The sequence below is a fragment of the Pezoporus wallicus genome, unplaced genomic scaffold (genome assembly GCF_028554395.1).
Source record: "Pezoporus wallicus isolate ANWC-B61680 ecotype Strahan unplaced genomic scaffold, APGP_CSIRO_Pwel_v1 contig_2545, whole genome shotgun sequence".
Classification (NCBI taxonomy): domain Eukaryota; kingdom Metazoa; phylum Chordata; class Aves; order Psittaciformes; family Psittacidae; genus Pezoporus; species Pezoporus wallicus.
In genome coordinates, this window is record NW_026640157.1 from 18,858 (window position 1) to 307,215 (window position 288,358).

The 288,358-nt window shown below is 44.5% G+C and overlaps 2 protein-coding genes and 1 non-coding gene across 3 annotated transcripts; 2 read left to right on the forward strand and 1 right to left on the reverse strand.

Moving 5' to 3' along the window:
* The first annotated feature begins 34,620 nt into the window (after positions 1-34,620).
* On the forward strand, positions 34,621-185,219 carry LOC130603762 (ubiquitin-associated protein 2-like). Its single transcript, XM_057417774.1, has 27 exons — positions 34,621-34,740; positions 64,722-64,861; positions 68,178-68,255; positions 69,734-69,844; positions 76,709-76,871; positions 83,053-83,107; positions 83,579-83,682; positions 93,161-93,213; positions 97,264-97,331; positions 118,033-118,222; positions 119,464-119,674; positions 121,459-121,730; positions 122,898-123,055; positions 124,118-124,325; positions 125,493-125,532; positions 128,250-128,421; positions 132,208-132,274; positions 133,628-133,823; positions 135,065-135,156; positions 136,025-136,072; positions 151,919-151,997; positions 152,606-152,820; positions 161,534-161,633; positions 161,715-161,822; positions 177,472-177,539; positions 178,300-178,491; positions 184,982-185,219. Exons 1-27 carry the CDS (start codon positions 34,704-34,706, stop codon positions 185,075-185,077), a joined length of 3,321 nt encoding a protein of 1,106 aa, XP_057273757.1. The 5' UTR covers positions 34,621-34,703; the 3' UTR covers positions 185,078-185,219.
* On the forward strand, positions 122,407-122,499 carry LOC130603764 (small nucleolar RNA SNORD121A). Its single transcript, XR_008973278.1, has one exon. It is a non-coding gene; the product is annotated as a small nucleolar RNA SNORD121A (small nucleolar RNA).
* Positions 185,220-190,313: 5,094 nt separating the features above from the next.
* Positions 190,314-282,603, reverse strand: LOC130603761 (ubiquitin-conjugating enzyme E2 R2-like). Its single transcript, XM_057417773.1, has 5 exons — positions 282,380-282,603; positions 206,902-206,988; positions 198,494-198,591; positions 192,400-192,534; positions 190,314-191,257 (listed from the first exon to the last, which is right to left on the reverse strand). Exons 1-5 carry the CDS (start codon positions 282,554-282,556, stop codon positions 191,044-191,046), a joined length of 711 nt encoding a protein of 236 aa, XP_057273756.1. The 5' UTR covers positions 282,557-282,603; the 3' UTR covers positions 190,314-191,043.
* Positions 282,604-288,358: the final 5,755 nt, after the last annotated feature.

Consider the following 288,358-nt stretch of genomic DNA (forward strand, 5'->3'; position numbering starts at 1 on the left):
CCATGGTCTTACAATGCTGGAAGCAGCCACTGGTTGACTGGAAACATACGCTGTGCCCCATGCCGCTGCCCGGAACACTGTCCTGGGCCTTGCGAAACAAGTCTTGTGGCAACACGGCAGCCCAGACAGATTTGAATCAGAAAATGGGACTAATTTCCAGAATAACCTTATAGACACCTGGACAAAAGAGCACGGCATCGAGTGGGTATGCCACATCCCCTATCATGCATAAGCCTCTGGGAAAATCAAACAGTACAGTGGGCTGTTAAAAACTACACTGAGAGTAATGGGTGGTGCGACTTTCAACCACTGGGATACACATTCAGGCAAACGCCACCTAGTTGGTCAACACTAGGGAATCCGTCAAAAGGGCTGGCACAGCCCAACCAGAATTTTTACATACGGTAGAAGGGGATAAAGTTCCTGTGGTGTACATAAATAATTTGCTGGGGAAAACAGTCTGGGTTATTCCTGCTTCACGTAAGGGCAAACCCAATGGTGAGATTACTTTTGCTCAGGGACCTGGGTGTACCTGGTGGGTAATGCGGGAAACTGGGGAAGTCTAGTGCGTACCTCAAGGTGATTTAATTTTGGGTGAAAACACCCAATGAAGTCAAATATATACTGTCTCCTGCTATAGAAAATTTCTACAGCTCATCAGCTAAACGCCCATCTCAGCCATTCTGGACTTGAAAAAGAAGATGTGGGCTGTCATGAATATCAGCAGAAAATTAAGTCATGGGAAAAGCCAGCAGCAGCAGCGGGAATCTCCGAGAGCTGTCGTCAACTCGCCATCGACGGAACCTGACTTTGCTCCAGTAAACACCCAAACAAAGAAGGAACCTTGATAAAATGAGACCAATTCAGTGTTGTCATAAGCAGGCAACAATCGAGCACTACACACAGCCCTGAAAGACTGCTACAACAGATGGAGCCTGACATCATGGACTGAATGAACTCAGCAAACTTTATAGGGATGGTCCATCCATGGACTAAGGAATGACACCTGTCTGTGTGTGCATACATGGGTGTATATATAAAAATATAAAGAGACAAAAAGCTATAGCGTATTGAGAAATATGGGACCTGAGCATGACATGAATGGTATGGAGTAAGGGGTGGATGCTGTCCTGGGTTCAGATGTAACAGTTATTTTTCTTCCTCTTAGAAACTGGTGCAGTGCTGTGCTTTTGGCTTTAGTCTGAGAACAACGCTGATAACACACCGCTGTTTTAGCTGTTGCTTAGTAGCACTTACCCTGATCAAGGGCTTTTCAGTCTCATGCTCTGCCAGTGAGGAGGGGCACAAGAAGCCCGGGGGGGAATCAGAGACAGGACACCTGACTCAAAATAGCCAAAGGGGTATTCCATACCACAGCATGTCATGCACGATTTCCAGACTCCAGAACAGTTATGCGGAAGGGCATCTGTGGGAATGGTGTTAAAACCAATAATGATTTGTCAGGAAGAACTGGTCTCTTGTTGATACATCCCTCTGCATAAGTTAAGCTGAAACTAAAGTATCTGTGTCCTGGTTTCAGCTGTAACAGTTATTTTTTTCCTTCTTAGTAGCTGGTGCAGTGCTGTGTTTTGGCTTTAGTCTGAGAACAGTTTTTTAGATTCTCCTTCCCACTCCACCAGGAGAGTGTAGGGAATAAGGGGGGGAGTAAGCGAGCGGCTGCACGGTTTTGAGTTACCGGCTGGGCTTAAAGCACAATAACCTGAAACGTCAAAGGGAAAATCAAGGAAATGCCAGGTTATAAGATAGGTGAATGAATAAATGTTAGTTTCTCTCTAATGAGTTGAACTTAAATTTTCAGAATATTTTAAGAGTATACCGCTCAGCTGTCATGGTTTAACCCCAGTCTGTAAACCAGGATGTCAGTATCGAGAATATACTGATCAACTGGGAGACTTATTTTATGGTTGATGTTGGTAGACAGAAAAATCTTAATGATTAAAAATCATCAAAACCACATGGAAGAGCTGCATCTATATTGTTCCCATGGTGTTCTGTAGTGTCTAGTGCTTATCCTAGAGACAAAAATATCTAACGGAATAGGAGTCAGGTTTCTGGACCAATCTAGCAGACCACCTCATCTAATTTTGTCACACTGTCAGCTAGAGCTGTTTTGGCTGATCCTGATGGCAAAAGTGCTGTAATGCCATAGAAGGCATCACCTTTCTTGTCCTCCTCCTTTTTAATTGTATAAGCTTATGGTTTTGTGCTGCTTCCACAAACTTTAGGTATTGATAAGTTGGGACATTCAATATTGTTGTCATTGTCCAGTCTCTATTTCATAAGTCTTTGCCATCAGTCTGTTCCTGTATTTTACAGTTGGTGCTGGGTTGAATATTTTGATAAATTGATCTGCAAGAAATTTAGTTTTGCTTATTAGACAGAACTTCTATCCAGCATTCTCTGGCATTTTATTTCTAACATACACTCCCAGTCTTTTCAATGATAAATTCCAGAGCTTCAGCTGTCATTTTACAGGGATCTCTACCTAAAGGTATTACTATCTATTTAAATTGATCAGTGTAGTTCAGATCCATGTCAGCGTGAAGGAAGTCTAGTGGAGTTTGTAATTGAAAAGCTCCGGGAGATGTTTTTGAAAACTACTGTTTGAAGAAAAGACAAAAAAAGGTTCTTGACAAATTATAAAAACCTTGTTTGTTTGAAAAAGTAGGTCTTCTAGGGTGTATTGAAGGTTAGTTTCTCTTACCTGTATTGCGTCTGCTTGCTCTGATAACTAGGAAGGCAGCGCTGTTGATCTCACAGCATGTACCACTACAGTTGATCACTAGGCTTGCAGTTGATCAATACAAGCCTGAACTCACAGGTTATACTTTACCTACCTACTTAGGTAGGTAATCCTCTCTGGTCTGCAAGTGCATTGCTTAATGCTTTGCCCCTCTGACTTGGTTTGAATAAGCTCATATTCTGTGTCCCTAGTGAACTTCTGCAGTCAGTGTAGTCTTGCGTTGAGGTCTCCTAAGAGGAACTGAGCACTGGGGGTTTTCTGTCTTTTAAATTATTAGATTAGACCCCACTTGGAGTACTGTGTACAGTTCTGGTGTCCTCAACATAAGAAGGACATGGAGCTGTTGGAGCAAGTCCAGAAGAGGGCCATGAGGATGATCAGGGGGCTGGAGCACCTCCTGTATGAAGAGAGGCTAAGAAAGTTGGGGCTGTTCAGCCTGGAGAAGAGAAGGCTGTGTGGAGTCCTTATAGCAGCCTTCCAGTATCTGAAGGAGGCCTACAAGGATGCTGAAGAGGGACTCTTCATCAGGGGTTATAGCGACAGGACAAGGGGGAATGGGTTCAGCCTTAAACAGGGGAAGTTTAGGTTAGATATAAGGAGGAAGTTCTTTACTGTGAGGGTGGTGAGGCACTGGAATGGGTTGCCCAAGGAAGTTGTGAATGCTCCATCCCTGGCAGTGTTCAAGGCCAGGTTGGACAGAGCCTTGGGCAACATGGTCCAGTGTGAGGTGTCTCTGCCCATGGCAGGGTTTGGAACTAGATGATCTTGAGGTCCTTTCCAACCCAAACCATTCTATGATCTTCGACTAGATCAGGTTGCTGTTATGTTCTGTAATCTCTTCTATGTGAAGGTCTTCAACTGGAAAAGCCTTAAGAAACACAGGTTAAGGAATGCACAAGCATGTAAGATGCAAGATAAATGAGAGTAGACCAAGGTGAAGTTGGATGTGGCATGAATGGCTAGGTGGTCTAAGCTGCTTTTGGAGCTGGGGATGGACATATTTAGTTGACAGAATGGCTGTGCTGCATCTGTTTGTGTGACATGATAACGTCATCCTTTTCATACCTGAGCTTCCATATTGCGTACGCAAGTAGTATACAGTTCTGAAGGTCTGCCTGTCTCTTGGGATGTTCTGTATGTGTTATGATACTGGACTAATGAAGAAGTTCTATCTTTTCCCTCACTGCCTTCTCTCCCCTCTCCCAAGGAGATGAACATTTGAAATACACCAGTATTTAGTGCAGGGATCTAGCTATACTCTGGATAAATTGATTCTACTGAGTAATGTAAAGGTGGTCTTTCCCAGCTTGAAGGGAAAGAGAGAAGTTGTGTATCTATTTTACTACAATCCTTCTTCAAGGCATAGTTCTCCTGTAACTTTATGTTACTGCAGGAATGTAAATGTGATGCTCCTCTTCTGTTGTTAAGCAGCACTGGATTTATTTACTAAAGTAAGCTGAATTGAATTGGACAAATGGGTTATAAAAGAGGCAGGCTGGGACCGATTCTCAGGTTACAGGAGGAAATCTGATACCTCAGTTGAGGAATGGTCAACTCGTAGTCTTTCCACGTCTTTAAAAAAAAAAAAAAAATAAAATTGCTGCTTCGTCATATTAATGATGGTCCACTAAGATAGATATCTGTACTGTTAGCAGTCCCATGTTGTTGCCAGTCTGATAGATGTTTGAAGAGGGAAAAGCTGTAGGTATGATTGTTGGATGGTTGTGGGGCCATCTCATCCAGTAATCTACTCTGGTTTCCCTCTCAGAAGGTGAGGATTCTTTGCGTGTTTGTGTATCTTCACTGTTAGTCACCTCAGCTGTGGCAGCTGCACACATAGAAATAACGTTGTTTAACAGATGTACTGACTCTCTGGTTGTTCCCTTTTGCTTGTGGCTTCCGTTCCTGAACATTTCAGTCCATTGTTGGATTATAGGCTGAACCGTATTTCCATTTAAGCAGCCGTAAGTAGATGGGCCTTTGCTGTTTGAGAACTCAAAAAAAATCAAGAGATTGCAAGGAAGATGTTTCTGCTCAGGATTTGAATGTGCTGTCTTCAGGTGGTGTAGGTCACTGAAGTTTTCTACCATACAACGCAGCAAGCAGCTCATTTGCTTATGTTTTGGTTTTGTAATATATCCACTGTAGCTGAGGGCAACCTCAGTTTGACTTCTCTGCACAAAGATAAATTTCTATTTTTCTATGCTAGATGACCTTGCAGATGACCTTGCTCAAGGCAACTTAACTTCCTGTGTTCCTGATGCATTCAGTTCCGGAAGTGTACTTGATGTGGGTACCACCACTTTGCTGAGCCTGTTCAGGTGTCTGCTGCTGTTTTCATGTTAGAGATTTTTGGGTTTTGGGTTGTTTTTTTTTTTGATAGCTGGTAATGATACTTCTGTTCCTATGTGTTTTTAAAGAGCAGAATTTAATCTTTGTTACAAGCTCTGGTTTTCTCTAAAGTTAACAAGGCTTTTCAGGAGATAATTAAGGTGTAAGTATTCACTTTAAAATTGTCTCCTGCTCCTTATGCTCTGTTATGCACCAGTTCCACATTTAATTAAAATGAGTAGAACTTGCTCTTTTAAAATATGACTTCAGGTAGTGAAATTTAATTCAGTGTTTACCGATAGTATTTCCCACGTAGGTAATCTTTTTAATGCAGTCATTCAGTCCTGTATGGACTGAGTGGAAAACCATGAAAGCAGGCTTAACTGGTAGTATATCTGGAGATGAAACAAGATTGATTCTTATTTACGTATTACTGCCATGGGACCATATTTTTATTAGCTTGATTAACTTTTTTTATATTACATTTGTTTCTTCTGTTGAGTTAGTCTCATAGTCTGTTTTATTTGGTGTGCCTTTTTTTTTTTTATGTCCCCCTTGTCTGCAAGTTTTATCCTTCAGTGCAGCAAAACCTAGGATCTTTTCAGACTTGTATTTCTGTATATGCTTATTTTCTTGTCTCAGTCCTGATAAGAAGAGTTGGATGAAGATGGGTACTTATTGGCTTAGTAAGAGTGACACGTGAATTAAGGACAAAATGAGCTAGCATCCAAAGCTGAAACTGTATCAGACGCACGTTGATGGGTGGAAGAAGATACATAAAAAAAATAGTCAAGTGTGTGAAGAATTTCATATCTGCAGCAACTAAGATGGAATTCATATTTCTTGCATTAGTGCTGTCAAAACAAAGGCAAACCAAGCTTATGACTTCTTCCTTACAATGAGGGTTGTGAGGCTGGCACAGGTTGCCCAGAGAAGTTGTGGCTGCCTCATTCCCGGAAGTGTTCAAAGCCTGGTTGGACAGGGCTTTGAGCAACCTGATCTGGTGGAAGATGTCTTTGTGGTACAGGGGCTGGACTAGATGATCTTTTAAAGTCCCTTCCAACCCAAACCATTGCATGATTAGTGGCTTCAAAAATAAGTGAATATGCGGGGAACTTGCGTTCTCGGATTGTGGCTCTTAGTTGAGACAAATGAGGTATGTTAGTGGAAAACAGGAATGTCAGATGGCTGGCAAAGTTCAGCATTTTTAACCACATTATGGGAGATATCCTGTAGGGAGTGTGAGAAGTCTGTTGGTGGCCTTATGTGTATTGAAACTGCTTGGACTGAGGGTGCAATTGGGATTTGAAGCAGGAGCTTCTATGCCAAGTTCAAGGTTTTAGCCTGTTTCCTGCAGGGCAAACAGAGTTGTTTGTAGGTGGAATAGTTAATAGGCTGTATTTTCTGTCAGTACCGTACCGAGTTTTGCTGGGAAAATATTAAATGGGTGGTAAGAGTAGGTAGTGCATGTGACCCTAGTATAAGAGGAAAAATTGATGAATCGGTAGTAGTCTAACACTGGTCCCATTATTCTTGTACAGTGCAGTACACATGTATTTTAGCTGACTTACTTCAAATATATAAAACGGCAAGTCAGCTTGTTATTGAAGTATAACTGCAACAAATACAGCAGCATTTTAATCAGCTTATGCTGCTTAGGGTTCCAGACATACATTTTAAGTGAGCAGCATATTCCACTGGTTTTCATACATCTTTACTAAAAGAACAGAATTAAGTGGCATATCATGTTGCAGAAGCTAGCAGCTTCCTCTAGCTAGCAGTTTTTCCCATTCAAAAAGGGTTGTTCAGGCTGGAGAAGAGAAAGCTCCGGGGGAGACCTTAGATCAGCTTCCAGTGCCTTAAGGGGCCGAAAAGAAAGCTGGAGAGGGGCTTTGGACAAGGCCCTGAAGGGACAGGACAAGGGAGGATGACTTCAAGCTGAAAGAGGGGAGATTTAGATTAGACAGAAGGAAGTTTTTCCCTGTGAGGGTGGTGAGGCACTTGCAGAGGTTGCCCAGAGAAGCTGTGGCTGCCCCATCCCTGGAAGTGTTCAAGGCCAGGTTAGACAGGGCTTGGAGCAACCTGCTCTAGTGGGAGGTGTCCCTGCCCATGGCAGGGGATTGGAACTGGATGAGCTTTAAGGTCCCTTCCAACCCAAACCATTCTGTGATTTTTATGGTTGTGAGACTATTATTTCCCTCACTGGTGGTACGAGTGCTGGGTCATCGTTCCTCACTTTTTTCCTAGAATGTAGGAGCTGCCCAGCATATTTATATTTTCTGCTATGATTTATCATACAAATTTCTGTCTTGTTTCTGTTGTAAATTAAGGATGGGCAGATGGTGTTTTTATTCCTAGTTGACCACCCTTTTCTTGCTGAAGTAGCTTCTAGATTAGTGAAGCTGATCTCAAGAAGTAACACAGATGATTTGGTGTGTTGGGTTTTTTTTTGGTTTTGTGTGGTTTTGGTTATTTGGGGTGTGTGTCCTTCCCCCGCCCCCCCCCCCCCCCCTTTCCTGTCTAGATGCTGTTTTGAATAACTTGGGTAACAGTCATGCATAGGAACTACACTCTAAACCCCCATATCTGCTCTTGGAGTGAACAGAACCTGGGCTATCGCCTTATTTGCTGAGTTTAGAAGGCAGGCTGTCCTTAGATGTTAGTTGCAAATGCTTTTTGCTTGTGATAGGACTGTTACAGAAATAGAGTCTGTTTTAAAAAGGTCACCTAATTCCTACAACAGTTAAATGTGAATTTATAAAAGGTTCATCTTCTATCTCTCGTTTAATTTTTCACATCTTTCCAGGTCCGGACTGGTTCAAGGGCTACTGCATGATCTCTCTCTTGTTTAATATGTTCAAAGGCTCGTTGTTGCTCAGTTCAGCGGTGTCGTAAGCAGGCAACAGTCCAACACTACACGGTCTCTCCTGCCCTGAAAGACTGCTACAACAGATGGAGCTTGACATTATGGACTGAATGAACTCGGCAAACTTTATAGGGATGGTCCGTCCATGAACTAAGGAATGATACCTGTCCGTGTGTGTATACATATATGTATGTGTGTGTATATATACAAATATAGAGACAGAAAGCTATGGCGTGTTGAGAAATATGGGACCTGAGCATGACATGAATGGTATGGAGTAAGGGGTGGATGCTGTCCTGGGTTCAGCTGTAGCAGTTATTTCTCTCCTTCTTAGTAACTGGTGCAGTGCTGTGGTTTTGGCTTTAGTCTGGGAACAACGCTGATAACACACCGCTGTTTTAGTTGGTGCTTAGTAGCATTTACCCTGATCAAGGGCTCTTCAGTCTCATGCTCTGCCAGTGAGGAGGGGCACAAGAAGCCGGGGAGGAAGCAGAGACAGGACACCTGACCCAAACTAGCCAAAGGGGTATTCCATACCACAGCACGTCATGCCCTGTATATGAACTGGGGTTAGGCACTTGGAAGGCCTAGATCGCTGCTCCAGTTGGGCTGGGTATTGGTTGCTGGGTGGTGAGCAATTGCATTGTGCATCCACTTGTGGGAGTAGTAGTGGCTTTGTCTTATACCTTAGTCACTGGACTGTTCTTATCTCAACCTGTGGGATTTACATTCTTTCAGTTCTCCTCCCCATGTATCTGGGAGCATGGGGGGTGGCGGGAGGGGGGGGGGAGGGGAGAGGTGGGAAGTGAGCAAGTGGCTGCATGATACTTAGATACTGGATGGGTTTAAAACACAGCATGATCTTAAAGGTCTTTTCCAACTTAGTTCATACTATGATTCGATGCTCTTTGTTCCAAGTGTCTGTAAGGTTATTCTGGAAATAAGTCCCATTCTCTGACTCAATTCTTTCTGGGATGCCATGTCACCACAAGACTTATTTTAAGGCCCAGGACAGTGTTCCAGGTCAGTGGTGTGGGGCACAGCTTATGTTTGTAGTCATAGAATCATAGAATAGTTAGGGCTGGAAAGGACCTTATGATCATCTAGTTCCAATCATCTGTTGGTTGCTTCCACCATTTCAAGCACATGGCACTTGCCTCGGAGGTATGGTGGGAGAGAGATACAGTCAGTCAACCAGCCAGGCCTCCCCATATTTGTACTTCAACCATCGTCCTACATAGCAGAGTGGCTTTTTCACAAATAACCTGAGCAATAGTGTCCATTGTTAAGTCAACCCCTCGATCACGAGCCCATCTATATGTTGCATCTCTGCTTTGATGGCCTCAAGTGTCATGGGCCCAACGGGCCGAAAATAACTCGCCCTTATGTTGCCAGTCGAAGTTGATCTGAGCCACTTGAATCTTAGCAGCTTTATCCACTTGTTGGTTGTTCTGGTGTTCCTCAGCGGCCCGGCTCCTGGGTACACGAGCATCTACGTGGTGTGCCTTCACCACCAGGTTCTGCACCCGGGCAGCGTTATCTTGCCGCAGTGTGCTGTGCCCAGATGGGTTTACCTCTGCGTTGCCAGTTGCTCTGCTTCCAGTGCTGCAACTACCCCCCCAGGGCATTTGCCACCATCCGTGAGTCAGTATAAAGTACTGGCCACGTTTCACGTTCAGCAATGTCCAAGGACAGCTGGATGGCTATCACCTTGGCAAACTGACTTGATTCACACTCTCCTTGAGTAGTTTCTGCAACTTGGCACAGGGGAGTCCACACAGCTGCCTTCCATCTCCAATGCTGTGCTTCAGTGCTAATCTTTCCTGAAGCAGCTGGAACCCCTTCATAGGCTGCCAGTATCTCTTTTTTAGTTGGACTGTAGCTGGCCTCAGATCCTCTGTATCCCCGACTCCAAAAGCCGAGGGGTCAACCTCAAAGTTTCATGTGGAGCTTTCTGCCAGAGGCTCCAGCTAGGACCGTTCTCCCCAGCTGCAGTGTAAAGCACATTTTTCACATCTGTCCCAGTCCGGACTGGTCCAAGGGCTACTGCGTGAACTCTCTCATTTAATATGTTCAAAGGCTTGTTGTTGCTCAGGGCCCCATTTAAAATCATTCTTCTTCTGGGTTACATAATAGACAGGGCTCACAATCAGACTGTAATTTGGGATGTGCATTCTCCAGAACCCCACAACACCTAAGAAAACTTGTGTTTCTTTCTTATTACTTGGTGGAGACATAGCTATTATCTTGTTGATCACATCTGTGGAGATGTGTCGACGTCCATTTTGCCATTTTATTCCCAAAAATGGAATCTCTTGTGCAGGTCCCTTGACCTTACTCCATTTTATGTCAGAACCGGCTTTTAGCAGGATTTGGATTATTTTCCTCCTTTTCTCAAAAACTTTTTCCGCTGCATTGCCTCGCACGATAATGCCATCAATGTATTGCAGGTGTTCTGGAGCTTGCCCCTCTTCTAGTGCAGTGTATGTCCGTCCATGGCAGATGGTAGGGCTGTGTTTCCACCCCTGGGGCAGTCGATTCCAAGTGTACTGGACGCCCCTCCGAGGAAAACCGAACTGTGGCCTGCCCTTTGCTGCCACAAGGCTTGAGAAAAATGTATTGGCAATATCAATTGTGGCATACCACTTGGCTGCCTTGGACTCCAGTTCATACTGAAGTTCCAGCATGTCCGTTACGGCGGAACTCAATGGTAGTCTGACTTCATTAGGGCCACAACAGTCTACTGTTGGTCTTCAATCCACATTAGACTTTCACACTGGCTGAGATGCTGGCCCGTACAAGGTGGGAATAGGATGTATCCACATCGAATGCCTGCAGCAGTTTCTCATAATGTTTGGACAGCTTTTCCGCAGCCAAGATATAAGTCTGTAGGGAGGAAGAGAGGTTTTGTTTGTATTGCCGGAGTTGGCAGGCTATTTCATTCACCTTTGGTGTGCCTGGGCCTTTCCAGGTTAATATTGCCAGTGAATTGGCATATGACAATGGTGCACTTGGTACCACTTTCTGCCACATGACTTGTGCACACTAGACTCTGTCTAGATATGTGGGTAACTGCATTGTTTGGGTCAAAATAAATCAGCTCCGATACAGCTAATTCCCCCAGGTACTGGATACCTCTCTCCATTTTTGTCCACTTCCCCGGGTTGCATACAACATCTTCCTTGAGGGGATACCTTTTCCTCATGGCTGATAGGAGTCACCTCCAGAGGCTGAGGGTTTGTATCCCTTTTCCTATCTCCTTGTCAATGCCTGCTTCCCTAGAAAGTGATTCCAGCTGCTTGGCTTCCCTACCCTCCAAGACCAGGCTGCTAGCTCCGTTATGCCAGCATCGGAGCAGCCAGGTGATAATGTGCTCACCCGGATGATGGCCAAAATCTTTTTGTATATCCTGCAGCTCACTCAGGGACAGGGATCGAAAGATTCTCTCTGGTTCTGCTTCTTCATTGGTTCTGTGTGCTGGCCCTGCTTTGTCCCCTTTCACTACATGAGCTGTCGTTTGTGTCCACTTCCTCTTCTGTACAGGGGCGACTGATAGTGGCACAGATTGTTTCAGCTGCAGGGTCTCCTACTGGGGTTGGAGTGGCTGCAGTGTCTGTTACTTTGCATCAGAACCAGAGACATTCTGTTCCCTTGAGGGCACTGGAGAGTGCTGAGCAGGGCTCTGTAGGCATAGGCCAGGCCCCAGCCCATAGTGGTTATTTGTACCTCTCTGTTATTGCCAGGATGACAGCATACCTTTTCCCAAGCATTTTACTAGTTTTTCCAGATTTCACGCTTGCTCAGGGGTGAATTCCCAAAGCACTGGAAGGGCCCACCGGCCTAGTGTCCTGGGTTCCACAGTAGCAGTCAGTTTGCTCAGTCTTAGTAGCTGGTGCAGTGCTGTGATTTTGACTTTCAGCCTGGGAACAACGCTGATAACACCCTGATGTTTTTAGTGGTTGCTAAGTAATGTTTACTCTGACCAAGAGCTTTTCTGAGTCTCATGCTCTGCCAGGGAGAAGGGGAAGCCAGGAGGAAGCAGAGACAGGACACCTGACCCAGACTAACCAAAGGGGTATTCCAAACCACAGCACGTCACGTCCAGTATAGAAACTGGGGGCAGTTACCCGGAAGGGCTAGATCGCTGCTTGGGTTGGGCTGGGTATCGGTCAGCCGGTGGTGAACGGTTGTATTCTCTTCCCTTGTTATTTCCCTTATCACTATTATTATTGGTGGCAGCAATAGTGGTTTTGTGTTATATCCTAAGTTACTTGACTGCTCTTATCTCAACCCATGGGAGTTACATTCTTTCAAATCTCCTCCCCATCCTTCTGGGAGAGGGGGAAGGAAGGGTGGTGGAGTGAGCGAGGGGCTGCGTGGTTCTGAGTTGCCGGCTGGGCTTAAACCACGACAGCTCTTTGTGGCACCCAACGTGGTAACGACAGATCTGACCAGAGTGCGTCTAATCGTATTTGTGATAAGAATTCATCGTTTTGGATTAATAGTCACTCGTCACAATGCTGATTTATTGGATCTCAAAGTTGTTGCTATTGATCTCAGAGTTTCAGCATGTCGTAAGATCGTAAACCCCAGGGGTTGAGATAACAGTTTAATGACTCAAGTACCTATGCTACTACTACTTCTAAGGGAAGTAACAAGGGGAGAGAGTATAAAACTAAAAGGGGAAAGGAAAAGGCAGTAAAGACAAGTGATGCACAGTGCAATTGCTTACCACCTGCCGAACAATACCCAGCCCGACCTGAGCAGCGATCAGTCCCTTCCGGGTGACTCCCCCCCCAGTTTATATACTGGGCATGATGTGCTGTGGTATGGAATACCCCTTTGGCTAGTTTGGGTCAGGTGACCTGTCTTTGCTTCCTTCCTGCTTCCCATGCCCCACCTCACTGGCAGAACATGAGACTGACAAGTCCTTGATCAGGGTAAGCGTTACTAAGCAACAACTAAAACATCAATGTGTTATCAATCAGCATTGTCCTCAGATTAAAGCCAAAATTCAGCAGAAACAGTTGCTCTGCTTCCAGTGCTGCAACCACCCCCCCAGGGCATTTGCCACCATCCGTGAGTCAGTATAAAGTACTGGCCACGTTTCATGTTCAGCAGTGTCCAAGGACAGCTGGATGGCTTTCACCTCGGCAAACTGACTCACCCTCTCCTTTGCCAGTTTCTGCAACTTGTTGTAGGGGATTCCATTCAGCTGCCTTCCATGAGATTGGCTTTGAACTCTCGGAGTTGACGAATCAGTTCATCCACAGTTGGTGGTGCTACATCATGACAGGTTACTGCTTCCAATGAGTGGGCATATGATGGTGGTGCACTCCAGGTAAATTTCTGCCACATGGGTCGCGTACATTCGACTTCATCTGGATCTGCGGGTGCATTCCCGGCATCCAGCCTGCGACACATCATCTCTACAATAGCCGATTCCCTCAGAGGCTGGATGCCTGTCTCTAGCTCTCCTGGGTTCAGCAGTAGCAGTCATGTTTTTCCTTTGTGGTAGCTGGTGCAGTGCTGTGTTTTGACTTCCAGCCTGGGAACAGTGTTGGTGAAGCCGATGTTTTCGGTTGTTGCTAAGTGATATTTACCTTGACCAAGGACTTTGTGAGGCTCATGCTCTGCCAGGGAGGAGGGGAAGCCGTGAGGAAGCAGACATGGGGCTAGCCAGGGAGGTATTCCATACCACAGCACGTCATGCCCGGGGTGGGGGGTAACTGTGAGTTACCCGGAAGGACACGGGCTTCCGGGTGGGACTCGTTTCTTGGCCGGTGGTATCATATTCTCTTCCCTTGTTATTTTCCCTTATCATTGTTGTAGTTGATAGTAGCAGTGGTGATTTGTGTTGTACATTGGTTGCTGGACTGTTCTTGTCTCAAAACTGACTTGATTCCCACTCTCCTGAATGGCGGGTTCTGGAGAATGCACATCCCAACTGACAGTCTGATTGTAAGCCCTGTCTATTATGTAACCTGGAAGAAGAATGATTTCAAATGGGGCCCTTAGCAACAACAGGCCTTTGAACATATTCAAAGAATCATAGAATCGTTAGGGTTGGAAAGGTCCTTAAGATACTCTAGTTCCAACCCCCCTGCGGTGGGCAGGGGCACCTTACGCTAAATCATATCACCCAAGGCCTCGTCCAGCCTGGTCTTGAACACTGCTAGGGATGGAGCATTCACAGCCTCCCTGGGCAACCTATGCCAGAGCCTCACCACCCTAACAGGAAAGAATTTCCTTCTTATATCCAAGCTAAACTTCCCCTGTTTAAGTTTTAACCCATTACCCCTTGTCCTATCACTACGGTCCCTAATGAAGAGTCCCTCCCAGCATCCCTATCGGCCCCCTTCGGATACTGGAAGGCTGCTATGAGGTCTCCACACAGCCTTCTCTTCTCCAGGCTGAACAGCCCCAACTTCCTCAGCCCGTCTTCATACGGGAGGTGCTCCAGTCCCCTGATCGTCCTCATGGCCCTCCTCTGGACTTGTTCCAACAGTTCCATGTCCTTTTTATGTTGGGGACACCAGAACTACACACAACACTCCAGGTGAGGTCTCACAAGAGCAGAGCAGAGGGGCAGGACCACCTCCTTCGACCTGCTGGTCACGCTCCTTTTGATGCAGCCCAGGATATGGTTGGCATTCTGGGCTGCAAGCGCACACTGCCGGCCCATGTTCTTTTTCTCATCAACCAACACCCCCAAGTTCTTCTGTGCAGGGCTGCTCTGAATCTCTTCTCTGCCCAACCTGTAGCTGTGCCTGGGATTGTTCCGACCCAGGTGTAGGACCTTGCACTTGGCATGGTTAAACTTCATGAGGTTGGCATGAGCCCACCTCACAAGCATGTCAAGGTCCCTCTGGATGGCAATCCTTCCCTCCAGGGAATCAACTGAACCACACAGCTTGGTGTCATCGGCAAACTTGCTGAGGGCGCACTCAATCCCACTGTCCATGTCAGCAACAAAGATGTTAAACAAGACCGGTCCCAACACCGATCCCTGAGGGACGCCACTCGTTACTGGTCTCCAGCAGGACATTGAGCCTTTGACCCCAACTCTTTGTGTGTGGCCATCTAGCCAGTTCTTTATCCACCGAGTGGTCCATCCATCAAATTAATCTCGCTCCAATTTAGAGACAAGGATGTCATGTGGGACAGTGTCGAACGCTTTACACAAGTCCAGGTAGATGACGTCAACTGCTCTACCCCTGTCCATCAGTTCTGTAGTCCCATCATAGAAGGCCACCAAATTGGTCAGGCAGGATTCCCCCTTAGTGAAGCCATGCTGGCTGTCACCAAGCGCCTTGTTGATTTTCATGTGCCTTAGCATGCCATCCAGGAGAATCTGCTCCAAGATTTTGCCAGGCACAGAGGTAAGTCTGACTGGTCTCTAATTCCCCGAGTCATATATAACCCCTTTTTCAAGAAGGGGAAAATGTTTCCCTTTTTCCAGTCATTGGGAACTTCACCTGACTGCCATGATTTCTCAAATACGATGGCCAGCAACTTTGCAACTTCATTTGCCAGCTCCTTCAGGACCCGCGGATGGATCTCATCAGGACCCATGGACTTGTGCACATTCAGATTTTTAAGATGGTCTCGAACCAGTTCCTCTCCTACAGTGGGCACAAGGTCTTCATTCTCACAGTCCCTGCATCTGCCTTCCAAGACTTGGGTGGTTTGGTCAGAGCCTTTGGCAGTGAAGACCGAGGCAAAGAAGTCATTCAGAACCTCAGCTTTCTCCAAATCCTGTGTAGCCAGTTCTCCTGAGAGCTTCCGGAGGGGGCCTACGTTCTCCCTAGTCTGCTTTTTATTTGCTATGTACTTGTAGAATCCCTTCCTGTTATCTTTAATACCCCTAGCCAAGTTTAATTCTAACTGGGCCTTAGCTTTCCTAACCTGGTCCCTAGCTTCCCAGACAACATCCCTGTATTCTTCCCAGGCCACCTGTCCTTGCTTCCACTTATTATAAGCCTCTTTTTTCATTTGAATTTTCCTCTGGAGCTCCTTATCCATCCATGGAAGTCTCCTGGCCCTCCTGCTGCACTTCCTTCTAGTTGGGATGCAACACTCCTGAGGTTGTAGCAGGTGATCCTTGAATATCAACCAGCAGTCTTGGGCCCCTCTGCCTTCTAGGGCTATATCCCATGGAACCTTCCTAAGCAGGTTCCTGTAGAGGCCAAAGTCTGCTCTCTTGAAGTCCAGGGCAGTGAGCTTGCTGCACGCTCTTCTCACTGTCCTGAGGATCTCAAATTCGACCATCTCATGATCGCTGATACAATAGTAAATGAGCAATATCCTAAGAATAACTAAATGGTTGTCTTCACGGGGCATTACAGGTTGAGTCAAACACTGTTGTTTGAAGTATTGCACTTATGTATCATTGATTAGGTTAATCATCGTAGCTATTAGACTTGTTTATAGTTGTGTGATAAAACAGGTGAACAGAATAACCCATAATGCCTTGCTTGCACAAAGGAAAAGGGGGGAATTGTTGCAGAATGACTCTAAGAGCAGGACCATAAAGTTCTGGAGGACTGCAAGCAAGGCAGGGGGTGGCCCCCACAGGTAGCTAGAGACCGGACATGGGAGGAGAGTGTGGAGGAAGCTGTGGGGGGCTAACCAATACTGTTGTGCCAAGAAGGAGTGGCTGAATACCACTCCTGTGTATGTGTGAACTGCGTCACAAATAAACTAGGAGTTGCTTATCACCCATATTGTGTTGGCCTGTCTGCTTCTCCTCGCCGCTTACACCGGTACAGATCACTGCTTGTGATATGCTCACATATTCAGAAAACCAGAGAAAATCAGGAGTCTTGCAGGAAAAAAAAACCTCTCTTAAATAAAACAAGATAACCTAGACTATCTTTCTATAATTTTCACCCAGATAATGATATTTCTCAAGGCTAATCTTAGGCAAGAAGAGAATGCACCAAAATAAAACCCTATTTTTTTTTTTTACAGTGACATATAAAACTCTTGGATATAAAGTTCCAGAAGGAGGAAAAGAAACAATTGTTTCAAAGGCAGTATTAAATGTTTCCTCCCTTCAAAATATTATGCTTTTACTGTGTATAAAATCTTGAAGAAAACTCATGGCCATTTGGTTCAGTTCAGCTTTCCAAAATGCAACCTTGCAAAAAGAAGCCCTTATACAAAATTTTGTCAGGTGCTCGAAGACAAGCAGCCACAGAAACAGTACCAAGAACTGAAAGCTGTAAGACATCATTTTTATTTCTCTGCCAACTCTGGATTGCTCCTTCTACTATCACAACCAGTGTTAGCATTTTGTCTAGCTTTAAACAAGGCAACTCCTATTAATTTCCTTTGATACTAAGCCTAATCTTGACCTGCTTCAGTCAGAAAACTTGATTTTACACCAGGTTTCCCTACTTAATTTTGAGCGTTATTTTTTTCATGATCACAACATCTCAACTTGGTATCAGGTGCAAATTCACTTATTCTTGTTCCATTGATCTAGAATATCCCACAAGGACAGGTCTATCCAATCTACACCAAAACAATACTGAACTATCCAAGAGATGAATGATTAGCTATCTTTACAACTTCAAACATACGACACGCTAGAAAGGAGGAGGTAAATAAAGTGCTCTCCACACAATTCATCACAAAGTCATCCAGGCTCTTCTTGTGTGTTTAACATTAAAAAGGCAAAAAGCAAGCTCACTGCCATGGAAATCAAGAGAGAAGACTATGGCCTCTTCAGTAAGCTGCTCAGTAAGGTTCTGAAGAATGGTGTTGATTGAAGAATAGGGCAGATTGAAGAATGGAGTTGAATGAAGAATAGGGTTGCAAATAAGTAACCTCAAGAACATTAGGCTTTGTTAGCAACTATAGAGAAAAGGAAATTACTAAGATAAGCTTTGCCAGAACTGCCTGGTGGTTACCGATATGACTGATATGACAAGGATCCTAAAACAAAGTGATGAAGAAATAACCACCAGGGGTCCCAAAGCCCACTACCACATTTTTGTGTGCATACAGGAGGCATTCTCTAAAAGTATGATGTAATGTATGTAATCTAATGAATATGTATATTTAGGGACAATATAATCACAGCCTGGTTGATGCTTGGGAGAGACATGCTTGGAGGAGCAATCCTCTGTGTCTCCCGGCGCCGCAATAAAGAATACCTGCTAGTCAACTTAAAACTTTGTTGGCGAGTTCCTGGAGATTTCTCCAAATCAGTTCCATGTGATAAAGCCCTAGAGGGCAGGAGGACCTAAGAATGATGGTTGATATTCAAGGATCACCTGCTCCAAGCTCAGGAGTGCTGTGTCCCGACAAGAAGGAAATGGAGCAAGAAGGCCACGAGGTCTCCATGGACAAATAAGGAACTGCTGAGAAAACTTAGAAGGAAAAAAGAAGCTTACAGAACAGGGAACCAAGGACAGGCAGCCTGGGAAGAATACAGTGACAGTGTCCGGGAAGCTAGGGATCAAGTCAGAAAAGCCAAGGCCCAGATAGGATTGAGTCTGGTCAGGGATGTCAAGGCTAACAGGAAGGGCTTCTATAGGTATAGTGCCACCAAAATAAAGTCTAGGGCCCTCTCGGGAATGAAATGGGAGAACTGGGCTACCCTGTTGTCGTGGTTTAAACCCTGTTGGCAAGTCAGCCATGCAGTCTACTCCCCCCCGACTTTCTTCCCTTCCCCCTGCTCCCAGAGGGATGGGGAGGAGAATCAAAAGAATGTAACTCCCATGGGTTGAGATAACAACAGTCCAGTAACTAAGGTATAACTTAGAGATGTAAATCACTACTGCTACCACCAATAATAATAATGATAAGAGAAATAACAAGGGAAGAGAATACCACCAGCCGAAACGAGTCCGACCGAGCAGTGAGTGCCCTTCCGGGTAACTCCCAGATACATCCCGGGCATGACATGCTGTGGTATGGAATACCTCTTTGGCTAGTTTGGGTCAGGTGTCCTGTCTCTGCTTCCTCCTGGCTTTCCCTCCTCCCTGGCAGAGCATGAGACTCACAAAGTCCTTAGTCAGACTAAACATTTGAGCAGTAACTAAAAACACCGGTGTTATCAGCGCTGTTCCCAGGCCGAAAGTCAAAAACACAGCACTGCACCAGCTACTAAGAAGGAGAAAAAATGACAACTACTGCTGAACCCAGGACACCTGGATTTGGAGAAGGCTGAAGTTCTCAATGACTTCTTTAACTCAGTCTTCACCCGCAAGTGTTCTGACCACACCACCCAAGTCTTGGAAGGCAGATGCAGGGACTGGGAGAATGAAGACCTTAGGCCCACTGTAGGAGAGGATCAGGTTCGAGATAATCTTAAAACCTGAATGTGCACAAGTCCATGGGACCTGATGAAATCCATCCATGGATTCTGAAGGAGCTGATGAATGAAGTTGCTAAGTCACTGTCCATCATATTTGAACAATCATGGCAGTCAGGTGAAGTTCCCGAAGACTGGAAAATGTGGAATGTCAAAGATGGACTCCAGTTCTGGTGAAATCTGAAGACCTTTATTTTGTGTCTCCCATCCCTTTTAGAGTCTACTAAGTGCTAAGCAGTAACTTTCCACACTTGCTTCCTTATCATCCTGATTTAGCAAAACTACTAAGGGTTACAAATATTCACACTGTTTGGCCTGTCTTTGAGATGCAAATCCTGCTTTATCTTGCAAACCCCCTGCATTGTTTTGCTAACCAATCTTTACCCTTCATTGTTCTCTTTACAGTTCCCAAGGCTTAGGCCTGACCAGGACAACACCAGGTGTTTTCTTCACAGTTCTCAAGGCTTAAGCCCAACCAGGGGAACAGGACCTGGTATTTTCTTTACCATTCCCAAGGCTTAAAGCCAGACCAGGGCAATAATGACTGGATCCGTTTCATTAACTATTTCTATCTCATCACCCACAGGAAAAAGGGAAATATAGCCCCGTTTTAAAGAAGGGGAAAAGGGAAGACCTGGCAAACTACAGACCAGTCAGTCTCACCTCTGTGCCTGGCAAAATCTTGGAGCAGATTCTCCTGGAAAGCATGCTAAGGCACATGAAAAACAAAAAGGTGGTTGGTGACAGCCAACATGGCATCACTAAGGGCAGCTCCTGCCTGACCAATTTGGTGGCCTTCTATGAGTCGGAACTGGCTTCAGCAAGCAACAATCCAATACCACACACAATCTCTCCTTCCCTGAAGGACTGTTACTACAGATGATGCCCAATGCCATGAACTGAATGAAGTCAACTGACTATTAAAAGGATTGTCCATGAACTAAGGGAATTATATCTCTGTGTGTGTGTGTGGAGACATATCTAGCTCAAGAAACAGAAAAGTTGATGGCATATTTGAAAATGTGGGATCTGAGCATGACATGAATGGTATGGAATAAGGGGTGGATACTGCCTGGTTTCAGCTGGGATAAATTTCTTCCTAGTAGCTGGTGCAGTGCTGTGTTTTGGCTTTAGTCTGGGAATAATGCTGATAACACACCAATGTTTTAGTTGTTGCTAAGTAATAATTACCCTGATCAAGGATCAGTCTCTCATGCTCTGCCAGTGAGGAGGGTCACAAGAAACCAGGAGGGAGCAGAGACAGGACACCTGAGCGAAACTAGCCAAAGGGGCATTCCATCCCACAATACGTCATGCCCAGTATATAAAATGGGGGGAGTTACCCAGAAAGGATGGATCGCTGCTCGGGTCAGGCTGGGTATCAGTCAGCAGGTGGTGAGTAATTGTATTGGGCATCACTTGTATTTTCTGAATTTTTATTTCTCCTTTTTTAGTTGTTCCCTGTTATTGTTGGTATTCTTTCTATTACCACTATATTGTACTTTATTTTAGTTATTAAACTGTTCTTATGTCAGCCCGCAGGTTTTACATTCTTTCAATTCTTCTCCACATCCAACTGGAGGGGATGGGTGAGCAAGCACCTGTGTGGTACTTAGCTGATACATGGAGTTAAAATAAGACGCAGGGGGTGTCTTGTGGAAATGGTTTTGGATCTTGTTGGTATTTCATTTATTTTGTGGCTTGTTACATTAAGGATATAGGTCTTGTGATTTTGGTATCGGTGACAGGATGTTATAACTGTGTTATTAATTGTGGTTTGTTCCATAGAATTTTAGTCTCTGTCTCTGTTTCAAGTGTTGTAACTGTGTGGAGCGTGTCTGTGGGATCCCTAGTGTGTGTGACTGAAAGATTGACAATGGAAAATCAGCAGAGTGAAGACATCTTGAAAAAGAGTCTTTTGGGTGCATTTTGGCACACTGGAAAGAACTTGGAGGGTCTCCTGGGGGCTCGGTAAATAAGAAAACATTGGTAAAATATTGTAACTGGTGGTGGCCTTTGTAAGATCAGGAAAAATGGCCTAAAATGGAACTCTGAACGATAATACATTGTTACAATTAATGTTGTTTTGAGGGGGCAAGGAAAATGGGATGAAGTAATGTATGCAGATATGGTTTTCACTTTAAGAAACCACGTGGAGTGACTGACTGAATGAAAAATTAATATAGCTCTGCTAGATTCCTTAATTTTGGCTTTGGAAAAGGACAGGGAAAAAACTGAAAGTTAAGATGGAGAGATGTTGTTCAGCCTGTGATATTGGGGAAAGATGTTTAAAGTTAAAAAACAGTAATCAGGAAGATAGGTAGGAAAATTATGCATCACATACAGAGAGGAGCACCCTCTGCATCTGTCCTATCTGATATTGATAAGGAGGAAGAGATTGCTGTCACCGGCAACAAGCAGCACATTCACATTCAGAGTTAAGAAAGGGTTAAAACAGAAGCGCTGTTGCAGAGGCAGGCATCTGCAGCTCCTGCAGAGCAGGGTGAGCAGCTGTGAGAAAAAAAAAAAAAGGAAAACCAAGGGGGAAAGGAGGGGAGCTCACGCGCCTCCTGTGTTTGAGCATGGGATGGGTGCTGGGGCAGGCAAACAAGTGGTATCAGATATGTTGACAGACAGGACTAAGGGGTTGTTGAATAAATGTGGACAAGAGTGAAGGAGGAAGCATGATAGGAATAGGGGAGAGGTAGAAAAGAAAAAGCTGGGTCGTGCTATAGCCACGGCTGCGGTGGTTGCTTTGAAACTGGTGGAGGAGGAATGTCGGGTGGAGGTGGGGGAGTGGGCTCTTCTTCTGTGGGACCGGATCGGTGTGCGTGCTATGCTATGGGGAGTTGGGACGCTGGAAGTAAGACTGCCCGGGGGGGGAGGGGGGGGGGAGGGGGAGAGCCATGGGGTGGCTCCGGTGACTGAATTGGAACTAGAATGACAGGGACCTGGAGAATCTACCTTAGCAGATCCACTGGTTAAATTAAAACCAGAATTTTAGTGGATACAGGAGCAACTTATTCAGTCTTAAATCAGAGAGAAAAGAATTTGTTACAGATGTGGGAGCTACTGGCCACCAAGAAAAAGAAAAAAAAAAAAAGAAAAAAAAAGGAGGCATTCTTTCTGAAAACATTAAAGTACAAATTAGGAAAACAAATAGGAATGCATAAATTTTTATGCATGCCAAATTCTCAAAAATCTTTTTAGGGCAAGAAGCAACATTTAAAGAAGGCAAAATGGAATTTAGAGTTAAAAACAATCAATTAATTGCCATTTTGAGTTTATCTTTAATTCAACAGAAAAGCAAAAAGGAGGACCTCCCTGAAATAGAAGAAATCCTTAATCAGGTATATCTGGGAGTATGGGTATCTGAAGTTCCAGGAAAGGCGAAAAATGCTTTGCCTGTTAAAGTGGAAATAAAAAAGGGGGGCCTGCCCAATTAGAATAAAACAGTATCCCTTAAAATCAGAAGATCAAAGGGAATCAAAAAATCATTGATAAATTTTAAAATATAGATTATTAATTGAATGAGAATTGGAATATAATACTCGTATCTGAACAGTAAAGAAATATGATGGGAAAAGTTGCAGATTGGTTCACGATCTCAGGGCAATCAGCAAAATTGCAGAGGATATTTGTCCAGTAGTAGCTAATTCGTATGACTTATTGACTAAACTGAATAATAATCAGAAATGGTTTGCCATCCTGGATTTAAAGGACACTTTCTTTTGCTTACCATAGGCCAAAGAAAGCCAAAATTATTTGCTTTCGAATGGGAAAATCCTGACACAGGAAGAAAAAATCAATTAACTTGGACAATATTACCTAAAGGGTTTAAAACAGGCCAGCAATTTTTGGAAATCAGTTAGCACTGCAACTAGAATCATGAAAACCACCTACTCAGATGGGGACTCTGTTACAATATGTGGATGACCTACTACTTGCCACAGAAACAAAGTAAGAATGTATCCAGTGGACAGTGGAATTATTAAATTTTCTGGGACTGAATGGCTATCAGGTATCAAAACAAAAGGCCCAAATAATACAAACCAGAGTTTCCTACCTAGGATATGAAATAACAGGAGGACAGAGAGAACTTGGAGCTGCTAGAAAAGAAGACACCTGTCAGACTCCATGACCATCGACCATCAAGGAACTCAGGACATTCCAGGGAATGACAGGATGGTGCAGACTTAGGATCCATGATTATGGTGTTCTGGTAAGACCACTATATGAACTGTTGAAAAGAAACACTCCCTCTTTAGAATGGACTGATTCAGCAGAGGGGGCTTTTAGGACCCCTTCAGATACTGGAAGGCTGCTATGAGGTCTCCACACAGCCTTCTCTTCTCCAGGCTGAACAGCCCCAACTTCCTCAGCCTGTCTTCATACGGGAGGTGCTCCAGTCCCCTGATCATCCTCGTGGCCCTCCTCTGGACTTGTTCCAACAGTTCCATGTCCTTTTTATGTTGAGGACACCAGAACTGCACACAATACTCCAGGTGAGGTCTCACAAGAGCAGAGTAAAGGGGCAGGATCACCTCCTTCGACCTGCTGGTCATGCTCCTTTTGATGCAGCCCAGGATACGGTTGGCTTTCTGGGCTGCAAGCGCACACTGCCGGCCCATGTTCATATTCTCATCGACCAACACCCCCAAGTCCTTCTCCACAGGGCTGCTCTGAATCTCTTCTCTGCCCAACCTGTAGCTGTGCCTGGGATTGCTCTGACCCAGGTGTAGGACCTTGCACTTGGCATGGTTAAACTTCATGAGGTTGGCATCAGCCCACCTCACAAGCGTGTTGAGGTCCCTCTGGATGGCATTCCTTCCCTCCAGCCTATCAAAGGAACCACACAGCTTGGTGTCATCGGCAAACATGATGAGGGCGCACTCAATCTCACTGTCCATGTCAGCAACAAAGATGTTAAACAAGACCGGTCCCAACACCAATCCCTGAGGGACACCATTTGTTAATGGTCTCCAGCAGGACATTGAGCCATTGACCACAACTCTTTGTGTGCAGCCATCAGGCCAGTTCTTTATCCACCGAGTGGTCCATCCATCAAACTGATGTCTCTCCAATTTAGAGACAAGGATGTCATGTGGGACAGTGTCGAACGCTTTACACAAGTCCAGGTAGATGACGTCAACTGCTATACGCCTGTCCATCAGTTCTGTAGCCCCATCATAGAAGGCCACCAAATTAGTCAGGCAGGATTTCCCCTTAGTGAAGCCATGCTGGCTGTCACCAAGCACCTTGTTGTTTTTCATGTGCCTTAGCATGCCTTCCAGGAGAATCTGCTCCAAGATTTTGCCAGGCACAGAGGTAAGACTGACTGGTCTGTAATTCCCTGGGTCAACCACTTTCCCATTCTTGAAAATGGGGGGTATATTCCCCTTTTTCCAGTCATTGGGAACTTCACCTGACTGCCATGATTTCTCAAATATGATGGCCAGCAGCTTCGCAACTTCATTCGCCAGCTCCTTCAGGACCCGCAGATGGATTTAATCAGGACCCATGGACTTGTGCGCATTCAGATTTTTAATATGGTCTCGAACCAGTTCCTCTCCTACAGTGGGCGCAAGGTCTTCATTCTCACAGTCCCTGCATCTGACTTCCAAGCCTTGGATGGTTTGGTCAGAGCCTTTGGCAGTGAAGACCGAGGCAAAGAAGTCATTCAGAACCTCAGCCTTCTCCAAATCCTGTGTAGCCAGTTCTCCTGAAAGCTTCCTGAGGGGGCCTACGTTCTCCCTAGTCTGTTTTTTATTTGCTATGTACTTGTAGAATCCCTTCCTGTTATCTTTAATACCCCTAGCCAAGTTTAATTCTAACTGGGCCTTAGCTTTCCTAACCTGGTCCCTAGCTTCCCAGACAACATCCCTGTATTCTTCCCAGGCCACCTGTCCTTGCTTCCACTTATTATAAGCCTCTTTTTTCATTTGAATTTTCCTCTGGAGCTCCTTATCCATCCATGGAAGTCTCCTGGCCCTCCTGCTGCACTTCCTTCTAGTTGGGATGCAACACTCCTGAGGTTGTAGCAGGTGATCCTTGAATATCAACCAGCAGTCTTGGGCCCCTCTGCCTTCTAGGGCTATATCCCATGGAACCTTCCTAAGCAGTTTCCTGAAGAGGCCAAAGTCTGCTCTCTTGAAGTCCATGGCAGTGAGCTTGCTGCACGCTCTTCTCACTGTCCTGAGGATCTCAAACTCGACCATGTCATGATTGCTGCATCCAAGGCTGCCCTGGAGAGTCACATTTCCAACGAGCCTTTCCCTGTTGGTGAGCATGAGGTCAAGCATGGCACCTTTCCTTGTCAGCTCCTCTATTACCTGCAGAAGGAAGTTGTCTTCTACACAATCGAGGAACCTCCTGGATTGCTTGTGCCGGGCCGTACCGTCCTTCCAACAGATGTCAGGGTGGTTGAAGTCACCCATGAGAACAAGGCCCTGTGAGCGTGAGACTTTTCCTATCTGTCTATAGAGTGCTCCATCTGCAGGTTCTCCTTGATCAGGTGGTCTGTAACAGATCCCCACAGTAATGTCTCCCATAGCTATATTCCCTTTAACACTGACCCACAAACTGTCTGTGGACTGCTCACCTGTCCCCAGACAGAGTTCCATACTCTTCAGCCTATCCCTAACATAAAGGGCAACTCCCCCTCCCCGCCTGCCAGGCCTGTCCTTCCTAAAGAGCATGTAACCTTCCATTCCAACACTCCAGTCATAGGAGCCATCCCACCATGTTTCTGCGATGCCCATTATATCATACCCCCGTAGACATGCACACATCTCTAATTCCTCTTGTTTGTTCCCCATGCTATGGGCATTTGTATAGAGGCATGTGAGCCGAGCTCCAACTGAAGCCAGCTCATTGAGTAGAGCAGCTGGGATATCTCTACATTGCTCCAAGCATTTATTATAGGTTCTGGCAACTGACTGGGTGTGTTGGAATGGAATGATGCTCCCCTCCCCCAACACATCTAGTTTAAAGCCTTCTTGACCAGTCTGGCAAGCCTCCTACCAAAACTGCTCTTTCCCTTCTTTATCATCAGACCAGCTCCACCAGCCCCCACTAGACCTGGCCTACAAGCTTGGGTCCTGTGCTCAAGACACCCAACCCCCTGACTATGACACCACCCTTTTAACCATTTATTAACCTGGCCAATCCTCCTAGCTTTTTTTATGTCCTCCCCTGTATCCTGGAGAATTGATGAAAAGACCATCTGAGCTCCAGAGCCCCTAACCACCTCCCCCAGGGCTCTGTAGTCCTTCTTTATGTTCCCCAGGCTACTACTATCTATATCCCTAGCACCCACATGTATCACCAGGAGTGGGTAATAGTCCGTGAGACTTACTAGAGCAGGCAGCCTCTCTGCCACATCCCTGATCCATGCCCCTGGTAGGCAACACACCTCCCTTGAGATGGGCTCTGGCCGGCAGACGAGTGCTTCTGTCCCTTTCAGTGTAGGGTCCCCTACTACTACGACCCGCTACCTTTGCCTAGCAGCACCAGTAGAGATCTTTACCAGGGCATCAGCCGGCTGTTTCTGGCTCAAGTGCGTTTCTTCATTAGCCCCCTGCAGGACAGCAAAGCTGTTCTGCGTGGGGACAGGGGATTTAGGGGGAAGCCCCTTGCTTTTGGTTGTCCTTTTCCTCCATTTTTTTTGTTTTTTTTTTTTGTCACTAATTCCCAGCTTCCCAGGTTAACAGACTCCTTCTTTCCTTCATGAGCTAGAGGTGAAGCTTGAGGCCCCTGCACAGTTTGGGCCAGGAGCAAGCATTCCTGCTTACTCTCAGCTTCCCCAACATCTTTGTCAGCTGACTTCTGAACACACAAGGGAAACAGATTAAACATGCTACAGAAATTCTACAATTACTGGAAGCTGTTCAGCTACCTGAAGATGTAGCTGTTATGTACTCTAAAGGACATCAACAAGGTGACTCTGATCAGGAAAATGGAAATAATTTGGCTGATTTTGAAGCCAAACGAGCTGCTGAACAATCTCAAATCATGCCCTTAATCCCTGATGGCAAAGTAACAATTGAAAAATCTAAACCTAGGTATTCAAAAGAGGATAGGAAATTTATTGAAGATCTAAAAGAACAGGAAAATAAAGAGGGTGGGGTTCAGATACATGATGGGCGAACTGTAATCCCCTATAACCAGGTCTGGAAGTTAGTTCAGGAGGAACATAATAAAACTCATCGGGGTAGCAACTCTTTGTATAAATACTTAAAAAAACAAATTGTAGGAAGGAATCTATACACCACAGTTCAATTAGTGACAAAACAATGTCAGCTATGTCTTAAGAATAATCCTAAAACTGAAAATAGAAATCAAATCGGGAGAATTGGGAGTGGAAGTTATCCGGGACAGCAGTGGCAAACAGATTTTTCTGAATTACCAAGAAAAGGGGGTTATCGATATTTGTTGGTGTTAATGGATACTTTTTCAGGCTGGCCAGAAGCATTCCCTTGTAGGATAAATAATGCAAAACAAGTGATTAAAACAGTATTTAATGACATAATACCTCATTTTGGAGTACCAGGGGCAATTTCTTCCGACCGAGGTTCAGAGTTTAGTGGAAAATTGTTACAAGTGTCGTGGTTTAAACCCAGTCAGGTAACTTGTTCACTCACTCCCAATGAGTGGTGCCGAGCTGACAACAATCAAGGGCTACCCCCCCCCACCGGGGCTCTCCCCTTCCCCGCTCCCAGAGGAAGGGGGAGGAGGATCAAAAGAGTGCAACTCCTACGGGTTGAGACAAGAACAGTCCAGCAACCAATGTACAACACAAATCACCACCGCTACTATCAACGACAACAATGATAAGGGAAAATAACAAGGGAAGAGAATACGATACCACCGGCCAAGAAACGAGTCCCACCCGGAAGCCCGTGTCCTTCCGGGTAACTCCCAGTTACCCCCCACCCCGGGCATGACGCGCTGTGGTATGGAATACCTCCCTGGCTAGCCCGGGTCAGGTGCCCCATCTCTGCTTCCTCACGTCTTCCCCTCCTCCCTGGCAGAGCATGAGCCTCACAAAGTCCTTGGTCAGGGTAAACATCACTTAGCAACAACCAAAAACATCGGCTTCACCAACACTGTTCCCAGGCTGGAAGTCAAAACACAGCACTGCACCAGCTAACACAAAGGAAAAACATGACTGCTACTGCTGAACCCAGGACAAAGAAATTAGCAAAAAATTGGAAATTGATTGGCAACTATATGTTCCATATGGGCCTCAGGCCAGTGGGCAAGTAGAAAAGATGAACCATCTGATCAAACAACAGATTAGTAAAATATGTCAGGAAATGAATTTCTATTGGTACCAAGGTTTACCACTGGCTCTATTAAGAATTTGACCTAAACCTCGGTCAAAAGAAGAGATTAGCCCTTTTGAAATTTTACATGGAAGACCATATCAGTCCCAGTTTAAAGGAGAAAGTCTTCAGGAAGTGGGAGAAGGCTATCTCTGACAGTTTCTGATCAATCTGGGAAAACAATTGGAGGAGATAAATGAGAGAATAATAGGGACAAGAGCAAGAGGTTTGGATTATCCAATTCACCCTTTCAGATCTGGAGACTGGGTTTATGTTAAGAATTTTTCAGGAGATCCTCTACAGAAGTGGAACGGACCGTACCAGATATTACTGACCACCTTTACAGCAGTGAAGATAAAGGAACAACCTGCTTGGATACATTATTCAAGAATAAAGAAAGCACCAGAGCCAGAGAAGACATGGCGGATCGAACCTTCAGGACCCTTACACATGAAATTGCATCGGTCATAATTTGGACTCATATGATAACTGGTGCACAAACTTGGGACCAGAATTTATACCTGAAATTAGTGCAGAATGTTGCTAAGGTTTTAATCGTAGTGACTGTTGGGTGTGTGCACAGTTGCCTAAATCAGGAGAAATCCTGGATCTCCCATTAATTGGAGTTCCAGTTCCTAACATTGTCTCATGGACAAATTTGTGGGTGAACACTAGCAATCTACGTCTGAGGGAAAGATTAAAATTTGGAATAGTTAATCCTAATCCAGGTAATAAATATTATACCCGAGCACAAAGATGTATTACACCAGGAACCAGGGTTGGAGATCATGCTTCTTTAAATGCCACAGATGTAGGTCACCATTCAAATTGCAATCATACTATTAATATAGATGGTATCGTAGTTCAGTGGTGGCCCGTTCCTAAAAGGAAAGGATGGTATTGGCTATGTGGAGAAAATGCTTATAAGACTCTACCCCCCAACTGGAAGGGGGCATGCACTTTAGGTGCTGTAATACCCAATTTTACTATTATCAACAGGTATCCTTCCGGGACCTGGATTAGAAGTTTTGCTAAACAAATTAAGCAAGGGTTTAACCCTATTATTGAATGGCACACCACATTTCATAGTTTTGTAAGAGGGCTAATTCCATCTTTGGGAGTAAGTGAATTAGAGAAGGCAATCGTAAATATCTCAGCAACCATAGAGGAAATGGAAAGTAAAAACATTGATATAATCCAGGCAGAACAACAAGAGATAACTAGCCTATTTAAGGTGATATTACAAAACCAAATGGCTCTAGACATGTTACTGGCATCACAAAGAGGGGTTTGTTCCATAATCAATGAAAGTTGTTGTTCCTATATAGACCAAAGTGACAGAATTGAAACAGATCCTGAGGAAATTTGGAAACAAACTAAGATATTTCATGAAATGGCCATGGATGACACCTCCTGGGGTTTTGAAGAAATACGGAAAAAGTTGACTTCATAGTTACTTAATCTCTCCTGGTTGAGGCAACTGGTTGCAGGAATATTGATGTTAATTGTTTTAATATTGATTACTTGTAGTATGATACAATGTTCCCTCTGGTGTTGTAAATGGTCTATGATAAATTATGAAGACTGGAAGAGAAATGAAATCAAGCATCAAGTAGAAATGGGAAATGATTTCAAAAATACTTTAGACAGCAATGGTAGCATATAAAGTGTTGCAAAAGAATTTGCAAAAGGACGGAGAAGGGGGGATTTGAGACAAGGGGGAGAACAAAACTACAATATGGAATATATAAACCTTTAGAATCAGTTTTAAGTAATTTTAAGTTTGATGGCTTTGTAACAGTAGCAATGGAAAACTATTGAGGTGCATGATACACAGAAAAAAAAGTAGAGTACATCTCGAGAACATACTGAGAATTCTTGTACAAGATAAATCGTTATAGTTGACATAGTTTTAAGAAAAACAGTCTAGAAGAACAGGACACAGGGATAAGGAGTATCTGGGAATGGCAGGTGTCCAGGATGGGCTACAGTTAAACCAACTGATAAGTAGGAGGACAGGAGGATTATTATGTCTCTGGTGCTAACGAACCAATATAAGCATCTACTGTGCGTGCTTCAAAGGCTGCCAGAAGTGATGAAGATTGTTGGAAGAAATAAACGACCCTCAGAGACCACCACCGCAATTCTGTATGCATGCGGAGAACTTTCTGGAAAATGATGTAATCCATATGTAGCCTCATGAATATGTATGTATGCCCAGGGACTATATAAAGACTGCTTGTGTAGCAATACGGGGACACACATTAGGAGGAGCTATCCCCCATGTCTCCCGGCACTGCAATAAAGAATACCTGCTTGCCAGCTTGAAAACTTTGTTGGCAAGTTTGTTCCTGGAGATTTCTCCAAATCACGTCTCAGTTTTGTGTCATCTGTGAACTTGCTGAGGCAACACTGCCCCACTTTCCAAGTCATTAATGAAGGTATTCAACAGCACTGGTGGCAGGACCAAACCCTAGAGTACACCACTAGTTACTGGTCTCCAGCTTGACTTTGTGCCACTGATCACAACCTCTTGAACCCAGCAGTTCAGCCAGTTTTCAATCCACCTCACTGTCCATATACTTAGTCTGTTGTATTGTGTTTGTGTGGCAAAGTTTTGGTTAGTGGGGGTGCTACAGGGGTGGCTTCTGTGAGAAGCTGATAGAAGCTTCCCACATGTCTGATAGACCCAATGCTAGCCAGCTCCAAGATGCTGCTGGCCAAGGCTGAGCCACTCAGCAACAGTGGTAGTGCCACTCCCAAATATTACTGGCAACCACCAGAATGGTGGTTTCTAGCTTGTGGTACATGGACCGCAAACTATTTAAGAAATCTGCAGTAGGTGACTGAGAAAAGCAGTCCTGAAGCAATCCTTTAACATACAGTCTGGTGGGTTTTGCACCTGCGCTGGATTATTCTTTAGTAGTTGGATAATTGAAATGGTTGCAAATCCTTGTAACGGCAGAGGAAGTCCTGACACAGGCAATAGGTAGAATTTGCCTGTCAGGCCTGGTCAGACCTTCGCTGCGTTTAATGTGGGATTTCCTCTCCAAACTTGACATACTGAACATCTGGAGTGAGGGTCTGTGTCCCCAAGCCTCCATCAGTATATTCCTTTAGTTCTCCTCTGGAAGCTCTGGCAGTGAAATATGCCATTTCCTCATTTATTATTTACACCATGTACAGCAGTGAGTCTATGGTGCTTTTGTCCTGGTATCCTTGTTTAAATTTCCCCTATTCCAAATGCTCCTGGGCTGCATTCTGTGTGATATTTGGAGACACTGTAGCTGGCACCACACCATCTGACTCTAGCATCCCAAGAGCCCTTAGCCTTTGTTGTTGCATGCATCAAATATCCATCTTGATTAGCAAAGGATGGCCAAATATGATGAAAGAATGTTAATACTGATTAAATCTGCACAGATTATGGATCCGCAGGCATGTGAAGTTTGTGAAACTTTGTTTAGACCTATAACTAATTCCCTCCTCCCAATAGTAATAAACCAAAATATCAACAGCTGCCTCAAGAAAATCAACACTACCTATGCACTGTTTGGTCTGATTTTCAATTTAGCTCTAAAGGACCCTCTATTTTATTGGAAAAGGATGGGAATAGGGAGGTGTTACTGCTTCCAAGCAGTAGGAACTGTCATAGCTCCTGCTCATCCATGTAATAAATATCAAGGTCAGTCCAGGACACAGGTTAGTTATATAGGTCTACTCTGTCTAAGCAGAGAAGGCAGAAACACAAACACATTAGTTCTCAGATATTGCTTAGAGTAAAATGAGATTTCATGCCCTCTCTACTTATGTGGAGAGTATGAAGTCAAGGGACAAAGGATGAGCAAATAGAAGTAAAGGAAATAAGACCACAAAAAAGATCAAAAAATATGGGATGTATCATTGGAGGCACAAGAATCTGCTATCTATCTGGTGGCCCCATCACCATTCACCAACCCTAGATGTTCAGTAGCATGCCAAGCAGGGACCAATTCCATATAGGCTAAGAAAGCCATGCCTTAAAATGCCAGGCCTTACAAAGAAGGGATGCTAGGAAAGTACAATGCTACATTTGGGTGTCCTGGGTTCAGCAGTAGCAGTCATTTTTCTCAGTCTTAGTAGTTGGTGCAGTTCTGTATTTTTGACTGTCACCCTGGGAACAACGCTGATAACACTGATGTTTTTGGTTGTTGCTAACTAATGTTTACTCTGATCAAGGACTTTCTGAGTCTCATGATCTGCCAGTTAGGAGGGGAAGCCAGGAGGAAGCAGAAACAGGACACCTGACCCAAAATAGCCAAAGAGGTATTCCATACTACAGCACGTCATGCCCAGTATATAAACTGGGGGCAGTTACCCGGAAGGGCTAGATTGCTGCTCCGGTCGAGCTGGGTATCAGTTGTTGGGTGGTGAGTGGTTGTATTCTCTTCCCTTGTTATTTCCCTTATCATTATTATCATTGGTGGTAGCAGTAGTGGTTTTGTGTTATACCTTAGTTACTGGACTGTTGTTATGTCAACCCATGGGAGTTACATTCTTTCTCTTCTCCCCATCCCTCAGGGAGCAGGGGGAGGAAGGAGGGGGGGGGAGTGAGTGAGCAGCTGCATGGTTCTAGGTTGCCGGCTGGGCTTAAACCACGACATTGGGGCAACCAGAGGTGCTGTACAGAATGGGAAAAATGCACAGCAAGAAAAAGCCTAAAAAGTTCTGTTGTTTGTTTTATTTTTTTTTCTGGCTCACAGCCTGGAACTACTCTTCTTCGGGAGTCAAGCAACATTCCTTTCTCAACATCTGTCTTGTCACTGTTCAGTTTAGATTGCCAGAAACTGCACCAAATGCTCTGACATACTTTTTCTGTGGCATCCCCTTACTGTTCTCCCTTAGTCCCTAGCAAACGCTCCTTGCCTTTTTCCTCCTGTGGTGCAGCTCTCCTTTGTCCAGGTATTCCTCCCCTTCAAGGGGGTGCCTCCCTGTGTCCAGCCTGGCAAAAGATGCAACCACAGAATTGGTTCCAATTTCCTGACCACTCAGGCCACTGGTCTCAGCAACTGCAGAGAGAATATGTAGAGCCTCTAGTCGCACAGATTGCTTGGAATATCAAAGAGGTCTGGGATGAAGTCTCCAAGAGAACCCTAGAAAACCCAGAACCCATGTCAGCTCAACTTGAATATTATCTGGGACTGAGACACCAAATATAATGAACATAATTTGGCAACCAGAACAGGCTTTAACCTGTGGCATAAACCACTCCTGCCAAAACCCTGTAGGGCAGAAAATAAAAGCCACCTTAAAATAAGAAAATGTAAAAAACCTCCCAAAACCCCAGAGCTCTTGGTTCAAACCGCTTCTTCAGTCAGCAATAAAGGAACTGAGCCATGATTCTGAACATTCACCCTGTTGCTAAACACATTCAGCCAGGTCCCAAGTCATGCCAGGGGCTGCTGGGCCTCTGTCTCCCCACGACTTGACAGAACCCTAAGGCCCTGCCTGCTCGGGCTCCACCAGCGCGTCAACCCTCCAGAGTGACCCCAAGACCGGCTGCGTCGCTCCCCCAAGACCTCCTGCGGAACAGCTGGCGGCAACGAAGCAGCACTGCCACTTCCTGAGAGCGAGGGGGCCCTTCGGTCCTTAATAGAAACACTCCCCGCACTATCTCCCCTCACCGGGGTCATGGACAGAACCAACCATCCGCTTCCAGGACGCGCGCATTAGAAAAAGAGGGGGTGCGCGAAGCCCTGTCACGTGAGAATGAAAGGACCACTTTCCTCCACCCTGCTCACGTAGTGCTGAAATAAGGGGAAGGGTAGATGGATATGCACGCGTTAATCATGCATGAGAAACTAAGCACGCGGAAGAGGCGGGGAAGGAAGCTGGTAAGCGATCACGTTATGTAACGTCACGTGACGGGAAGCGGCTTCATGCGTGTGTGGAGGGGGGGATCGAGATTGGTGGGTGCGCAGGTGTGTGGTGGTTACGTGATGGTGGTGGTTTCTTCTTCTGTTTTTCCTTTTCCTTCTGCTGTTTTGTGAGCACATTGGGTAGGTACTGCGCAGGGGGGGTTGAGGATTGTTGCTGCCGTAGGTAGTGGGCATGGGCGACAATAACAACTTGGTCTCGCGCGTTCAGGGTAAGCCTGGCGCCTATTTCGCCTATTCCCGCCTACTGATTTGGGGATGGTCGTTGTTTTCTCAGTGGTCTGAGTCCCTGTCCTGGTGGGAGGTTTTTTTCGGTGGTGGGTGTCTGCCAGCGCTGCCCCTTCCCGGATGTGAGGGGGGTGGTAGCGGCGGCGTGAGGGGAGGTGGCTCTGTCCTGTTTTTCTTGGCGGCCATCTAGGGGAAGCTTCGTCCTGTTCTAAATTGCTGTCCAATCTCTTTCTCCTCCCCCTTCTAGGGGCGCAGGTAGGGGCTGCTGAGTAGACCGCGGTTGCTGGCAGCTCATGCCCTGCCCCAGCCTTGGCTCGTGTGGCTAGAGGTAGCTGAGCTGACACCCAGTGGGTGCTGGGAGAAGTGGGTTGGCTTTCTGCCCTATTATTTTCTGGGGTCCTGCACTCCAGCCTCTTTGTTTCTCATTTTGTTAGAAATGGAGGTTTATCCCCTGATGGGTTTGGGGACTTGGGGGTGTGAAGAAGTCAGGGTGCAGCTGTACCCCTCAGAGGATAAGTGGGTCTGGTTGGAGGGGTGTGTGCCTTTGGGCCCCTTCCTAATCTTGAGTGAGGCCAATGAAGGGCTAGCACAACAGGAAGGGAGCAAGTGGCTGAATAACTATTGTTTTGTGCCTTGTGTAGGGCTTTACTTCTGTGTTGTTGTCCTGGGTTCAGCAGTAGCAGTCATTTTTCTCCTTAGTAGCTAGTTCAGGGATGTGTTTTTGACTTTAGTCTGGGAGCAGTGCTGATAGCATGCCAATGTGTTTGGCTGTTGCTAAGTAATGTTTACTCTGATCAAGGACTTTTCAGTCTCATTCTCTGCCAGTGAGGAGGGGCACGGGAAGCTGGAAGGAAACAGGAGCAGGACTCCTGACCCAAACTAACCAAAGGAGTATTCCATACCACAGCATGTCATGCCCAGTATATAAACTGGGGGCAGTTACCCATAAGGCACGGATCACTGCTCAGGTCAGACTGGGTATCAGTTGGTAGGTGGTGAGCAATTGTATTCTCTCCTCTTGTTGTTTCCCTTATTTTTATTATTGGTGGTGGTAGTAGTAGTAGTTTTGTATTATACCTTGATTACTGGACTGTTCTTGTCTCAACCCGTGGGAGTTGTATTCTTTCGATTCTCCTCCCCATCCCTGGGGGGGGGGGGGGAGGAGGAGGCGGGGTGAGTGAGTGAGCAGCTGTGCGGTTCTGAGTTGCTGGCTGAGCTTAAACTATGACAGTTGCCTTTCCGATCTTTTCCCTGGTGCTTCCTCCCCAGTGGGGTAAGGCAGCTGTGTTACAGTCACTGCTACAAAAGTCAGTGATAGTAACATCAGGAAGAAATGGTTAGTGACCTCTTGCTCCACTTAGAAGTATACAAGTTTATGGGGCTGGATGGGTTCCACCCAAGACTGCTGAAGGAGCTGGCACAGGGCTTGCTAAGCCACTCTCTATCATTTATTAGCAGTCCTGGTCTAGTGGGCAGGTCCCAGAGGATTGGAGGTTGGCTAATGGTGACACCTCCCTACAAAAAGGGCAGGAAGGAAGACACCAGATACTACAGGCCTGTCAGCCTGATTTCAGTGTCAGTGAAGGTCATGGAGCAGATCATCCTGAGTGAGATCACAGAGCAAATGAGAGAAAATGGAGGGATCGGGCCCCGTCAGCGTGGGTTCGTGAAGGGCAGGTCCTGCTTGACCAACCTGATCTCATACGATAAGGTGACCTGCCTAGTTGGTATGGGAAAGGCTGTGGACATTGTGCATTTGGACATTAGTAAAGCATTTGATGCTGTCTCCCACATAGTTCTGGAGAAACTGTCTGCTTATGGCCTGGATAGGAGGATTCTTTGCTGGGTTGGAAACTACCTGGATGGCTGAACCCAGAGAGTGGTGGTAAATGGCATCGCATCTAGTGGGGGACTGGTCACTAGTGGTGTCCTTTAAGGCTTGGTATTAGGGCCAGTGTTGTTTAACATCTTCATTGATGATCTAGATGAGGGGATTAAGTACGCCCTCTGTAAATTTGCAGATGACACCAAGTTGGGTGGGGCTGTTGATCTGCTGAAGGATAGGAAGGCTCTGCAGAGGGATCTGGGCAGGCTGGATCGATGGGCATGAGGTTCAGTAAGGCAAAGTGCTGGCTCCTATATTTGGGCCACAACCACCTCATGCAACACTACAAGCTTGGGGAAAAGTGGCTGGAAAGCTGCTTGGAGGGAAAGGACCTGGGGGTGCTGATTGATAGCTGGCTGAACATGAGCCAGCAGTGTGCCCAGGCAGCCAAGAATGCCAACAGCATCCTGGCTTGTATCAGAAATAGTGTGGCCAGCAGGGCCAGGGAAGTGATCATCCCCCTGTACTTGGCATTTCTGAGGCTGCATCTTGAATATTGTGCTCAGTTCTGGGCCCCTCGCTACAAGAGAGACATTAAAGAGCAGGTCTCAGAGAAGGGCAACAAAGCTGGTGAAGGGTCTGGAGAATAAGCCTTATGAGGATTGGCTGAGGGAAATGGGGTTGATTAGTCTGGAGAAGTGAGGGCTCTGGGGGGGGGACGGGGTCGACACACACGACATGACACATTATTGCTCTCTACAACTACCTGAAAGGAGGTTGTAGTGAGGTGGGGGTTGGTCTTGTCTTCCAAGTAACAAGTGTGATAGGACAAGAGGTAATGGCCTCAAGCTGTGCCAGGGGAGGTTTAGACTGGATATTAGGAAGAACTTCACTGAGAGGGTGATCAAGTATTGGAACAGGCTGCCCAGGGAAGTAGTGGAATCACTGTCCCTCAAAGTGTTCAAAAACTGTACATGAGGCCCTTAGTGACATGGTTTAGTGGTGTCCTTGGCAGTGCTGGGGAAATGGTTGGACTTAATGATCTTAAAGGTCTTTTACAACTTAGTTGATTCTATGATCTCAGTAGCAGCAGTAGGTTACTTGAAGTGATGGTGACAAATCGTAGAATCATAGATGAACTGTTATCTTTGTTAACCTTCTCTACCTAGTCTTTCCTCACCCATGATTATGTGTTCTTGCTGTGAATTGGAAGGCAGGGCAGGGTTTTGCTTTTGGGCTGGCTTATGTTGCATTTAAAATAATAGCTCTTCTGCATTTGCTGTTGCTGCTGAAGAAAGCTACAGCAGGAAAGTGAACTGGTAGAAACCCTTCTGTAAGAAAATGGATGTAGGAAGGGACCTGGTGCACCTTTGAGCCTGATGGCAAGGATCTGAATTCTGCTATGTGAAATAGTTAAAATCTGTGCTGAAATGTCTGCAGTGATGTTGAATGCTACCTGGGAGTTGCTCGGGGTGAACCTAGTTTGAAGCTTCTCTCTTGTAGGTGTGTTAACATCAGGAGCATAGACATGCAGAACCCTTTTGGTTATGTTCAAAAGACCAGAGTTTTGTGGAACAGAAACTTTGGGTTTGGTGTGAAGCTATGTGTAAGGGGAAGCTCACAAGGACAACTCTCTTCATCTCTAGCTATCTCTAGCTACCAAGCAGTAATCAGTTCATAGTCATTTCAATTAGAGTAAATGCTGAATGCTTATAACACACAGCAGCAGATTAAGGCCTCTGCAGTGGTGGTGGCTGCTGAAATGGAGGTACCCTGAGAGCAGCTGTTTTTTTTTTTTTTTTCAAGGAGAGAAATTGAAGCTGGATGTGTATGAAAAGAAGGGAGGGGGAGGATATGCAGGCCTGGAGGAGCAGTGCTTGCTGTATGAAATGGAGCCCTTCACAGAAAATGGCAGCGAGTCAGCTTTCTTTGCCTTCCCCCCCAATATTTACTAGGCCATTTTAGCATATTCCTATGTCACTGACTCAGTAACATTTCTAGAAGGTTTCTAAAAACTAGAACCCTTTCAGAAGCAGATTTTTGGTATTTTACATTTCTTCCATGGACTTCTATGCTTATGTGATGCTTTCCTTGTAGAATGCCATGTTTCGGTATGTTTTACATTTGTTGCTAGTGTCCTCCTAGTGATACTGATCATAGCAAAATTGATAGCTTGGGTTCACGAGTGAAGATTTGGGAAGGGCTTTTACCCACACTTACTACAAGCACGAGAACCAAGGGCATGTGTGATAGGCAAATCTGGTTGGAAAATGGCTGCTTAGGCAATTGGGAAGTTTCCAGCCAGGACTGTCATCTTTTGGGGCAATCTTGAGTGACCAGTGCCCTGATCCACCCGCATGCAAGGTTGGATCTGCAGCTTCCAATGCACCTTGGCACCTGCTGTTTTGACCCTCACCTGTCCATACTGACAAGTGAGAGTAAACCCTTCCAGGCTGTGCAGTGGATTTTTTAGGTGAGGCACAGCATACGCAGAATAGCAAAATAGTATGCTGATTAATAGTGTTTGAGAAATGTATGTATTGTAGACTATTAATACTCTGTTAATAATTAGTATTGATAGTATTACTATTAATAATAATATTTGCTTGTAATTTCAGTAATGTTTTAGTACCAGGACTTGGAATAGGTTTTTCATGAAGAAGGTAGAATCTGATACAATCTGCTCATTTATAGCCTATTGAATCCTCTTTGCTTTTCAGAGACCTATTTTGGACTTGTACTGCTTTTCATATAACTTCCCTAAACAGGTTATGCTCATTAAAGTGAGAGCCAGGATGAAAGGTTGTGCAAGTAGCTCCTTTGCAATTACTTAAGGTTCATACTTTGCAATAATCTTATAAATGGTTTCTCCATTTTGCTCTAACATGGAAGTCCACGCTCCTTAATTTTTGCCATCTAAACTGACAGCTTGTTGGAACTCCTTAGGCACCTACAGTCAGTTTCACAGGTGTGGTATCTTCAGCCCTATCCTTTCCCCTGCTACTTCTCAATACTGCAGGGAGTAAACAGTGACTAAAGACAGATTAGAGGTGATACTGTCTGATGCCTAAGATCTTGCCTAAGGCTTGTTCAGCTTGCTTATACCACATTGTAACTGTTTTGCATATTATTTTATTTATGCTTTTTCTACATTCCAAAACTTGCAAGATAGGTTATGTGAACAACATTGTCTAGTTCCTTTGGATGGGGTTGTTTCTACTCTCGGTTCTCTTGAAATTTTTTTTTTGTGTCTTAAATCAATCTTCTAGCATATGAGCTTGGAGGAGTCCTTAACCTGGCTGAGAGTATAATTTTTCATTAAAAACAATGGAATGTTTCCCATACTGAGAGAGCTTTGATCTTTCTTGCAACTTAAGGTTTTGCTGAAGTAGTACTCCTGTGATGAACTTGATGGGTTTGGGGTTTTTTGCTTTATCATACAGGAAACTATTTACTCCAGATCTGCAGAAGACGCAGGTTCAGTGGAATTTGTGTTACAGAATCATTCGGTATTTGAATCCAAAATTAACGGAAGAAACATTTTGGTTGTACTTCTTATGACTAAAATACTGTTCCTGGAAGTAGGATGATGCCTTAGGGACCATGTTGAGATTGCTTTTGAGCAAAGAAATGTCTTTGTTGTTGTTTTGTTGTTTTTGTTTTTTTCCCCCTACTGTATTTGTTTTGGTGTTTTGAGGATAGTGGATATAATATAAAATGAAGCATATGGCTGGCTTCTGAAAGCTTTTTTTTTTTCCCTTTAACATTTAAAACCAAATAGACACTGAATCATGGCTACTTTATAGTAAACACTTGACCAATATATTTTATTATCATGTGTCCTGTGTTCAGCATTATCAGTCGTTTTTCTCCTTAGTAGCTGGTGCAGTGATGTGTTTTCGACTTTAGTCTGGGAGCAGTGCTGATAGCATGCTGATGTTTTTGGTTGTTGCTAAGTAATGTTTACTTTGATCAAGGACTTTTTCAATTACCTGGAAGGGCTGTTCGGGTTGGGCTGAGTATTGGTTGGCAGGTGGTGAGTGGTTGTATTCTCTTCCCTTGTCATTTCACTTATTATTATTATTATTATTGGTGGTATCAGTAGTGGTTTTGTGTAATACCTTAGTTACTGGACTATTCTTAACTCAACCTGTGGGAGTTACATTCTTTTGATTCTCCTTCCCATCCCTCCAGAAGCTGGGGGAGGAAGGTGGGGGGAGTGAGAGAGCAGCTGTGTGATTCTGAGTTGCTGGCTGGGTTTAAACTGCGACATCACATTGTCCATGTTTCCCTGTATTTGAGGGCTGTTGCTGATTTTTACTCTTTCTGCATTTACATTCTTCCTTGGTTTTCAAATTTGCATATTGTCTTACATGCAGTTTCAGCAATTTGAATCTGAAATGAATCCTGGTGCCAAACACTCCTCTGCTGTTGGGCTGTACCTAATATATTGTATTTGAGAAATTCTGTCCGTGCTTTTGATGGGTTGTACCCCAAGGGACAGATGTCTTCTGTTACTGGGCTTTTATTTCAGCTTTCAGTTACATGTTCTTTAGATCATTGAATTGCGATCCATTCCGAGACTGACATAAGAGGGACCTAAGTTAGTGATTTTAACCATGGGTGACTAACTGTGATGAGGGGGAGTAGTACTGCACTTCCTGGTCTGAAGGTAGGCATTCATTCTGTTTTCACATTAAGCGACTGTCTGAGCAGAAATGCTAGAGCTTAAGAGTTATCCCTAATGAAGCTTGTGGGGCATTTTTTATAACAGCTTTTCTGTTATAGGTCTTCCTTCTCTTTTTACTTCATTTAATCATAGGCTAGCTGAGGTTGGCAGGGATCTCTGGAGATAATTTTGTCTCCCCTGCTCAAGCAGGGCCACCTACAGCAGGTAGTCCTTATTGTACTTCTGCATATTGAGCAGTTAATTTCATGATGCTATGTGCATCAAAATTATTTTTAAGGGTACTTTTAATGAGATTAAAGCCAAAACTTTGCGTTCTGTTAAATTAGAAGTGAACTGTATTGGCCTATTTTTCCTCTCTTTGAAAATTCATCATCCTTCCCCTAAAACCCCAGGACACCCTCCCCCCCCCCCCAATTGTAGACAAAGGTTAAAATAAAGTTAAATGGTTAAAATTATTTCACAGTTAGGGGTACTGAATCTGGGAAGTGCTGGGATGACTCTTCTAGTATATTCCTCTAAAATTAAACATCAGTAAGATTTAGTTTCTACTTGGAAAACCTACCTCAAATATTTATGGCTTATCTCCCTTGCTGATGCTGTTGATTGCTAGGGAGTGCTTTTGAGTACTTCAGTCATGGGAGAGAGGGAACTGAAAATGTGTAACTTTTATATTCTCGATAAACAAATCCATTAAAATAACTGGTCAACAGAAGGCATCCTAAGCATTTCTCTAGTTATGAAATGACCCAACTGTTATAAAATAGGATAAAACACAGGGCAAGAAACTGCAGAACCATCCCTTTTCAGGGGATGCATATAGATTGACGCATCTTACCTTGCAAGCCAGAACAAGCAGGTTTTGAATGTTGACTGTAATTAAAAAAACAAACAAAAAACAACCTGTGGTAACTAAAATCTTTTGAAAGGAGCAAAAACCAAGTAGCCGTTTGGGATTGGAGCTGAATGTAGAAGAGAACAAATTAAAGAGTTTAGGAAATGGAGTCGGCATTGTTTTCCTCATCAGATCTTTGTTAAGGAGTGGTGAGTGGCCAGGAACTGGTTTTATGGTTGTGGGCCCCCTTTATTGACACACCCTGACTGAAAATCTGACATGCAACTCTTCTTCCCCTTTCAGTTGCTCCACGGTATTGGAGAAAAGTTAGGATCAGTTGTTAGCATGTTCTTTTGATGGTATGTTGTCTCCTTGACTCAATAGACAGGTCTTAGTGCAGTATGTAGAGGGACAGAATAAGTTGCCTGTGGAAGAGCAGGTGGAGGATGTGGCTTGAGTATGGTATTCTTAATCACTGATATGAGGGGTTGCTACTTTGAATTGTTTATTCAAATTATCTGGAGTCTGGTTCATAGCAGCAGAAATCAAGTCATTAATGCTGGGGAATCTCATTACTTCTCTGAAAGTGAGTAATGAAAGAACACTGGGAATGATGAGGCCTGGTGGAATATTTGGGGAGGAGGAAGGGGTCTCTGTTCTCTGCATCCCTTTTGGCTATTAAATCTACATGGTGAATTATTTGACACTGCAACTGTGTTTGTCTTTTGAACCAGTGTTTGAATTTTAGATGGACATCGGTGTACTTCTAATTCTTCAACAACTTGCATTTCAGTCATGTTAAAATCTATGCTGACATGTGAGTTCCAGGTAGACATTTATTTATTCTTGGTTGCTTCTGAAGTAAAATTATAGCCTTTTGTGGATTCACATTAGTGTATAAAGTTGACTTTTTTCTTTTTTATTGACCAGATTTAATCCTAATTTTTCTTCTCACTTAAAGTTATTGTGTTCCTTGGGCTCTTTGTTTTATTCTTTTTGGTTTTGTTTTTGGTTGTGGTTTTGTTTTTTGTTTCTTTTTTTAATTTGATAGGAACTGTGATAGTTCAGTTGGACAAAGGCTTTTGTTCTCAAATGTACTTGCATATTAAAATATACATTAAAGTCTAACTGATGATCTGTGATAGGGAAGGCCTTACTCTTGGTGCTTTGTGTTCTGGGAATTTTCTAGGTTTCATTATGTATATAACATTGGAGAACTTAGAATGCTTTTTAAGGGAAGTTATGTCTCTGGCTTTGGGAATGAGGTAATCTATTTAAACATGCTTTTTCCTTCCTTTTCTTATTCCTCTGACAAAGAATTCTGAAAAGAGCACAAAATGTTTTTCTTGGATGTATACATAACTCTTCAAATTGACTTTCATGAATAAGTGGAAATAAAAATTCTACTCCTTAAAGTTGCTGTTCTCAGCAGTTTCATGTCTACTTTGTGATGTTTAAATGCAGTGTACAGAGAGCTGTTTTATCCCATTCTATCAGTCTCTTGCCTTTGATCCTGTAAAGAAATTTCTGTGATGTAGTTGTGATCTCACAGTAACTTCCATGACAAGTCTTAAACTCGGGCTTCATGACTTCTTTTGGGATATCAAAACTAAGGTCATGCTAGCACCTTCTGCCTTAAAGTTTAGGAGCACAGCAACAGGGTTGGTAAGTAGCATTTTTCCAAATTTCAGACATGGGAAAATGGAGGGACCAAAAGGGCAATAACAACTTATCTGAGGCTTGTATGCTTTCAGAAAAACACACCTAAACCCCCTGCAAGTTTCAGTGTCCTGAAGGTGAGACAGTGAGCAGCCTTTCAGCAGTTTACTTACTGCTGATTAAAGCTTTGGGTGAATGCTGTTGGTTTAACCAGGTATGTGTCTTGGACTTTTGGCTCTTATCAGAGGAGGCATGTAGAATAAGTTCAGTTTTTCCTTTTACGACTTTTATTTTCACCTCATTATGGTGAATCAGGTCTTCTTGCTAGTTTTCAAAAAGCCATGTTTTGGGCAGTATACTCATTGAACTTGAAAAACTGTCTTTGTTTAAACTGAGAACACATTTAAATCATCATACTGTTATGCATTTTAAACTTGCATACCATTGCTTTCTCAGTTAGCTTACAGTGTCATCTCTGTTTTTACAGCATGTGTTTAACAGTCCCCTGTTGTGCTAGAATTTTTACATAACATTCTGTAAATTACTGAAAATTATTATTGTGACTGCAAAGCTGTTACTTAAGTTTGTAATACAGTTGTAAAAACTTGTAATATTTTATCTTGGCCATGCCTTGCTTGATTTCTGTGTAGACACACCTTTTTGGTTTGCTAGGAGAAAATTGATGTTTACAAAATACCTGCTGAAATGATTTTAAAAATTGCCATTGCCAAAGCATTTGTTCAGTGAAGTTTTTATAGTTGCAGTATGATCGCTAAAGCTGAATACCTGTAATACTTTAATACTGTTACTAGAATTGAACACTGTAGTTAGCAAAAAATGTATTCCAGACAATCTCAGAATTCACGTGTACCGAGAGTGAGGTGCTGCAGTTAATAAAAATGAGTTGTTTCAGAAACTAACAAACATGTGAAGAGTGCAAGTCCCTTTTCTTTCAAAATGAGTTATCATCAGAGTGATTGGTCTTTTAGATTGATGGTGAAATAGGTGACTAATATATTCTTGAGATATTTTAGTAAACGGATGTTCTACTTGGGTGTTTTAATGTGTTGTGCAGTGTATAAATCTGGCATATGTCTGGAATCAGGGGCTGTTAGTTTGGTATGGTGTAGTAATGAATGAACTGGAAGATTACAAAAATATATTTAAAGGCATATGTTAGCTTTATGAAATGAGTGAATAAATTCCTGTGGGAAGGAATTTCTTAATGGTCTATCAATAGGAAGGAAGTTTTGAAGAAAACTTTGATTTGCTAATTCAGGTTTATCAAATTTGAAGAATGTACAAAATTATTTTAATTATACAATAATTTGGCTTGGAAAGAAATGGTAGAGGAGAGCAAGAACCTCCTACTGGAGACAAAAAAAACATGGCAGCCAAACAACATTTAAGTCAGTCCATACTTGCAGAGAAAGGTAAAGATGGGGAGCTGGAACAGTGACTGAGGGTCTAGAAGCCTAAGGGTGGTTCACCCCCCCACTTAGATTGGAGAGAAAATAAATCCTGAATTAAGTGCAATAAAATCTTAGACAGTTTGACAAAATAAGTAACATCACTCTTTGGTATCATCTTTAAAAAAAATTAAAGCACTAACTAGGAAGTTGGAGATAAATTTCATAGATTCATACTATCCTGGGTTCAGCAGTAGCAGTCATTTTTTCTCCTTCTTAGTCTCCTCATTGGTCTACTGTTAGTCTCCACTCTCCCTCCATAATGGCTTGTGTTGGAAAGGACCTCAGCATCATCTACTTCAACCCCCCTGCCATGGGCAGGGACACATCATGCTAAAACATGTCACCCAAGGCTCTGTCCAACCTGGCCTTGCACACTGCCAGGGATGGAGCATTCACAACTTCCTTGGGCAACCCATTCCAGTGCCTCACCACCCTCACAGTAAAGAACTTCTTCCCTGTATCTAACCCTGCTTAGCTTTGTACCCATTCCCCCTTATCCTATTACTGCAATCCCTAATGAAGGGTCCCTCCCCAGCATCCTTGTAGGCCCCCTTCAGATACTGGAAGGCTGCTATGAGGTCTCCACGCAGCCTTCTCTTCTCCAGGCTGAACAGCCCCAGCTTTCTCAGCCTGTCTTCGTATGGGAAGTGCTCCAGTCCCCTGATCATCCTCGTGGCCCTCCTCTGGACTTGCTTCAACAGCTCTGTCCCCTTCTTATGTTGAAGTCACTAGACCTGAACACAGTACTCCAAGTGAGGTCTCGCAAGATCAGAATAGTGGAGCAGGATCGCTTCCTTTGTCCTGCCTGTCAAGCCCCTTCTCATGCAGCCCGGGGTACAGTTGGCTCTCTGGGCTGTGAGTGCACACTGCTAGCTAATGTTTCTTTTCTGTCATGGTTTGAGGCCTGCTGGTAAGTCAGAGCCACACAGCTGCTTATGCATTTCCCCTTTTCTTTCCCCTCTGTTTCCGGAGGGATGGGGAAGAGCATCAAATGAATGTAAATCCTGTGGGTTGAGATAAGAACAGTCCAGTAACGAAGGTGTAATACAAAGCTACTATAACTGCCACCAATAATAATAATGATAAGGGAAATAAGAAGGGGAGACAATATAAAACTAAGAGGGGACAAGAATAAACACATGTGATGCACAAAACAATTACTCACTACCCACTGACCAATATCCAGCCCAACCTGAGCAGCCATCTGGGCCTTCAGGGTGGCTTCCCCCCCGTTGATATGCTGGGCATGAGGTGATGTGGTATTAAATACCCCTTTGACTAGTTTGGGTCACGTGTCCTGTCTTTGCTTTCTCCTGACTTCTAGTGCCCTTCTCACTGGCAGATCATGAGACTGAAATAGTCCTTGATTGGAGTAAGCATTACTTAGCAACAACTAAACACATTGGTGTGCTATCAGCTTTTTTCTCAGGCTGAAGTTGAAAACACAGCACTGCACCAGCTACTAAGAATAAGAAATATGACTGCGGCAGCTGAACCCGTGACATCTCAGACCATGTATTTTTCAATATGCCATAGCATTTTGTCTCGTGTATGTATATATGTACACACACAATGAGAGAGATATCATTTCTATTATATAGATCATCCCTGTAACGTTTGCTGAATTCGACACTGTCCCACACAACATCCTTGTCTCTAAATTGGAGAGACATCAGTTTGATGGATGGACCACTCGGTGGATAAAGAATTGACTAGATGGCCACACACAGAGTTGTGGTCAATGGCTCAATGTCTGGCTGGAGACCAGTAACAAGTGGTGTCCCTCAGGGATCGGTGTTGGGAACGGTCTTGTTTAACATCTTCGTCGCTGACATGGACAGTGGGATTGAATGCACCCTCAGCAAGTTTGCTGATGACACCAAGCTGTGTGGTTCGGTTGATAGGCTGGAAGGAAGGAATGCCATCCAGAGGGACCTTGACACTCTTGTGAGGTGGGCTGATGCCAACCTCATGAAGTTTAACCATGCTAAGTGCAAGGTCCTACACCTGGGTCAGAGCAATCCCAGGCAGAGCTACAGGTTGGGCAGAGAAGAGATTCAGAGCAGCCCTATGGAGAAGGACTTGGGGATGTTGGTTGATGAGAAAATGAACATGAGCAGGCAGTGTGCGCTTGCAGCCCAGAAAGCCAACCATATCCTGGGCTGCATCAAAAGGAGTGTGACCAGCAGGTCAAAGGAGGTGATCCTGCCCCTTTACTCTGCTCTTGTGAGGCCTCACGTGGAGTATTGTGTGCAGTTCTGGTGTCCTCAACATAAAAAGGACATGGAACTGTTGGAACAAGTCCAGAGAAGGGCCACGAGGACGATCAGGGGACTGGAGCACCTCCCGTATGAAGACAGGCTGAGGAAGTTGGGGCTGTTCAGCCTGGAGAAGAGAAGGCTGTGTGGATACCTCATAGCAGCCTTCCAGTGTCTGAAGGGGGCCTATAGGGATGCTGGAGAGGGACTCTTCATTAGAGACTATAGTGATAGGACAAGGGGTAATGGGTTAAAATTTAAACAGGGGAAGTTTAGACTGGATATAAGGAGGAAGTTCTTTCCTGTTAGGGTGGTGAGGCCCTGGAATAGGTTGCCCAGGGAGGTTGTGAGTGCTCCATCCCTGGCAGCGTTCAAGACCAGGTTGGATGAGGCCTTGGGTGATATGATGTAGCGTAAGGTGTCCCTGCCCACCGCAGGGGGGTTGGAACTAGATGATCCTAAGGTCCTTTCCAACCCTAATTATTCTATGATTCTATGATATTTTCCAGCAGCCCATATCTTAATTCCAAATTCTTTAATTTTCTTCTCCTTCCATTTTTCAGGGTTCGTGATAGTTAGATTGAGTAGGGTACATTCATGCGGCCCACAATTTGAGTTTACTGGGACATTCTGAATAGAATCTTTTGGGTCAGGACAGTGGTATTCATAACCCCAATTTGTGGTGGCCCAACATGCACAGTCCCATCCGTATCCACAAAGGTGGCCTCCCAATATTGGGGTACAACCAGGATTTCCATTTGCCATACATATATATTTTGTTAGACTTCCATATCTTCTCCACCCTATATCTACACATATTGGAGACTTAAGTTTAGGGACTCTATTACTACTGCCAAGGGGTGCACTCAATTCAATTCTACCCAGTATAGGTAAGGGAGTTCTTTTGGATCAAAACATACCGTTTTAGTCTCTTCTTTACGAAGTCCATATTGGGTTTGGTTATGTATGCAGTAGCCGGTTATTGTTCCTTTACATTCATACATGGTGTGATAGGTCAGTGTTTGAGAGGTTACTCTCCCTCGTCTAGTTGTGGTAGTGCATTCACTGCAGTTGTTGTGAATGTCCTTAGAAGCCACGGCATTTCCCCGTATGGTTCCTATCAGAACCAACACCAAAAGAGGTCCGGTCAGGATCATAGCGCTCAGCGGTCACAGCCCTAGGGGTTGCCGCCCTTGGCAGACCTCTGCAGCACCGATTCCCTCTGGTCTTGCTCTCTCTGGTAGATCAGAGGTATATTCCCCGTCAGCTATTATAGCAATAATATTTGACCCACAACAACTGTTCTAATGAGGTTATAGTTTCACACTGAATACAAAAGAACTGTAATTGGTTCCTGTTCTGGGTTCAGCAGTAGCAGTCATGTTTCTCCTTTGTGGTAGCTGGTGCAGTGCTGTGTTTTGACTCTCAGCCTGGGAGCAATGTTGGTTTGATGTTTTCGGTTGTTGCTAAGTGATGTTTACCCTGACCAAGGACTTTGTGAGGCTCATGCTCTGCCAGGGAGGAGGGGAAGCTGTGAGGAAGCAGAGACAGGGCGCCTGACCCAGGCTAGCCAAAGAGGTATTCCATACCACAGCACGTCATGCCCGGGGTGGGGGGTAACTGGGAGTTACCCGGAAGGACATGGGCTTCCGGGTGGGACTTGTTTCTTGGCCGGTGGTATCGTATACTCTTCCCTTGTTATTTTCTCTTATTGTTGTAGTTGGTAGTAGCGGTGGTGATTTGTGTTGTACATTGGTTGCTGGACTGTTCTTGTCTCAACCCGTAGGAGTTGCACCCTTTCGATCCTCCTTCCCGTTCCTCTGGGAGCAGGGAAGGGGAGAGCCCTGGTGGGGGGGGCCTCGATTGTTGTCAGCTCGGCACCACTCACTGGGAGTGAGTGAACAAGTTGCCTGACTGGGTTTAAACCACGACAGTTCTTTTTGGCGCCCAACGTGGGGCGAGAGGGGTTGAGATAACGACTGATCTGACTGGATTAATAGTCACTCATCACAATGCTGATTTATTGGCTCTCAAGGTTGTTCCTCTTGATCTCACAGTTTCAGTATATCGTATCTTACTTCCATCCGGTATTTGCTGTATTAGTGTTTTTCAAGTGTGGGGCTTGGGCTAAGGTTTTTGTCTCATTGTACTTTATGATAATGACTTGTAATACAATAGAATCATTGATCATGAAACTGATCTGGCTTATGTTCCCAGTGTGGTCACCACCTTTATACTTTGGGAGGTATATAATAGAAGTGCTTAGCAATTACACATCTTTTTTTCTCCTTCTCAGGTGCTCAACCTGTGAAGGAGACATCCTTTTACAAAAAAACGAGGACACCTTCCTTGCCCCGTGTGAGGATCGAACTCATGACCTTCAGATTATGAGACTGACCCGCTACTTACTGCGCTAACGAAGCTCAGAAATTGTTCCTGGTCTCCTCTCCAAGTAATAATATTTTGAACAATTGGGACACCTTGTCCTAATATATATATAGGTTGCAACATTTACAGATAGGAAATGGACTGTTATTGGCCCTTATTCTATTATTTATGGAAATGTTTTCAGTTACACCTGTTTTTCCCATATAATATCTATAGGAGTCAATATGGATTCCCCCAGTTACCTGTTTAAGTCCTCTTGAGGGTTAGCTTGGTGTCCCCAGGTTCAGTCACAACTCTCCATTCCTTTATGGGTCCTTTTACTCGTGACACATGTGTCCACCCTTTTTCAGCAGTTCTTATCGCTGTTTCTGTCGTTAGAAGAACAAGAAGTGGTCCCTCCCAACGAGGGGTTAGACTATCCTCCTTCCAACTTTTTATCAATACCCTGTCCCCTGGTCGGATTTTATGTATTGAAAATTCCAAAGGAGTGCTTTGAGATAGCATTCCTTTGGCTCTGAGTTCTTGCATGTTTTCATTCAAAATAGTGATATAGCGTTGGATAGTCATATTTTCCAATTTGGGGTGGCTTACTGGTAGCCCTTGAATGTAGGGCATCCTATATAGCATCTCAAAAGGTGAGATTCCAGTTGTCGAATTTGGCATAGTTCTAATATTTAACAGCGCCAAAGGGAGGCATTTTATCCATGTCATTTTAGTTTCAATCATTTATTTTGATAATTGATGTTTTAAGGTTTGGTTCATCCTTTCTACTCTCCCAGAACTTTGGGGATGCCAAGGAGTGTGATAATCCCATTGGATTCCCAAGACTGATACAACATTTTTAAGGATTTTAGAGGTAAAATGTGATCCTTGATTTGAATCTATTACTTTGATCATCCCATATCTAGGAATAATATTCTCAAGTAGTTGTTTTGTCACTACCTGAGCCATAGCCCTTGCAGTGGGAATGGCCTCGACCCAATGTGTTAATTGATCTATTATCACTGAAAGGTATTTATATCGTCCCGCTTTTGGTAGTTCGGTGAAATCAACCTGTATCCTCTCAAAAGGTCAGTGGGCCAAAGGTCTTCCCCCTTTGGGAGCCTGTCTCATCTGTTTCTTATTAACTTTTTGACATGTTAAACATCCTTGTACTTCTTGTTTTGCCATATCAAAAATTTCCATACAACCATAGAATTTTAAAAATTGATCAGCAAGTGCTCTTGTTCCCCAGTGTGTTTGCTGATGTAACCTACGCAATATTCTTCTAGCATAACCCTTAGGTAGCATTTCTCTCCCATCTGGTAATATCCATTTATTGTTTTTGAATTTGGCTCCTAATTTTTCGTATTCCTTTATCTCACTTTGAGAGTATGTTTTTGGTTCGTTCATCTGTTCTCCCCCTGTTTCTAGGTGTTCACCAGCGGTTAAAACTAAAAGAGTTGCCCGTCTGGCTTCTTCATCTGCCAGGTTGTTTCCTCTGGTTCTGAACTGGAGCCCCTTCTGGTGTCCTCTAACATGAGTTATAGCTATTGCTTCAGGTTCTCTTATTGCTTGCAATATTTGTCTTATTAATTCCTCATATATTAACCCTTTACCTTATGTATTTATCAAACCCCTTTCTTCCCATATCTTCCCAAAGGTGTGGACTATACCAAAGGCATATTTTGAGTCTGTAAATATAGTCCCTTTTTTATTTCTTAGTCTTTTTAACGCTCTCAACAAGGCATAGAACTCGCATGCCTGGGCTGACCAACTTCACTCAATGGTCCGGACTCTATTACTTCCCATTTTCTCCCATCTGCAATTGCATATCTGGATTTTCGTTTTCCATCAATTACCCGTGAAGATCCATCCACAAATAATTTTTCTCCCTATCCAAATTCTTCTTCCTCGTAAGTCTGGTCTAATTTTTGTCTGTAATTCTACCATATCTATACAATTGTGAGCAAGAGTTAAAGTTTCCTTCCATTCTCCAAATAGGAATTGTGCTGGATTTTGAGCTGTTGTTGATCTTAATTCCAGATTGGGGGAATAGATTAAAATAGCTTCATATTTTAATAGTCTGTTATCAGTGAGCCATTTATCCGCTTTTTGTTGGAGGACTCCCCGGATATTGTGTGGAGTATAAACTACTAGGGATCCTCCAAAAGTTACTTTCCTAGCTTCTTCAACTAATAAGGCTACTGCTACTACTGCTTGTAGACACGTTGGCCAGCCTCTACTTACAGGATCTAACAATTTCGAGAAATATCCAACAGGCTTTTTACTTCCTGCCCAGTCCTGGGTTAATACCCCATATGCAGTTTGATTACTCGTATCTACAAATAATTGAAATGGTTTATCCAAATCCGGAAGGCTTAACACAGGAGCTCTCATTAAAGTGTTTTTAATATATTGGAATTTCTCTTCATCCTCTGAAGACCACTTTATGACATTTAGTGTAAGTTTTTCATATAAAAATTTTACCTTCTCACTAAATCCCTCTATCCATTGTTGACAAGAACCTAATAATCCTAACAGCTGTCAAACCTCCCTTTTTGTTCTTGGGGCAGGTAAGGTTATGATTCCTGCCACTCGATCTGGATATAATTTCTTTCTCCCTTTACTAATCCAGTGTCCCAAGTATTTCACTTCTGGCTCTGTAAATTGCAATTTAGATTTTGAAACTTTCAATCCCTTTTCTCCGAAAAAGTTCAATAGACCCATAGTGTTTTCCTGGACTTCCTCTTCTGATTTTCCAGCTATCAACAAATCATCCACATATTGTAGGAGTTTTACATTGCCCTCAGTTTCAAAGGACTTTAACAATATTTCCAGAGCCTGTCCAAACAAGTTTGGTGATTCAGTAAAACCCTGGGGTAATACTGTCCATCTCAGTTACTGCTTTCTACCTGTCTCCGGATCCTCCCACTCAAAAGCAAAATAATCCCTGCTCTTTTTCTGCTAAAGGACAGGCCCAGAAGGTGTCTTTTAGATCGATTACACTGTACCAGGTATGTCCTGGCAATACCTGATTCAATAAGGTGTACGGATTTGCCACCACTGGAAACCTGGTAACAGTTCTCTGATTAACTGACCTTAAATCTTGCACTGACTGATAGCTCCCATCTGATTTCCTGACCGGTAAAATTGGAGTGTTATGCGGTGACATACAGGGTTCTAAGGTTCCTTTCTGTACTAATTCTTCAATTATTGGTTTCAATCCTTTCCTTCATTCCAAGGAGATTGGGTATTGTCTGACCCTAATGGGCTCCTTTGGGTTTGTTATTTCCACCTCCAACGGTTCAGTGTCTAATTTTCCTATTTCTCCCTTATTATGCCAGACTTTTAAATTAATCCGTTCTTCATCCTTTTCTGTTAATTGATACAAGTTTACAGTAATTGCTCCCTTTTCCACCTCTAAATTTATTCCTAACTTTATAATTAAATCTCATCTTAATAGGTTACTCTCTGCCTCCTCCACTAGCAGAAAATCTCCTATACAAATTTTCTTTTCAGATTCTATTTCTACATTTTTGATAACAGGGACCCTAAAGGGTTCCCCTTTTGCGCCTACTGCTAAGGTGGTATCTTTACTTATCTGACATCCCATAGGAATATGCCGAACTGTAGATCTTTCGGCTCCAGTATCAACTAGAAATATTATTTCTTCTCCCTGGGGACCTATCTTTAAATTTATCAAGGGCTCTGATGATGTTCTTGTCCCCAGAATATATAGCCCCTGACACCCCTATTCCTCATCTTTAAATATCTTCTCATCCCGCATCTGCTTTCTACAATTTCTCCTAAGGTGTCCCTTCTTTCCACAATAATAACATTCTGGTACCTCTTCAGAGAGGGTCCTAGCCTTTTCCTTCTGTTCTGTTTCCTTTCTCGATACCCAGGTCCTGAAACCTTGGGTATTGATCTTGGCTGTTCTCGTTTCTGAGTTTCCTGCACTGCCGCTACAAATATTTTTGCCTTTGCTTTCTGTTTCTCCTCATCCCTCCGTACATAGACTTTCTGGGCTTCTCTCAGCAATTCCTGCAATCCCCGATCTTGCCAGTCATCTAATTTCTCTAACTTTCTTCTGATATCCCCCCAAGATCGTGCTACAAATTGGGTTTTTAAAATTGCTTCTCCTACCAGGGAAGCCGGATCAACTCCGGAATACATTTGCAACGTTTTCCTTAATCTGTCTAACCAATCAGTAGGAGACTCATCTTTCTCCTGATGTTCACTAAAAGCTTTATTAATATTCTGTCCTCTCGGAACTGCCTCCATAATTCCTTGTATAATAATTTCTCTCAAGTCCGTCATGTTTTGTCTGTCCTGAACATTTTGATTATTCCAATGGGGATTCTGATTAGGCCATTTTTGCTCTCTGGGAGGACCCTGCTGATGTCGTCTCTCCCAGTTTCACATTCCGGCTTGTCTAATCATAGATCTTTCTTCCGCAGTAAATAATATCCCCAATATTGACTGCATCTCTTCCCAGGTATAAATATTAGGACCTAAGAATTGATCTAATCATTCAGAAACCCCCAAAGGGTCATCTAATAACCAACCCATTTCCTTTTTACAGGATCTTACATCGCCGGTGTTCAGAGTTACTGCTACAAATCCAATCCCTCCTACATTTCCTCCCATTGGAACCTCTCGGAGGGGAAACAAAGTTTCTCCTTCTCCTATTTTCTCTTGTGGATTTTTATCCTCCCATATTTTTGTCTTACTTCTAGTATGACTGGGGGGAGGGGGAGAAGGGGGAGCCCTTGGAATAGAATCGGGAGATAACGAAGGATAAATATTGTCTCCACTATTTCTCGAGTTCTGCCTTTGATAGGGGGGTGGTAAATTATCCAGTGGCTCCCATGATGGTTTGTTTGTTTTCTCTGCTTTCCCTTTCTTCTCCCTCAGGGGAAATAGCGAAACCGCTACAGAGGATCCTTTCCACAATGCGGCATAATCACTTTCCTCCAATTAAAGGGTTCCTTGTCATTTACATATGAATTTAAAGCCTGACAAATCCAATCATCAAAAGTCCCAAATATTGGCCAATATAAATGGTCAGGCTGAATTTCCTCTTTAGTCCATACTTCCATACAGCAATGGACCATTCTCTCCTTACTCTTCCCTTCTTGGGACGGCCAAAAGCCCCAGTTTTTAATCATTACCCCCAAGTGACTGTCTGGGAGTATTTCTGGTAATTCACTCCCTGCTTTATTCTTGGGACCTCTCCGTGGGCCCCTTCCTGGGCTAGAGCTACGACTTTCACTCTCACCCATTTCCTAGCGGGTGTGTCTCAGTCCAGTTGATCACTGTCACTTCCCTCCTTCAGCGGCCAACTCCCTCGTGGGAGATTGGAAACGCGCTTAGAAGAGGTCCACACTCGCTTCACAGATCTCGATGCCCTGGCCCGTATTTCACAGATCCAGGATACTTAGTCCGTGTCTCAGTCGTGCACAAACACAAATCTCCAAGCACTCCGTCTCTTCACCGGCCAATTCTCTCAGGGGAGATTGGGATCACGGTTAGAAGAAAACGTCTCAGTCACACGCACACACCGGCCTCCCACCCAACCGAGCGATACTTACAGTCCGTTGTTCTTGTCTGGGTCTTCATGCACAAGAATTACGGGTAATTTATACTGCAGTTTTCCTGGGAGCTCGAATTCCTTGGTTATTGCCTCTCTGTTCATTGATCTCTCGAGACTGCCCGGGGCTACCGCTCCCGAGCCACAAGTTGTGGGGCGCCCCTCGTAAGAGCTATAGTCCCAGGCAGCCACACAGAGATCACGTCGGGGTCACCAATTTTGTTATAAGAACCTAATATCGCCAATCTGTTTTAATTGATTTTTATTATAATTAATATCAAGAGGCAATAAGAAAGCAGCGCTGGGGAGTCTCCGCTCCGCCCGAGACGCACGAGGGGAACTTCTGGGGATAGTCTCTTATACTTTTTGGTCTTGGGTTTCAGCCAATCCTGTTGTCTTCTTTTCCCGGGCTTCTCCACCTGTTGCTGGGGTCTTGTCTCCGGGTGAAGAAATATCTTAGAAAGGTTACTAAGCGTCTTGATAATGCATTAACAGGAAGATGTCTATCACAAGTCTGACCGCCATCTTAGCCCCCATAAATTCCACTCCTTATGTGTCTATTTGTTCAGCGCACAGATTTCACAACGTTCTGTAACAGGACATACCTCTAAGTTACCTACCCCCCCCCCTACTTTTCTAAGAACATTCATGCAATTTAAACAATGAACAAAACATTTCTTTGCACAATATTGCGGTTGACCCAGGGGAATTATTCCCTTGTTTCTTCTTCCTCCTCACTGTGTGTCATGGTTTAAAACCAGGCAGAGGGCTCATTCACTCACTTCCCCCCTTCTTTCCCTCCCCCTACTCCCAAAGGGACAGAGAGGAGAATCGAAAAGAATGCAACTCACACAGGTTGAGATAAGAACAGTTTAGTAACTAAGGTATAACAGAGATCACTACTGCTACCACCAATAATAACAATGATAAAGGAAATAACAAGGGAAGAGAATACAACACCTCGCCACCAGCCGACCGATAACTCGCCCCCCCAGCCCGACCAAGCTCTGACCGATACCTCCTCCAACCCCGCAGTCTCCCAGCCCTTCCGGCTAACTCCCAGTTACCTCCTGGGCATGACGTGCTGTGGTATGGAATACGTCTTTGGTCAGTTTGGGTCAGGTGTCCTGTCTCTGCTTCCTCCCGGCTTCCCTTCCTCCCTGGCAGAGCATGAGGCTCACAAAGTCCTTGGCCAAACCAAAACATCGCTATCAGCTCTGTTCCCAGGCCGAAAGTCAAAACACTGCACTGCACCAGCTACCAAGAAGGGGAAACATGACTGCTACTGCTGAACCCAGGACACTGTGGTATTGACAGGGACACTTATCATACCCTTTGCACGTAGCACTATGATCACAAGGGATTCCATCTACACACAAAGTGCAATGATCACTAGGACCCCCGAGTTGCTGACATGAATCACTCTGATGTAACTCACAAGATCAAAGAAAGTATTATGGTAGCTTTAAAAACCTGCTTTTTGTGTTGATATGCATTCAGTTATTCTTTGATTCTTTGCCTTCTTTTTTTCCTTCTAAAATCCAAAGCAAAAAAACAACTGTGTTGAATAAGATGGTATGAAGACTTTATGAGGTAGTGGGATTTGGTTTCTAGGCAAGTTGGGTGTTGAGATACTAATACATAGGTACAGCTTTTAGAAACTAGAAATATTGTTGCCATTCCATCACCAGTCTAGTGATGGCTGATTATACTTTACTATATCTGCTATTGCAGCGTAGGTCCTTGGGCTAGACTTTCTGTACAGACAAACTAAAACAAAACCTTGAGATTTGGGGTGATTTTCCTCTTAAATACCTACTTTCCATTTTTAAGTCTAGTTATTTGCTTTATAAGGAAGTGCTGCAATTAATAATTTTCTTAGCTACTTATTGATCAAGGGGGTTCTTTTTTGTTTTTGGTGTTTAAATGCAGTGTACTGAGAGACGATCTTTCTGTGGGGGTGCTAGACTACATTAGTGGAAAAAAATGCTTACAGCTATCTTGTGCACTTTTTTTTTTTTAATTGTCATGAAAGAAAGTATGACCACCATTCTTTACACAACAGTTTTGGGGAGTCTAGTCTCTTTCTTTAATGCTTTCTCCTCCTTTTCTGCTAGTGCTCTAAGGGTCTGTTTTATTTAATGTGTATCTATTGCTAAAACATACAGCTGTTTTGTCTGATTGTTAGAATTGCAATGTGTCTACAAAGTCAGGTATTAATCACAGTGGGCTATTTCCAGACAATCATATTTGAAATTATTAGCTTGTCTTTCAGAGAGGTTAGTGCTCTCTATCATGTTCTCTGTTCTGTATTTTTTTCATTTCTTTTTGTGTTAGGCTCAAATCATGATGACCTGACTGATAATTTAGAATCATAGAATAATTAGGGTTGGAAAGGACCTTAAGATCATCTAGTTCCAACCCCCTGCCATGGGCAGGGACACGTTATGTTAAATCATATCACCCAAGGCCTCGTCCAACCTGGTCTTGAACACTCCAACAAACAAACAAAACCTGAAAAAATGCTGCCAAAGACAAAAAATCCAAAGGTCACTATTAGTGTATATAAACTTAAATTTGCTTTTTGATATTGGCAGTCCAGTCAGCAAGGCTGATAAAGCAGATTTTAATGCAAAGAGCAATAGACAGTAATTTCTACTGCAAACTCAGCTGAAGATTTGTCCTGGGTTCAGCAGTAGCAGTCATTTTTCTCCTTCTTAGTAACTGGTGCAGTGCTGTGTTTTTGACTTTCAGCCTGGGAACAACGCTAACACTGATGTTTTTAGTTGCTGCTAAGTAATGTTTACTCTGACCAAGGACTTTCTGAGTCTCATGCTCTGCCAGTTAGGAGGGGAAGCTGGGAGGAAGCAGAAACAGGACACCTGACCCAAAATAGCCTAAGAGGTATTCCATACCATAGCCCGTCATGCCCAGTATATAGAGTAGGGGCAGTTACCCAGAAGGGCTAGATCGCTGTTCGGTTTGGGCTGGGTATTGGTTGGCAGGTGGTGAGTGGTTGTATTCTCTTCCCTTGTTATTTCCCTTATCATTATTATTATTGGTGGTAGCAGTAGTGGTTTTGTGTTATACCTTAGTTACTGGACTGTTGTTATGTCAACCCATGGGAGTTACATTCTTTCTCTTCTCCTCCCCATCCCTCCAGGAGCTGGGGGAGGAAGGGGGGGAGTGAGCAAACGGCTGCATGGTTCTGGGTTGCTGGCTGGGTTTAAACCATGACAGTTCTTTGTGGCACCCAACATGGGGTGCGAAGGGTTGACATAACGACACATCTGACTGGAGTGTGTCTAATTGTATTTGTGAAAAGCATTCATTGTTTTGGATTAGTAGTCACTCGTCACAATGCTGATTTATTGGCTCTCGAAGTTGATGCTCTTGATCTCGGAGTTTCAGCGTGTCATACCTTACGGCTAGTATTTGCTGTTTTATTGTTTTTCAGATGGGGGCCCTGGGCTAAGGTTCTTGTTTTGCTGTACTTCATGGCAATGATTTGTAATACAATAGACTCATTGATCATGAATCTGGGCTGGTATGTGTTCCCAGTGTTGTCATCACCTCTTTACTTTTGGAGGCGTGTAATAGAAGTGATTAACAATTGCAAATCTTCTTTTTCCCTCCTTGGGTAGTCAGCCTATGAAGGAGACATTCCCTTACAGCCTCTGCTTCCCCACCAGACTAATTACAATGGCAGTATATTCTGGAAGATTTGAAGATCCTGAATATCCTTTCAGTGCCCTTGAAAGCACCCTGCTCCTTTTGCTGGGAGCCAGCTTGTTGCTGCATATGCTCTCTATGTTTTGCCTGTGGCGTGACCAACCTGAGAATGCCCGATCTTGTGTGATAATGGAAGCTAAGCAGGGTCTGTCTCGTGTCTTACCTTGGATTAGCCGACGATATAGGAGGACCACCAAGAGATTTTCCCTGAGGATGGACAGTCATGAGTGGCAGGGTGTGTGAGACAGTATGGGCAAGTATCTAGTCCAGTGGGCCCCTCCAGTGCTTTGGAAGCATCGGAGATGGAAGGCAGCTGTATGGAGTCCCCAGCAACAAGCTGCAGAAATTGCTGAAGGAGAGGGTGAATCGAGTCAGTTTGCCGAGGTGAAAGCCATCCAGCTGGCCTTGGACATTGCTGAATGAGAAAAGTGGGCAGTACTTTACCTCTATACTGACTCATGGATGGTGGCAAATGCTCTGTGGGGGCGGTTGAAGCAATGGAAACAAAGCAACTGGCAATGCAGAGATAATCCCATCTGGGCTGATGCACTGTGGAAAGATATTGCTGCCCGGGTGCAGAACCTGGTGGTGAAGGTACGCCATGTCGATGCTCATGTACCTGAGTCGGGCCACTGAGGAACACCAGAACAACCAACAAGTGGATAAAGCTGCTAAGATTGAAGTGACTCAGATGGACTTAGATTGGCAATATAAGGGTGAATTGTTTTTGGCCCGGTGTGCCCATGACACTTCAGGCCATCAGGGCAGAGATGCAACATATAGATGGGCCCGTGATCGAGGGGTGGACTTAACAATGGACACTATTGCCCAGGTTATTCATGAGTGTGAAACATGTGCTGCAATTAAACAAGCCAAGCGGTTAAAGCCTCTTTGGTATGGAGGACGATGGTTGAAGTATAAATATGGGGAGGCCTGGCAGATTGACTATATCACACTGCCGACATCCTGCCAAGGCAAGCACCATGTGCTTACCATGGTGGAAGCAACCACTAGATGGCTGGAAACATATGCTGTACTCCACGCCACTGCCTGGAACACTATCCTGGGCCTTGAGAAACAGATTTTGTGGCGACACAGCACCCCAGAGAGAATTGAGTCAGACAGTGGGACTCATTTCTGGAATAACCTTATAGACACTTGGGCCAAAGCGCGTGGCATTGAGTGGGTATATCACATCCCCTACCATGCCCCAGCCTCTGGGAAAATCGAATGGTACAGTGGGCTGTGAGCAATGGGTGGTGGGACTTTCAAACATTGGGCTACACATTTACCAAAAGCCATCTGGTCCGTCAACACCAGAGGATCTACCAACAGGGTTGGCCCAGCCCAGTCAGAACTTTTACGTACTGTAGAGGGGGATAAATCCTGTGGTGCACATAAAGAATTTGCTGGTGAAAAGGGTCTGGGTTATTCCTCCTTTAGATAAAGGCCAACCCATTCATGGGATTGCTTTTGCTCAGGGACCCAGATATACTTGGTGGGGAATGTATGAAGATGGGGAAGTCCGCTGTATACCTCAAGGGAATTTGATTTTAGGGGAAAACAGCCAGTGAACTTAACTGTATGCTGTTGCCTGCTATGTAACACTTTTATAGCCCATCAACTAGATGTCTTCAGGTCACCAGTGACTGGCCCTGACTTTCTTCCGACCATCATTTCAGCAGAGAATGAACTTTGATGAAACCAGACGAGCTCAGCAGTGACCATATGAGTTCCACGATGTCATCAGCAGGCAACAGTCCAATACTGCACACCTTCTCTCCTGCTCTAAAAGACGGTTACAAGAGATGGAGCCCGACATCATGGACCAGATGAACTCAGCAGCTTTATAGGGATTGGTCCATGCACTAAGGAATGATATCTGTATGTGTGTGTGTGTATATATATATGAGAGACAAGAATGATGGTATATTGAAAAATGTGGGATCTGAGCATGATGTGAATGATATGGAATAAGGGTTGGATACTGTCCTGGGTTCAGCTCTAACAGTCATTTTTCTCCTTCTTAGTAGCTGGTGCAGTGCTTTGTTTTTGACTGTCACCCTGGGAACAGTGCTGATAACACCAATGTTTTTAGTTGTTGCTAAGTATTGTTTACTCTGACCAAGGACTTTCTGAGTCTCATGCTCTGCCAGGGAATAGGGGAAGTTGGGAGGAAGAAGGGACAGGACACCTGACCCAAACTAGCCAAAGAGTATTCCATACCGCAGCACATCACGTGGTGTGGACTGGGGGCAGTTACCTGTAAGGGCTCGATCGCTGTTCGGGTCAGGCTGGGCATCTGTTGGCAGGTGGCGAGTGGTTGTATTCTCTTCCCTTGTTATTTCCCTTATCATTATTATTATTGGTGGTAGCAGTAGTGGTTTTGTGTTATACCTTAGTTACTGGACTGTTCTTATCTCAACCCGTGGGAGTTATATTCTTTTGATTCTCCTCCCTATCCCTCCAGGAGCTGGGGGAGGATGGGGCGGGGGGGGGGGGAGTGAGCGAGCGGCTGTGTGGTTCTGGGTTGCTGGCTGGGTTTAAACCAGGACAAGATTGTCCATAGTGTGTTTAAAATATTAGTGGACAGCCATGACCAGATAGCCAGCAATAAGTGTTGAACTTGCTCTTCAGACCATCTCCACATCAAGCTCCATTCTCTGAAGGCCTGTGTGTTCTGGGGCTTAGAAGGCAACAAAGTTAGACTTCTTTGAGAGACTAGGAGACAGATTGGCTTTGGTGAACATATTCATAAAGGTGGAGTAATAGTGTTCCAATTCAGCTCATACTACAATTACTTCCTGGTAAAGGCAGGCCTTTTCTTGTTAAATATTTAAGAGTTTGTGGAAATATGTGTTCTCAGATTTCATTGAATGCTTAACTAGCACATAAAGAAATTAAGTGTTGGGCTTCAATTTTGGCCAACAAAAATGTATTTCTAAAGTGAAGAAGAGATTTAGATGATAATGGGTCTGTCTTAATCTAGATGAGGTTCCCAAGTGAGACAGGGGTGCACAAAATCACAAAATGGAATATAGAAATCTTTAGAATTAGTTTTAAGTAATGTTAAGTTTGATGGCTTTGTAACAGTAGCAATGGAAAACTACTGAGGTGCATGTTACATAGAAAAAAATAGAGTGCAGCTAGAGAACATACTGAGAATTCTTGTACAAGATAAATCGTTATAGTTGTGACATAGTTTAAGAAAAACAGTCTAGAAGAACAGGACACAGGGATAAGGAGTATCTGGGAACCACAGGTGTCCAGGATGGGCTACAGTTAAACTAACTGATAAGTAGGAGGACAGGAGGATTATTATGTCTCTGGTGCTAACGAACCAATTAAACTGGTATGAGCATCTACTGCGTGTGCTTCAAAGGCTGCCAAAAGCAATGAAGATTGTTGGAAGAAGTAAACGACCCTCAGAGACCACCACCACAATTCTGTGCGCATGCGGGGAACTTTCTGGAAAATTATGTAATCCATATGTAGCCTCATGAATATATATGTATGCCCAGGGACTATATAAGGACGGCTTGTGTAGCACTATGGGGACACACGTTACAAGGAGCTATCCCCCGTATCTCCTGGCGCTGCAATAAAGAATACCTGCTTGTCAGCTTGAAAACTTTGTTGGCAAATTTGTTCCTGGAGTTTTCTCCAAATCACAGGTATTGACAATCAGTGTTTAAATTGAAGCATCTCATTGCAATTACTGAGTACCCATTACGTGTGAGTGGTAGTGAGCAGGTGGGTATTGAACATATCCACGTCTATGTGGTCACAGCAGTTTGCTCAATTTTTATTGTTCAGCGTTACTGTGCACTGAGCTCAGTGATAGCCAGCCTTCACCAAGGCTGCTGCCCTGACAAGGTGCATGCTGAGACACATTCATACATTGGGGCTGCAGTAGAAGCGTTTTGCTGCTTCTTTGTACATCTCCTTCTACCCAGGTGCACCACTTGCAGGTTGTCCTTAATTCCCTAAATGTGCAGTTTTGCTTCCAAGTGTAATGGTGACAGAAGTCAGGTAGTTGAGTGACTGTTCTGATCAGCTGAGAGATCTGTTTTCTCTTATCATACCTATTCTAAACTGTGCTTATCAATTAGCCTTATGTTAGATGCTGTACAAGCACGGGGGAAATAATAAATTCCTTGTTTCAAAGTAATTTTCATGCTAGAGGATAGAAGAGAATAAAAGCTGACTGCCTCAAACTGGGTAGCAGTGATGTGTGTGATATTTGTGTTTTCTTTAGGGTTTCTTTGTTGCCATGCAACAAAGGTATGTTTAGAGCAAGGTAATAGGTAGTTTTGTAAGTCATTTCTGTAAATATGAGGGAGAACAAAAGAGAAATAGTAGCTGGATTTAAAGGTAAGGATCATCTCATAAATGAGAGGCGAGAAGTAGATTTGATGTTAGTCATGACCTCCATATGTGTGCAGGTGTTGTAGTTTAAGCCCAGCTGGTAACTCAGAACCATGCAGCTGCTCACTCACTCCTCCCCTTCTCCCCTGCTCCTGGAGGGATGGAGAGGACAATCGAAAGAATGTAAATCCCACAGGTCGAGATAAGAATAGTCCAGTAACTAAGATATAATACAAAACTACTGCTACCACCACTAATAATAATGATAAGGGAAATAATAAGTGGAGAGAATATGAAACTAAGAGGGGAAAATGAAAAGAATAAACACATGTGATGCACAATACAATTGCTCACTACCCTCTGATTGACACCCAGCCCGACCCAAGCAGTGATCTGGGCCTTCTGGGTAACTCCCCCAGGTTTATATACTGGGCATGATGTGCTGTGGTATGGAACCCTAGTTCCGGTCAGGTGTCCTTTCTCTGCTTCCTTCTGGCTTCCTGTGCCCCTCCTCACTTGCAGAGCATGAGACAGAAGAAGTCCTTGGTCGGAGTAAGCATTACTTAGCAACAGCTAAAAACATTGGTGTGTTATCAGCATTGTTCTCAGACTAAAGTCAAAAACACAGCACTGCAGCAGCTACTAAGAAGGACAAAAATAACTTACAGCTGAACCCAGGACAGCAGGAAAGCAGTTTGATGATGGGGAAGAGAGGAACTGACACGTTTGTGAATGTGATTTTTTTTGCGTTAGTGTTCTGAGAGGGTATGAGAGTGATTAAATTCCAGGCATCAAATCAAGACAGCAGGCATTACAGAAATTGACAGATTGATACAGCTGGAGCTGAAATTTCAGTAGATGGAAAAGTCTATATGTTAAATCACTGTGAAAAGCTATGATATTTAGATGTCCTCTGGAAGTACAGATCTAGGCAGATCCAAATCAGCTGACAAAAATGTGTTTTATCCATTGCATTTCCCCCTTTATAGTAAAGACTGAGATAAATCCAATAATAGTGTATTAAAACTGCTTTCTCGAGAGTCTCTGCATGGGGTTCGGGTTAAATGCAGGAAGAGTTCAAGTTACTGCGTTTGTATGGTAACTGGGTATCGAATCAGTACCCTGTCCTAACTCATGCTCTTTTTTTTTTTTAATTTTCCTGTCAGATTTTCTGTTTTGTACATACATTGTTTTGTATATACTATATATGATGACTTCAGTGGTCGGTGAACGTACCCGGGGCGCTCGGGACAAAACACAAATTTCAGCCACACAGCCAGCACAACCACAGAAGCAAGTAGTACAGGTATGTAATACTATATAATTTGAGTTGAAAGTGTGCATGTAATGATATGTATTTCTTCATAAGTCAATAAAAACTGAGAAAAGATGGGGGAGGAATTACAGACTCTTTTGGAAGAATGTGTGTGGATTTAGAAAGCAACTTTCAGCAGATAAAATTGAATTTCGTTTTGTTTTATAACAAGGCTACAGGAATACAGTTAGCAGGTTGACAGAAGTGGTGGTTTTCCCTTTTTTGACATTTGTAAAACAGCAGTGGAGTGTTCTGCCCAGTTTGGGGTTCCATGGAACAAGGCAGACATTGGCAGATAGATCAACAGAAATGTATGGGGGTTTACTATTCGATTACTTGGATTCATTTTTTTTTTTTTACTATTTACTATTACTATTCGCTTACTATGGATTCATTTTTCCAAATGTAGAATAATGTTGCTTTCCCAAATGGAGATTTCATATCATAATGTCTCATTGATCATCATTTCAGTTATTTAAGAAATTGCATCACAGTTCTTTTGCATTGCTTCTGGATAATAAATATACCATTTTATTATAAGATCTGGACCTATTACTGTCACTTAATTTTGTGTTTTGCACACTTCTGTTCTCTGGTAGTTTGAAGTTGTTAATTTCCTGCATTCTGTTATGCTGCAAAAATAATATATCCTGTAAGGTTGAACAAAATTTTAGCTGTATTAAGATGCTGCTATTTTCTTATAGTTGCAATTAAAACTTAATTATACTCTTTTGTAGGATACTACAATGTTACTTGTAACGCTGGTGCCTTAAAAATAACCACCAGTTGCTGGGGAAAGAAACCAAAACTTGGTGACACTGATTTGGTGTTTGTATAGTAAACACCTCTTGTGGCTTTGTTGGCTTTTTTTCTTCTGAATCTTCAGTTTTCATCTGGGTGTAATCCACTGGCATAAACATTAGTGATATCGCACCTACTTGTTTCTAAGCTCTCGCCTTACACAGGAAAACTGAAGATACTGTCAAACATTTGATATTGTCATAAAATTGGTATATTTTTGTCTTTTAACATTGACTTGAAAAAAGTTGGTTTATAGAAAAAAATGAAAACGGTTTCCTGTTTCTGGTCAAATATGCTGTCATGTCTACAGAAATTGCGTTGTCTAAACGTTTTTATTCTGGATACCTTTAAAGGAAATCTCTTCACTAGGTTAAAAGTTGCAGTGGGCCTGAGGAGGCTTAAATCAGAGTGAGAAGATAGATCAACAGGGCTTAATGTCCTGAAACCAGCAGACCTTTTGCTTTTGCTCTTTGCTGAGCTCTCAGCAGACACCAAGAGCGAGCTCCTTCGCACAGAGTACTGTGCTTGCCAGGAGGCTTTCATAGAGGGTGGGAGGGGTGGTACCAGGGCTGTCATGGGGTATTCCAGAGCAGGTTCTTCCCTGTGTTACCAACTGATGTATGAAGCTATCAGCATGACACTTTGAAAATGTGAAGTAGTGCAGAGTCCTTAACTCCATTACGAATGCTAATTGTCTTGGAACATAGCCTCTGAGCACAGCAAATGTTGCTTCTCTCAAGGAACTGGGACAGCTTCAGTAACTTCTCAGCAGATAAGCAGCTGGTGGTATATGGTGGAGTAATTTTTAGACTCTTCTCAGGATTTACACTTAGTTACCTCCTCTAGAGCTTGTATTTATTTAACTCCAAAAGTGAAGCAGTTTGAGGCTGATTAAGTCTGAACTCATGAGGCACAAAATTTCATGTGGGTATCCTGTGAAGTGAGACTGAAAGGTGTAAATCAACCAGTTGCCCAGGATGAATCCTTTCCATCAAGAATTTCAGTGGATAAAGTAGTTCCCCTTCTCAATGAAGAAGTCATCTGCAGCACATCAACTCGCATTTTGGGTCTTGGCTCTCTTCAGTATCAGCCTTCTCTAGTATGAGATGGTAGCCTCTTCTGTTTGAGCACAAATCAAATTAGGTCCAGCAGTTATCTTTGGTATTTTCATGGGAGTGCAATTGAATTAGACTGCAAATGCCACAATATGAAGAGTGGCCTGTATGATGAGATGTTAATGTTCTTGAGTTGCTTTCTCTCTGGGGCCTATTTGGATTTATGGCACTGTCCTGGGTTCAGCAGTAGCAGTCATTTTTTCTCCTTCTTGGTAATTGGTGTAGTGCTGTGTTTTTGACTTTCGGCCTGGGAACAGAGCTGATAACGCTCAAATGTTTGGTCTGGCCAAGGACTTTGTGAGTCTCATGCTCTGCCAGGGAGGAGGGGAAGCTGGGAGGAAGCAGAGACAGGACACCTGACCCAAGCTAGCCAGAAGTATTCCATACCACAGCACGTCATGCCCAGGATGTAACTGAGAGTTACCCGGAAGGGCTGGGAGACTGCAGGGTTGGAGGAGGTATTGGTCAGAGCTTGGTTGGGCTGGGGGGGGGCAAGTTATCGGTTGGCTGGTGCTGAGGTGTTGTATTCTCTTCCCTTGTTATTTCCTTTATCATTATTATTATTGTTGGTAGCAGTAGTGATTTGTGTTCTACCTTAGTTACTAAACTGTTCTTATCTCAGCCCATGGGAGTTGCATTCTTTTGATTCTCCTCTCCGGGAGATTTCCCTCTGGGAGTAGGGGGAGGGAAAGAAGGGGTGGGGAGTGAGTGAACAAGTTGCCTGACTGGGTTTAAACCATGACAGGCACTTTACTGCATCCATCTATTTTAGTCTTTCAGGTTTTTGAGAAGTTGCCAGCATGGATTTGTGGTCCAGAAACATTACGTCAGTAGCAAGATCCTTTAGCATTTTTCAGAGACCAGTATTTGCTTATAAAGAAAATAAGTGCAACTGTTCACTGGCAAAATGTTGAGGCAAGACTTGATTTCTTCTTAAGTGCTTGTAAAACTAGAGTCAGGTTATTGGGAGAGTTGTGGAAAGTAATGGGAGCAGGAATTGTCAGATGTGGTTAATTTAGAAATACGGTGCCAGTTTGCTATGATAAAACTCTAATTCTGGAGTGGTAGATACTAAATAAAAGTAATAATATCAAAGTGTAGGCTTCTGTGATAAATTCTACTTTATTATATGGTTGTCTTGTCTATGTGGTGACCTTTAACTGTGGTTCAAACAAGTTAGAACATTTTGAAGTTGCTTCTATCCTAGCTACCTTTTTGACTATAAAATGGGCATAGAGGAGATGTTAATCCCCTCCCCATAGCACCTCTGTGCTTGTTGCATATGTTCTTTTTGAGACTCTGGGAAAAAAAAAAAAAAAGACACTAGGAGATACTTAAAAAAAATATATTGTTACCTTCTGTGTACTTTATTGGATGTTTGGGTTTTACAGGCAACAGCAGAACAGATTCGCCTTGCTCAGATGATCTACGATAAGAACGATGCAGATTTTGAAGATAAAGTGAAACAAGTATGTTTGTTATGGTACAGAGTTCTTATGCCCTGCAATAATAAGGTGTTCCAAAGTTGGTTTACATTTTGGAGCTAGAGTGTCTGTTTCTGATTTAGACGAAACCTTTTTCAGAAGGACATAAGTTTAAGTAGGAAAAAGTGCTCTTATTGCACTGTAAAGTCTGTTTACAAGAAATTGTGTGGAAACATACACACACATATATATAGTTATATATCTCTGGCTGTATAGTTACACTGGTGTATTTTCCTTTGTAGACAAGCCTTTAAGCCAAGGCTCATACCTTCTGGAAGAGACATCAGCAAAGATAACTCTAGTATGGTCCTGATGCTTAATGTTTGTCAGAATACAGAGTGCATTTTGCTTGTCCACATGTACACTCACATGGAAAAAATGTCACCTGTGTAAACTGAGTTTGCCAATATCTTGGCTGTTTTTCAGGAAAAGTAAAAATCTAATATCTTGAAAGTGAATTGAAGTGTTGTTAAAAAAAATAAATAATCTGACCTTCCAGATCTGTATATGTGTTAAAATTACAGCATTATACTATGAAAATGAAATCATTTCCTCTACCATGCTGAGTTTTGGGTGTAGATGCTTGAGCTTCCATTACTGAATTATAGCTGAGACCATTAATTCCAGCAGTATTGAGAATTCAGGTCCCTGTTCTGCTGTGGATATCAGTGATTTTGTCCTACCGAACGCATCACAACTCATGAAGGAGTACACCCAGGAGAGAAGAAGTATTGTGAATGCATTAATGCAGCAGAGGATCAGATTTTTTGATTTCCTTTGTAAAATCTTCTCTGAAGTATTAAGTGCTTTTTGTTCTTGTAATAAACTTGTTCTGTTGCTCATGTTTTTTTGTGGGGGGTTTTTTGTTTTGTTTTGTTTTTTTTTCTTTGGGTGGAGTTGCTGGATGTCCCATGACAAGACTGTTTCTATCCCACACACCTCAGGATGTGTACCACAGGCCCATGGAGCATAATTCCATACTAGGTCTCCTTAAGCAGCTGTCACTTATGCCTTTTGTGTGGCCTTATGCTGTGAAATGGATCGAGAGCACTGATCTGGCTGAAAAATAAATTCTTTTCTTAATCTGGATGTTTTTCCAGATGGATCTGTTCTCTGCCATGGCATACCTTATATCTGTTCTCACACAGTGGGATAAAGAGGGTGATGTTTGGGGAGAGAGAGGATGATACTGGAGTTATCCTGGTCTCTTGCATCTTTACCCTCATATGCTGCTGTCCCAGGAGTGACAGCATTTGCTGTGAGCATAAAGTGAAAGGGGAAAAAAAAAGTGTGAGAGAGTGCTTTCTTGATTACCATTTAATTTGTGTTTATTTAGGATTTTAGTTTGCTTTGATGCAGTAACTATGTACTTTTTTAGAATCTGTGGCGGTGCTAACTCTATTTGTTTTTTTTTTTTGTAATGACAATTTGGATATTTTAACATGTCTGACTCTTACTGCCAGCTTATCGAAGTGACAGGGAAAAACCAGGATGAGTGCATAGTGGCACTACATGACTGTAATGGGGATGTGAACAGAGCAATCAACATACTGCTGGAAGGAAGTTCAGACACGGTAAGTTTTTACCTTCGTATTAAACCACTCTGTTTGCTGTGCTTTTCTACTTCTTAAAAGTGATTGGCAAAGTCATATTTTGGAGGCTTTTGATTTCCATCTTTCCATTAAAATTCTTCTGAGGGAAATGGAGACTAGAGCAGCTTCTCTACTGCATGCATGCTTTAGAATAGGCTGAACCTTGAAAATATGGGTGTTCAGCTGGTCTCTTGCAGAGTCATTCTGGCTTTCATTTACATGCAGCAGTTTTAAATCTGCAGCAGAACTCGATGCTCTGTCAGACACAGGCCTGGTTTTTCTGCAGTGTTTGTACTTACTTTGTAGCACCTCTGCAACCCTGAGACCTGAGTTTGGCACAGAAGGCAGTCTTTATAAACCTTAAAGGGCAGGCAGATATTTTCAGTTATGTAACTTCTGTAGGTTTTGCGTTGTCAGTATTGAAATTGGAGGAGGTTTCTGCATCTATATATAAATGCTCAGAGCAATGTAGTGATATTCCAGCTGCTCCAGCCAATGAGCTGGCTTCATTTGGAGCTCAGCTCACATGCCTCTATACAAATGCCTGTAGCATGGGGAACAAACAAGAGGAATTAGAGTTGTGTGCACGTCTACGGGGGTGTGATATAATAGGCATCACAGAAACATGGTGGGATGGCTCCTATGACTGGCGTGTTGGAATGGAAGATTACAGGCTTTTTAGAAAAGACAGGCCTGGCAGGTGGGGAGGGGGAGTTGCTCTTTATGTTAGGGATAGGCTGGAGAGTATGGAACTCTGTCTGGGGACAGGTGATCAGTCAACAGAGAGTTTGTGGGTCAGGGTTAAAGGGAGAACAGTGATAGGAGACATTACTGTGGGGATCTGTTAAAGACCACCTGGCCAAGAGGAGCCTGAGGATGATGCACTCTACAGTCAGATAGGAAAAGCCTCACGCTCACAGGGCCTTGTTCTCATGGGGGACTTCAACCATCCTGATATCTGTTGGAGTGAAGGTACAGCCCAGCACAAGCAATCCAGGAGGTTCCTCGATTGTGTAGAAGACAACTTCCTTCTGCAAGTAATAGAGGAGCCGACAAGGAGAGGTGCCATGCTTGACCTCGTGCTCACCAACAGGGAAGGGCTCATTGGAAATGTGACTCTCCAGGGCAGCCTTGGATGCAGGATGGTTGAATTTGAGATCCTCAGGACAGTGAAAAGAGCATGCAGCAAGCTCACTGCCCTGGACTTCAAAAGAGCAGACTTTGGCCTCTTCAGGAACCTGCTTAGGAAGGTTCCATGGGATATAGCTCTAGAGGGCAGGGGGGCCCAAGACTGTTGGTTGATATTCAAGGATCACCTGCTACAACCTCAGGAGTGTTGCATCCCAACTAGAAGGAAGTGCAGCAGGAGGGCCAGGAGACCTCCTTGGATGGATAAGGAGCTGCTGAGAAAAATTCAAAGGAAAAAAGAGGCTTATAAAAGCTGGAAGCAAGGACAGGCGGCCTGGGAAGAATACAGGGATGTTGTCTGGGAAGCTAGGGACCAGGTTAGGAAAGCTAAGGCTCAGTTAGATTTAAACTTGGCTAGGGGTATTAAGGATAACAGGAAGGGATTCTATAGGTATGTAGCGAATAAAAAACAGACTAGGGAGAATGTAGGCCCCCTCCGGAAGCTCTCAGGAGAACTGGCTACACAGGATTTGGAGAAAGCTGAAGTTCTGAATGACTTCTTTGCCTCGGTCTTCACTGCCAAAGGCTCTGACCACACCATCCAAGTCTTGGAAGGCAGATGCAGGGACTGTGAGAATGAAGACCTTGGGCCCACTGTAGGAGAGGATCTGGTTTGAGACCATCTTAAAAACCAGAACGTGCACAAGTCCATGGGTCCTGATGAAATCCATCCACAGGTCCTGAAGGAGCTGGGAAATGAAGTTGCTAAGCCACTGGCCATCATATTTGAAAAATCATGGTATTCAGGTGAAGTTCTCGACGACTGGAAAGAGGGAAATATAACCCCCATTTTCAAGAAGGGGAAAATGGATAATCCAGGGAATTACAGACCAGTCAGTCTCACCTCTGTGCCTGGCAAAATCTTGGAGCAGATTCTCCTGGATGGCATGCTAAGGCACATGAAAAACAACAAGGTGCTTGGTGACAGCCAGCATGGCTTCACTAAGGGGAAATCCTGCCTGACCAATTTGGTGGCCTTCTATGATGGGGCTACAGAACTGATGGACAGGGGCAGAGCAGTTGATGTCATCTACCTGGACTTGTGTAATGTGTTCGACACTGTCCCACATGACATCCTTGTCTCTAAATTGGAGAGACATCAGTTTGTTAGATGGACCACTCAGTGGATAAAGAACTGGCTGGATAGCCACACACAGTGAGTTGTGGTCAATGGCTCAATGTCCTGCTGGAGACCAGTAACGAGTGGTGTCCCTCAGGGATCGGTGTTGGGACCTGTCTTGTTTAACATCTTTGTCCGTGTCATAAACATTGGGATTGAGTGTGCCCTCATCAAGTTTGCTGATGACACCAAGCTGTGTGGTTCGGTTGATAGGCTGGAGGGAAGGAATGCCATCCAGAGGGACCTCGACACTCTTGTGAGGTGGGCTAATGCCAACCTCATGAAGTTTAACCATGCCAAGTGCAAGGTCCTGCACCTGGGTTGGAGCAATCCCAGGCAAAGCTACAGGTTGGGCAAAGAATAGATTCAGAGCAGCCCTGTGGAGAAGGACTTGGGGGTGTTGGTTGATGAGAATATGAACATGAGCTGGCAGTGTGCGCTTGCAGCCCAGAAAGCCAACCATATCCTGGGCTGCATCAGAAGGAGTGTGACCAGCAGGTCGAAGTAGGTGATCCTGCCCCTTTACTCTGCTCTTGTGAGGCCTCACCTGGAGTATTGTGTGCAGTTCTGGTGTCCTCAACATAAAAAGGACATGGAACTGTTGGAACAAGTCCAGAGGAGGGCCACGAGGATGATCAGGGGACTGGAGCACCTCCCGTATGTAGATAGGCTGTGAAAGTTGGGGCTGTTCAGCCTGGAGAAGAGAAGGTTGCGTGGAGACCTCATAGCAGCCTTCCAGTATCTGAAGGGGGCCTATAGGGATGCTGGAGAGGGACTCTTCATTAGGGACTGTAGTGACAGGACAGGGGGTAACAGGTTCAAACTTAAATAGGGGAGGTTTAGATTGGTTATAAGGAAGAAATTTTTTCCTGTTAGGGTGGTGAGGCACTGGAATGGGTTGTCCAGGGAGGTTGTGAGTGCTCCATCCCTGGCAGTGTTCAAGGCTGGGTTGGATGAAGCCTTGCGTGGCATGCTTTAGCATGAGGTGTCCCTGCCCATGGCAGGGGGTTTGGAACTAGATGATCTTGAGGTCCTTTCCGACCGTAACGATTCTATGATTCTGTCTGATAGTTGAACTGAGAACGCTACTAATGGCTGAAGAGGATAGAGCAAGTAGATGCTCCTTTCACTGTGTTGCTCATTTGTAGGAATAGTGAAAAACAGAAAGAGAAGACTAAACAGTGTGCACAGAGAAGTTTTTTACTCCAAGAGATATCATTAAAATGTCTTGCTGCAGTTTAAGTTTTTGCTTGAGGGACTTCTTACAGTTTATTCAGGGTATTAAACTAGATTCCATCTCACCTAAATTGGGAAAGAAACCTGGGCTTCCTTTCTTAATGCTGCAAATTCAGTATTTTTCTGTCATTTGTCAGGATGTGTGCTCTGGTTTATTGTTAATGAAGAAATTTACCCTGTCCTGGTTTTAGCAGTAGCAGTCAGTTTTTGTCCTTCTTGGTAGCTGGTGCAGCATTGTGTTTTGACTTTCAGCCTGGGAACAGTGCTGATAACACCGATGTTTTTAGTTGTTGCTAAGTAATGTTTACCCTGACGAAGGACTTTGTGAGTCTCATGCTCTGCCAGGGAGGAGGGGAAGCCAGAAGGAAGCAGAGACAGGACACCTGACCCAGACTAGCCAAAGAGGTATTCCATACCATAGCATGTAATGCCCGGGGTGGGGTGTAACTGGGAGTTACCCAGAAGGACACGGGGTCTTCTGGGTCGGACTCGTTTTTTGGCGGGTGGTATTGTATTCTCTTCCCTTGTTATTTTGTCTTATCATTGTTGTCGTTGGTGGTAGAGGTGGTGATTTGTGTTGTACATTGGTTGCTGGACTGTTCTTGTCTCAACACATGGGAGTTGCATTCTTTTGATTTTCCTCCCCATCCCTCTGGGAGCAGGGAAGGGGGGGGGGGAAGGAAAGAAAGAGGGAGGAAAAAAGGGGGGGGGGGGAGTGAGTGAACGAGCTTTCTGGCTGGGTTTAAACCATGACACGCCCTAAATCTAGGATACATACTGTTATACTTGGAGGATTTTCTTTTCTATCCCCTTTTAGTTTCTAAGAATCGAGGTCATCTAAAACAGAGAAGTATATAATACTGAGTGAGCTGGTGAGTTGGGAGTAGAAGAGAGCATCTCACCCTGATTAAATCTCTCTTGGTAATGTGCTGGGTTTGCATTCTCTTGTACTTCTCAGATTTGCTATTTTCTAGTTGAAAATAGTTTTCTGGTTGATAGGGAATGCTAAATGCTTCCTTTAGCAAATTGTTATAAGTGATCATGTCATGGAAGAAACTTTCTGAATTCTTTATTCAAGTAGAAGCAATGTATCCGTATGTTCTGCTTTTTTGACAAGTCCCTCTGGACCCACTGCTCTCTATAGGCAGAATGAAACTCAAACAAATACAGAGAACTTAAAGGGCCCAAGGAAGGAGTGTTAATTAGAAGGGGTTCTCATCAGAGCATGAAGAAACTTATTTTTCTTCGTGGAAGTTTGTGGGCCTCCAACTTGAAGGGTTTATTTTAAGGGCAGTATACTCCAGAACAGTTTAACTGTGGATCTGATGTAAAGTCGGAAATAGAGGTGATACTAGTTGTGAATGTGGATTCCCAGAACTCTCTTTCTAGTTCCACTCTGCTTTGACACACTATAAGTTTGGGGGTTTTTAACTTCATTTGGAAGAAGATGTGTCTATCCAATTTGGGGAATTTGCAGGGCAAGGAGTAATAGCTACAATGTCTAATTATAACTTCTTTGGTACTCTGCTGGTTTTGGTGTGGTGGTTTTTTAATTTTTTAATGCTCTGATCTTTAAGGCTTTATGCTGTATGAATGTTAGTCTTTATGAAGACTTTTTACTTGCAACAGTTGTGCCAGTCTGGCTTTGGATAAACAGAGGCTTGTGGATGAGAGTAGAGAAGGACATGTTTTTTTTTTTTTCCCCCTCAAGACTTCTATTCATTTAATTTGAATACAGGCATGAGATCCATTTTATGCTCAATGATGTTTTACTTCCTAAACCTTTGAAGATAGAACAAAGGGGACCTTTCAGATTTTTCTTCTTTCTAAGATCAGGCCTGCAAGGCAGCTTCTGTTACGTATTTTCAGAGGTCAGGCTCAGAACTGTCAGTTGGGTTGCTTCAGGCATCCTCAGCTGAAATTGTAATCAGTTAGCTCCCTTACAAAAACAGGCAGCTTCAATAGTCTATGGTGGATTCCCATGCCGAGAGGTAGAATCATTTTATTTTAAAGACAGAATTTAAAGCCGAAGCCTGATGATTGGACCTCGGTCCCTTATCTTGTTTAAACATAGGGTTTTTTCCAGTGTTTTGCTGCATGTGATGAGCTGTAGCTGTTAGGAGTGGATGGTCAGGCTTATGGCCCCAGTTTTCCCAGTTTGTTCTGCAATTCTTTCTCTTGGTGCTTGAATTCTACTTTGTCTGAATATGGGTTTTTTTCTTGGTTTTTTGTTTGTTTGTTTGTTTTGTTTTGTTTTTTTTGTTTGTTTGTGTCCTGGGTTCAGCAGTAGCAGTCATTTTTTCTCCTTCTTAGTAGCTGGTGCAGCACTGTGTTTTTGACTTTTTTCCTGGGAACAGCGCTGATAACACCGATGTTTTTAGTTACTGCTCAAATGTTTAGTCTGACCAAGGACTTTGTGAGTCTCATGCTCTGCCAGGGAGGAGGGGAAGCCGGGAGGAAGCAGAGACAGGACACCTGACCCAAACTAGCTAAAGAGGTATTCCATACCACAGCATGTCATTCCCAGGATGTAAACTGAGAGTTACCCGGAAGGGCTAGTTCACTGTGGGGTCGGGCTTGGTGTCCGTCGGAGGGTGGTATTGTATTTTCTTCCCTTGTTATTTCCTTTATTATTATTATTATTGGTGGTAGCAGTAGTGATTTGTGTTATACCTTAGTTACTAAACTGTTCTTATCTCAACCAGTGGGAGTTACATTCTTTTTGATTCTCCTCCACATCCCTCTGGGAACAGGGGGAGGGAAAGAAGGGGGGAAGTGAGAGAGAGGCTGCATGGCTGATTTATGGCTGACTGGGTTTAAACCACAACAGTTTGTTTATTTTTTTTCCCCCTAGGCCATGTGCTTATTCTCTTATTCTCATCAGTCTCTTGTTCAGTGATGTTTATAAGCATATTTTCATTTCCTTGAGGGAAAAAGATAGCTCTGTGCATCTTCCCTTGCTATAGACTTATGGAAGTAGTTGAGAGGGAAAATGTTGCTTGCTTTGCAGATTTTCTGTGTTGTGGTTCCTTGAACTAGTTAAAGTCTGTTATAGCCTCATCTCTCTATGATGCATCATCTTAAGGTCCTTTTGAACCCTAACCATTCTATGTTTCTATATAAAAAAATAAAACACACCCTGGTTTTTCTTTTCCATTTGCATCAGTGTCATTTGCAAGGCATTACATTATGTGATGTTATGCAAATACTCCGCCCCCCAAATTGGAGTGGTGTGAGGTGGAAGTATGGATTGAGACCTGTCTCTTTCTTTTTGACTTTTATATCTAATTCTATCCAAATAGACTTCTTGGGAGACTGTAGGGGGAAAGAAGAAAAGCCTTGGAAAAGAAAGTTCAGAGAACAGAGAAAAACGAGGGGACAGAGAAGTGAGTCGCGGACGGGGAAGTTCCAACGGACGGGGAAGTTCCAACAGATGGGGAAGAGGAGGCAGCCATGGCCAAGAGTGTACGTATAGGGGTTCACGTCTATAGATTCCAACACTTCTTGCAACTGAAACTGGCTGAGAGCAGATGCTTAGTGCTGAAGGGATCATAACTTGTTTTTGTGACAGGTATGCTTGATCTGTCTACATGAGTTGGTTTGGAGATGGTCTGTGTTTGTTCAGACACTCAATTTAACTTTCTGTCCTTTTTTGAGTAATTTATCTTGTACAAATTGCTGTTCTTTATGTAAGTTTTAGAATCTAGTCTTTGTAAGACTGCTGGAGAGCAAGTATGTTCCTGCACAGCTGATATACCTTTTTGTTTCTTTTAATGAAAACATTATTCAGCTTTGTCTCCATCTCCTTTTATGAGTGGGAGAACCTGAAGATGTTCTCATCTTCTCATAAGAGGAAGACTGGGATCAGTATTAATCTCTAGCATATATTACTCACATAAGCCAACCAAAGGCGAGTTTCTACAACAGGGAAAATTCTTTGAGTTGAAATGTTTAAACACTTGCTACAGTTTATACAGGTGCATCTGATGTTTCCAAGTTAGGTAGCATCATGTTAGATTGCCACTGAATGCATGTTGCTTTTTTCTGTAAGTATTATCAGCAGTATCAAAGTTGTATACACTGCCAGTAAGGGTCATACACAGCACTGATAGATGAGCAGAGAAATGGAAATGAAGAAAATATGTTTAGCTTTTCACTTAATTGCAGGAAAAATTTTTACAATATTAGCCAACTCTTCTAATTCATTATTGGAATATATTAAAGTATTGTGCCAGTGAAGACACTGTGAATCTAAGCTATGCTTAGAAAAAACTGAAATTGGATCAGTCAAAATATATGTGAGGGGCAAAATTTTTGCAAGAGCCAGATGCTGCTTGTCTCTTTCTGTAAACTGAAATTCAATATTTGTCAACCATCTGAAAAATCTTTATATTTGCTTCCCAGTCCAAGCCCAAGCAGGTGAGATGGTGCCATTGGTGTGGGACTGGTACTGATTTCATGTCCTGAAATGGAACTCTCCCATTTATTTCTTTAAATGCTTCTTTTTAAGCATTTGTTGGTTATCCTTTAATTCCATAAGTGCTTCAGCCACCTTTGATTTAGGTACATTCCTCTCACTTTTATCCCTTTTCATTTCTTGGTCTCAGAACAACTTAAAAGAATTCACCCAAATCATCTTTATGGTAATTTCCTGTGTAGCAGGCTGGTGTGCTCTGGATATGGAGAGCTGCTTTCTCAGATCAACTAATGGCAGCCTCCTCTGAATTGGGAGCGCACTGGGCTCCTCAAGATGTTCCTTGGCAGCAGGAGAGTACAAGATTTCATCTGTAGGACTCTTGGGGGAGGGATTTGATATGTACTTGTGCTGTTTCTTTGGGGTGGATCTGGTTGTCAGGCTTGCCTTCTGGTTTTGGTACCCACTCAGAGAAAATAAAAGTCACCTTAGAAGCTTTTTGGTAAGAGAAGGAATTTGGCATGGAAGAATTGATGAGGATAAGTGTGGAAAGAGAATACTGTGGAATACTGGGTACAACTCTGACCCTATCCTGTAGAAGAGATAGGAAAGATGTTGAAAATGGATTTCATATGGAATCAAGGGATGTGTAGTTGGTTTGGATTTTCACAGGTTGGAGTGGAAAGAGGCTTGTTTTTTCTTAAAGCAGGAAGAATGAAATTGAGTGGTCTAGGTACAGTGCAGATTGTGTAGGGAAGTGGGTATTAAATGAGTTAAATTGATACAGTGCACAGCAGAGCTAAGTTACTGAAGTAATGTGTGACTTGACTTTGGAAAAATTTTGCATTCAGGGGAGTCACTTCTCTTATGAATGACTAGTAAGGAGTCAGTCAAAGACAGGCACATCCTTATGCAAGGACATGTAGCTTCCAGAGGGCTGCAAGAATGACTTTCTTGTGCCTGTGAATCAAATGGGATGTGCGGATAGGTAGATACATTGCAGAGTAGGGTGTGGTATAGGTCACAGCTACAGTTTTTGGTATGTTAGTGCTGTTAATTGATGGAATGTAAGTTTTTTTGGAATTTGCTGTATAAAATAATCCTTTATACTCACATTATAAATATCAAGGCAGATTTTTTCTAAATACTTGGCTAATCTCAAATGCAGTCCATTATTTGCTTTGTAACCTTATACACTGCTTTTGTTGTTAACAATGTAGCTCTCTAGATTAATGTCATAGCACTTAATCATCAAATCAAACTGACATATCTGACTGAAGAAAAAGAAAAAACTTCAATTTCTGTTCAGTGGCTTAGTGTACATAGAATTACTGTATCTCTAACAAATATCTTAGACTGTGCATTCATGTGTGCAAATTATCTTAATGAAGTGTTCTCAACCGTTTGTGACGAACCTGTTTAACAACTTCACGTTCATTGTAGGCTCAAATTTAAACAGGGGAGATTTAGGTCAGATATAAGGAAGAAGTTGTTTACTGTGAGGGTGGTGAGGCACTGGAACAGGCTGCCCAAGTGTCATGGTTTAAGCCTAGCCGGTAACTCAGAACCACACAGCTGTTCGCTCGCTCCCCCCCTTCTTCCTTCCCCCCTGCTCCCAGAGGGATGGGGAGGAGAATTGAAAGAATGTAAATCCCATAGGTTGAGATAAGAACAGTCCAGTAACTAAGATATAATACAAAAATACTACTACTACCACCAATAATAATAATGATAAGGGAAATAACAAGGGGATAAAATATAAAACTAAAAAGGGAAGGGAAAAAACCCAACAGTAAACTCAAGTGATGCACAGTACAGTTGCTCACTACCCGCTGACCAGTACCCAGCCCATCCTGAGCAGTGATCTGAGTCTTCTGGGTGACTCCCCCCAGTTTATATACTGGACATGATGTGCTGTGGTATGGAATACCCCTTTAGCTAGCTACTGGAGAGGGTCCAGTGGAGGGCAATAAGGATGATCAGGGGTCTGGAACATCTTTCTTATGAGGAGAAATTTTGGGAGCTGGGCCTGTTTAGTTTAGAGAAGACTGAGAGGGGGATCTCATTAATGCATATAAATATCTCAAAGGGGGGTACCAGGAGGATGGTGCCAGACTCTTTTCAGTGGTGCCCAGCAACAGGATGAAGAGCAATGCCCATAAACTAAAGCACAGGAAGTTTCACCTTAACATGAGGAAGAACTTCTTTACGTTGAGAGTGGCAGAGCACTGGAACAGGCTGCCCAGGGGGGTTGTGGAGCCTCCTTCTCTGGACACATTCAAAACCTACGTGGATGCATTCCTGTGTGTCCTGGGTTCAGCAGTAGCAGTCATTATTCTCCTTAGTACCTGGTGCAGTGCTGTGTTTTCAACTTTAGTCTGAGAACAGTGCTGATAACACACCAATGTTTTTAGTTGTTGCTAAGTAATGTTTACTCCAATCAAGGACTTTTTCAGACTCATGCTCTGCCAGTGAGGAGGGGCATGGGAGGCTGGGAGGAAGGAGAGACAGGACACCTGACCCAAACTAGCCAAAGGGGTATTCCATACCACAGCATGTCATGCCCAGTATATAAACTGGGGGGAGTTACCCAGAAGGCCCAGATTGGTGCTTGGGTGGGTCTGGGTATTGGTTGGTGGGTGGTGAGCAATTGTATTGTGCATCATTTGTGCTTGTTTTCCTTTTCTCTTCTTAGTTTTATATTCTCTCCCCTTTTTATTTTCCTTATCATTATTATTATTATTGGTGGTAGTAGTAGTATTTTTGTATTATACCTTAGTTACTGGACTGTTCTTATCTCAACCTGTGGGATTTAAATTCTTTCGATTCTCCTCCCTATCCCTCCAGGAGTGTGGGGGAAGAAGCGCGGCGGAGTGAGTGAGCAGCTGTGTGATTCTCGGTTACTGGCTGGGCTTAAACCACAACAGTGTGTAACCTGCTCTAGGTGGCCCTGCCTTGGCAGGGGGGGTTGGACTGGATGATCTCCAGAGGTACCTTCCAACAGTAATGATTCTGTGTGCAGCTGCAGCTAGGAAAGCCAACAGGATGCTGAGTTAAATCAACAAGGGCATCGCCAGCATAAAGATGTCATCCCCCTCTACTTAGCATTTGTCAGGCCACACCTGGAATACCATGTTTACTTTTGTTCCCTGCTGTACAAAAAAGTTGTTGACAGGCTGGAGATGGTTCAGAGAAGGGCAACAAATATTATCAAAGGACTGGGAAGACTGCCGTATGAGGAAAGGCTGAGAGAACTGGGTTTGGTCAGCCTTGTGAGAAGGTGGCTCACGGGACACCTTATCACTATGTTCCAGTATTTAAAGAGTGTCTACAAAGAAGCTGGAGGCTCCCTTTTTACAAAGAATCACATGGAAAGGATGAGTGGTAGAAGTTATTCCCAGGGAGATTCCAGTTGGACACAGGAGGAAAATTTTTCACACTTTTAAGATTTACCTGGACAGGGTGCTGGGACATCTAGCCTAGGTCATGCTTTGCCAAGACAGGTTGGACCAGATGATCCTTGAGGTTCTTTCCAACCTGGTATTTTATGATTCTGTCACTGAAAGTCAGGATAATAAAACTCCTTAATACCAATGTAAAGTTAAGAAGCAGGCACTTCTTTATTGCAACTCTGGGTGCTAGGTGAATTTTTCACAAATCAAGCACATTCCATGCCAATTTCGTCATTACATTTACACACAAAAATTACAAGTTAGTCCACTCCTGGTTACGATGATTGGTTAGTAATTTGCATATAATTATAATATCTGCTGTGTCATTCTCTTCTGTTACTATGCTTGCATGGAGGAAGGGTCCTTCACCTGGGCAAGGGTCTTCTCGGTCTGTGGGTGTATTTTTCAGTATTATAATGTGAGTATAATGAGGATAGTTCATCTAAAGGACACCCTAATCTTAGTTTGTTGCCAGGTTGGCTGGCTAGATATTTACCTTGCGAGGTTGTCAAATAACTCATCCTATATACAGTAGACCCTAGGTGCTCTGGTTTTGGTCTAGAGAGTAAGGACTAAGGCTAACATGTAACAGAGAACAGGGACTTAAAGCAACACAGTGGCAGATTTCAAGTAACACAGCAACCCATGCTAACATAAAAGCTAGCTTCTTAAATCAAGGTGTTCCTATAGCTACCTGTTTCACAAACAAACATAATATAGAAAGATTCAATAAAACTTAAGATAATCTGCAACAATTCTATGAATTACCACATAATTTTGTCATTAAAATAAGCATCACTTTGCTCTCAGTCTGCAGCTTCTTGTAATACAAAATACTATTCATAGTTTTCCTCAAAGAAATCAACAAACTGGAGAAACCTCAGATATTGAGGTCCTAAAGAGGAGGAGATTTAAAAATAAAACAAAAAATACAAACAAACAAACAAAAACCCCACCCCAAACCAAAAAACTATATAGAAAAATGCTGCATATAAGAAATAGTTTCTAACAGTTTCTGTAGACGTGTGCTTTATGGATGATTAATAAATAAGTTTTTTTGCCTTGTTGGTGCTATGCAACATGGGAAAATAAAGCCATTCATTGTATCAAGAAGCTTGTAAACAGGCTGGTAGCTTAAAATTGGAGGCAACAAATACTTGTTGAAATAGAAATTAATGTTCTTTCATGTGATAACAAGGTGGTTTGAGTAATTTGAATTGGGTAATTTTCATGTCAGTAACTGATTAAGGGGGAAGCAGAAGGAATGTGTAGTCACAGGTTTGCAAAAGCACAGGAGGGTAGGGGTGAGCCGGTGGGCTGAGTCAGAAGGAAGCAAATGGGATATTTAAACTTTCTCCTTATAGATAAAAAGTGGTGGGGAATTTCTTGATAGATGGGAGTATACAGGGAGTCTGGGATTCTAGAGCATCTTAGCAAGAGTGAGTAATTATAGATTAAGTTTTGAACTATGTCTAATGATTTTGCAATAGCCATTTCATGTAGGGTGGGTCTTTAGGTAAGTCCTTTTGGCATTTGGAGCTACTTCACTAGATACAGAAAAGATAGCAAAGAATTTTCAAGTCCTCCTGGAAGATGTTCTCCTAGATGAACTGTGGTTTACTTGCGTGTGTTAGGGAAAAATTCTTCTGTGAGGAAATTTGGGAAGTAAATGATATTTAAGTTTTCTTTTTCAACCATGGTATTTTCTAATGTGACAGACTAGCGATTGGTGGCTCTTCTGCTGTTGCTGTTACTTGTTAAATGGTGTTTTCTCTCCTAGTGTTTGGACGTGGCAGAGGGAGAGGAGCGGGGAGGTTTTCAGCCCAAGGCATGGGGTAAGAAACATGCAGAGCACAGATTTTGGCAATGATCAAACTCAGTGGCAATATTAATTAACTATATTAATATTGCCTCTGTATGTATTAATATTTCTATGTGTTTGATATCCCAATATGGATGCAAAAAATCATAGGTTTGTTAGAGGATTAATGGATTATTTTTGTTTTGTAATTATACACACATATAAACCTAATGTAAGTTTACCCAATGTCAGTATCTCATACTTGGAGAACCTATTTGTACCTATCAGTAGCAGCCGCATAGTGCCTTGGAGGCTGAAAGTTCTGTGCCTCCTTTTTCCCCTTTTTATCTATGTCTGCTCATAGAGGAAAAAAAATTCTTTGAAGCAAAAACTATGTGGAAATTGAGATGTTAAATTTAATACAACTTCAGCTAAAAATGATGACACTTGTGTTCAGTGAATGACCCATGTGTTCTCTTCCATTTCTTAACCCTAAAAACTCTAGGACATTTAACCCTGCAGACTATACGGACTCTTCTGCCACTGATGGCTTTGGGACAAAATCAGATATTTGGGAGACTGGTCAGAATGATGCAGATGATGGAACTGGTAAGATGCTTCAAGAAGTGGAAGGATTGAAATGAAGAACTGTAGCAAATTGCAGTTAAAATAACCATTCTATTAGTGTTCAGTGAACTTCTGAAAATGTAAATACATCTCAGGCGACACAAATATTAGTTCACTTTTATAGCTCATTTGCTACTGATATGCAGAGTACATGCTGTAGCCTGAGTGACTCTGGTTAGAATGAAGGGAAGAAAGTTTGCCTCTTTTGTTTGTTTGTTTGTGTTTGTTTGTTTGTTATTAGTACTAACAATTCCGGGAGAGACAAAGGGATTTGAAGAGTTATTGGAAGAACCTTGATTGTGAAGAAATGTTTAGATATCTGAAGTACTGCTTAAAAGCTTACCTAATGTAGTTAAGGAGTGTAAATTCTCGGTGATACTGGGATAGCTTTGGCAGCCCCACCTGTACCGCACAGGAATGTAAGGATGTGAGGTTGTGATGGAGGAGAGTTCCAAGATCTGACACCTTTGAAAAGAATTATTAACTAAAGCATGAGTAGGCACTTGAATGGAAGCCAAAAGAACAGTCTGTCTGTCTGAAGATAGAGGCAGCTGTGTTTTTTTTTTTTTTGTATGAAATTTCAAGTGTGAAGTTATGCGCTCCCAGCTAAGGGCAAGGCACAGACATAGTTTGGAAAGGAACCACTTAGCAATCATCTCATGGCGATTCAGAAATGAAGAATGTGACCTGCTTGTCTGTGATTGGGAAAACAGGATACCTCGCCACTTCCCATACTTTGTGACAAGAGATGAAGACAAAGGAAACCCAGTGTCAGGATGGAGAAATTAATGTATGTTATTGTCCACACTTGGGAACCTTCGAGTGATAGGAGACTTTTTTTTTTTTTTTTTTTTACCCCAGCAAAGGGGAACTTTTCTGATCTCTTCATTGCTGAAGCCTATTCAGATGATTTTTCATCAACCTCTGTGTCAAGGGTGGAAGGAAATGATACTGGAGGGCAGTGTGTGCTTTGAACTCTGCTGTGAGCCTCTTGAGATACAGCTTCATTTCATACAAGCTATTCTGCACTTAACCAGAGAAAACAATAACAGGCTCAGAGTTTAGGAGGGGTTATTAGGCAGCTGTTTTGTCACTCTGAGTGCTTTCTAGTCCAGTGTTGGAGAGTGGCACTGAGTATATTAATGGTTATTGAAAGGGAGCCCTTTTGCCAAATTATGTATCTTTCCAAGGAATTACTTTTGAAATTACTTGGTGCTATAGTGCAAACAGAAATGCCCCTTTAACTTTTGCTCATAGAATCATAGAATCATAAAATAGTTAGGGTTGGAAAGGATACTGTTGTGGATGTCTGTTACAGACCACCAGATCAGGGTGAGGAAGTTGACAAGGCCTTCTACAGGCAGCTGAGAGCGGCCTCACAGTCACAGGCCGTGGTTGTCGTGGGGGATTTTAACTTCCCTGATGTTTGCTGGAAGGACCACTCAGCAACCCAGCCACAGTCCAGGAGGTTCCTCCAGTGTATGGATGATAACTTCCTCCTGCAAATGGTGGATGAGCCAACCAGGAGAGGAGCGCTGCTGGATCTCATTCTCACTAACAAGGAGGGTCTGGTCGAAGCAGTAAGGGTTGAGGGCTGCCTTGGTTGCAGCAACCACGAGACGGTGGAATTCAGGATCTTGTGTGGTAGGACCAGTAGAATAGCAAGTAGAATTGCAACCCTGGACTTTAGCAGGGCAAACTTTGGCCTTTTCAAGCAATTACTAGGGGAAATCCCATGGGCAAGGCTGTTTGAAGGTAAAGGGGCCCAAGATAGTTGGTTGGCATTCAAGGATTGCTTTTTCCGAGCTCAAGATCGGAGCATCCCGGCACGTAGAAAGTCAAGGAAGAGGGCCAGGAGACCTGCGTGGCTAAATAGGGAACTGCTGGGTATGCTCAAGTGGAAGAGGAGAGTTTAGAGGTCATGGAAGGAGGGGCTGGCCACTTGGGAGGAATATAAGGCTGCTGCTAGAGGATGTAGGAAGGCAGCTAGGATGACTAAGGCCTCCTTAGAATTAAACCTGGCTAGAAGGGTCAAGGACAGCAGAAAGAGCTTTTTCAAATACATGGCAGATAAAACTAACACCAGAGGCAATGTAGGCCCACTGATGAATGGGATGGGTGCCCTAGTGACAGAAGATACAGAGATGGCAGTTACTGAATGCCTTCTTTGTCTCTGTCTACTCTGCTGCAGGCAGTCCTGAAGAGCCCTGTACCCCTGAGACCTTAGATGAAGTCAGGTCGACGGAGCGGTTTGCCTTAGTGGATGAGGAATGGGTTAGAGACCAGTTGAGCAATCTGGCCATCCATAAATCCATGGGTCCAGATGGGATGCACCCGCGGGTGCTGAGGGAACTGGCGGAAGTCATTGCTAGACCACTCTCCATCATCTTTACCAAGTCTTGGGAAACGGGAGAGGTGCCTGAGGACTGGAGGAAAGCAAATGTCACTCCAGTCTTCAGAAAGGGCAAGAAGGAGGACCCGGGTAACTATAGACCGGTCAGCCTCACCTCCATCCCTGGGAAAGTGATGGAACACCTTATCCTTGGTGCCATCTTAAGGCATATCAAGGATAAGAGGGTTATGAGGGGCAGTCAACATGGCTTCACCAAGGGGAGAAATCATGCTTGACCAATCTCTTAGCCTTTTATGAGGAAATAACACGGTGGATGGATGATGGCAGAGCGGTGGATGTGGTCTACCTTGACTTCAGCAAAGCATTTGACACAGTCTCCCACAGCATCCTCACAGCTAAATTGAGGAAGTGTGGACTGGATGATCAGGTAGTGAGGTGGACTGTGAACTGGCTGAAGGAGAGAAGCCAGAGAGTTGTAGTCTATGGGGCGGAGTCTAGTTGGAGGCCTGTAACTAGTGGAGTGCCTCAAGGGTCAGTACTGGGACCAGTATTATTTAATATATTCATCAACGATTTAGATGAGGGAATTGAGTGTACTATCAGCAAGTTTGCTGATGACACTAAGCTGGGAGGAGTGGCTGACAGGCCAGAAGGCTGTGCTGCCATTCAGCGAGACCTGGACAGGCTGGAGAGTTGGGCAGGGAATAACTTGATGAAATATAACAAGGGAAAGTGTAGAGTCCTGCATCTGGGCAGGAACAACCCCAGGTTCCAGTATAGGTTGGGGAACAACCTGTTAGAGAGCAGTGTAGGGGAGAGGGACCTGGGGGTCCTAGTGGACGACAGGATGACCATGAGCCAACACTGTGCCCTTGTGGCCAAGAAGGCCAATGGCATCCTGGGGTGTATTAGAAGGGGGGTGGTTAGTAGATGGAGAGAGGTCCTCCTTCCCCTCTACTCTGCCCTGTTGAGACCGCATCTGGAATATTGTGTCCAGTTCTGGGCCCCTCAGTTCAAGAAGGACAGGGACCTGCTGGAGAGTCCAGCGCAGGGCAACGAAGATGATTAAGGGAGTGGAACATCTCCCTTATGAGGAAAGACTGAGGGAGCTGGGTCTCTATAGTTTAGAGGAGACTGATGGGTGACCTTATTAGTGTATATAAATATATAAAGGGGGAGTGTCACGAGGATGGAGCCAGGCTCTACTCAGTGGCAAACAATGATAGGACAAGGGGTAATGGGTACAAACTGGAACACAAGAGGTTCCACTTAAACTTGAGAAGAAACTTCTTCTCAGTGAGGGTGACGGAACACTGGAACAGGCTGCCCAGGGAGGTTGTAGAGTCTCCTTCCCTGGAGACATTCAAATTTATCAAATAAGCTTATCAGGTAATGGTTTAGAAGGACACCTAATGGCTTGAAAATTCCCCAAGGAATACTGATACTGTTTTCTATATGGTAGCGGCAGGCAGGGTATGTTGTCACAAGTAGTGCAGAAGCAATAAGGTTAACTAATTAAAGACAACATACAAGAAAGGCATGGGGAAACTAAACCAGAGGTAGAAAATTCATTTGTTTAATGAATGCAACTGTAAGGCTGTGGCTTACAAATAACTGACTTGTGCTCTACTTCCCAAGTGAGCTCGAATGTTCGTGACCGTCCCTGCTAACTCTAGGTAGCCTTCATGTGCTTCTCCTATGGCAACCTCTCTTCCTTCTTGTAGGCGTCTCTTCAGTCTTCAGTAATGGAAGACTCCTCAGTCTTTGGTAATGGAAGAATTCTGCCTAGGAATAAGAGTAGTTTGATGTGGGTAAACCGATTCCTATAAGAGTACAAATGTGTCTACATAAGGGGTTTGCTGCTGCCCAAACAGATTGGTGGAAATTGAAAATGTACAAGTCGACATGTGGAATTTCTTTTTGGATGTCAAGTGTGCTTTTGCTGTTAGGTTTTGTACATGTCACTGGGAACTGCAGTGAACTTCAGTAACGCAATTTAAGGTGTGTATGGAAAGTTGGGGAGCATAGTATGGAGAAGAAGGTATGAGAAGGCATTTGTGAATTTTCCCTGGCTCTGTCAGATGATGGTTCGTAGGGGTATAAATGAGTGGGTGTCAGTGTAGGGAGTTCCTGCAAAATCATTTGGTTGGTGGAAATTCAAACTAGTTAAGTGTGAATGTTCTTTTTGGGTGCTAAGTGCCTTTTTGCTGATCATCTTAATTTACTTTTAGTGCAAATGGAAAAGACACCATAACTAACAAAACAAAAATATGTCTATGTATATGACTGTAGGAAGAGAGTTTTATTTTAGTGTTTCTTTTTTAGACAAGCTATAGGAATGTCAGAGTATGTCCCTGAGCCAAAAAGATCTCTTTTTAAAGAGTAGGCTTTAATATAGAATAATTTAATTTTGTCCAAGTCGGAAGCACTTTCAACGTTATGATGGAAAGCATCTTGAGGTCTGTTAGAGGAGGCTGCAACTGGGGTAGTAGTTTTAAAGCAGAAGAGAGAGTGCTAGGAAGATGGAAGCAGGGATAAGGAGGAGTGGCAGACAAAGTGTGGGGCTGGAAGCAGGTTGTACAAAGTTGAGCTGGTGGTTTGGCTTGTTAATCACAAATATTAGTTTTCAATTGTGTTTTTTTTGTCGGGTTTTTTGTTTGTTTGGCTTGTTTATTTATTAATTTATTTCTTTATTATTTACAATGCTGTTACCTTAGTTGCAAATCAACAGTCCCAGTAATAAATAAGTTACTAATGTGGAGTTATTAAAGATGTGAATGTATATATGTATGGAAATCCATAAAACCCGCAGTGGGCTAGTGAGGTTGTCAGATAAGAGTATACACTGAGGAAGTACAGGATGGAAATCCCTCTTTTTATTTCTCATTACCCAGTCCTGTTTCTTCTTTCATCTTGGAAAAAAAAAAAAAAGCTCATTCTAGCAACTTGAAAATTAGTCTTTGATCTGCAGTTACATTAAAAACGGAGATAACTGGGTGACTACCCAGAGAAACAAAACCAGTTTTGCATATAAAAAAGTTTTCTGATATAAAAATATTTGTAAATGTAAACTTCGTGAATTTCTGAGTATTCACTAAGTATTTCCTCTTTAAGCCAGTGCTGGGAAAGGATCGACATTAACATTTTAAAACAAATATGCTATTTTTTTCAAAATGTAGTTGCCCCCATATGTGCTCTGAAAGTGCTCTAGAACTTGTCCTGAATTGTTGCAGGCACCAGGGGAATTGTAGTAGCCTGAATGAAAGGTGTTTCTAGGTGCACCATCATGCAATCTTATAGAAAAGCTAGCTGGTTCTGTGGAAGTAAAATTTAGCAATGTTGGTTGAAATAAAAAAAGAGAGTAAAGGGCACATCTTTAATGGTTCATAACATTTAAGTTTAATTGTATTCCAAATAATTCAGCATCAGATTTTCTGCATCCTAATTTTTCTAGAAATGAGCACAAATGAAAGGCAAAGAGAAGGGACAGGTAGGAGAGACAAAACGACCAGAAAGGTCATCCAAAAGGGAATAAACTTAAACACCATGATTGATATTTTCTTACAGTCATGCTGAGAGTTCAGTCTCTTACCTTTTTTGTAATGTACAAGTCAGTGGGATCTTAAGGTCCTTTCCAGCCTTAACTATTCTATGATTCTATGATTCTGTGATCCTGCACATCAAATCACAGTAGGAAGAAAAGGACATACATTTGGGATAGACCAAAATAAAATTATTTTGGGGCTAGTATCTATGACTGATTATTTTTTAAAAGGGGAACCCTCCCCAAAAAAAACAACAAAAATACCACCCCCAGAAAAAAAACAAAACAAAACAAAAAACCCGCAACAACAAAAATGAACAACCAACCAAAAAAAAAAACCAAAACAAAAAACCCCACCAAAAACCAAACAAAAAAAAAAAACACAAAAAAGAAACCAAAAAAAAAAAAAAAGACCAACCCTTCCCCCCCCCCCCCCGAAAAAAGAAAAGTCACCAAAAAAACCCACCAGAAAACCACCAAACAAATAGTGTGACAGGGAGTGAGGAATTGGAGGAAAGTATCTGTGAAGACTTACCAAAACCATATAGTATATTGCTTTATAACTTTCTAAAACCAAATTTGTTATGAAGGGATATATGAAAGAGTCAAAGCCATCGAGGTTGAAGTTGCTATGACAAGGATCCTTGAAAACACAATGCATAATTTCAGTGGAAAACAGAGAACTCTTAAATTGTGATGCTTTGCAAGGCTTGGGGGTAAAGGCTGGGCAGAGGATATATGGGAGTTACAATAATGCCAAGGTGGATTTTGGACTAAAAGGAAATTATACACTTGTGTCAAGGTCAGACTTTGAATTCCATCAATAAGAGGAAGGAGTTAGGAAATGGGATTTAATGCAGAGAAGAGCAGTGAAATAACTGAGGCTGTAATGATTGAGTTGGGAAGGTAGAGTGTTAATAAGCCACAATATAATGTACTTGGCTTGGGTAAGCTAATAAAAGGTTGAAGGGCTGTGTTTAAAAAGTATTTAAAAAGTAAACTCACAGAACCATGGTCATAATTAGGAGCAACAGGCAAACATTTAAATTGAATGTCAGGAAAATGTCCCAAGTATTATTCTAAATAGGTTTGATCTCCCAAATGTGACAGGGGGATGTTCAAGAGTTGGGCTTGATTTGTCTGAGCTCTTTTTGTGTTTGTTTTACCAAACTCTGAGCTGTGTTGTTAGAGTTCTGGCACCAGCATAAGGATTCTCTTCTGCAGATGCAGGCCTTTCTCTGACTGATGGGAGATAAATATAAGCAGGGCAAATACCAGAATGTATTTCTTAAAGAAGGCATACCATAGGAAGAGCTCCTGTGCTGGTTAGGGGAAGGGAAAGAAAATCAACTGTTTCTCTAAAAACTTCTGTTCATTGGGCTTTACCTCCTTACCAAAATTTCTGTGGAAATGTGTGTCTTAGTCTGGAAATCTGAGGCATTGTAGTAATTTTGCAGTGCTCAGATATGATTATTAGTTATTTTTCAGCATGTAGAAACCTTCTGGTTAAGGGCTCCTTGGTAAAATGTGTGCATGAGATGTTTCTAGCAACTCTGTACTGCTATACAGAGCTAACACAGAGTGGATGTTACCTTGCTCAGGACCTGCCAAATAAGTTTGGACCACAAGGTATAAAACTCACCTCTTCTCCCTACCATGTGTATATCTTCGTGGAAGGTTTATTTGCCTCACTGGATTAGTGCTATTAGGCCCTCCTCTGCCCAAACCAGCGCATTCATAGAATCATAGAATAGTTAGGGTTAGAAAGGACCTTTAGATCGTCTAGTTCCAACACCCCTGCCATAGGCAGGGACACATCACGCTAAAATATGTCACTCAAGGCTCCATCCAGGATGGAGCGTTCACAACTTCCTTAAGCAACCCATTCCAGTGCCTCACCACCCTAACAGGAAAGAACTTCCTCCTTATATCTAACCTAAACTTCCCCTGTTTAAGGCTGAACCCATTCCCCCTTGTCCTGTCGCTATAACCCCTGATGAAGAGTCCCTCTTCAGCATCCTTGTAGGCCTCCTTCAGATACTGGAAGGCTGCTATAAGGTCTCCACTCAGCCTTCTCTTCTCCAGGCTGAACAGCCCCAACTTCCTCAGCCTGTCTTCATACGGGAGGTGCTCCAGTCCCCTGATCATCCTCGTGGCCCTTCTCTGGACTTGTTCCAACAATTCCATGTCCTTTTTATGTTGAGGACACCAGAACTGCACACAATACTCCAGGTGAGGTCTCACAAGAGCAGAGTAGAGGGGCAGGATCACTTCCTTCGACCTGCTGGTCACGCTCCTTTTGATGCAGCCCAGGATACGGTTGGCTTTCTGGGCTGCGAGCATACACTGCCAGCTAATGTTAAGTTTCTCATCAACCAACACCCCCAAGTCCTTCTCCATAGGGCTTCTCTGAATCTCTTCTCTATACCTTAAAAATCTGATGGATTTCTTTCTAGTCTGGACGCCGCGCTCCTTAGTTTGTAACAGTGTGGAAAAGAATGCTTGAGTTTAGTGGTAGCATTAGTACAAGCTTGATTTGATGCTCTCTTCAGGGAGCTTGTTTCTGGCTGAATGTGTCTCAGAGGTTTCCTGGTTAAGTAAAAGAATGATTAAAGCAGTAATTTTTCTGCCTTTGTATTTGGTCGGAGGTGATGGTAGCAGGAACATTACTGCTGGTATTTTCTTTGCTCATGGTTATGTAGTTTAAATGAAAGCTCTGGTTGTTGCTTTGAGAACTTACCCTATGCTGATGCTGGTGGGTAATGCCTTCAGTCCATTTATTGCTCTTGCCTGTCTGTGCCTCCTGTTTCCTATGGAAGGGATCAGGTTTTTGCATTTGTCGGGTTGTTTCCTGTAGTTTTACTGTTGCTGCATACTGTGGACTGCGTACTGTGCTCCAGTGTTTGCCAAATAAATTCTCCCACAAGTTGCAGGACGAAGTGTTTTGCACCTACACGGGAAGCTTATTGACTCTTCTGTTGCCATTATTTGAATTATTTATGTTTTAAGATAAAACTGCTCTATTAAGGGAAGGGATTGGGGTTGTTCTGCTCTGAGAAGAGAGTTAACAGGTTGGAAAGGAGCCTTCACAAGCATAGCTTAGGTTTTGAATTTGAGTATGTTGAAAGTAGGATTATGGATGTCAGAGCAGGTGTTGTGGTTCTCTTTTCTTCAGGTTATGTATGAATTTGTACATGAAACTCGGAGGTCCCATGGGAGGATTGAGTAACCTCTAACTTTCATTGGGAACGTAGGAGGAAGCTCTTCCAATATTTGGAATTAATCACTGGTTGCAGACATATGTTCATGTGAATTGCATTTGGTACCATAGTGGCTAAGAAATTCCTGAAATCAGAAATTAAAGGGGGTGGGGGGGAGGAACCTCCCAAAATTTCAAATCTGCAGACCAATTTTCTAGAGCTTCCCATATTTCCAACCACCATGTCCTTGCTTTGTCTTCCACTAATAATGAAAACAGGATCACTTATAAAGCAGAACAGTTGAAATATGACATTGCGCTTTTAGCATGTAACTGTTTTCTTTCCTTACCCAAACTACAATAGGAGCATGGAAAAACTCAAGGGAAGAATGGACAGCAGAAGACTGGAATGAAGATGTAAGTGTACCTTGTTGGATAGGCCAATTGATTATTTACCCTTTTCAGAGTTTCTGTATTGTCTTCAAGAACTAAATGTTTGAAGTAATACTTTGCTTTATGTGATATTTCTTATTGTGTTTCTTGCTGTAATTCCTGTTTAAAATATATATATATTTAGATAAGCTTATTTTTAAAATAAAATTTAATTAAGAAATATAAATTTATTTTGCTGGGTAGACAATACATAAGGTTTATCCCAAATTAAGTATTTGTGAGTTATAGTTTTCCATTGCTCAGTGCTGCTGGGTGTTAACCGCATAGTTTCCCCTGCTATTGTGTAGGGATTTAAAGCCATAATATCACAAGACTTTTATGTGATTAAAGTGCTGAAGTTTACTATCAACTTTAGACTCCTCATTTGATGCCTTTTGTTTGAAATCTGCATAATTGTTCCACTTAGTCCCCTTCATGTGAATATTAAAAAAAGGATGTAGTAGTATGCTGGCGTTAGCACTTAATTGCATCATTCCTGTTGTTTCATCATGATGTGTTGTCTAAAGTACAACAATTTTGGTTCTCATTCTTTATCAAGGAAGAGATGTCTTCATGTCTGCAAAATATTTGGCATTTGTGATTATATGTGAAAATAGCATTTGTGGTTTTAAGTTTTCAGTTATTGTATTAAAGCTTAAGCAGTTCAGAAAACAAACTAGGTAGCAAGATATATGAAAGGAAAACTTAGCTTTTAAGAATCTTTTCATCTTTTATAGGAACATCCATTATTTCAAGTTTATTTTCAGTAGAGTAAGAGATTGTCTTGTAAGTCATCCCTTTTGACCCCTCCTGTAGGGTGGCATGTCAGTGTTATCCCTAGAAATGTGTGAATGTGTCATATAACAGATATGAAAACTCTGTGTTTACTAATGAGAGAGATGTCTTTTGAGAAAAAAGAAACTCTAAAATTCCAAAATTTTCTGTGTCAGTTACTGCCATCAAAAGCTGGCATCTGTTTTTTTTAAAACCTGTCCTCTGTTTCTGCAGTATATGCTAGAGGTCGATGAAGGGATAATGAAAATTTATATCCATGTTCTCACCCTGTTTAATGCTGGTACAACACAGCATTCATAGTATGGGAAGGGTGCTGAGCAATGCTGACTGGGGATAGAAATTTAGAAATTTTTTAAAATTAATTATTAACCTTAGAAATTTGCACATGAATTTTGAAAGAGCAGCAGATGTAATCTCTAGCCTGTTGTTATTTTTTATTGATTTTAGAGTGGGTTTTCCTCTTAAAGTTGTGATCATATTCTCCTGGCTAAAGAAAATAAAGTTTAACTACAGAAACTGTCAGAAGGGGAGAAACAGAATACATACACATTGCTGCAAAGTGGATGAAGGCAAACATTTTCTGTACAGTATTGATAGTCTTAGTTTTAATTTGAAACAACAGCAACACTTTAGAAAAAAAGAAAAAAACTTATTTTAGTAGGTGTGTTTGCTTTACCAGGAAGCAGCATGAGAACTTGATTTAATTTCTTTAACTTGAGTACTTCATATCAAAATGGTAATAGAGTTTTGTTATTTATGATTTGTTGATGTTCAGTTTTCATGAGGATGCTGGAGTATATTTTCCTGTTGTCCTTCCTTGCCTATCAAATGGCCACAGGAGCCGGTGGCTTGTTCTTAAATATATTGTCTGTTTGGTGATTGGAGAATGATTTTTATCATAGAAACAGGAGCTGAAAAGCACAGGTATTTCACTACAGATGGAGGAAATACCCTTGTGAGTCCGATGTTTGCAAATGGTTCACCACTGTTCATTCAGGTCTGAAAAAATGTGAGTGCCTTAGTGAAAAATTTGCAAGTGTAGTGTATGGTGAGCATAAATAACATTGTTAGGAGCCAATAATACTATTTCCAAAGAATACTAAATACATCTGTGTAATAAAACTTTTAAGTTTCTTCTGTGTGAAGTATGTGTTTCGACAAATGCCATGATCCCAGCAGACATCTGAGTTAGGTGATTGATAGGAGCTTGTGGCAGTGAGTTTGCTACAGGGTGTAGCGTAAACTTCAGTGTAGTCGAGCTGGTACATGGAGACGTGTTTTGCATGCTGTCTCACTTGAAGAGAACATTTCCTGTCTGATACATCAAGCATGCTTTTGCATTGTCACAAACATCCTTGATTTGCTTAGCTTTCAGGATTCAGCAGTGTTTTGGCAACAGTTAGTCTTACCCTGTGTTATGTGAGCATAAGGAGCTGTTGACATTACAAAGAATTTAATATTTAACCAAGGGATTGCAGACAATAGGCTGCTACTCATGCCATTAGCTGAATTCCTTGTGCCATATAATGCAGGAGTATCATAGCACTACAAAAAGTACAGTGCATGTTGTTACAAAATAACACGTACAGTGGGGAAAGGGATGAACAAGAGAAATAGGCTTTTTAAGTGCAAACATGCCTGAGCTGAATCTTCTTTCTTCATTTTGGTCAGTACATAGAGTTGTGGGCTGGCAGCATTATGTGCGGGACAGTTGTGTTCCAGAAAGATGGGATTAAAATACACTGTATTGGCAGCAGGAAAAGTAAATGGAAGGAGGAACTGTGGTTGTATTCATTTTTTCATGACAGTATGTGGCACGTAAGTGGGTGCTAGGAGAGTACATGGAACACTTGAACTTTGCCTCTGAGTAGTAAGTGATTTGCTCCTAGTCTGCTCTTCTGCATCCTGCTTAAATCAACAGTGATTCACAGGAGAACCCCAATCAGATGACCGTGTTCAGAGATATATGTACTTTGAGTAGAGCTGTCCATGGCTTGGCAGATGAAATTGGCTCATGTCCTTGATGTTCTTTAAACTGGGCTGCCAGCAATGTGATTAAAAATGCATAATTTCCTGGAAGAGTTGTATTCAAATGTCACATTCTGAAAGGATTCTTTGTGACTGTTTGAATAGGTCAGTTATACTGTAGTCTAAATACAAAGCTACACCAAAGTAGTTAAGGGCTATTTTTGAGCAAATTTGATTTAAAATATAGCCATTATACATGCATATCTTTATCTGGTTAAGCCTAACCTGTACTGCTTTAAGATCTATTGTTGCTTGTAAGTATTCCTGTTAATAGAAATTAATTAGCCCTATGAAGTTATAGCTGTTTAACAGCTATTTTTTTTAAAGAAAAGCTATTAAAAAACTCAAACCCAAACAAATGCCTCCCCGCCCCCCCCCCAAAAAAAAACCCAAAACAAACAGCAAACAAACAACACCCCTACAAACCAAAGTCACCTCCTTTTCCCCAGAAAGCCCCAACCAACCAGCTCCCCCTCCCTAGGTATCTGTGAAATTACCTGTCTATTGCAACATCATGGTGAGAGCAGTTCAGTTTTCTGCTGTGTATGGTCTGACTGATTATACCAGTATAAGCAATTACCCAGGACAATAGGTCACCCTTTTTATTACTGTTTCTGAACTCACACTTGCAGAGCAGTTAGATTATGATGTTATTGCCACTTCTAGCAGAAATGCTAAGGAACCACAAAAGCTGGTTCACTGTACATAACTGAGAGCAAACCTGCCTCTGCTGGTGATGTCAGCTGAAATGTAAAACACAGGTATACATGAAATGAGTGAGCGAAAATAGTACAGTGTATTAGATTTCTGCAACAAGATTTATCACAGCTGCTTTATAGAGTCCTAAATTATGTCTGTACAAGGTATCTTTACACTGATGATATACCAGCTGTCATGTTAATTACTTTCTACTGGTGTATTTTTTAGTTAAACTATTGCCAAAACTGATGTAGTTACATTGGTATACCACTGTGTGTTCAGTAGATCAAATTTCCAAACACTTTAAATTGGTTCTTGAGTCCGTGGAGAAGTCTCTGCTGAAGTTTGACTATGTGTTTTTGTCTTTAAGAAGAGCTGCAACATAACTAGTTGTAAAAGTAGCTTGCTTTACTTTTATCTGAAAGTACATGACCAATATGGAATTTTTACAGATATCATAGCACTAAAGTGTGAGCATGTATATGATTAAAATGTTTTTCTTCCCCCTTTCAGCTTTCTGAAACAAAAGTCTTCACTGCTTCCTTTGTTCCAGCTGAGAATCATGTGACTCCTGGGAAAAGGCAAGTTCTTCCTCCATGGTTTCTCTATACCTTAAAAACCTTCTGCTTGCTAAAGCAATATTAGCTTGCACATATAAAATGTTGACTAAAGCAGAGGGCAGCCTTGGTCAGAGATTAGTAAAGCTAATTTGAAAATTCAAGGCATAGTTAGGGTTGGAAAGGACCTTGAGATCATCTAGTTCCAAAACCCCTGCCATGGGCAGGGAGAGCTGCCACTAAACCATGTCACCCAAGGCTCTGTTCAGTCTGCCCTTCAACACTGCCAGGGATGGAGCGTTCACAGCTTTCTTGGGCCACCTCTTCCAGTGCCTCACCACCCTAACGGTAAAGAACTTCTTCCTTATAGCTAACTTAAACTTCTCCTGTTTAAGTTTGAACCCATTCCCCCTTGTCCTATCACTACAGTCCATAATGAAGATTCCCTCCCCAGTATCCTTGTAGGCCCCCTTCAGACGCTGGAATGCTGCTATGAGGTCTCCACGCACCCTTCTCTTCTCCAGGCAGGATCACCTCCTTTGACCTGCTGGTAGCACTTCTTTTGATGCAGCCCAGGATATGGTTGGCTTTCTGGGCTGCGAGCACACACCGCCAGCTAATGTTAAGTTTCTCATCAACCAACACCTCCAAGTCCTTCTCCATAGGGCTTGTCTGAATCTATTCGCCGCCCAACCTGTAGCTGTGCCTGGGATTGCCCCCGCGCAGGTGTAGGACCTTGCACTTGGCTTGGTTGAACATGAGGTTGGCATTGGCCCACCTCACAAGCGTGTCGAGGTCACTCTGGATGGCATCCCTTCCCCTCCAGCATATGAAGCAAACCACACAGCTTGGTGTTGTTGGCAATCTTGTTGAGGGTGGACTCAATCCCACCGTCCATGTCGCCAACAAAGATGTTGAACATGTGTCCCAACACCAACCCCTGAGGGACACCAGTTGTTACTGGTCTCCATCTGGACATTGAGCCATTGACCGCAGCTCTTTGCGAGCAGCTATCCAGCAAATTCATTATCCACCAAGTGGTCCATCCATCAAATTGATGTTTCTCTAGTTTAGAGACAAGGATGTCACGCTTTGCACAAGTCCAGGTAGATGGTGTCAACTGCTTTGCTCCTATTCATCAGTTCCATAGCCCCATCATAGAAGGCCGTGAAATTGGTCAGGCAGGAGTTGCCCTTAGTGAAGCCATGTTGGCTGTCACCAAGCACCTTGTTGTTTTTCATGTGCCTTAGCATGCTTTCCAGGAGAATCTGTTCCAAGATTTTGCCAGGTGCAGAGGTGAGACTGACTGGTCTGTAGTTCCCTGGGTCTTCCATTTTCCCATTCTTGAAAACGGGGCTTTTATTTCCCTTTTTCCAGTTGTCGGGAGCTTCACCTGACTACTATGATTTTTCAAATGTGATGGACAGTTGCTTTGCAACTTTATTTGCCAGCTCTTTCAAGATCCATGGATGGATTTCATCAGGTCCCATGGACTTGTGGACATTCAGGTTCTTAAGGTGATCTCAAACCTGATCCTCTCCTACAGTGGGCCCAAGGTCTTCATTCTCCCAGTCCCTGCATCTGCCTTCCAAGACTTGGGTGGTGTGGTCAGAGCATTTGCTCTGAGGTCTCCACACAGCCTTCTCTTCTCCAGGCTGAACAGCCCCAACGTTCTCAGCCTATCTTCATACGGGAGGTGCTCCAGTCCCCTGATCATCCTCGTGGCCCTCCTCTGGACTTGTTCCAACAGTTCCATGTCCTTTTTATGTTGAGGACACCAGAACTGCACACAATACTCCAGGTGAGGTCTCACAAGAGCAGAGTAAAGGGGCAGTATCGCCTCCTTCGACCTGCTGGTCACACTTCTTTTAATGCAGCCCAGGATATGGTTGGCTTTCTGGGCTGCAAGCGCACACTGCCAGCCCATGTTCATATTCTCATCAACCAACACCCCCAAGTCCTCCGCAGGGCTGCGCTGAATCTATTCTTTGCCCAACCTGTAGCTTTGCCTGGGATTGCTCCAACCCAGGTGCAGGACCTTGCACTTGGCATGGTTAAACCTCATGAGGTTGGCATCAGCCCACCTCACAAGAGTGTCGAGCTCCCTCTGGATGGCATTCCTTCCCTCCAGCCTATCAACCGAACCACACAGCTTGGTGTCATCGGCAAACTTGCTGAGGGCGCACTCAATCCCACTGTCTATGACACGGACAAAGATGTTAAACAAGACCGGTCCCAACACCGATCCCTGAGGGACACCACTCGTTACTGGTCTCCAGCAGGACATTGAGCCATTGACCACAACTCATTGTGTGTGGCCATCCAGCCAGTTCTTTATCCACTGAGTGGTCCATCTAACAAACTGATGTCTCTCCAATTTAGAGACAAAGATGTCATGTGGGACAGTGTCTAATGCTTTGCACAAGTCCAAGTAGATGACATCAACTGCTCTACCCCTGTCCATCAGTTCTGTAGCCTCATCATAGAAGGCCACCAAATTGGTCAGGCAGGATTTCCCTTTAGTGAAGCCATGCTGGCTGTCACCAAGCACCTTGTTGTTTTTCATGTGCCTTAGCATGCCATCCAGGAGAATCTGCTCCAAGATTTTGCCAGGCACAGAGGTTTGGCTGACTGGTCTGTAATTCCCTGGATCATCCATTTTCCCCTTCTTGAAAATGGGGGTTATATTTCCCTTTTTCCAGTCGTTGAGAACTTCACCTGAATACCATGATTTCTCAAATATGATGGCCAGTGGCTTAGCAACTTCATTTCCCAGCTCCTTCAGGACCTGTGGATGGATTTCATCAGGTCCCATGGACTTGTGTATGTTCTGTTTTTTAAGATGGTCTCAAACCTGATCCTCTCCTACAGTGGGCCCAAGGTCTTCATTCTCCCAGTCCCTGCATCTGCCTTCCAAGACTTGGGTGGTGTGGTCAGAGCCTTTGCCAGTGAAGACCGAGGCAAAGAAGCCATTAAGAACCTCAGCTTTCTCCAAACCCAGGGTAGCCAGTTCTCCTGATAGCTTCTGGACATGTCCCACATTGTCCCTAGTCTGTCTTTTGTTTGCTACGTACCTATAGGAGCCCTTCCTGTTATCTTTCACATCTCTTGCCAGATTTAATTCTAACTGGGCCTTCACTTTCCTAACCTGGTCCCTAGCCTTCTGGACAATATCCCTGTATTCTTCCCATGCCACCTGTCCTTGCTTCCACCTTTTATAAGCTTCTCTTTTCCCTCTAAGTTTTCTCAGCAACTCCTTATCCATCCTTGGAGGTCTCCTGGCCCTCCTACTGCATTTCCTTCTAGTTGGGATAGAACACTCCTGAGCTTGGAGCAGGTGATCCTTGAATATCTACCAGCACTCTTGGGACTCTCCCTCTACGGCTTCATCCCATGGAACCTTCCTAAGCAGGTTCCTGAAGAAGCTGAATTCTGCTCACTTGAGGTCCAGGGCACTGAGCTTGCTGCATGCCTTTCTCACTGTTCTGAGGATCTTGAAGTTGAACATCTCATAATTGCTACAGCCAAGGCTGCCCTGGAGTATCACATTTCCAACAAGCCCTTCCCTGTTGGTGAGCACAAGCTCAAGCATGGCACCTCTCTTTGTCAGCTCCTCTGTTACTTGCAGAAGGAAGTTGTCTTCCACACAATCAAGGAACCTCCTGGATTGCTTGTGCTGGGCCGTACCGTCCCTCCAACAGATATCAGGGTGGTTGAAGTCCCTCATGAGGACAAGGGCCTGTGAGCATGAGGCTGCTCCTGTATGTCTATAGAGTGCTTCATTCACAGAGTCATTTTGATCAAGCAGTCTGTAACAGATCCCCACAGTAATGTCTCCCATCACTGTTCTCCCTTTGACCCTGACCCAAAATCACCCCAAATTGACTCATCACCTGTCCCTAGACAGAGTTCCATACTTTACAGCTTATCGCTGACATAAATAGCTATTTTCCCTCCCCCTCTGCCTGCCCTGTCTTTTCTAAAGAGCCTATAACCTTCCATTCCCCCACTCCAGTCATAGCAGCCCTCCCAGCATGTTTCTGTGATGCCTATGATATCATATCCCTTTAGATGTGCACACATCTCCAATTCCTCTTGTTTATTCCCCCTACTATCGGCTTTTGTACAGAGGAATCTGTGCTGAGTTCCAAATGAAGATGACTTACTGTCTGGAGTGGCTGAAATATCTCTGCATAGCTCCAAGCATTTATTATAGGTTCTGAAAGTGACTGGGAGTGTTGGGATGGATCGATGCCCCTCTCCCCCAACACATCTAGTTTAAAGCTGCCTTGGCCAGCCTGTCAATTCTCCTACCAAAGCAGCTCTTCCTCTTGTCAGACCAGCTTTACCAGCCTCCAGTAGACTTGGTCTCCCAAATAGAGTCCCATGCTCTAAGTAACCAAACCCCTTTACTATGGCACCACCCATTTAACCATTTATTAACCTGCCAAATGCACCTAGCCTTTTCAAGGTCTTCCCCTTTAACCTGGAGGATTGATGAAAAAACTATCTGAGCTTCAAAGCCGCTAACCACCTTTCCCAGGGCTCTGTAGTCCTTCTTAATTTTCTCCAGGCTACTGCTGTCTATATGGCTAGCACCCACATGGACCACAAGAATTAGGTAATATTCAGCAGGACTTACTAGACCAGGCAGCCTCTCAGCAACATAGAATCATAGAACAGTTAGGGCTGGAAAGCACCTTAAGATCATCTAGTTCCACCGCCCCTGCCATGGGCAGGGACATCTCCCACTAAACCATGTCACCCAACACTCCATCCAACCTGGCCTTGAACTCTGCCAGGGATGGAGCATTCACAACTTCCTTGGGCAACCCATTCCAGTGCCTCACCACCCTTACAGTAAAGAATTTCTTACTTATATCCAATCTAAACTTCCCCTGTTTAAGTTTTAACCCGTTACCCCTTGTCCTATCACTACAGTCCCTAAGGAACAGTCCATCTCCAGCATCCCTATAGCCCCCCTTCAGATACTGGAAGGCTGCTATAAGCTCTCCATGCACCCTTCTCCAGTGTGAACAGCCCCAACTTTCTCAGCCTGTCTTCATACAGGAGGTGCTCCAGTCTCCTGATCATCCTCGTGGCCCTTCTCTGGACTTGTTCCAACAGTTCCATGTCCTTTTTATGTTGAGGACACCAGAACTGTACTCAATATTCCAAGTGAGGTCTCACAAGAGCAGAGTAGAGGGGCAGGATCCGAGCCCCTGGTAGGCAGCACACCTCCCTTGAGAGTGGGTCAGGCTGACAGGTGGGTGCCTCTGTGCCTTTCAAAGTAAAGTCACCTACTACTATGACCCACTGCTTTTTCCTGGAGGCTGTAGTAGTGATTCTCTTTCCAGGTGCATCAGCAGGATCAGACTGCTTTGGGAAGAAAGGGACCTAAAGCTCATCTAGTTCCAACCCCCCACCATGGGCAGGGACACCTTCCACTAGACTAGGTTGCTCAAAGCCCCATTCAACTGACGTTAAACACTTCCAGGGGTGGAGCATCCACAATTTCTCTGCACAAGCCGTTCCAGTGTCTCACCACCCTCATTGAAAAGAATTTGTAACACCTAACTGAAATCTCCCCTCTGACAGTTTAAAGTCATTCTCCGTTGTCCAATCACGACATGCCCTTGAAAAAAGTCCCTCTCCAGCTTTCTTGTTGGTCCCTTTAGGTACTGGAAGGCAGCTCTGAGATCTCCCTGGAGCCTTCTCCAGGCTGAACAACCCCAGCTCTCTCCACCTGTCTTCATAGGAGAGTTGCTCCAGCTCTCTGAGCATCTTCGTGGCCCTCCTCCGGACTCACTCGAGCAGCTGAGAAGACCCTGTTTTCTGCACAAAAATCGGTTAAAGGCAGGAACAAAAGTAGTTGGGAAGAAAAGTTTGCTGCTGTTGAAAAGGAAGCACTGGCTTTGCTGTCCAGAAAATGGAAAGCCTGACCCTGTAGATACATAAAGTATTCAGAATGTAGTGCTTTCACAAATATGTTAACAGAAAATCTTGCATTGGCAAGAAGTTACATTTGCTCTTCAGCATCACAATTGCTTGCCTTAACTGATGATCTAGAGTTCAGATAGAGAACCAAAACTATGACAGTTACTGCCTTTGCTTGCCTTTGTCTTCATGAGATGCCTGGCCAATGATGATGTGGAATCAGTTGCTTGCATTAGCCTTAGGTTACAGGAGAGCAGGTTATGTGTGATGAAGACTTCTCTAGTTGGATAGCATGAGATGTGAAAACTAGATTGCCTAATGGTCCCAAACATCTAGATATAGCTGTACTCCAGACTGCAGCAAAAATTTCCTTATAACATGGATGTAATGTGGAGAAGGCACAGATTCAGTTGGTCTTCAGTTTATATTCCATTACTTTTCTTTCCTTAAAGGTGATATGCTCACATGTTCATTGTGATGCAAATATTCTTCCTTGTGTCCTGGTTTCGGCTCTAACAGTTATTTTTTTCCTCCCCAGTAGCTGGTACAGTGCTGTGTTTCAGCTTTAGTCTGAGAACAGTGCTGATAACACACCTATGTTTTAGTTGTCGCTAAGTAGCGCTTACCCTGAACAAGGACTCTTCAGTCTCTCATGCTCTGCCAGCAAGGACAGGCACAAGAAGCCATGAGGAAGCAGAGACAGGACACCTGACCCAAACTAGCCAAAGGGGTATTCCATACCACAGCACATCAAGCCCAGTATATAAACGGGGGGAGTTACCCAGAAGGGACTGATAGCTGCTTGGGTCAGGCTGGGTGTAGATCAGTGCTTGGTGAGCAATTGTATTAGGCATCACTGCTGTTTATTGGTTGGTTGGTTGTTTTGGTGGTTTTTTTTTTCCCTTTTCTCTTTTAGTTTTATATTATGTTCTCTCCCTTTGTTATTTCCCTTATCATCATTAGTAGTAGTAGTAGTATGTTATACTTCATTTATTAAACTGTTCTTATCTCAACCTGTGGAGTTTACATCCCACCCTGGGAGAGGGGTAGGTGGAGGGTGAGCAAGTGACTGTGTGGTGCTGAGTTATCTGCTGGGTTTAAAGAACAACAGTCATAAAGTCATAGAATCGTTAGGGTTGGAAAGGACCTTAAGATCATCTAGTTCGAACCCCCCTGCCATGGGCAGGGACCTTACGCTAAATCATATCACCCAAGGCCTCATCCAACCTGGCCTTGAACACTGCCAGGGACGGAGCATTCACAACCTCCCTGGGCAACCTATTCCAGTGCCTCACCACCCTAACAGGAAAAAATTTCCTTCTTATAACCAACCTAAACTTCCCCTGTTTAAGGTTTAACCCATTACCCCTTGTCCTGTCACTACAGTCTCTAATGAAGAGTCCCTCTCCAGCATCCCTATAGGCCCCCTTCAGATACTGGAAGGCTGCTATGAGGTCTCCACGCAGCCTTCTCTTCTCCAGGCTGAACAGCTCCAACTTCCTCAGCCTGTCTTCATATGGGAGGTGCTCCAGTCTCCTGATCATCCTCGTGGCCCTCCTCTGGACTTGTTCCAACAGTTCCATGTCCTTTTTAATGTTGAGGACACCAGAACTGCACACAGTACTCCAGGTGAGGTCTCACAAGAGCAGAGTAGAGGGGCAGGATCACCTCCTTCGACCTGCTGGTCACACTCCTTTTGAAGCAGCCCAGGATACGGTTGGCTTTCTGGGCTGCAAGCGCACACTGCCGGCCCATGTTCATATTCTCATCAACCAACATCCCCAAGTCCTTCTCTGCAGGGCTGCTCTGAATCTCTTCTCTGCCCAACCTGTAGCTGTGCCAGGGATTGCTCTGACCCAGGTGTAGGCATGGTTAAACCTCATGAGGTTGGCATCAGCCCACCTTACAAGCGTGTCAAGGTCCCTCTGGATGGCATTCCTTCCCTCCAGCCTGTCAACCAAACCACACAGCTTGGTGTCATCGGCAAACTTGCTGAGGGCACCCTCAATTCCACTGTCCATGTCAGCGACGAAGATGTTAAACAAGACCGGTCCCAATGCGGATCCCTGAGGGACACCACTCGTTACTGGTCTCCAGCAGGACATTGAGGCATTGACCCCAACTCTTTGCGTGCGGCCATCCAGCCAGTTCTTTATCCACTGAGTGGTCCATCCATCAAATTGATGTCTCTCCAATTTAGAGACAAGGATGTCATGTGGGACAGTGTCTAATGCTTTGCACAAGTCCAGGTAGATGACATCAACTGCTCTACCCCTGTCTATCAGTTCTGTAGCCCCATCATAGAAGGCCACCAAATTGGTCAGGCAGGATTTCCCTTTAGTGAAGCCATGCTGGCTGTCACCAAGCACCTTGTTGATTTTCATGTGCCTTAGCATGCCTTCCAAGAGAATCTGCTCCAAGATTTTGCCAGGCACAGAGGTGAGACTGACTGGTCTGTAATTCCCCAGGTCATCCATTTTCCCCTTCTTGAAAATGGGGGTTATATTTCCCTTTTTCCAGTCATTGGGAACTTCACCTGACTGCCATGATTTCTCAAATATGATGGCCAGCAACTTTGCAACTTCATTTGCCAGCCTCTTCAGGACCCGCGGATGGATCTCATCAGGACCCATGGACTTGTGCACGTTCAGATTTTTAAGATGGTCTCGAACCAGATCCTCTCCTACAGTGGGTGCAAGGTCTTCATTCTCACAGTCCCTGCATCTGCCTTCCAAGACTTGGGTGGTGTGGTCAGAGCCTTTGGCAGTGAAGACCTAGGCAAAGAAGTCATTCAGAACCTTAGCCTTCTCCAAATCCTGTGTAGCCAGTTCTCCTGAGAGCTTCCTGAGGGAGCCTACATTCTCCCTAGTCTGTTTTTTATTTGCTATGTACTTGTAGAATCCCTTCCTGTTATCTTTAATACCTCTAGCTAAGTTTAATTCTAACTGAGCCTTAGTTTTCCTAACCTGGTCCCTAGCTTCTCAGACAACATCCCTGTACTCTTCCCATGCCACCTGTCCTTGCTTCCACTTATTATAAGCCTCTTTTTACAACTGAATTTTCCTCAGCAGCTCCTTATCCATTCAAGTAGGTCTCCTGGCCCTCCTGCTGCACTTCCTTCTAGTTGGGATGCAACACTCCTGAGCTTGCAGCAGGTGATCCTTGAATATCAACCAACAGTCTTGGGCCCCTCTGCCCTGTAGGGCTGTATCCCATGGAACCTTCCTAAGCAGGTTCCTGAAGAGGCCAAAGTCTGCTCTTTTGAAGTCCAGGGCAGTGAGCTTGCTGCACGCTCTTCTCACTGTCCTGAAGATCTTAAATTCGAGCATCTCATGATCGCTGCATCCAAGGCTGCCCTGGAGCGTCACATTTCCAACAAGCCCTTCCCTGTTGGTGAGCACGAGGTCAAGCATGGCACCTCTCCTTGTCGGCTCCTCTATTACCTGCAGAAGGAAGTTGTCTTCTACACAATCGAGGAACCTCCTGGATTGCTTGTGCCGGGTCGTACTGTCCTTCCAACAGATGGCAGGGTGGTTGAAGTCACCCATGAGAACAAGGGCCTGTGAGCGTGAGGCTTTTCCTATCTGTCTATAGAGTGCTCCATCCACAGGTTCTCCTTGATCAGGTGGTCTGTAACAGATCCCCACAGTAATGTCTCCCATAGCTATATTCCCTTTAACACTGACCCACAAACTGTCTGTGGACTGCTCACCTGTCCCCAGACAAAGTTCCATACTCTCCAGCCTATCCCTAACATAAAGGGCAACTCCCCCTCCCCGCCTGCAAGGCCTGTCCTTCCTAAAGAGCATGTAACCTTCCATTCCAACACTCCAGTCATAGGAGCCATCCCACCATGTTTCTGTGATGCCCATTATATCAGACCCCCGTAGACGTGCGCACGTCTCTAATTCCTCTTGTTTGTTCCCCATGCTACGGGCATTTGTATAGAGGCATCTTAGCCAAGCTCCAACTGAATCCAGCTCATTGGCTGGAGCAGCTGGGATTTCTCTACATTGCTCCAAGCATTTATTATAGGTTCTGGCAACTGACTGGGTGTGTTGGAATGGAATGATGCTCCCCTCCCCCAACACATGTAGTTTAAAGCCTCCTTGACCAGTCTGGCAAGCCTCCTACCAAAACTGCTCTTTCCCTTCTTTATCAGACCAGCTCCACCAGCCCCCACTAGACCTGGCCTACAAGCTTGGGTGCCGTGTTCAAGACACCCAAACCCCTGACTATGACACCACCCTTTTAACCATTTATTAACCTGGCCAATCCTCCTAGCTTTTTTTAGGTCCTCCCCTGTACCCTGGAGAATTGATGAAAAGACCACCTGACCTCCAGAGCCCCTAACCACCTCCCCCAGGGCTCTGTAGTCCTTCTTTATGTTCCCCAGGCTACTATTATCTATATCCCTAGCACCCACATGTATCACCAGGAGTGGGTAATAGTCCGTGAGACTTACTAGAGCAGGCAGCCTCTCTGCCACATCCCTGATCCATGCCCCTGGTAGGCAACACACCTCCCTTGAGACCGGGTCTGGCCGGCAGACGAGTGCTTCTGTCCCTTTCAGTGTAGAGTCCCCTACTACTACGACCCGCCGGTTTTTCCTAGCAGCACCAGTAGAGATCTTCTTTACCAGGGCATCAGTCGGCTGTTTCTGGCTCAAGTGCGTTTCCTCATTAGCCCCCTGCAGGACAGCAAAGCTGTTCTGTGTGGGGACAGGGGATTTAGGGGGAAGCCCCTCGCTTTTGGTTGTCCTTTTCCTTCTTTTTTTTTTGTTGTTTTTTTTTTGTCACTAATTCCCAGCTTCCCAGGTTAACGGCCTCCTTCTTTCCTTCATGAGGTAGAGGTGAAGCTCGTGGCCCTTGCACAGTTTGGGCGTGGAGCCAGCATTCCTGCTTCCTCTCAGCTTCCCTGACATTTCGCAGCCTATTAACAGCATCCCGCAGCTGAGCCCCTGCTGCAGGAGCACCTCCACCAGGGAGCACCGAGTGCAGCCCTGCCCATTGTGCACTCTCCCCTCACGAGACCAGTGCAGGCACTCTACACCCTGAGCTCTGCACTGCAGCCTCCCCTCTCATCGGCTCTGTCTGGGTGCCTACCGCCGGGGCAGCCAGAGCAGAGCTCCCAGACCGGGCCCTGATCATACGACGAGTGCTCACCATCCTGCTCACCCGCCCGCGCAAACTGCCTCACTGCGCTCCCTGGGGCAGGTTTTTAACTAGTCAGGGTTGGTGCCCCTGCTTCAGGCTCCGCCCCGTGTGAGTCAGCTGCTCGCGTCAGCTGAGCTGCCGGCTCCTGGGCAGGTCCTGTCGAGGACTTGAGGCTCCCTCGGTGGCTCTTGTCAGTCTGAGTTGAGGCTCCTGGACGCTGCTCTCCCCCCCGCTCCGGTGTTGAAGGCATCCTCTCTCGAGCTACTCACCTCGGTCCTTTTTGGTGCCCAGCATGGGGCATGAAGGGTTGAGATAATGACAGGTCTGTATTATGGCTTAAGCCCAGCTGGTAACTCAGAACCACGTAGCCGCTCTCTCACTCCCCCCTTCTTCCTTCCCCTACTTCCAGAGGGGTGGGGAAGAGAATCAAATGTAAATCCCGCGGATTGAGATAATAACAGTCCAATAACTGAGGTACCATACAAAACCACTACTACTACCACCAATAATAATAATAAGGGAAATAACAAGGGGAGAGAATATAAAACTAAAAGGGGAAAAGGAAAAGAAAATAATAAACACAAGTGTTGCACAATAGAGTTACTCACCACCTGCCAACTCATACGCAGCCAGACCTGGGCCTTCTGGGTAACTCCCCCCGGTTTATATACTGGGCATGACATGCTGTGGTATCTCTTTGGTTAGTTTGGGTCAGATGTCCTGTCTCTGCTTCCTCCTGGCTTCTTTTGCCCCTCCTCACTGGCAGAGCATGATAGACTGAAAAGTCCTTGATCGGAGTAAGCATTAGTTAGCAAGAAATAAAAACATTGGTGTGTTTTCAGCATTGTTCTCAGACTAAAGTCAAAAACATAGCACTGCACCAGCTACTAATAAGGAGAAAAATAACTTCTACAGCTGAATCCTGAACAATCTGACAAAACAAATTTGCGATAAGCATTCATTATATTGGATTAATAGTCACTTGTCAAAATGTTGATTCATTTGCTCTCAGAGTTGTTGTGCTTGGTCTTGGAGTTGCATTATGTCACACCTTACTTGGAGTATGCCTTCCCTGCAGTGATGTTTATCATCCATGGGTCCTGGGCTAAGGTTCTTCTTTTGCTGTACTTTTTAATAATGGCTTGTGATAGACTTGCTGGTCATGAAACTGATCTGATATGTGTTCTCAGGAGCCATCTAATGGGAACTACTAATAATTATGCCTCTTGTTTTTAACTCCTCAGAGGACAAACCTGTGGAGGAGACATCCTCCCACACCTTCCCATCTACCATCAGGCTGTTTACAGTAGGATCTGAGAATTTTAAAAGGTTTTGAATATCCTTTGAGTACCCTTGAAAACAACCTGCTCGTTTTGCTGGGAACCAGCATGTTGTTGAATATGGTTCAGGTCTTGTTTAAGGTTAAACAGCTGTCAAAGAATGCCACTAAGAGATCTTCCCCAAGGCTGGACAGTCATGAGTAGCAGGGTGTGTGGGATAGTATGAGCAAGTACCTAGGCCAGTGGGCCCTTCCAGTGCTTTGGGACTTCACTCATGGACAAGTGTGGAAACAGGGAAAACTAGTAAGATGCTTTGGAAAAGCATGCTGTCATTCTGGTAATAACAGAGAGGTACAAATAACTGCAATGTGCTGGGGCCTGGCCTACACCTGCAGAGCCCTGCTCAGCACTATCCAGTACCCTCAAGGGGAAAAGAAGGTCTCTGGATCTCATGGCTAAGCAACAGACACTATGGCTCCTCCATCCCAGACAAGGAGCAATGCAGCCACTGCAACCCCAGCGACAGGCACTGCAGCCACTGCAACCCCGGCAGCAGGCACTGCAGCTGAACCAAAGGACCAATCCATGCTGCGATCAGTTGCCCGTATATGCAAGAGGAGATGGAAACAAAAAGTAACTCATGAAGAAAGATGAAGAAGGGTCAATACCAGAACTAGGGGGGGGGCAACACCAGAACTAGAGGAACCATTGCAAGAAACAGACAAGAGTCAGAGCAAGAGATAACTACTCAATCCCTGTCCTTGACTGAACTGTGGAACATGCGAAAAGATTTCAGCCATCTTCCAAATGAGCACATCATCACCTGGATGCTCCAATGCTGAGACAATGGGAACAACAGTCTGGAATTAGAGGGTACTGAAGCCAGTCAGCTGGGATCACTTGCTAGGGAAGGGGGAATCCACAAAGAGATTGTGAAAGAGAAAGGAATCCTCAGCCTCTGGAGGCAGCTCTTGGCAGCTGTGAAGGAAACGTATCCCTACAAGGACAATGTTATTTGTTGCCCAGGCAAAGGGACCACTATAGAGAAAGACCTCCAGTACTGGAGGGAATTAGCTGTTCTAGAGATGATCTATCATAAGTCGCATGCCAGGGATACACCTGTAGATCCAGGTGAAGTTGAATGTACATGACCCATGTGGTGGAAATTTACACAGTGTGCCATGATCTAATGCCAACTTATTGGCATTGATGAGCTGGAGAGATGCAGCAGCACCAACAGTGAATGAAGTGAGTCATCAGCTCCAGGAGTTTGAAGACAATCTCTCGCCCTCCATCATTTTCAGCTGTGAAAAAACTCCTTTCCCAGGAGTTCAAGCAATTGAGAGACTATATAACCAGCTCCCCGCTTGTATAGACACACATCTCGGCTATTAACAGTAAGTGCACTGTTGCTTGAGAGGGAAGATATAGGAAGTACATACCATGGGGCACCCTATGCTTTTACTTGTGGGATCATGGATAAGACATGAGAAAATGGGATGGAAAACCTACCTCAGTTCTGGAGGAATGGGTACATGAATTGCAAGTAAAAACAACTGTGAAGGAGAATCTTCCCAGGAAAGTTGATTCTCCAGTCTCTTATTCCTATGATAAAGAATTCTAAACCCTTTGTACAAGAAGTAAGTGAAGAATCTTATGATTGCTGTTAGAGGGGTTCTGCCTCCAGTCAGGTGGATGAGAGGGACAATAGGGTTTACTGGACTTTGTAGATCAGATAGCCTGGCATATCAATCCCACAGGAGTATTAAGCTCTAGTAGACACCAGTGCACAGTGTATACTAATGCCATCAAGCTATCAAGGGGTAGAACCCATTTGTATTTCTGGAGTGACAGGAAGATCCCAAGAGTTGACTGTACTGGAGGCTGAAATCAGCCTGACTGGGAAGGAGCGGCAAAAGCACCCCATTGTGACTGGTCCAGTGGCTCCATGCATCCTTGGCATAGACTATCTCAGGAGAGAGTACTTCAAGGACCTAAAAGGGCACTGATAGGCTTTTGGTATAGCTGCCTTGGAGATAGAGGAAATTAAGCAGCTGTCCACCTTGCCTGGTCTCTCAAAGGACATTTCTGTTGTGGGGTTGCTGAAGGTTGAAGAAGAAGTGTCAGTTGCGACCACAACAGTGCACTGGTGGCAGTATGGCACCGAGACTCAGTGATTCCCATCCATAGGCTGATCTATAGACTGGAGAGCCAAGGAGTGATCAGCAGGACCCTGTCACCCTTTAAGAGCCCCATAAGGCCAGTGCAAAAGTCTAATGGAGAATGGAGACTAACAGTAGACTATCGTGGTCTGAACGAAGTCACACCACCATTGTGGTCAAAGTCAGCTAAGTGGGTGTCATGGTTTAAACCCAGTCAGGCAACTTGTTCACTCACTCCCAGTGAGTGGTGCTGGGCTGACAACAATCGAGGCCCCCCCCCCCCCCCCGGGGCTCTCCCCTTCCCCGCTCCCGGAGGAAGGGGGAGGAGGATCGAAAGAGTGCAACTCCTACGGGTTGAGACAAGAACAGTCCAGCAACCAATGTACAACACAAATCACCACCGCTACTACCAACTACAACAATGATAAGGGAAAATAACAAGGGAAGAGAATACGATACCACCGGCCAAGAAACGAGTCCCACCCGGAAGCCCGTGTCCTTCCGGGTAACTCCCAGTTACCCCCCACCCCGGGCATGACATGCTGTGGTATGGAATACCTCCCTGGCTAGCCTGGGTCAGGCGCCCCATCTCTGCTTCCTCCTGGCTTCCCCTCCTCCCTGGCAGAGCATGAGCCTCACAAAGTCCTTGGTCAGGGTAAACATCACTTAGCAACAACCGAAAACATCGGCTTCACCAACACTGTTCCCAGGCTGGAAGTCAAAACACAGCACTGCACCAGCTACCACAAAGGAAAAACATGACTGCTACTGCTGAACCCAGGACAGTGGGATGCCACAACTGATATTGCCAATGCATTATTCTCAATTCCTTTGGCAGCAGAGTGCAGGCCACAGTTCGCTTTTACTTGGAGGGGCATCCAGTACACTTGGAATCAACTGCCCCAGGGGTGGAAACACAGCCCTACCATCTGCCATGGACTGATCCAGACTGCACTGGAACACGTGCAAGCTCCAGAACACCTACAATACATAGATGACATTATCGGGTGGGACAATAGAGTGGAAAAAGTTTTTGAGAAAGGGAGGAAAATAATACAAATCCTTCTGAAGTCCGGTTTTGCCTTAGAGTAAGGTCAAGGGACCTGCACAGAAGATAGAATTTTTGGGAATAAAATGGCAGGATGGACATCTCCAGATCCCCCCCCCAATGTGATCAACAAGGTAACAGCAATATCTCCACCAACTAATAAGATGGAAACACAAGCTTTCTTAGGTGTTGTGGGGTTTTGGAGAATGCACATTCCAAATTACAGTCTGATTGTAAACCCTCTCTGTCATGTGACCTGGAAGAACTATTTCATTATATGGCCCTGAGCAACAACAAGCCTTTGAACAAGTTAAATTAGAGATAGTTCATTCAGTAGCCCTTGGACTAGTCAGGACTGGGCAAGGTGTGAAAAATGTGCTTTACGTTGCAGCCAGGGAGAATGGTCCTACCTGGAGCCTCTGGCAGAAAGTTCCAGGGGAGATTTGAGGTTGACCCCTCACCTTTTGGAGTTAGGGATACAGAGCATCCGAGGTCAGCTCTACTTCATAAACTGCCAGTATCTCTTTTTCAGCTGAAGAGATTCAAGCTGCTTCTGAAGTGATTGGTACTAAAGCACAGCTCCTGCTGGCACCCTGGTTGCCTATGCTGGGTAGGATGTTCAAAAGCAGGATCTCTTCTGCGCATAGAATCATAGAATGGTTTTGGTTGGACATGACCTTAGGATCATCTAGTACCAACCCCCCTGCCATGGGCAGGGACACCTCACACTAGACCATGTCACTCAAGGCTCTGTCCAACCTGGCCTTGAACACTGCCAGGGATGGAGCATTTATAATTTTTTTGGGTAACCTGGACCAGTGCTTCACCACCCTTGTAGTAAAGAACTTTTTCCTTCTATCTAACCTGAACTTCCCCTGTTTAAGTTGAAACCCATTACCCTTTGTCCTATCGCTAGAGTCCTTTTCTAGCATCCTTATAGGCTCCCTTCAGATATTGGATGACTGCTATGATGCTACATGGAGTAAGTGGGCAGTACTAATCACACAACAAGCTCAAATAGTTAATCCCAGTTATCCAGGAATCCTAGAAGTCATCATGGACTAGCCAGAGGGCACAGGTTTTTGAATGTTACCAGAGGACGAGGTGATGCGTGTTGAAGAGGCCCCACCATACAATAAACTGTCAGAAAGTGAGAAGCAGTATAGCTTGTTTACTTATGGGTCCTGCTGTAGCGTGGGAAAGCATTGGAGATAGAAGGCAGCTGTATGGAGTCCCCTACGATAAGTTGCAGAAACTGCTGAAGGAGAGGGTGAATCGAGTCAGTTTGCCAAGGTGAAAGCCATCCAGCTGGCCTTGGACATTGCTGAACAAGAAAAGCTGCCAGTACTTTATACTGACTCATGGATGGTGGCAAATGCCTTGTGGGGGTGGTTGCAGCAATGGAAGCAGAGCAATTGGCAATGCAGAGGTAAACCCATCTGGGCACAGCACACTGTGGCAAGATAATGCTTCCCAGGTACACCACATAGATGCTCAAGTCCCCAGGAGTAGGGCCACTGAGGAACATCAGAACAACCAACAGGTGGATAAAGCTGCAAAGATTGAAGTGGCTCAGATGGATTTAGATTGGCAACATAAGGGTGAATTATTTTTAGCCTGGTGGTCCCATGACACTTCAGGCCAATGAGGCAGAGATGCAGTGAATGTGAAACCTGCTGAAATTAAGCAAGCCAAACATTTAAAGTCTCTTGTTATTGAGGTCGATGGCTGAAGTAAAAATACAAGGAGGTCTGGCAGATTGGCTGTATCACACTCCCACCAACCCACCAAGGCAAAGCTGGACACATACGCTGTGCCCCATGCCGCTGCCAGGAACACTATCCTGGGCCTTGAAAAACAAGTCTTGTGGTGACACGGCACCCCAGAAAGAACTGAGTCAGACAATGGGAATAATTTCTGGAACAACTTTATAGACGCTTAGACAGAAGAACACGGCATCGAGTGAGTATGCCACATCCCTTATCATGCACTAGCCTTAGGGAAAATTGAATGGTATAATAGGCTGTTAAAAGCTATGTTGAGAGCAATGGCTGGTGGGACTTTCAAACATTGGGATACACATTTGGCAAAAGTCACCTAGTTAGTCAACACTAGGGGATCTGCCAACAGTGCTGGCCCAGCCCAATTAGAAGTTTTATTTACTGTATTGGGGGATAAAGTTTCTTGTGGTGCACATAAAGATTCTGCTGGGAAAGAGAGCCTGCGTTATTCCTGCTTCCGGTAAAGGAAATCCCATTTGTGGGATTGCTTTTGCTCAAGGACTTGGGTGTCCTTGCGGGAAGATGGTAAAGTCTGGTGTGTACCTCAAGGGGATTTAATTTTGGGGAAAACAGCCAATGAACTCAATTATATGCTGTTGACTGCTGTGTAGCAGTTCTAGAACAGCTAAATACCCATCTCTGCCACTCTGGGTTTTGAAAATAATGTATGTGCTGTCATGATCATCGGCAGAGAATAAAGTCATGGAAAGCCAGCAGCAGCAGCATGAATCTCCCAGTATTGTCATCAGATCACCACTGACTGAACCCGACTTCCCTTTGATCATCACCCCAACAAGGAATGAGCTTTGATGAATCCAGCTAAGCTCAACAGTGATGTCAGCCAGCAACAATCCAACACCACACACCATCTCTTCTCTTCCGAAGGACAGTTACGACAGATGAAGCTTTACATCATGGTCTAAATGGTCTCAACAAACTTTATAGGGGTAGACCATGGACTGAGGAATGATATCTCTCTCTTTGTGTGTGTGTGTATGTACGTGTACATATATATATCTATCAAGAGACAAAAAGCGATGGCATATTGAAAAACATGGGACCTGAGCATGGTGTGAATGGTATGGAATGAGGGGTGGACACTGTCCTGGATTCAGCTCTAACAGTTATTTTTTTCCTTCTTAGTAGCTGGTGTAGTGCTGTGTTTCGGCTTTAGTCTGAGAACAATATTCATAGCATTCCACTTTTTTAGTTGTTGCTAAATAATGCTTACCCTGATCAAGGTCTTTTCAGTTTCTCATGCTCTGCCAGTGAGGAGGGGCATGGGAAGCCGGGAGGGAGCAGAGACGGGACACCTGACCAAAACTAGCCAAAGGGGTATTCCATACCGCAGCACATTATGCCCAGTATATAATCCGGTTGGAGCCACCTGGAAGGCCCAGATCACTGCTTGGGTCGGGCTGGGTATCAGTCGTTGGGTAGTGAGCACTTGTATTGTGCATCACTTGGGTTTATTGTTTTTTCCCTTTTAGTTTTTCATTCTCTTGCTTGTTATTTCCCTTATCATTATTATTAGTAGTATTATATTGTATTTTAGTTATTAAAGTGTTCCTGTCTCAGCCCATGGGGTTTACATTCTTTAGATTGTCCTCCCTATCCCACTTGTGGGTGTGTGTATGGTAAAAACTAATGGCTGCGTAGTGCTGAGTTACCAGCTGGGTCTAAACCACAACACTGTAGAAGAATCAAATTCTGATGTTTTGGTGTTTGGTATGCATGTGCTGTTTTCTGGTTTGTTTGGTTGGTTTTGCTGTGTGTATTGTTTTGTGGTTCTTTTGTGATTATTATTTTTGTTCTTATGTGCCAAGATAAGAAATGTTTAGGCATTAAGATTTCTATGCCAATGAAAGTGCTGGAAGCAGCTCTTCAGCAGAAACCTGAAGTATATTTAGGATAAACTGAAGTCAGAGTTTTTGGAGTAGGTTTATTGTCTGAATGCTTTGGTTTTCCTTGGATAAACCTATGCTAGGGGTTAGTAATTAATTCTAAATATAAGATAATTAATGTTTCTCATCCTGCTCACCTATGTGTGGTAGATTAATTTTGGATATGTGCCTACCATCTGAGAAACTTAGCTTTTATTTCTGCTGCTTTTGTGACTTCCATGTGATCACACATTCACTCAATTGGTGCATGTGTGGCTTTATTCATACCCACCCTATACAGAGGTAGGACTTAGATCCCGTGTTGGAGGTAAGGGATGCCATGTACAGGGGCCTTGACAGGCTTGAGAGGTGGGCCAGTGAAAACTCATGAAGTTCAATAAGGCCAAATGAAAGGTCCTGCACGAGGGTCAGCGCAATCCCAAACAGGACTACAGGCTGGGCGGACACAGGATTGGGAGCAGCCCTGAGGCGAAGGACTTGGGGATGTTGATTGATGAGAAACTCAACATGAGCTGACAGTGTGTACTTGCAGCCCAGAAAGCCAACCATAAGCTGGGCTCCATCAAAAGGAGCATGACCAGCAGGCCTAAAGAGGTGGTCCTGTTCCTCTACTCTGCTCTGGTGAGACCTCACTTGGAGCACTTCATCCAGCTCTGGAGGCAACAATGCAAGAGGGACGTGAATCTCTTGGAGTGAGTCCCAAGGAGGGCCATGAAGATGATCGGAGGGCTGGAGCACCTCCTATGAAGACAGGCTCAGAGAGTTGGGATTGTTTAACTAGAGAAGGCTCAGGGGAGGCCCTTAGATCAGCCTTCCAGTACCTTAAAGGGGGCCTACAGGAATTCTGGAGAGGGAGTTTTTGCTAGAGCATGTAGTGACAGGACAAGGGGGAATGGCTTTAAGATGAAAGAGGAGAGATTTAGATGAGATAACAAGGAAGAAATTCTTTACTATGAGGCTGGTGAGGTACGGGCACAGTTTGCCCAGAGAAGCTGTGGCTGCCTGGAAGTGTTCAAGGCCAGGATGAATGGGGCTTTGAGCAACCTGGTCTAGTGGGAGGTTTTCCTGCTCATGACAGGGGATTGGAACTAGATGAGCTTTAAGGTTCCTCCCAACATAAACCATTCTATGATTTTGATGTGTCTCTGGTTACTTGGTTATATTAATCTTATAGATTATTTATGTGATAATAATGTTACAAATTTGATAATGTTTGAAAAGAGAGCAAAGATAATTTATATTTTAACTGTAGTGGAAGGTTTTGGCTAGCAGAATTTTACTTTCTGTCAAAAACCTCTATTTTGCTTCTTTTTGTATGGCAGACAAGCAACGTTTGAAAAGACTTAGTAATAATTCTGTTGCCGGTATGGCATCTTTAGTATTGTTAGTGCTTTCTCCAATTTCAGTGTAGCCTAATCATCATGTTTACTCCAGCCAAACTTTGCTTTTTCTTATAGCATTGATTTGGTAACAGTGATTCAAAAGCCTGTGACCTCTATCCAAGAGACAGAAGGCAACTCATTTGAGGCTTCACAAGAGCAGACCTTTGGCCAAGCCCTCGTCTTCACAAATTCACAGCACAGCACCCAGATGGCATCAGGAACTGGCATCTCCAGTGCTGTAAACTCTTATTCTCCTCAAAGTCTGGTAAAATTATCTTATGCTTTCTAAATATTCTTCATGAGTAAATATTTCAGGTTAAACAGCTTTTCCAGTAGTGGTCATTTATGAGATGATTCAGTATTTATAAAATTCAGGTTGCAGTGAATTATTAATTCCATTCCTTACATTCACACATAAAAAAAGATTACTTTTTTTTCTGGCTTTGTGAAGTAGTTGTTTCTTGGTTTACACAAAGTACTTGTGTTAATTTTTGAGTAGAGAGCAGATGTGTTTACTGCATGCTGAAATGATGAAATTGCTTGTTTATACTGAAGACTTCTATGCTAGAAAACTGCAGTGTGTTATTTCCTAGCACTTATCTGACTGCTTTTTGTGGAAACCTGCTTATTTCTGAGTCAGTTGTGAGGGCTTGAAATTGGGCATTTGCATGTATTCTCTGAAAATCAGTTCAACTATTAGTAAATACATGCTATTTTGAGATGCATGGATTAAAGTGTATCAGTATTGTTGCAGTCAGTTGTGGAAGTTGTATTGGTGTGTCCTGGTTTTGGCTGGGATAGAGTTAATTTCTTCCTAGTATCTGGTGCAGTGCTGTGTTTTGGCTTTAGTCTGAGAACAATGCTGATAACACACCAATGTTTTAGTTATTCTTGATTGATGGCCTTTCAGTCTCTCATGCTCTGCCAGTGAGGAGGGGCACAAGAAGCTGTGAGGAAGCAGAGACAGGACACCTGGCCCAAACTAGCCAAAGGGGTATTCCATACCACAGCATGTCATGCCCAGTATATAAACTGAGGGGAGATACCCGGAAGGCCCAAATTGCTGCTCTGGTTGGCCTGGGTATCAGTCAGCAGGTGGGGAGCAATTGCATTGTGCATCACTGTTGGATTTTTGGTTTGTTGTTTTGTTTTTGTGGTTTTTTTTTTCTGCTTTGCTTTCTTGTTTGTTTGGGTTTTTTTTGGTTGGTCTGGGTTTTTTTTTTTCCTTTTTTCCCTTTAGTATTAGTATCATATTGTACTTTAATTTTGTTAAACTGTTCTTTTATCAACCTGTGGGTTTTACCATTGTGCGGTGATAACCAAAGAGGATCTGGACATATGCTACAACTGCTGAATGTTTTATTGTTCCTTTATTTGTAATCTAGGAATAAAGAGGTTTTGGTTGCTGCCAGATTGCATCTGTAGGCATTGATCCCCTATGGTTATGTTCAAATTATTTTTTGAATACTTCACTCTTTCCCCTCTTCTTTTTTTGTCTTTTGGCAGTCTGCAGTTGTTTGTTCTGGCTTTGGAGAACTCAGATCCTCTAAATTGGCAAACTCTACTGGATCCCAAATCTTGGACCAATTAAAATCTCCAGCGCTGGATCAGTTTACCTCTCAAGAAAACAATAGTATCTCTACCACCACCACAACTACCATATCATCCTGGGATCTAAAACCACCTGTTATTCAGTCCTCAGTCCTTAGTCAGTTTGGTAAGTGTTGTGACATAGTTTTCTCTCTCTTTTTTCTTTCCTTTAGCATGTAAGGTTTCTTAATGTCAGTGACAGTTTAAAATGGCCTTAAATAAAAAGTTTTTTCTAAAAAATATAATCCTAATAATATAACTGGTTACAACATAGTAGTAGTTACACTTACTTGCTGGTAATAGACATTGTGAGTATATCACAAACTAAGTTTCGATAGGCTTAAATCTATCTATAAATGCCATTTCATCTTTAGAAGTTGTTGAGCCTTTCTGTAATGACATCTTTGATTTAATGTGATTGAATATTTAAGTGGAACTTTGATGTGACTTTGATTCTCAACAAATGTTGGAAAATACTTATTTTCATTGTGGCTATGCTGCTTCTAGGTGAGCATAAGGTTGTACCACATTTTGTCTTTTTTCCCCCAATTTTTCTCTTTTAACCATTACATGAATTTTGAATGAGTACTATATAATTTCTTCATAATGTGGATCACATCTCAGTGTTCTTTCCCTAGTGTGAAGTCTGCATGCTGAGAATGGTGCAGGTTGCCCATTTTCTCTATTCATAATTGTATGGATTTTTAATTTAATTGAATAAAATTAGTAGAAACAGTGAAAATTACAAATTTGTTTTTTTCCAGTGTAGTTCCTGGTAGCATTTTCCTTGGGAAGTGTGATAGGTTTTGTATCTCTCATGTGTATGCTTCCAGATAGATAAGCAGCCAATTTGGTAGCAGTTATAATCTTTTATACACAGCAATTCTGGGGGAAAAAAAAAAAAAAGTTTATGTACATTTTAAGCTGCTTTCTAATGGACTTTACCATCTGAATAAACTAAAAACTTTCACATTGCACATGCTGTGGATCTCTTACAGTTGTTGGCTAGTGCTCTGATCCACTGCCTGGCTTTCAGCAGTGTCCAGTGTCTCTTGACTTTCAGCTAGATTGAGATGGTAGATGACTTCCTATTTGTGTTGAAAATCTCCATTGTAGGGGTAGGAAATCCTAACTCATAATACCCATAAATTGCAACTCCAGACCCCTTGTAAGTAATCACAATTTATCAGCAGTTAATTACAGTGAGACTTGCAGTGTTTGATTAATCTGATTTTTGAGGCCTAATGTTTGATAATATTGTGTGACTGTATAGATAGGTTTGTTTTCATATTTTTGAAAAATAATAAAAAAGAGCAAACCTACACAAAAAGCCCAGCCCAAAAAAGCACACAAAAACCCCAGCCCACAGCTGTTTGTTTAAAGTAGAGAATATAAAATGTTGGCATTATTGATGGCTTGGCTTCGCGAGCGAAGATTTGGGAAGGGCTTTAACCATGCTTACTACAAGCACGATGACCAAGGGCATGTGGGATAGGCAAATCTGGTTGGAAAAAAGGGTGCTTAGGCAATCAGTAAGTGTCCGACCAGGACTGTCATCTCCTGTGCAATCTCGAGCTACCCATGCGGTGGTCCGCCCACATGCAAGGTTGGATCTGCAGCTTCCCATGCACCTTGTTACCTACCGTTTCGACCCTCACCTGTCCATTACAGACAAGTGAGAGTAAGCCCTTCCAGCCTGCGCAGTGGATTTTTTAGGTGAGGCACAGCTTGCACATTGCAATAATAATATACAATGTGAAACTCGTGATGTCTGAAGGAACTTGCACACTCTATAAACTCATAGCTGTTGAGTGTGTCAAGTCACCCAGGTTATTTCATAAAGAGTCAAATCATGAAGAGCAGAGTTTAATGCTTTAACTTTGATGTTTATTTTTTTTTAACACTGACCAGACTTTAAATCCCAGCCTGAACCATCCCCAGTTCTGAGCCAGCTGACCCAGCGACAGCAACAACAAATGCAGGCTGTTCCTGTTCCTCCTGGGCTGGAGTCCTCCTCCTCCCAGATAAAACTCAGAGAGCCATCGCCAGCAGACAAATCTACAGCTGTTGGCAAAATGTTACAACCCCCCACTATATCTATGGATAACCAAACAGTGACTGCCCATCAAACCCAGCAGAAACAGATAAAACCACCAAAACGGAGGATAGTTCCAGCATCCAAGGTGGGTAATTGAGAGGTGTCTTCTCCTTTTATGTATAAACATACAAAAGCTTCTATCAGAAATAGCATGGCCAGCAGGGCTTGGGAAGAGTACATGACACTTGTGTTCAGTTTTGGGCCCCTCACTACAAAAAGGGCATTGAGGTGCTGGAGCCAGTTCAGAGAAGGGCAACAAAGCTGGTGAAGGGTCTAGAGAACAAGACTTACAAGGAATGGCTGAGGGACCTGGAGTTGTTTAGTCTAAAGGAGGCTGAGGGGAGACCTTATTGCTCTTCACAACTAAGTGAAAGGAAGTCGTAGCGAGGTGGCTGTTGGTCTCAGTAACAAGTTGATTGGATGAGAGGAAATGGCCTCAAGTTGCACCAGGGGAAGTTTAGATTGGATATTAGGAAAAATTTCTTCCCCAAAAGGGTTGTCAAGCATTGGAACAGGCTGCCCAGGGAAGTGGTTGAGTCACCATCCCTGGAGGCATTTAAAAGATGTGGTGCTTAGGGACATTGTTTAGTGGTGGACTTGGCAGTGCTGGGTTTTGCAGTTGGACTTGATGATCTTAAGGGTCTTTTCCAACCTAAATTCTATGGTTCTATTCTATATAAGTTGTTAAGGAGAAGGAGAGCGAAGACCATGGTCTGTTTCTTGATTATAAAGCAGGAAATTCTAAGTTGGATAGTTTCTAGGTCCAAAATACAATGATTTTATCTTTTCCAAGCACATGTCTGATTGCTCTATGTGGAAAATTACTCTTGCAAGTGATTATGGTTTTTGTGGGTTTTTTTTTGTTTTGGTTTGTTTTTTCTCTTGGTTTGTTTTGTTTTTTTGTTTGTTTTATTTTTTTGTTTTTGTTTTTTCTTTGATTTGGTAGCCACAATCTGAATGTTTGCTGAAGGGGACAGATACAGATGATGGTTTGATATTCTAGAATAGTGTGGCTCACTCTTTCAGCTCCAGATCAGGGCACAGAATCAATGAATTAATTTCTGGTTGCAAGAATGTAGTTAACTTATGGGATGTAAAGTGGGGGGTTGTTGCAGATGTAGTTAGCAGTAAGGCTGAGGCAGTAACTGAAGAAGCCTGTAGTTAAGGGAGGAGAGGGTGTCAGTTACTGACATCTGTCATTATAATAGTAATACAAATGCAAAACAATTATGGCTTTTTTTCCTCCTTTAAGATTCCTGCCTCTGCAGTGGAGATGCCTGGATCAGCAGATGTGACAGGGTTAAATGTTCAGTTTGGATCAGAGCCTGCACTCCTAGAGTTTGGATCAACTTCAAGTAGTGCGATTGCCAGCCAGGCGACCAACAATAGGTTGTGCTCAAAATCTGTAAAGTATGTGTGAGCTCCCCTTGTGCATTCTTTCATGACTTCTTTAGGGAGTTAGGTTTGTGCCAAAAACATTGAGGCACAGTTAACATGTAACGGAAGGGGGAAATATGATGACTTTTAAGGCTATTTTCTGTGTATGGCATCTTAAAGGAGAAATTTCTTTTTGAATGACAATCAAGATTTCCCTGGATGGGTTGATAAAAAGCTAGATATGACATGAATGTAAATAACCTTATAATAAGCTACCCTTTATCGGATTGCTTTCTCATGTTTAATTGTCCTGATTTTCAAATTTGTTTGAGGGTTTGTTCCTCACAACCCGAATTTTTCTGCTTTTGATCCAGGAGAGATGACCCTTGTACCATATCTGCATGTCTGTAGGTTGGCACCAGATTACAGACCTGATGCTCCTATGGGATGAGAAAAGAAGCCAGTCTTTCAGTATGCAGAAACTCTTACTGAAATGCTGAAATAGCCAATGATGAATGCCAATGTGCCAGTGACCCTTTAAAAAAAATATTCATTCAAAAATTGGCTTCAGCAAAAAGCTTCCTAAAGTTAATTCAGAAATACTAGTAAAAATTAACTTCCGCATTAATTTCTAGTTCTATAAATCAAGCTGTTTAGAAAGTAAAACACTCCTGCATGTTTTAAAATATTTTTTCCTCTTTGCATAGTTTATTCTTTTAGATGTTAGAATTCTATTATAAAAGAGACTGGGTGTTTCTCATAATATACCAGACTTTATGGATCTGGTTGTTTAAAAGAAGAGAGATTATGATCATTAATTTATCCTTTAAGAATGTGGAAGTAACATGACTGAAAAATGCTTGTGTGAAAACGCTTTGTTGGGCAGTGATTACTGGGGACAAAGGCAAAAATTTTTTTTTTTTTTTAATTTTAGATTTTGGGTTTTTTTTGTCTTTTTTTCTCTAGTTTTATAAATAGTATAGATTTGACTACATGTTTAAGGTAGTTCTAGATAACTGTGTAGGAGCTGATATTTTTATGAAGGTGTTTGAGATGTCATTTACTAAGATGATAAATAATTTTTACTTTTTCCAGTGATTTTTTGAATACCTCTTTGCCAATATCCAATACAGTACAGGAGTCCACCTGCACAACCTCTGCCATTACCTCTTCCAGTCTCACTTGCTCATCCCAGGGCACTAGCTCAGTGACAACTTCCTCCTATGACCAGACTTCTGTGCATAGTAGGATAGCGTACCAAAGCTCCATGACTACATCTGAATCAACCCCTGTTGCAGTTACGGTGAGTGAATTTCAGGAATAAGACCTTGAAAAAGGTGAATATTCTTATCTGTGTTAGACTTGTATTGCCCTGTTATGTTAATATTTTAACCAAGCCAAGTGGTATTTTTGATTCCCAAGGTCACTGTGTTGTTTGTTTGTTTGTTTCCTATTGTGTAGCTTTTTTTTTTTTTGTGATATAAAAGCCTCTGATTTTATGGTGTTTTTGTTTGGTGGTTTTGGTTTTTTTTTACCTTTTAAATTGCCATTTGACCTTTTTTCTTAGTAATACTTAACGTTCTAGTTGAGTTTCCTTCCCCGAAGCTTAGATTCTTAAAAAGGAACTTTTTCTGTGTATAAATATTAGTTATGGTATTTTTCAATAACTTGACAGTTTATATCCAAAGGTATATTATTTATTGAATTTATATGGCACCTGGAAAAAGGATCTCAAGCTGTTTGTGTCCCCATCAGCTGTATTCTTTTTATTGGATTTAAACAGCAGTGGGAATTAGTTTCATGTGTTATTTTAAAAAGTATAAGGAGAGATCTAATCTAGGACAGAGAGGATCTCTCTTGGGAGATATTCAAAAGCACTTACTCTCTTTGTATGTGGAATGTAGGTTTGTTTTAAGAGAACTTAAATTATTAAATGTTTAAGGAACTTGTCATAATTTGTAAGTTTATTTACTTCTGGCCTTTGTTATGTAATGGCTCAGTCACACTTGTCTTCTGCACTAGCTCATATGCACTGGTGAGGATCAAGTGTAGACTGTCAACTTCTGTACTCCATTGTTATCCAAAAACCAACTGGTGCTTCTTAAGTCTTTCAATGGAAAAAAAAATGGTGTCTCTGTGTAACTTGGATAGTTAAAATTGTGAGTTGTATTAGATCAAATGCACAACCATTTCCTATATGTTAATGCAATTCTTTTTTTTTATATTGGTGTGCACCTGAAGATTGTTATATGTAGTAAATGAGAAGATCTCCTGCTGATGGGTGTAACACCTTGCACTTGACACTTTATTATGTGGTTTTGTTAAAGGCAGTGAAAAGTTATATTTCTGCCTCTTTTTTGTCTTTCAACTTAGAATGAATATAGAATTTTGCATGAAGAATGTTCAATGTGTCATTCTGAAAATTTAATATACATTTAAGATGATTTATTAATTTCTCCTTTGTTTACAGAACAGGCACAGTGGTGTTAGAACACAGGCAACTCTTGAGCGTAAGTTTACAAAACTTGGTTGCGCACAGCACTTTCTGATCTTTCCTACTACTTGCTTTGTGCACAACTGTATTGGTGACATCTGTTTTACGTTTTTATATTGTTCTCACTGGCTAATTTTTGGATGACCCATTTGGGTTTATTTTGTACTTGCATAAGATACATTGCTTGCTTCTTGACTAAAACTGAAGTATGAAAGCAGCCCTATTAAATCTGCAAACCTAAGCAGTCTCAGAATTAGAGAAGCTGCTTTGCAGCTGATTTTTCTTTTGACTGTATCTGCCCAAAACCAAAACAAAATATAAAATTAAAAATTAATATCAAACTTAGCAGTTCTTCCAGTTCTCTGTTGTGAAGCTGTGAGTAGCATTTAGCTATAATGAAACAGTCACATTCTTTGAATGCACCTCTTGCTGGACATAGTGCTACTTATGTCCCGTTACAAGCCTGTGAGTAACATGCTCCCTCTGCCAGGTAGCTTGCTGCCTTGCAGTGGAGTAACAGTAAAACAGTACTGGCTCTGATACAGACATTACTGTTACCTTCATCTTGGCCTGTTTCTAATGAGGTATTTCAGTTGTAGCACCCCTACAGCTCTCTTCCTGGAGTTAAAATAGTTATAGCATTCATTCTGACCTTTATGTGCTGCTCTGTGGAAGTTTTCAAGAGCAGCAGTGTGAATTAACATCTTCTGGAATTCCAGCACTTCAATTTTAGATTTTAGGTCTGTCATCCTCTTAAACATCTCTTCAGGTAGGGTCTGAAGTTTTGAGTATTCAGATCTGTAAACAGTGTTTTGTTAGTGCCAAGTTAAATTTCAGTGAGCTGAAAGAGTGTATATACCAAAAAAGTTACCACTTAAAAGATTGTTATATATAAAACCAGCTTTTCAAGTGGAAAACTTTCTTAGTCTTACATACAGAACTAATAAAAAAATTATAAAATTCACTACAGGACTTGTCTTTTTGTTTATGTAAAACAAAGATCTGAGAATTAAGTGTGTTCAAGGCCAGGTTGGATGGGGCTTAGAGCAACCTGGTCTAGCGGAAGGTGTCCTTGCCTGTGGCAAGGGGGTTGGAACTAGATGATCTTTAAGGTCCCTTCCAACCCAAACCATTCTATGATAATTCCTAATATTTTTATAGTTATTCTATAATGGCTTTATTATTTCTATGCCAGTTCTGAGAGAACTTCCTCTCCCCCCGCATCTCAAACACGTAAACTGGAATCAGTCTTCTATCATGTATCTATTTCATGCATCCAAACTATTTTGAAATTCTATTCTTAACATTTGAAAGTACTGACCTTTTCCCTACTGTATGTGCTGATAATATTCTTAGTTGTTCATCTCTCATCTTTGCTGCTGTCCTTTAATATCCAGATCTCGTTCTTCGTAAACCCTTAGTGCAAAGCATGGCTGGTGTTTTATACTTCTGACCATCCCACTTGTTTCCTGGTTGTCTTTGTTTTGCACATTGTGTTCAGGTATCTTGTAAGGGGTCTTGATGAAGACCCCTTTTTACTTCAGGAATGGAACCCTGCTCTAAATATATTGAGAGTTGTAAATGTTATTTACTTATTTGTATATGTATCTTGCCAGGAGGTATCAGGTGATACAGTTGCCTTCATAACTGTGTTTCTGTTTGTCACTTTAATTTCCTTCTCTGTTGTCAGTTACCATCACTTATTGCCAAGGCCAAGATCTCTTGATTTCTGTTTGCATAGCACCCCATCCAGCAACCTGACTTGGGTCATTTAGTGAGGAAACCAAACCAATAACATGAACAAACTGTGATGCGTAACTTCCAAGCATGACCATTCTAAGACTGTCTTCATGTGCATTGCAAGTTAGTGATGATCCACTGGCTAGTGATCTCTGATGTGGTATGGAAGCATGGCCTGGCAAAAGGCAGGGCTCAGCTCTCTTTCTGAATTTTATTGATGGGCAAGTGACTCTAATTCTGTGTCTTATCATCGTAGGACAAGAGGTAAGTATAGAAACAGCTGGGTATTACGTTGGGCAGCAGAGTTGTTCTGTGTCTTATTACAGTATAGTGATCCTTTGGAAAGGCACATCTGTTCTACTCTGTATAGCCTAAAAAGTAATATTAATGCTAAATGCTTTTTGTTATCTAGGTCAAATAAAGTAAGACAATATTTGACAATTCTTTAGCCGTTGAAAGTGCTTAATGCTGTGCTCAGTTGGAGCTTCTTTTATTCTATTGCATTATACATTTGACTTGTTCTCCAAACTGGTAAGTTGTATGTGCCCTCACACTCCAGTTATCCAAGTCTCAGATATCAAAGGTGCTGTGTAGGTTGGAATGAAGAAGCAGAGCTGAAGGTAAAAGCATATTTGTACAGTGCCTTGAAAAGCACAAATGACTTGTTTGTGGAACCAAATGCAAGGAATTTTAAAATGAAGATTGACTTGCAAGTGAAAGTTAGTAATCTAGATAGTGGGAGGTAAAGTGCATAAGATTGTACATGTGAAAATTATAAATCTATTGTAGGTGAAGAGCTTAAAGGGGAAAAAAAGATAGTTCTGTTGCTATTTGAATTTTCATTAATAGCCAGACTGCTTGATACTGTTACTGGTTCTTAACGGTCAGGTTTTTGTAAAATGGGGGGAGAATACTGTTGTGTTCCTGGATCCAGGCTGGGATGTCAGGTATGCTGGAATTTGTCTTTGAATGCCTCTTTTTAACTTGTTGCAGCTACTTCATCAGTTCCAGAGCCTTTTCCTTTGCTATCTCCTGCTGGTTCTCTGCCTAGCATGGTATCCACCACTGCCTCGCTTCTGCCTTCAGCATCGCAGCACATGGCAATGTTGTCCAGCTTGCATCAGTCCAGTGATTTGGCCAGCAGCTCACTTTCCCAGTTAAGCAGGTACAGGACGAATTGTGATAAACTGAAAAGGTTTCCATTTTGGGAAAAGAGCAAATGTAAGGGTGATTGTGTATGGGGGCTGTCAGACACCTGGGTCCCCTTTTCTGACATTAACATTAAGTAGAGAGAGATCTAGGAGAGACCAGGATATTTCTGGTTGCAAAGCATGAGCTCTGGGCTGCCTTTTAATGGTAGCGCAGCTGCTGCCCTCAAGTTTTTGTGGTATATAAGCAACTTTGTGTTTCAAGGGGCTCTTGTTTCAATCATGGGAGCTAAATTTAATCCCTCATTTTGTTTTTCTTACTTTGTCCACAGTGCTTGCTGTTTGTTTAGTGTTGTATGTTTGAAATCATTCTTTAATGGTTTACTTCCTGGCTGATTTTGAAATATTGTAGCTTCATTTATATTTCTATTTCTTAGAATTAAAAATTAAATAATTCCATGAGGGCAGTGCATGGTGTTTTGGTTGTTTGTGTTTGGGGGTGGGTTTTTTTTTGGTGTTTGTTTTTTTTTGTGTGGTGGGTTCTTTGGGTTCTTTTTTTTTTTTTGCAGGTGTTTTTATTTTGTTTTTGTTTGTTTTTTTTCCTAAGCCATTTTCTTAAGACACTTTGAAATATCAGATTGGTGTTCCTGGAAGTGTATTTAGTACAGCTTAGCTCATTTGCACTATGTCTGATTTTTCAGTGCCTGTTACTTGAACTTCACCCTCAGGCAGGTGACATCTGAGGCTATAATGGTTGAATTATATTTTAATACTCACCTTTGTACTTTATTTGTTAATATAAGAAACTATTTTGATGGGATATCTGTCATGGTTTAAGTCCAGCCACACAATCTCTCTCTCACTCCCCCCCCTTCCTGCTCCCGGAGGGATGGGGAGGAGAATCGAAATAATGTAATTCCCATGGGTTGAGATAAGAGCAGTCCAGTAACTAAGGTATAACACAAAACCACTACTGCTACCACCAATAGTAATAATGATAAGGGAAATAACAAGGGAAGAGAATACAACTGCTCACCACCTTCTGCCCAATACACAGCCCCACCCAAGCAGTGATCTATCCCTTCCGGGTAACTGCCCCCAGCTTATGTAGTGGGCATGATGTGCTGTGGTATGGAATACCTCTTTGGCTATTTTGGGTCAGGTGTCCTGTCTCTGCTTCCTTCTGGCTTCCCCTCCTCCCTGGAAGAGCATGAGACTCAGAAAGTCCTTGGTCAGGGTAAGCATTACTTAGCAACAACTAAAACCATCAGTGTTATCAGTGCTGTTCCCAGGCTGAAAGTCAAAAACACAGCACTGCACCAGCTACTAAGAAGGAGAAAAATGACTGCTACTGCTGAACCCAGGACGGGGTTTTTTTCTGTTTCACAGCTAGGACATGGTTGATCCTCTTTTAATACACATTTTTTTTCTGTTGATTAAAATGGTAAATGTGTCAAATAAGAATTATTCCATTCACATTAGAAACAGCGTCTTCCCATATTTGTTTGTTGAAAAGCTGTGCACATTTAATTGGAGGATTGATGCTGTTGGACAGATATCAAGCACCATGAAAAGATGATGCCTGAATTCCAAGCACGTCTGACTTGGTTGTTCTGGAGGCTCTTGTCTGTGTCCCTACCATAGGTCAGATGGTCAATTAAGGTTTATTAGAAGAGCTGGGGAGAGTGTGGGAGGGAGTGGTTTAAAACCACATGTTGGACTGAACCACTTATTTCTTTGCTGCCTGAAGTGGTGTCATTATAATTCCTGCAGACAGGGAACAGTTTTAAAGAGTCAAAGTAAAATTAATCTATGAAACTGCCAAGTTTTATTCTTGTCCCACACCTTGAAGAGCTGGCAGAAGTGTTTGCCCTTAAATTAAGACATATAATTTAGCCTGCAGCTTTGTTATGAAAACTGCTGTATTTTCTTGTGGCTATTTCCATAGGGAACACTAAAATATTTGTTATGGTTAGGATCTCTCTTGTTTCTGATTTCTCATGAGGAGAGGCTTTTTGAGCACCAAACTATATGCTGCTGTTACTGACAGAAATTCACAGGCGTGATCAGCTAGGGGAAAAAGGTGGTGAAGCATGGAATCACTCTACAACTCAGAGAGAGTTATAAAGCAGGTATGTTTATTACAGCTCTGGGTGCAAGGGGGATCACTCCTCCTAACTTGCACACCGAGGGGTTAAGCAAGCAGATATTTATTACACACAAACATGCATATTCATTAGGTTCCCGAGAGAGCAGCGGGGATATTACAATTAGTTTAGGTACTCATTATCATAAGTCTCCTCCCTTTTGGCGCTTGCGCACTGCCTTCCGATGGTCCTGGGCGGGGGTCTTCAAGATGAAGTAAGCAGTCTTCCTCACGGTGCACTTTTCACCTTTGGCACAGTTGGATGCTCCAGTAACCACAAAACTAGCTGAAACCAGCCATATCTACAAGTTTCTGATAGCTGGCAAAGGTTTAGAACAGTGTGACCTTCGTACAAAATTTATTGCAAGCGGAACAGGATGGGCAGACAAGGAGTATCCTAAGCTAGCAGATGTTCGGGAGTCACTGTCTCCAAACTAACTGATAATTAGAAGGATTGTAAGAAATAATTCCCTCATTTAGAAGGATGGAAAGAAATAATTCACTCTTGTTAGTAAGACTACTAAATTCTATTATCACACCACAGACAACACAAACATTGTTGTCTACCTTAGACCTAAGTTAAGTTAAAAGTATTTTAACCCTATGTTTTCCAGGCACTTGCTTTCCTTATATCAGTGGTGTTAAAGCAGAGTTGCTTCCTAAAACAAAGTTATCTGCGGATGTTTTTCATCAGGGGATTCTTTATGTTCATATTTTGCAGTACATGTATAAAACTGAATTGATAGTTCTGAGTCATCTTTTCAAGGAGGAAATGGCTTTTGGTGGGGTGTGGTGGTATGAACCAGCCTTGATTAAATTGCCAGATTCTGTAGTAGTATGTCTAAGTTTTGGGCTTTCACAGATGCTCTTCATTTACTGGTTTTGTGGTTTGCTTGGGTTTTTTATGTGGTTGGGGTTTTTTTTCTTTTTTTTTTTTTTTTTGTTTTATTGGTTTTGGTTTTGGGGGGTGTTGGTTTTTGTTTGCTTTGTTTTGGGGTTTGGGTGGTTTTTTTGAGCCCTGTCTTTTGAGAGTGTGTTCGGGCTTTTGGTAGAGTTGTGGGGCAAATACCTTGCAGTTCTAATTGGTTGAACTAATGTTATGCAGGTTACGTGAGAAATACCATAATGAGTCAAACCAAAGCACTGCCTCACCTAATTAATACCTGTGCCCTGTAGCAGGCAGTAGCAGTTGCTTAGGGAAAGAATGTGAAACAAACCATGTGCTATGTGAACCTTCTTTTGGTTTTTGGACTTTACATGTCTTTGATTTGTTGCTATGTAATTCCTGAATCAGCTGTTGTTTTTTCAAAACAGATAGTAAATTGATAAATACAAATGAATGGTGGTTTAGATGTTTCTTGTTAGTAATTGTCTCTGTACTTCAGTTTCTTTTATTAAACAGTAGTAAGATATTAATTAAAGGAAAAAGTCTGTAATTGTCTGTCTCTATATATATGCATATACATACATGTATATACACACATCACTTACAGACAATTTTTCCTTTAATATCCTGCTGTGTATGTGTATACACACACCTACATTTTTTTTTCTTTAACTAAAATCCTACTACCTACTCTGTGTTTGTGTATATATGTGTGTAATATACATATTTAAAAATGTCCTAGGAAAAATTTTCTTTGCAATTTCTTTCTAGTTCCCTTTCCAGTCATCAGAGCAGCCTCTCCCCTGCTTCAGTGTTGTCTTCAAGCACATCACATGTGGTAAGTCCTATTTGGATTTCAACAGATTTTTGGCATATCATCAGTTTATCTGATGATTAAGACCCTCTCTTAAAGTTCATTGTGTCCCAGTACAGCAAGAACACAAACAAGAGCCTTATCTGAAGGACTGCCAGCCCTCTAGTGGTAAAAAAAGTCTTCAGCACTTGGGATTTGTACTAGATCAAGAATAGCTATTACAGAGACTTGCCAGTCACACAACTGTAGAGGAAATTTTCATGCCAGCAAGGGAGGATAGAATAAAGAATTTCTTGTAACAAATGTGTTAAAAACAAACAAACAAACAAACAAAACCACCACCCCAAAGCAGAACAAAAAACAAACCCCAACATTTTAACCTAGCTGTCTGAAACTTCTCCACTGGAGAGGTTAGCTGGCAAAATGCAGGTGATAGAATGATGCATATCATGACAGATGGTTTTTAGAGTTTACCATATGGCATTATTGTCACCTGTATATTTAATGCATTTGAATTAAGAAGTCAAATGGTATTGAACACAGTGTTCTAGATGAGGTTGCACAAACAAGTGAGACGCTGCCTTGTTCTGTGATGGAGTACCTCTGTACAATCCCAGTTGGGGTGTGCAGATACGTTACTGCTTTTCTTTATGCCTGTATTTTGGTTTATATTGCTCCATCCCTACTGCATATGTAACTTAAAAATTTACACTTATCCAAACATCCTTCTTTTCTGTTGTCAGAGTTGTTTTGGTGTCTTTGTGTTGATGACACTGTTTTGCAAGTGTGATCAGCTTACAGCTAAGGCACTGTATGGTGCTGGATTCAAACCAAGAACATCCTTTATCATTATGTGTTCCTGTAATAGATCTGGTCTGCATTTTAGTTTACCACATCAACTCTGTTTGTGGGGCACTGCTGTTTTAATCTTTTAAATTCTTCAAGTGCACTGAGGAAATCATGATAGCAGTGTCCTGTATTTTGAAGAAAAATGCTGTCTTTTGGAAAAATATAGGAGTTTATTTAACGTAACAGGTACTGGCTGAAAAGAGTATATAAGCAAAGGGCAAGAAATAATGGCATGGAGTGACATTTGAGTTACTACTGTATAATTTTGTGATGATGTAGTCATTTGAATTTAACTCTTGTGTAATAATTTTCTTTGAATATTTAAAAAACACAAGCATGCAACTTCATTGCTTGCTTGGTACATAGAGAATGCGTATCTTTTTCTTTTGCATGTGCTGCTGTTACTTAAAAGATTGCTGTTTTGGGGTGGTTTTGTGGATATTTTTTGTTTGGTTATGTTTTTTCCCCAGCATCTTCCACTGTGGTTTATTTGCTCCATGATCCTCATTCTCTTTGTCTCCTTTCTAGCACACTAGTATTGAGAACACAACTTCGCTTCAGCCCTCAACAACCTTTTCAGCTGTTTCAACCTCAGCCACTAGCACCACCTCTTCAGTTGTCAGCATGGCAAACAGTATGAACACTACAAACAGCCTTGGCCTGAGTGTTTCCAGTGTGTCTGTACCAGCTGCTTCCACACGAGCAGCTCCCTTAGTGTCTTCAGGTTTGCAATATTAACAGATTACATGGATAGACAGAGAACTTCAGTTGGCAGGGCTATCAGTTGAGCATCTCACCAGCCGTAACTACGCTGAGAAATCCACACTCTTGACTAGCATTTTCAGCATGCTTTATTTGTTGGCTTATGAAGTCGCCTTGTTTTGTGTTTTTGAAATATTTGTTAGGGTGTTATGTGGCATTTATAGAGCACATTCCATCCCCAAAGAGCTTTATAAATAGACACCAGAGCAGTTCTAACTTTGGAAGTTTTGGGCTAGAGATTTGCCCAGTTTGTCTTGGCTGTGAATTCACATCATCTTTAATTTCAGTCTTCTCTGTGATTTGAATTCATTTGGCAGTATCAAAATGTACTGCAGTGTCCTCATTATCATATGCCATATCCCTACTGCCACATGTACAGAAAGGAAAAAAGCGTCTGGTGTCTGTGTCATTCCAAAACAAATAGCACTTCAGAAAAAGGGCCCACAGAGAGAGAAAGAAGGTGGGGAGGCCTCTGGCACTGAAGTGGAAATAATGCTAAATTCTCTTTTGTTTCTGTAATCAACCTGAACTGCTAAAAGGAAATCCTATGGAGGGAACTAAGTGATTTAAATATTAAGATCAAACTTACAGAAGGATTTCTCATTTCTAATTCTAATACCTTGTAAATGAAGTGTCTGATAACTGGCCAAAGTTCATTTTTTATTTATTTAGTTTTAAACTCTTCTGCTTCCTGGCACTGCTTCTTTGAAGCAACTGAAGCTGTTTCAGTCTTCTCTTTGCTATTCCTAGCTGCAATAAGTCACTCACAAAAAGTATGCTGGCAAAATTTCATGTTTTCCAGTCTATTGCTAGTGATAAAGGAGAATGTGTTAACAGAGCAAAAAATGAGAGAATTTACAACAATGCCTGAATTTTGCCTGCAGGAGCGGATTGAGGAAAGGAGACTTCCTGTAATTCTTGTAATCCTCTTGGACAAAGTAAATGACAAAATCAGACTGTTCTCTGATGGGGCTGTTTTCAGTCTTAAGCAGCCTGTGCTTTTTCCTTTCCTTTGAGGCATGGTTAAAGTCTTCAGGCTATTTTAAGCATTCTCATCAACCAGCACAAAGTTATTTTGCTTAGTTCTGTTCTTTACAAGCTATGACAGTGAAGCCGCCAGGGTTTGTGAGCTATATTGTCTCAATGCTGAAGCCTTTTCTTCTCTAGAGGCTTGTTAAAAGTGTCTATATTTTTATTCTGCAGGCAAAGCTCCCCCAAACCTGCCCCAAGGTGTACCACACTTGTTGCATAACCAGTATATTGTGGGACCTGGAGGACTTCTGGCTGCCTACCCAGTAAGCAATTTAATTGTTCCTGTCCTTGATTACTTAACTCTGGTGCAAGTGGGCCCTCCAGACCTGCTGCGGTCTATGCCAGGGCATTTCTGTCAGCTCATTGCATCTGGAATTCTTGTTCCAAATGCTGAAGAATATGTGAAATTAACTCACGGGGTTTACTGTTGATAGTACACTAACGAACTGTTGGTACAGACCTGATTTAGCTGCTGTTGAAGCTAAATGTGCATGTTGCTTTAGTTTTCAGTGGTATCAGGTTTTTAGATCCTTTGAGTAAAATTAGACTCATTGAGGTTTGTGTTACTGGAATAGGTATATTATAGTAATAGCTGAAATGTTCCATGTGTCCTTTCTGTCATACTTTGAAAGATTGCACATAGCTGCTTGGTGTCTGACCAGGATCAACGTATTTTGGTTATCTTGAATCAGGAACTTTATTCTAATAATTTTTCTGTATCACACTGACTACAAGGGGATACCATAGGTCGCTTTGTGGTCTAGTCATTAAATCTTAAATCCTGCTATTCTCAGAAGTGATGATTGAAGCACAGAAGGCTGTTGCTCTTCTTACTTCCAAATCTGAATGCCCTGTACATTTTTCACAAGTTGATGAATGATACATCTGTGGAAACAGTGTTGAAGATGGGACAGTAATATTCTTAGAGGGCTGCTGTCATCAAGAAACAGCAGAGTGATAAGCTGTTTTAAACTTACCTCTACTAGCCTTAAAATGCTACAGTGCACCATGATAGCAAAATGCGACATATAACTGTACACCTTTAAAACAGACTCTGTTTAAAGCCCCAAATTGGTAAGTGTCAGAGAAAAGCGTTATAATGATGTTTTATTTTTATTTGTCTTTAAGCAGATTTACGGTTATGATGATCTCCAGATGCTTCAGTCCAGGCTGCCAATAGTAAGTAAATGGCTTGGCTTATTTAATTTTAAACAAGTTACCTTCAGTATTGATTGTTTGTGCAACACAAATTAGTGCATTTGATGGTGACTAAGAGCTTATCTGTATGTAGTATATTGTGGGCATGCTTTGTGCTTTTGAGAAGGGAAATTTTTAATTGTTGTAGCAAAAGTATGACATCTTGTCAAATCTAGTTGAACCCTGAGTGGGAATGTTTTCTTTTACCAAGAGGTAAGGTTGAACAGCAAGTACACAAATTGGCAGCCAGTAGGTGCATCTGAATGTTTTTGGAGGCACTCATAGGTAGAGATCTTTGTGTATGCATCATGGCAATAAATGCAGGTGAGCTGCAGGAGGGGAAGAGTATATGATGTTTTCTTCCTTACCTGGATACAGAACATAAATGGTGTGTGAGAAAAGCTGTGAGTTAGATTCACAAAGACCCTCAGCCTGGATTGTGGAAAGGTAAAGAATTTTGTTTTCAGAAAACTAGGGTAAGGATCATGGAGAAAAAGTTTGCTAGTATGTAACAGAAAAAAGTCACAGGATTAAGTGATGCAATGCATCCCTAGAGGCAGAAATGGAGCAATGAGTAGTGACCTGGAAAAGAAGTATCACTGGATGAATGCCATGGCTAAAGGTCCAGGTCAGTACCAGGTCTTCCATGTGGAGTCTGGAGACAGCAAGAGTCAGATAGTCAAAGGTGAGTACAGGGATTTCCCAGGCAAAACCCTGTCCAGTTGCACATCCCGAACATCCATCTCAAAACCAGGCAATTTTATTCTATATGCCAGCATAAATAAATAAATAAAGCATGTTGAAAATGCTAGTAAAGAGTGTGGATTTCTTAGAGCAGTTATAATTGGTCTTAGGAGGAGCAGCTGAGGGAACTGGGGTTGTTTAGCCTGGAGAAAAGGAGACTGAGGGGAGAACTTATTGCTCTCTACAACTACCTGAAAGGAGGTTGTAGCAAGGTGGGTTTTGGTCTCTTTTTTCCAAGTAACAAGCGATAGGATGAGAGGTCAGAGGGACTGTATCATTCTCTACCTGAAAGGAGGTTGTAGTGAGGTGGGGTTTGGTCTCTTCTCCCAAGTAACACATGATAAGACAAGAGGACACTTCCTCAAGCTGTGCCAGGGGATGTTTAGATTGGATGTTTGTTTAACATCTTTGTCACTGACATGGACAGTGGGATTGAGTGTGCCCCCAGCAAGTTTGCCGATGACACCAAGCTGTGTGGTTCGGTTGATACGCTGGAGGGAAGGGATGCCATCCAGAGGGAACCTGACACACTTGTGAGGTGGGCTGATGCCAACCTCATGAGGTTTAACCATGCCAAGTGCAAGGTCCTACACCTGGGTCGGAGCAATCCCAGGCAAAGCTACAGGTTGGGCAGAGAAAAGATTCAGAGCAGCTCTGCGGAGAAGGACTTGGGTGTGTTGGTTGATGAGAAAATGAACATGAGCCAGCAGTGTGCGCTTGCAGCCCAGAAAGCCAACCGTATCCTGGGCTGCATCAAAAGGATCATGACCAGCAGGTCGAAGGAAGTGATCCTGCCCCTCTACTCTGCTCTTGTGAGACCTCACCTGGAGTATTGTGTGCAGTTCTGGTGTCCTCAACATAAAAAGGACATGGAACTGTTGGAACAAGTCCAGAGAAGGGCCACAAGGATGATCAGGGGACTGGAGCACCTCCCGTATGAAGACAGGCTGAGGAAGTTGGGGCTGTTCAGCCTGGAGAAGAGAAGGCTGTGTGGAGACCTCATAGCAGCCTTCCAGTATCTGAAGGGGACCTATAGGGATGCTGGAGCGGGACTCTTCATTAGAGACTGTAGTGACAGGACAAGGGGTAATGGGTTAAAACTTAAACAGGGGAAGTTTAGGTTGGATATAAGAAGGAAATTCTTTCCTGTTAGGGTGGGGAGGCACTGGAATAGGTTGCCCAGGGAGGTTGTGAATGCTCCATCCCTGGCAGTGTTCAAGGCCAGGTTGGACGAGGCCTTGGGTGATATGGTTTAGTGTGAGGTGTCCCTGCCCATGGCAGGGGGGTTGGAACTAGGTGATCTTAAGGTCCTTTCCAACCCTAACAATTCTATGATTCTATGATATTGGGAACAATTTCTTCACTGACAGGGTTGTAAAGCATTGGAACAGACTGCCCAGGGAAGTGGTTGAGTCTTTTCTGCAGCTGAACTTTCCCTTCCTGCCCAAGTCTCTTTTCTGTCTGTAATGTCCCGGTGTTGACTGTAGTCTGTTTCCCTTTCACTTGTGTGTCACCTTTGTTTTCATATTAGCTGATCTTTTCACCTTTGGACGGATTGTGAAATGATGTTGCTTGGAAGAGCCTGGGGAGCCCCCTCCTGGAGAAAGGGCCTTGAGGTGGTGGAGGTGGTGGCTTCCAAGGAGGTGGCTCTGTGTATAGGCAGGTGATGGTTTGATGTGTTCCTGGATAGAGCTGGCCCAGCTCCTTTGTTTAAAGCTCCTGAGAATGGGGAAGAAAGGCTTTTCCTTCAGGAAAAAAGGGAAGGGCTTTGTTGCTCCTCCTGGCTGTGGTCCCATGTGTGTGCCCCTGTAGCAGGGGTTTTGTGTTTTCTCTACTTCCTTGCCTGTGGTGGCTGGAGAGCAAAGAAGATGCTCCCCATGGGGCTATTGGTAAGTGAAAGGTCTTGTGTTTGGGATGGCCTGAGCCCCTGTGCCCCTAGATGTGCAGGGGATGTTGTCATCAGGGAAGGTGAAAGGATGGAGGTAGGGATGGTGCAGTGGTCCAAAAGTGATGGTGGCAGCATGGGGGTGGCCACGCAGGTTGGTCGGGGTAGTTGGGCTAATTGCGCATAATGCAGGCGAGGTTGTGGAGGCATTGGAAGCAGACACGAGATGCTAGACAGACATGGCTGCCAGGTGACTAGCTTTATGCGGTGCCGTGGCTTTCCCTTTATTGTTTTCTTATTTCAGTGAGTTTCCAACCGTGGTTTTCAGTTTGGCTGGTGGTTGTGGTGATGTTGGGGAAGATTGGTGGTGGGGTGGCCGTGCTTGGAGAGGGCAGTGGTGTGTTGGGGGCAGGTTGGCTGTAGTGGTTCAGTGGAGGTTGTGAAAGTGTTGGGGTAGTGACACATGGGGTAATTTTGCTGCTGGTCTGTTTTTGTGGTTTCTCCTTTCCCACTGTCCTAGATTCAGCTGTAGCAGTTATTTTTCTCCTTCATAGTAGCTGGTGCAGTGCTGTGTTTCAGCTTTACTCTGAGAACAATGCTCATAACACACCAGTGTTTTAGTTGTTGCTAAGTAATGCTTACTCCGATCAAGGACTTTTCAGTCTCTCATGCTCTGCTGTGATGGAGCAGAGACAGAACACCTGACCCAAACTAGCCAAAGGGGTATTCCATGCCACAGCACGTCATGCCCAGTATATAAACTGGGGGGAGTTACTCGGAAGGCTCAGGTCACTGCTCAGGTTGGGCTGGTTATCAGTCAGTGGGTGGTGAGCAATTGTATTGTGCATCACTTGTGTTTATTGTTTGGGTTTTTTTTCCCTTCCATTTTAGTTTTATATTCTCTCCCCTTGTTATTTCCCTTATCATTATTATTGTTAGTAGTTGTAGTAGTGTTGGCGTAAGAACTGACACATAACCACCGGAATGGTTATATGAGGTGCTTTATTGAGGCGCCGGGAACCAGGGGTACGCACCCAAATCTGGTTCCGATTCCCGTCACATCGCGTTCGCAATTTATACACTAAAAATTTCGTAACTAATACATATTCAACACAGATTACATCATTGACTAATACATATGCATCAAAGATTGCTACATCAATCTATTACGACATCAGCCTCTTCTGCGCTTGCGCCGCCCCCTCTGGTGGTTGCCCTGATGAAGTAAGGAGTCTTCCTCAGATGAAGTAAGAAGTCTTCCTCAGGTTGTCCTTTTCACCTTTCCTCTACTTGGCCAGGTCCCAGTCGTCTTCCCGACGTTAGCATTCTCTTATCTTCACCAGGATGCTTCTGGTATGCTGTTTTTGGCTATCTTAAACTTAGGTTCTGCTTGGGTAGAGTTTTACAATACATACACCTATACTCCCCTCACCATATGCAGTTATGTTAGCTCTTGCTACCAAGACTACCATTGTATCATGTAGTTACAGAGTAACTATGATACAAAACGGCAAAGTTACGTCTTCTAATATACAAAGCCTCACTATTGATTTATAAATTTCTCAAATATAATCATTTTACTATTTTATATGATTATTTTATTGTAAAAACTTCACCCTCTCTAACAGTAGTAGTTTTGTATTATACTTCAGCTGTTGGACTGTTCTTATCTCAACCCGTGGGATTTACATTCTTTTGATTCTCCTTCCCACCCTTCTGGGAGCAGGGGGGATTGATCGAGCGGCTGTGTGGTTCTGAGTTACTGGCTGGGCTTAAACCATGACAGAGAATGAAAAGTCCTTGATCAGGGTAAGCGCTACTGAGCAACAACTAATACATTGATGTATTATCAGCATTGTTCTCAGACTAAAGCCAAAACACAGCACTGTTCCAGCTACTAGGAAGAAAAATAACTATCCCAGCAGAAACCAGGACGGTGCCCAAGTCTCTTTATCTAATGTGCTAGTATGGGTTGTGGGTTGTCTTTGTTTGCGTGTCAATACATATTTTCTTTTTACAATTTGGAAGAGTTGTAAAAGGATGTATTTCTCTTGAAACTCAGCAGCTCTTTAAGTCCATGTGCTATTTGAGTAGGTAGTTGTGGGTCTAAGCTCCTGAGGGCTAAATGTTTTTTGATGAGGTTTTTATAGTCTCTTTTTTCTCCTTTCCTTCCTTTGAGCCTCGTCATGATGGGGGATAAGAAGTCTTTTCTAAGCTCTTATTTATTGAATGAAGGAGACACAGTGTAATGGATGGGAACCTAGCTTAGAGTTGATTCCCTCTCGTGACTGAAAGACATAACAAAGTATGTTTTTTGTCAAAGTGTATTTGGTAGAGTATACATATTTTTATGTTCATCATGACTGTCTGAAAGAGTCAGGAAAACATAGGTGTGCAGCTCTTCTGTGACCTTCATATACTTAGCCACACCGGGGTGCCTGGCCAGTGCTCTCAGCATGGATAACAATGAGATCATGAGAAACTGCACAGCCCCACGGGTAACGAATTAGAGATCTGGAATAAAGCTGGTTGTTTTTCTAAGGGTATAAAAGCAGGACCCTCTTGTAGCCGAATCTGAAGCCTCATCTATGGGTGGACGCACTGCATAGGAATTTTCCCAATTACTCGAGAGTCCTGGCATCGGTTGCAAGCTGGAAGTGTGGGCTTGGATGATGATTCAGTGGTAATTGGTGATGTATTTCTTTTTGATCTCTGTTCTCTCTATGCAGTAATGATTTGATACATTCCTAGTTTTCCTCTGTGCTATACATATGATTTGCTTTATTGTACTTATTGTATGTATATATAGACTTGATTTGTGTTAGTGTGTTTATTCGCTTTAGTGTGCTTGTTTAATAAACTGTGCATATTATACAGCTAGTGTATGGTCATTTTGTAGCTTATCCTGTGTGGCAGCAGAACACACAGACAGAAATATTTTTGTATAGGGTGATTTTTGCTATTCTTGCCAGTTGAGGATTTTTTAATGATTTCGGTCTCATTGTGCTGTGTGGAGGAAAAGGTCCTCTACAATCAGTTCCCTAGGCTCATTAGAAATGAGCCACAGGGTAACATGCCACTGTTGGAGTCCAGATCCACAGAGCAACTTAAATGTGTCTGTGCCAATGCCTGCAGTATGGACAACAAACAGGAGGAGCTGGAAGCCATCATGACATAATGGCCATCATAGAAACATGATGGAACGATTTGCATGATTGGAGTGCTGCAGTGGATGGCTACAGGCTCTTCAGAAGGGATAGACAAGGAAAGAGAGGTAGTGGGGTTGCATTGTATATCAGGGAGTGCATTGACTGCCTTGAAATCAGTGTTGAGAGTGAGAAGGCTGAATGTTTGTGGGTGAAGATCAGGGGGAGGCCAACCAAGCAGATATCCTGGTAGGAGTCTGTTATAGACCGCCTAGCCAGGATGAAGCTACAGATGAAGTGTTCTTCAAACAACTGGGAGAGGTTTTCGCAATCACTTGCCCTTGTTATAGTGGGGGACTTAAACCTAACAGATGACTGCTGGAAGTACAATACAGCAAAGAAGAAACAATCCAGGAGGTTCTTCCCCATAATCCAGGAAGAAATGGTTAGTGACCTCCTGCTCCACTCAGATGTATAAACATCTATGGGGCCAGATGGGTTACACCCAAGAGTGCTGAAGGAGCTAGCAGAAGAGCTCGCCAGGCCACTCTCTATCAGCAGGTCTAGTGGGCAGGTCCCAGAGTATTGGAGTTTGGCCTGTATACAAAAATGGCAGGAAGGAAGACCCCAGAAACTACAGGACTGTCAGTCTGACCTCAGTGATGGGGAACGTCATGGAGCAGATCATACTGAGTGAGATCACAGAGGACGTGAGGGAAATTCGGGACATCAGGCCCAGTCAGCATGGGTTCATGAAGGGCAGGTTCTGCTTGACCAGCCTGATTTTCTACCATCAGGTGACCTGCCTGCTTGATGAGGGAAAGGCTGTGGACATTGTCTATTTGGACTTCAGTAAAGCATTTGACACTGTCTCCCACAGCATTCTTCTGGAGAAACTGGCTGCTCATGGCCTGGATAGGTGTATTCTTTGCTGGGTTGAAAACTGTCTGGATGGCCGAGCCCACAAAAGTGGTGGTAAATGGTGTCACATCTATGTTGGTGACTGGCCACTAGTGGTGTCCCTCAGGGCTCAGCATTAGGGTCAATGTTTAATATCTTCATTGATGATCTGGATGAGGGGATTGAGTGCACCCTTAGTAAATTTGCAGATGACACCAAGTTGGGTGGGACTGTTGATCTGCTGGAGGGTAGGAAAGCTCTGCAGAGGGATCTGAACAGGCTGGATTGACGGGCTGTGGCCAGTGGTATAAGGTTCAGGAAGATAAAGGGCTGGGGCCTACACTTGGGCCACAGCAACCTCATGCAATGTTACAGGCTTGGGGAAGAGTGGCTGGAAAGCCTCTCGGAGGGAAAGGACCTGGAGGTCCTGGTTGACAGCCAGCTGAACATGAGCCAGTTTGTGCCCAGGCGGCCAAGGCAGACAACGGCATCTTGGCCTTTATCAGAAATAGTGTGGCCAGCAGGGCCAGGGAAGTGATCATCCCCCTGTACTTGGCACTTGTGAGGCCACACCTTGAGTACTATGTTCAGTTCTGGACCCCTCACTGCAAGAGAGATACTGATTTGCTGGAGCGTGTCCAGAAAAGGGCAACAAAGCTGGTGAAGGGTCTGGAGCACAAGTCTGATGAGGGAATGGCTGAGGGAACTAGGGTAGTTTAGTTTGGAGAAGAGAAGGCTCAGGGGGGACCTTATCGCTCTCTGTAACTACCTAACAGGAGGATGGAGGGAGGAGGTGGCTGGTCTCTTCTCCCAATTATCAAATTATAGGACAAGAGGTAATGGCCTCAAGCTGTGCTAGGAGAGGTTTGGGTTGGATATTAGGATCAATTTCTTCACTGAGAGTGTGGTCAGGTATTGGAACACACTTCCCAGGGAAGTGGTGGAATCACTGTCCCTGGAAGTGTTGAAAAATTGTGTAGATGAGGCCCTTAGTGACATGGTTTATTGGTAGACTTGGTAGTGCTGGGGTAAAGGTTGGACGTGATGGTCTTAAAGGTCTTTTCCAACCTAGTTGATGCTATTCTATGATTCTGTGATTTTTTCGATTTCCGGTGTTTGCCTGGTGAAATACTTGTAGTTTATGTTATGCTATCATACTAATGGAATTTCTCAGTCTTGTGCCCTTGTGCCCTCTGTCATGGTTTATCTCAAAGAAGGGTTGAGATAAGAACAGTTCAGTAACTAAGGTATAACAGAAAACCACTACTATTACCACCACTAATGATAATGATAAGGGAAATAACAAGGAGAGAGCATAAAATTGCTCACCACCCACCAACTGATACCCAGCCTGACCTGAGCAGTGATCTGGGCCTTCCAAGTAACTCCCCCCAGTTTATATACTGGGCATAACATGCTGTGGTATGGAATACGCCTTTGGCTAGTTTGGGTCAGGTGTTCTGTCTCTGCTTCCTTCCAGTTTCCCCTCCTAACTGGTGGAGCATGAGACTGAGAAAGTCCTTGATTGGAGTGAAGGAGCAGCTGGTGGCGAGTGGGCAGTTTCCTTTATGGGGAATGCTGTGCTGGCTGGTTTGGACCATGCTGGGTGGTGGTGTTTAGGGGATGTGTTGGAGTGAAGAAGGCCTAGGCCAATGTGCTTTATGTAGTGAGGCAAGTTGCTGTGGCTACTGGTGTGTGAGCACAGGCAGGAGCATCCTGGGCCAGTTGTGGTGGTTGTAGGAGAGCAGTAAGTAGTCCTGAGTATCTCCTATGGTTTTTTTTTGTGGCTCTTTGTTGTTTCTTGGGTGGGGTTGGTAGCACTGGGGTGCTGTTCCTTGTCCAAATCTCTGCTGGCCTTGTTGGGTCCCCTCCTGTGATAAATAATTGTTGATGTGAGGGTCCCACAGTGTCCATGGGGACTTGTACTCAATCAGGGGAGGCTGCAGTCTGGATGGGCTAGATAAAGCTGTGGGTAATTGTCCTGGGTTCAGCAGTAACAGTAATTTTTCTCTTTCTTAGTAGCTAGTGCAGTGCTGTGGTTTTGACTTTCGGCCTGAGAGCAGAGCTGATAACGCCGATGTTTTTAGTTACTGCTCAAATGTTTAGACTGACCAAGGACTTTGTGAGCCTCATGCTCTGCCAGAGAGGAGGGGAAGCTGGGAGGAAGCAGAGACAGGACACCTGACCCAAACTGACCAAAGAGGTATTCCATACCACAGCACGTCATGTCCAGTATGTAACTTGAGAGTTACCCGGAAGGGCTAGTTCACTGCAGGGTTGGATGAGGTATCGGTCGGTGCTCGGTCGGGTGGGGTGGGGCGAGTTATCGGTCGGCTGGTGGTAAGGTGATGTAGTCTCTTCCCTTGTTGTTTCCTTTATCATTATTATTATTGGTGGTAGCAGTAGTGATTTGTGTTATACCTTGGTTACTAAATTGTTCTTATCTCAACCTGTGGGAGTTGCATTCTTTTTGATTCTCCTCTCCATATGTTCATGGTGTGCGGGCTATGGTGTAGGTGTGTGGACTGTGCCACAGCCTGGCCCCGGCCTTGTTGTGGTCGTGCTCATTTCCTTCTCAGCACAGGCTCCTGGCTGGAAAAACTGTGAGCCATGCTGAGCAATCCTAGCCCAGGCTGCTGCTGCCTCCACTTCATCTGGCTGCCAATTTTGGCTGGGGATGGCCATTTGGTGTGGGTGGGTTTGGTGGAGGGCAGGAACAGCTTGGCTCTTCATCTGTTGTGTGGGCATGTCCACGCATTGGAAGCAGATGTGAGCTTTGAGGCAGATGTGATCCCATGTGCAGGGCCTGTGGTGGTGGGCACAGAGGAAGTGCCAAGTGTGCCCAAAGTATTTGTTGATCCTGAGCAGTAGGTTGTGGAGCCCTTGGCCTTTGGAGAGCATGCCATTGGCTGTCATGCATTGCTCCAGGTGGTGGATGTAACACTGGAGGTTGTTGAGGAGGTTGTGCCTTGCTTGGGCATTCCAGTGGTGGGGGGTGCTGTGGCTCCTGAGGTTGGCAAAGAGGTGCTGGAGGATGTGGAGGCTGGTGGTGGTGGCTTGCTGTGGATGGTTGGTGTGGAGGAGGGTGTCAGTGAAGGGGAAGGGTGCCTCCTTGTGGTAGCAGAGCTGTGGCAGGGGGACAGCCATGATCTGGAAGAGCTGTCGGCTGTGCCGGGGGAAGATGGCATCACAGGGATGCAGGTGGTGGCAGGTGAGGGCTGTGGCAAGAGCTGTCAGGAGCAGTAGTGCCAGGGGGTGGTGGTGGTGGTGCTGTGCTGCAGGTGAGGCTGTGGGGTTGTGAGTGCAGCCATGGTGGGGCTGTGAGTGGTGCTGGGCATGAGCCTAGTCAGGCTTGGTGGTGGTGTGGGTGGGCATTGTGCTTGGGGTGCTGCTGGGTGGCAGCTTTATGTGGTGCCGCAGCTTTCCTTTCATCATGCTCTAGACAGACTTTCCATTTGCATTTTCAATTTTGTTTTTCATTTACTTTCTCCTGAGGGCTTTTGTTGTTGTCACGTTAAGGGGGTCTTTACCCCCTGTAAGATGGAAAATTTCACCCCCCTCACTCATAAGCTTGACTGGTCTGTTAACGTCTCAGGATAGGTGAGACCCTTGAGCCCAATTAGACTGTCAGAGCCTTCTGCAGGTGCTCCACTGGACAGCACGCTGTATTGGAGGGTGATTCGATCGTCCTATTCAGGGTACATGGCAACAGATTCACACATCAAGTTAAAAATTTTAAGTTAATTTTAAGACAATTTTAAGTCTCTTTTAAGTCTCCAGAAGCTTACACAAAATAGATCTAAGCTGAGAAATTTTATTATAGAATTTTTCGATAGCTTAAGGTCTGAAGATTGTTGTTGACAATTGCTAGCTGTGAGAACAAGTGTGAAAATAATGAAGCCAGCTAAAATCAACCATTAAATGCACATATAGTTCTTACCCAATAGGCATCCCTATGGAGGGGAGAAGACAGGTTCAGCCTGTCAACTGATCCCAGCAGTTGCAATAAAGTCTTCTCTCATCACACACCCCCCTTAATTTCACATATTTATATGATTTAATTCAAATTAATAACTCCCTGTAACCCTATGGAGTTTGACTATATAGCTAACCACCTATGGAACTAGAGTGTGTACCTATGGAGCTTGAAGGGCTCTATTCATACATATTTTGTTAACAATTGGTATGAAATTCTCTCACTTTGCAGTCCTTGTTTGGCAGCTGCTGTGTGTTTTATCAGTACATGGTGTCTTCAAGTTCCTGCTCCTGCAGGGAGAATAACAGCCTGGCCATGGTGCCTTCACTTTGCTCCACCCTCCATTCAGTTTATCTCAGCATATGCCAAGGTCACAGGGTTGCCTGGGGAACTATCATGGGATTGATTCTGTGCATGTTAGCCACATTCTATCCTGGAAGTAAATAATTAATTTCCTTAATATAGTAACATAACTTTGAGGATTTGGAGGGATGTGTGGGGCTGGTCACTGATTTTCCCCATTATTCCATATAATCCACCCCGTGACTATCATCACTCAAGCTACATAATATTTAGTCTGATTTAGGAACACCTTGTGCATATACACTCAATGGAGGAAGTCAATAAAACAGTCACTTTACAGTAATCCAGATTCTAATATACAATGCAATCGTTAGAATAAAGAGCAAAACAGTTAATGTCAGTAGAGTAACAGCAGGGTGAAGCATTCTGTCGAGAATTCCTGTAGGTGAACATCCAGGAAGAGTTTCCCACTACCGGTGTTCTGCACCTCTCTTGACTCGTTCCGACATGTGATGTATTTCTTCTGCAACATGATGGTCAGTAATTTGTCTTTTGTCTTTTGTCTCAAACTTGCTTCAGCAGTTGTTTCAGGTCTTCATGTAGCAGCAGTTTTCATCTTAAGGTGAGATTCATCCCAGTGGGGGTAGGTAGTAGGTCCTGAATTAGCAGATAGATAGACCTCATTAATTAATAAGACAGGACAGGAGCTGAGTAAGTGAAATCACATCCTATAAGCTCAACAAAATTACAAGCATAAATTTTTGAGTCATTATCTGTATCCACAGTAACATTATCTATGCGTATAAAGTCGCAAAGAGTTCTCATGCAAGCATATCCTTTGCCAATATATACAAGTACAGTTTCAGAGATTTAATTGGGATATATTTCAAAATTACAAATGTTCTGTTCAGTGTCAAGGCAAATGGCTTGACCTTTGATGGTGTTACTCTCACAAATAATCTCTTGTTCTTTTCCATGACTGTGTTTAGGGTGTGTGGGGAGCATGGCTCCTGTGCTGTTATGGCTCAGTGGGGGATGCAAAAGCCTTGCAGCAGAGGCTTTTGGGGCAGCTGTGTTGGGAATGCGTTTTGGGGTTTCTGTTTTGTGTCACTTGTGAATTGGCTCGCTTAGTTTTTATTTTCAAGTTTCTCTGCCTACCAGCTTCTGTTTTTCTTATCTCATGCTCTGATATTATTTGTATATATGAGTTAAGGCATGTTTTCCTTTGTTTCTTATTGACAAACATTTTTAGGTTCTTAGTTTGTCGGTCTCCCCCCCCCCCCCACCTTTTTCCATAACACCTGCAGCCTTGATGGTGAAAGAGTTTTTCCTCTCTCTGCAAATAACTTGCAGAATGGTTTTGGGGGCATCTGTCATCCCCCTCGCTCTCTGAGTTATTTGTCCTCAGTGTGTTGATCTTTATAAATAAATGTTTAAATGTTGTGAAGGATTTTTCATCAACTATTTATGCAATGATTGTCATTTCTAGATTTTGTTTTGTGGGGGGTTTGTTGTTGTTTGTTTTGAATTTCTTGTAGAAATTAGGCAACATTAAGTGTGTGGGAATCAGGAGCTGATGGGAATGCTTGTCTTTGACAACCTGGTCCATTCATATCTAGAAAGTGAAAATGGGCAGAGTCCCAAGTGCAAGTTGTCACTGCTTCCTGGGAAGCTTCCAGCGGTAAGAGGTACCAGTGGCTGCTGATATAGTGAAAATGGGGGTTTCCCCTGAGGTTTGGGGGTGGTGATGTCTTTTTTTTTTTTAAATTTAACTGAATTTCTTAATGTGCATGTTGATGCTGTAAATTGTCACTCTTGTTTTTTTGTTTTTGTTTTGTTTTGTTTTGTTCATTTTTGTGTGAATTACATTGGGATTTGTGGTCTTTTCTGCTAGTTTGTTGCAGGCTGCCTGTGTAGTAGAGAACTTACAGATGTCTTAAATGGTGTGCGTGGTACCTAGTGAGCTGCTTGGTAGAGCTTAAATCTATTATGTCAGATCACTTACCATTTTTCAGTCCTTTTCTGTCTCACCTTTTGAGTCTATTCCTGATATACCAGTTTTGGCTTTAGGCACCTTCTACTGCATGCCTTCTGTAGGTCAGGAAATACCCATATTGTCTGAAGAGCAGAGTATCTCTTCTGATGTTTTCCTATGGGTGGACATGAAATGCAAAGATAACTGTCTTGCAATCATATATTCTAATGATTTTTTTGTTTTGAATGTGTGTATGCACAGTTGTGTGGGATAGGTATATGCAGTGCTGATGTGTTTTTTTTCACCTGAGAGGTAGTGGGAATAATGGCAATCCTTAGACCCTGTTCTCATGTAGATTTGGTTATATTTTTTCTGGTTTATATAGGGGAAAATTCTAGTGTGTCAATTCCAGTTCATATCCACTGAATCCTGTTCAGATCTCTTCTCCAAATCTGCTTTTTGTGCCATTTTCCTCAGATGCAGATGGAAGTGCTGCTTTTGAGTAACCTGCAAAGACTTTTAATAGGAATTTGGATGTGTTTTGTTAAGTGATTCATGCTGGAGTTGATGAGGGGGAATTACCTGGGAAGGAAAGGATGATGAAATATGGCACCGTTTCAAGTTACAGAAAGCACCCGTGATACTAAATCTTTGTCAGATTACTTCATGTTCAGTGATGGAGGATTAGGTGTAGGAGACAGGGGTGCTGCTCAGAAATCATAGAATGGCTTGGATTGAAAAGGACCTTAGGATCATCTAGTACCAACCCCTCTGCCATGGGCAGGGACACCTCACACTAGATCATGTCACTCAAGGCTCTGTCCAACCTGGCCTTGAACACTGCCAGGGATGGAGCATTCACCCCTTTTTAGGCAACCTGTTCCAGTGCCTCACCACCCTCACAGTAAAGAACTTCTTCCTTATATCTAACCTGAACTTCCCCTGTTTAAGTTGAAACCCAGTTCCCCTTGTCTTATCACTACAGTCCCTGATGAAGAGTCCCTCTCCGGCATACTTTTAGGCCCCCTTCAGATACTGGAAGGCTGCTATGAGGTCTCCACACAGCCTTCTCTTCTCCAGGCTGAACAGCCCCAACTTTCTCAGCCTGTCTTCATATGGGAGGTGCTCAAGCCCCCTTATCATCATGGCCCTCCTCTGTATGTATGCAAATGCAGCAAGGTGGAAGGTGCTGTCAGCTCTGAAAAAGCATTTGAGATGCTGGGGAATTTGTAGAGGCAGGTATGAGGAAGGATGCTTTTCCAGTATTGAAGACTCTCTGGAACTGGACACATTAGGGGTTAAAGCATTAACTCTTGATGGATTGGAGGTGGTAAGGAGTGAGCCATGAGAATTAGGAGGAAAAACACTTAGTAGTTTTTCCTAGAGTACCAGTCCCACTTTCCTGGGTTCAGCAGTAGCAGTCATTTTTTCTCCTTCTTAGTAGCTGGTGCAGTGCTGTGTTTTTGACTTTCAGCCTGGGAACAGCGCTGATAACACCGATGTTTTTAGTTGCTGCTCAGTAATGTTTACTCTGACCAAGGACTTTCTGAGTCTCATGCTCTGCCAGGGAGGAGGGGAAGCCGGGAGGAAGCAGAGACAGGACACCTGACCCAAACTAGCCAAAGAGGTATTTCATACCACAGCACATCATGCCCACTATATAAACTGGGGGCAGTTACCCGGAAGGAATAGATCATTGTTCGGGTTGGTCTGGGTATCGGTTGGCAGGTGGTGAGTGGTTGTATTCTCTTCCCTTGTTATTTCCCATATCATTATTATTATTGGTGGTAGCAGTAGTGGTTTTGTGTTATACCTTAGTTACTGGACTGTTCTTATCTCAATCTGTGGGAGTTATATTCTTTTGATTCTCCTCCCCATCCCTCCGGGAGAGGCGGGGAGGAAGGGGGGAAGTGAGCAAGCAGCTGCGTGGTTCTGAGTTACCAGCTGGGCTTAAACCATGACACCCACATGTGGAGTTCACCAGGAGAGGCAAGGGCAAGTTTTTCATTTTTTGCCCAAACTGAAGACAAAATTCTGCTCTGGTTTTGCAGGCATGTCCTGTCATCTTGAAGGGTGAGCTTTCTAGAGTGAGGACTGTCTTACCTTCTTGTAGAGGACCTAGAAGAATGTTCTTAGGCAGTGTTCTCCAACTTTTGATCACACACCCCATCAGTAAAATTTTGTGAACACTCTGAATAAATTTTTATTAATAAATTTGAAACATATACTACTGTATAAAACATACCTGAAAAAAAATTAAAAAGGATAAGAGAAAGGTTAAACGCTATTTTTTTTTTTTAATTTTATTTATTAATGGTACCTGAAACATTTTCTTTATGCACCCTAATGGATTGTCTTGCGCACCCCACTTTGGAGACTACTGATCTGAGGTCTCCTGTAATGTAGTTTAATTACTTTTTCCATTTCTTTTTATGTTTGTGCTGTTTTCCTAGCTGATGCTTTAACTTTTAGAAAAGAGGGTGTAGGACAAGGGTAAAACCTTTAGATTACATCCATGTTGTGATTACGGTCCTGGCCTGACCCCAGGTCTTTGGCCTCTGATGGGTCTCTTGTTCTTCCAGGTACAGTCTTGCTGAAATATGACAGCTCAGAGCTGAGGGTTGGGAGGGGAAAACGTTTAGTTGCTGTCTTTAACTTACTATTAAGAGATTAAGTATTTGTATGTGATATTAAAAATGTCTATAAATTAAGTATATTTTGAAGTTTAGGATCCAGGTAAATCTTCAGCTCCCCTGGAATCAATAAGGTCAGCTTCTACTCAAGCTTCCTTTAGTTCTTGCTTTTTAGATTTTCTTATATGTATAATATGGGGTTCATAAGAGCTGTCCAGCTCTGTTACGGTTTCAACTATCAAAAAACAATGTTGTCTCTTTCTAAGGATTACTATGGAATTACATTCCCTGCTCCTGCAACCTTGACAGGCAGAGATGGAAGCCTTGCTAACAACCCATACTCAGGTGAGTGCTTTTTAAAGATGAGGATGATGAGATGTGCTAGTCATCCTGCCATTTCTGAAAGAGCAGTTGTTTTTCCCTTATGTAAGCAGTTAAACCCATCAGTCCAAACTAGACAGACAGAAGTGAGCATCTCCCTCTCAACCCTGACACTGTGGTTTTTTTCTTTTTATTTTTTTATTTTTTTTAAACCTTCATGGGTTTGGTCAGTAATTCATATGCAACTTCTGGAAGTTGGGTAGCCTTTGAGAATAAGTGCAAAATTGTTACTAATGTAAACAGCTGTGAACCCAGCAACCGTTTGCTCTTTGGCTTTTTACCATACTTCTGCTTTTAACATGTTTTATTGCAATGATCTGATAGCAATGAATCTGCTCAGACTGTGTGAGATAGGTAAGTATTGGTTATCTCTACTTCATCAGTGGATTAGGCATGGCACAGAGTTTTGTGCCATGAACAGAGACCAGGAGAGTTCTTCCCATGAACAACTGCAGCCTTTGAAGTGTAGGAAGTGCTCTCTTCTGTAGCTGTCTACTTGTATTCAGAGGATTTGAATCCTCCAATTTTGGGGTGCCTTTGATAGCTTTTCTGATTAGTTTGTTCTTTTGCAGGTGACATAACAAAATTTGGACACGGGGATTCTGCCTCCCCTGCTCCTACTACTACACTCACCCAGCCGCAGCAGAACCAGACGCAGACTCACCACACAACTCAGCAGCCCTTCCTCAACCCAACCCTGCCCCCGGGGTACAGCTACACTGGGTTACCTTATTATGCTGGTGTGCCCGGTGTACCCAATGCATTCCATTATGGGCCAACCATGTTTGTAAGTGTGACAGCCTAAGCTGTAACTCTCCTGACCTTGAAAGTTTCCAGGCATGGCATATCTACCACCTCTCTGGGCAATCTGTTTGTCCTGGGTTCAACAGTAGCAGTCATTTTTCTCCTTCTTAGTAGCCGGTGTAGTGATGTGTTTTTGACTTTCACCCTGGGAACAATGCTGATAACACCGATGTTTTTAGTCGTTGCTAAGTAATGTTTACTCTGACCGAGGACTTTCTGAGTCTCATGCTCTGCCAGGGAGGAGGGGAAGCCGGGAGGAAGCAGAGACAGGACACCTGACCCAAACTAGCCAAAGAGGTATTTCATACCACAGCACATCATGCCCACTATATAAACTGGGGGCAGTTACCTGGAAGGAATAGATCATTGTTCGGGTTGGTCTGGGTATCGGTTGGCAGGTGGTGAGCGGTTGTATTCTCTCCCCTTGTTATTTCCCTTATCATTATTATTATTGATGGTAGCAGTAGTGGTTTTGTGTTATACCTTAGTTACTGGACTGTTCTTATCTCAATCTGTGGGAGTTATATTCTTTTGATTCTCCTCCCCATCCCTCCGGGAGTGGGGGGAGGAAGGGGGGGGGAGTGAGCAAGTGGCTGCGTGGTTCTGAGTTACCAGCTGGGCTTAAATCACAACACTGTTCCAGTGTCTCACAATTCTCATAAAGTTTCTTCCTTATGTCCAATCTAGATCTACCCTCTTTGAGTTTAAAATCCTTGTCCCTTGTCCTGTCACTACAGGCCCTGGTAAAAAGTACGTATCTTTCTTATAAGCCTTCTTTAAGTCTTGAAAGGCTGCTATAAGGTCTCCCCAGAGCCTTCTCTTCTCCAGGCTGAACAACCTCAATTCAGACTTTTCTCATAGGTGTTCCAACCCTCTGATCATTTTCATGGGCCTCCTCTGGACCTCCTCTAACAGGTCCATGTTTGTCTTGTGCTGAGGGTCTGTCGTGGTTTAAACCCTAGGCAGACATTATCCACCCCTTATTCCATACCATTCACGTCATGCTCAGATCCCACATTTTCAATACACCATCCCTCTCCCACATATATACATCCATATACACACAGACCAAGAGAAAGAGATCATTTTTTTAGTGCATGGACCAATCCCTATAATGCTGCTGAGTCCATTTGGTCCATGATGTCAGGTTCCATCTCTTGTAACAATCTTTCAGGGCAGGAAAGGCTGTGTGCAGTATTGGATCGTTGCCTGCTGATGCTGGTCGTTCCTTTACTGCAGAACTCATCTGGTTCTATCAAAGCTCATTCTCTGTTGGGATGATGGTTGGAAGGAAGTCAGGGCTAGTCGCTGGTGACCTGGGGACATCTAGTTGATGGGCTATAAAAGTATTACACAGCAGGCAACAGCATACAATTAAGTTCATTGGCTGTTTTCCCCTAAAATCAAATCCCCTTGAGGTATACATCGGACTTCCCCATCTTCCCGCATTACCCACCAAGTATATCCAGGTCCCTGAGCAAAAACAATCCCACTAGTGGGTTTGCCTTTACCTGAAGCAGGAATAACCCAGACTGTCTTCCCCAGCAAATTCTTCATATGCACCACGGGAACTTTGTCCCCCTCTACAATATGTAAAAGTTCTGACTGGGCTGGGCCAGTGTTGACCAACCAGGTGGCCTTTGGGAAGTGTGTATCCCAATGCTTGAAAGTTCCCCCACCCATTGCTCTCAGTGTAGTTTTTAACAGCCCATTTTACCGTTCGATTTTCCCAGAGGCTGGTGCGTGCTAGGGGATGTGATATACCCACTCAATGCCATGCTCTTTGGACGAAATATCTATAAGGTTATTCTGGAAATGAGTCCCATTGTCTGACTCAAATCTCTCTGGGGTGCCGTGTTGCCACAAAATCTGTTTCTCAAGGCCCAGGATAGTGTTCCGGGCAGTGGCATGGAGCACAGCATATGTTTCCAGCCACCCGGTGGTTGCTTTCACCATGGTAAGCACATGGCGCTTGCCTTGGCAGGTTGTTGGCAGTGTGATATAGTCAATCTGCCAGGCCTCCCCATATTTATACTTCAACCATCGTACTCCATACCAAAGAAGCTTTAACTGTTTGGCTTGTTTAATTGCAGCACATGTTTCACACTCATGAATAACCTGGGATATAGTGTCCATTGTTAAGTCCACCCCTCGATCACGGGCCCATCTATATGTTGCATCTCTGCCCTGATGGCCTGAAGCATCATGGGCCCACCGGGCCAAAAATAATTCACCTTTAGGTTGCCAATCTAAGTCCATCTGAGCCACTTCAATCTTAGCCGCTTTATCCACTTGTTGGTTGTTCTGGTGTTCCTCAGTGGCCCGACTCTTGGGTACATGGGCATCTACATGACGTACCTTCACCACCAGGTTCTGCACCCGGGCAGCAATATCTTGCCACAGTGCAGCAGCCCAGATGGGTTTACCTCTGCGTTGCCAGTTGCTCTGCTTCCATTGCTTCAACCACCCCCACAGGGCATTTGCCACCATCCATGAGTCAGTATAGAGATAAAGTACTGGCCACTTTTCTCGTTCAGCATTGTCCAGGGCCAGATGGATGGCTTTCACCTGGGCAAACTGACTCGATTCACCCTCTCCTTCAGCAGTTTCTGCAACTTGTCGTCCAGGACTCCATACAGCTGCCTTCCATCTCCGATGCTTTCCCACAATACGGCAAGAGCCATCAGTAAACAGAGCATACTGCTTTTCACTTTCTGACAGTTTACTATATGGTGGGGCCTCTTCAGCGAACATCACCTCCTCCTCTGGTGACATTCCGAAATCTTTGCCCTCTGGCCAGTCCATGATGACTTCTAGAATGCCTGGACGACTGAGATTTCCTATTCGAGTTTGTTGTGTAATTAATGCAGCCCATTTACTCCATGTAGTATCAGTTGCATGATGTGTAGAGGAGACCCTGCCTTTCAACATCCAGCCCAGCACGGGCAACCGGGGTGCCAGGAGGAGCTGTGCTTCAGTGCCAATCACTTCCGAAGCAGCTCGAACCCCTTCATAGTCTGCCAGTATCTCTTTCTCAGTTGGGGTATAGCTGTCCTCAGATCCTTTGTATCCCCGACTCCAAAAGCTGAGGGTTTGACCTCGAGTCTCCCCTGGAGCTTTCTGTCAGAGGCTCCAGGTAGGACCGTTCTCCCCCGCTGCAGTGACAGTACATTTTTTACATCTGGCCCGGTCCGGACTGGTCCAAGGGCTACTGCATTAACTGTCTCACGTTTCATTTGCTCAAAGGCTTGTTGCTCAGGGCCCCGTTTAAAATCATTCTTCTTCGGGGTCACATGATAGAGAGGGCTTACAATCGAACTGTAATTTGGGATGTGCATTCTCCAGAACCCCACTGCACCCAAGAAAGCTTGCGTTTCTGTCATATTAGTTGGTGGAGACATTGCTGTTATCTTGTTGATCACGTCTGTGGGGATCTGTCTACGTCCATCTTGCCATTTTATTCCCAAAAATTGAATCTCCTGTGCAGGTCCCTTGACCTTACTCCGTTTTATGGCAAAACCGGCTTTCAGCAGGATTTGGATTATTTTCCTCCCTTTCTCAAAGACTTCTTCCGCTGTATCACCCCACACAATAATGTCATCAATGTATTGCAGATGTTCTGGAGCTTGCCCCTGTTCCAGTACAGTCTGGATCAGTCCGTGGCAAATGGTAGGGCTGTGTTTCCACCCCTGGGGCAGTCGGTTCCAAGTGAACTGGAAACCCCTCCAAGTAAAAGCAAACTGTGGCCTGCACTCTGCTGCCAAAGGAATGGAGAAAAATGCATTGGCAATATCAATCGTGGCATGCCACTTGGCTGCCTTTGACTCTAGTTCATACTGAAGTTCTAGCATGTCCGGTACGGCAGCACTCAATAGTGGTGTGACTTTATTCAGGCCATGATAGTCTACTGTTAGTCTCCATTCTCCATTAGACTTTCGCACTGGCCACATGGGGCTATTAAAGGGCGAGCGGGTCCTGCTGATCACCCCCTGACTCTCCAGTCTACGGATCAGCTGATGGATGGGAATCAGGGAGTCTCGGTTGGTGTCATATTGCCACCGGTGCATTGTTGTGGTCACAATTAGCACTTGTTGTTTTTCGACTTTCAGTAACCCCACAGCAGAGGGATCTTCTGAGAGACCAGGCAAGGTGGACAGCTGCTCAATTTCCTCAGTCTCCAAAGCAGCAATACCAAAAGCCCACCGGTACCCTTTTGGGTCTTTGAAGTACCCTCTCTTGAGGTAGTCTATGCCAAGGATGCATGGAGCCTCTGACCAGTCACAATGGGGTGCTTTTCCACTTCCTCCCAGTCAGGCTGATTTCAGCCTCCAGCACAGTCAACTCTTGGGATCCTCCTGTCACTCCAGAAATATAGATGGGTTCCACCCCTTGACAGCTTGATGGCATCAGGGTACACTGCATCGGTGTCTAGTAGAGCCTTATACTTCTGTGGGACTGATGTGCCAGGCCATCTGATCCACACAATCCAGTAAATCCGATTGTCCCCTACCTCCCCCTGGCTGGAGGCAGGGCCCCTGTAATGGTCATCACAGCGTTGGACACTTAAGTCGTGGTAAAAGGGATTAGTCTTCGTTATCACAGGAGCTGAAGTAAAATCAGCTCTTCCACTCCCATCTGGGGAACTGCTCACCAGAGACTGAAGCCGTAGCTCTCATGGGACGATCAGTCTTGGCCCTTGCTCGCCTCTTCAATTCACTCACCTGTTCTTCCAAAGCTGAGGTTTTCCATCCCACTTTGTCATGTCTTCTCCGTGATCCAGCAGGTAAAACCATAGGGTACCCCGTGGGGTATTCCTCTTGTATCTCCTCTCTCGAACAATAGGATGCCTTTTGTTAATAGCTGGGATGTGTGTTGGTACACATGGGGAGCTGGGTAAGTCAGATAGATCGTCCCTCAATCGTTTGAGGTCCTGGGACAGTTTTTCCACAGCTGAGATGATGGAAGGGGTGAGATTGTCTTCGAACTCTCGGAGTTTATGAACCATTTCATCCACTGTTAGTGGTACTATGTCATTCCAGGTTACTGTTGCCAATGAATGGGCATATGATGACGGTGCATTCCGTGTAAGTTTTCGCCGCATGGGTTGTGTACATTCAACTTCATCTGGATCTATGCGTATATCCCCATTATTCAGATTGATGTGATAGATCATCTCTGCGATGGCCGATTCCCTCAGAGACTGGATGCCTTTGTCTATAGTAGTCCACTTGGCCGAACGACTCATAACATCATCCTTGTATGGAAACCTTTCTTTCACAGCTGCCAAGAGCCGCCTCCAAAGGCTGAGGGACTTTTTCTCTCTTGCAATTGCTTTATCAATTCCCCCTTCTCTAGCAAGTGATCCCAGCTGCTTGGCTTCTGTACCTTCTAGTTCGTGACCATCGGCCCCATTGTCCCAGCATCGGAGTAACCAGGTGATGATGTGCTCCCCTGGTTGACGGGTAAAATCTTTTCACATATTCCGTAGCTCGGTTGAGGTCCGAGGTCGAGAAGTTACCTCTTCTTCTTCTTCTTCTTCGTCATGTGATGATGACTCCTGATCAGATTCTAGACCGGGTGGTGAATACATTGTTTCTTCATCTTGCTTCACCCTTCTTGCTTGTTTTTTGCTTGTACTTTTGCGTACAGGGGTAAACGATATTTGTACGAATTGGTCCTCTGGTTTAGCTGCAGTGATTATCACTGTGGTTTGAGTAGCAACTGTACTTGTTGCTGGGGGTGGTGTAGCTGCTGTGCTTGGAGCGGGGGTACCCACACTGTTGAAGTTTGAGCAGCTGCTGTACTTGCCACTGGGGTAGCTGCGCTGTTCATTGCAGCCAAAGTTTGAGTAGCGACTGTACTTGTCGCTGGGGGTGGTGAAGCTGCTGTGCTTGGAGCTGGAGTAGCGTTGACTGTTGCTTTGCCCTCAGATCCATCGACATTCTTTTCCTTTTGAAGGTGCTGGATAGTGTTGAACAAGGCCCTGTAAGCATAGGCCAAGCCCCAGCACATTCCCATGATTTGTCCATCTCTGGTATGGCCAGAATGACCACACACCTCATTTAAGTGTTTTACTAATTCTTCTGGATTTTGCAGTTGTTCGGTAGTGAAATTCCAAAGTACTGGAGGGGCCCACTGACCTAGATACTTGCCCATACTATCCCACACACCCTGCCACTCATGGCTGTCCAGCCTCAGGGAAAATCTCTTGGTCCTCCTACATTGTCGTTTGACCCCAGACAAGACCCAAACCTGACTCTGCTTAACTCTTGAAATCAGTCGTGGGCAAAACACACTCTGTATGCATGCTAGCATGGTGATTCCCATCACCATCAGCAAACAAGTCTCAACAGCATTAAAAGGCCATTCAAAAACTTCAAAACTCTCAAATGTAAATGGTCTTGGGGGAGGACTGGGAGGGTAAAAGGATGTCTCCTTCACAGGTTGAGCACCTGAGAAGGAGAAAAAAGATGTGTAATTGCTAAGCACTTCTATTATATACCTCCCAAAGTATAAAGGTGGTGACCACACTGGGAACATAAGCCAGATCAGTTTCATGATCAATGATTCTATTGTATTACAAGTCATTACCATAAAGTACAATGGGACAAAAACCTTAGCCCAAGCCCCACACTTGAGAAACATTAATACAGCAAATACCGGATGGACGTAAGATATGATATACTGAAACTGTGAGATCAAGAGGAACAACCTTGAGAGCCAATAAATCAGCATTGTGATGAGTGACTATTAATCCGGACAGATCTTTTGTTATCTCAACCCCTCGTGCCAGAATGGTGATCCCCATCACAATCAGCAGGCAGGTCCCAAGGGTACCCAAAGGCCATTCAAAACCTTCAGAACTCTCAAATGATGCTGTAAACAGTCTGGTGGAGGAGCTGGGAGCTTAAGGGAATGTCTCCCTCACGGGTTGACCACCCGAGGAGGAAAAAAAAAAATGTATAATTGTTAAACACTTCTATTATATACTTCCCAAGGTATAGAGGTGGTGATCACACTGGGAACGCAAGCCAGATCAGTTTCATGGTCAATGATTTTATTGTATTACAAGTCATTACCATAAAGTACAATGACACAAGAACCTTAGCTCAAGGCCCCCAACTGATAAACACTAACACAGCAAATACTGGCTCTAAGTAAGGTATGACATGCTGGAACTGTGAGATCAAGAGCAACAACTTTGAGAGCCAGTAAATCAGCATTGTGACGAGTGACTATTAATCCGGACAGATCTGTCGTTATCTCAACCCCTCATGCCCCACGTTGGGTGCCAAAAGAACTGTCATGTTTTAAACCCTAGCCAGACAGCTTGTTCACTCACTCCCAGTGAGTGGTGCTGGGCTGAGAGCAATCGAAGCCCCCCTCCCCCCTGCGGCTCTCTTCTTCCCCACTCCCGGAGGAACGGGGAGGAGGATCGAAAGAGTGCAACTCCTATGGGTTGAGACAAGAACAGTCCAGCAACCAATGTACAACACAAATCACCACCGCTACCACCACCGACAACAATGATAAGAGAAAATAACAAGGGAAGAGAATACGATACCACCGGCCAAGAAACGAGTCCCACCCCGAAGCGCGTGTCCTTCCGGGTAACTCCCATTCACCCCCCACCCCGGGCATGAAGTGCTGTGGTATGGAATACCTCTTTGGATAGCCTGGGTCAGGTGCCCCATCTCTGCTTCCTCACAGCTTCCCGTCCTCCCTGGCAGAGCATGAGCCTCACAAAGTCCTTGGTCAGGGTAAACATCACTTAGCAACAACCGAAAACATCAGTATCACCAGCACTGTTCCCAGGCTGGAAGTCAAAACACAGCACTGCACCAGCTACCACAAAGGAGAAACATGACTGCTACTGCTGAACCAAGGACAGGGTCCCAGAACTGGATATGGTACTCCAGGTGTGGTCTCGTGACAGTAGCGTAGTCATCTTCCCAAGTCTAAAGGGTTCTAAAAAAATGTGCAAGCATTAGAAAATAGCTGCAGTCTCTTCCCCGAGAAAACAGGAAATTTAAAAGGCCAGAACTCATGGACTCCTGCACAGATTACTGTAAATAGGAGACAGCTACGGCTCATGGACTAAGTGTTCCTGAAAGCCTGTAGCAGCCTCTGCAGAGTCAGAAAGCTGAGTCAGTGAGCTGAATGCCTAGGAAGTCCTTTTGAGGATGGGGGAGACCCTATTAAGTCAGAGAACAGGGCTGGTATTCTCAGGAGGGAGGATATTACTTGGGAACAAGTGATGCTCTAGGCAGAAGGGTAAATGAGTCTCTTTTAGGGCCCTGTAGGACTGTGTTTTATGAAACAGCTTTAGAAAAGAGTTGGTGTGTCACTTGATTCTGGAGGGATGGCACTGTGGTTGCTCCTTCTTGGGTTTGTGGGTGAGAATTTTCTGTTTACAGTCAGTATATGAAAGAAATACGCAACCTGTTCTGAAACATGGTTACACTGCAGTCAGAGGTGTGGGTCTGGCAGAAAACTTGAGGCTCATATAAAGCCACTACAGCAAATTACTGCTGGAAGCATGAGTGCCGTGTTCCATGCTATCCTACTGCTTCCAACTCTGGATTAAATTTCCCACGTGAGGTGGAGGTGCCTTCCCCCTTAGATGGCAGAGGGAGCTTGTGTTTTACGTGCTGTTCCCCATTTACCAGGGCCTTTTGTTCCCTCCCTTTGTCCAGGTACCTCCAGCATCTGCAAAACAGCATGGAGTCAACCTGAACACCCCATCTACTCCTTTTCAGCAAGTGAGTGGCTATGGACAGCACGGCTACGGGGCAGGTATGCCTACCACTGCTCTTCTCACGAGTGCCTGCCCAGCTGCTTGTACACTCTAACACCTTGTCTTGTACACACTGGCAGGCTATGATGAATTAACACAGGGAACGGCTCCTGGAGATTACAGCAAAGGAGGATACAGTGGGTCATCTCAAGCACAAAACAAATCTGCTGGCACTGGACCAGGGAAAGGTAACATGAGACTTGAGGTTGATATTGAGTGGGATTTAGTAGGGTCAATTCCCAGTGCTGTGCAATGAACACAGCAGCCAGATCTAAACAGGGTCATGATCCAAGCTGTTTCTCCATCTTCTGTATACAAAATACTTTTTTTTTAACGGCCCAAGTGTTCTTTCAAAACCTCACAGCTGAACTTTGTGTAAGGATTTGTGGCTGATGCGCAGCTTTGTCCACAATTATACTGGGGAGAAATGGTGAGCTGTTTTCTCTGCCAAATTTTCCTTGCTGAAGAATATAGTGGTCCTGCAACAGTGCTGTGTTTTTGAAGCCTAAGCATCTAGATGCTGCTGCTGAAATGGTCCTCTGCCAAATGAAGGCTATAGTTTGAATTTCTTGACAGGTAATTGAGATAGCTGTCTGTTCACATATCTCTGGGCTGTTGTTTCAGCTGCTGTGTGTACACCCTGTAACTCATCACATTCTTGTGCCTAGAAGTATAAAGTACAATATAATACTACTACTACTAAGGGAAATAACAAGGGGAGAGAATATAAAACTACGAGGGGAAAGGAAAAAAGTAAACCACTAACCAGCAGCAATGCACAGTACAATTGCTCACCACCTGCTGACCGATACCCAGCATGACCTGAGCAGCAATAGATCCCCACTGGGTAACTCCCCCTCAGTTTATATACTGGACATGACATGCTGTGGTATGGAATACCACTTTGGCTAGTTTGGGTTAGGTGTTATGTCTCTGCTCCGTCCTGGCAGAGCATGAGTCAGTTGCTGAGGGGTCAATTACTGAGGTGACTAGCTCAAGTGAGGATGCCTTCAACACCTGAGCGGGGGGAAGCTTAGCATCCAGGAGCCTCAACTCAGAGTGGCAAGAGCCACTTGGGGAGCCTCAAGTCCTCACAGGACTTGCCCAGGAGCCAGCAGCTCAGCTGATGTGAGCAGCTGACTCACAGGGGGTGGTGCCAGGAGGGATGGTACCAGCCCTGACTGGTTAAAAACCTGCCCCAGGGAGCTCGAGTGACCAGGAGTGCGGTGAAAAAGGGCTGGTGGAGGCAGTTTGCGCAGGCAGGCGAGCAGGATGGTGAGGACTCGTCTTATGACCAGAGCCCAGTCTGGGAGCTCTGCTCTGGCTGTCCTGGCAGTGGCCAGCCTAGGCACCCAGACAGAGCCGATGAGAGGGGAGGCTGCAGTGCAGAACTTGGTGTAGAGAGTGCCTGCACTGCTCTCCTGAGGCGAGGGTGTACAATGGGCAGGGCTGCACTTCGTGTGCCCTGGTGGATGTCCTTCTACAGCAGGTGGCTGAGCTGTGGAACGCTGTCAATAGGCTGAAAGATGTCAGGAAAGCTGAGAGGAAACAGGACTGCTTGCTCCAGGCCCAAACTGTGCAGGGGCCTCAACCATCCACTGTAGCTCATGGAGGAAAGAAAGAGGCCGTTAACCCAGGAAGCTGGGAAATAGTAACAAACAAAAAAAGGAGGAAGAGGACAATTAAAAGCTCCTAAATCTGTTGTCCCCACCCAGAACAGCTTTGCTGTTCTGCAGGGGGCTAATGAGGAAACACACTAGCACCAGGAACAAATAGCTGATGCACTGGTGAAAAAGATCACTACTGGTGCTGTCAGGAAAAAGCGGTGGGTCATAGTAGTAGGGGACTCTACTTTGAAAGGAACAGAAGAACCCATCTGTTGGCCTGACCCCGTCTCAAGGGAGGTGTGTTGCCTATCAAGGGCATGGATCAGGGATGTTGCAGAGAGGCTGCCTGGTCTAGTAAATCCCACTGACTATTACCCACTTCTAGTCGTCCATGTGGGTGCTAGTGATATAGACAGCAGTAGCCCAGAGAACATAAAGAAGGACTACAGAGCCCTGGGGGAGGTGGCTAGGGGCTCTGGAGCTCAGATAGTCTTTTCATCAATTGTCCAGGATAAAGGGGAGGACCTTAAAAAAGCTAGGAGGATTGGCCAGGTTAATAACTGGTTAAAAGGGTGGTGTCATAGTCAGGGGTTTGGGTATCTAGAACATGGGACTCAATTTAGTAGGCCAAGTCTACTGGGGGCTGGTGGAGCTGGTCTGACAATGAAGGGAAAGAGTGGTTTTGGTAGGAGGCTTGCCAGACTGGTCAAGGAAGCTTTAAACTAGATGTGTTGGGGGAGGGGAGCATCATTCCATCCCAGCACTTCCAGTCAGTTGCCAGCACCTGTAATAAATGCTCGGAGCGATGTAGAGATATTCCAGCTGCTCCAGCCAATGAACCGGCTTCATTTGGAGCTCAGCTCACATGCCTCTATACAAACACCCGTAGCATGGGGAACAAACAAGAGGAATTAGACATGTGTGCATGTCTATGGGGGTATGATATAGGAGGCATCAGAAACATGGTGGGATGGCTCCTATGACTGGAGTGTTGGGATGGGAGGTTACAGGCTCTTTAGAAAAGACAGGCCTGGCAGGCGGGGAGGGGGAGTTGCCCTTTATGTTAGGGATAGGCTGGAGAGTATGGAACTCTGTCTGGGGACAGGTGATCAGTCAACAGAGAGTTTGTGGGTCAGGGTTAAAGGGAGAACAGTGATAGGAGACATTACTGTGTGGATCTGTTACAGACCACCTGATCAAGGGGTGAATGAAGCGCTCTATAGACAGATAGGAAAAGCCTCACACTCGCAGGGTCTTGTTCTCATAGGGGACTTCAACTATCCTGATGTCTGTTGGAGGGAGGGTATGGCCCGGCACAAGCAATCCAGCAGATTCCTTGATTGTGTAGAAGATAACTTCCTTCTGCAAGTAATAGAGGAGACAACAAGGAGAGGTGCCATGCTTGACTTCCTGCTCACCAACAGGGAAGGGCTCATTGGAAATGTGATGCTCCAGGGCAGCCTTGGTTGCAGCAATCATGAGATGGTCGAATTTGAGATCCTCAGGACAGTGAGAAGAGCGTGCAGCAAGCTCACTGGACTTCAAAAGAGCAGACTTTAGCCTCTTCAAGAACCTGCTTAGTAAGGCTCCATGGGATATAGCCCTAGAGGGCAGGGGGGCCCAAGACTCTTGGTTGATATTCAAGGATCACCTGCTGCAAGCTCAGGAGTGTTGCATCCCAACTAGAAGGAAGTGCAGCAGGAAGGCCAGGAGACCTCCTTGGATGGATAAGGAGCTGCTGAGGAATCTTTGAGGGGAAAAAAGAGGCTTATAAAAGGTGTAAGCGAGGATAGGCAGTCTGGGAGGAATACAGGGATATTGTCTGGGAAGCTAGGGACCACCTTAGGAAAGCTAAGGCCCAGTTAGAATTAAACTTGGCCGGGGATGTGAAAGATAACAAGAAGGGATTCCATAGGTACGTTGCAAATAAAAGACAGACTAGGGACAACGTGGGCCCTCTCTGGAAGCTATCAGGTGAACTGGCTACCCTGGATTTAGAGAAGGCTGAAGTTCTTAATGACTTCTTTGCCTCAGTCTTCACTGGCAAAGGCTCTGACCACACCACCCAAGTCTTGGAAGACAGATGCAGGGACTGTGAGAATGAAGACCTTGGGCCCACTGTAGGAGAGGATTTGGTTTGAGACCATCTTAAGAACCTGAAGGTACATAAGTCCATGGGACCTGATGAAATCCATCCGTGGGTCCTGAAAGAGCTAGGAAATTAAGTTGCTAAGCCACTGTCCATCATATTTGAGAAATCATGGCGGTCAGGTGAAGTTCCCTAGAACCGGAAAAAGGGAAATATAACCCCTTTTTCAAGAAGGGGAAAATGGATGACCCGGGGAATTACAGACCAGTCAGTCTCACCTCTGTGCCTGGCAAAATCTTGGAGCAGGTTCTCCTGGAAAGCATGCTAAGGCACATGAAAAACAAAAGGTGGTTGGTGACAGCCAACATGGCTTCACTAAGGGCAACTCCTGCCTGACCAATTTGGTGACCTTTTATGATGGGGCTACAGAACTGATGAATACGAGCAAAGCAGTTGACATCATCTACCTGGACTTGTGCAAAGCGTTCAACACTATCCAGCACAACATCCTTGTCTCTAAATTGGAGAGACATCAATTTGAAAGGTGGACTTCTCAGTGGATAAAGAACAGGCTGGATGGCCACACGCAAAGAGTTGTGGTCAATGGCTCAATGTCCAGCTAGAGACCCGTAATAAGTGGTGTCCCTCAGGGATCTGTGTTGGGAATGGTCTTGTTCAACATCTTTGTCGGTGTCCTGGGTTCAGCAATAGCAGTTGTTTTTCTCCTTCTTGGTGGCTGGTGCAGTGCTGTGTTTTTGACTTTCAGCCTGGGAGCAGCGCTGATAACACTGATGTTTTTGGTTGCTGCTTAGTAATGTTTAGTCTGACCAAGGACTTTCTGAGTCTCATGCTCTGCCAGGGAAGAGGGGAAGTCAGGATGAAGGAGGGACAGGACACCTGACCCAAACTAACCAAAGGGGTATTCCATACCACAACACGTCATGCTCACTATATAAACTGTGGGGCAGTTACCTGGAAGGGCTAGAGCGCTGCTCTGGTCACGCTGGGTATCGGTCAGTGGGTGGTGAGGTGTTGTATTCTCTTCCCTTGTTATTTCCCTTATCATTATTATTATTGGCTTATGACTGAACGCCTGTAAGTCATAATTGTAGAATTCTAGAATTAACCAGGTTGGAAAAGACCTTTAAGATCATCAAGTCCAACCATTACCCCACGACTGCCAAAACCACCACTAAGCCATGTCATTAAAGGCCTCATCTCAATGTTTTTTGAACACTTCCAGGGACAATGATTCCACCACTTCCCTGCGCCACCTGTTCCAATGCTTGATCACCTCTTGGTGAAGAAATTTTTCCTAATACCCAGACTAAGCCTCCCCATGCCCAGCTTGAGACATGTCATTATGAGATTAAAATGACGTTTGATGTTGTGCTGTTGCGTCATCACTCGCTTGTGATTGACCCAGGAGATGACAGTCTTGTTCAGAATGTGTGGGTAAAGCCCTTCCCGAATCTTCGTTAGCGAAGACAAGCTATCCTTATAGGAGAAGAAAATCTCTTAACTTCAAACTCAGGCAGATGTAGCTCATCTAGCCTTGTATGGTCTTCCATCTAAGAGAAGGACACTCTTACAAAACCTACGACCTGAGGACTTTGCTGTCACCGTCCTAGCTAGCTAGTCTGTGGCAGATAAACCTCAGGTGTAAAGGGTGGGGCCAGTTCTGCACATGCTGCACTTCACCTAAAAAATCCACTGCGCAGGCTGGAAGGGTTTCCTCTCACTTGGCTGTAGCAACAGGCGAGGGTTGAAATGGCAGGTGCCAAGGTGCATTGGAAGCTGCAGATCCAACCTTGCATGCGGGTGGATCAGGACATTGGTCGCTAGAGATTGCCCCAGGAGATAACAGTCCTGGTCAGAAACTTCCTGATTGCCTAAGCAGCCTTTTGTCCTACCAGATTTGCCTATCCCACATGCCCTTGGTCATCATGATTGTAGTAAGTGTGGTATAGCCCTTCCCAAATCTTCATTCGCGAAGCCAAGCCATCAATTATTATTGGTGGTAGCAGTAGTGGATTTGTGTTATACCTTAGTTACTGGACTGTTCTCATCTCAGCCCGTGGGAGGTACATTCTTTCTATTCTCCTCTCCATCCCTCCGGGAGCGGGGGAAGGAAGGGGGGGGAAGGGGGGAGTGAGCGAACAGCTGCGTGGTTTCTGAGTGACAGGCTGGGCTTAAACCGTGACAGTTCTTTTTGGCGCCCAATGTGGGGCACGAGGGTTTGAGATAATGACAGATTTGACTGGAGTGTGTCTAATCGTATTTGTGATAAGCAATCATTGTTTTGGATTAATAGTCACTCGTCACAATGCTGATTTACTGGCTCTCAAAGTTGTTGCTCTTGATCTCACAGTTCCAGCATGTCATACCTTACTTAGAGCCAGTATTTGCTGTGTTAGTGTTTATCAGTTGGGGGCCTTGAGCTAAGGTTCTTGTGTCATTGTACTTTATGGTAATGACTTGTAATACAATAGAATCATTGACCATGAAACTGATCTGGCTTGCGTTCCCAGTGTGATCACCACCTCTATACCTTGGGAAGTATATAATAGAAGTGTTTAACAATTATACATTTTTTTTTTTCCTCCTCGGGTGGTCAACCCATGAGGGAGAGATTCCCTTAAGCTCCCAGCTCCTCCACCAGACCGCTTACAGCATCATTTGAGAGTTCTGAAGGTTTTGAATGGCCTTTGGGTACCCTTGGGACCTGCCTGCTGATTGTGATGGGGATCACCATGCTGGCATTCATAGAGTGTGTTTTACCCACAACCATTTTGTCTGATCTCAAAAGTTAAGTGGAGTCGGATTTGGGTCTTGTCTAGGGTTAGACGACGATATAGGAGGACCAAGAGATTTTTCCCCGAGGCTGGACATGAGTGGCAGGGTGTGTGGGATAGTATGGGCAAGTATCTAGGCCAGTGGGCCCCTCCAGTGCTTTGGAACTTCACCACTGAACAAGTGCAAAATCCAGAAAAACTAGTAAAACACTTAAATGATGTGTGTTGTCATCCTGGTCATACCAGAGAGGGACGAATTATGGCAACGTGCTGGGGCTTGGCCTGTGCTTACAGAGCCCTGTTAAACACTACGCAGCACCTTCAAAAGGAAAAAACTCTCCCTGGATCTGATGGCAAAGCAACAGACAACGCAGCTACTCCAGCTCCAAGCACAGGAGCTACACCAGCCCCAGTGACAAGTACAGCAGCTACCCAAACTCTGAGTACAGCAGACAGCGCAGCTACCACAATCTCAAGTACAGCAGCCACACCAGAGGACCAATTTTTATCAATATCTGTTGCCCTTGTACACAAAGGGAAAAGCAAAAAAGAGGCAAGAAAGATGAAGCAAGATGAAGAAACAATGTGCTCACCACCTGGGACAGCATCTGTCCAGGAATTATTAGTATGTGAATCAGAGGAAGAAGAGGTGACATCTCAACCCCGGACCTCAACCGAGCTACGGAATATGTGAAAGGATTTCACCTGTCAACAAGGGGAGCACATCATCACCTCATTGCTCTGACGCTGGGACAATGGGGCCGATGGTTGCCGCAGAAAATATATGGACTCAGTCAGAGATCAATATGATCAGACAAAAGCCATTTATTACAAAGCCTTAACTCCTTATATACTATTTCTTACATGCACTTACAGTGATTTGACATATTATGATTGAATACATGTCTTGAAGACCCTAAGTGACTAACATATAATTGGTTAAGCACAGGTGTGAGAACTTGACCTCAAAAGCTTGCCAACAGTCTACAGTTCTCATTAACTCTGTGAATTCCAGCTTCTTCTTATCTTGCTTGTTTAGGCTTCCTTGGGCCTCTCATGGCCTTGCTGTATCTTTCAGGATTATTCAGAGTTTATGTACCAATTATCCATTCTCCCATGAGAACACTGCCGCCACAGATGGTCACGAACTAGAAGGTACAGAAGCCAAGCAGCTGGGATCACTTGCAAGGAAGGAGGAATTGACAAAGCAATTTCAAGAGGGAAAAAGTCCCTCAGCCTTTGGAAGTGGCTCTTGGCAGCTGTGAAAGAAAGGTTTCCATACAAGCACGATGTTATGAGTTATTCAGCCAAGTGGACTACTCTAGAGAAAGGCATCCAGTCTTTGAGGGAATCAGCCATTGTAGAGATGATCTATCACATCAAGCCAAATTCCGGGGATGCACCCATAGATCCAGATGAAGTCTAATGTACATGACCCATGTGGTGGAAATTTACAAGGAATGAATCATCACCATATGCCCACTCATTGGCAGCAATAACCTGGAATGACGTACAACCACCAACAGCAGATGAACTGGTTTGTTAACTCCAAGAGTTTGAAGACAATCTCACCCCTTCCATCACACCAGCTGTGGAAAAACTGTCCCAGGACCTCAAACGAGAGACGATATATCCAATCTATCCAGCTTTCCACGTGTACCAACCCACGTCTCAGCTATTAACAAAAGGCATCCTACTGCTTGAGAGAGAAGATATAGGAGGTACACACCACAGGCAACCCTATGGTTTTACCTGGAGGATCACAGAGAAACATGAGGAAGTGGGATGGAAAACTTACCTCAGCTTTGGAGGAATGGCTGTGTGAATTGAAGAGGAGAACAAAGGTCAAGGATGATCATCCCATGAGAGCTGCGGTTTCAGTCTCTGGTGAGCAGTTTCCCAGATGGGAGTGGAAGAGCTGATTTTACTCCAGCTCCTGTGATAAAGACTAATCCCTATCAACAAGATGTAAGTGACCAATTTGATGACTATTAGAGGGGCCCTGCCTCCAGCCAGGGGGAGGTAGGGGACAATCAGATTTACTGGACTGTGTGGATCAGATGGCCTGGCACATCAGTTCCACAGAAGTATAAGGCTCCAGTAGATAGTGGTGCACAGTGTACCCTGATGCCATCAAGCTGTCAAGGGGTGGAACCCATCTATATTTCTGGAGTGACGGGAGGATCCCAAGAGTTGACTGTACTGGAGGCTGAAATCAGCCTGACTTGGAGGAAGTGGAAAAGCACCCCATTGTGACTGGTCAGAGGCTCCATGCACCCTTGGCATACACTACCTCAGGAGAGAGTACTTCAAAGACCCAAAAGGGTACTGATGGGCTTTTGGTATAGATGATTTGGAGACAGGGGAAATTAAGCAGCTCTCCACCTTGCCTGGTCTCTCAGAGGATCCTTCTGTTGTGGGATTGCTAAAGGTCTAAGAATGACAAGTGCTAATTGTGATCACAACAGTGCACAGGCGGCAATATGACACCAACCGAGACTCCCTGATTCCCATCCATAATCTGATCCATAGACTGGAGAGCCAAGGAGTGATCAGCAGGACCTGCTCACTCTTTGATAGCCCATATGGCCAGTGCAAAAGTCTAATGGAGAGTGGAGACTAACAGTAGACTATCGTGTCCTGAACGAAGTCACACCACCATTAAGAGCTGCCGTAACAGGTGTGCTAGAACTTCATTATGAACTGGAGTCAAAGGCAGCCAAGTGGGATGCCACATTTGATATTGCCAGTGCATGTTTCTGAATTCCTTTGGCAGCAGAGTTCAGGCCACAGTTCGCTTTTACTTGGAGGGGAATCCAGTATACTTGGAATCGACTGCCCCAGGAGTGAGTAGAAACACAGCCCTACCATCTGCCATGGACTGATCCAGACTGCACTGGAACAGGAGCAAGCTCCAGAACACCTGCAATACATTGATGACATTATCATGTGGGGTGATACAGCAGAAGTCCCTGAGAAAGGGAAAAAAATAATCCAAATCCTGCAAAAAACGGTTATGCCTTAAAACAAGCAAGGTCAAGGGTCCTGCACAGAAGATTCAATTTTTGGGAATAAATGGCAGGATGGACATTGCCAGATTCCCACAGATGTGATCAACAAGATAACATCAATGTCTTCACCAACTAATATGACAGAAACACAAGCTTTCTTGGGTGCAGTGGGGTTCTGGAGAATGCACATCCCAAATTACAGTTCGATTGTAAGCCCTCATTTTCATGTGACCCAGAAAAAGAATGGTTTTAAATGGGGCCCTGAGCAACAACAAGCCTTTGAACCAATTCAATGAGAAATAGATCACACACTAGCCCTTGGACCAGTCCGGAGTGGACCAGATTTAAAAAATGTACTCTACACTGCAGCTGGGGAGAATGGTCCTACCTGTAGCCTGTGGCAAAAAGCTCCAGGGAAGACTAGAGGTCGACCACTTGGCTTTTGGAGTCAGGGATACAGAGGATCTGAGGCCAGCTATACCCCAACTGAAAAAGAGATACCGGCAGCCTATGAAGGGGTTCGAGCTGCTTCAGAAGTGATAGGCACTGAAGCACAGCTCCTCCTGGCACCCCAGTTGCCCGTGCTAGGCTGGATGTTCAAAGGCAGGGTCTCCTCTACACATCATTCAATTGATGCTACATGGAGTAAATGGGCTGCACTAATTACACAACGAACTCGAATAGGAAATCCCAGTCGTCCAGGAATTCTAGAAGTTATCATGGACTTTCCAAAGGGCAAAGATTTTGGAATGTCACCAGAGGAGGAGGTGATGCGTGCTGAAGAGGCCCCACCATATAATAAACTGTCAGAAAGTGAAAAGCAGTATGCTCTGTTTACTGATGGGTCCTGCTGTATTGTGTGAAAGCATTGGAGATGGAAGGCGGCTGTACGGAGTCCCCTACAAGTTGCAGAAACTGCTGAAGGAGAAGGTGAGTCAAGACACTTTGCAGAGGTGAAACCCATCCAGCTGGCCTTGGACATTGCTGAATAAGAAAAATGGCAAGTACTTTATCTCTATACTGACTCATGGATGGTGGCAAATGCCCTGTGGGGGTGGTTGCAGCAATGGAAGCAGAGTAACTGGCAACGCAGAGGTAAAATCATCTGGGCTGCTGTACTGTGGCAAGATATTGCTACCCAGGTGCAGAACCTGGTGGTGAAGGTACGCCATGTAGATGCCCCTGTACCCAAGAGTTGGTCCACTGTGGAACACCAAACAATCATTCAAGTGGCTCAGGTGGACTTAGATTGGCAAAATAAGGGCTAATTATTTTGGGCTTGGTGGGACCATGACACTTCAGGCCATCAGGGCAGAGATGCAACATATAGATGGGCTCGTGATCGAGGGGTGGACTTAACAATGGACACTATTACCCAGGTTATTCATGAGTGTGAAATGTGCTGCAATTAAACAAGCCAAACAGTTAAAGCTTCTTTGGTATGGAGGACGATGGCTAAAGTACAAATATGGGGAGGCCTGGCAGATTGACTATATCACACTGCCACCAACCCGCCAAGGCAAGCGCCATGTGCTTACCATGGTGGAAGCAACCACCGGATGGCTGGAAACATACGCTGTGCCCCACGCCACTGCCTGGAACACTATCCTGGGCCTTGAGAAACAGATTTTGTGGTGACACAGCACCCCAGAAAGAATTCACTCAAACAGTGGGACTCATTTTCGGAACAACCTTATAGACACTTGGTCCAAAGAGTATGGCATTGAGTAGGTATATCACATCCCCTACCATGCACCAGCCTCTGGGAAAATTGAATGATACAATGGGCTGTTAAAAACTACACTGAGAGCAATGGGTCGTGGGACTTCCAAACACTGGGATACACATTTACCAAAGGCTACCTGGTTGGTCAACACCAGAGGATCTGCGAACAGGGCTGGCCCAGCCCAGTCAGAATTTTCACGTACTGTAGAGGGGGATAAGTTTCCTGTGGTGCACATAAAGAATTTTCTGGGGAAGACAGTCTGGGTTATTCCTGCTTCAAATAAAGACAAACTTACTCGTGGGATTGCTTTTGCTCAGGGACCTGGATATAACTGATGGTTAATGTGGCAAGACGGGGAAGTCTGCCATGTACCTCAAGGGGATTTAATTTTGGGGGAAAACAGCTAACAAACTTGATTATATGATTTTGCCTGCTATATAACACATTTAACAGCCCATCAGCTAGATGCCCATCTCCACCACTCTGGGCTTTAAAAATATATGTGCTGTCAGGATCATATCAGAGAATAAAATCATGGAAAAAGCCTGTGGCAGCAGCAGGAGTCTCCCAGTACTGTCATCAGGTCACCGTCGACTGACCCTGACTTCCCTCTGATCATCACCCCAACAAAGAACGAACTTTGATGAAATGAGACATGCTCAGCAGTGACCAGAGGAGTTCAGCGGTGTCGTCAGCAGGCAACTATCTGACACAACACGCCTTCTCTACTGCCCTAAAAGACGGTTACATCAGATGGAGCCTGTATATACTGTAGAAGGGGAACAAAGTTCCTATGGTGCACATAAAGAATTTGCTGGGGAAGACGGTCTGGGTTATTCCTGCTTCAGGTAAAGGCAAACCCACTCGTGGGACTGCTTTTGCTCAGGGACCCGGATATACTTGGTGGGTAATGTGGGAAGATGGGGAAGTCTGATGTATACCTCAAGGGGATTTGATTTTAAGGGAAAACAGCCAATGAACTTAATTGTATGCTATTGCCTGCTATGTAGCACTTTTATAAGCCCACCAACTAGATGTCTTCAGGTCACCAGCAACTGGCCCTGACTTCCCTCCAACCATCATCCCAAGAAAGAATGAACTTTGATGAAACCAGACGAGTTCTGCCATAAAGGAACTACCAGCATCAGTAGGCAATGATCCAACACTGCACACAGCTCTCCTGCTCTGAAAGACTGTTACAAGAGATGGAGCCTGACATCATGGACTGAATGGACTCAGCAGAATTATAGGGATTGTTCCATGCACTAAGGAATGATCTCTCAGTCTCTCTCTGTGGATGTATATATATGTATATATATGAGATAAGAGTGATGGTATATTGAAGATGTGGGATCTGAGCATGACGTGAATGGTATGGAATTAGGGGTGCATACTGTCCTGGGTTCAGCAGTAGCAGTCGTTTTTCTCCTTCTTGGTGGCTGGTGCAGTGCTGTGTTTTTGACTTTCAGCCTGGGGGCAGCACTGATAACACCGATGTTTTTGGTTGCTGCTTAGTAATGTTTACTCTGACCAAGGACTTTCTGAGTCTCATGCTCTGCCAGGGAGAAAGGGGAAGCTGAGAGGAAGCAGAGACAGGACACCTGACCCAAACTGACCAAAGAGGTATTCCATACCATAGCACATCATGCTCAGTATATAAACTGTGGGGCAGTTACCCGGAAGGGCTAGATCACTGCTCGGTCGAGCTGGGTATCAGTCGGCAGGTAGTGAGCAGTTGTATTCTCTTCCCTTGTTATTTCCCTTATTATTATTGGTGGTAGCAGTAGTGGTTTTGTGTTATACCTTAGTTACTGGACTGTTCTTATCTCAACCCATGGGAGTTACATTCTTTCTGTTCTCCTCCCCATCCCTCCGGGAGCGGGGGGAGGACGGGGGGAGTGAGCGAACAGCTGTGTGTTTTCTGACTGACGGGCTGGGCTTAAACCATGACAGTCAGTGACATGGACAGTGGGACTGAGTGCACCCTCAGCAAGTTTGATGATGACACCAAGCTGTGTGGTTCAGTTGATACGCTGGAGGGAAGGAATGCCATCCAGAGGGACCTTGTCACACTTGTGAGGTGGGCTGATGCCAAACTTATGAAATTTAACCATGCCAAGTGCAACATCCTAGACCTGGGTAGGGGCATTCTCAGGCACAGCTACAGCTTGGGCAGAGAAGAGATTCAGAGCAGCCCTGTGGAGAAGGACTTTGGGGTGTTGGTCGATGAGAAAATGAACATGGGCCAGCAGTGTGTGCTTGCAGCCCCGAAAGCCAACCGTATCCTGGGCTGCATCAAAAGGAGTGTGACCAGCAGGTTGAAGGAGGTGATCCTGCCCCTCTACTCTGGTCTCGTGTGACCTCACTTGGAGTATTGTGTACAGTTCTGGTGGCCTCAACATAAAAAGGACATGGAACTGTTGGAACAAGTCCACAGGAGAGCCACGAGGATGATCAGGGGACTGGAGCACCTCCCATATGAAGACAGGCTGAGAAAGTTGGGGCTGTTCAGCCTGGAGAAAGCTGCATGGAGACCTCACAGCAGCCTTCCAGTATCTGAAGGGGGCCTATAGGGATGCTGGGGATAGACTGTTCATTAGGGACTGCAGTGATAGGACAAGGGTTAACAGGTTAAAACTTAAACAGGGGAAGTTTAGATTGGATATAAGGAGGAAATTCTTTACTGTATGGGTGGTGAGGCACTGGAATGGTTTGCCCGGGGAAGTTGTGAATGCTCCATCCCTGGTGGTCTTCAAGGGCAAGTTGGATCAAGCCTTGGGCGACATGGTGTCTCTGCCCATGGCAGGGTGGTTGGAACTAGATGATCTTAAGGTCCTTTCCAACCCTAAGTATTCTGTGATTCTATGAGAGACTGAAAAGTCCTTGATCATTGTAAGTGCTACTTAGCAACAACTAAAACATTGGTTTATCAGCATTGTTGTCAGACTAAAGCCAAAACACAGCACTGTACCATCTACTAGGAAGAAAAAAAACAACTGTTATAGCTGAAACCAGGACAGAACTGCAAGTCTGTTATGAGGTCTCCTGGGAGCCTTCTCCAGGTTGAAGAAGCCCAGCTCTTTCAGCCTGTCTCCATGGAAGTGCTCCAGCCTTCAGAGCATCCTCATGGCCTCCTCTGGACTCACTCCAACAGCTTTACATCCCTCTTGAGTTGTTGCCTCCAAGAGCTGGAGGCAGGACTGCAGGGGGGCATCTCATGGGAGCAGAGGGGGAGGATCACCTCCCTCAACCTGCTGGTCATGCTCCTTTTGATGGATCCCAGCATATGGTTGGCTTTCTGGGCTGTGAGCATACACTGCCAGCTCATGTTGAGCTTTTTATCAGCCAACACCCCCAAGTCATTCTCCACAGGCCTGCTCTCAGTCCAGTCTCTTAGTAGGCTGTAGTTGTGCTTGGTATTGCACTGACTCAGGTGCAGGACCTTGCACTTGGCCTGGTTGAATTTCATAAGGTTCATATGGGCTCACCTCTTGAGTCCATCAAGGTTCCTCTGGATAGCATCCCTTCCCTCTAGCATGCGGACTGCACCACACAGCTTAGTGTCATCAGCAAACTTGCTGAAGATGCATTCAATCCCCTGTCCATGTCACCAACAAAGATATTGAACCATGCCGGTCCCAGTACCTACCCCTGAGGCGGACCACTTACCACCAGTCTCCATTTGGACATCAAGCCGTTCACAACAACAAAGTAGAGTGAATTGCTTATCACTAACTACTTCATACTTGGGCTTAAGCAAATACCAAGCATTTGCTGTGCATTTGAAATGCTAACTGGACTGTCTTCAGCCAAGAGCTGATCACACTTTTATCTGTGAAGGCACAATCTGTAAGAGAGCAATGTCCTAGGAAGGGTACAACCTTAGAGCAGTGCACACCCTCCAAGTCTAGACCTTCAGCTCACTGGCTAAAGGAACTACAGGTTTTATTCTAATCCAAGTGAAATGATTAGAGACAGTCTTTATAAGACACTGAATGTGAGTGGCTGGTTTGAAAGTCATCTTGCTGGTAAGTGAATGCTTTGGAGTCTGTTGTGGCACCACCTGGCCCAGGTGGAAGCTAGCCTGAATCAGAATTAATTCTCTCAGGGCAGAGGACCATTGCAGACCTCATTCTCTTGCAGGATGTGAAAGGACAGGTGTTGAAATATATAGCAGATGCCGAGTCTTATCACTCAGGGCACTACTAGAAGCTCTTGAATGCTGCAGTAGAGCCAAATGTGTCCCTAATCATAGGGGAAAGCTGGCTTTTCTGGAGCTTAAATGAGTGTTGGGTGCTGCCTGGTGAAGAGCATTTGAACCCAAGCAGTAACTGCTGGGTCATGGATGTGGGTGATTTATCCCAGTGGGCTGGTTTCCTGCTTTGCAGTGTGAGGAACTGAGTCCTTTCTTCTGTTCTCATGTGGGGTGCTGTGGGTCTGACAGTGCGGACAACCTTGCCAGGCTGATCGCCAGCAGTAGCAGCAGGGTGTGCAGTACCGTGTCTGCAGGCAAAGATGCATTCACCGAGGTTGTGGATGCTTGGAGCAAAGCATATGGAGGGTGGTTGACTTTCTCATTGTTTATGGCTTTTTTTTGTTTGTTTTCCAGGTGTTTCTGTGACCTCAAGTAACACAGGTGTACCTGATATCAGCGGCTCAGTCTATAACAAGACTCAGGTGAATAATACTGGATCCTCCTCTGTAGCCTGAGGCCAGGCTAATGGCTGCCCTTGTGGAACACTGGTGGCTAGGACCATTCCCAGGCCAGTTGGTCAGCAGGCTATGGCATTTCGTACATTGGCTCTGCTGTTGGAGAAGAGTCTCATTCTCTGTCTCACTGCTTTTGCCATGTCAGTTCCTGATGGCAGCTGCTGGCATAGGTGTAGTGCTCTATGCTGCCCCACACATTCTGTGTTCTGGGTGCAAATGAAGTGTGATGTCATGCAAAATGGTATCTTGGGCTGCATTAGGCAAAGGACTAATGTTTTTCATCAAAATAGCACCCAAAGCAGCTGAATCGGGAAGCTGGGTTGAGCTTTGGCAAGGGGGAGGAAAATCTCATTGCAAATTCTTCTTGTGTTTTTGTTGGGCCTCTCTGGGTAGGTTGAATAATTCCAGGCTGAGCCCATGCAATGTGTGAAGGGCTGATTTTAGGCAGCTGCTGCCATCCCATGTCCTGCTGAGTAAAAAAGAGGTCAGTGAAAAAAGGAGCATAGTAGCTGTGGAAATAAAATATTGGAGGCATTAGTACAGAAGTATGGGTGAGAACAGAAACTGAAACTCATCTGCTGAAGTGCTCACAGGTGTGACTTGGCTTGCTCATGGGGTTGGTGAAAAGTTCAGGTCATTTGTGTTTGGGCCACTCTTGTTCTTGATCCGGTCACTGTGGGGCTGCTCACACCAGTCTCTGATGCTGCCCCCCTCACCTCCCATGCAGATGTTTGACAAGCAGGGATTCCATGCTGGCACACCATCTCCTTTCAGCCTGCCCTCTGCTCCCGGATCCACTGGGCCCCTGAACCCTGGTGCTGCCCCAGGTTATGCTCCAGCCCCATTTCTCCATATCCTGCCTGCACATCAGCAGCCTCATTCCCAGATGCTGCATCACCATCTTCAACAAGATGGGCAGGTGAGTTGTCCCATTCCATATCTACAGTGTGCCCAAGGGCAGATTGCTCCCACCCACATCCCAGCAGGAACTTGGAGGTTTTTGCTAATGTCTGGTTTTTGCTTTGCTCATTGGGAAAGGGCCTTGACAATGATTGCAGACTGTTGACCAGCTTGGGGAGGGAACCTCATGAAATTCAGCAAGGGGAAGTGCAAAGTCCTGCACCTGGGAAGGAACAACCCCATGCACCAGTATATGCTGGGGCCCAAAGCAGTTTGGTAGAAAAGGCCCTGGACATGCTGGTGGGCACCAAGTTGACTATGAGACAACAATATGCCATTGCTGCAAAGAAGGCCAAAGGCATCCTGGGCTGTATTAGGCAAGGTACTACCAGCAGGTCAAAGAAGGTCATCCTACCCCTCTGCTTAGCACTGGTAAGGCCACACCTGGAGTCGTGTGTCCAGTTCTGGGCTCCTCAAGTACAAGAGATACATGGATGTATTTAAGAGACAAAGGGCCACAAGGATGGTGAAGTGACTGGATCGTCTTTCCTATGAGGAAAGGTTGAGAGAGCTGGGACTGCTCAGCTTGCAGAAAAGAAGGCTCAGAGGGATCTTAGCAATCTATATAAATACCTGAAGGAAGAGTGTGAAGGGAATTGAACCAGGCTCTTTTCAGTGGTGCCCAGTGACAGGACCAGATGCAATGGACTATTGTGGTTTAAACCCAGCCAGCAACTAAGTACCGTGCACCCACCCGTGGTGGGATGGGAGAAGAGAATAACTAACAATAGGGAACAATGAAAAAGGAGAAATAAAAATTCAGGAAACCAATTGATGCACAATACAATTGCTCACCACCTGCAGACCAATACCCAGTGACTGATCCCTTCCAGGTGACTCCCCCCAGTTTATATACTGGGCATGATGTGCTGTGGGATGGAATACCTCTTTGGCTAGTTTTGGTTAGGTGTCCTGTCTCTGCTTCCTCCTGGCTTCCCTTGCCCCTCCTCACTGGCAGAGCATGAGACTGAAAAGTCCTTGATCAGGGTAAGTGCTACTGAGCAACAGCTAAAACATTGGTCTGTTACCATCGTTGTTCTCAGACTAAAGCCAAAACACAGCACTGCACAAGAAGGAAGAAAAACAGCTGTTACAGCTGAACCCAGGACAGTATCCACCCCTTATGCCATAACAGTTACATCATGCTCAGATCCCACATTTTCTGATATACCATCAACTTTTCTGTCTCTTGAGATACATAAACACATACACATGTCACTCCTTTAGTGTATGGGCCATCCCTAGAAGAGTCGGTTGAGTTCTTTCAGTCCATGACATTGGGAACCATTTGTATTAACAGTCCTTCAGGGCAGGAGAGATGGTGTGTGGTGTTGGATTGTTGTATGCTAAAGCCAGTTCTTATATCATCACCACTGCACTCATCCAGATTCCTCAAAAATCATTCTCTGTTAATATGATGATTGAAAGGGAGTTGGGGTTAGGCCCCCAAGTCCAGAGCGGTGGGGGTGCCCAGTGCAGTGATGGGCATCTAGCTACCATAGAAGTGTTATACAGCAGGCAACAGCATGCAATTAAATTCACTGGCTGTTTTCGCCAACAATTAAATCCCCTTGAGGTACACACTGTACTCTCCCATCTTCCTGCATTACCCACCAAGTGCACCCAGGTCCTTGAGCAAAAGCAATCCCCCGAATGGGTTGGCCTTTACCTAAAGCAGGAATAACCCAGACCCTCTTCCCCAGAAAATTCCTTATGTGCACCACAGGATTTATCCCCCTCTACAGTATGTAAATGTTCTGATTGGGCTGGGCCAGCCCTGTTGGCAGATCCCCTAGTGTTGACTAACCAGATGACTTTTGGTAAATGTGTATCCCAATGTTTGAAAGTCCCACCACCCATAGCTCTCATTGTAGTTTTTAACAGCCCATTGTCTCAATTAATTTTTGCAGAGACTGGTGTGTGATAGGGGATGTGATATATCCACTCAATGCCATGCTCTTTGGCCCAAGTGTCTATAAGGTTGTTCCGGAAATGAGTCTCATTGTCTCACTCAGTTCTCTCTGGGGTGCTGTGTCGCCAAAAGACTTGTTTCTCAAGGCCCAGGATAGTGTTCCAGGCAGTGGCGTGGGGTACAGCATATGTTTCCAGCCATCCGGTGGTTGCTTCCACCATGGTGAGCACATGGTGCTTGCCTTGGTGGGTTGGTGGGAGAGTGATATAGTCAATCTGCCAGGCCTCCCCATATTTGTACTTTAGCCGTCGTCCTCCATACCAGAGAGACTTTAACTGCTTGGCTTGCTTAATTGCAGCACGTATTTCACATTTGTGAATAACTTGGGCAATAGTGTCCATTGTTAAGTCTACCCCTTGATCACGAGCCCATCTATATGTTGCATTTCTGCCTTGATGGCCTGAGGTGCCATGGGCCCACTGGGCTAAAAATAATTCACCCTTATGTTGCAAATCTAAATGCACGAGCCACTTCAATCTTAGCAGCTTTATCCACCTGTTGGTTGTTCTTATGTTCCTCAGTGGCCTGACTCTTAGGCACATGAGCATCTACGTGGTGTGCCTTCACCACCATGTTCTGCACCTGAGCAGCGATATCTTGCCACAGCACAGCAGCCCAGATGGGTTTACCTCTGTGTTGCCAGTTACTCTGCTTCCATTGCTTCAACCACCCCCACAGGGCATTTGCTACCATCCATGAGTCAGTATAGAGATAAAGTACTTGCCATTTTTCGTATTCAGCAATGTCCAAGGCCAGCTGGATGGCTTTCACCTCTGCAAAGTGTCTTGACTCACCTTCTCCTTCAGCAGTTTCTGCAACTTGTAGGGGACTCCGTGTAGCTGCCTTCCATCTCCAATGCTTATCGCTTCTCACTTTCTGACAGTTTCTTGTACAGTGGGTCCTCTGAAGCAGCTTGACCCCCTTCATAAGCTGCCAGTATCTCTTTATTCAGTTCGAGTATAGCTGGCCTCAGATCCTCTGTATCCCCAACTCCAAAAATCAAGGAGTCAACCTCGAGTCTCCCCTGGAACTTTCTGCCAGAGGCTGCAGGTAGGACCATTCTCCCTGGCTGCAGCGTAAAGCACGTTTTTCACATCTTGCCCAGTCTGAACTGGTCCAAGGGCTACTGCATGAACTCTCTCTTGTTTAATTTGTTCAAAGGCTTGGTGTTGCTCAGGGCCCCATTTAAAATCATTCTTCTTCTGGGTCACATGATAGAGAGGGCTTACAATCAAATTGTAATTTGTGATGTGCATTCTCCAGAACCCCACAACACCCAAAAAAGATTGTCTTTCTTTCTTATTTGTTGGTGGAGACATTGCTGTTATCTTGTTGATCACATCTGTGGGGATACGGTGACTTCCATCTTGCCATTTTATTTCCAAAAATTTAATCTCCTGTGCAGGTCCCTTGACGTTACTCGTTGTAAGGAAAAACTGCCCTTCAGAAGGATTTGTATTTTCCTCCCTTTCTCAAAAACTTCTTCTGCTGTATCACCCCACATGATAATGTCATCAATGTATTGCAGATGTTCTGGAGCATGCCCCTGTTCCAGTGCAGTCTGGATCAGTCCATGGCAGGATGGTAGGGCTGTGTTTCCACTCACTCCTGGGGCAGTCGGTTCCAAGTGAACTGGACACCCCTCCAAGTAAAAGCAAACTGTGGCCTGCTCTCTGCTGCCAAAGGAAATGAGAAAAATGCACTGGCAATATCAAATGTGGCATCCCACTTGGCTGCCTTTGACTCCAGTTCATACTGAAGTTCTAGCATGTCTGGTACAGCAGCACTCAATGGTGGTGTGACTTCATTCAGGCCATTATATTCTATTATTAGTCTCCACTTTCCATTAGACTTTTGCACTGGCCATATTGGGCTATTAAAGGTTGTGCAGGTCCTGCTGATCACTCCTTGGCTCTCCAGCCTATGGATCATCTTATGGATGGGAATCAGGGAGTCTTGGTTGGTACGATATTGCCACCGGTGCACTGTTGTGGTTGCGATTGGCACTTGTTCTTCAACCTTCATCAATCCCACAACAGTAGGATCCCCTGAGAGACCAGGCAAGGTGGACAGCTGCTTAATTTCCTCTGTTTCCAAGGCAGCTATACCAAAAGCCCATTGTTACCCTTTTGGGTCCTTGGAATATCCTTTCCTAAGGTAGTGTATGCCAAGGATTCATGGAGCCACTGGACCAGTCACAATGGGGTGCTTTTGCCACTCCTTCCCAGTCAGGCTGATTTCAGCCTCCAGTACAGTCAGCGCTTGGGATCTTCCTGTCACTCCAGAAATACAAATGGGTTCTACCCCTTGATAGCCTGATGGCATTAGTGTACATTGTGCCCTGGTGTCTACTAGAGCCTTATAGTCCTGTGGCTTTGACATGCCAGGCCATCTGATCTACAACTGTTTTTCCTTGCAATTCACATATCCGTGCGTATAGGATTGAGATGGGTTTTCCATCCCACTTCTTCTCCATGATTCCACAGATGCTGTGCTCACCTGGAACACGGCTGATATCTTTTTGCATATTCCGCAGATCAGTCAAGGATAAGGATTAAGAGGTTATCTCTGGTTCTGCCTGCTCTTCCTGTTCTGATGATGGTCCTGGTTCTTCCTCCTTCACTGAACAAATTGTTTTTCATTTCCATTTCCTCTTGCGTACAGGGACAGCTGATAGTGACACAGGTTGGTTCTCTGATTCAGTTATATCACTCATCACAGACTGCTGAGTAGTTGTTCTTCTTGTTGGGAGTTGAATAGTACAGTACTGGTCACAGGAATTAAATCAGCTGCAGTGCTTGTCCCCAAATTTTCAATAGCCACCATACTTGCTGCTGGGGTTTGAGTGGCTGCAGTACTTGTTATGGGGATAAAAATTACTGTGGTGCCTGTTGCCAGACTCTGAGTAGCCGTGGTACTGGTCATAAGAGTCTGAGTAGCTACAGTGCTTGTTGCAGAGTTTGAAGTGGCTCCAATGCTTGTCACTGGGGTTTGAGTAGCTCTAGTGCTTGCTACTGGGATTTAAGTAGTTATAGCGTGTGTCACTGGGGTTGAAGTAGGTACAATCCTTGTTACTGGGGTTTGAGTAGCTCTAGTGCTTGCTACTGGGATTTGAGTAGTTATAGTGTGTGTCGCTGGGGTTGAAGTAGCTGCAGTCCTTGTTGCCAGAGTTTGAGTAGCCACAGTGCCTGTCACTTGAGTCCGAGTCCCTCTCTTTCGAGCTGCAGTGCTTCTCATAGGGGTTGGAGTTGCCACATATAGCTGTTTAATCCTAAGCAAGATCTGAACCATATACAACAACATGCGTTTGCCTAGCAAAAGAACCAGCCTGGTTTCAAGAGTATTCAAAGGATATTCAAAATCTTTAAAATTCTCAGATACTACTGTAATTATCCTGGAGGAGAAGGATATTGGAAGGAAGGAAAGCAGGCAGGCTGGCTGGAAGAAGATGTTCCTGTTACATGTTGCCTCTCTGAGGAAAAAAGCTGAAGGCATAATTATCAATAGTTCCCACCAAATGGCTCCTGAGAGACAAAGGTGATGACAATACGAGTACACATACCAAATTAGTCTCATGATCAGTGATTCTGTCATATCATAACCCAGCACTACAAAGTACAACAACATGATAGCAGACTGGAGCACAGAAATTTCCCTCTGAACATCAGGAAACACTTTTTGACTGTGATGGTGACCAAGCACTGGCACAGCTTGCCTAGGAGGTTGTGGAGTCTCCATCCTTGGATCTGTCAGGACATGGTCCTGGGCAACTGGCTCTAGGCTTGAGCAGAGGGACTGAACTAGATGATCTCTAGAGGTCCCTACCAGCCTCTGCTAGTCTGTGATTCTGTGAAGAGGCCATCTTCATGTGTGGTGTGGAGAGATGGGCTTTGAGGTTTGAAGCAGAGGCAGGTGCTGCTGTCCCCTGGCTGCAGCAGGAAAGCAGGATGTGAGCACTTGTACTGTAATTCTGGGGTTAAAAATTCAAGCATCCACTTACAGTTTACATATCAACTCTGATTTGGTTTCACCAGCCCATTCATTTCCTTTCCTCACTATAAAAGTTCCTTGAAAAAAGTGTTCTGCCTTAGAGTCCAGAAATAGGAAATTACTTCTCTCTCAGAATATGTATGTTACATCCTTGGCTGGTGCACTGCCTCCATTCACCTTGAGAGAGCTCCTCAGTCCTGCTTCTCTCCATCCTTGTGCTTGAACCTGTTGGGGGGGGGGGGGGGGGGGGCAGCAGGATGGTGTGTCCCTGTGTTCCTGCTTGGTGTCTCTATGGCTGTTTGTCCTACATTGCAAGATGTAGAGATATCGCAGAGCAGAAATTGATGTGTTTTGTGGGGGCATCGCTGTGTCAGGTCTGTCCCTGGGGGTGGTAGCTCTTCTGCTGGTGTACAGACAGGCATGTCTTCCTGGGAGCACTGGTGGTATAGGAGCTGATGCCCATGTCTCCTTCCTTTCCAATTTCTAGGGTGGATCTGGCCAACGTAACCAACCCAGCACCATGCAGCAAAAGTCTCAGGCTACCAAAACTACCTATGGCACTTCTCCATACTGGACAACCTAAATCCAAAACTGGAGAGGAGGGAGAGAACGGAAGGAGAGAAGGAAAAAAAAAAAAAAGAGAAAAAAGAAAAGCTGAAGCCCATTCCTGGAATTATTAGGAGAAGTAGTAACTGCTCAGCCAAATGCCTGTGTGGGGAGAGCTGCAGCCATGCATCCAGCCAGCCAGTCAGCCATCCGTCCATCCATCCTCTGAGTTGCTGTTGTATGTAATATATTTATGTATGTAGAGCCTGGTTTCTTTTCTTTGTAGGAAAACTAATTATTAATTTTCCTTCTGTACCAGAGCATCCTTCCTTGTTTTTGCTTTTAAGCTTTATAACTGTCAAAGACAAACTGTTGGTCTTTTTGGGTGTTTTTTTCTTTTCTTTTTTTTTGAGCTGAAGCCTATTTATTTAATGCAGCTCTAAATTCAGGCAAATAAGGAGGCCTACCGCCCCCTTCCCCCCAAAAAAATAAAATAAATCAAGATGTGTCCTGTTACTTTGGTTTCTGCTCACAGCCCCCAGTCTAGCTGTTATTTTAAAGAGAGAGGGAAAAAAAGGGAAAAAAAAAGTTTTAAAAAAGTTTTGTGGGCCTTCCCCTTTCTTTTGTCTCCTCCCTCCTGCTGTGGAAGATGAAGTCTTGTGGGCAGTTTGCTCACTGTAACCCTGAGCTGTAGCCTCATCTACTTACTGAAAAATTGAAAAATAAAGAAAAACAAAAAGAAAGGCTTTTCCTGTTTGGTTGGTTGGGGTTTATTTGTTCATTGGTTGGCTTCTCTAGCAAGAGATTTCAGATTGCTCAGTGGATCCTGGAACCTCCTTTGCATCTTTAGAGGCAAAAACTATGTAGCAGTTTCTTAAATAAAAGCATAAGTTATGTCTTATGCCTTTCTTTGCCCTGAGTTGCATCACCCAGGAAGTCCAGAGCTACTAGATGGACACTTCACCTGTTCATTCCCACTTTTTTTTTTTAAAACAAGACCCTGGAGGCAACTCCTGGTCTTGCAGTGAATGGTTTTGGAGTTTCATTTTGTTTTAGCCCTTCCTCCACCTAATAAAGACTGAAGCATATCACTGGTATTTGTCTGCATTTTCAAAGGTTTCAGGAGCTCAGCCTATCCATTTCTACCTGCCTAGAGAGTAACAGCAGCAGCTGGGTCTGCAGGGGATGCCAAATACTGACAAATGTGAGTGCACCTCAGTGTTGAGAGCTCAGAGCCACCTGCAGCAGTGATTGGATCCTGGTCATAAGCATCATATCTCTGGCACTGTGCTCTGAGTCCCTGTGGAGCAGCTGGGATAGGTAAGGAGGCAGCACAGCTGCAGCATTATCCTCTCTTGCTTTGGCCATGGCATGGTCTCCACCAGGAGCAAGGTCAGTGGTGAAGGCTCCTGAGGGATGGCTCCTGCCCTAGGCCCATCTTCCTGAACATCCTTGCCCCTCACAGCAGAGGGGGCTAGGTAAATATGAAGCCATGTTGTATCCATGCTGCAGGTGAGGGTCTTTTTTGCACTTCCTAATTCTGTGGGATGCACTTGCCAGAAGTCAGTGTGTCACTCAGCATTCCTCCTCCCCTCTGAGCAGCACATGAACTGCATTGGCCTTCCTCTGCTCTAGCTCAAGTTTTGATAATGGTCAAACCACCAGCTGCTGTCCCACTGCTACCAGCTTTAGGGAATGAATGTCAAGGAGGGCAAAATGCTTCTGCAGGCTCAAGACTAAGAGCTTGTAGAAGGGTTGCACCAACAGCTGAGACCAAGCAACAGCCCCTAATTTACGTGTGGTCAGAGCTGCCATTTGAAAAACACCCCACCAACCCCTAAAAGCCATCTTCAGACACTTTTTTGCTTATAAAACTCCACTGCTGCCTCACAGGTGTAGGTCAGTCCTTGCTTGTCTGTTAGGGTCCAGAAGCTGTTGAAAGTGGCAAAAGGTAACAGATGAAAGTTGGTGCTAGTGCACAGCAGCCCCTTAAGTAGCTGCAAGGGAGATGTCTTCACAAAGATGTCAGCCAGTGCTTCATTGCTGGCCCCAGCTGCACAATTTCCAGCCTCAGCAGATGCTGTGGGTACAAAAGGGCAACACTTCCACACATGGAGGTGATGGGCTATATTGCCCTCTGGCATCCTCCTTTTTTCCCCAGCACAAAACAGCAAAGGCAATTCCAGCACCTTCCCCCCTTGCTCTGGGGCCCTGACTGCAGTCAGCCACGGGTAGTCTCTCCTCCTCTCCAGGCAAGACAAAACAGGATATTTTCCCTTTTCCCTACACTGTTGGTTCCAGCAGGGCTCTTCTGCAGCTGTTTCCTCACTAATACCCTGTTCTACCAGTGATGGCAGAGCCAAGGTTGCTCAGCTGAACTCAGCCATCAAGGAAAGGGGGAAAAAAACCCAAAACAACCCAAACACAACCAACTTGCACATGTGGCAGCCAGGTTTACCCAGTGCAGAGCAGGCTTGAGAGCTTGTCCTGGCTTTGGTACCACACCTTCTGGATTAAGAAGCTACCGGTAGCTCTGGGCAGCCTGGTGCTGTAGGAGCGAAGCAGGAGATACAAGCTAGCCTGATCCAATCAGATGACCCAGGCACCACCATCTCTCTCCATCCCATTCCTCAATATAGATACTCATCTAGGAATGCAGCTCTGAAATGCCATCACTATTCTTCAAGCGCAAGGCCACTCAGGCCACAACCACATTTGACTCTGCAGTTGCTGCCCTCCAAGCAATTTCAAGCACAGTAAGTGCAACTCCTGTACAAGTGTCCTGCTAGTTTTAGCTTGACCTCAGCAGCAAGGCACTGCAAAAGCAAACTTCTCCACTTGCACATGCTTCCTCTGCTGTGCTGCCCTGTCAGGGAACCAGCCACCAGCAGCACCCCAGCCCCATGGCAGCAGCAGCAACTTTACCCCAAGTCCTGCATCACTGCTGCAGTCATGACACCATGAAACATCTTCTCCTTGCTCTCCCCTTTGCTGACTTAGCAAGACTAAATATAACAACAAAGCCCATGGCCTTTTGCCTGTTCAGGCATGTAGCTGTCAACCGGAAGCTTTATTTTCCAATGACTTTATAAATATTTAAGTATAGGCATTGCTACTGGAGCAGCAATGAACTTGTAAAAAAAGAGCTGTTATTCAAAGCTTTAAATAAACCATGCAAATAAACCAGCTCAATTAACAGTGAAGTAACAGTCCAGGAATATCTTAATTTCACATTTTTATTAGTAGACAGATGTGCAAAAAAGACAAAAGATAACTATTGAAGGGGAGGACAACACAAAAAACTGCATCAGTTAATTCTTTCTGGTAAGTTATACTAAAAAAAGCCCACAACAACCCATCTGGGCTTTCAGCTAAGAAAAACTACTAAGAAATCTAGCGTATGCTGCTGGCTTCAGAATAGGTGGAAACTGCATTTGAAGGGGAATACAGATCAGGTAAACATTTTTCCACAGGTTCTTAAATACCCTTAAACCCCTTGTATTTCAGTAAACAACAAAAAAAACAACAGGTCAACAAGCAATGACACTGCATAGGACAGTGGGGAAGACAAATTACTCTGCTAATGGAGGAGCTCACAAAATAGGTTGTCTTGAAAAAAAAAGGGTAACAGAAGAGTCATGATAATGCATCTTACACTACCAAGCTTGAAAATTCAAGTTACTGGTGAGTATTCAGTGAGGATAGTGAAAAATACAAGGGCAAGCCTGGAAGATGCAGTATCATTTCAAACTAAGTCATCAGCACAGCCAGCATTGCCATACTCTGCTCCTTCACTCCCCAAATCTGGAGGCTGGCCTCTCTACCCCAGTGTGGCCCTGAGACCAATCCTGTATCCAGGTGTACTAGGGGCCCATTTGCAAACACTGACATTGCCCTAATGCCAGCTCCAGAATACACCAGGAGTCAGTGCTTGCTGGAAGGACAAACTGAATTAGCCCATGTGGGACAGTTCAGGAGGGGTCCAGCTGCCTCCCTAGGTAACATGCAAACAGGAGGGTGGACCATCACAGGGAGCACTGGGGGGGGGGGGGGGGGGGGGGGGGGGAACAAGGCAGCCTTAGCAAAGGTAGCCTTTACTCTGCAGGAGGTAGAGGGATGCACCACCAGCACACCCTGGGGCATAGGAGCAGGGGCTGTCCCTGCAGCAGCAAACCCCAGTCAAGCAAAATTTTGAAAACACATCTGCCCTGCTCACTTCTGAACCCCACCAGTCTTTCTCCCTGCCTCTCCCTCCAGGCAGCACACTTTATTCTGTGATCAGATGTATCTTGGGGTAAGGACCAGGACAAGAGTGAGCAAGTGCAAAGTTTACTCCCACCAAAGCACCCCTTGAGGGTCTGCAGCTGGTGACATACCAATGAAAACCCTGAGATATACAAAGGCAAGGCATAAACAAATGCTCAAGCCTGCAGCTCTTATCAGGGAAACTGCCTCTGTACCTGTAGGAACGGAGGCTCTTGCCCAAGCAGGGCCAGCATCTCAGATCTGCTCCTGGAGGTGCCAGGGCTCAGTGCAAGAGGGCAGGGCTGGCTGCTGATCAAGGGGTCATGCAAAAGATGAATTCAAGCCACTGTACCACAGCCAAATGAGAGCACACTGCAACAGGGTGAATGTGTTGAAGGACTGAGGAAGAGGGTTCTGCAGACATAAGCATGCAGGATCCCCACTGCCCACAAGGGAGAGCCCTAAACTCTGCCAAGAACTCCCCAAAACATGCAGGAGACTGAGCTTGGTGCACCAACTGAAGCATGCTGCTAAATAGCCTGTCAAACCTTGCCACTCCTACAGCCTGAAATCAGTGCAGTCTCCTCACCTGTGGTGCTGCACACACTCACCCATGCCCCAGCCAGCCAGGCAGGGGAGAGCCCAGCACACATCCATACTCCACCCCAGGTAGGCACCAAAGGCAGCTTTGACTTTTGCCAACCCCACAGAGATATAGCAGGACTGCATTTACCAACATGTGGCCTACATAACCAACAGAAAGGCTCAGGCCAGCACTGGACTTGGGCTGCAGGAAGCAAGGGCTGCTAGTGAGCACTGGGGCAGGAGGCTATCAGTCTCTCCCACTGCCAAAAAACAAGTTTGGGATGAACGCTGGCCCACTGGGCAGCAGGATGCACTTCTGTTTTCCTCCCTCGGGAGAGGGGCAGGTGGCAGCAGATCTCAGCAGCATGGCTAAACTGAGCTTTTCCAATCCCAACTTAGTCTAAATAAATAAATAAATAAATAAATAGCAATCCAGGGCTCAGTTGTACAGATGTGAAGTGTTAAGTGTTTATTTTAGGGTTCATATCACAAACCTTTTTCAGAGACAAAGCTGATGATTGTGCCCTCTGGGGCTTCAGGGGCCAGCTAGTTCCTAACTTCTTAAGCAGTCTAAAAAGGAATACTGTACCTTTCAGTGACATCCCATTAAGCTCAACACAGTAGCTTTATACTCTTCACCGCCCTACCTTATAAAGGAAAAGCCACTGTGACAAGGCTAAATGAATGTACACATGCTATTATTGTAAATAGAGCAGCTAAACCATGGCAGTTTGCTTTGTATGGATTTTTAGCTCCCAGTAAATGCAGCACTTGAGCTCCTGAAAACCAATGGGTTTGTTCCAGCTTTAAATACATTAAACATCTCAATGTAAGACTGTATTTAATTCAAGAATCTAAACACAAGCAAACCTGTTTTGCTGTAAGCATTTCATAGAGAAGTGAAAAAAGGAGTTTCTTTTTAAAAAAGAAATCATAATACAGTGATGAAAGGGTTAAAAATGCAAGAATTAAAACATTCTGTAAAGGGTTTAAGAGGTCCATAAAAAAAAAAGGAGCAAACAGCCATACAACAGGAGACAGGGTTTTTTTGACACCACACCCCCACACCTCCCACCCCACCCCCCATCTGGTTTTGCTGGACTGCTGCTAGGTTACCGCTGCTCCCTTCTGGCCTGAGTCATCAGGGCAGTACAGGGGCATAGAGGGAACAGGTCACGACTCCTCATTGCCAGAATCATCATCATCATAACAGTCGGCATCCTCCTCGTCCTCGTCATCAATGTCGTCATCATACAAGTCGTCATAAAGCAAATCTGAACTGTTGTCATTGGAAGGCACTTTAGTTTTAATGCAGTACTCTGCCAGTGTAGTGGGGACCTTCACGCCATCCTTTTCTGCCTCAACTTTAGTAGCCAAAACTTGTTTCCTGCAGGGAGGAGGGCACAGCAACGTGAGCAGAGCCATGCGCTGGCAGCATGGCTCAACTCCCCACCTCCCAGCCTGTCCCGGCTCTCCTGGCACCTCAGTCAGGAAAGCTGATGTTTGGCTGAAGCACTACAAGCAGCATTAGAAACAGATTTAGTTGCCACAGCCCCAGGCTTAGGAGCACTCCAAGGGTGTTTGCAGCACACACGCTCTCAGCAACATATGAAACCAGTTATTCTACAGGATTCCACATTAGTGACCTGCTAGAGCTCAGAGCAAATTTCATTACATTTGTTACAGAAGGGATAGTTAGGGATTTGCTAAGGTGACTTATTGAGGTAGGTTCAGAGATACCATCCACAGCTACCCTCTACCACCGATTACACCAACATGCTCAAGACTGCAATTCCCACAAGAATTTGGCAGCTCATGACTCAATGGGAGGGTCTCCCTAACACATCTTGTCCACTGGCCTAAGGCGACCACGGTTCTGTGACACCCAGCTAGTGGAGTCAATGCAGATGTGGTCTTGCCCCAGGCAAGCACGACAGCAGTCCCACTGCAACATGGGCTGCCCATCCGCCACTCCACAGCAACCCTGGCTCAAGTTTATGTGATCTCCCTACAGCACCTGATGAACCATGAACTTCTCAAAGTACAATCAAAACTGAACAGTGCTTCTAATTAAACCCAGCTTTGCAAGAGCTTGCCAAATTCTGCTGATATTCCTTCGAATTGGAGGGACAAGATGATGATTCATGAGTGCATTAAGCACAAAATTAGTAGGATGCAGTCAGTTTGAATCAACCCAAGCAATGCAAGCAGTGCTCAGAGTCAAGTAGGGACTTCGAATTGCTCTTTTTCAGACTGATCTGGCATGATGCTCTGCAAAACCTATTTGCTGCCAGTAAATCCCAGTTGAAGATGGATCAGCCCGGTACTCCTGCTCCAGAAGTTTGCAACAGTTGTGTGCTGAAAATACTGAAAGGACCAGAAGCATAGAGTTGGAATAAGACTGTAAAATTCATTTTGAAAGGAGCAACCACAGCAAGAAGCTGGTTTCAGCAAATTCTGTGAGCAACCTGTTTCATAGGATTAAAACCAGGAGGCCAGTAGTACAGCATCACACATGACAAAGCTTACCTTATGATTTCAGCATATTCTTTGTCTTTTCCTTTACTGTCCCTCCATTTCCTGAACATGACTGATGCATCCACATTGGCAGGAGAGAATGTGTTGGGCTCATTAAGCAAAGAGATCACACTCAGTAAGATAGTCCTGAAAAAAGTAACCACAACAGCAGTCAGATCTAACACATTCACAGATTCTGGATGCCATCTTCTTTAGGTGATGCATCAAAAAAATTTGTTTAAAGTAAAAACTTTAATTATGGATAATTAAGGATAGCTAAGGATAATAGTTGATGTGAGAGCAGATATTTATGAACTTCAGATCCTGGACATCAGTTTGTATTGTAACACAATACAAACCTCAAAGACCCAATCTGACAATAGACTATCATGTCTGTGCATGTGCTTGTGGTAGGGCAGTAGCAGGCAAAGCTTGCATTAGACCAGAATTCAGTTTGTCCACACCACCCATGAATAGTGCAGGGTTGGAAACCTGCCTGGTCAGCATGTTCCTCATTACATTTGGCCTCCCAGCAGAAAGCGAGGCTCTTTGCCTACGCCATGTAGGCTTTGGGTCATAGTAGTCCTCCCACTGGATGAGGCTGCACTGCCTTCCCTTCCTCCCAGCAAGTTAAGGGATTGGAGCTGTGGCCAGGTCTCTCCTCAGCCTGTGTGCCACTAAAGCTGCTCACAGGGAGTGGAATCGCCACATGTAGCTGTTTAACCCTAAGCAAGATCGGAACCATATACAAAAACATGCTGGTGCCTTGCAAAAAAAACAGCCTGGTTTCAAGGGTATTCAAAGGATATTAAAAATCTTCAAAATTCTCAGATACTACTGTAATTATCCTGGAGGAGAAGAAGGATATTGGAGGGAAGGAAAGGGGAAGGAAAGGAAGGAATGAAGGATGGAAGCTGTAGGAAGATGTTCCTGTTACAGGTTGGTTCTCTGAGGAGAAAAGGCCAAAGGTGTAATCATTCTTAGTTCCTACCAAATGGCTCCCGAGGGACAAAGGTGACAATACTAAGTACACATACCAGATTAGTCTCATGATCAGTGATTCGGTCATATCACAACCCAGCACTACAAAGTACAACAACATGACAACTTTAGACCAAGCTCCATGAATAAACATCACCACAGGGAGCACATGACAAGAAAAGCATTATATAGTGTACCAGTGAGCACATGTGTATGAACTCTGAGAGCAAATGAGGCAACATTGTGACCAGCGACTATTACAATACAATGAATGCTTGCAACAAATTTGTTTTAACATTCCCTTTTCAGATCTGTTATTATCTCAGCCCTTTGGGCCCCACATTGGGTGCCAAAAGCCACTGTCGTGATTTAATCCCAGCCGGTAATTAAGTACCACACAGCTGTGCACTCACACCCCCCCTTTCCCCTCCCGGTTGGGATGGGGAAGAGAATCAAAAGAATGGAAATCCCATGGGTTGAGATAAGAACAGTTTAATAACTAAAATAAAGTACAATATAGTGATAATAAAAGGAAACCAACAATACCAATAATGATAATAATAATGGGGGGGGGGGGAAGAAAGAAATGAAAGCTCAGATACCCCAAGTGATGCACAATACAGATGCACAATACAATTGCTCACCACCCGCTGACCGATACCCAGCCCAACCCGAGCAGTGATCAGTCCCTTCTGGGTAACTCCTCCCAGTTTATATACTGGGCTTGACATGGTGTGGTATGGAATACCCCTTTGGCTAGTTTCAGTCAGGTGTCCTGTCTGCTCCCTCCTGCCTTCTTGTGCTCCTCTTCATTGGCAGAGCATGAGAGACTGAAAAGTCCTTGATCGGGATTTGACAAGACCAAAACCAAAACACATAGTTAAACTTTATTGTGAAAACATCCTTAGCATCAAATGCAAACTGCAGCAGGCTGGATGCAGATTGACTCTTTCCAGTACTGTCATGGATCTGTTTTTTCCCTCAGTCAAGGTTGTTTCATTCAAGTTGTTTGCATGAAGAGTGGGGATTTCAAGCCCACCTTCTGCTTTCTTACATCCCCCCCACCCCATTCTGGGGAACAGCATGCTCCTCAGTTGCCAAGCCACTTTGTTTTAAGTGTTTATGGTGCTCTTGTCTCCACAGTGAGTCCCTTTACATCCCTTTATCAGCAGAGGAGAGAAGCCAGTAGATGCTCAAGGAATCATACCTGCCAAGTACCTTTTTCTCTCCACATAGCAACAGAAGGCTCAGACACGAATTGAATCTAAACAAAATCAGACATTACAGAGTGGATCCCATACTCCCAAGGATTTTTTTTTTGTTCCAGCTACTATCTACATTGTAGCTTCTCAGATCCACCTTTAGAGGTACTTACAGATTTGTCCTAGCACATTTTTACTCTCCAGTACAAATTAAGAGGTTTTGGCTTAAACTGTACTGACAGTAATGTTGTATCTGGCCAGTTTCTGCAACCAGCTCAATGCACTAAAGCAGCCAAAAAAAGCCAACAAAAATAGGCATCCTCAGGAAACAAAACAATAATAAGACAGGGCATCAACTATCTTCACAAGAAACAGATATACCAACATCTTGAATACTGTGCTCAGTTCTGGCCTGTGCACCTTAAAGGACAGATTGAGGCCTGGAGAGATTTGGAGACAGGCAACTAAAATGATCAGAGCCTCAACCCCTAAGCCATGCCACTATTTCCTCAGCTTTATGGGACACAAAGAAAAGCAGTATATTCTGCTACAAAGATCACAGCTGCATTCCTTCACATCTTGCGGGATGTTTGCCATATTTACTTAAGCTTGTCTCATCTAGCCCTGAGTGATGGGAAAGACCATATTGACTATATTTAAAAAAATTAATGAGCGTGCTTAACACCATTAGAGGTGGAAGTACATGTGCTTTCCAAGTTGAATGACATTTCCACCTCCATGTACTTCAACCACAGTCATCTGTAGTAAACAGTCAATACCCAGGAGGATTTACAAAATTCAGAAGCTGAAGAGACACCCTAGGTTACACATGCAGCTCATTACAACAAGCATACTCCCCTCCCACACCTTCAGATCTGCTGCCCCCCTGTCTGACACTCTGGAGCCTTGCAAAGCCAAATGGACCCCAGCAGGACACATTTCTATTGGCACTTAGCCGAACAGGTGATGCTGGCAGCAGGCTAACAGTTAAGGACAAGGTTTATTTGCACTTGATGATACAGCTGATGAATATTTTCTCCCCAAATATCACCCTTAAACCAAACATGTTCCAAGAGTAAGCACCAAAAATTGCACCATGGTAAAGAAGAACAGAAATCAGAGAACTAGTGCATGAGAAGTTTCATATCAATCTTTAGGGCTGTATATAATGAAATACTCAAAATGTGTGCAATATAAGTAATGTCCAAAGCTGTCTCCTAACTATGAGTGGAGGCTTGTCACCTAGTCCTAACCATATCAGATGTATAAGTAAAAAAACAGTTTAACAGCCACATGAGCAGAGGGACAGGTGAACAACATAGAGCTTAAAATAGTATTTAAAATTTTCTTCAATTTTGTTTTTTTAATAGGAACTAGAACATTGAGAGGTTGCTTTATACTCACTTGTACTTGGCAAGGATGGATTGGATAATGTTTACCTCAAGCTCTGAAGGTAAGATTCCCAAGCCTTCATTGAATTCACACAGCTAAGATGCACCATTTCTCTTGAGCCTTTTTAACCTTGAAGTAGCATGCACCAGGAGAAGCAGCAGTTGTTACAATTTGCTGACTGCTACAACTTCTAGTCTCCTGCCACATTATCCCTAGTTCAACACTTTGCAGAGTGCATTACAATCATATTCCAAGGGTCGAGAATCCAATAAATCCCCCTTGCCAGATTTTTGCTTTGACAAAGGCTCTTTTCAAATTAATTTAATGATGCTAAGTTAGAAGAAAGCCGAGTCAAACTATCAGACAAGCCTTTTCAAATCACTGCACTCCCTCAGGTGTGCTGTGGTCCCTAGGTGAATTTACCAGTAAATAACAGATTTCAAATTGGGGAATCAGCATCTAATAAATGGCCAAAAGAAAGCACAGTTATAGAATTACAGAATGGCTTGGGTTGGAAAGGACCTTAAGATCATCTAGTTTCAGCCCCCTGCCATGGGCAGGGACACCTCACACTAAACCATATCACCCAAGGCTCTGTCCAACCTGGCCTTGAACACCACCAGGGATGAAGCATTCACAACTTCCTTGGGGAATCCATTCCAGTGCCTCACCACCCTCACAGTAAAGAACTTAATCCTTATATCCAATCTAAACTTCCCCTGTTTAAGTTTTAACCCATTATCCCTTGCCCTATCACTACAGTCCCTACTGAAGAGTCCCTCCCCAGCATCCTTATAGGCCCACTTCAGACACTGGAAGGCTGCTATGAGGTCTCCACTCAGCCTTCTCTTCTCCAGGCTGCACAGCCCCACCTTTCTCAGCCTATCTTCATACAGGAGGTGCTCCAGCCCCCGTGGGCCCTCCTCTGGACTTGTTCCAACAGTTCCATGTCCTTTTTATGTTGAGGCCACCAGAACTGTACACAATACTCCAAGTGAGGTCTCACAAGAGCGGAGCAGAGGGGCAGGACCACCTCATTCGATCTGCTGGTCACGCTCCTTTTGATGCAGCCCAGGATATGGTTGGATTTCTGGGCTGCGAGTGCATACTGCTGGCTCATGTTCATTTTCTTGTCAACCAACAAACTTGACTGTCTCTTCAGGGCTGCTCTGAATCACTTCTCTGCCCAACCTGTAGCTGTGCCTGGGATTGCCCCCACCCAGGTGTAGGACATTGCACTTTGCATTGTTGAACTTCATGAGGTTGGCATTGGCCCACCTCACAAGTATGTCAAGATCTCTCTGGATGGCATCCCTTCCCTCCAGTGTATCAACCAAACCACACAGGTTAGCACCATTGGCAAACTTGCTGAGAGCAGACTCAATCCCATTGTCTGTGTCTCTGACAAAGATGTTAAACAGGATCAGTCCCAACACCAACCCAAGGGACACCACTTGTTACCTGTCTCCACTTGGACATTGAGCTGTTAACCGCAACTCTCTTTGTGCGGCCATCCAGCCAATTCCTTATCCACTGAGTAGTCCATCCGTCAAATTGATGTCTCTCTAATGTGGGACAGTATCAGACGCTTCTCACAAGTCCAGGTAGACAACATCAACTGCTTTGCTCCATCCATCAGTTCTGTAGCCCCATCATAGAAGGCCACCATACTGGTCAGGCAGGATTTCCCCTTAGTGAAGCCATGCTGGCTGCCACCAACCACCTCGTTTTTCATGTGCCTTAGCATGCTTTCCAGGAGAATCTGCTCCATGATTCTGCCAGGCACAGAGGTGAGACTGACTGGTCTGTATTTCCCTAGGTCTTCCATTTTCCCCTTCTTGATATGCTAAAAACCTAGAGGCAATTATTTTAACCTTATTTAGATAATAAATGAGATTAAAAATTTAGAACAGGAAGTACCTTACTTCAAGGTTTTTCTACTATATCACTTACTACTCCAGCTGCACAGGTCAGTGAGCTGCTACTTAACATGAGTTTTATCAGTTCTTTATTGGCAGTGTCTTGTAATGAGAATGAAATTCATCTCACGTTTCAAGAAAATTATCAGGTTAGCCTTGAATGTCTCTGGCACTTGGTGATCTTTCATTTATTTTCCAGGAAGAAAACTACATTTTTAACTGCTCAAGATAACTCCTTGAATATCTCCAACGTAGGAGACTCCACAACCCCCCTGGGCAACCTCTTCCAGTGATCTGTCACTCTCACAGTAAAGAAATTTTTATCTTGGAGGAGTTAGAAAAACTTATATGCAGGATAACATGGACTGGGAAAGGCTAGAACATTTTGGACAATTTGCTTTAAAAACATGAATCCCTGTGAACAGGACAGCAGTCTCCACATTGTTAGCCCAGCATTGGGGGACACAGCACTTCAAACAGCTTCCCACCCAATTCATGACCTAAAGCCCCCCAAGTCTTAAATTCCCTTCCAAACTTGTCCCAACACAGGCCTTAGTCGTAGAGATAACAAGTCTGAGATCATTGCTGTACATCACAGATTCACACTATTACCTGACATTTTGGGTAGGGTTCCACCTCTCGGATGGCAGCTCTCCACTTTGTGGGTCATCTACAGGTGGGTGAAGAATTGAAATACATACATCTCCATTCTGCAAGACAGAAACAAAATCTGAAAGTAGCCTGGCTTGAGGGAAAGGTCTAACATCTCATAGCAGCCTTCCAATATCTGAAGGGGGTCTACAAGGATGCCAGAGAGGGACTCTTCATCAGGGACTGTAGCAATAGGACAAGGGGTGATAGGTTTCAACTTAAACAGGGGAAGTACAGGGTTAGATATAAGGAAGAAGTTCTTTACTGTGAGGGTGGTGAGGCACTGGCATAGGTTGCCTGAAAAAGTGGTGAATGCTTCATCCCTGGCAGTGTTCAAGGCCAGGTTGGATAGAGCCTTGGGTGACATGGTCTACTGTGAGGCATCCCTGCCCATGGCAGGGGGGTTGGAACTGGATGATCTTAAGGTCCTTTCCAACCCTAATGATTCTATGATTCTATAACTCCAACACTATGTTCTGAGAAGTTTAACCTTGTTGATATGGACACCCCAAGCACCAGTAAAAATATATGCAATAACTGGAAACATTTCTCAATTCTTCTTGGGTCTACTGTATTTATATGTTGAAAAGTCTCCCTTGCTAAACAGTATTTTGTACCAATTTGCAGACTAATCATCTCAAGTCAAGAGGTTTAAAGAATGTAGGAAAGCAAGCAAAAGTAGAAATAATGTAAAACAAAATTAGTCTCCAGATAACATGTACTTTCACAGTGATAGAAGTGAGCTTTAGTCACAAGAGACCCAAAGTAGGTTTAAAAACTTTTGTTCCCAGTGATAGCTGAGTTAGTTACAGGAATTTTTTAATTGAAAGGTTTAGCACTCTACTAGTTCAGGTATCAAAACAATGCTTCTCCCAAGACACAAGAAGGTTGAACAGATGGTGCAGGGCAGGCTTACGCTGCTCCCCTAGGACACAGCCATTTGAAATATCAGGTGAAAAGGCATGAGATGCCCTCTCTGAAGGTTTCACTCAAAATCCCTTCCAGCATTGCAAGACGAAGAATATTTTGACAGCATATGGAAAACCATACAGCCACATAATCCTCGATCTCTGTTCTACTTACCAGTGTTATAGCCTTAATTTAAAGCTCCATGATGCCTACCATTTATAAACACTAAGAAGCCGGTAAAACCAATTTCCATCAGCAACAGCACTCTGACATGACCACTTTGTAGGAGCGAAGCAGCAGTATTCACCACAGCTGATATTTTCTGCTAAAGTTAACTCCAGGGGCTTGTGAGGTCCCAATGCCTTACTGCAGGATAGGGTAAAGGGTGCAGATGGAGCCTGAGGCCAGCCACCAGATGTTGGCCTCTCCAGGCCCTGCTGGCTTGCTGCATCTTGCAGCTGGCTGCCAGGATGGCTAACAAGTTCCCAGAGGCAGCCCCACACATTCAGGTGGCACAGCCTCAGCTGATGGGCAGAACTCACACTGTCCTTTGTCACCCTGATCCAAGGTACAGGCTGCTGACAGAAACAGAGAAGAAGCTGCAGATCAGTTCTGTTCAGAACCACAGGATGTCAGTTCCCCATGCACCTGGTCTCATCTACATCCGGAGGATTCTCCAACACTGCTCACAGGAGCCAAACCAAAGTAGCACTGCTCACAGTGATAGCATCCATACCTTTGAGCCCAAGCCAGTGATCACAGCTACAAGTAGCAACAGCTCACCTGAATGGAATTTATTTTATAGCCAAATAAGATCCTGCTTCAACACTGGAGGCTTGTGATCAGTATCCAGACTTCAGCATCTCACTAACCCTGCCAGGTATGCTAATTTAGCAAGCTCTCATCATTTTTAAGCTTTTTTTTTTTTTCCTTTTTGGGTCAAGAACACAATGAAAAACAGCAATGTAGCACATGGAGCTGCTGAATACCCAAGCATCCACTTATAGCAAACTTCTAGCAACATAACAAGGAAGTTTCCTTTTTAGGACTCCAACAGGCTTGTACAATCTAGATTTTTTTTTTAATATCATTTTAAGGTGGAGTTAACCTTACTAATGTTAGAGTATGTTCACAGCCTATTCTGATTTTATTCATAACTTCTGTGAGTTTACCCAGTTTGTCCTTTAACCATCTACTGGAAGAATGCAGTGCTGGCATCTCCTGGCCACAATCACTGCACTCAGGGGAATTTCCTCAAGCGATCAAGTAAGCAGCATGCGGACAAGCAGATATTTGGCAATATGAAGATATTGGGGGAAGCAAGAATGCAAGAAGTTTCCATCTTTCAACAATGCTACATTTGGGGATTCAAGCAGGGCACCACTGTATTATAGAGTCTGGAAGGGGGAAGGTGTCATGAGGCCTGATGAGATCAGCACAAGGTTTTAGGGATCGCTTTCATCAATAGGAGATTCTTTCCCCATGTACAGTTTTGAAAGATATAAACAAGGAGGATTCATCTGCCAATAGGAAATAGCCTATACTTCTATTAGGACTGAGAACTTACAAAAACCAAGTCTTGAATGCAGTTTTATCAAAACTCAGCTAGATGACCCAAGTAAACTGGAGATGGAAGGGGGATGGGGATGACAGACACCGAACCAAATAAAACCCTCATTGCTCAAAAGTGGAACAGCCCTGCCCTCTCAATCTCTTCCCACCAGCAGGTTCTGTAAACTGTTACTTTCTTTCATCTTCCTTACACTAAAAGATTATTTCCCCCCTCCTCCTGACATTCTCAGCTTCATTTGGAGATATCCCAGTGCCTCATCTTCACTGCTTAAATGTTGTTTCTGAAACAGCCTGCAAGATGCTTTAGATTCCCTCAGCTCCAAGAAATACTGCTATGAACACAAAGAGAGTGTGAGAGCTGGAGTATTTGAAGAGTAACCCCAAAATAAAGTTTTGGGTTAATTTCTCCTCCTACCTTCAGTTGTTTCTAGAGCAATTTTTTCATCTTTCTCACCAGGGCTAGGAGAGGTCCTTTCTAAGACACATTTTGTACATACTGTTTTGGTAACCATTTCCCACTCACCTCCTGCATGAGAATTTCTGGAACCAGAATTAACATCCACAGTATGAATCTGCGGTAAACTGTAGGTCTCAAAGTTATCTATTTATAGATCAAACTCCCATGTAACTGAAACAGAGCCTTAAAAAGAAACATCATCCTTGGCTACATGCAAGATTCAGTGCCAAGTCAAAAACTCAAGTCAGAAGACTGTCAGATGACTGATTTCAGGATGTCCTTGGGCTTAGGGCAATCCTCCTGAGAATCCAGTAATTAAAGCTGATTACTATCTTGTTTTGCACTGAAGTTTGGAGAGGCTTTTGGCCATCTATTATTAAGCCATCAGTACAGTTTTCAGTATTTTCAAAATTAAATTTGAAGTATGCTCATTCCAGACAAAGCATTTTAGAAAACGGCCTTCCAAGCTAAGGCATCAACTGATGCCATTGTTTGTTTGCAGCAAAGGAGAGAAGTGACATTCCTGTTTTGAAGTAGACCCAAAGGAAGCTTGCAGGACTTCTCATACAAAGACCTGTGATAAGGTGACAGAGCTACACCAAGAGGAACATTTTTGAGAAGCCTTTAGCACCTCAAAACTATCCAAGCAGTAGTCCTAGCAGGCCAATATTTGTCTAGAATATCTAAAAGTTTAGGAGAGATTTGACCGGCCTCCACTAAAAGCTTAAATCAAATTGTGAGCCAAAACGGGCCTTCAACTTTCAAAGACACCTCCGAAATTTGGTAGTTTTCAACCAATTCAATGAAATGAACTGCTTTTCAGACTTTACAACAGCATTATTAAACTCTGTCTCAAGCTGTCCTGGGTTCACCTGTAACAGTTATTTTTCTCTTTCTTAGTAGCTGGTGCAGTGCTGTGTTGGTCACTTCACTGTGGGTGAAGTCACACCACCACAGAGTGCTGCTGTACCGGACATGCTAGAACATCAATATGAACTGGAGTCAAAGGCAACCAAGTGGTATGCCACGATTGATATTGCCAATGAATTTTTCTCAACCTCTTTGGCAGTAGAGTGCAGGCCACAGTTCGCTTTTACTTGGAGGGGTGTCCAGTACATTTGGTACTGACTGCCCCAAGGGTGAGTGGAAACACAACCCTACCATCTGCCATGGACTGATCCAGACTGCACTGGAACAGAGGCAAGCTCCAGAACACCTGCAATACACTGACAAGATCATGTGGGGTGATACAGCAGAAGAAGTTTTTGAGAAAGGGAGGAAAATAATCCAAATCCTTCTGAAGGGTGGTTTTGCCTTACAATGAGTAAGGTCAAGGGACCTGCACAGGAGATTAAATTTTTGGAAATAAAATGGCAAGATGGAAGTCACCATATCCCCACAGATGTGATCAACAAGATAACAGCAATGTCTCCACCAACTAGCAAGAAAGAAACGCAAGTTTTTTTGGGTGTTGTGGGGTTCTGGAGAATGCACATCCCAAATTACAATTTGATTGTAAGCCCTCTCTATCATGTGACCCAGAAGAAGAATGATTTTAAATGGGGCCCTGAGCAACACCAAGACTTTGAACAAATTAAACAAGAGAGAGTTCATGCAGTAACCCTTGGACCAGTTCGGACTGGGCAAGATGTGAAAAATGTGCTTTACGCTGCAGCCAGGGAGAATGGTCCTACCTGCAGCCTCTGGCAGAAAGTTCCAGGGGAGACTCGAGGTTGATCCCTCGGCTTTTGGAGTCGGGGATACAGAGGATCTGAGGCCAGCTATACTCCAACTGAAAAGGAGATAATGGCAGCCTATGAAGGGGTTCAAGCTGCTTCAGAAATGATTGGCACTGAAGCACAGCCCCACCTGGCACCTCATTTGCCTGTGCTGGGCTGGATGTTCAAAGGCAGGGTCTCCTCTACACATCATGCAGCCAATGCTACATGGAGTAAGTGGGCAAATGCCCTGTGGGGGTGGTTGAAGCAATGGAAGCAGAGTAACTGGCAACCCAGAGGTAAACCCATCTGTGCTGCTGCACTGTGGAAAGATATTGCTGCACAGGTGCAGAACCTGGTGGTGAAGGTACGCCACACAGATGCTCATGTACCCAAGAGTCAGGCCACTGAGGAACACCAGAACAACCAACAAGTGGATAAAGCTGCTAAGATTGAAGTGGCTCAGATGGACTTAGATTGGCAACATAAGGGTGAATTATTTTTAGCCCGGCAGGCCCATGACACCTCAAGACATAAAGGCAGAGATGCAACATATAGAGGGGGGATATAAGGATCTCTGCAGGGACGGACAGGTGAGAAGGCCATCTTGATTCGAAGGATGCCCTGACAACGCACTGCCTACCACCTCTCCGACAGGGCAACATGTTCCATCTCCTTCTCCTGCTTGGCGGTATCACATGCAACCAGGGGTTGGTATGTATGTAACCTGCTTCAAAACAATATATATATATTTGCTTTGCACTAATAATGCAGAAAGTAGAATAGAGATTTTGATTGTTTACATTGTCTTTTTTCATGGGAATCCGAAAAATGTGGAACATACACTCCCACCAACCTGCCAAGGCCATGTGCTTATCATGGTGGAAGCAACTACCTGATAGCTGGGAAGATATGCTGTGTCCTACACCTCTGCCCAGAACACTATCCTGGTCCTTGAGAAACAAATCTTTTGGCAACATGGCAGCCCAGAAAGAACTGAGTCAGACAATGGGACTCGTTTATGGAACAACCTTATAGACACTTGGGCACTTACAGACACTCTTTAGAGCAGGCATATCGCATCCCCTATCACACACCAGCCTCTGCGAAAATCAGATGAGACAATGAGCTGTTAAAAACTACACCGAGAGCAATGGGTCGTGGGACTTCCAAACGCTGGGATACACATTTACCAAAAGCCATCTGGTTAGCTAACACTAGAGGATCTGCAACAGGGTTGGCCCAGCCCAATCAGAATTTTCACATACTATAGAGGGGGATAAGTTTCCTGTGGTGCACATAAAGAATTTTCTGGGGAAGACAGTCTGGGTTATTCCTGCTTCAAGTAAAGACAAACTTACTCGTGGGATTGCTTTTGCTCAGGGACCTGGATATACCTGATGGTTAATGTGGCAAGATGGGGAAGTCTGCCATGTACCTCAAGGGGATTTAATTTTGGGGGAAAACAGCCAACAAACTCGATTATATGCTTTTGCCTGCTATATAACACATTTAACAGCCCAACAGCTAGATGCCCATCTCCATCACTCTGGGCTTTAAAAAGACGTGCTGTCAGGATCATATCAGAGGATAAAATCATGGGAAAAGACTGTGGCAGCAGCAGGAGTCTCCCAGTACTGTCATCAGGTCACCATAGACTGACCCTGACTTCCCTCCGATCATCACCCCAACAAAGAACGAACTTTGATGAAATGAGACATGCTCAGCAGTGACCAGAGGAGTTCAGCGGTGTCGTCAGCAGGCAAATATCCAACACTACACACCTTCTCTTCTGCCCTAAAAGACGGTTACATTAGATGGAGCCTGACATCATGGACTGAATGAACTCAGCAAACTTTATAGGGATGGTCCATGTACTAAGGAATGATATCTGTCTCTTTGTGTGTGTGTATGTATATATATGAGACAAAAAGCGAAGGTATGTTGAAAAATGTGGGATCTGAGCATGATGAGAATGGTATGGAATAAGGAGTGCATACTGTCCTGGGTTCAGCTGTAACAGCTGTTTTTCTCCTTCTTAGTAGCTGGTGCAGTGCTGTGGTTTTGGCTTTAGTCTGAGAACAATGCTGATAACACACCACTGTTTTAGTTGTTGCCAAGTAATGCTTACCCCGACCAAGGACTTTCTCAGTCTCATGCTCTGCCAGTGAGGCACAAGAAGCCGTGAGGGAACAGAGACAGGACACCTGACCCAAACTAGCCAAAGGGGTATTCCATACCACAGCACATCATGCCCAGTATATAAACTGGGGGGAGTTACCCGAAAGGCCCAGACTGGTGCTCGGGTTGGGCTGTGTATCAGTGGGTGGGTGGTGAGAAATTGTACTATGCATCACTTGTGTTTATTGTTTTTCTTTTCCCCTTTTAGTTTTATATTCTCTCCTCTTGTTATTTCCCTTATCATTATTATTATTGGTGGCAGCAGTAGCAATTTTGTTATACCTTAGTTACTGGACTGTTCTTATCTCAACCCATGGGACTTATATTCTTTTGATTCTCCTCCCCATCTGTCCAGGAGTAGGGGAGAGGGAAGAAGGGGGGAAGTGAGCAAGCAGCTGCATGGTTCTAAGTTACCAACTGTGCTTACACCATGACACAAGCTACTTCTTGCATCAGCTCTAACACAACAGCTCAACACAACCAGGCTCCAGGATAAACCTTAAAGGACACTTGATAAATGCCACTTGATAGATGTCACTTGATAGATGTCACTTGCCCAGCAAGAAACACAAGATAGTACATTCACACTGGATCTAGGGCAACATATGCTATGCTCCAGCAACAGCAGGGTTAGCCTGAGCACTGCCGCATTAACACAGCTAGAGCACCATCAGCAGAGCACCATGCCATGCTGAGATGTACTAGTCATATCCTCATTGCAGCACTTCCCCCAGTGCTTTGGTCCATGATGACTTTACCTTAAATCTTTCCAAGCAGCCTGTGCTCAGTATCACGAAGACAATGCTTTCAAAGTAGGGAATGCTGCTTTCTAAAGAGAATTTATATAAAATTATTCACCCTCTGAACCTGGTATGTAATTGTACCATGATCCAGTGATGGACCCAGTAGCCCAGTGTTACACTTTGAACATGCCTTGAACTAAGGGCCACTTAAAAATGACTAGCAGACATTTAGTCCAAAAGTATCTGTTCACTCTGGCCCCAAGGTGACCAGGCTGTGCATGACTCCTCCTGAAGCTGGACTCCTTTCTGCAGTTGGAGCATCCCAAGTCCAAGCCCCTTTGTCATAGGCTGACTGCTGCAGAAGACCATTTCCCACCATTTCTTGTTTCATTATACAATTTTGTGAGATATACCTAAATTAAAAATGTACTTGAAAGGCGTACAAACAACTTGTTGCCTAAATATCATAGTAGGGCAAGAACCCACACACCACCCCTGATCGAAGAAGTCCCTAAATTTGCCAATGCTCATGGCACAGTGCTTCAGCTGGGGATGTCTTCTGCACTTTCAGGTATGAGAAAGGCTCCATCCCTGACTACAGGAACAACATTTCCCACAATGTTTAGATTTAACTCTGCAACCATGAAGCTGACATTTAAATAAAAACAGCTAACCACTTTAGTTATGACTAGAGACATTAGGTACCTTTAATATTTCTAGAAGTTTAAGGACACAGAAAACCTTCTCATATGCCTGAGGAAAAAAAAATTAGTTTAAAACACACCTTACCTCATAAATGTTGGGGTGCCACATTTTGGTCAGAAATCTGAAGGTAGGTGGTGAATATGGATAGTCAATAGGAAATTTAATGTGAGCCTGGAATAAAGCAAAATATTTTAGTTATGAAAGAGAGATCAACAAGCATCCATTGCAATGGAAATTGTTTTTTTTCCAGGTTATCACTAAGTCCATTAAACAGCTCATGTTATATATCAGTGCCAGTACACAGTACAACTACACATTTTCTTACAAGCAAAACACTAAGTGAACAAGAAAAACATAAACACCAGGCCTTACCTGGGCTGGTAATGATCAGGAAACCACACAAAAGGCATTTACCAAGTTCGAATTCAAGCAGCACTTTCCAACAGCTGTTGTTAAGACAGATACATGGCTTCACAACCATGTACCTACAGTGGATACTGCTGAGACTGAGGCACCTTGGACCCTGGTGACCCAGAAAAAGCAGGGCTCTAACTCAGTGTCCACCCTCCAACATCCAGATCAATAACAGACATGATGCTTTGAAGGTTTTAGCTATCCATGAGCAAGGACCACAAGGAGAACCTGCACCACAGCAGTGCATGGTGGTTACCATAAAAAGAAATTATAACTAATTGCAGTGGATGACTCTCTGTTGAAGGGCACTGAGTCACCAACCTGCTGGCCTGATACGGAGTTACGAGAGTTACGCTGCCTACCAGGGGCTAGGATGATGCTGAGCGGGTTCCCTGGCTTGTCAAGAGCACGGACTACTACCAGCTGTTACTTTTTCATGTGGGTACAAATGACATAGCAAGTCATAAAAGGTGTAGGATCAAGAAAGACTACAGAGCCCTGGTGAGGCAGGTGAAAAACACTGGTGTCCAAGTCATCTTCTCATCTATCCTACCGGTTAGGGAAATGGGGACAGCCAGAAGCAGACACATAGTTCAGATCAATGACTAGCTTCGTTGCTGGTGTCATCAAGAAGGTTTTGGCTTTTATGACAATGGGTCGTGCTTCAGTGACTGTAGACTGTTAGGGAGGGATGGGATCCATCTGTCTAGTAGGGGCAAGAAAATCTTTGGCAGCAGGCTGGCCAATTTGGTGAGATAGCCTTTAAACTGAAGGACTTGGGGTATGGGGTTCATTGCTTCCTACTGGGGGGAGATCTTACTAACCAGTGCAGGGACAGATGTTCCTTGACTGACTCTCAAGATGAGGATCGTGGGGTTAACCGTATTGAGGCTGCTTATGGTTATGGCGAGTCTTACACTCCTTCTAGGGAACCTAGCTGTGAAATTACCTCTCTGAAGTGCCTGTATACAAACATGCATAGCACGGGGAATAAACAGGATGAACTGAAAATCGATGTATGGTCACAGGGCCATGATCTCATCGCAATTACTGAGACATGGTGGGATAGCTCACAGGACTGGAATGTTGTCATGGACGGCTATGCACTTTTTAGAAAGGACAGGTTAGGGAGGTGAGGTGGTGGAGTTGCTCTTTATGTGAGAGAGCAACTGGAATGTATCAAGTTCTACCCAGGGACAGATGAATGAACTGAGAGTCTATGGGTGTGAATTAAGGGACAGGCTAATATGGGGGACATTGTTGTGGGTGTTTACTATAAGCCACCTGATCAGGAGGAAGAACTGGATGAGGCCTTCTATGGGCAGCTGGAAGTAGCCTTGCAGTCACAGGCCCTTGTTCTCCTGGAGGACTTCAATCACCCAGATATTTGTTGGAGGGATAACATGGTCCAGTGCGCACAGTCCAGAAAATCCCTGTGGATCACTGAAGATAGCTTTTTGTTACAAGTGGTGGAGGAGCCAATGAGGAAAGGTGTGTTGCTGGGCCTTGTACTTGCAAACCAGGAAGGACTGGTTGATGACATAAAGGTTGGGGGCAGCCTTGTCTGTAGTGACCATGAGATGGAGGAACTCAAGATCCTGTGTGGGGGAAGCAAAACAGTAAGCGGGACTAGAACCCTAAGCTTCCGGAGAGCTAACTTCAGCCTCTTCAGAGGAATCCCATGGGATAGGGCTCTAGAAGATAAGGCAGTCCAAGAGAGCTGGCCATTTTCTAAGCACCACTTCCTCCAAGCCCAAGACCAGTGTGCCCCATGATGAAGAAATCAAAGGGAGCTCCTATTAAATCTTAAACTCAAGAGGGAAATTTATGGGAGGTGGAAAAAGGGCCAGGCCAAGTGGAAGGACTATAGAACATTGTCAGGGTATGCAGGGATGTGACAAGGAAGGCCAAGGACCAATTGGAATTGAGCTTGGCAAAGGACATCAAGGACAAGAAGGGCTTCTACAAGTATATCAGCAGCAAAAAGGAGATAAGGAAAAATGTGGGGCCACTGCTGATTCAGATGGGTGTCCTGGTAACAGAAGACACAGAGAAGGTGGAACTACTGAATGTCTTCTTTGCATCAGTCTTTACCCCTAAGAATGGCCCTCAGGAGTCCCAGACCTCAGAAGTTAGAGATGAAGGCCAGGGAAAGGAAGACTTCCCCCTGTTCATAGAGAGCTGGGTTAGGGAGAGGCTAGACAGACTTAACACCCATAAATCCATGGGCCCCAATGGGATGCATCCAAGGGTACTGAGGGAGCTGGCAGAGGTTGTTGCTCTGCCACTCTCCATCATCTCTGAAAAACCATGGAGAATGGAAGAGGCGCCCAATGATTGGAAGAAGGCCAATGTGACCCATTGTCGTGGTTTAAACCCAGTCAAGTAACTTGTTCACTCACTCCCAGTGAGTGGTGCCGAGCTGACAACAATCGAGGTCCGTGTCCGTCTCCCCCCCCCCCTGCACCGGGGCTCTCCCCTTCCCTGCTCCCGGAGGAACGGGGAGGAGGATCGAGAGAGTGCAACTCCTACGGGTTGAGACAAGAACAGTCCAGCAACAAATCACCACCGCTACTATCAGCTAAAACAATGATAAGGGAAAATAACAAGGGAAGAGAATACGATACCACCGGCCAAGAAAGCGAGTTCCACCCGGAAGCCCCTGTCCTTCCGGGTAACTCCCAGTTACCCCCCACCCCGGGCATGACGTGCTGTGGTATGGAATACCTCCCCGGCTAGCCCGGGTCAGGCGCCCCGTCTCTGCTTCCTCACAGCTTCCCCTCCTCCCTGGCAGAGCATGAGCCTCACAGAGTCCTTGGTCAGGGTAAACATCACTTAGCAACAACCGAAAACATTGGCTTCACCAACACTGTTCTCAAACTAGAAGTCAAAACACAGCACTGCACCAGTTAACACAAAGGAAAAACATGACTGCTACTGCTGAACCCAGGACATTATCCACCCCTTATTCCATACCATTCACGTCGTGCTCAGATCCCACATTTTCAATACACCATCGCTCTCCCACATATATACATCCATATACATACAGACCAAGAGGAAAAAATCATTTTCTTAGTGCATGGACCAATTCCTATAATGCTGCCGAGTCCATTCGGTCCATGATGTTCAAAGTTTATTCTCTGTTGGGATGATGGCTGGAGGGAAGTCAGGGCCAGTCGCTGGTGACCTGGAGACATCTAGTTGATGGGCTATAAAAGCATTACACAGCAGGCAACAGCATACAATTGAGTTCACTGGCTGTTTTCCCCTAAAATCAAATCCCCTTGAGGTATACATCGGACTTCCCCATCTTCCTGCATTACCCAACAAGTATATCCAGGCCGCTGAGCAAAAGCAATCCCACGAGTGGGTTTGCCTTTACCTGAAGCAGGAATAACCCAGACTGTCTTCCCCAGCAAATTCTTCATATGCACCACGGGAACTTTGTCCCCCTCTACAATATGTAAAAGTTCTGACTGGGCTGGGCCGGCCCTGTTGGCAGATCCTCTGGTGTTGACCAACCAGGTGGCCTTTGGTAAGTGTGTATCCCAATGCTTGAAAGTTCCCCCACCCATTGCTCTCAGTGTAGTTTTTAACAGCCCATTGTACCATTCGATTTTCCCAGAGGCTGGTGCATGGTAGGGGATGTGATATACCCACTCAATGCCATGCTCTTTGGCCCAAATATCTATAAGGTTATTCCGGAAATGAGTCCCATTGTCTGACTCAATTCTATCTGGGGTGCCGTGTCGCCACAAAATCTGTTTCTCAAGGCCCAGGATGGTGTTCCGGGCAGTGGCATGGGGCACAGCGTATGTTTCCAGCCACCCGGTGGTTGCTTCCACCATGGTAAGCACATGGCGCTTGCCTTGGCGGGTTGGTGGCAGTGTGATATAGTCAATCTGCCAGGCCTCCCCATATTTATACTTCAACCATCGTCCTCCATACCAAAGAGGCTTTAACCGCTTGGCTTGTTTAATTGCAGCACATGTTTCACACTCATGAATAACCTGGGCAATAGTGTCCATTGTTAAGTCCACCCCTCGGTCACGGGCCCATCTATATGTTGCATCTCTGCCCTGATGGCCTGAAGTGTCATGGGCCCACCGGGCCAAAAATAATTCACCTTTATGTTGCCAATCTAAGTCCATCTGAGCCACTTCAATCTTAGCCGCTTTATCCACTTGTTGGTTGTTCTGGTGTTCCTCAGTGGCCCGACTCTTGGTTACATGGGCATCTACATGACGTACCTTCACCACCAGGTTCTGCACCCTGGCAGCAATATCTTTCCACAGTGCAGCAGCCCAGATGGGTTTACCTCTGCGTTGCCAGTTGCTCTGCTTCCATTGCTTCAACCACCCCCACAGGGCATTTGCCACCATCCATGAGTCAGTATAGAGATAAAGTACTGGCCACTTTTCTCGTTCAGCAATGTCCAGGGCCAGCTGGATGGCTTTCACCTCGGCAAATTGACTCGATTCACCCTCTCCGTCAGCAGTTTCTGCAACTTGTCGTCCAGGACTCCATACAGCTGCCTTCCATCTCCGATGCTTTCCCACAATACGGCAAGAGCCATCAGTAAACAAGGCATACTGCTTTTCACTTTCTGACAGTTTATTATATGGTGGGGCCTCTTCAGCAAACATCACCTCCTCCTCTGGTGACATTCCGAAATCTTTGCCCTCTGGCCAGTCCATGATGACTTCTAGAATGCCTGGACGACTGGGATTTCCTATTCGAGTTCGTTGTGTAATTAGTGCAGCCCATTTACTCCATGTAGCATCAGTTGCATGATGTGTAGAGGAGACCCTGCCTTTCAACATCCAGCCCAACACGGGCAGCCGGGGTGCCAGGAGGAGCTGTGCTTCAGTGCCAATCACTTCCGAAGCAGCTCGAACCCCTTCATAGGCTGCCAGTATCTCTTTCTCAGTTGGGGTATAGCTGGCCTCAGATCCTTTGTATCCCCGACTCCAAAAGCCGAGGGGTCGACCTCGAGTCTCCCCTGGAGCTTTCTGCCAGAGGCTCCAGGTAGGACCGTTCTCCCCAGCTGCAGTGTACAGTACATTTTTTACATCTGGTCCGGTCCGGACTGGTCCAAGGGCTACTGCGTGAACTATCTCGCGTTTAATTTGCTCAAAGGCTTGTTGCTGCTCAGGGCCCCATTTAAAATCATTCTTCTTCCGGGTCACATGATAGAGAGGGCTTACAATCGAACTGTAATTTGGGATGTGCATTCTCCAGAACCCCACTGCACCCAAGAAAGCTTGTGTTTCTTTCTTATTAGTTGGTGGAGACATTGCTGTTATCTTGTTGATCACATCTGTGGGGATCTGTCTACGTCCATCTTGCCATTTTATTCCCAAAAATTGAATCTCCTGTGCAGGTCCCTTGACCTTACTCCGTTTTATGGCAAAACCGGCTTTCAGCAGGATTTGGATTATTTTCCTCCCTTTCTCAAAGACTTCTTCCGCTGTATCGCCCCACACAATAATGTCATCGATGTATTGCAGGTGTTCTGGAGCTTGCCCCTGTTCCAGTGCAGTCTGGATCAGTCCATGGCAAATGGTAGGGCTGTGTTTCCACCCCTGGGGCAGTCGGTTCCAAGTGAACTGGACACCCCTCCAAGTAAAAGCAAACTGTGGCCTGCACTCTGCTGCCAAAGGAATGGAGAAAAATGCATTGGCAATATCAATCGTGGCATACCACTTGGCTGCCTTTGACTCTAGTTCATACTGAAGTTCTAGCATGTCTGGTACGGCAGCACTCAATGGTGGTGTGACTTCATTCAGGCCACGATAGTCTACTGTTAGTCTCCATTCTCCATTAGACTTTCGCACTGGCCATATGGGGCTATTGAAGGGTGAGCGGGTCCTGCTGATCACCCCCTGACTCTCCAGTCTACGGATCAACTGATGGATGGGAATCAGGGAGTCTCGGTTGGTGCGATATTGCCGCCGGTGCACTGTTGTGGTCGCAATTGGCACTTGTTGTTCTTCAACTTTCAGCAACCCCACAGCAGAGGGATCTTCTGAGAGACCAGGCAAGGTGGACAGCTGCTCAATTTCCTCAGTCTCCAAAGCAGCAATACCAAAAGCCCACCGCTACCCTTTGGGGTCTTTGAAGTACCCTCTCTTGAGGTAGTCTATGCCGAGGATGCATGGAGCCTCTGGACCAGTCACAATAGGGTGCTTTTGCCACTCCCTCCCAGTCAGGCTGATTTCAGCCTCCAGCACAGTCAACTCTTGGGATCCTCCTGTTACTCCAGAAATATAGATGGGTTCCACCCCTTGACAGCTTGATGGCATCAGGGTACACTGTGCACCGGTATCTACTAGAGCCTTATACTTCTGTGGGACTGATGTGCCAGGCCATCTGATCCACACAGTCCAGTAAATCCGATTGTCCCCTACCTCCCCCTGGCTGGAGGCAGGGCCCCTCTAATGGTCGTCACAGCATTGGACACTTAAGTCGTGTTGAAAGGGATTATTCTTCGTTATCACAGGAGCTGGAGTAAAATCAGCTCTTCCACTCCATCTGGGAAACTGCTCACCAGAGACTGAAGCCGTAGCTCTCATGGGACGATCAGTCTTGGCCCTTGCTCCCCTCTTCAGTTCACTCACCCGTTCCTCCAAAGCTGAAGTAGGTTTTCCATCCCACTTTGTCATGTCTTCTCCGTGATCCAGCAGGTAAAACCATAGGGTACCCCGTGGCGTATACCTTCTGTATCTCCTCTCTTGAACAATAGGACGCCTTTTGTTAATAGCTGAGACGTGTGTTGGTACACGTGAGGAGCTGGATAAATCAGATACATCGTCCCTCAATTTTTCGAGGTCCTGGGACAGTTTTTTCACAGCTGAGATGATGGAAGGGGTGAGATTGTCTTCGAACTCTCGGAGTTTATGAACCATTTCATCCACTGTTAGTGGTACTATGTCATTCCAGGTCACTGTTGCCAATGAATGGGCATATGATGACGGTGCATTCCGTGTAAGTTTTCGCCACATGGGTCGTGTACATTCAACTTCATCTGGATCTATAGGTGTATCCCCGTTATTCGGCTTGATGTGATAGATCATCTCTACGATGGCTGATTCCCTCAGAGACTGGATGCCTTTGTCTATAGTAGTCCACTAGGCCGAACGACTCGTAACATCGTCCTTGTATGGAAACCTTTCTTTCACAGCTGCCAAGAGCCTCCTCCAAAGGCTGAGGGACTTTTTCTCTCTTGCAATTGCTTTGTCAATTCCCCCTTCTCTAGCAAGTGATCCCAGCTGCTTGGCTTCTGTACCTTCTAGTTCGTGACCATCAGCCCCATTGTCCCAGCATCGGAGTAACCAGGTGATGATGTGCTCCCCTGGTTGACGGGTAAAATCTTTTCGAATATTCCGCAGCTCGGTTGAGGTCCGAGGTCGAGAAGTTACCTCTTCTTCTTCTTCTTCGTCATGTGATGATGACTCCTGATCAGATTCTGGACCGGGTGGTGAATTCATTGGTTCTTCATCTCGCTTCACCCTTTTTGCCTCCTTTTTGCTTGTTCTCTTGCGTACAGGGGCAACTGATATTGGTACGAATTGGTCCTCTGGTTTGGCTGCAGTGATTATCACTGTGGTTTGAGTAGCGACTGTACTTGTTGCTGGGGGTGGTGTAGCTACTGTGCTTGGAGCTGGGGTAACCGCGCTGTCTGTTGTAGTTGAAGTTTGAGCAGCTGCTGTACTTGCCACTGGGGTAGCTGCGCAGTTCATTGCAGCCAAAGTTTGAGTAGCGACTGTCACTTTGCCCTCAAATCCGCCGACATTCTTTTCCTTTTGAAGGTGCTGGATAGTGTTGAACAAGGCCCTGTAAGCATAGGCCAAGCCCCAGCACGTTGCCGTGATTTGTCCATCTCTGGTATGGCCAGAATGACCACACACCTCATTTAAGTGTTTTACTAATTCTTCTAGATTTTGCAGTTGTTCGGTAGTGAAATTCCAAAGTACTGGAGGGGCCCACTGACCTAGATACTTGCCCATACTATCCCACACACCCTGCCACTCATGGCTGTCCAGCCTCTGGGAAAATCTCTCGGTCCTCCTACATCGTCGTTTGACCCCAGACAAGACCCAAACCTGAATCTGCTTAACTCTTGAAATCAGTAGTGGGCAAAACACACTCTGTATGCGTGTTAGCATGGTGATTCCCATCACCATCAGCAAACAAGTCTCAACAGCATTAAAAGGCCATTCAAAAAATTCAAAACTCTCAAATGTAAATGGTCTGGGGGGACGACTAGGAGGGTAAAAGGATGTCTCCTTCACAGGTTGAGCACCGGAGGAGGAGAAAAAGATGTGTAATTGCTAAGCACCTCCATCATATACCTCCCAAAGTATAAAGGTGGTGACCACACTGGGAACATAAGCCAGATCAGTTTCATGATCAATGATTCTATTGTATTACAAGTCATTACCATAAAGTACAATGGGATAAAAACCTTAGCCCAAGCCCCACACTTTAAAAACACTAATACAGCAAATACCGGATGGACGTAAGATATGATATACTGAAACTGTGAGATCAAGAGGAAAAACCTTGAGAGCCAATAAATCAGCATTGTGACGAGTGACTATCAATCCAGTCAGATCTGTTCTTATCTCAACCCCTCATGCCCCACATTGGGCGCCAAAAAGAACTGTATTGGTTTAAACCCAGTCAGGTAACTTGTTCACTCACTCCCAGTGAGTGTTGCCGAGCTGACAACAATCGAGGTCCGTGTCCGTCTCCCCCCCCCCCCTGCACCGGGGCTCTCCCCTTCCCCGCTCCCGGAGGAACGGGGAGGAGGATCGAGAGAGTGCAACTCCTACGGGTTGAGACAAGAACAGTCCAGCAACAAATCACCACCGCTACTATCAGCTAAAACAATGATAAGGGAAAATAACAAGGGAAGAGAATACGATACCACCGGCCAAGAAAGCGAGTTCCACCCGGGCCCCTGTCCTTCCGGGTAACTCCCAGTTACCCCCCACCCCGGGCATGACGTGCTGTGGTATGGAATACCTCCCCGGCTAGCCCGGGTCAGGCGCCCCGTCTCTGCTTCCTCACAGCTTCCCCTCCTCCCTGGCAGAGCATGAGCCTCACAGAGTCCTTGGTCAGGGTAAACATCACTTAGCAACAACCGAAAACATCGGCTTCACCAACACTGTTCTCAAACTAGAAGTCAAAACACAGCACTGCACCAGTTAACACAAAGGAAAAACATGACTTCTACTGATGAACCCAGGACACCCATCTACAGAAATGGCAAGGAGGAGGACCCAGGAAACTACTGGCCAGTCAGCTTCATCTCCATCCCTGGAAAGGTGATGGAACAGGTCATTCTGGAGGTCATCACCAAGCATGGAGAAGAAGGTCATCAGGAGTAGTCATCATGGATTCACCAAGGGTAAATCTTGCTTGACCAATCTAATAGCCTTTTATGATGACATGGCAACATGGGGCAATGAGCGAAAAGCAGTGGATGTTATCTACCTTGACTTCAGCAAGGCTTTTGACACTGTCTCCAATAACATCCTTGTAGGTAAGCTTAGGAAATGCAGGTTAGATAAATGGACAGTGAGGTGGATTGAGAACTGGATAAATGGCAGAGTTCAGTGGGTTATCAGCAGAGTAGAGTCTAGTTGGAGTCATGTAGTCAGTGGTGTTCCCCAGGGATCAATACTGGGTCCAGTCTTACTTAACTTGTTTATCAATGACCTGGATGAAGGGCTGGAGCGTACCCTCAGCAAGTTTGCTGATGATACAAAGCTGGGGGAAATGGCTGATACACCTGAAGGCTGCGCTGCCATTCAGTGGGACCTAGATAGGCTGGAAAATTGGGCAGAGAGAAACCTCATGAGGTTCAACAAGGGCAAGTGTAGTGTACTGCACCTGGGGAGGAAGAACCCCAAATGCCAGTACAGGTTGGGGGCTGACCTACTAGAGAATAGTCCAGCTGAGAAGGACCTGGGAGTACTGGTGGATGACAAGCTGACTATGAGCCAGCAGTGTGCCCTTGTGGCCGAGAGAGCGAATAGTATCCTGGGGTGCATCAGGAGGAGTGTGGCCAGCAGACTGAGGGAGGCGACCCTCTCCCTCTACTCAACACTGGTGAGGCCACATCTGGTGCACTCTGTCCAGTTTTGGGCTCCTCAGACTAAGACAGACAAGAAGCTACTGAAGACAGTCCAGTGGAGGGCCAGAAGGATCACAACTTCCTTGGGCAGTCCATTCCAGTGCCTCACCACCCTCACAGTAAAGAACTTCTTCCTTATATCCAATCTAAACTTCCCCTGTTTAAGTTTGAACCCGTTACCCCTTGTCCTATCACTTCAGTCCCTACTGAAGTGTCCCTCCCCAGCATCCCTATAGCCCCCCTTCAGATACTGGAAGGCTGCTATGAGGTCTCCACACAGCCTTCTCTTCTCCAGGCTGAACAGCCCCAACTTTCTCAGCCTGTTGCTGACATGGACAGCGGGACTGACTGCGCCCTCAGCAAGTTTGCTGATGAAACCAAGCTGTGTGGTTCAGTTGATACGCTGGAGGGAAGGAATGCCATCCAGAGGGACCTTGACACACTTGTGAGGTGGGCTGATGCCAACCTCATGAAGTTTAACCAAGTGCAAGGTCCTACACCTGGATCAGAGCAATCCCAGGCACAGCTACAGGTTGGGCAGAGAAGAGATTCAGAGCAGCCCTGAAGAGACAGACGAGTTTGTTGGTTGACAAGAAAAAGAACATGAGACAGCAGTGTGCGCTCGCAGCCCAGAAATCCAACCATATCCTGGGCTGCATCAAAAGGAGCATGACCAGCAGATCGAATGAGGTGGTCCTGTCCCTCTACTCTGCTCTTGTGAGACCTCACTTGGAGTACTGTGTACAGTTCTGGTGGCCTCAACATAAAAAGGACATGGAACTGTTGGAACAAGTCCAGAGGAGGGCCACGAGAATGATCAGGAGACTGGAGCACCTCCTGTATGAAGATAGGCTGAGAAAGTTGGGGCTGTGCAGCCTGGAGAAGAGAAGGCTGAGTGGAGACCTCATAGCAGCCTTCCAGTATCTGAAATGGGCCTATAGGGATGCTGGAGAGGGACTCTTCATTAAGGACTGTAGTGACAGGACAAGGGGTAACGGGTTGAAATTTAAACAGGGGAGGTTCAAATTGGATATAAGGAAGAAATTCTTTACTTTTAGGGTGGTGAGGCACTGGAATGGATTGCCCAGGGAGGTTGTGAATGCTCCATCCCTGGCGGTGTTCAAGGGCAGGTTGGTCAAAACCTTGGGTGGCATGGTTTAGTGTGAGGTGTCCCTGCCCATGGCAGGGGGGTTGAACCTAGATGATCTTAAGGTCCTTTCCAACTCTAGCTCTTCTATGATTCTAATCTAGCTCATGGTTTAAGGTCAATTACACAAATGGCAGCGCTCTAAGAGCAGCATACGAATGCTGCTTGTCACCACACCACTGCAGGAGAGAGTAGCTGCTGCAGCAAAGAAATGCTTGGTTCTACAACATGCCACCCTGCATTGGGAGCAGAGCAGGGATTTATTATCCAGGGCAGAGCAGATTCACTTGAGCTCAAGCACTTGCATCATGTAGTTGCAAACTCCTCTGGACCACTGGGGTTTTCCCAAGAAAGCCCATTCCTGTGCTTACGTGCAGTTTCATGAGATCTAAGACCTAAAACAGCCCAAGGACTGAGATTAAAAAAGACAAGAGAAAATTCAGGGCTGAGTTAGCTACAAGATTTCTTGGCAGAACCTGTATGTCTTCTACAGAGGTTTACTTTCTAGGTGACCAAAAAAGATGCAGCAACAGCCACCATTACAGGTCAGTATTTTCACCAAAAGCCCAATTCTAAACATGTTGAGACAAAAAGACCAAATTAGGCAATAAATTTATTTTCTGTGAGTTACTGCTTTACTGCACCTACAGTTTCACTAATGTAAGGGAAATCAGCTATCTGAGCTTATTTCTAGTAAGTTCAGCCAGGCACTGCTAGGTACTAGAGAGTGTCAGAGTTTTAGGGCAGCTTGTTAACTCAGTTGCTGCCAAACTAATTTAGGAGGACTAAAGATGCAACTCAGTCCCCCACCTACAAGTACCCAACCGTTACTGCATTCATCATGTGTCTGACTCTTCTGGCTGAGCTTAAACTGAACAGAAATTATCTTACTTCAGTGTCCGAATTTTAGCCGCCTGCTGACCATAGCTCTTTGATACCACTTAATATGCTCGGTAGTCAGGAGGGTAGAGACAACAGTCATCGACCCATTACGTCCTTCCCCAATTTATAACTAGTTATGCTTATAGTCCCCAGAAAAAGAATAACCCCCCTGATGTTATATTTAGTAAACCAGCTTGGCAGAAGATTCAGCCCTTTACTGGTGTTTATGGCTACTGCACAAGAACTTCAACCTCTAAGTTACACCATGACACATATTTTAAGAACATTGCTACCAACACAGTCACTTTGTTTCCTATTTTACTGCCTTGCTCCCTGGCATCCTCATTAGTACCTGCACTTGGGTTTTATTTTTCTTCTATTTGGATAGGGCAAAGTCATAGTGAAATCTATGTATGCTAAAGAAATAAAGTCTTACTAGATACCATGTTATTTGACTGAAAATACAAACCTAACATTTCTACCAACTGCTGAATTAAGTCCCAATTCAGTTACTACAGTGACTTTTTTTCTGGAGATCTTGCCATGTGCTTTAAATTTACATATTAATATAATCCCCCTCTCAGTGGAGAGCACTAATGCAGACAGGACTCCCTCCTAGCTTCAGAAATTCCATATTTATTCCAGCCTAGCTGTATGTGACACTTCTATAGTCTGACACTGATTTCTTCTACTCTTCTCAAGCTGACAAAAACTAGATCCCTGATTTTTAGGCAGCAAAGGTAGGAATGTGAATCCATCCTATCTGCCCACTGCAGAGGGGCAATGGGGTGGGGTGGAACAACACATGGACAACAACAGATGCACACTGGAAAGCCACCAGCAGCTTTTACAGTGGCTAACAGAAACTGCAGCTGCTCAGTGCTTCTGGAAGTGCCAGTTAAAAATATTTTTTATTTTAAAACACCACAAACTTAAAGCAAGCCCTATGAAAACACAGCACCAGTGAAACTGAGCATTCTTTGAAAACTGTATTTAAGTTCAAATATGAAAGAAGCATTTGAGTTTTTAAAGTATTTTGTGCTTTTTTGTAATTATCTGCTACAGCCAGCTCACAGACAAGCTCCTACTGATTCCATGTGCAGGTCTCCTACAGATCACCCACCCTGCCCAAATTAGAGTTATGTTACTTGCAGACAGCACAAAGTCTCCTCTTTTTCCTTTGTAACAGGCATAACCAGGCTCCTTGCTGTGGACATCATCACTTCCCACAGCTGCATGCCTAATGAATGGCTCCTGCCAGTGTGCTGCTAACTACACTGTACATTTAACACATTCAAAAACACAGCACTGCACCAGCTACTAAGAAGGAGAAAAATAACTTAAAACTGAACCCAGAACACTCATACATTCACATTCCTGTTGCCTGAGCCATCTCTCAAGGGATTCATATAAATAAAACTACTCTAAACAATGACAGCAGTGCCTGGAAAACAAACCATTTTCTTCTAACATTACTCAACAGAAACAAAAGGATTTTTTTAAAAAATTATCTCCCTTTCATAACCTAGAAGTTTAGAAGTTCACTCTGGAGGTTCTAGCCTTCATAACAATAACTGCTCATGGCAGTTGCTACTCATCTAATGACTGAGTTAGCCTGTACAAGTCAGCTGTGTTTAGGATCTCAAGCAATTCAGCAGTTAGAGAAGACATTTTTTTACTTGCAACAGGTTTTATTGCAGGGACAGTTCATGGTATTGCTCAGTTAATTGTGCTGTTCTGAACCATGCAACCACCACTTTGGCTCTGGCTAGAAATACTTGTCAGTGCTCTTGAGCCAGGGAGCATCCAGTTTCAGACAGGGCAGCTGTTAATGCTTTTGTGTTGAGAGCATGCTGGGGACAGACTGGAAGCCCATCTCCAGCTGTGCACAGGTCAGTACTGCAGTGCCCATGGTTTGACAGAGATTTTTCCTGCCTCAGCTCTATGTCCCAGGCTAATAATGGCAAGAGTGCTTCCAGACAGGGGTAGACTTCTGAAAGCCTTAGTATAAACCCTTAAGACACAGCTGTGCTACTTTGACAATTTTCTCCTAAAACTGCAGGTCAGTGCCCTCAGAGCTCAGGCCAACAAGCAGATTACAGGTGCATTTGCCTACATTAGGCTAACAACCACCACCTTCACTTCCATTACTTTTATTGTCAGTTTGACTTCACACAATACTACAAAAAATACCATAATTGCAGCAGCTGCAGGAGATGTAGCATCCAACAAGAGATATTGTTTCTGGGGAATTGAGTGTACTATCAGCAAGTTTGCTGATGACACTAAGCTGGGAGGAGTGGCTGACACACCAGAAGGCTGTGCTGCCATCCAGCGAGACTTGGACAGGCTGGAGAGTTGGGCAGGGAATAACTTGATGAAATATAACAAGGGAAAGTGTAGAGTCCTGCATCTGGGCAGGAACAACCCCAGGTTCCAGTATAGGTTGGGGAACAACCGGTTAGAGAGCAGTGTAGGGGAGAGGGACCTGGGGGCCCTAGTGGACGACAGGATGACCATGAGCCAACACTGTGCCCTTGTGGCCAAGAAGGCCAATGGCATCCTGGGGTGTATTAGAAGGGGGTGGTTAGTAGGTCGAGAGAGGTCCTCCTTCCCCTCTACTCTGCCCTGGTGAGACCGCATCTGGAATATTGTGTCCAGTTCTGGGCCCCTCAGTTCAAGAAGGACAGGGACCTGCTGGAGAGTCCAGCGCAGGGCAACGAAGATGATTAAGGGAGTGGAGCATCCCCCTTGTGAGGAAAGACTGAGGGAGCTGGATCTCTATAGTTTAGAGAAGAGGAGACTGAGGGGTGACCTTATTAGTGTATATAAATATATAAAGGGGGAGTGTCACGAGGATGGAGCCAGGCTCTACTCGGTGGCAAACAATGATAGGACAAGGGGTAATGGGTACAAACTGGAACACAAGAGGTTCCACTTAAACTTGAGAACAAACTTCTTCTAAGTGAGGGTGACAGAGCACTGGAACAGGCTGCCCAGGGAGGTTGTGGAGTCTCCTTCCCTGGAAACATCCAAAACTCGCCTGGACACATTCCTGTGTAACATTATCTAGGTGTTCCTGCTCCGGCAGGGGGATTGGACTAGATGATCTTTTGAGGTCCTTTCCAAACTCTAGCATACTGTGTATTACTGTGTATATGGAGTTGGCATCCTGAGCCATCTGAGTATTTCTTCTATAACCTGTCCATTTTCACTCAATTTTTACATTTGTCTGCCACCTCATCACAGAAAAGGAAACTACCAACAGCTATACAAGACCTAACACAAAACAGAACTGCTTGGTCCTCTTCTGTACAGCAAGCTGCCAGCCCAACAGCTTTGCTGAGCTTTGACCACAGGAGCCAAACACTCCCATGTGAGAAAACTGACATCATACTGATGTTTCTGTACTTTCTGGAAATTCCCATACTGAATTATTACTAGATTCTACCCCCAAATTCAACCCTCACTCAAGGATCAGGCATAATTAAGAATAAAGAAATTAAGACTGAATATATTAGATTGTGGCAGGCCAGATGTAAGGAGACTTCTGCCATCACTGAAGGCCTTGTGTTGAGATTGTGCTCTTGAGTCTGATGCCTTCTGGTTGCCTACAGACTGTACATGAGTTGTATGGCTTGAAATCAGGCTCACTGGGTGTGTGTCATGCAAAGAGGTTAGTCTGACTATTTTCTGTGCAGAAACAGATGACTCATTTGTATGTGTACAAACACACTAACTTTCCCATTTAAACAAAATAGGAAGAATAACTTCAAATATGTGAAACTTAAGTCTTGCTATAGTGTCTAATGCTTGCTGAAGGAGCCAAAAATACCTTGCAATACTGCACCTAAAGTTTACTCCAAATCATTCATCTCTTAGGTCTCTGCTTTAGAGAAGCTGACATAGCCCTAACTGCAGGTATAGCTGAGGATGCTGGTACCTGAACTGATAAAGTTCTAACACTAGTGCAACTGTTCTACAAACAGTCTGTGCCCACTCCAGAGAAAACAATTTTCCAACTCTTTCTATTTGCAAAAATAAGAATTTTGCCGGAGCAGTGGCAGGAATATCTGAGGCTGCTTATTCAAAGTAACATGCTACATTACTGGTATCTCTGGCAGTGTGTGTGGAAGTCATCCAATTAAGCTTGTACTGGGTTGACACTCTGGGCACCTGCCCCAAATGTGCCAGACTTCAGCGTCCAGAAGATTGTCTCTTTTATTAAGAACTAAACTAGCCTACAACATCTTAAACATCCTGTGCAATCTTTTATTTTGAATTTTCATGACTTTGTATCCTGGTTTCAGCTGTAACAGTTAATTTTCTTCCTAGCAGCTGGTACAGCACTGTGTTTTGGCTTAAGTCTGAGAATAATGCTGATAACACACCAATATTTTGGTTGTTGCTCAGTAGCACTTGCCCTGATCAGGACTCTTCAGTCTCTCATGCTCTGCAAGTGAGGAGAGGCACAAGAAGCTGGGAGGGAACAGAGTGAAGACATTTGATCCAAACTAGCCAAAGGGGTACTGAATCCCACAGCACATCATGCCTAGTATATAAACTGGGGGGAAGTTACCCAGAGGGGACCAATTGGTACTCAGGGACTGGCTGGGTATTTGTCAGCAGGTGGTCAACAATGATCAGCTAAAACCAGGACAACTGTGCATCACTGCATGTTGTTTGTTTTTTTTTTCCTTGGGGTTTATTCCTCTCATTTACATTAGAATTATTATTACAATTTATTTTGTTTCAATTATTAAACTGTTCTTAGCTAAACCCACGGGTTTTACATTTTTCCAATTCTGCTCCCCCTCCCACAGGAAGGTGGGGGGTATGTGAGCAAGCAGATGCATGGTACTTAGTTCCCAGCTGTGGTTAAACCACAACACATGGGTAAGTAATTTTCTTTCTTGAAGCAAATTTATATACAGGCATGTCTATGGAATGGTTGAGCATGAAACAGTATAATGTACTGTGGACTTAGCCTGGTCATTTCTCTAGTTTAGTTTGCTCAAATAAAGTAATCACAACTAAAGCATATCCAAGTTTTGCAGCATTTTGCATCAGGCTTGACAGTCAACTCACCTATTCATTCCCCAATTTGCATACTCACCAAAACACAGAAGATTGCACTATCGTTAATTAGATAAAGCAGGCCATACCATTTACACCTGTTAAGTGATGTCCAAGCTAGCTTGATATACAAACACCTTTCCTTTAGCCTGTTTTAACTATTTTTAGACACTTCTTTAAACAAGCACTATTCATGAATTAGTAAATGATTAATTACCTTGATTCTCTTCATATGCAAGACAGGCTAGATGAAAAAGGGAAGCTCTCCTTAAGGGACAGCCAGTCATACATTCTGCTAAAAATACAAGGGAGGCCTTGATGCAGTCAACTCTTTCATAAGCAGTAAGGAGAAAGGAATATTTATAGCACTGTAAGTGTAAACCTGTCATGGTTTAAACCCAGTCAGCCATAAATTAGCCACACAGCCCCTCTCTCACCCCCTCCTCCCCCTTTTTTTCTCCCACTCCAGGAAGGGATGGAAAGGAGAAACGAAAGGACATAACTCCCACAGGTTGAGATAAGAACAGTTTAGTAACTAAGGTATAACACAAATAGCTACTGCTACCACCAATAGTAAAGGAAATAACAAGGGAAGAGAAAATAACACCTCACCACCTGCTGACCGATAACTCACCCCCCCAACTGATCGAGCACTGACCGATACCTAGTCCAACCCTGCAGTGAACGAGCCCTTCCAGATAACATTCTGGGCATGACGTGCTGTGGTATGGAATACTTCTTTGGTCAGTTTGGGTCAGGTGTCCTGTCTCTGCTTCCTCCTGGCTTCCCCTCCTCCCTGGCTGTCATGGTTTAAACCCAGTCAGGCAACTCGTTCAATCACTCCACCCTTTCTTTCTCTCCTCCTACTCCCAGAGGGACAGAGAGAAGAATCAAAAGAATGCAACTCCCACGGGTTGAGATAAGAACAGTTTAGTAACTAAGGTAGAACACAAATCACTACTGCTACCACCAATAATAATAATGATAAAAGAAATAACAAGGGAAGAGAATACAACACCTCACCACCTGCTGACCGATAACTCGCCTCCCCAGCCCAACCAAGCACTGACTGATACCTCCTCCAACCCCCGTACTCTACCAGCCCTTCCGGGTAACTCTAAGTTACATCCCGGGCATGGCGTGCTGTGGTATGGAATACCTCTTTGGTCAGTTTGGGTCAGGTGTCCTGTCTCTGCTTCCTCCCGGCTTCCCCTCTTCCCTGGCAGAGACTCACAAAGTCCTTGGCCAAACCAAAACATCATTGTTATCAGTTCTGTTACCAGGCCGAAAGTCAAAAACACAGCGTTGCACCAGCTACGAAGGAGAAAACATGACTGCTACTGCTGAACCCAGGACAAAACCATAGCATTGTGCTGTAGTGTTACACAACTTCACCTTTCTCAGCATGGCAGGCAGCAGTTCTAACAAAACTTCAAGCTTGCATACCAGCATTTTAACAATGGATATAGGAATCTCATGCTGTACTTATGCTGTATGCCACACAAGCCATCTAAGAACTTAGGCAACCACACTATTTATTTTTAAGTCAGCTCATTACCAATCATGAACCCTGCTGTTTAGAGCTGCTCCCAAGCAATAAGTTTAGGCAGATACAGGTAACCCTGATACAGCTGTATTATGCATAGCCCCAGTGTGCAACCCATCTGCAAAGCATTTGTAATCCTGTATGAGCCAGTGAAGTCTAACTAGGTCTAGCTAGTGAGGACCCTGAATTTTAAGAAAGCCAACTTCAAGGAGTTAGTTTAACTTTCAAGGTGTTAGTTCACAGGACCCCTGGGAAACTGCCCTCTGGGACAAGGGAGAAGAACAGAGCTGGCAGATCTTGAAGGATGCTTTCCATAGAGCACAGGAGCTTGTGATGCCCAGTTGTAAGAAATCAAGTAAGGAAGGCAAGAGGCTGGCATGGCTGAGTCAAGATCTGCTGGTCCAACTAAAGGGCAAGAAGGAAATGCACAGGAAGTGGGAGCAGAGAGAGGTATCCTGGGGAGAATACAGGGATACTGCCCAGCTGTGCATAGATGGGGTCAGGAAGGCCAAGGCACAGCTGGAGCTGATCTTGGCAAGGGATGCAAAGAATAACAAGAAGGGCTTCTACAGGTATGTCAACCAGAAGAGGAAGGGCAAAGAAAGTATGCCCCCCGATGAGCAAGACTGGTAACAATGGACAAGGAGAAGACTGTGGTACTCAACAACTTCTTTGCCTCATTCTTTACCTGCAGGCTCTCTCCACATACCTCTCGAATGGATGAACTGCAAAGGCAGAAACTGGGGGAGCAAAATCCCTCCCACTGTAAGTGAAGATCAGGTCTGTGACCATTTGAGGAACCTTAACATACACAGATCTATGGGATCTGATGAGATCCATCCCAGAGTGCTGAGGGAATTGGCTGATGCAGTTGCCAAACCACTCTCCATGATATTTGAGAAGTCATGGCAGTCAGGTGAGGTCCCTGCTGACTGGAAAATGGGCAATATTGCACCCATTTTTAAAAAGGCTAGAAAGAAAGACACTGGGAACTACTGACCTTTCAGTCCCACCTCTGTGCCTGGGAAGATCATGGAACAGATCCTTCTAGGAGCCATGCTAAGGCACATGGAGGACAGGGAGGTGATTTGAGACAGCCAGCTGATACGGAAAAAACTCCAGGAACAAACTTGCCAACAAAGTTTTCAAGCTGACAAGCAGGTATTCTTTATTGCGGAGCTGGGAGACACGGGGGATAGCTCCTCCCAACGTGTGTCTCCCCACTGCCACACAAGCCGTCCTTTTATAGCCACTGGGCATACATACATATTCATGAGGCTACGTATGGATTACATAATTTTCCAGAAAGTTCCCCGCATGCATACAGAATTGTGGTGGTGGTCTCTGAGGGTTGTTTACTTCTTCCAACAATCTTCATCACTTCTGGCAGCCTTTGAAGCATACACAGTAGATGCTCATACCAGTGCAGCCCTGCCCATTGTGCACCCTCCCCTCACAAGACCAGTGCAGGCACTCTCTACACCCTGAGCTCTGCACTGCAGCCTCCCCTCTCATCGGCTTTGTCTGGGTGCCTACGCTGGCCACCGCCGGGGCAGCCAGAGCAGAGCTCCCAGACCAGGCCCTGATCATACGACGAGTGCTCACCATCCCGCTCGGCTGCCCATGCAAACTGCCTCGCGGCACTCCTGATCGCTCACGCTCCCTGGGGCAGGTTTTTAACCAGTCAGGGCTGGTGCCGCTGCTTCAGGCTCCGCCCTGTGTGAGTCAGCTGCTCGCCTCAGCTGAGCTGCCGGCTCCTGGGCAGGTCCTGTCGAGGACTTGAGGCTCCCTCGGTGGCTCTTGTCACTCTGAGTTGAGGCTTCTGGACGCTGATCTCCCACCCCCGCTCCGGTGCTGAAGGCATCCTCTCTCGAGCTGCTCACCTCAGCAATTCAATGATTAAAAACATTAGTAACATTCTGCACTAATTTCAGTTATAAGTTCTGGTCCCAAGCTTATGCGCCTGTTATCATATGAGTTCAAATTATGACCGATGCAATTTCATACATAAGGGTCCTGAATGTTTGATCCGCCATGTGTTCCCTGGCTCTGGTGCTTTCTTAATTCCTGAATAATGTATCCGAGCAGGTTGTTCCTTTATCTTTACTGCTTTAAAGGTGGTCAGTAATATCTGGTACGGTCCGTTCTACTTCTGTAGAGGATCTCCTGAAAAATTCTTAACATAAACCCAGTCTCCAGATCTGAAAGGGTGAATCGGATAATCCAAACCTCTTGCTCTTGTCCCTATTATTCTCTCATTTATCTCCTCCAATTGTTTTCCCAGATTGATCAGAAACTGTCGGAGATAGCCTTCTTCCACTTCCTGAAGACTTTCTCCTTTAAACTGGGACTGATATGGTCTTCCATACAAAATCTCAAATGGACTGACCTCTTCTTTTGACCAAGGTTGAGTTCGAATTCTTAATAGAGTCAGTGGTAACGCCTGGTACCAATAGAAATTCGTTTCCTGACATATTTTACTAATCTGTTGTTTAATCAGATGGTTCATCTTTCGTACTTGCCCACTGGCCTGAGGCCTATATGGAACATGTAGTTGCCAATCAATTTCTAATTTTTTGCTAATTTCTTGTGACAATTTTGCACTAAAGTGTGAACCCTGGTAGGAAGAAATTGCCGCTGGTAGTCCAAAACGAGGTATTATTTCATTAAATAATGTTTTAAACACCTATCTTGCATTATTTATCCTACAAGGGAATGCTTCTGGCCAGCCTGAAAAAGTATCCATTAACACCAACAAATATCGATAACCCCCTTTTCTTGGTAATTCAGAAAAATCTGTTTGCCACTGCTGTCCCGGATAACTTCCTCTCCCAATTGTCCCAATTTGATTTCTATTTTCAGTTTTAAGATTATTCTTAAGACATAACTGACATTGTTTTGTCACTAATTGAACTGTGGTGTATAGATTCCTTCCTACAATTTGTATGTCTAAATATTTATACAAAGAGTTGCTACCCCAATGAGTTTTATTATGTTCTTCCTGAACTAACTTCCAGAGCTGGTTATAGGGGATTACAATTCGCCCATCAGGTATTTGAGCCCAATCCTCTTTATTTTCCTGTCCCTTTAGATCCTCAATCAATTTTCTATCCTCTTTTGAATACCTAGGTTTAGATTTTTCAATTGTTAGTTTGCCATCAGGGATTAAGGACATGATTTGAGATTGTTCAGCTGCTCGTTTGGCTTCAAAATCAGCCAAATTATTTCCAATTTCCTGATCAGTCACCTTGTTGATGTCCTTTACAGTACATAATAGCTACTTCTTCAGGTAGCTGAACAGCTTCCAGTAATCGTAGAATTTCTGTAGCATGTTTAATCTGTTTCCCTTGTGTGTTCAAAAGTCCTCGTTCTCTCCAGATAGCACCATGTGCATGTACCACACCAAATGCATATTTAGAATCAGTCCTAATATTTATCCTTTTATCTTTAGCCAATTCCAGGGTTCTCATTAATGCTATTATTTCTGCCTTCTGGGCAAAGGTGTTCGCAGGTAAAGGGTTAGATTCTATTACCTGTGAAGTGATGGTAATGGTATATCCTGCCTTTCGTTTACCATGAAGCTACTACCATCAGTAAACCAAGAATCAGCATCTTCCAGAGGTTTTTCTTTCAAATCTGGTAGGTTCGAATATACAGTCTCTATGGTGGTCAAGCAGTCGTGTGTTAGTGGTTCTGTCGATTGTTCCTGCAGAAAGGATGCTGAATTCACAACGTTAGTGACCACGATTCTATATCATCCTGTTCTACACTGGTGGCCTGGTATTTTAAAAAACGTGAAGGAGATAACCAGTGGGCTCCTTTCTGTTCCAGGACTGCTGATACCACATGGGACACTAGCACAGTAATCTTTTGTCCCAAGGTGAATTTGTGAGCCTCTTCAATATTCATGACGACTGCTGCCACAGCCCTTAGGCATCCGGGCCATCCTTTGCTCGCTTCATCCAGCTGTTTTGAAAAATACGCCACTGCCCTTCTGTATGGTCCTAGTTTCTGAGCAAGGACCCCCAAGGCTATTCCTTGTTTTTCATAGGAATATAGCCAAAACGGTTTAGTCACATCCGGAAGTCCCAGAGCTGGAGCTCTCATTAACTCTATCTTTAAATTTCTAAAAGCCTCCTCTGCTTTATCAGTCCAGTCCAAAGAGGGAGGGTTTCCCTTCAACAGTTCATACAGTGGTCTTACCAGAACACCATAATCATGGATCCAAAGTCTGCATCATCCTGTCATTCCCAGGAATGTCTGGAGCTCCTTGACGGTCAACGGTTGTGGAGTCTGGCAAATGGCTTCTTTTTTGGCAGTTCCAAGTTCTCTCTCTCCTCCTGTTATTTCATATCCTAGGTAGAAAACTCGGGTTTGGATTAGTTGGGCCTTTTGTCTGGATACCTGATAACCATTCAGTCCCAGAAATTCAATAATCCCACCATTCACTGGACACATTCTTCCTTTGTTTCTGTAGCATTTAACAGGTCATCCACATATTGTAACAGAGGCCCCATCTGAGCAGGTGGCTTTCATAATTCTAATTCTCGTGCTATCTGATTTCCAAAAATCGCTGAACTGTTTTTAAACCCCTGTGGTAATACTGTCGAAGTTAACTGAGTTTTTCTTCCTGCGTCAGGATTTTCTCATTCGAAAGCAAATAATTTTGGCTTTCTTTGGCCAATGGTAAGCAAAAGAAAGTGTCCTTTAAATCCAGGATGGCAAACCATTTCTGATTATTATTCAATTTAGTCAATAAATCATACGAATTAGCTACTACTGGACACATATACTCTGCAATTTTGTTGATTACCCTGAGATCATAAACCAATCTGCAACTTTTCCCATCATATTTCTTTACTGTCCAGATACGAGTATTATATTCCAATTCACATTCAATTAATAATCTATATTTTAAAATTTATCAATTTTTTTTTTATTCCCTTTGATCTTCTGATTTTAAGGGATTCTGTTTTATTCTAATTGGGCAGGCCCCCCTTTTTTATTTCCACTTTAACAGGCAAAGTATTTTTTTGCCTTTCCTGGAACTTCAGATGCCCATACTCCCACATATACCTAATTAAGGATTTCTTCCATTTCAGGGAGGTCCTTCTTTTTGCTTTTCTGTTGAATTAAAGATAAACTCAAAACTGCAATTAATTGACTGTTTTTAAGTCTAAATTCCATTTTTCCTTATTTAAATGTTGCTTCTCGCCCTAATAAAGATTTTAGAGAATTTGGCATGCATAAAAATTTATGCATTCCTATTTGTTTTCCCAATTTGTACTTTAAAGGTTTCAGATAGAATGCCTTTTTTGTTTGTTTGTTTGTTTTTTTCTTTTCCTTGGTGGCCAGTAGCACCCACATCTGTAACGAATTCTTTCCTCTCTGAGTTAACACCAAATAAGTTGCTCCTGTATCCACTAAAATTCCTAAAATTCCACTTTATTTCCTCTAGTCCGTAGTTTTAATTTAACCAGTGGATCTGCTAGGGTAGATTCCCCAGGTCCCTCTCAGTCTAGTTCCAATTCAGTCACCGGAGCCACCCCATGGCACTGCCCCCCTCCCCCCGGGCAGTCTCACTTCCAACGTCCAAACTCCCCATAGCACGCACACCGATCCGTTTCCACAGAAGAGCCCACTCCCCCAACCTCTGGCCGTCGTCACTCCTCCATGCTCAAACACAGGAGCTACCCAAGCTCCCCCCCTTTCCCCCTTGGTTTTCCCTTTTTTTTTTTCCTCACAGCTGCTCACCCTGCTCTGCATGGCCTGCAGATGCCTGCCTCTGCAACAGCGCTTCTGGTTTAACCCCTTCATAACTCTGAATGTGAATGTGCCGCTTGTTGCCTGTGACAGCAATCTCTTCCTCCTTATCAATATCAAATAGGATGGATACAGAGGCTGCTTCTCTCGGAGGTACCTGTGCTACATAATTTTCAACCTATCTTCCTGATTACTGTTTTATTAACTTTAAACATCTTTCCCCAATATCACAGGCTGAACATCTCTTTAGCTTAACTTTCAGTTTTTCTCTGTCCTTTTCCAAGGCCAAAATTAAGGAATCTGGTGGAGCTATATTAATTTTGCATTCAGTCTGTCACTCTGCGTGATTTCTTAAAGTGAAAAACATCTTCATACATTACTTCATGCCATTTTCCTTGCCCCCTCAAAACAACATTAGTTGTAACAATGTATTATAGTTCAGAGTTCCATTTTTAGGCCATTTTTCCTGATCTTACAAAGTATACAAAGGCCACCATTGGTTACACTATTTTACCAATGTTTTCTTATTTACCGAGCCCCCGGGAGACTCTCCAAGTTCTTTCCAGTGTGCCAAAATGGCACTCTTGTTCAAGATGTCTTCACTCTGCTGATTTTCCATTTTCAATCTCACATTCACACACACACACATACACAAACGGGATCCCACAGACACCCTCCACACAGTTACAACACTTGAGACAAAGACAGAGACTAAAATTCAACCAAACAACAGTTAATCCTGTCACTAGTACCAAAATCACAAAACCAAAATCATTACTGTAAAAAGCCACAAAATAAGATGAATACCAGTAGAATCAAAAGCAATACATCCTAACCCCTATGGCTCAGACCATATTGTAACATTAATAGGGGGGTTTCCTTGAACCCTTTATAGTTGACCAGCCTGTCAGTGTCCCAAGGACAAGACCCTTGTGCCCGACCAGCCTGTCTGCGTCCCACTGTGGGATGTACTGGACAGCCCACTGTATCGGAGGGTGATTTGACTAACCTATTCAGGGACCCACGCTGACAGCATCACTGAATTAAATCCCTTATGGGCTGTTGATAGCACACAGGACCCAAAACCATTTCCACAAGACACCCCCTGTGTCTTGTAGGACCCAAACCACAAGATGCCCCCTGCTTAGTTATAACAGTCTGTCACTGATACCAAAATCACAAGACCAAAATCCTTAATGTAACAAGCCACAAAATAAATACCAGCAAGATCCAAAACCATTTCCACAAGACACCCCCTGCATCTTTCAGGACCCAAACCTCAAGAAGCCCCCTGATTCTTATGGGTGTATGCCAGCAAGATCCAAAACCATTTCCACAAGACACCCCCTGCATCTTTCAGGACCCAAACCTCAAGAAGCCCCCTGCTTCTTATGGGTGTATGCCAGTAAAATCCAGAACCGTTTCCACAAGACACCCCCTGTGTCTTGCAGGACCCAAACCTCAAGAAGCCCCCTGCTTCTTGTGTGTGCATGCCAGTAAAATCCAAAACCATTTCCACAAGACACCCCCTGTGTCTTGCAGAACCCAAACCACAAGAAGCCCCCTGCTTCTTGTGGGTGTATACCAAAGGGACACTAGCAGCCGGGTATACGCCGTTACCTACGAGATTTCCTATCTCGATTTACGTAAGGCTTCCAAACCATGCATACGCTTACCAAACCAATTTACCAAACCGAGATGCCCCCTGCACCTTACAAACTATATAAAAGAAAAGAATACCTTTTATGAGATGGTCCTTGCATGCTCCCGCAGCGATCCGAATGAGTCGAGGGGTCCCTCTGGGAAAAATTCCCGAGGGCCCTAGGGAGCCCTGTCCTCAGCGGGTCCTGCAGCTGAGCAGAGAGGGTCCCATCTGGGGTGCCAAATTGATACGGAGAAAACTCCAGGAACAAACTTGTCAACAAAGTTTTCAAGCTGACAAGAAGGTATTCTTTAATGCGGTGCTGGGAGACATGGGTGGTAGATGCGCCATCCCTGGAGACATTCAAAGGCCAGGCTGGATGTGGTTCTGGGCAACCTGATCTAATTGAAGATGTCCCTGGTTATTGCAGGGGGGTTGAACTAGATGACATTTGAAGGGCCCTTCCAACCCAAACTATTCTAAGATTCTAACAGCCCTATGCAAGCTGTTTGTCTGCCCAGCATCCTCTAGTTCACTGCAGGAACCAGCACTATGTCAGAAGGTATTTGCTAGTGAGAAGCCGATATTTGAGACACAAAACCATATTTTTACATTATTGCATAAATATGTGCCTATCAGCTCCATTATCATAGGCTGCTTCAAACAGATAAAGTGTGGAAGATGCAGCCCCGTTGGAGAGGCGTTTTGAGTCAGTCCTCCTCAGAGCAGCAAGTCTGCAGTCGGGGACTCTCCTATTGGGTTCGGACACCACCAGGACAGCATGCCCAATATATAAACAGGAGGGAGTTACCCAGAAGGCCCAGATCACTGCTGTTACATTTAACATTTGTCTTAGGGGTGTGTACACAGGCTTTTTGATTTGCTGCAGTAGAGGCTGCTTTTCTAAATGAAGCTAAGAATCACGAGTCTTGCTATAAGAACCAAGGCTAACTAATACATGTAGTTCTAGCTCTTCTAGTTGTGAAGAAGGTGCTCCTTCCTCTGTCAGTCAGTATGCTGCTGAGTTGCATGTCCTATGGCTATGCAGACCGCAAAAATATTGAAGAAGTCTGAACTTCAGCATTCACCTTTGAGAGGTGACTAAACTTCCTTGCCTCTGCCCATCCATTTCAACACGAAAGCTTCCACTGAAAACAAATACTTATCTTAAACATAATTCAGAGCCTCATAATAAAATGCCATGGGGTTAACCTTTAATACAATGTAACATTTAAAGAAGAGTTTGCATCTTTTGCTGGTAAATTACTACATAAATATTCAGATTAGGTGTGAATAGGAATGTAGCATTATTTATGGATTCATATGTCTCTGGCTTTTCAGATGCATGGTTGTTTTGCTCCTTGATAAATGCAGACATTAAAAGAACAAGCACACACAAGGTGCTAATTTTGAAGCTTTGCAGCTCAGGGGATAAAAGTCTCCATATGTTTACAACTGCTTGTTGTCTCCTGTTGCACAATAGAGAGGAGAGAAATCATTTAAAACTCTTGCAGTTGCATTAAGCTCCTTTATTTCTGATACTTGTCACAGAGTGATATGTCTCACCTGCTAGTGGAGAGTGGTAGCAGAGCAACCTGTGAGATCTGAAGATGCTTTGGTGCTGTTCCGTCTCACTTCAGAAACAGATGTGTTATGGTACAGCTACTGCTTTAATTTTTGCCCCTATCTTGCTTCAGTTCTCTCTCAACTTAATCTTTGGAAGGGGATGACAAGAATATATTAAATGAAAAAACATCACAAAAAGAGGAAAGCACAAGTTCCTTTTTTTTTTCTGGTTTAGCTAGAGATCAGACTATGAGGGACACTGGCCACAAAGCTACACTGCCAATATAGGGCACAACAGTTCAGAAAATAGTCCTGAAATAATAGCATCACAAGCTGTTGTGGAAGCACACTAAGACATGTGAATTCTCCTACTTGAGCTACACAGACTTCTGTCAAGTTATGCAAATCATGTATCTTCGCTGTAGCTTGTTTTCTTCTTTACAGTATTTAACCTTCCTTGTAGAGCAAACAAACAAGGATGACAGTAAGGCCATTGATACCTATAAACTATTCATATACTGCAATGATGAAGCTTCCTAGCTATTAGCACAGGAGTAAATTTTCATTTGAGATGGAAAAGGTATGGATGTTTCTTTATCTGGTGAAATTAAGGGGAGATACTGAGCAGCTCTGCCACAGTCCTGGCTTCTAAATTAATCCTGCACTTCAAAAATTAATTCTTTCAGGGCTATCACTCCTCTGGTCTCCATAAGGTTTATTAATCAGAACACCTCAATGAATGTTCATGCATTTGTGCCTAAGGCTTAGCAGACGTATCACTTAAGACCTGCAGGATCTTGTATTCCAGTTCACTGAACATGTTCCTGGCTTGTGTTTTAAACTTCTGCAAGGAATGTAGCTCTCTAGATGATTTTTATTTCTTTTTTATGGTCCTCTTTTTGAAAGCCAGTCACTGTCATGGTTTAACCCCAGCTGGCAACTAAATACTACACAACCGCTCTCTCACTCCCCCTACCCAGTGGAATGGGGAAGAGAATCAAAAAAAGTAAACCCCATGGGTTAAGTACATAATCATAAAATAATAATAACATGGGAATAACAAGAAGAGAGAGATAAACCTAAAAGGAGAAAGAAAATAACCCAAAACAACAGTGATGTACAATACAGTTGCTCTCCACCCACTGACTGAATATCATGGCTTAAGCCCAGCTGGTAACTTAAAACCACGCAGCTGCTCACTCCCTGTCCCCCAATCCCAGAGAGATGGGGAGGAGAATTGAAAGAATCCCACAGGTTCAGATAAGAACAGTCCAGTAACTAAGGTACCATACAAAACTACTACTACTACCACCACCAAAAATAATAATAAGGAAAATAACAAGGGGAAAGAATATAAAACTAAAAGAGGAAAAGAAAACAATAAACGCAACTGACACACAATACAATTGCTCACCACCCACTGACCGATACCCAGCCCAACCTGAGCAGGGCCTTCTGGGTAACTCTGCCCCCATTTATATACTGGGCATGACATACTATGGTATGGAACACCCCTTCGGCTAGCTTGGATCAAGTGTCCTGTCCCTGCTTCCTCCTGGCTTCTTGTGCCCCTGCTCACTGGCAGAACATGAGACTGAAAAGTCCTTGATTGGAGTAAGCATTACTTAACAACTAAAAGCATCAGTGTGTTATTAGCGTTGTTCCCAGAAGAAAGTAAAAAACACAGCACTGCACCAGCTACTAAGAAGGAGAAAAATAACTGCTACAGCTGAACCCAAGACACCAAAACACCAGGAATGCCCCCTCCTCCCCCACGTTAAGTTACACAACCCCAGCTTTACTTTTTGCTCTTAGAAAATTGCTGCAGCTGCCTCATGGACAAAGTCTGTGCAGAGGAGTGTGACTTGTCAGTACGTCAGGATCTGTGCTGGGGTGCTTCAGGAAATTGTTCAGGTTTTTATTTTTCAAAAACAGGAATAAGCAGAAGTTCTTATTAAAAAAAAAAAACAACAAAACCAAAAAAAAACTTTTTGCTTTTGTGCTTAAACAGTTTGAAAACTATTCATTTAATTTCTTCAGCTATTTCAAATTTAAATACTGTAAACATACAAGTTGAATTTGTTTTGGAAGAAAGCTTTCCCATGTGCTATAAATAAAAAGCAAAGTACTTTCTACCTACAGATTTAGTCAACTATGCCATTATAAAAATATACCTAATGGGACAGCTGTGAGTTTCAAGCATGCCTGTCACCCTGGGTCCACCTGGAGGTTAAACAGCAGAAAGCCCTCAGCTCCCTCTGCAGCCTTCATCACCTTCAGGTGGCAGCTGTCCTCACCCCATGTTCCCCAACTCAAGGCATGTCACTCCTGGGTGTCTAAGGACAGGTAACTCCTACCCTTTGAGCTCAAACCAGTCTAAAGGGTATCAAAGCAGATATGCCCGGATTTCCCAAAGCTAGTGCCCAGTTTTTGTTTTGGTGGAAGGACTCTCATGTAGATCCTCAATAAGGTCTTCCCTGATGGGGAAAACATCTCTGAGCTCAGCAGGTGACAGCTCTGGCTCACAGAGCAGCCTTGCAGGGTCTCTAGGGGCTGGGGAAAAGAGGTTCATCCCAGCCCAAAGCCAGAGTGCTCCTTTCTGTCCATCCCAAAACACCCCATGGTTGGGACTCATACCTGTGGAGAAGGAAGCCCAGGAGGAAAGCCTCAAAACCTACAAGGTAAGACTTTTGCAAGGTGTTCCTGGAGCAGCAGAGCTTTGAAGCTGATTTATGGTAGCACCCTCTCATGTGGAGTCTCAGATGGCTAAGTCATGAGGTTCAGCACACCCTGCTATCTTCCTCTCAGTGGAAGACTTCGGTCTTTCTCCTCCCAGCTGAGCTGCCTAATTCCACAAAACATCCCTGAAACACACACATCTGAGGATGAACCTGCCCCCCAGTTTCAAAACCATAAACAAGGAGGGATCTGGCAGAGGGACATACAACACAGTTGCATAATCCCCGTTTCCATGAGAAGCAAGAGAAAAGTGGAAAACTGTGAGGGAGCTTCCCAAATGCCCATGTCAGCTCTGGCTCAGCTTTCCTGCACCCCAGCAATCCCTGCCCTGCCTCAGTTTCCCCATCAGGTGAATGAGGATGGGCCATACCTGTCTTGAAGAGCCATTGGGATGGGGGGGGCTGGGACAAAGAAAAAAGGGCCAGAGAAGTTAAATCTGAGCCAGGTGTGTTTGAAGATTTCAATTAATCAAGTCATCATCATCATCGTCATCGCCTCTGCTGCTATTTGCCCAGTGCCACACAGGTTGGGTTTGTCTGAAACAGAGGGCACACACACTGCCAGGCAGTTTGGTACTCGGAGGTTTAAGTCATGAATAAACAAAACACCACATTTGTATGTCCCTGGCTCTTCCCACTCCATCTAGTCTCAGGAGCTGCCCTGGAGATTGAATAAAATAAAGCCATTTTACATTAAAACTTGAATTTATCCAGGGTCATGTATATTAATCCATTACAAATAGAAGTCCCTATCCTGCTCACTAAATTATACCACCTCTTACTGTTGTCAAAGGAGATTTTGGCCACAAATCTATACAAACCACCCATGGTTTTATATGACTTCTCCAATCCTAGCCCTGTGTGCTTCAAATGAGCACCAACAGATCTAGAATGCATTGCACAGACTCTTTCATCCGGTGTGCAGCATCTGCAGACTATTCTCAAGTGCCACTCTTCATCCACACAAAGGGCTTAACAGATTCTAGATCGTGCATCCCTTTCACCCAATTGTAGCAATTCCTGTTCAGAGTAAATGTGACATGGCAGTATTTAATAGCTTTACCAAACAAAGATGAACTAAATATGTACCAAAGAAAGCTTGTTGCCTGCTACCTAGTAGAAGACAATGGTTGACCATATGAGCATCTAGCAACAGACACAGGTCTTTCCTGGCAAGGAACTGATTTCAGATAATCCTCTTATTTCAAGTTGACATCATTTAGTTATTAATATGCGAATTATGACCCAAATTCAATATGCCAAGCAAGCATTAATAGGCTTCAGGTTCAGCCTAACTTTTGTCATCCTTAGTTTTTCTGCATTACTGCAGTTGAACAAGTTATATATCACATAAAAACAGTCTAACAAAACAAAAGTCCCTTTCAAGCATAGAGACTCACCTTCCGAGTGTGTACGGATGAGGCCTTAGATGCAGCAGTTTCTGAAATCACAACTGTGGGAATGAGGCCTTGAGGCCTTGAGAGATGTACTGAAGGGAGTAAAAAGCTGCAAGTCCCTGATACGGGTGCTGAAGGCCAGATTACCTGGGTCAGCAGGGTGGAAGAGGAAGTGATGCTATGGTTTCACAGGTCTGTTCTGCCCTTGGGTCCCCATAAACGCAGTGCCTGGCCATTACCTAGTCCAGACTCACCTTCTCTATTTTATGCAGCAAATTACACCACAGCGAGAAAGCAGCTACCCCTACCACCCAGCCTGTGAGGGCAATAACTAACTTCACTACAGTATCACCTCCACTTCTCTAAAAAGTAGAAATTGGGCATTTTAACTCCTGCACAAGGAAGGACAAGAATATGACCCCACGCTGCAGACAAGATGACAGGCTTGCTCCTCTCTCCTCCCCAAAGCAGGGATGCCTCTTTGTCAAGATTTGCACTTCCAGCTATGAGGGATGATACTCAGGTGGAACTAAGCTTAATGAATAAGCACTTGGGTTATTTTGTTTTCCTACGTGAGCTCAATTAATTGTTATCTAGCTTTTTTAGCACTAATGCAGTAAGTGAAATTGTCACAAAAGACTTCTGTGAATTATTTAACAACTACATCCACATTTTAGGTCAGTTTGCTCTGATTTGTTCATTACCTTGAAGAACCAGCCCCATCTTGCTTTCAACAGAGCAGTCCCAATTTACAGCTTACAATTAACAGAGTGGTTTTTAATTTACAACTTAGCATTTCAGCTCACAATTCCCCCCTTTGAGGCTTACAGGATACACATATATCCTATAAGCCTCATATTATTTTCCCATATTTAATTCTGAAACACCATTGTGAACAGCAACATTGAATCATGCCTGCTAGGGTACAAACACAAATTATTATTATAATAATTATTACAAATTCTTTAACCATGTCCAATTTGGTAGCCAAGAGGTAAGTTTGTACCATAATTCTTCAAAACCCATGTGATATCACCTCTAGTGACTTGGTGGAAGATTTGTCTGTTCCCAAATTTCAGCCAAATCTGTAGATATTTTGCTGCTCTGATCCATGTATGTGCAGGAGCTTGTTTGTACAGTTGTACAAATGCCTCCTTGGGAAGCTAATAGCAAGTCAAGTGTCATACAGTTTTGCGATGGATAGGCTGGATACCTCAATCTGTAATGCCTGTATAGCATCTATAATTTCACTTTCAATGTTTTTAATTACTGCAGATATATTTACAATCATAATTTCTAATTCCCTCACTCCCAACAAAGGGAGAAACCATCTTAATAAAATTGTGAAATCCTGTGAAATCTCGTGGGACAACTGGCAATAGCATTATGAGTTGAGTTCTCTATGAGATCATACAAAACATACAAAGCAAGTGAAAAATGTGGCACCAGATCAGGTCCCACAAAACAACTAATTCACCTTAATTATTTTCAGTGAGCTGTCAAATATATAGCCACCCTCGACCCCTCTGCTCACAATCAAGGGGTGGAACTAGTTAGTGGTGGGGGCACTGGGGCCTTCCACATTTTTCCTTTTCTTTAGGGCCCATGGGTTTTATTTCAGGCCACTCTAACACTAGCTTTCCCAATTTAACAGTGGGTAATCCATCCATTAAATCTTTAGGAACACCCTTTTGCCACCCCAATGTCTACAACCCTTGCCTTTTATTAAGAACACTTCTACCTCCTGGGCAAGTAGGGGGTGTCCACCATTTCCCATTAGCCAGGCGAGGAGGGTTTTTTTAATCTCTGTTTGCCTCAGTCCCTTAGTATCAATTTTACTAGAAATATTGATGGGACCGTACTTTTTCCCATAATTAATCAAACTCCTGGGCAACTTCCCCTCATGTCCATACTTTCTGTCTTTCGATCAGGTGATAGCAGTCGCTCCAGGGCAGTGTCCTGGGTTCAGCAGTAGCAGTCATGTTTCTCCTTCGTGGTAGCTGGTGCAGTGCTGTGTTTTGACTTCCAGCCTGGGAACAGTGTTGGTGATACCGATGTTTTTGGTTGTTGCTAAGTGATGTTTACCCTGACCAAGGACTTTGTGAGGCTCATGCTCTGCCAGGGAGGAGGGGAAGCTGTGAGGAAGCAGAGACGGGGCGCCTAACCCAGGCTAGCCAAGGAGGTATTCCATACCACAGCACGTCATGCCCGGGGTGGGGGTAACTGGGAGTTACGTGGAAGGACACGGGCTTCCGGGTGGGACTCGTTTCTTGGCCGGTAGTATCGTATTCTCTTCCCTTGTTATTTTCTCTTATCATTGTTGTCGTTGGTAGTAGTGGTGGTGATTTGTGTTGTACATTGGTTGCTGGACTGTTCTTGTCTCAACCTGTAGGAGTTGAACTCTTTCGATCCTCCTCCCCGTTCCTCCAGGAGCGGGAGGGCTTCAATTGCTCTCAGCCCAGCACCACTCACTGGGAATGAGTGAACAAGCTGTCTGGCTAGGGTTTAAACCATGACAGTTTCTTTTGGCGCCCAACGTGGGGCACAAGGGGTTGAGATAACGACAGATCTGACCGGATTAATAGTCACTCGTCACAATGCTGATTTACTGGCTCTCAAGGTTGTTCCTCTTGATCTCACAGTTTCAGTATATCATATCTTACTTCCATCTTCCAGCTACCACGAAGGAGAAACATGACTGCTACTGCTGAACCCAGGACAGGCAGCAACAGCCCTTTAAATTTGGGATGTTGTTGACGCGGGAGTCACGGACAACACAGAGACGATCAATGTGATCAAACAATTGCCAAATTTATTACAAAGCCTTAACTCCTCATATACTATTTCTTACATGCACTTACAGTGATTTGGCATATTATGATTGGATACATGTCTTGAAGACCCTTAGTGACTAATATATAATTGGTTAAACACAGGTGTGAGAACTTGACCTTGAAAGCTTGCCAACACTCCACAGTTCTCATTAACTCAGTGAATTCCAGCTTCTTCTTATCTTGCTTGCTTAAGCTTCCTTGGGCCTCTCATGGCCTTGCTGTATCTTTCAGGATTTTCAGAGTTTATGTACCAATTATCCATTCTCCTGTGAGAACAGTCTCCATGTCTCCCCCTTTTTGTTTTATATACGTTTTGGGTGACTCTACTTGAGCAGGGGATTTGGGCTAGATCATATCTGCAACATATGCCAACTACAGGCTGCTGGGCCTGCCCCTTTTTTCTCCTGTATGGCTCTCTGGTAACAGGGGAGGCCATCCTTCACATCAAGGTCTGGCATGGCATGTGTCCCCACCGCTCCACGCCTGCTGGGTTGCAGCCAACAGTGGAGCTAAAGGTTCTTCTTGGTGGCAAACACAGAGGCCAACCCAGTCTTGCCCTTGATTGTGGTAGCAGGCATTTTGTCAGCCTCAGTCCTTGCACCTTGTTGTCAATTCACAGTTTCACCTGCTTCATCCAGTAACAAGTTGCTACTACAGCAAGGCACACACAAATTTACATTAGCAGACTAACTATTACAGGGTGCAGCAGCATGTTGAAGATGCTGATGGCAGCGAGGGACTAGCCAAAGAAATTTCTTACCAGTGTAATTCTCCCACCCTCTTAATTTGTTCCATCACCTGCTTTATAACACTACCATTGTATTAGAATCTTTCCAGCTTTTGCCTTGGCATTTTCTAGCAGCTACTGCAAATTTCCATACTCTAACATCTCTTTTACAAGTAACAAATCTATACAATACAAGGTGTAGTTCCTCATTAGCAACTGGCTAGTAAATACAGGTGGTTTTATACACAAAATCACAGCCTCTAATAATAGCTACTTTACAAGCACACATATATTCAAGCTGTTACTTTTCAGTTGCCCCCAAGTAATGTTTTGCAATCATTAGTTTTCCTTTATCTCATTCTGCTTGGGGTATTCACAGTCAGCTCCTGTAGCTGAGGAGCTGAGGCATCAGGTTTTTCCATTCGTCTGTGCAGCTCATGGCAAGGCTTGACAAACTTTGCAGGCAGTCGCCATGGACCTGTAGACAGGAGGACACAAATATAGCCCCTTCTCCAGGTTATCAGTTCTTGAGAAGTAGACAGGTTAAACTGCACATTGTTAACAGTCGAGGAGTTTGCTGCATCATTGCCTCTTTTTTTTTTTTTTTTCTGCCGCCCTGATGCTGCTTAGGTGACGGCTCATAAAGCTTGTGGTTGCACTACCCCTCTCACTTTTTCAGTTAGCAGTTCTTATTTAAACCGATCTATCTGTTCCTCCAAGTCTTGGATTCACCCCCAGGTTACCTTAAACATACTAAGCAAGGCTACTACCACGCACCCACTGTGTTGCAGGTGCTCTTTAGGCTTTGTCTGTGGTGTCTCTACAAACTGCTTCAATACCCCAATAGACTGAGAGGTTGGGGCTTTTTGGGGGGGGGAGGGGGGGGGGTGTTGTTTTGTGTTTGTTTTGTTTTTCTTTTTCACTCCTCGGCTCTGGCTTCCATCCTGGCCGTTCCGCCAGTGGAGCACCAGGAGCTAAATCGGAGGGCAGCTTTTTTTTTTCTTTTTTTTTGAACATGGGTACCGAACTCTTATCAAATAACTTTTTTTTTTTTTCCCCCAAAGTCGCTCACCCTGCTTTGAACGGCTACAAACGCTGAGCTGCTCAGCAGCAGCAACCATAAATACCTGACGGCAACTGCACTTTTGCATTAACCCTTTCTTGCCTGAAATGTTAAACTGCTACCCGTTAAAAACTTTTACATGAACCCAACAACAAAAAATACACAGAACACCGTCTGCCCTCAACACACACACACACACTTATGGGATCCCACAAGCACACGCCACACAACTACAATATTTGAAGCACAAAATCCAGACAATCATTACTCCCACTACAGTCACACGTACAGAATGTGGCACAAGGACCCTGTGGAGACTAACAGGAAACCAGCTCTGAGAAGCATCATTGCAGTGCGAGGTGGCAGGCTCATCCTTAGCGGGCGTCCCCGCAGAGGCTCTGCCTCCCCCACATCGCATGAGGCATAGGCTTTTATACTGACCAAAATGCACACTCATTCCGACACACGTGGCAAGCCTGTGTTGGAGGAAGTGGCCAGCAATATATTTAAAGGTCTCCAAAGGTCGGTAGAAACCTGGACATACTTATATTTACCAACTTCTAGTACATGAGTATCACAGAGAAACTGTATTAAATGAGTTGTATATGGGCTCCCAAGTCCACGGTCCGTCACAGTCTGCCCAATACCCTTGATAAGAGCATATGAGAGACCTTCCCACCACCAGAAAATCACACTATACGTCTGTATCCCACGCTGGTCTTGTTTCCCTGGAGGTTTGGGGGAGGGGGGCATGGGGGTGGGTGGTGGGGTTTTTTGTTGTTTTTTTGTTTGTTTGTTTGTTTACTTTAACGTAAAAAAGGTTGCTCCCTTCACTTTAAGAAGGACTGAAAACATCCATAAAACGGATGTCCTAAGCTCAAATTTCAATTCATTCAATCACTGACAGTGGGGGTGTCCTGGAGCAGTGCTGACTCTTTCCAGGGTTTCACCCATCGAGCTGGCACCCACTGCAAACCGGAATCTGTAATTTACACACATATAACCTCAGCCTGTTAGTTTTACTTTCACAGGACCTTTCCAAATGCCGGTTTCCAAATCCTTGTACTGGACCAGAATACCCAGAGTTTTAGTCATATAACCTGAACCTAATGCCTGACCACGTATTATAGCAGAGGAGTCATTAAAGTCTCCTGTCAATCGCAAAAAAATCATAACATATACAGCTTGAGTATAAGAGGATTTTAACCCATATGTGGTCACTGCTTGTCATGCCTCCTTAACTATTCTGAGAGCAAAAGTTTCCCACTCTTTAACCCCCTGCTGTGTAGTAAACACAGGATATGCAGAGAGGCCCATTGCAAAAAAATCACCAGTAATAATTGCATCTTTGATTAACCCGTGCCAACAGTGTGCAGGATTTGTGCCCCCCCCCCAATACCTCTCCCACCCCCTCCCCCTGTTTGCCTTCTTTAAGGAAGGGGTTTTACGGAGGATAAGGTGGAGACGCCGATGGAGATGTCTCAATCCCAGTCTCGAGGGCTTCAAGCTTTTTCATCAATTGTTGCAGCTGAGCATCTCCAAGCCCAGTGAGTAGTTGCTGATGAGCTGAGCAGACCGACCCGGGAGACGAACAGTCAGAGTCTGGAAGCAGAGGATATAAATCTGGCTCGGATTCAGGGGACTCGGAGTCTGATCCTGGGTCAAACTCAGGGTCTCCATTGTTCGCAGCTATGTCTTTCTTGTCAGGTGTCTCATTCGGTATGTGGCCATCTGCGGACCTGGCTCTTGCATTCATCAGCTCAGGGCGTTGATTTTTTTGGCATCGTTCCAGGTACCACAGGAGGTGCAAAAGTCATAGCTGCAGCACTATGATGGGGGTTAGGGGATTCAGCCCCTTCTGGAGCTGTGGTGGCAAATACAGAAGCTACCACCGCCCTTTCCAATTTCATCTCTTTCAAAGTCTCGAACACCAATCTCCAAAGTGTAGAGTGTTTCTGTGCATCTTTGGTCCCTTTATTAACCTTGTGATCACGGAACCACTTTAACAGCCTCTGTAAGGCGGCACTATCATATTGCAGTCCTCTCTTAGAGAGAATTTGTTGGAGGAGCTTCACCACCGCCTGTTCCTCTTTGGATAGCAAGTGCCCTATCTCCTCCCCGGCCGTGCACCTGATCAGGGCGAGATTCCCAAAGTTTTGCAGATGTCTGACTTCCCAGCGCCGGGGCAGTGCTGAATTTCGGCCGGCTCTCCGCCCCCTCCTTTTCATCGGACCTTCAAACTCGTCTTCGTTGAGTTACCGATCAGAGGGTCCCTGTTCGGGCGCCACTTGTTGACATGGGAGTCACGGACAACGCAGAGACGATCAATGTGATCAAACAATTGCCAAATTTATTACAAAGCCTTAACTCCTCATATACTATTTCTTACATGCACTTACAGTGATTTGGCATATTATGATTGGATACATGCCTTGAAGACCCTTAGTGACTAACATATAATTGGTTAAGCACAGGTGTGAGAACTTGACCTTGAAAGCTTGCCAACACTCCACAGTTCTCATTAACTCAGTGAATTCCAGCTTCTTCTTATCTTGCTTGCTTAAGCTTCCTTGGGCCTCTCACGGCCTTGCTGTATCTTTCAGGATTATTCAGAGTTTATGTACCAATTAGCCATTCTCCCGTGAGAACACTGTCTCCACAGGATGTTGCTTGTATCTTACCCTGCAATTGGATCCCCGGAGCTTTCAGGGAGTTGGGAAGACCCCGAATGAGGGGAGTTATACATTCAGCATGTTTAAGTTCCCGATCATGCATCGCTTGCAGACATGCCGCTTTCTGTACATTTTCTACCAACTGGTCGACTGTCCCTGTGATGGCGAGGGGATATCCACTTTACAAAGGGTTAAGTCCTCCAGCCCAATAAGTTGCTCTTTGAGTTAAGGACCAGGGTGAGTGGTGGTCACCGGTGGTTAAAAATACTCCTGGCCCCCAATATCCCTCAGCTTCCTTCTCACTTAGTAAAATTTGATCTCCCCCCAGACAGTGATACTTTCCAAACATATTTGGTTTCTGATTCTTTTGCAGTACGACCGAATTCCTTTCTAAGTTCAGCTAATTCCGCAGCAGTATACTGAATCTTTTTGATGGTAAGTTGTGGGAATTCGTCCTCTGTCTTCATAAGTACATTCAATTTTTCTCAAGGATCAGAGAGAAACGGCAGTAATGTTTAAATTTCCTAACCCTAGTCTCACCTCTTCCAGGTCACTGTGGGGGTATTCAATTGTTTTCTTGGACCTTGAAGAGGCACTTTTCTCTGCCAGGAGTTGCTTTTTCAGGACTAATTGCAAGTAGTTAGCCTGATTTTTTCTCTAACTGTTCTTTTAAGTTAACTACCTGGTCCTGCAGGGCTCTGACCAGGTCTTGTAAAGTTTGTATGAACTGAGATTCAGCTGTTTGTTGTTGTTCTCTAGCCTCTACTGCAGCAGCCAAGCTGGCACCCAGCTTGTGCCACCCAATAAAACAAAACACAAACAAAAAATGTAAAACCCCAAACATTCACAGCCTCAGTGAAGTCTACACCACATACCCAGTTTCCTCCAGGAACACCACTATTACTATATTTCAGGCCAAACGCAGCCAAGCTCCTTCCACACAAGTGTAAGACTGCTACCAGCAGAGGAAGAAAGTAGTTATATTTCACAGAAGGCATATTACTCAAGTTTTGAAGCACATGAGCTTTGAGGTTTCTGTCAGACACTGAGAAATTGAAGTAATTCTACATGTTGGTCTCAAAACTTCATATTTTATGCTCCAATGGACATCATACAGAAATGTAAAATGCCTAGTTTCTTTTTTGAAAGACCAGTGAACTTTAAATAAAGAAGTTCTTTACTGTGAGGGTGGTGAAGCACTGGAACAGGTTACTCAAAGAAGCAGTAAATGCTCCATCCCTGGCAGTGTTCAAGGCCAGGTTGGACAGAGCCTTGAGCGACATGATCTAGTGCAAGGCACCCCTGACCATCTTGAGGTCCTTTCCTACCCTAACTGTTCTGATTCTATGACAACAGATCCTCTATAATCAGTTTTTTAAACATGACTCTGATTGCCTCGAGAAACAGTCACTTCACATTCAGAGAATTATACAAGAGAAGAAACATTACCATAGAATGGTTAGGGTTGGAAGGAAGGGACCTTAAAGATCATCTAGTTCCAACCCTCCTGCCATGGGCAGGAACACCTTCCACTAGACCAGGTGTAGCAGGATTGATATGTAAAAGGGGTATTTGTCTCAACCATTGCTCTCCATGAACTATGAACTGTAGCGGTTGTGGCAAGACTGTTTACCCCTCAGAAAGAGACTTTACTGCTCTCTGAAACAACTTGTGGATTGGGGTCTGTTGACTCAGCTGTGTGTAATTGCCAAGGAGGCATTAAGGAGGGAGCCAGGATGTTTCAGTTCTGATAAGCAGACTGGAATGCCCTTGCTCAAGGGGGAAGCTGGAAAGTCTCACTTCTGAAAAGAGGACAGGAACATCCTTGCAAGAAACAAAAAGCAGACAGGAACATCCTTGCAAGAAATAATAAGCGGATGGGAATGTCCTTGCAAGAAACAAACTGTATGGTCGACAGATAAAAAACCTGCTGAAACACAGTTCACAGATGCAACCTTGACTGATTACACAAAGCTGGGGGTAATGGCTATCTGATAGACATCTGAATACAATATGGTATAAAGGACCGCATGACCACTGGCTAGTTGGAAGACTTCTCCCACCGATCCGGATGATGGGATGCTGTACAACTCCGTGGTGTTAACTATTTGACCCTCTCTCTGCAAATGTATTGATATATTCTTTCTACCCTTTCCTTTCCTACTCTTCCTCTTCTTCTTCTTCTAGTTTCTTTTCCTTCTTTTGTAGGTTACAATAATCTTAGGTAATAAATTGCATTATTCAGACAGTTGACTTCGTTTGTGTCTTAATTTCACCCTGTGAGAACCGAGCCTTGCCTATACTGTAAATCTGTGACGTGACGCCAGGTTGCTCAAAGCCCCCTGTCCAACCTGGTCTTGAACACTTCCAGGGATGGGCATCCACAATTTCTCTGGACAACCTGCTCCTAATGTCTAATCTAAATCTACCCTCTTTCAGTTTAAAGCCATTCCCCTTTGTCCTTCCACTACACGCCCTTGTAAAAAGTCCCTCTCCAGCTTTCTTGTAGGCCCCCTTTAGCTACTGGAAGGCTGCTGAACAAGCCCAACTCTCTCAGCCTGTCTTCATAGGAGAGGTACCCCATGATCCACTGAATTTGAACACTTAAGATTTCAACAAGAGTTAAGCTTCAATGCCTTTTTTGCTTAGCATTTTGAATAACTTACGGTCACAACAACAAAAAAAATGAAGTTAGGCAGAGATCTCACTGAAGCAGCAATATCATTAAGAACAAACAAGACCTTCTCTTTCCCCCTTAACCAAAAAGAGCCACCCACCTTCATCCGAAACATTTAGCTGAGTGTTTTTTGTTACCACATGACTGACAAATTAGAAGAGATTTAAATAATGGCTACAAGACACTTACAGTACAAAGGAGACATTAACCTCTGAAGTTATACTGCTTAATGGTTCAGCTAAGTGTGGCTACAGTTACTATTTTGCAATAGAAGGAACCATGAGCACCAAGATGAAACTCAATTTTCTTCAATTCTTCAATACATTATAAGCAACTCTTAATAAAGGTGAGTGCTTTGAGACAGTAACTCTAGCCAAGATAAGCAATCTCTTGCACACCAGTGTAGTTTACCTCCATGAATTAAAGGCTTATATGAGCAGACTTCATGCAAGAACAAATGCATCTTCACAAAACATATTTTAAGTCAAAGATACTCCATTGCATGGCTTTTGTTTTGACAAGGCCAAAGAGGGTGCTGCAAAAGAGATTATTTCAGCCTTTGCCTAGGTCTGACAGTGAAAGCTGCAAAGTCGTCTGAGGATTAATTTAAAATATAAGAATTTTTGTATAATGGACAAACATCTATCACACAAGAATTGAACCCAAGAGGCACAACTGGCTAAACATTGGTCCTTACGCTGTTCCAATACTCTGACAAAGGGTTTTGCAACTTAACCCCTCCAAATATTTTGTTACAATGAACATTAAAAATGTGCATTTTCAGTACTTTAACTAGGATACATATCTTAACTAAGGGAAGAGACATAACTATTGCAACCGTGTCTCTACTGCTATGAACTTAAGTTTCATCTCCCAAGCAAAAGAAATTTACCCAAATTTCTAGATCATTTCTATAATTTTGTCGTGGTTTAAACCCAGTCAGGTAATTCGTTCGCTCACTTCCCCCCCTTTCTTGCCCTCCCCCTGCTCTCGGAGGGACGGAGAGGAGAATCAAAAGAATGCAACTCCCACGGGTTGAGGTAAGAACAGTTTAGTAACTAAGGCATAACACAAATCACTACTGCTACCACCAATGATAATGATGATAAAGGAAATAACAAGGGAAGAGAATACATCATCTCACCACCAGCCGACCGATAACTCCCCCCCCCCCGGCCCGACCAAGCTCCGACCGATACCTCCTCCAACCCTGCAGTCTCCCAGCCCTTCCGGCTAACTCCCAGTTACATCCTGGGCATGACGTGCTGTGGTATGGAATACCTCTTTGGTCAGTTTGGGTCAGGTGTCCTGTCTCTGCTTCCTCCCAGCTTCCCCTCCTCCCTGGCAGAGCATGAGGCTCACAAAGTCCTTGGCCAAACCAAAACATCTCTATCAGCTCTGTTCCCGAGCCGAAAGTCAAAACACTGCACTGCACCAGCTACCAAGGAGGAGAAACATGACTGCTACTGCTGAACCCAGGACATTATCCACCCCTTATTCCATACCATTCACGTCATGCTCAGATCCCACATTTTCAAAATACCATCACTCTTATCTCGGTGCACTCTTATCTTAGTGCATGGACCAGTCCCTATAAAGCTGCTGCGTCCATCTGGTCCATGTGAGGCTCCATCTCTTGTAACAGTCTTCCAGAGCAGGAGAGACTGTGTGCAGTGTTCACACTCGTGAATAACCTGGGCAATAGTGTCCATTGCTAAGTCCACCCCTCGATCATGAGTCCATCTCTGTGTTGCATCTCTGCTCTGATGGCCTGAAGTGCCATGGGCCCACCAGGCTCAAAATAATTCACTGTCCCCTTCAGCAGTTTCTGCAGCTTGTTGCTGGGGACTCCATACAGCTGCCTTCCATCTCCGACGCTTCCAAAGCACTGGAGGGGCCCAGTGGACTAGATACTTGCCCATACTGTCCCACACACCCTGCCACTCATGACTCTCCAGCCTTGGGGAAAATCTCTTGTTCCCCCTATATTGTTGTCTAACCCCAGACAAGACCCAAACCTGACTCTGCTTAACTTTTGAGATCAGACAAAATGGTTGTGGGTAGAACACAGCCTGTGTGTGTGCCAACATGCTGATCCCCATCACAATCAGCAGGCAGGTCCCAGGGATACCCAAAGGCCATTCAGAGCCTTCAGAACTCTCAAACGATGCTGCAGTACTTGTCACTGGGGCTGGTGTAGCTGCTGTGCTTGCCGGCTCTCCCACCACCGGCTTCTCTTTTCCTGAGTCCAGCTCTTCCTCCTCTGCCTTGCTGGGAAGTGCTGCGTGGTCTCCTGCATCCTCCTGGGGCTCGGTGGGTGGCTGCCGGGGAATGCTCTCGGCCGTCGCGGGGCTGGGCTCCTCCGCGGGGCTGGGCTCCTCCGCGGGGCTCGGCTCCTCCGCGGGGCTCGGCTCCTCCGCGGGGCTCGGCTCTTCCGCGGGGCTCGGCTCCTCCGCCGCCTTATCCCGCTGCTCGGCAGCCGCTTCCTTCTGCTCCTCGACCGCCCCGGCCTCCTCCACCGGCAGCCGTCCCCTGGCGGCCTCCGGCCCCGCTCCCGCCGCCGCTTGGTCCCCGGGGCCGCTCTCCCGGGCCGCTTCAGCAGCCGCCGGCTCCCGGGACCGCTCCCCCTCGGCTCCCCGCAGCCTCACGAAGATGGAGAGTAGGGTGAGGGCCAGGACGGTGAAGAGCAGCCGGACGGCCAGGTACAAGTCCACGGCCACGTCCGTCCCACCCTGCTGCTGGAGCCCACCCGTATTACAAGCCATTGCCATAAAGCACAGTGAGACAAGAACCTTAGCCCAGGCCCCACACTTGATAAACACTATCACAGCAAATACCGGCTCTACGTAAGTTACAACGGTCTGAAGCTGTGAGATCAAGAAGAACAACTCTGATACCCAATAAATCAGCATTGTGACGAATGACTATTAATCCAGTCAAATCTGTCATTATCTCAACCCTTCGTGCCCCACGTTGGGCGCCAAAAAGAACTGTCGTGGTTTAAACCCAGTCAGGTAATTCGTTCGCTCACTTCCCCCCCTTTCTTGCCCTCCCCCTGCTCTCGGAGGGACGGAGAGGAGAATCAAAAGAATGCAACTCCCACGGGTTGAGGTAAGAACAGTTTAGTAACTAAGGCATAACACAAATCACTACTGCTACCACCAATGATAATGATGATAAAGGAAATAACAAGGGAAGAGAATACATCATCTCACCACCAGCCGACCGATAACTCGCCCCCCCCAGCCCGACCAAGCTCCGACCGATACCTCCTCCAACCCTGCAGTCTCCCAGCCCTTCCGGCTAACTCCCAGTTACATCCTGGGCATGACGTGCTGTGGTATGGAATACCTCTTTGGTCAGTTTGGGTCAGGTGTCCTGTCTCTGCTTCCTCCCAGCTTCCCCTCCTCCCTGGCAGAGCATGAGGCTCACAAAGTCCTTGGCCAAACCAAAACATCTCTATCAGCTCTGTTCCCGAGCCGAAAGTCAAAACACTGCACTGCACCAGCTACCAAGGAGGAGAAACATGACTGCTACTGCTGAACCCAGGACAAATTTTAAGAGAACAAAACAGACCAATGAGAACACATCATGTCATGCTTTTAGCACTAAAACATTAAGGAGTCAGACACAGCCTGCCAGCCAGGCAGCCTTCTCTTTGTTAATCACAAATACTACGATATCTGAAATTATCTCCTATTTAAGACAGCCCCTTTATGTTCCCCATGTTCTCCGGCCTCAATTAGGAAAACCAAACATACAAGAAGTCTTAAGGTCACTTTTCTTCAAGTCAAGAAAGATTCCAGAATATTCTACATGCACCCCAGTTCAGTAGCTTTATAATTTTTCTCCTATTTGTACAACACTTTGGGCAAATATTTACGCTTTTTAAAATATTTCAGAAAACATTTAAATATTTCAGAAAACATTCCAATCCAACAAGTCCAATTCAGTGCTTCAGAGGAGGGTACACAATGCCGAAGCTAATGCTGTTAAACTGGTCTGGTGAGATTAAACATTCTCAGTAAGTCACCACTGCAAAAGCTTAGTAAGATTAACTGCAATTCTTCTAACTCAAAATGCTGGATAAAACACTAAGGTTTTAAAAATGAAGTAGTACTCTGCCATAGGTTCAGCTGTAACAGCTATTTTTCTCCTTAGTAGCAGGTGCAGTGCTGCATTTTCAACTTCAGCCTGAGGACAGCACTGATAACACACCGATGCTTTTAATTGTTGCCAAGTAATGCTTACTCTGATCAAGGACTTTCTCAGTCTCATGCTCTGCCGGGGGGGGGGGGGGTGTACAAGAAGCCAGGAAGAAGCAGAGACAGGACACCTGACCCAAACTAGCCAAAGGGGTATTCCATACCACACCATGTTATGCCCAGTATATAAACTGGGGGGAGTTACTTGGAAGGCCCAGATCGCTGCTAGGGTCAGGATGGGTATCAGTCAGCAGGTAGTGAGCAATTGTATTGTGCATCACTTGTGTTTATTGTTGTCTTTCCCCTTTCCCTTTTGAGTTTTATATTCTCTTCCCTTGTTATTCCCCTTATCATTATTATTATTATTGGTAGTAATAGTAGTTTTGTATTGTACCTTAGTTACTGGACTGTTCTTATCACAACCCGTGAGATTTACATTCTTTCGATTCTCCTCCCCATCTCTCTGGAAGTGGGGGGAGGGAAGAAGGGGAAGAGTGAGCGAGCACCTCACTCATGCAGAAGAAAGTGGCCAGGACCAGAAGCCTCTCTTACCCTATCCCTCCTTAGCAGCAGCCAACTCAACCACAATCTCTTTCCAACTGGAGAATAGCCATAGATGCAGCCCAGTAGGCTTCAGAGGAAAGCTCAGCCAGTGGTCATCAAGAAAGTGCTCTAGGATGGCAACCTCTTGACAGAAAGCAAAGAAAACTAAGTCCTCTCTGCTGGCCAGGAAGGACATAGTGACCCAAACAGATATCCCTCATAAACATGTCACTGTCCAGGCGTCCAGCTGTAGTGAACGCCAGATCCTGTTGGGGATGTTAGATGGCAGCTGTGTAAGATGTCAGCAGGTTGATGATTTGATCTACATGGTAGCAGAGCTATGGGAAGAGGTGGAACAGCTAAGCATATAGGAATCTGAGGAGACTGACTGGTAGACCTGCACTCTACTGCCCCCGAGAGAAGCAAACCAGCCACCTAAAACAAAAGAACTTCAGGATCCCCTACCTTCTTGCCATCAGGCACATGGAAGGGACCTAGGAGACTGTGGACGTTGGAAATGGGTTACTCCTCGGAGTAGATGGCATATTACACCCCAGCTCATGTCACCTCCTCAAGTACCCCTTTACAACAGATTGAGGCCCTGGTATATAAGGATCAGGAAAGTGAGGAAGACGATGATAAGGGATCATACAGGTAAGAAGAGTTGCAAAACACCTTGTATTATGACAAGCTCTACTAGAAAAAAGAGGGGTGGTGATTGGTAACTCCACCCTAAGAGGAACAGAGGGTCCCATATGTCAACCTGACCTGACTCACAGGGAAGTCTTCTGCCTCCCTGGGGCCAGGGTAAGGCACTTCACCAGAAAACTCACTCATCTGGTACAGCCCCATGACTATTATCCTTCATCAGTCTTCCAGGTGCACAATGAGAAAAATCACTTCAAGAAGCTTGAGGGGACTCAAGAAAGACTTCAGAGCCTTGGGGCAAGCGGTTCAAGGTTCAGAAGCCCAAGTAGTGTTCTCGTCCCTCCTGCCAGTCACAAACACTGATAATGGTAACATCAGAAAAATCTCACTAATTAATTCCTGTCTCCATGACTGGTGTCAGCACCAGAATTTTGGGGGCTTTGACCATGGGGCAGCTTATACCACATCAGGCCGGCTGGCGGCAGATAGGGTATGCCTGTCCCAAAGGGGGAAAGGATTCTAGCTAGCCCAAAAGCTAGCAGGGCTTATAGACAGAGCTTTAAACTAGGCTCAGAGGGGGAAGAGGATAACACTAGGCTTGCTAGACATGAGCCATGAGGTACCATGCCACTGTTGGAGTCCAGACCCACAGAGCAACTTAAATGCATCTGTGCCAATGCTGGCAGCCATTGTGCAGCAGGAAAATTATGACATAATCAGCATCACAGAAACATGGTGGAATGATTCATATGATTGGAGCGCTGCAATGGATGGCTACAGGCTCTTCAGAAGGGACAGGCAAGAAAAGAGAGGTAGTGGGGTTGCATTGTATGTCAGGGAGCTCATCGACTGCCTTCAACTCAGTGCTGCGAGTGAGAAGGCTGGGGTGAAGGTCAGGGGGAAGGCCAACCAAGCAGATATCCTGGTAGGACTCTGTTATAGACCACCTAGCCAGGATGAAGCTACAGATGAAGTGCTCTGCAAACAACTGGGAGAAGCTTCAAAATCACTTGCCCTTTGTTGTGGTTTAAACCCTAGCCAGACAGCTTGTTCACTCACTCCCAGTGAGTGGTGCCGGGCCAACAACAATCGAGGCCCCCGCCCCCCCCCGGGCTCTCCCCTTCCCCACTCCTGGAGGAACGGGAAGGAGGATCGAAAGAGTGCAAGTCCTACAGGTTGAGACAAGAACAGTCCAGCAACCAATGTACAACACAAATCACCACCACTACTACCAACGACAACAATGATAAGAGAAAATAACAAGGGAAGAGAATACAATACCACCGGCCAAGAAACGAGTCCCACCCGGAAGCCCGTGTCCTTCCGGGTAACTCCCAGTTACCCCCCACCCCGGGCATGATGTGCTGTGGTATGGAATACCTCTTTGGCTAGCCTGGGTCAGGCGCCCCGTCTCTGCTTCCTCACGGCTTCCCCTCCTCCCTGGCAGAGCATGAGCCTCACAAAGTCCTTGGTCAGGGTAAACATCACTTAGCAACAACCAAAAACATTGGTTTCACCAACACTGTTCCCAGGCGGGAAGTCAAAACACAGCACTGCACCAGCTACCACGAAGGAGAAACGTGACTGCTACTGCTGAACCCAGGACACCCTTGATCTCATGGGGGACTTCAACCTGTTAGTTGTTCAGCCTTTTTAGTTGCTGCTAAGTAAGGCTTACTCTGATTTTCTGACATTTTGTACCCTCTAGTCGCTAAATAAGCATCATGCAATAGATCACACAGTTTGGTGTCATCCACCAACTTGCTGAGGACACTCTCAATCCCACTTTCCATGTCACTGACAAAGACATTGAACAAGATTGGTCCCAACACTAAAGCCTGAAGGACACCGCTCGTTACTGGTCTCCACTTGGACACTGAGCCATTAACCACAACTCTCTACATGCAGCCATTCAGTTAATTCTTTATCCACCGAGTGGTCCATCCATCAAATTTATGTCCCTCCAGTTTAGAGACAAGGATATTGTATGGGACAGTGCCAAACACTTGGCACAAATCCAGGTTTACAGAAACTGCTTTACCCCATCCATCAGTTCTGGTGCCCCATCATAGAAAACCACCTAATTGGTCAGACAGGATTTCCCCTCAATGAAGTAAACAACTGGGAGAAGCTTGCCCTTGTTCTCATGGGGGACTTCAACCTTCCAGATGTCTGCTGGAAATACAACACAGCATATAAAAAACAATCCAGGAAGTTCTTGGAGGGTGTGGAAGGTAGCTTCCTAACCCAGCTGGTTAGTGAGCCAACTAGACCTTGTCTTTGGAGCCCAGACATCACCAATTCGGTTTGCTTGTCCTCCATGTCATCTGGAGACTTTTTAAGAACTGAAGCCAAAGTGCTTGCTGCCTTGATTGTGCAAAATAAAAAAGGGGGAGATGTGGGAACTGCAAGCTGTCCTGTTCCCGCTATGTGGATAATTAAAGAAAAAGAATTGTTAATAGTGCACCTTAGTCTTGAGCAAGCCAGGGAGTGTTTGTGCGCACGGGTGCAAGGTCAGGCTGGGAAACAGCCTGGGGAGTGACTGTTTATAGAATGGAATTTATAGTGACTGAAGACAGTCACTGTGACTGATGTGGTTCTGTTTGGCTTCGTAGCTCAGACCCATATCAGTATGCTATATATTACCATGCTGCAGCGAATAAAGAAGAACTGGACTGGAACTAGTTGTGGAAGCATGGGCTCTGTGTGTGTGTGTGTGTGTGTGCATGTGTGTGTGTATGTGTGTGTTTAGCCTCCTTTCTTTACCACTCCCAGAGGGATGGGGAAGAGAATCAAAAGAATGTAACTCCCACGGGCTGAGATAAGAACAGTCCAGTAACTAAGGTATAACACAAATCCACTGCTGCTACCACCAATAACAATAATGATAAGGGAAATAACAAGGGAAGAGAATACAGCCGCTCACCACCCACTGACCGATACCCAGCCGCACAAGAGCAGGGATCTAGCCCTTCCGGATAACTGCCCCCAGTTTATATACTGGGCATGACGTGCTGTGGTATGGAATACCTCTTTGGCTCGTTTGGGTCAGGTGTCCTGTCTCTGCTTCCTCCCAGCTTCCCCTCCTCCCTGGCAGAGCATGAGACTCACAAAGTCCTTGGTCAGAGTAAACATTACTGATCAACAACTAAAAACATCAGTATTATCACTGCTGTTCTGAGGCTGAAAGTCAAAAACACAGCACTGCACCAGCTACTAAGAAAGAGAAAAATGACTGCTACTGTTGAACCCAAGACAATTACCAGCATTGTTTTCAGACTAAATCCAAAACACAGCACTGTACCAGATACTAGGAAGGGGAAAAAAAAACAACAAAAAAACAACCCAGAAAACTGCTATAGCTGAAATCAGGACACCAACATAGCACATGAACTCAGAGAAGTCTCCATCATGCTGTCAAAATGCAAAGTAGTTTAGGGTACCAGATTTTATCCTATGCATTGAAAATTCTTTCCACAGGTTATGCCAATCAAACTGGACAGCTTATCTGCCATGTTTTCTGGTTCAAAGGTGGGTAAGGAAAAAATATTGCATGCCACCATACGCTAGCAGGTGTGCCTGGAGCCTGGATCAATAAATGAAAATGTCATCTCAAAGTTTAGGTTTGCACTTTCCATTCCAAGTTAAAAACATATCTCCAGCCTTATCTTCATTAATAAATCAAAAGTACACTTACAAGTAAAAAAAAAAAAAAAAAAAAAAAGAAAATAAAGGTTTATTCTATAGCCTGGCTGTGCTAACAACTTCCTTCTAGCGAAAAGGGGGGGAAACCGCAACACAAAAGACAAGTTATGCCATTATACACACTAGTGAAAACATGCATTTTCATAAGAATGAGCACAAAGAATCTGATGACAGAAAAACTAAGAACCTGAAGATACAAAATCTTCAAATCATCAGAAGCTACTGGCCCTTGCATGGGACATAAAAATTTTTTACTTTTGGTTTAAGAATTGCAACAGCAGGAGATTTTCCTCACTGGCAAGAAAGAGTTTGTTCAGAATATATCCGTCCTTTCAAGAAAGCTCTGCCAACACCTACAGTGACTTTCAGGATTTAAAGATTTCCTTTGGCTTTTGCTTAGGTGGCACAGCTACCCAGCCTTTTCCACTGGAAACTGTTAAGGAACTTGTTACTTATGTACTTATCTATCAATTGGTAAATGCATGATCCTATTTTATGGAAAAAAGGACCCCAGAGATTCAGCCACATGCAATTTCTGCGCAAAATATTCCCAGCATATGAGAACAAGACCACACATTTCATCTTGTATGATAGAAAATCTCAACCTGTACTGCATGAGAATATGAAGCTGAAAGAATATATTGCACTTATCACCATCCACCCCAAAAAAGTGCTATTTTTCCTTTTACATATTTAGAGTGCAGAATTAAAAAAAAAGGAACACTTTATAGCTTATATTGCATTTCCTATCAAATTTATCATATTTGTAACCATAAAATTATAATATTCTACCATATGAGCATCTGCAAAGCCCACAAAAGCAACTGCCAGGCCCTGCGACAAGAAAAATGGACCTATCACTCCACCTAGTGACCTTGCTGGATATTACACCACTCCCAACAATTTGCACAGAGCGCTTGTCAAATTCTGAGGTTAATTTTTGTTACAGAGAAGGATCTAAATCATTACTTTGAAACATGAAAATCCATCGTGCAATCATCCTGCTACCATTCTTCCTCAAATTACACTCACCTCCATCCACACAGGCAGTGTAGTTATATGTTCTCCCTGGAGCCTTCTCTTCAATAGGATGAACAAGCCCAACTCCCTCAGGTTGTCTTCACAAGAGAGGTGCCCCAACACAGGTGCAGGAGCTTGTATTTGGCCTTGCTGAACTTCATGAGGTTAGCATGGCCGACCTCTCAAGCCTGTCAAGGCCCCTCTGGACGGCATCCCTTCCCTCCAGCATGCACCACACATCTTGGTGTCACAGGCAAACTTGATGAGGGTGCACTCAGTCCCACTGTCCATGTTGCCGACAAAGATGTTGAACAGTGCCGGTCTGAATACCACCACCTGAGGAACGCCACTCGTCACTGATCTCCACTTAGACATCGAGCTGTTGACCACACCTCTTTGAGTGCAACCATCTAGCCAATTCCTTATCCACCAAGTGGTCTACCTGTCAAATCCATGCATCTTCAATTTAGAGACAAGGATGTCGTGCAGGACAGTGTCAACTGCCTTGCAAAAGTCCAGGCATATGACATCAGTCACTCTTCCCTTATCCACCAATGCCATAGCCACATCGTAGAAGGCCACCAAATTTGTCAGGCACGATTTGCCCTTAGTGAAGCCATGTTGGCTGCCACCAGTCACCTCCTTACTTTCCATGCGCCTTAGCCTAGTTTCCAGGAGGATCTGCTCCATGATCTTGCCAGGCACCGAGGTGAGACTGACGGGCTTGTAGTTCCCTGGATCTTTTTTAAAATGGAGATTATATTTCCCCTTTTCCTGCTTTCAAGAAGCCTGATGGGACTCAAGAAGGTCTTTGGGGCCTTGGGGCAACTGGTCCAGGGTTCGAGAGCCCAAGTAGTGTTCTCATCCATCTTGCCAGTCACAAACAGTGACATCAGAAAGATTGCATCAATTAATTCCTGTCTCCGTGACTGATGTCAGCACCAGGATTTTGGGGGTTTTAACCATGGGTCAGTTTATACAGCACCAGGCCTGCTGGTGGCAGATGGGGTATGACTGTCCCAAAAGGGGAAAAGGATTCCAGCCCAGGAGCTAGCAGGGCTTATAGAAAGACCTTTAAACTAGGTTCAAAGGGGGAAGAGGATAACACTAGGCTCGCTGGATATGAGCCACAGGGTAGCATGCCGCTGTTGGAGTCCAGATCCACAGGGCAACTTAAAAGCATTTATGCCAATGCTTGCAGCATGGGCAACAAACAGGAAGAGCTGGCAGACATCATGCAGCAGGGAAATCATGACATAATCAGCATCACAGAAACATAATAACATGATTATCGCAGACAACTTCCTAACCCAGCTGGTTAGTGAGCCAACTAGGGGAGATACCTGGCCAGATTTGCTGTTTGTAAACAGAGAAGGACTGGTGGGTGATGTGATGGTTGGAGGCCAACTTGGGCAAAGCGATCATGAAATGACTGAATTTTCAGTCCTTGGAGAAGTCAGGAAGATCAGCAAAACCTCCACCTTAGACCTCTGGAGAGCTGACTTTGTCCTGTTTAGGACGCTGGTTGACAGAATTCTTTGGGAAACATTACTGAAAGACAAAGGGGTCCAGGAAGGTTGGACACACTTCAAGAATTAAATCCTTAAGGCACAGGAGCAGGCCGTCCCCATGTGCCCAAAATCAAATTGGTGTGGAAAAAATCAGCCTAGCTGAACAGGGAGATATTGTTTGAAAAAAATAAAAAAAAAAAAGAGAATCTATCACCTGTGAAAGAAGGGACTGTCACACCATGAAAAGTACAAGGATGTTGTTATATTATGTAGGGACAAAGTTCAAAAGGCAAAGGCACAGATGGAACTAAATCTGGCCACTGCCATAAAAAAAAAAACAAGAAATATTTTAACAAACATTTTAGCAATAAAAGGAGGGCCAAGGAGAACCTCCATCTTTTACTGGATACTAGGGGAAACCTAGTGACTGAGGATGAAGAAAAGGATGAGGTACTTAATGCTGCCTTTACCTCAGTCTTTAACAGTCACACCAGCCATCCTCAGGGTACTCAGTTCCCTAAGTTGGATAGCAGAGATGGGGAGCTGATTGAAGTCCCCATCATTCAGGAGGAAATGGTTAGAGACCTGATCCACTTAGACGTACACAAGTCTATGGGACTGGATGGATTCCACTCAAGAGTGCTGAAGGAGCTGACAGAGGAGCTTGCTAAGCCACTCTCCATCATCTATCAGCAGTCCTGGTCTAGTGGGCAGGTCCCTGAGGATTGGAGGTTGGCCTCTATAAAAAGGGCAGGAAGGAAGACCCCAGAAACTACAGACCGGACAGCCTAACCTCAGTGCTGGGGAAGGTCATGAAGCAGATGATTCTAAGCAAGAGCATAAAGCACATGTGGGAAAATGGAGAGGTCAGGCCCAGTCAGCATGGGTTCATGAAGGGCAGGTCCTGCTTGACCAACCTGATCACCTTCTATGACAAGATGACCTGCTTAGTAGATGAGGGATGGGCTGCAGATATTGTCTACCTGGACTTCAGTAAAGAATTTGACACGGCCTCCCACAGCATTCTCCCGGAGAAACTGGCTGCTAATGGCCTGTACAGGTATATCCTTCACTGGATTGAAAACTCGCTGGATGGCCAAGCTGAAAGAGTGGTGGTAAATAGCATGACATCTAGTTGGTGAATGGTCACTAGTGGCGTCCCTCAGGGCTCAGCATCATCCATCAGGTCTGTAGCCCCATCATAGAAGGCCACCTAACTGGTCAGACAGGATGTCCTGGGTTCACAGCAGCAGCAGTCATTTTTCCCCTTCTTTGTAGCTGGTGCAGTGCTGTGGTTTTGACTTTTAGCCTGTGAACAATGCTGATAACTCCGATGTTTTTAGTCGTTGCTAGATAATGTTAACTCCAACCAACAACTTCTTGAGTCTCATGCTCTACCATGGAAAAGGGTAAGCCAATAAGAAGTAGAGACAGGACGCTGGACAGAACCTAGCCAAAGCGGTATTCCATACCAGAGCATGTCACGCCCAGTATATAAACTGAGGGCAGTTACCCGGAACTGCTAGATCAATGCTCGGGTCAGGCTGGTTATCAGGCAGCAGGTGGAAAGCAGTTGTATTCTCTTCCCTTGTTATTTCCCTTATCATTATTATTATTATTGGTGGTAACAGTAGTGGTTTGGCCTTATACTTTAGTTACTGGACTGTTCTTATCTCAACCCATGGGAGTTACATTCTTTCTATTCTCCTCTCCATCCCTCCAGGAGTGGGGGGTGGAAAAAGAGAGGGGGGAGGAGTAAGTGCATGGTTCTGAGTTACTGGCTGGCCTTAAACCATAACAGCTCTTTGTGGCACCCAATGTGGGGCACGAAAGGTCAAGATAATGACATATCTGACCAAAGTGTGTCTAATAATATTTCTGATAAGCATTTATTGTTTTGGATTAATAGTCACTCATCACAATACTGAATTATTTTCTCTCAAAGTTTTTGCTCTTGATCTCAGAGTTTCAGCATGTCATACCTTACTTAGAGCCAGTATTTGCTGTGTTAGTGTTTATCAGTTGGGGGCCTTGGGCTAAGGTTCTTGTGTCATTGTACTTCATGGTAATGACTTGAAATACAATAGACTTGTTGTATGGACTCAGCATGAGTCGGGCTTCTCAGTTAGCATAAGTACAGCTTCTCTATAAGTGGAAAAATACTAGGCCAGAGGGGAGGTTAGCCAGAGATAGCAGTGGAGGAAATGAAATTGCAACTTTAGCGATGTTAAGAACAGATGTTAAGAACAAAAAACAGGATGTAAAACTGCAGTGTATGGATGTTGAGGTTAGTGCTAAACATAGGTAACTGTCGTAACTTGTATTGAACAACTTTGTGTAAAACCCAATCAGAAGCTCGTTGGCAAGGCATGTTAACCAATCAGTGTGTAATCAAGGTGTGGATTTGTGTATAAAAGATCATGTCTGATGCTCAATAAATGACAATTGCTTGACCACATTGATCGTCTCTGCGTTGTCCACGACTCCCGCGTCGACAAGTGGCACCCAAACAGGGACCCTCAAATCGGTACCTTGCAGAGCTGAGGTGGAAGGACCGACGGGACAAGAGGGGGCGGTGAGCCGGCCAAGAGTAGCGCTGCCCCGGTGCTGGAAGTCAGACTTTGCAGAACTTCAGGAATCTCGCCCTGATCAGGTGAGCGGCCGGGGAGCAGATGGGGCACTCGCTATCCAAAGAGGAACAGGTGGTGGTGAAGCTCCTCCAACACATTCTCTCTAAGGGAGGTTTGCAATATGATAGTGCCGCCCTCCAGAGGCTGTTAAAATGGTCCCACGATTGTGGCTTCTTGCCCTCAGCACAAGATGCGTTTGAGGTTCCAGAATGGGACCGGATTGGTCAAGCGCTGTGGGACGAAATTAGTAAAGGGTCCAAAGAGGCTCAGAAGCACTCCACATTGTGGAGGTTAGTCATAAACACTCTAAGAGACGTAAAATCAGGAAGGACTGCAGTTGTGCCCGTGCTGATGGCTACAGCCCCAGATTGTGCCTCTGCAATGGCCTTTGCACCTCCTGTCATACTGCAGAGTGTCCCGAAAAGGACTGTGACTGATTTTTCTAAAAAGGGCGAATGAGCCCGAAAACCTCAAACACCCGATACGAGCGTGCAGAATGCCAAAGATATGCAGAACGTTGCTGGTGCAGGAAACAAGGACAACCCAGAGTCTGAGTTGGAACCAGATCCAGACTCACCTGAGGCAGAGCCAGACCTGTATCCTCCTCTTCCCGACTCCGATGACGGCTCAGAGGATGAATCCATTTGTTCACTCCATCAACAGGTGTCTGTGGGTCTGGGAGACGCCCAGTTGCAGCAGCTTTTGAAAAAACTCAAAGCTCTTGAAATCCAAGAGACAGCTGTACCAACTGCGCCACCTTCTTCCTTGAGAAAGGGGGTGATGAGAGCACGGGGGGTGTTAATCCAGCCCAAAAGTGGCGAGGGGTGATTGAGAATGCGGTGGTAACTGGGGAGTTTTCTGAAGGTCCTTCTCTTTTCCCTGTTTTTGATAATGTGCAGGGGGGAAAGGACTGGGAAGCGTTTGATTTAAAAATTGTAAAGGAGGCCCGTCACGCAGTAACAACCTATGGGTTAAAAGTGCCGTATCCTCAATCGATTATTGCTCATATTTTCTCTGCATATATCTTAACCCCATATGATGTCAAAATGATTGCTCAAACATTGCTTCCCCCTAACTTGCAACTTTTGTTTTTGAATAAATGGGAGTTGGCTTGTAAGGGAGAAGCGAATCAGCCCTGCCAACAAGGAGACCCACTGTTTGGGGTACCAGCAGATGCTTACTTCGGTCGAGGCCAATATACCGATCCACAAAATCAAGCACAGCTTCCTGGTCAGGTCTTGACCCGCTCCCAAGAATTGGGTCTGAGAGCCTGGCTTTCGCTTCCAAATGACAAGGCAACTCCTGGTTTTTGGTCTCTAAAACAGGGACCTGGAGAATCTTATTCACAATTTATTGATCGGTTATTTGCTGCGTTGCAAGGCAACCTGGATATAAGTGATGATATGAAGGCAAAATTACTGGATATGATTGCATTTGATGGGGCTAATGATCAGGTGAAACAGATTCTGAATACATTGCCTAGAGGTACTTCAGTAGCTCAGATGCTGGAAACTGTTGAGCAAATGGGTCATAAACAAAAGGCAGCCGATATGGCGGAGGCTGTAGGGGCTGCGGTTCGTCCGCTTGTGCAAGGAAAAGGGAAAGGAAAGAGAGAACGAAAATGCTATAACTGTGGGAAGTCAGAGCATCTTCGTTCTCAATGTAGGGCACAGAATAGGAATCAGCCAGTTAATCACACACACACACACACACACACAGTATGTTAGAGATTGGAAGGGACCTCGAAAGATCATCTAGTCCAATCCCCCTGCCGGAGCAGGAACACCTAGATAATGTTACACAGGAATGCGTCCAGGCGGGTTTTGAATGTCTCCAGGGAAGGAGACTCCACAACCTCCCTGGGCAGCCTGTTCCAGTGTTCCGTCACCCTCACTGAGAAGAAGTTTCTTCTCAAGTTTAAGTGGAACCTCTTGTGTTCCAGTTTGTACCCATTACCCCTTGTCCTATCATTGTTTGCCACTGAGTAGAGCCTGGCTCCGTCCTCGTGACACTCCCCCTTTATATATTTATAGACACTGATAAGGTCACCCCTCAGTCTCCTCTTCTCCAAACTATAGAGACCCAGCTCCCTCAGTCTTTCCTCATAAGGGAGATGTTCCACTCCCTTAATCATCTTTGTTGCCCTGCGCTGGACTCTCTCCAGCAGCTCCCTGTCCTTCTTGAACTGAGGGGCCCAGAACTGGACACAATACTCCAGATGGGGTCTCACCAGGGCAGAGTAGAGGGGAAGGAGGACCTCTCTCGACCTACTAACCACCCCCTTCTAATACACCCCAGGATGCCATTGGCCTTCTTAGCCACAAGGGCACAGTGTTGGCTCATGGTCATCCTGTTGTCCACTAGTACCCCCAGGTCCCTCTCCCCTACACTGCTCTCTAACAGGTCATTCCCCAACCTATACTGGAACCTGGGGTTGTTCCTGCCCAGATGCAGGACTCTACACTTTCCCTTGTTATATTTCATCAAGTTACTCCCTGCCCAACTCTCCAGCCTGTCCAGGTCTCGCTGGATGGCAGCACAGCCTTCTGGTGTATCAGCCACTCCTCCCAGCTTAGTGTCATCAGCAAACTTGCTGATAGTACACTCAATTCCCTCATCTAAATCATTGATGAATATATTAAATAATACCGGTCCCAGTACTGACCCTTGAGGCACTCCACTAGTTACAGGCCTCCAACTAGACTCAGCCCCATAGACTACAACTCTCTGGCTTCTCTCCTTCAGCCAGTTCGCAGTCCACCTCACTACCTGATCATCCAGTCCACACTTCCTCAATTTAGCTGTGAGGATGCTGTGGGAGACTGTGTCAAATGCTTTGCTGAGGTCAAGGTAGACCACATCCACCGCTCTGCCATCATCCATCCACCGTGTTATTTCCTCATAAAAGGCTAAGAGATTGGTCAAACATGATTTCCCCCTGGTGAAGCCATGTTGACTGCCCCTCATAACCTTCTTATCCTTGATATGCCTTAAGATGGTACCAAGGATAAGGTGTTCCATCACTTTCCCAGGGATGGAGGTGAGGCTGACCGGTCTGTAGTTACCCGGGTCCTCCTTCTTGCCCTTTTTGAAGACTGGAGTGACATTTGCTTTCCTCCAGTCCTCAGGCACCTCTCCCGTTTCCCAAGACTTGGTGTAGTACTAAATGGTGTGTGCGCTGTAATAAACCAATTCACAACACACAGGAGTGTAAAGGGATGGGAAACGGCAGAGCGAGCGCTTGCCCTTGCGCTCCGACACAAATGAAGGGTGCCTGGACCGCATTGCCTCAGCAACCATCGGCAGTGCCGGAGCGGACGTGGCAACCGCAGTAACTGTTACATTGAGTGACTCTCAAGTGCATTTGATAGAGTCACAATTATGGGGACCGTTGGGGCATGGACTTAGTGCCTTATTGATTGGGTGATCCTCTGTCTCCCGTCAGGGTATCTTCGTAGTCCCAGGATTAATTGATGCGGATTTCCAAGGTAATATTAAATAATAGTTTATACATTAACACCACCAATTTCAATACCAGCAGGGGAGAAAATAGCTCAGCTAATTCCATTTGAAGCAAAGATACCCAGGAGGGGGACACAGGACAGAGGCCACGGAAACTTTGGATCAACAGGGCAACCGAATGTTCTATTTGCTATGGATATTACCAGAGGGAAACCAACTGAGGTTGTAATATTATCACATAAAAATGGGCAGACTATTAAGATCACAACGATTTTAGATACCGGAGCGGATGTTACTGTTGTTCCAATGCATCTTTGGCCTCCCTCTTGGCCACTGATACAGGCTCCTACTGGAGTCATGGGAGTGGGAGGCTGTCAACAGACTTTCATTAGTCAAGAAGTAGTCACTTGCTCTTTTGCAGATGGAGCCCTTGCCACTGTCAAATCTTATGTGCTGCACCTTCCTGTAGCACTGATAGGGAGAGATGTCTTGAGTCAGCTCCATACAAAATTGATTACTTCAGCTTTTTAGGGGCGGTCACTGAAGAGCAGCCACCTATACTGAAACTAACTTGGCTGACCGAAAAACCAGTTTGGGTAGATCAGTGGCAGCTTAAACTAGAAAGGCTGCAAATAATAGAAGAATTAGTACAGGAACAGATTCAGGCAGGACACATCGTGCCGTCTACAAGCCCATGGAACACTCCAATTTTCACTATCCCAAAGAAGTCAGGAAAATGGAGATTACTGCATGATCTCCGAGCCATAAATGCTGTTATGCAGGAAATGGGAGCATTGCATCCAGGGCTACCATCACCTGCGATGCTCCCTGAGAACTGGGAATTGTTAATTATTGACTTAAAGGATTGTTTTTTCACCATCCGTCTGCATCCAGAGGACTGTGAAAAATTTGCATTCACAGTACCTAGCGTGAACAAGCAGGCTCCTGCAAAACGCTATCATAGGACAGTGTTACCCCAAGGGATGAAAAATTCCCCTACCATTTGTCAGGTATATGTTGCATGGGCATTGGAGCCGGTAAGACAAAGATATCGAGAGTTGATCATTTATCATTATATGGATGATATCTTAATAGCAGGAAAGAGCATTCCTGGTGACTTATTGGATGACCTGCAAACCACCTTATCTGTCAAAGGGTTATGTATTGCCCCAGAAAAGATCCAGCGAATTGCTCCATGGAACTATTTGGGTTGGGTCATTTCTGGCAGCTGTATTCGACCCCAAAAGGTAACAATCTCTTCCAAGATCAAAACGCTCACTGATGTGCAGAAACTCATGGGAGATATTCAGTGGGTTCGACATGTCTGTGGTATTACAAATGATGATCTTGCACCATTGATGCCTCTATTAGGCCAGGAACACAAGGCAGAAGCCAAGCGACAGCTAACCAGTGAGCTAAGTCAGGCCTTGGATTGTATATCCCCAAAAATTGCTGATGGTTATGCCTCCAGGTGTTTAGCAGACCAGCCAGTCGCTTTGATTATCATAAATTCTGGAGGGGACAGACAGCACCCTTTGGCTTTAATAGTAAAATTTCAAGCTGAATCATTGCGAACCCTTGAGTGGATCTTTTTGTCATATCAGCCTCACAAGACAGTAATTACCAGACCAGAGTTACTTGCCCAGTTAATCATGAAAGGAAGAAATAGAGTGATTGATATCTCAGGTCGTGACCCCTGTGAGATAATTTTACCTGTTGTCTCTAGTTATTTGGAGTGACTTGAACATTTTTCCACAGAATATCAAATTGCTATGACAGATTTTGCAGGAAAGGTGACCAATGTCTTCCCTAAAGCAAAAATCTTGCCACTATTATCAGGACAACACTGGGAGAAATGTCCTAAAAGGTCTGAGCGACCCGTACAAGGTTGCACTGTTTTTACAGATGCAGGCAAGAAATCTAAAACTGCTGTTGCAACCTGGCACACTAACAACGGTTGGAAAAAACAATTAATTGAAGGAGAACCTGGCAATTCCCTTCAGACTTTAGAACTGAAGGCTGTGGCTTGGGTCTTTTTAAAGTGGCAAACAGAACCTCTTAATGTTGTATCAGGTTCTCTTTATGTTGTGGGAGTTGTTCAACGCCTTGAACGGTCAATGATTAAGACATTGAACAATTCTATTTTACAAAAAACCTTGCTACAATTGTTACAAGTCATTAATCAGCGAACTGAGTCGTATTTCATCGCACACATCCGTAGTCACCAAAGTTGTGGTGGTCTTAGCATCGGAAATAACCATGCCGACAACCTTGTCACTGCTCCTGTATGGACAGGTCCCACACCTAATTTATTTGAGCAAGCACTTTTTTCCCATGATTTTTTCCATCAATCTGCAAAAATGCTGGTTCGACAATTTGGCATTTCTGTAACGGATGCACAGGGCATAGCCCGGTCTTGTCCAGCTTGTCAGCGTAGTGGTCTCGGTGTAGGCCTAGGGGTAAACCCTCGAGGCCTTATGGCCCTTCAGTTATGGCAAATGAATGTTACACATGTCCCTGAATTTGGTAGTCTCAAATATGTCCATGTCTCTATTGATACCTTTTCGCTAGCGCTTTGGGCTACTGTACAAACTGGTGAAACGGCTCATCACGTCATTTGACACATGCACTCTGCCATTGCAGCCTTAGGGGTCCCTCTTCAAATTAAAACTGATAACGGGCCTGCATATGTCTCCCATAAGTTTCAGACTTTTTGTAATCAATGGGGTATTCGTCATGTCACAGGGATCCCTCACTCTCCAACTGGTCAAGCTATTGTGGAGCATGCTCATGCAACTCTTAAGGAGCTTTTGCAAAAACAAAAAGGAAAAAGGGGGAGTACCTCTCCCACCAGCTGAACGAATTGCAAAAGCTGTCTATGTATGGGTAACATGGGCGAACAGAACCAACACTTTTAGTTTTTGTGTGTCTTTAACAGCTGTGTCTGATCCATTTCGCACCTGTTTAATTGGTATACCTTTTTTGGAGCCAGAAAGATTTGTGGGATATATAAGTAACATTTCATATCGCAGCAGGAAGGAGACAAGGCTAGTGCGTCTGATAGCTGGTGTCACGGAAATCAGACGGCCTGCCAGGCCAACAAACATATTTGGTGTGGAGGTTGTATCCCTGGTAATATTGCAAACCAGACATTAGCTTGGATGTCCGTTTTTTTGATTCAGCATTTGAATAAAACCTTACCGTGGGATCCACAGGAAGTGTGGCTGGAAGGATCCATAAACGGAACTAAAGATGACTTGTGCTTTGGCTTTAGCGCTAATATAATTGATACCCCAACTAAAACAAGGTGTGTAAGCTCTCGTATCGGCATATTGTGTTATCCACTTGATGTGTGGACAAATGTGTCTGGATCAGGTATTTATGGGATAGAGGATGCTTCTGAGGCCCGAACATGGTGTGGGGGAGCTGTAGGTCTAGAGGAGTTTGGCGGGTATGAACTTTTTCCAAGCATGTTGTTAGCTTTGCCTAAGGGAGGTTTTTTTGATTTGTGGGGATCATGCCTGGCAAGGTATCCCAAAACATCCCCTTGGTGGACCATGTTATCTGGGACGCCTTAGTCTTGTAGCTCCATCAGTATCTCTGTTAAACAAAACTACTTTGGTTCGATTTCGTAGATTTCTTACTACGCTGGAGAGCACGTGTCAGGACTCTGCAAAGCTTTTGGGCAGTCAAAAATCTCTTAACAAGTATTTTTTGTCCCGGGTGTGCAGCAACTATTGCTAATGCTAATATGCAAAAGCTTGCTTGTTGGGTTGTGAAACAAGCCAATCTTACATCTGCAATTTTAACAGACCTTATGAATGATATAGATAGTAGTCATAAGTCTATATTGCAGAATCGCGCGGCTATCGATTTCTTATTATTAGCTCATGGGCATGGCTGTAATGATTTTGAAGGCATGTGTTGTTTTAATCTAACTGATCATTCATGATCTATTCAGAAGCGGTTGCAGCAAATGCAAGAGCATGTAACTACGTAAAGTGGAACAAGGTTTAGACGATTGGCTAGCTCAGTTGGGATTTAGCAGCTGGCTGCGACCTTTACTGTATAGCTTAGCACAATTGTTAATCACGCTGATGGTGTTATTGCTTATTGGCTGTGGAATTTTTGCATGTGGGAAAGCGTTGTGCATGAGGTTTATTCCGAAAGCTTGGTTTGTTCAACAATCACACACTGAATTGGGACTTGGCACCGAATATGAAGAAATCACTGCGTTATATGAACATATTGACTAACGCGCCTGCCTCAAAAACAAAAAGGGGGAATTGTTGTATGGACTCAGCATGAGTCGGGCTTCTCAGTTAGCATAAGTACAGCTTCTCTATAAGTGGAAAAATACTAGGCCAGAGGGGAGGTTAGCCAGAGATAGCAGTGGAGGAAATGAAATTGCAACGTTAGCAATGTTAAGAACAGATGTTAAGAACAAAAAACAGGATGTAAAACTACAGTGTATGGATGTTGAGGTTAGTGCTAAACATAGGTAACTGTCGTAACTTGTATTGAACAAGTTTGTGTAAAACCCAATCAGAAGCTTGTTGGCAAGGCATGTTAACCAATCAGCGTGTAATCAAGGTGTGGATTTGTGTATAAAAGATCATGTCTGATGCTCAATAAATGACAATTGCTTGACCACATTGATTGTCTCTGCATTGTCCACAACTCCCGCGTCGACATGGACTCATCGATCATGAAACTGGTCTGGCCTGCCTTCCCAGCATGGTCATCACCTCTATACTTTGGGAGGTGTATATAATAGAAGTGTTTAGCAATTACACATCTTTTTTTCCCCTCCTCGGGTGGTTAACCTATGAAGGAGATATTCTCTTATGCTCCCGGCTCCCCCACCAGACTATTTACACCATCATTTGAGAGTTCTGAACTTTTTGAATGGCCTTCGGGTACCCTTGAGACCTGCTTGCTGATTGTGATGGGGATCACCATGATGGTGATCATCTGACCTCAAAAGTTAAGCAGAGTCGGATTTGGGTCTTGCCTAGGGTTAGACGATGATACAGGAGGACTAAGCGATTTTTCCCCGAGGCTGGACAGTCATGAGTGGCGTTGTTCCCAGGCTGAAAGTCAAAAACGCAGCACTACACCAGCTGCTAAGAAGGAGAAAAATGACTGCAACTGCTGAACCCAGGACAGTATCCACCCCTTATTCCATACCATTCACGTCATGCTCAGATCCCACATTTTTCAATATACCATCACTCTTGTCTCGTGTATGTACACACATACATTTCCTCTCCTTCCCCGACAGACACACACAGAGAGATATCATTCCTTAGTGTGTGGACCAATCCCTATAAAGCTGCTGTTGCCTACTGATGACACTGCAGAACTTGTCTGGTCTCTTCAAAGTTCATTTGTTGTTGGGGTGATGGTCAGAGGGCAGTCGGGACCAGTTGCTGCTGACCTGAATGTATCTAGTTGGTGGGCTATGGAAGTGCTACATAGCAGGCAACAGTACATAATTGAGTTCATTGTCTATTTATGCTTAGCAGCATTTTTACTTTGGAGATAGCCCGGAATGGGAACTCTTCAGACCCAAAGCAAACAACTCCAGGTTCTATGCACCTGCAGTTCCATAACCCTTTACTGCAACTCTGCATACACTGTTTATTAGCATCTATGATACTTAAAGGCAACAGAAGTGGAAGATTAAGTATATATAATGAAACTCTGCAGCACCTTGCAATGCAGAAGGCAGCTTTTTGAGCTTAGAGTACAACATTTTTTTTTCCCTTGACACCGAGAAATATTTGTGGACTTAAGTGTTCTACTAGTTACAACTTCTTGCTTAATTTTAAGCTTTCTAGGAAGTAGCCTACAATACCAAATTTTTAAACATATTGCTTCTGCTTGCCCATCAGTTACCTGTAAGTTCCATATCAAGTCACTGCTAAAAGATTTCCACGTTACTAATTGCTTTTAAATTAAAATAATTCAGAAAAAGCTGAATCCAACAATACAGAACTCTAAACAGCACATGGTTAAGGAGTTACAAAACGCAGGGAAGACAATGCCTTCGAAAGTATTTAGCCCCCACATGACTTGGGAAAACAATGCATAATGCTTGGTGTCGTGGTTTAAAACCAGGCAGACAGCTTGTTCACTCACTTCCCCCCTTCTTGCCCTCCCCCTACTCCCAGAGGGACAGAGAGGAGAATCGAAAAGAATGCAACTCTCACAGGTTGAGATAAGAACAGTTTAGTAACTAAGGTATAACACAAATCACTACTGCTACTACCAATAATAATAATGATAAAGGAAATAACAAGGGAAGAGAATACAACACCTCACCACCAGCCGATCGATAACTCGCCCCCCCAGCCCGACCAAGCTCTGACCGATACCTCCTCCAACCCTGCAGTCTCAGCCCTTCCGGGTAACTCTCAGTTACACCCCGGGCATGACGTGCTGTGGTATGTGTCGTGGTTTAAACCCAGTCAGGTAATTCGTTCGCTCACTTCCCCCCCTTTCTTGCCCTCCCCCTGCTCCCGGAGGGACAGAGAGGAGAATCGAAAAGAATGCAACTCCCATGGGGTGAGATAAGAACAGTTTAGTAACGAAGGTATAACACAAATCACTACTGCTACCACCAGTGATAATAATGATAAAGGAAATAACAAGGGAAGAGAATACAACACCTCAGCACCAGCCAACCAATAACTCGCCCCCCTCAGCCCGACCAAGCACCGACCGATACTCCTCCAAACCTGCAGTCTCCCAGCCCTTCCGGCTAACTCCCAGTTACCTCCTGGGCATGACATGCTGTGGTATGGAACACCTCCCCGGTCAGCCTGGGTCAGGCGCCCCGTCTCCGCCTCCACCTGGCCCCCCCCCCTCCCTGGCAGAGCCTGAGGCTCACAAAGTCCTTGGCCAAACCAAAACATCGCTATCAGCTCTGTTCCCAGGCCGAAAGTCAAAACACAGCACTGCACCAGCCACCAAGAAGGAGAAAAATGACTGCTACTGCTGAACCCAGGACAGTATGGAATACCTCTTTGGTCAGTTTGGGTCAGGTGTCCTGTCTCTGCTTCCTCCCAGCTTCCCCTCCTCCCTGGCAGAGCATGAGGCTCACAAAGTCCCTGGCCAAACCAAAACATCGCTATCAGCTCTGTTCCCAGGCCGAAAGTCAAAACACTGCACTGCACCAGCTACCAAGAAGGAGAACCATGACTGCTACTGCTGAACCCAGGACATTATCCACCCCTTATTCCATACCATTCACGTCATGCTCAGATCCCACATTTTCAATATACCATCACTCTTATCTAAGTGCATGGACCAGTAGCTATAAAGATGCTGCGTCCATCTGGTCCATGATGCCAGGCTCCATCTCTTGGAACAGTCTTTCAGAGCAGGAGAGGCTGTGTGCAGTGTTCACACTCGTGAATAACCTGGGCAATAGTGTCCATTGCTAAGTCCACCCCTCGATCATGAGTCCATCTCTGTTGCATCTCTGTTCTGATGGCCTGAAGTGCCATGGGCCCACCAGGCTCAAAGTAATTCACTGTCCCCTTCAGCAGTTTCTCCAACTTGTTGCTGGGGACTCCATACAGCTGCCTTCCATCTCTGATGCTTCCAAAGCACTGGAGGGGCCCAGTGGACTAGATACTTGCCCATACTGTCCCACACACCCTCCCAGTCGTCCCCCCAGACCATTTACATTTAAGAGTTTTGAAGTTAAGTAGAACACACTCTGTATGTGTGCCAACATGCTGATCCCCATCACAATCAGCAGGCAGGTCCCAAGGATACCCAAAGGCCATTCAAAACCTTCAGAACCCTCAAACGATGATGCTGTACTTGTCACTGGGGCTGGTGTAGCTGCTGTGCTTGCCGGCTCTCCCACCACCAGCTTCTCTTTTCCTGAGTTCAGCTTTTCCTCGTCTGCCTTGCTGGGAAATGCTGCGTGGTCTCCTGCATCCTCCTGCGGCTCGGCGGGCGGCTGCCGGGGGATGCTCTCGGCCGTCTCAGGGCTGGGCTCGGCCGCGGGCCTCGGCTCCTCCTCCGCCTTCTCCCGCTGCTCGGAAGCCGCCTCCTTCCGCTCCCCGACCTCCTCCACCGGCAGCCGTCCTTTCGCAGCCTCCGGCCCCGCTCCCGCCGCCGCTCTCCCGGGTCGCTCCAGCAGCCGCCGGCTCCCGGGGCCGCTCCCCCTCGGCTCCCCGAGGCCTCACAAAGATGGAGGCGAGGGCCAGGCCGGTGAAGAGCAGCCGGACGGCCAGGTACAAGTCCACGGCCACATCTGTCCCGCCCTGCTGCTGGAGCCCGCCAGTATTACAAGTCATTGCCATAAAGCACAGTGAGACAAGAACCTTAGCCCAAGCCCCACACTTGATAAACAATAACACAGGAAATACCGGGTCCAAGTAATGTACTGCATTCTGAAACTGTGAGATCAAGAGGAACAACTCTGAGAGTCAATAAATAAGCATTGTCAGCAATGACTATTAATCCAGTCAGATCTGTTATCTCAACCCTTCATGCCCCACGTTGGGCGCCAAAAAAAGAACTGTCGTGGTTTAAAACAAGGCAGACAGCTTGCTCACTCACTTCCCCCCCTTCTTGCCCTCCCCCTACTCCCAGAGGGACAAAGAGGAGAATCGAAAAGAATGCAACTCCCACAGGTTGAGATAAGAACAGTTTAGTAAGTAAGGTATAACACAAATCACTACTGCTACCACCAATAATAATAATGATGATAAAGGAAATAACAAGGGAAGAGAATACAACACCTCACCACCAGCCGACTGATAACTCGCCCCCCCAGCCCGACCAAGCTCTGACCGATACCTCCTCCAACCCTGCAGTCTCAGCCCTTCCGGGTAACTCTCAGTTACACCCCGGGCATGACGTGTTGTGGTACGGAATACCTCTTTGGTCAGTTTGGGTCAGGTGTCCTGTCTCTGCTTCCTCCCGGCTTCCCCTCCTCCCTGGCAGAGCATGAGGCTCACAAAGTCCTTGGCCAAATCAAAACATCGCTATCAACTCTGTTCCCAGGCCGAAAGTCAAAACACTGCACTGCACCAGCTACCAAAAAGGAGAAACATGACTGCTACTGCTGAACCCAGGACACTTGGGTTCTCCCCCCCAACGTCTATTAATAGCTGCTCTTTTAAGTAGAAAAAAACCTGATAGATCAGTCAACTTCATAAAACAGCAACTCCAACAATACAGTTAATTTGTTTCCTTTCATGTTAAGTGTATTCATTTTCATCTACCCAGCCTAAATCAAAGAAGCTCTGAATACTGACTCTTGCTCTACATTAAACATGCTTGACAAAGCATACATGGTCAATACATTGAACTACCCAGAAGCATGGATTTCATAATAAAGTTCAGTTTCTCACTTGCACCTTGACCAAAATATCAGCTCCCAGCACAAGAATACCAATCAACTACAAAAACAACATGGGGTGGGTGGGGTGGGTAGTGTAAACCAAAAAAAAAAAAACCACCACAATCAAAAACTGGGACACAAAGGTGCAACTGAACCAAACACAAAACTTCAAGTAAATCATCAGGAAGTACCACCTAATAGTACTGCAAGCATCCAAAACCCATTGCTTGATCAAAGCACTGGGCAGAGATTTACCAGCCTGAAGACTTTGACAGACCAAACATCAAAGTAAACCACTGGATTTCAATGCTAATAGACCAATAAACAGTCAACCAAGGTGGCTAAAGTTCCACCAAGCACAACCCTCAGCCACTAAAATATATCTCAGTTAGCACATACCACCACCAGATTACAGCTTAATAGCCTTTGCTGTTGTGGTCCCCATTTAAGTATCAGCTGCCAGAACTAAAAGTGAAATTTTTCAAATAAGACAATCAGGATTTGGAGAAGGCTGAGGTTCTTAATGACTTCTTTGCCTCAGGCTTCACTGGCAAAGGCTCTGACCACATCACCCAAGTCTCGGAAGGCAGATGCAGGGACTGTGAGAATGAAGACCTTAGGCCCACTGTAGGAGAGGATCTGGTTTGAGACCATCTTAAGAACATGAACATGCACAAGTCCATGGGACCTGATGAAATCCACCAGCGGGTCCTGAAGGAGCTGGTGAATGAAGTTGCTAAGCCACTGGCCATCATATCTGAAAAATCATGGCAGTCAGGTGAAGTTCCCAATGACTGTAAAAAGGGAAATATAACACCTATTTTCAAGAAGGGGAAAATGGATGACCTGGGGAACTACAGATCAGTCACTCTCACCTCCATGCCTGGCAAATTCTTAGAGCAGATTTTCCTGGAAGGCATGCTAAGGCACATGAAAAACAACAAGGTGCTTGGTGACAGCCAGCATGGCTTCACTAAGGGGAAATCCTGCCTGACACGTTTGGTGGCCTTCTATAATGGGGCTATGGAACTGATGGACAGGGGTAGAACAGTTGATGTCATCTACCTGGACTTCTGCAAAGCGTTCGATACTGTCCCGCATGACATCCTTGTCTCTAAATTGGAGAGAGATCAGTTTGATAGATGGACCACTTGGTGGATAAAGGACTGGCTGGAATCAGTGTTGGGACCAGTCTTATTCAAAATCTTGGTCAGCATCATGGACAGTGGGATTGCGGGCACCCTCAGCTAGTTTGCCAATGACACCAAGCCGTGTGGTTCAGTTGATATACTGGAGGGAAAGAATGCCATCCAGAGGAACCTTGACATGCTTGAGAGGTGGGCCAGTGCCAACCTTATGAAGTTTAACCATGCTAAGTGCAAGGTCCTACACCTGGGTCAGAGCAATCCCAGGCACAGCAACAGGTTGGGCAGAGAAGAGATTCAGAGCAGCCCTGCAGAGACAGACTTGGAGGTGTTGGTCATTGAGAAACTTAACATGAGCCAGCAGTGCGTTCTCACAGCACAGAAAGCCAACCGTATCCTGGGCTGCATCAAAAGCAGGACAAGGGGTAATGCGGTCGAACTTAAACAGGGGAAGTTTAGATTGGATATAAGGAGGAAGTTCTTTACTGTAAAAATGGCGAGACACTGGAATGTGTTGCCCAGGGAAGTTGTGAATGCTCCATCCCTGGTGGTGTTCAAGTCCAGGTTGGATGGAGCCTTGGGTGAGATGGTTTAGTATGAGGTGTCCCTGCCCATGGCAAGGGTGTTGGAAGTAGATGATCTTAAGGTCCTTTGCAACCCTAACTATTCTATGATTCTCCTGCCACATCACAAAGAACCCTCTCAGCTGAAAAAAAACAGCATTAATGCACAGCTCACACATAATTCTGCAGCGTGAAGCACAATGTGTTTCTCTACTGCTCAGGCACTGCCTGCAAAACCAGGAAAACAAAACAAAACCAAAAAAGCAACAAAAAACACCACAACCCACACATTCCTTTTGTTTTTAAAGCAATTCAGAACTACCACATAACCCAGCAGGTTCTGATCCAAAGACCTGTCTTATCATATCACATCTTTCCCAGCTGACCTAAGAAACAGGCAACTGGTACTACATCCTGGAGATAAGTTTTTCATTCTGAGAAAATTATTCCTTCTGACCACACCAGCCCCTGCTCCCAGAGGGATGGGGAGGAAAATCTAACTCAATTCCCACAGGGTGACATAGGAACAGTCCAGTAACTAAGGTAAAACACAAAACACTGCTACTACCACCACCAATAATAATAATAAGGGAAATAACAAGGGAAGAGAAAACAACCACTCACCACTCCCAGACTGATAACCAGCCCCACCTGAGCAGTGATCTAGACATTCCAGGTAACTGCCCCAGTTTATATACTAGGCATGACATGCTGTGGTATGGAATACCTCTTTGGCTAGCTTGGGTCAGGTGTCCTGTCTCTGCTTCCTCCCAGCTTCCCCTCCTCCCTGGCAGGGCAGGAGACTCAGAAAGTCATTGCTCAGACTAAACATTACTTAGCAACAACTGAAAACATCGGTGTTATCAGCACTGTTCCAAGGCTGAAAGTCAAAAACACAGCACTGCACCAGCTGCTAAGTAGGAGAAAAATGACTGCTGCTGCTGAACCCAGGACAGCCAGAGGAAAAAAAAAAACCAACCACACAACAAAAAAAGAAAAAAAAATAAAACTAACCAACCAAATCCCCACACAAATCAATATCAATCAAGGTCACCTATTGCAAACAAATACCTGTAGCCCAATACAACTGACACTGCTAGAAGCTTGCTCTTATAACTGGACCTCTTCGGAGGACTTAACATCAGTAACCCCGAGATACTTCTGCCTTGCCAGCATCAAATGAGAAGTAACCAGTGCATGAAACACTCCTTCCTTGAGTGTGGTGGTCTAGAACTTAAGCAAAGGATTGCCCAAAACATTAGTCCCAGTCATACTGAATAGCCACATAAAAATTCATAAAGCAGAGACTGACAGGGATAAGGACAGCCATACCTAGATTTGTGACAGCCTCCACTGTAGATGTACACCTTAAGGCTGATTGTATAGCTGGGAGCTTTGGTCAGAATAAACATTACTTAGCAACAACTAAAAACACTGGTGTTATCAGCACTGTTCCCAGGCTGAAAGTCAAAAAACACAGCACTGCACCAGCTACTAAGGAGAAAAATAACTGTTACTGCTGAACCCAGGACTGTATCCACCCCTTACTCCATACCATTCACATCATGCTCAGATCCCACATTTTCAATATACCATCACTCCTATATATATATATAGAGAGAGAGACAGATATAAACACATCCACACAGAGAGGGAGAGATCATTCCTTAATGCATGGACCAATCCCTATAAAGCTGCTCAGTCCATCCGGTCCATGATGCCAGGCTCCATCTCTTGGAACAGTCTTTCAGAGCAGGAGAGGCTGTGTGCAGTGTTCACACTCATGAATAACCTGGGCAATAGTGTCCATTGCTAAGTCCACCCCTCGATCATGAGTCCATCTCTATGTTGCATCTCTGCTCTGATGGCCTGAATGTCATGGGCCCACCAGGCTCAAAATAACTCACTGTCCCCTTCAGCAGTTTCTGCAGCTTGTTGCTGGGGACTCCATACAGCTGACTTCCATCTCCAACGCTTCCAAAGCGCTGGAGGGGCCCAGTGGACTAGATACTCGCCCATACTGTCCCACACACCCTGCCATTCATGACTGTCCAGCATCAGGGAAAATCTCTTGCTCCTCCTATATATTCATCTAACCCTAGACAAGACCCAAACCTACTCCGCTTAACTTTCGAGATCAGACAAAATAGTTGTGGATAAAACACACTCTCTATGCGTGCCAGCATGGTGATCTGCACTGCAATCAGTAGGCAGGTCCCAAGGATACCCAAAGACTATTCAAAACCATCAGAACTCTCATATGGTGCTGCTGTACTTGTCACTGAGGCTGGTGTAGCTGCGCTGACTGCTGTGGTCAGAGTTTGAGTACCTGCTGTACTTATCTCTTGGAGTTGGTGTAGCTGCATTATCTACTGTAGTCGGACTTTGAGTAGCTGCTGTACTTGTCACTAGGGTGTGTGGGAATGACAGCCTCCACTGTAGATGTACACCTAAAGGCCGATTGTATAGAGGGAAGCTTGCAGTTCAAGACTGCTCCTATCCCCGCTGATACAAGCTGCTCTACATAAATTGGTTTCTTCTGAAGGCTACTGGCCTTTCCATCTAGCTGGGATGTCCTAAACTCTGAAGGACCACAGCAGATCTGAGCATGCTATATTAGTTGATAAAATACATTTAGATGCTGTGGTTGAATTTTTAAGAACTCCTTGACTTTATTATAGCCTGTACTAGGTTACCGATAACCTACTATTTAAAAATTAATCTGAACTAGTGCTCACCTTACATATACTATGAATATATCATAGAAATCACTCTACCAAGTAAAGCCTAACATATTAAACTTCTCTCTAAACAGTTAAGTAAACCAAGTGCCACAGTTTAAGCCCAGCCAGTAACTCAGAACCATACAGCCACTCTCTCACTCACATCCCCATTCTCTCCACCTCCAAAAACTCCCAGAGAGTTGGGAAGGAGAATCAAAAGAACGTAAAGCCCACAGGTTGAGATAAGAACAGTCTAGTAACTAAGGTACCAATACAAAGCTGCTGCTACTACTACGAGCACCACCACCAATAACTATAAAGGAAATAAAAAGGAGGGAGACTATATAACTAAAAGGGGAAAAGGAAAACAAATACAAGTGATGCACAGTACAATTGCTGACCACCCAGCCCAACCCAAGCAGCTATCTGGGCCTTCCGGGTAACTTGCCCCAGATTGATCTACTGGGCATGAAGTGCTGCAGTATGGAATACCCCTTTGGGTAGTTTGGGTCACATATCCTGTCTCTGTTTCCTCCCAGCTTCTTGTGCCCCTCCTCACTGACAGAGCATGAAACTAAAAGTCCCTAATCAGAATAAACATTATTTAGCAACAAATCAAAACAGTGTGTCATCAGCACTGTTCCCAGACTGAAGTCAAAACCAAAGCAACGCACCAGCTGCTAACAGGGAGAAAAATAACTGCTACAGCTGAACTCAGGACACCAAGTCTAACTTATATAAAGGTTTACCTGAAGGCTTAATACAAAGCAAGCCAAGAGCATCACTTATCAGAACAACAGGACTCCTTCTCCCTAGAGATAGAACAAGAGTTTAAGACAACTCTTTCAGGGGCTCAGAACTAAGGATGTTCTACCAAAGTAACACAAGGAGCACAAGAACCCACACCATGCACAGCTCCTCACAAAGAGGAATCAGAAACAACATTTGACAGGCTCCAGCCATAACGCTTGAAAGGAATCCCTCTGCTGCAGGAGGGCAAGGACATCATGAGATCGTAGTCTCCCACTCTCACAATAGGTATCATAAGATCAGTCGGAAGAATTTAGGAGAAAGGCACAAAAGTTCAAGGACATAAAATACAAAAGAAAATATCACATTCATAATACCAAGGTGTCCCGGTTGCCTAGAATCTACACATCCCTGGATTATTTCACGGGCTGCTTCAGCTTCTTTCCAGGAGCAATTACAAATATACAGTCTAGAGAGTTTCCGAACCGAAACGGAAATGTTTTGACCTACTGTGATTTCCGGGGGGGGGGGGGCGGGAGGGGAAAGGCGGGGGGGAGGAGGGGGGGAAGGCGGAAGGGGAGGGAAGTAATAAGTACAGGAAGAGGTCGCCAAACCATTTGGATGCAAAAATGACCCAGGTACTAACCCATGCCTAAATCAACTTCCTAAATAAGTAACAATGGAGGCAAATCAAAGAATATACCTACCACACCTACATGAGTAAGCCAGCCAACTGACTGCAAATGACAAGCTTTGTGGCAAAGCTCTCCCGTCCTTTAAATCAATACGGCCAAACTGAACGTAACACAAATCTAATATTCCCTAAGCTACAGGATACTTTGGTTTTGTGGAACAAAGCTCTTAAACCTTAACCCAGAGAAAGGGACAAAGAGGCCCAGCAGGCGGTGAGGGAGATGGTGCAAGAGACAGCTACCCTCCCCCCAAGCACCACAGCGACGTTGGGAAACACAGTCCGTCGACGGAGAAAACCCCTACCTTGAAGTAGCCGCCCTCGTAAAGAGTGTTGGGAGGCCCGAAAATCGCCACCTCCCAGTTGTACAGGTCAGACTCGTCGACCAGAGTGATGCGGAAGCCCTCCACCGGCTCCTCCTGCAATGACTTAAGCTCCAGCATCAGTGCCTTCTGCGAGCTGCTCATCTGCTGCTGGGCCATAGCACGGCGGCAACCGCCGCCCTACAACTCTCCACCCCTCCCCACACTGACAACTACAACCGCCGCCACTTCCCTTTGTGACAGCACCCGCTCACCGCTAACGTCAGCGCGCTGCGTAAAACCCCAACCCCGCCCCACCGTACGACAAGACACGCCACACTACACGCCCCGGCCCGCTACACGCCCCGCCCATACAGGCGCGCTTAAAGAGGCAGCATTCCCGACTATACTCCCTATGAGGCATGTAGGCGAAAAGTTTCTGGCGCTGTATCAGACCCCACGGGCCAAGTCCGCATCTCCCCTCCAGCGAGGCCCGACCCCACGATGCCTGACGCGGGGGCCGATGGGGGAAGATTAACCACGTGCTGAGCTGCTAGTGGAAGTGGAACGGAAGGGGCGGTGCTGTGCAGGGGTACGGCGGGGCATAGCTTTCTTATGCTGCTGTGCTGACGGACATTCACGGTCAAAAAAGAGCGTTTTTTGCACAAGGGATGGTTTCTGAAGGGCCACCTTGCATGACCCAGCATCTCCTAAAAATTCTGCAGTAACCCCAAATCAGCAGTAAGAGGAACAGGCAGTTACCCCCTTCCCACGGATGTTATTTTGTGTGAATCCACGGATGTGTGAGCTGCTACAGGAAGAAAATGCAGTTTTGATCCTTCCTCCCATTCCCTGACACTGTTAAGGAAAAACGTTTGCAGAGGTTGTACATCGACCTGTGAACCTGAGCAAGCACCTTAGATGATGTTTGTGAGCTCCTGTTCCTTATCCAGCCCTTAAGGAATAATATAATTATTATTCACTGTAAAAATAAATAAAATAACAAAGCAGTTATCCAGTAGGAGGAAAAGCAGTGTAGTCCAACCTCAGATGGTGCAAATCTGGGTTTCATTTCTGGAAAAGTTAATGCATGCACTACCACCAATAGTAATAATGATAAAAGAAATAACAAGGTGTGAGGATATAAAACTAAAAGGGGAAAAGAAAAAGAAAACAATAAACACAAGTGATGCACAATGCAATTGCTAACCACCCACCTGTGGCATATCAAAGATGGACTCCAGTTCTGGTGAAATCTGAAGACCTTTATTACACATCCCTTTTATAGTCTACTAAGTGCTAAGCAGTAATTTTCCACTCTCTTACTTCCTTCTCATTCTGACTTAGCAAAACCACTAAGGGTTACAAATATTTACAACATTTGGTCTGTTTTTGAGTTGCATATTGTGAAATACGAGCTCACTCCTCTAAACAAGATAGCAAGGTTTTATTGAGGGACAAATTCAATAAAGCAAAAGCAACATTGCTGGGCTAGTGACTGTAGCCAGAGGCGGACTGATTAACATTTGTTACGGGTTTATATACATTCACTATTGCATTAGCCATATATATATTCATAATTCCCTAGTATAGGTGGGGAATATTGGTATGCGGATAGACTCCACATCTCGTTAAGGTTGTAAAGAGGTATGCTTTTATTCAGCACTGAGACACATGGGGGATAGCTCCTCCAAAGGTATGAGTGCCTCAGAGTTGTTTCCCTCTACATTTATTCTCTGAAGTTATACATATTCATAAGGTTGCATAATCCTATCCCCACTTCATATTATAATGAGCTAGAAAGTCCTTTGCGCCTGCGCAGTGCCCCCCTTGCTCGTGGGCAAGGGTCTCAAGATGAAGTAAATGAGTCTCTTGTGAGTAGGGGTCTTCAAGATGAAGGAAATGAGTCTTCCTGGAGCCTGAACTTTTCACCTCTAGCATGCTCTTTAGGAGTCTTGTCAAAGCCCAAACCACAAAGCTGGTCTTCACTGAAACTAAGTAACAGTTTCTCCCCCTTATCAGTCTGTTTCTTCCCCTTATCAGTTTGTTTCTCCCCCTTATCAATAGCCTATTGTCCTGGTAATGCATGACAAGCTTGAGAGGTATTTGCAAACGATGCTTTCTGTAAAACAGGCAAAATAACTTTATCCTCTCTTGAACAATCCCCCTTGTACAACCCCCTTGTACATTGGTCAACCCTCTGCATCAATATTATAACTAGCTCCTGGAACTTATTATAAGTCTCCTCCTCTTGACGTCTGCGCACTGCTCTCCTGTGATTGTGGGCAAGGGTCTTGAGGATGAAGTAAACAGTCTTCCTCATGCAGGAATTAAGCAGTATTCCTCACGGTGTACTTTTCACCTTTGGCACAGTTGGATGCCCCAGTAATCACAAAACTAGCTGAAAGCAGCCATATCTGTAACTTTTCTGATAGCAGGCAAAGATTTAGAGCAGTTTGACCTTCCTGCAAAATTTATTGCAAGCAAAACAGGAAGGGCAGACAAGGAGTATCCAAAGCTAGCAGATGTTTGGGAGGCACTGTCTCTAAACTAACTGATAAGTAGAAAGATGGTGTGAAGTAATGTTCACTCATGTTTAGTGGGGACACTAAATTCTCTCACCACAGACTTACAACACAAACATTGTTCTTTATCTTCAACCAGAGTTAAGATAAAAGTACTTTAACCCTATATTTTTCCAGGCACTAGCTTTCCTCATATCAAGTCCCCCCCCCCCCTTTGTTTTCCATTTACAAATTCTTTTCCTATGTGACTCTATCTTGCTCAAGAGTTCTAGCCATTTTCAGCTTCTTGTCTAATCTTGTGTCTTTAGGAGCTTTGTGAACTCATGCAGTTATATCCACATGGCAACACCTATGATTTGTGAAAGCCAATATGTGTGTTTATCGCACACATCCTGCTTTATCTTGCAAAACACCTGCTTTGTTTTGCTAACGGATCTTTAGCCTTCATTGTTCTCTTTCCAGTTCCCAAGGCTTAAACCCAACCAGAGCAATAACACCTGGAGTTTTCTTTACCATTCCCAAGGCTTAAGCCCAACCAGGGCAATAACCTGGATCCATTTCATTAACTATTTCTGTCCCATCACCCACATCTCCCCCTTTTTGTTTTACTAAGAAAGACAGCGTTTATAGATTTATCAATAACTCGTTGTAGACATTGAAGCAAGCAAGGCACACAGATTAGAATACGTAAAAAGATTAACAAAATGATTCATTAGTGACATTTTGCAAAGCCTGGCTAATAGTGTGAACAGTTTGTAATGATTTTGTTAGCGATGCAATAGCAGTAGACGCAGCAGCTAATATAACGATAGCCAATATTATAGCAAATAAAAGCCTGATGCGCGGATAGACTCCACAACTTGTTAAAGTTGTAAAGTGGGTATGTTTTTTATTCAGCGCTGAGGCGCATGGGGGATAATTCCTCCAAAAGTATGTGCACCTCAGCGTTGTTTCCCCTTTACATTTATTCTCTAAAGTTATACATATGCATGAGGTTGAACAACACGCCTATACATATTCATGTCCTATTCCCACGTCATATTATAATGAGCTAAGAAGCCCTTTGTGCCTGCACAGTGCCTCCTAGTGGTCGTGAGCGAAGGTCTCGAGATGAAGTAAATGAATCTTCTTCGAGCCTGAACTTCTCACCTCTGGTCGTTACGCATGCTCCCTGGAGGCTTGGTCTTTGTTCAAAGTGCAGAGCCAATTTCAGCCAGCCTAGGCATCCAAAGGACTGGAATCAAGTCATGGTCCCTACTTCGTGACAATAGCTATGTCCTTATATCTAGTTCTAGCATACTCGGAGGCATCCAAAGGACGGGAATCAAGACACAGTCCCTACTTCTTCACAATAGCTATGTCACTATATATGTCACTATAATTATGAGTGAGCAATGATATTGTTAAGCAAGCATCCTGATATATCCCCTTGTACACTGCAAATACGATAAGCATGAGCAAGCAGCAACATTGTTAAGTAAGCGGTTTGACCTATCCCCTTGTACATTGCAAATACCATGTACGATAAGCATGAGCAAGCAGTAACATTGTTAGCGTCGAGACAAACACATAACCATCGGGATGGTTATATGAGGTGCTTTATTGAGGCGCCGGGAACCAGGGGTACGCACCCAAATCTGGTTCCGACTCCCGTCACATCGCGTTCACAATTTATACACTAAAAATTTTGTAACTAATACATATTCAACACAGATTACATCATTTACTAATACATATGCATCAAGGATTGCCACATCAGTCTATTACGACATCAGCCTCCTTTGCGCTTGCACAGCCCCCTCTGGTGGTCACCCTGATGAAGTAAGGAGTCTTCCTCAGATGAAGTAGGAAGTCTTCCTCAGGTTGTCCTCTTCACCTTTTCTCTACTTGGCTAGGCCCCAGTCGTCTTGTGGACATTAGCATTCTCTTATCTTCACCAGGATGTTTCTGGTATGCCCTTTTTGGCTATCTTAAACTTAAGTTCTGCTTGGGTAGAGTTTTACAATACATACACCCATACTCCCCTCACCATATACAGTTATGTTAGCTCTTGCTACCAAGACTACCATTGTAACATTTAGTTACAGAGTAACTATGATACAAAACGGCAAAGTTACAACGTCTTCTAATATACAAAGCCTCACTATTGATTTATAAATTTCTCAAATATAATCATTTTACTATTTTATATGATTATTTTATTGTAAAAACTTCACCCTCTCTAACAACATTGTTAAGCAAGTGGCTCAACACTAACCCACCGTCCATTTGTTAACCCTTTGCAAGAAGTTAAAAAAGGAAAAAAATGCCTAAAAAATTGTAAGAAATTGACAAAAATGGGTCAGAAAAGGAAATTAAAAAAGGCTTAAAATGACTTAGAAATGGGCAAAAATGCGTTAGAAATGGGCAAATTGGTTAAAAAGGGCAAAAAAAGGTTTAAAATGGGTTAGAAATGGGCAAAAATGGTTTAGAGATAGCAAAAAAAATACTTAAAAAAAGTTAGAAGCAGGAAAAATGGGATAAAAATGGCCAAAAGTGGCTCAAAACATTTAAGAATGTGACAAGACTGTGTAACAAACAAGAAAAAATTGACTTCAAATAGCTAGAAATGGAGAAAAATAAGTCAGGAATGGTCAAAAATGTCTGAAAACAAGAAAAAATTGAGAAAAAATTCATAAGAAAAGGAAAAAAGACAGCTTAAAACGGGTAGAAACTTGGCAAAAATACAAAAGAAATGGCCAAAAATGGCTTAAAATGAGTTTCAAATGGGCAAAAAAAGGTAGAAATGGCAAAAATTGTTTGGAAATAGTGTTCTGGTTTAAAACCAGCCAGGCAATTAAGAACCTTAGTTACTAAACAGTTCTAATCTCAGCCCGTGGGAGTTGCATTCTTTTCTCTTCTCCTCTCCGTCCCTCCGGGAGTAGGGGGAGTGAAAGAAGTTGGAGAAAATGGGAAAGAAATGGCCAAAAGTGGCTTAAAACGTTTAAGAAAGTGACAAGAATGTGGAACAAAGGGGAAAAACTCGGCTTAAAATTGTTAGAAATAAGGAAAAATAAGTCAGCAATGGCCAAAAATGTCGGAAAACAGGAAAGAATTGAGAAAAAAAAATCATAAGCAAAGGGAAAAAGCTGGCTTAAAATGGGTTGAAACTTGGCAAAAATGCGATAGAAATGGCCAAGAATGGCTTAAAATGAGTTTCAAATGGATTCAAAGTGGATAGAAATGGCAAAAAAATGTTTAGAAATAGCCAAAAATGGCTTTAAAGAGGCTAGAAATTGACAAAAATGGGTTAGAAAAGGAAATAAAATAACTTAAACTGACTTAGAAATGGGCAAAACTGGGTTAGAAATGGGTAAATTGGTCAAAAAAGGACAAAAAAAAAGGCTTAAAATGGGTTACAAATTGGAAAGAAAATGGTTTAGAAATAGAAAAAAAAAAATTACTTAGAATGAGGTAG

Bases quoted from the DNA above. Each gene is read 5' to 3' on its own strand.
- LOC130603762 (XM_057417774.1), top strand. From the start codon at position 34,704: ATGGGCGACAATAACAACTTGGTCTCGCGCGTTCAGG. The intron at 124,326-125,492 runs GTGAGTGAATTT...CTTTGTTTACAG, and splicing joins CAACCCCTGTTGCAGTTACG to AACAGGCACAGTGGTGTTAG. The intron at 161,634-161,714 runs GTATGCCTACCA...ACACACTGGCAG, and splicing joins ACAGCACGGCTACGGGGCAG to GCTATGATGAATTAACACAG.
- LOC130603761 (XM_057417773.1), bottom strand. From the start codon at position 282,556: ATGGCCCAGCAGCAGATGAGCAGCTCGCAGAAGGCACTGATGCTGGAG. The intron at 206,989-282,379 runs GTAGGGGTTTTC...GCTTTATTCCAG, and splicing joins ACGAGGGCGGCTACTTCAAG to GCTCACATTAAATTTCCTAT. The intron at 191,258-192,399 runs GTAAGCTTTGTC...TCCTCCCTGCAG, and splicing joins GAATATGCTGAAATCATAAG to GAAACAAGTTTTGGCTACTA.